The sequence below is a fragment of the Dunckerocampus dactyliophorus genome, chromosome 7 (genome assembly GCF_027744805.1).
Source record: "Dunckerocampus dactyliophorus isolate RoL2022-P2 chromosome 7, RoL_Ddac_1.1, whole genome shotgun sequence".
Classification (NCBI taxonomy): domain Eukaryota; kingdom Metazoa; phylum Chordata; class Actinopteri; order Syngnathiformes; family Syngnathidae; genus Dunckerocampus; species Dunckerocampus dactyliophorus.
In genome coordinates, this window is record NC_072825.1 from 23,641,190 (window position 1) to 23,884,283 (window position 243,094).

Below are 243,094 nucleotides of genomic sequence, written 5' to 3' on the forward strand. Positions count from 1 at the left end.
TACACCTGGTCTACACTGAGTCTTTAATTTTGGAAGGAAGGAGCAGAAATTAGAGACTCTCACGGCCACATCCCACACACTGGACCAAGCTACCACGTTAAACACATGGATCACTGGCAAGCTACAGTACCGTATGTGCAGTGTAAAGCAGGGGTGGCCAAACTTTTTCCACTGAGGGCAGCATACTGAAAAGTCAAAGGATGCATAGGTTATATTTTTTGTAAAAAGTCTAAAAAAGTTTCATATATTTAAAACAAATCTTTGTATTATAAGTAGATATTAGTAGCAACATTTCAGCCTTTTGTCTTTCCATGTGCCTTTTTGCTGTATTTTTCCCATTTTTGCGGGGTTTTTTTTTTGTTTAATTTGATTTCTACAACGTGCCATGGGCCAATAAAGAACGGGCTGCACTTTGTACACCGCTGGTGAACAGTAGGTCCCCGCGAAAATCCGCGAGTTAATGAGAACGCGCATGAAAATATCTGTTTTTGACACACAGCTCTCTATTTCTCCCTCCTGCTAGCTTGACGTTGAAGTTCTCTTCTGATTTTGGATCAACATTTGCAATAAGTGTGACTGTTGTAATAGATTAGATTAGATTCAGCTCCAGAACCCTCTTTTCCCTTCAATATGCCTAACATACTTATTAAACACTCATAAAACTATACAATGTGCTCACCACGAATGAATGATAATGTCAAATGATTGAAGAACAGAAGGGCTCGGAGTTACGGTGTCGACATTATAGATATGTGTCACTTTCGCGACTCACAGGAACTATGGTGCGTTCAAGGATCGCTGAACAAAGTGTGAAATCTCAACGCTCGACAAAAAACATTATCAGTGAAGCGTGAAGACATAAACATGTAATAATTGTCTGCTTTCTGACAGTGGTGCGTGAGATGTGGCTTTTGCGAGAAAAAAGGAAATAATGAAACGTCATACTTGGGACGTTTGGGGTTTTTCCACAGAGCTCAGAGGCAGCAGAATAGTTTAGAATGCTTGTAGACACATGCACACTACACAGTGTACAAAATTACTACCATATTAACGTATAGTATACTTAAACTACATGAAAGTTGATCTCACCTGATGAAGCATACTGCATCTAAATGTCTGATGGGTTACCTAATGAGCTACATCTACTGTATATATATATTACAAACTATGCTAATACAAAGACGGAGAAAAATTCAACCTGTGAGAACAGGGGGCTGAGGAAAGAGGGATGCGGGGGGAGAATGATAGGGAGGGCGAGGTGTTTCCTGTTTCCATTGCTCTAATTATACCGCTCTCATGGGCATAGGGCCCATCACTGAAAGGAAATTTGTCATTGAGGAGCTCCTCAATACGAATGCACATTGCCATGTAGGGATAGATACCTTTCACATTTGAACCGATACGGTACCGATATGGCACTTGGGAATCAGTACCGGTACTTAACAATACCAATTTTCTGTACTTTTGTGTGTGTTTATGTGGTAATAAGTTAATTTACAATTTAAATTTTAAGTTTTGTTTTCAGCTCAAGACATTTATCTCTCGATGTACTCTTTAAACTTTAACAAACATATCAAAACAACAGCCAACTGTTTGTATTGCAGTTGTTTCACAAATTTCTTCAACATGAAAACCCTTATTTACAATTAAAACGCAGCTTTAAGTACTTCTATTCCCTTTCTTCCCCCTCTGGAAAAATTGTGTGACAGAGGTCCATGGGGGGCAAATAAGTTTAAAATAAATGGGCAAAAGAGGTTGGAGTAAAACCATATAAAGATATAATAGTTTATAAATAGAAGTAATACAACCTACAAATGAAAGTGAAGCAAACTTATTTGCTGTCAATTACATTTACTGTTAATCTTGGTTTCTTATGTACTTAAAAAAAAACCCCACTAAGAATAGTAGGGGCCGATTGTGGCCATTGAATCGCTGTGCGTGTCGAAGAAGATGAAGCTACATGCTATTACTGTAGCTGTGCAGCTCTACTTGCAGAAGCCGCCGGTCTAACGGATAATGTAAGTTCCTACAGCTCTTTCGGTAATGTGGTTGTGGTCGTGGTGCTCATCAGGGGCATAGAAAAAAAGTGCCATTGTGGTAGATTGCAGTCTCTATTTAAGGTCTCTATTTAAAACTGTCTGCTACGTTGTGAATTATTTTTAATTGCTGGATTCCATGCCAATGACATCCAAATTGTTGTATATGGATATTCCAGGCTTACTATACTACATACTGTATGTATATACTGTATATCATGTATTGTAAGTGTTTTCTTCCAGAACATTCTGACATTTATTAAACAGGTAGGTTTTATGGGTTTGCATATTCTTAAAAAATGACTTATTTCAGCTTCTGTAGCTTTAATTTGTCTCCTTGTGGGTGTACCTTTTAATGTTACGTGAATCGGTGCTCTATAGTACAGACCAAATTCAGTCGGTGCCTATAAAAGTACAGAATTTGGTACCCATCCCTATTGCCATGTGTGATTTAAAAAGATAATAACATTTAGCCATGCGAAAGACAGACATCCAGCCTGTTGTCATATTGCTGTAAAATGCAAACTGGCAAGATTAATAAAATACTGTAGATAGTTATAAACAGGAAGTTCTTTTTGGCCGCCAGTGTAAACACATCTAACAAGCAAATACCACATCTGACGCTTTAATCTTTCAGTGCATGACCGCAATTGCGAGGGCCTCTTTTTGTTTAAACTAAACTTGTGCCACATCTGTTGTCACAATAATGACTCCTTCCTGTTTAAGTGATGCCAACGAGATAAATCTGTGAAATGAATCGGCTGCTGAGTTTAATTGATGCAGCATCCAGAACAAAGCTCAAGGCTTGTGGGGGCATCACACAAACATTTTAAAAATAGTTGAGATAAGTTGAGAAACTGATGAGGGCAGCGGTTGTTGTGTTGAAGTGGAACAGGGTACACCGCCCCCCTCTGGTGGGTAACACAAACTTCTACAGTAAACGCAACTGAACTGGTGACCTTGTTGCTTAACTAATGTTAACTAATGTTGAAATCACACCTGTACTAAAACATAGCCAACTGGAAGGTTGATGTCATTACATATTCACTTAAAAATACAGGAAAATGGAAAAAAAAGTAAGACAAATTGAATGAGGCCTTCCACAAACTGCATAATTCTGCTCACTAACAAATAAAAATGGGCAAATAACAGAATGTGTCTAAAACAATATACTATAGAAAACTGCATACATAAATATATACAACCAAATTATTATTGTAATGCAATAAGATGAAGAACACCACCGCCACCACCACCACTACTACTACTACTACTACTACTACTACTACTACTACGACTACTAAAAATAATAATAATGTGTAACCAAAGTGACATTTTCATTTTGGGATCTGCCTTTTAGTATGCAGAAGAGGTGCTGAGAGGAGAGGTGGGGGGTTGCCAGACAGAAAAAGAAAAAAAAGATGGAGAGTGAGAAGCCTGAAGGGGGGAAAAGAGTCATCTCAGCAGCCTTCATCCAGCGGCTCTCACTGCCTAGCAACCCCAACACCCCGCACACAATGTGGCTACGGCGCGAGTTGCTTACAAATAACACCATTATCCTTCAACATCTGCATTTCTCATAGAATATAGCAAGACCACAAGAAGGCAGGACAAAGAGCTGAATCGTTTGATGGCATTCACACCTTTGAACAAACTTTCCTTTTGCACATGAATGAGGAGGCATGCTTGATAATACACATCTGAATGGGTCACTTAAAGGTGCCTAACATGGCGAACCTATTTGTCAATGCATTATCATTAGCGGTCAATGTATTGGACCTGCAAAAGGGGCTAAATGTATGGTATGTTTTCACCTGTAAGGTTGTTGTAGGTAGACTACCCTCTTATTCAACAATGTTTACATCTGAAAAACATGGCATATACACATGAAGGTCGCAGGACAACATCTTTAAGCATCTAATGGACTGACTCCACAAGTGTGGCTTCTTTTTTTTCTTGGTGAAGCTACCAAAGCTAATAATGATGGCAAAGAGGAGAATCGGGATAACCTAAACACTCCAATTAATGCCTTTGTTACATTCCTATAGTCGCCGTGTGTGTGGTCTACAAAAGCAAATAACCCGCAGGGTCTGTAATTAGCGGCAGGTCAAAACGCATTGATATTAACAGCGGTGTATTTCTTATTAATGTCCAAAGATTTGCATTTTAAGTATCATGAGTGGTCAGAATCCAGCAGCTTTTTCTACCCCTGCATGCACTTTAAAACATCGGCTGCGCTACTGAGCTGTTGATGTGAAACTCATGCATCCTACACTTGCCATACTGTTACACCAGCGTTATTAATGCAGGCTCCATGTTTGCTTACTGCTATTACAACATTGGTTCTGTGATGACCGTAGAGTAAAAGAGACCATTTTCTCATGCACTGCAAATCATTATTAAAGCTAAAAAAAACAGCATTATTATTAAACATGTGCCAATACGAAGATGGACTATCCGCCAAACTGATGCTGAAGTCAGATGCAAGCTGCAAGTAACAGTACCAGTGTTGTAACTTTGTTTTTTTTGGTGTAAGTAATCGGACAAAAAACATGGCGGTATGTTAAAAGCGGACATTTTAAAAAGATAAATCGCCGTTTACTATCAACTCCTGTACCGGCAAAGAAAGAAAGTGGGGTTCGGCAGCTGTCCGCAAGTCCTCGGGAGTGCTTGGGAGTGTGACCAATCACAGCGGAGTGGGCCCGGCGGGAGGTGTACCTGGAGGAGGGCTGGCGGTGGAGTAAATTACACAAACCGTTTGGGTTTCCTTGAGCAGGAAACCCAAGGAAACACTGCAGGAAGAGGCACAGACTCTGGAAGATCTAGAAAGCGCTTATTGTGTGTAGCTTCTCTATAGGAGCCCAGAACTCAATACAACGGCCCGAAAATGAGTATAATAGGTCTCCTTTAAGCATGTTATTATGAGCAATGTGGGGTTGCGTTCAGAGACATCACGTCATTTAAGCTGAATTTACATGTTTTGATTGTACATATAGGGGCCGCACAGTGGTCTAGTGGTTAGCATGTTGGCCGCACAGTCACAGTGTGGAGATCGGGAAGACCTGGGTTTGAATCTCCGTTGGGCATTTCTGTGTGGAGTTTTCATGTTCTTCCTGTGCGTGCGTGGGTTTTCTCCGTGCACTCCGGGTACTCCGGTTTCCTCCCACATTCCAAAAACATGCATGTTAGGTTAATTGGAGACTCTAAATTGTCCATAGGTATGAATGTGAGTGTGAATGGTTGTTTGTCTATATGTGCCCTGCCATTGGCTGGCAACCAGTCCAGGGTGTACACCGCCTGTCAGCTGGGATAGGCTCCAGCATAACTCCAGGATAAGCGGCATAGAAAATAGATGGATTGTACATGTATTTTCTGGCATTTTCGAGCATGCTTACAATAAATGCAGCAAATGCTACGTCTGCAGTAAGACTTACGTTAGTGAGTGATAAGAATATCCACTTATTGCTTTTCTTTAGACCACATGTGTGATGTTGGTGGTGTCCTTGAATGCACCGCTAGTGACAATTAGGAGGGCTGAACGGACTAAAGAGGTGTTTGTGAGTTGGAGATAAATATATGGTGTCGGAATCGCACTGCTGTTGATGTGCTCAAGTCAGAACAAAGTTCTAAAAGAGCGCCAGACTATGTGTTACTGTGAGGAAGTTACACCGTGCCTCCGTCTGCCGCCATAGCAGAGGTGTGGCTTGCCATGATGCACTTGCGTTTATTACACTCATCATTTTAACGTAATTAATGAAATAAATGAGTTCCCGCCGTTAAAGCGCTATTTTTGACAGCCCTAATAAATAGTAAATAAATTGCCTGGCTGTAATTTGAGCATTTCCGCTATATTCTGAAAAATATTGATCAGCATCATGCTGCCGTAATAGAGTTGTGCATGTATGGAACTCAACTTCCCAAAGCTCATGCTGTCTGAGACGATATTTTAAGAAGGTAGGAAGGCCTGCAAGGTCAGCCTCCATCCCCAAATGGATTGTGTTTGACCTTACGACTTAGATACAGTAAACAGATGGGACACTAATAGAATAATCAAGTCCACAACTGAAGGCAACCCCACTTCACCCCATCAGGGCAAACTATTGCCAACTTATTGAACCTGGCCCAAATTAGAGCAGAGCAAGCACTCTTTCCGCTTTTGTGTTGCACTTGAGAGTCAGAATTAGTCAACCATTTTCCCTCCAGATTCAAGCGGGGCCGCTCAGCTCGGGGCTTAATCAAGTGGAAATTGGAATAGGGGGACCTGACGGGGGTGGTGGTCAGGATTGCGGGGTGCAGGGTAGAATGGAGCAATTGTTCACATAAAGGCCCCATGTTGAGCCCACTTTGAAGTTTGAGTTGGGGAGGGTGGGCTGGTTGTATACGGGAGGTGGGGGGGGAGCGGGGTCTGTGCTGGGATTTTACAGTAGCAATACTTGATTGCTTTTTTTGTGCATGGCAGGGGTGTTGCAAAGTGGGACCCAAATTCACTGAGTAGCATGGAAGCAACAGTGCCAAAATCACACAAGTAGGAGCGTAATATTTCCCCGTTATTGTCCCCTCACATGGACACCCGGCAGCATCAACATTCAAGTGAGATTCCCCTCCATTTGTCCCAGTCCCATACAAGCAGACAGGCTCCCACTGATCTATTATGTTGCAAAGCCTTTCTCATGCATGTCTTGAATGCTCGCAGGATAATCACGTTTTCCTGAGACAGGCTAAGCTGCACTAAATAAGCTGCACATGGAGGGAGGGGGGTAAAAACAAAGGTTGTGTATAATAAAAGTGTAAAAGCTGTACAAGTTGCAAGCATTGCTGTAAAATGTGCATCTAAGGAAACGTGTAATGATGATGTGATGATTCCTACCTTCCTCCTTCCTCTTTGAGCAGGTGTATTTCAGTGATGCTGCATCCAGTCACTCCCAGTAGACACTTGTTGCGCCTCCATGGGAGGGCTCCATGCTAGTTGACAAACATAAATTGTTACCCCTCCCCCCCCAAAAAAGCAGCATGAGTAAAAAGTGCATAAACTGCAGTGCGCACTTGCAAGAGAAGCTGGTGTCAGAGTTTAGAGCTGCAGGTCCTCCGGAGGTGCACAAAGTGGATATTTGCATTAGATGGACCCTCCCCTCGCTTTTCATAGCTGCCATTGTTTGTCCCAGCCGGGGCTCAGTCCTTCCCTAAATCCCTCACGACTGGAGCAGGGAATGCTGCCCCCCCCCCCTCTTTTCTGACGCCAATTAACAAAAGAAAGTTACACAACTTCCATTTTTAGAGAGCATTATATCAAAAAGTAGTCATTATTATAAGTGCACTGGAAAAGCTGCCAATCTCAATTGATGGTTAGAACCCCAACGTGCTGAGTTTGCATATCACAGTGATGGAATTGTCAAATCCAAAAGACTCAGAAGACGGTGCATTCACCTACTGAAGGCTTTTTGAAATTCTGAATTATAGTCTGTCAGGTCGATGTTTGCACACCTATGACCAGTATGCTAGCAGTTTAGCGTGGCTTAGACGAAAAACATGTTTGCATGTTTACAGTACATATACAAATTAGTAGCGATACTGAATGTAGTTTATTGTTGATACTTACAAAGGGTGAAATTACTGCAGTACTGTCTCAGCATTTGAAAAAAAAACCTAAACACGTGAATGAACAAGTGCACTTTTTGTATGCATCTTTGCTGCCACCTAGTGGTTAGTGGATTAACTTGAAAATGATGTCCACTTTTAGAAAATTAATTTCAGTACATTACTTACTACATGTACTGTAATTAAACCAGTTTACCATTAAGCCATCTTACTTTAAATGAAGCACTTAATTTAAATTTGATAAATTAAGCTTTTCATTTACAGCAAAACCTAGTAGGTGTGGGTTTAAATGTACAAGTTAATTCATCATTTGAATCACCTGTAGCTTGTAGCTAACTAGCTAGCTAAAGAGATCAAACTGTCCTTTTATGTACTGTAAGTCTATATATATCCAAATAAACTTCTTCAAAGCATGCTTTCTTTCATTTCAAGTTACCGTTGTGGCTAAAAATAGTGATATTGCATTTAACATAGCTTATTATAATTTTTAAGTAAACGCTGATGGTTATAAATAGCACTTATGGTTATTGACTATTTGTCTTATGATTATAAAACCTAGAGGATATAATTATAACAGTTCGACTCTCCCTTGTGCATTTCTGTGTGGAGTTTGCATGTTCTCCCCGTGCGTGCGTGGGTTTTCTCCGAGCACTCCGGTTTCCTCCCACATTCCAAAAACATGCATGTTATTTTAATTGGAGACTCTAAATTGTCCATAGGTATGAATGTGAGTGTGAATGGTTGTTTGTCTATGTGTGCCCTGCGATTGGCTGGCGACCAGTCCAGGGTCAGCTGGGATAGGCTCCAGCATACCCGCGACCCTAGTGAGGAGAACCGGCATAGAAAATGGATGGATGGAAATCAGAACAAAGAATGAAGTTGCAAATTTTTGAAAATGACTTTGGGAAAGAAAACCTTACAATATTATGAGAATAAAGTCAATGTAAATGTTTAAATATTTTTGCAAAAAAACAACAGAAGAAATGGAAAAACAAGCAATAAAAGTGTAATTTAAGGAGAAAAAGTTCATAGTAACACAGGTTTTCACCCATATCACAAAGCGCAGATGCAGGCTGTTTTTAAAAAAAATATATGTTGTGTATAACTTCTTAGCATATCTACATCAGTTGGTTTACAAAATATAAAATATCCAAGTGGCCCTTGCATACTTTGATTTTCAGCATACCGCCCTTGGTGTAAAACATTTGGACATTTATCAAGTATCAAATTTGATATTATTTGGCCTTTTTAGCTTTGCCAAACGCAGCGCAAAGCGCAGTGCGGTGTTTCTGTTTTTTGTTGAGTCTGTTTGTTTTTTTGTGTTCAAAATAACTTGAAAAGTTATGAATGCATTTGGATGAAATTTTCAGGAATTTTCGGAAATGGGATGTGGAGGAACTGATTAAATGTTGAGGGGGATTTGGATCACCATCTAGATCCAGGAATTTTTGAAAGGTCTCTTCAACGTTGCGAGATAGGACCATTTTTGGCACTTGTGCATATAACTCCACAACAACTGGTCAGAGCACTTGGGAAAAAATACAAGACACGTTTCCAACAGCATCTACAAAATATCAAATACTGATCCCAAAAATGTAGGATGATTATTTCGGTGTGAATCCCAATTTGGGGGGGAACTATGGCGCTTGGCGGAGGTCTGCGCTCTCCGAGTGCTTCTCTAGTTATGGGTGTCTCCATCCATTTCTTTCGCCATTTTTGGCACGGAACACAGGGCTCTACAGTACGCTAGCATGTCTTCCTAAGCATTTTTACAGAATCCATAGGAGGTGCCAGTAAACACATGGCAAAAACATGAACTCTATAATGTTTATTATAATATATAAAAGACAACATACATATATGCATAATTATATTCATGATGACATATACAGTATTAGAATTATACAGTAAAATGTGTTTATATTTATATATATATTTATACATATAGCAGGATATTTTTGCATAAAAACCGGCAGTGGTGATTTCATAACCCTCCCTCTATCCCTACCCCCAATATTTCAAATCTAACCCCCCCCAGTCCACAGACAAAGAGGCTTCTGTGATAAAGCAGCACCTTTACACCTGAGATCCATGTGACAAATAGCTTTCAGGGACCATCAACAGCATCAGGAGGGAAAAAGGTGTTACGTTTTTCCGTGTTTTGGCTTTCTGTTGCGTGGTCCCCATTTGTGAAAGTGGGCTCAGCAGTCCCAGCAAAGACTTTACTGAAAAAATAAAATAAAATAAAATAAAATGATGAGACACATCATTGATGTTGACACAATAGCTTCAGAGAAAACTTCAGGTCCACGATGGCTGAGTGTCACAATATAAAACTCCTCCATAAATGTCAGGATATGTCGTACAGTATCTGGATAGCTTGTGAAAGTCCAAAAAATCCTGGACTGGGAGTGGTGCTTGGTCCTGTACACTTGACGTGAGTGGAGGCGGTCATGTCTGGTGGTAATGGTGGTAGTGGTGGTGATGATGGTGTTCATGGTGGTGGTGGTGCTCATGGCGTTGGACCACAGGAACCACAAAGCCCGGGCTCCCAGGGGGGCCGGACATCTGCTCTCTCTCCAGGCCTGGCAGCACAGAGGGCAGGGTGGGCAGCTGCTGCTGCTGCTGCTGCTGGGGGTGAGGCTGAGGGGTGAGAGGTGTTTTGCTTGGAGAGAAGGCCTCTCTAGCTTTGGCCCTCATACGTTTGCTGTGACTGTACTGTAGAGGGTTCTGGTGGTGGCCTTGGTGTGGTAAGTGGTACACATCTTGGCCCCCATGAGTAGCGGCGCCCCCGCCGTGCAGAATGCTTTGCGGAGGAGGATGGTAGCCGTGGCATTTAGTGGATTTGCCGCCGCTATTCCCTCCTTTGTTGGTGCCCTTGGGTGACTTCAGGAACTGTGCTCCTTTGCCTCGAAGCTCTGCAGGGTTGTAACCATCGCTGATGATCTGAGAGCGCCGCTGGTGAATAATCTGGGCTTCTGGCTCGTGGGAGCGAGAGCGACTCTGGCTCTGGGAGCTTCGATTATGGCTTTCCTGGGGAGGGAACGCAGGGCTTGTTGTTCCTGAAAGACAAGTTGAGGAGGAAGATGGTTTTTCATTGCTGCTTAAAAACAATGCGTCCTTGTGTGAATGCTTACAATCAAGCATTCATGGTATACAGTCGTCCCTCGCTACATCGCGGTGCTCTAGTATTCTGCTCCCTAGGCGTCAGCAGTGTTACAGTACATTGATGAGACATTACCATACATTACATTACATTCACACTGCATGAAGTCAGCCATGGCCATGAAAAAAAGTTATCCCACTCCGTGCGGAAGTGGTAAGTTTTTGGCTTCTTACTTTGTACTTCGCTTTGTTTCAAACTCTTTCAAAAGTTTAGAATAAATAAATTGGAGGCTAACTAGTTAGTTTGTGGGCCGTACGGTGGTCTAGTGGTTAGCATGTTGGCCCCACAGTCACAGTCAGGAGATCGGGAAGACCTGGATTTGAATCTCCGTTGGGCATTTCTGTGTGGTGTTTGCATGTTCTCCCTGTGTGTGCCTGGGTTTTCTCCGGGTACTCCGATTTCCTCCCACATTCCAAAAACATGCATGTTAGGTTAATTGGTGACTCTAAATTGTCCATAGGTATGAATGTGAGTGTGAATGGTTGTTTGTCTATATGTGCCCTGCCATTGGCTGGCAACCAGTCCTGGATGTACCCCGCCTCTCGCCTGAAGTCTCCAGCATGCTGGATAGGCTCCAGCATAGCGAGGGGAAGTGGCATAGAAAATGGATGGATAGTTAGTTCGGTAGCTTGCTATATGCTTTGAGAAGAAGCCATCTCTTGTGTCCCTGCAGTGATACCGTAGCCTGCGCATTGTTATGCAATTTGGGGTAAACAAAGAATAATAGGAGTGTAAAGGTGACTATAGGGGTGTTATTTCATATCTACAGGGCTTTAATAATGGTAAAAACCATATTTACAAAGTCATAAATAGGTTTTATATGCTCTAACTACAAAAATATTACTTTTATTAATGTAGAATCCTACTTTGCGCTTATAGCGGTCGCTTCTGGAACCAATTAACCGCAATAAAAGAGGGAAGATATAAAGGTATATAAGCATCTTGTGTGAACAAATTATGTTTTTTTTTTTAACTATTTCAAAATTAGTGAAATCTGATTACGACCAAAAATTGTTTATTTGCTGATTGTTCGGTTATTTAAGCAAAAGATACGGTTTACTGTGTTGATCCGAACACATGATGGCGTTTCTTAACGCTTAAAAATCATGTTACAACGTCAGTGAAATAATAACAAAAGACTTATATTAATATTATTATTATATTCTTATATTAGAATAAATCCAGAGTCACATTTCTGAGCTGCTCTCCATTTGTTTGATGAGTCTTCTTAATGATCCTAAAATTAGCATCATAACTCCTCTCTCCGGGGAGCTGGTGTGTATAAGGTGTGTATCAAGGAATTTATTTTCCCTTTACACCGTCACAGTCCACTTGCATTAGGGCTACGTGTGGCAGTGAGCAGTTAGCACTCACTAATACTGCCACCTACTGGACTGGAGTGGAGTGCAGTGCCCTTGGTGGTGGTTTGTGCTCTCCTGAGTGGTGTGCGTGCTGAATGAAAAGAATTAGCTTACCCTCGAATCTGGAGGTATAGTTCTCTATACCAGCTAAGTCCAGGTAGTGATTCCTCCTCTCGGTGTTCTCATCCACACAGTAATGCTGGCCCTCAGTGGTTGGTGCTTCATTGTTTTGTCCCTTGCTGTGTGAAATAGAAAGGAAGGTGAATGAGAGTGTCTGTGATATCCTAAATGTGTTGGTGCCATGTGCAGATGATCAAAGGACTGACCTGATGTAGGCGGAAATGCGCTTGTCAGCTGAACGACCTTCTTCTTGGTGACAGCGATCTGAAAAAGGAAAGCAAAACAGAGCAGACGATGTGAACAAGGAGTGAACCGAGGAGCATCTGAATTATCTTGATACTCGTGGTGGGCGGATCAATGCAAACATCGACAGTGTCGATTCCAAAGGTGGCATCAGCGTTGGATATCGATATTATTCCGTTCTCGTCTGTTGATAAATTTTTTTTTGTTTGCCTAAAATGTTTGTCCTGTATTTTTTTCTGTTTACAGTTGTCCCTCGTTTATTGTGGTTAATTGGTTCCTGCCCCGAGTGCAATTTTCTGCAAAGTAGGATTCAATATTGATAAATGGAATATTTTTGTAGTTAGCGCATAGAAAACCTGTTTATGACTTTATAAAAACGGTTATTATCATTATTGGAGCCCTGTAGACATGAAATAACACCTCTATAGTCACCTTTATACTCGTATTACTTAATATAGTAGACATCCATCCATTTTCTATACCGCTTCTCCTCTTTAGGGTTGCGGAGCCTATCCCAGCTGACTTCGGGCGATAGGAGGGGTACACCCTAGACAACATATAGACAAACAACCATTCACACCTATGGACAATTTAGAGTCACCAGTTAACCTAACATGCATTTTTTTGGAATGTGGGAGGAAACCGGAGTACACGGAGAAAACCCACGCACGGGGAGAACATGCAAACTCCACACAGAAATGCCCAAGGGAGAATCGAACCCAGGCCTTCCCGATCTCCAGAGTGTTACTGTGTTGGCCAACATGCTAACCACTAGACCACCGTGCGGCCCTATAGTAGGCCTATAGTAGACATGGTGAGCAATAATAAGACATAATAACTCACCATTAGCATTGGGAAAGTTCTTTCTTGTTGTTGTTGAACGTAATGTGGGCCGATTGCATGGCATTAAAAAAAAAAAAATCAAAAAAAATCGACACCAGCCTATCATCCATCCTCACGATCATGTGTGTCACTTAATTGACATACAGGACAGCCTGTGTAACATTAATGCGCCATACATACACGTACTGATTGACATGGCAGTGCTTTCTTGTGACATTACTAGATATAATTAACTTACCTGTGCCTGCTTCTCTCTTATGGCATCGAGGCTCCGGTGTGACAGTCAGCTTGACACGTAGCGTCTTGCTTTTGTTATTGCAGGAATGATTGACAGAGGCATCCACTACGTCATAGATGGTGTGCATCAGGCTGGACATATCCTGCAATGAGAGTCCAAATTTGTCAAAATGACAGCTATAGCAAAACATTATGCAAAATAAACTTTTTCATGCTGCTTTAGCAGTAAAATGTGTCCACAGAGCCTATTTATGACCACCAATGTGAGAAAAATGCATCTCTTTCTCCCTCGTTTGCTCCACTATTGAGAAAAAACACACTCATACAGTTGTTTTTGAATTTCCAGGATTTTTTTTTTCTTAAGTAGGCTTCACTACACATCTTAAAACAAAGCCTGGACCTCTACCACCTATCCAGCAGGCAGCAGCATATGTGGGAGCTGTAAGCTTGAAGTTTGATCATTTTGTTTTTCTTCAGGGCTAACCTAGCAATATGTTGGCGTCAAAATGTGAGTGTAATGTCAGCACTTTAGCTCACATAGCTACGCTAGCGTTGCTAACATTTGTGTCCTCTTGTCCCACTCCTTAATGAACCTTTCAGCACCTTGGTGTGTTTGTTCCATAGAACAACAGCATAAATGGAGTGAGCCCTTTTGTCAGTCATACAGTCTCTTTGTCTCGGTGGGTGGAGGCGGGGCCGGTAGAATACACACAGTGTGCAGAAGAGTGTAATGTAGTAGATTGCAATATATTGTCATATACTTTTTAGATTTTTTTCATTGAACTTGTCTGAAAAGTAAAGTTAAAATCTCGTCTCGTTCTTGTAGAATCAATCTAGTGTATCGTCTTGTCTCGTGAACTGAGCGTTTTGTGACACATCCAGTAAAAAGTGGTTAAAGTTAAGCTGCAGACACACAAAGCTACAGACGCATGTTTCCAGCAGGGCTTACTAAAAGCACTTCTAAAAGGTCTAAATTCCAGTATCAAGACTAGATTTTGGACAATGCACTTCCAATACGCTACTGTGGCACCTTATTTTAAAATGTAAAACAGTATAATATTACAGTTTTTGCCAACTGCTTACACCCAAAAAGCGAACGCTTAGACCAGGGGTGCCCAAACTATTTCCACTGAGGGCCGCATGCTGAAAAATCAAAAGATGCAGGGATCGCTTCTACTTTTTTTTTTTTTTAAACCAACCCAAACAAAATATTTAAAATGATCTATATATATATTTACACATATAAAATATATTTATTCATTTTATCAGTGACAAAGCGTATTGTTATTATTATTATTATTATTATTAACTGTTTCTCCTTATTACTTTTTGACTGTTTTTTTATGTTTACAAATATTTCAATGTTCTACTTGTACATTGTTTTGTCATACTAATATGAATTATTCTCATAATATTTTGACTTAATTATCATAATATTATAGCATTTACCCAACTTAATTTTCCTAAAATTTCAACTTAATTCCTTGTTTTGTTTGTTTCTTATATTACAACTTTTTTCCTATAACATTTCAACTTTATGCTATTTTTTCTGTTAATATAATGACTTTACTCCCTTCATATTTTGTCTTTATTCTTGTAAAATTACTGCTTTTTCATTTTTGCTGTTGTTTTTTTACATTTTATTGTTAAATTGTATTTTTAGAATGTGCCGAGGGCCAATCAAAAAAACACTTGCGGGCTGTAAATGGCCCCCGGGCCGCACCTTGGACATCCATGGCTTAGACCCAAGCTTCAAAACCAAACCTCCTTTTCACAATAGCTAAAACACAATGTGACAACAATACTGTACCTTAAACACATTTTCTGTGTGTAAGACACCTGACTCAAAGATAAAATACCTTGTACATTTGAATACAAATGCAAAACACATCTAGTAACTGCGACGGCAATGGTGATTGGTAATCTGTGATGTGGATTAGGTCCTTTGGCCAGATCCCAACAGAAGGCGGGATCCATATTACCAATACTGTCATCCTCCCACACTAAATACTACTGTAAACTACAGTACTGTAAACACTTGTTTTCATTGGTTTGAATTTGAACTGTACCGTACCCTCTGTCTTTAGGTATTTGTAAGAAATTCCTATTTCTTTGTAAAACAACAAAAGGAAAAAAGAAAGGAAAAGGGAAATAAAACATTTGTTGCTACCTACTGTAACTTTCTGTTATTGTTTGAGAAAAAGTAAATCTAAATATTTTGGCCGCAGTGTTTTGTGTAAAACACATAACATCAGTGTGCTACTGTGTTGCTTCGCAGTCGGAAAAGGTCTTGCCCCAGGTGGAGGAGTTCAAGTATCTCGCGGTCTTGTTCACGAGCAAGGGAAGGATGGAGTGTGAGGTCAACAGACGGATCGGTGAGGCATCTGCAGTAATGCGGTTGCTGTATCAGACCATTGTGGTGAAGTTTACCAGTCGATCTATGCTCCCACCCTCACCTATGGTCATAAGCTTTGGGTCGTGACCGAAAGAACGAGATCGCGGACACAAACGGGTGAAATGAGTTTCCTCTGTAAGGTGGCTGGACTCACCCTAAGAGACAGGGTGAGGAGCTCCGTCATCCGGGAGGAGCTCAGAGTGGAGCCGCTGCTCCTTCACATCGAGAGGAGCCAGTTGAGGTGGCTCGGGCATCTAGTCCGGATGTCTCTCAGACACCTCCCTGGTGATCCTGAGATCGCCTGGGGACTGGGAAGTCTGGACTTCTCTACCGAAACTGCTGCCCCCGCAACCCGGACCCGGATAAGCAATGGAATGTAATGGAAGTGTTACTGTTGATTTGAAAGTGTTTGTGTGTATCATTTTGTTGCTAGAATGACATTTTCAGAAGGTATTGTTGCATTATGATTGTAGAGTTTCATTTTGACAGGGCCGTGAGGCGTTTTATCAGATCTTTATCTTGTGTCCTATCTTGCTTGTGTGTAGAGTTTTGACACAGCCAACCAAATTTTGCAAATTGTGTGTGAGCAATCGGCAAAAACTGTAATATACACACACACACCTCCTTTGTCACTTTGCCACTGTTGTCAAAGTCGTAAAGTGTGAAGATCCACTCCTGACGGTTGTCATCCTCAACAGAAACATCACACTCCAAGTCCTGTGCATACATGAAAACGTGCTTAAAGAGCATAACATTCATGTTGCAAAAACGTCAGCTCTGTGCATTGTTCTGCATTATGTTACCAAAGAGGTATTAACACAAAAAAACATGGATTCTGCGGTGTACAATCTACATCACACTGAAGTTAATTCTTTCATTTTCTATGTTGCTTTATCCTCCTTATGGTTGTGGGGGTATGCTGGAGCCTATCCCAGCTGACTTTGGGCGAGAGACGGGGTACACCCTGGACTGGTCGCCAGCCAATCGTAGGGCACATATAGACAAACAACCATTCACACTCACATTCATACCTATGGAACATACAAACTCCACACAGAAATGTCCAACTGAGATTTGAACCCAGCTCTTCCACATCTCCTGACTGTGTGGCCAACATGCTAATCATCACACAGAAGTGTTTCTAAATGTTTATTTTTACATTGAGCCCTTTTTGTTACCTGCACCAAGCACCAAAATGCAAAAACGAGAGTTAATACTTCCCACCGTGTTAGCTCTTAGTAGGATTACACACAAACTACATCACTCATTTCCATGAAACCTTGTACATAGTTTGTAAATACACATAGAACAGGAGTGGGCAAACTTTTTGACTCGCGTGCCGCATTGAGTTAACAAAATTGGCCCGGTGGCCAGGCTATGTATTTGATACAAGCACACTCGTTTAACTTTATAATTCTAACACGCAACCTGGAAATGTTTGTCTTATTTTATCTGTAAAAGTAGCATACAATCATCTGCTATATGTCCTTGTGTCCCTTTCTTCAGGAGCACTTTAAACATCAGACCACATCAAATAACAAAATTTAATTTTACAGACACCCGGAATGTATATGAATAAACCATGTGTGATATACAATACGAACTGTGAACAATAAAACATTGACTATTAAAGAGTAGGTGAACGTCCCTCCTTTTTTACTTCCCAGACAGTGCAGCGGGTAGGTTAAGTTGTGTGTCACATATTTGTGTTGTTTGCACTGTGGTTGGGGTAGTTGTCTGGATCCCTGCATGTGCAAAGCTATTTAAACCATCAAAAGGTTATCTCAGATTGACTGACTCTGTCTACTTGCACGTCATGTTGCCAGCTTGTATGTTAAAAGTTTCAATTCAATATTTTGGACGCAACTGGCGGGCCGGATTCAAATGCTTGGCGGGCCGGATGTGGCCCCCGGGCCGTAGTTTGCCCACCCCTGATATAGAAAGAACATATTTAATTTTGGTGCACGTCTGATTATAAATGTGGATAAAGGAATTTCATTTCTTTTGGTGTGATAGCGTTTCTTACAGAAACCTTCATGTCAGTCTGTGTTCATTTGCTGCGCTCTTCTGAGCACATGAGGTTATTATTTTTAATGAATATGCTCTTCACACATGTAACAATGTGGATACAATATTTGCGTGAAACTGTTTCCTGCTAGGGAATCCTGAATTGTGTTGCTATGCAGATATTGTTCCACCTTGACGGAGGTTTGTGCTCCATCACTAGTATCGCTTTGCATTAAAATGTGGAATAAAGACGATTAATCACACTTTCCTCGAACCAAAACCTGGCATGAAAATCAGAGAAACCCTTGAAAGGGGTTCTTTCCGAGCATAAAATAACAGCCAAATGTCTGTTGACGTAAAGCATACATTTTCTTCACTTCTTTAAAACAAATCTTGAGCGGACCACAAAGCGTTTTGCTTCCTTTCCTTGCCCTGTATGAGATTACAAAAATAAAAAATAAAGAGTTGTGGTGAGCCATGACCACTATGACCTCGACTTTCAACTTGTGTTCAGGGGAGAATATTAGCACAACCTCTACAAATTTGTAGTGGTGGCTTTGATGTACACATACAGTACATCTAGTATCATGGAAAATCGAAAAAGCAAACATCTGGAGAGCTGTATGAACGCATTTGAAGAGGCACGGCATTACATTATCAGTGCTTGGCTTATCTTGGGATTGGTTTCTCAGTAATACTGTAACAATCAACACCATAAATATTGTCACTGTGAAGTCAGATTTGATTGACTACTTACATCCAGACTGATGCGTTTCTTCCCGGAAGCTTTGATTTCCCGCTCTCCATCCTCTGCATGAAGGTACTGCAGGTAGTTTTCACAGCCCTCAGCTTTCTCTGGAGGGAGAGCCACTGTCATAACATACAACAACATGCACATTTAGTCACAATTCAAGCATTGTGAAAGAAAATACAGCAATGTGTGGTAACCACATACGCCTTTTTTGTAAATGGTTGGTTAAATGTCCGTTTTGTGTTTTATATTTAATACAGAGTAGTGTTTTAATCGTATAAATAAGCAACGTAACTTCCTGTTCCTATATATTTACTGCTGTATCTGCTTGATAACTTTTAGACTATCAATATGTGGAGTAAACAACAGGAAGTTGCCCAGCATACCTTGTGGGTTACATATTAAATAATACTGTTTTACGTATATATTAATGGCTAAGTGTCTAGTGCGATACCCGCATCGTCTGTGTGGTGCAGTTCCACTGTGTGTTCCACATGTGTTACTTGTGCCCCGTGAGTGAGGTATGCATTTGGGTTGGTAAGCTCCTGTCATATGGATGTAAATATGAAGGTGATTCACTGCATTTAAAGACCACCCCCTCAAGTAAGTTGAAGCTACTTTCTGTGCAACTCAAGCTCTAGTGTTGTCGTTATGGAGACTGTAAGCACAAAAAAAAAAAAAAAAGTTTTGGAAAATCAGCCAATTTGCAGGGTTGTGCGAGTGCTGAATTGCGATAATGCGGCAATCCAATCTATTGGGACAAAGAAAAATGCTGAGTTTGTCATCTACCTTGAATTCATTCCTTTTATCGTTATCTAACAAGCCATTCTGTATTTATTTATTAACCATGCAATGCCATATTTGTCAATATTCATTCACTATATTTACTTGTTCCATTACTGAACAAGCTGCCTATTTATTATTATCCATCCATCCATCCGTTTTCTATGCTGCTTATCTTCATTACGGTCGCGGGGGTATGCTGGAGCTTATACCAGCTGACTTCGGGCGAGAGGCGGGGTACACCTTGGACTGGTCGCCAGCCAATTGCAGGGCACATATAGACAAACAACCATTCACACTCACATTCATACCTATGGACAATTTATAGTCACCAATAAACCTAACATTACATTATTACACATAACATTTATTATTACACATTTTTTATTCTGTTCCTTCCCTACTCCAAAATGGTAATATGTGAACATATTAAACATAGGAAGTGAATTGCTGTTACGGGATACGAATGAACAAGCTCTGCTTCTTCCTACTCCTTTCCGGACATGTTGTATAAACCATATGATGTTCCTCCGGGTGTCTTTGTTAAGCATGTTTGAAATAACTATCGGATTACCATAAGTCGGGAAGTTTTATCATCTAGTATGTTTATAATAAAATAAAATACGTACAGTGGAACCTTGGTTTGCGTCCATTTTGGGTTGTTGAGGTAAGAAACACTATAGAATTCAATAAATAACTCATGGCAAAACAGGAAGTTGGTGATGGTTGATCTCGCTGCCACATCGTGTCTTTGGTAACAGTCATGTCAAGAATCACTTCAATGAAGGTAAAAGTAACCTTGAATATTCATTTATCCCTTTCATTCATCATTTATATGCATTTATATGCATTTCAAATTGTTTTCTGTATGTAAAACTATAATTGTAAAAATTCAAAACATGTTTTGTGTTAAAATTTTTGGCTTTCTGGAACGGATTAATTGGATTTTCACTATTTCTTATGGGAAAAATTAATTAGCATCCGTTTCGGTTAGAGTCAGACCCTCTGGAATGAATTCACGACACTAACCAAGGTTCCACTGTGTACAACTGTGTTTTTTTTTAGTTAAGTTTTGCATTTAGTTTTTAGTCTTTATATTCTTTTATTTTAAGCAGCTCCAGAGTACTGGGCAAGAGAGAAACATTATCTTGATGCTTATGTATGTCTTGCATGTATGGAAAACCTGACAATAAATATATTGGAATCTTTGAATAACATTATTGTTGGAAGACAATTGAACAAGATAATTATAATATGAGAACAATGTCGTAATACGACAAGAATAAAGTCATATTTTTTCTCGAATCTTGATGAATTTCTGACAGGTCTTTAGAGAGCGCGACAGAAATGAATGGTCTCAAACTGTTTAGGTTTGCGTGGGAACGTCACGTCAGAATTACGACTTTCTTTTTAGCGATGGCCAAATACATCTTCATAATTAGTCTTTTTGTTTAAGGCAAGGGCCTCATAGTGTCGGCCCACGAGTCATTTGTGGCACGCCAAGACATATTTTGCAGCTCCCTTCTTGACTTCAAAGGTTCGTGTAAGTGCAGCCCGCAAAGCCTGAGCAAGTTCAGAAGCACTTACCGGGTCAAGCACAAGCAAACATGGAACTCACAGTGAGTCACGCAGTGAAATAAACACGGGGGTCACTTGACAGAACACTAATTACAGTTGCGGAGCCAACACAAAAATGACATCACAGCATGTACAAAACAAGTACAGCATAAAATGCTGGGAGCCGGCGTCACTCCCAACACTTGATGTCGCCCACTTTTTCAAACCTACTAAGCTAACTTTAGTTAAATTTAAAGGCATAATGAATTGATTGTTTTTGTTCCTTGCTGTACAGTGAGATAGTAAAAAAAAAAAGTCCAGGGTAAGCAGGGAAGGACCCAATTGTATTAAGTGCATTACCACTGTGCCACATTCTGAACTGCCCTGGTTTTTTCATACGTTGTTGTTAATCAGTGAGTAGTTTCCAACTTACCCTCTAGGGGGCAGTGTTGATCCGCACGCTGTCCCTCCTTGGACTGGACATTTGGAAAGTCCTAAGAGGAGGCAGAGAAGAGGGGGATCAAAGACGTAAGTGAATCTTTAGTTTAGAATTCAGACACAGAGAAAACAAACAGTTCCAGCGAAAGCATGAGAGAAAAAGAAGACCAAGACACTTTGAACATGTGCACCACGCTATAGTGTTTCACTGTCTGGCACACAAGCCAAACATTTGACATTCCTCCAAACCCTCGCATCCATCATAAAAAAACTGCAATTCATCTTGCGAGCTGTCTTGGAAGACGTTCGTTCTCACAGACCACACTGATGATTGAAGCCAAGCAGTTTCAAATTTGAAGATCCATTCATTTTGAACAAGGAATATTCATTAAAAAAGGTTGGACTGGTGATATTGTTGCGAACTGTTCAATTACAAGTGTCGCTCTTATATGTGAATGCTACATAAACACAACAACTCCACATGCTAATAATAATAACGCACTTAATGATGGGTTGTTCACAAACGAAGCCACCGTTTTTTCTCGTCTTTTTTCCTGTTGAAGCCACTTGTGATTAGTCAAAATGTGTGGTGCTGTATGTGTCGACACTAAGCAGAAATGGGAAGGAAGCCAGCTGGAAAGGTGAGGAAAATGAGCAGCAGGAAACAAAAGCTGAGGCACTTTGTGTTCCTGAATGCCAATCTTCGCTAAAAAGCAGAAAAAACAGGTCACCTGGATGCTGCTTTTCCTTTTAATTTTGCACATTTCTGTTTATATTTTGTTTTGTTGATGTTGGGTTGTTTCACTGTAGTTGGAAATGTACAAATAATACAACTTTTGGTCTAATTGAGATGGGTTTGTGTTGTTGTATTTTCTAATCAGTTTTTTGTAGCACCATGTTTAGCATGTAAATAAAGCCCAATTTGACATACAGTAATTATATTTTCACATTAGAAATTCATTTTTCTCAATATAGGCAACAAAAAAAAACCTGTGGAGGCATTTGGGAGCCAAAAAAGCCGTCTCTTTTCAGTGAACAGAGCCAAAAGAGTCGATTCTCTGCGCACAGGCACACACTCAAATTGCACCTTGGATTGTGGAAACAATGACAATTAAGTGCAGCACAAGGCCTAAGCTGCAAGAATTTCAACAACAAAATGATTCATCTTATTTACGTCATGTTCAGTCCTCATTTCTTTGAAATCAAATCTGGAGGCCCACTGCAAATAAAAAACAGACAGATGCTCGAAAAACAAAAGAACTGCATGTACCCTCGATGGAGCGAGGGTTTGAACATCTGCATGCGTTTAGGTGCAGGAGCCCCCCCCCGCCTTCTTCTCCACACTTTAACCTCCCCTTCCTCTACTTCTAATGACAACAGCAGGGCCTGTGGTTCTATTTAACATTCTCACAGCCCCGTGATTATTCCTCACTTCACAGGACGAGTCCTCCAGCCTCTAATCTAGCCCTGACCTTGCAGCCAATGGGGGGGTGAGTCTCAGGGTCAAGGTTTCAATGCCCACTGCAAATTGGCCACCTGAGACTTTTTGGAGAGAAAACAGCCAAAGATTGGGAGCTGAGCCTTTGGGAGGGTGGGGGGAGGGGGAGAGGCAGGAAGTTAGGAATAAGGGGAGTGAGGGCACAAGGGAGGAAAGGAGGGAAGGGATGATAAGGGGAACAAAGATGGGAGAGGAACAGATAGCACAAGAGGATGTGGTTTGCCTAAGAGGAGAGAGATAGCGCCTATCTATTGCTTACTGTGAGAACTGGAGGAGGGTTTCTTACAGATCCTTTTGGTTGAGATGACTGGTACCACTCAAGTCCTTAATCATCACACACGATACAGTACACACACTTAAACTCAAAGGGCAGCCATGCACGCACAAAAAAAGAGTTTCTATCTTTTGCGGGAACGCGGCTCTCCTGTATTTAAGTCTCAGCATGTGGACGTTAAGGAGACACATTTTATCCAAGAGGAGACTGCGGCCAGCTGCAGCAAAGTGGAGACTGTGGCGTCTACTACAGTGGAGCCCGTTTATGTAGACGGCCCTCGGAATGACTGACTGACTGACTGACATCGACACGAGCAGTTCTCGACATAGGCAAAATAGAAACCGGAACCAGCCATTGCTTGCACATTGACTTGTGACTTTGGCCAAAGAGTTTTGAAAAATGGACGATAGTAAATAATGGACGTCCATAAATAAATGGACGATGCTTCTTAACAACAAGAGGAGCACAGTGGACCAGCCAGAGCAAAGGCACAGCAACAAGCTATGTTAGCATATGTGTTTATTTTTGTGCATGAATGTTTAATCTGCCCGATCAATTAGTGACCTGCATTATGTCATCATATCGTATTGGGTCGGCCCCTAGGAACCTCAGCTGACTGGTAGTGCCAATGGAAATATTTTGTCCCGAGAGTGTTTTGATGAGCAACAAGCATGACAAGAAGCTATGCTTGTTTAACGTACGTTAGTAAACTTCACTCGCTGAACCTTAAGAGCCATGCTGGACGTCGAGTCGACAGTCCGGGCTTTTAGCTCGAAGCCCAGCACTCTCAAGTCTCATTCTAAAGGATTCGGCGACCCACGGCGGGTGCACGGAACTTGGTGAACCTGGGGGGTTACATTGGTGCCATGACCCGGATGAGAGTGAGGTTTTGGGGGCGTAACGGATGCCAGTGCCTGTGCTCCTAGCAGGGCTAAAAGCACTTTTAAACTGCCTAAATTCCAGCATCAAGGCTAGATGTTGGGCAATACACTATTGTGGGACTTCTGGGACCTATTTAAAATTGTTGAAAAATACTATAATACAGGACCTTTCAATAAAATCTGTGAAAATGCAAGACGTGTGTGTTTATTGTCTGCATTCTCAAATGCGTCACAACTCAAACTATGGTAGACCAAGAGCTGCTGTAACATAGTATGAACTTATAATAGGGATGCTCTGATCAGGGTTTTATGCTGCCAATTCCGCTACCGATCATGCATGAGTGAGATCGGCCAATACCAATACCAGTAACATAGATTAACTGTACATTTTTTCAGTTGATTTATGATGAGTGGTATTGGCCAGGGGCAGCGTGAGACAATTCCAAGGGCCCATGGCAAATAGGTAATTATTTAAAAAATAAACGTTTGGGCGGATTGTCAATTGTTGTACTATTTGACACAAACCTGAATTTAATGCATGCATGTTTTGGAGTAATACGAATACATGCGTGTGGCCATCGTCTTTATGCTATTTTGCGCTCATTTGTCATTATATAAAGGCATAACATCTGAATTGAACAGTTAGAATAAAAAAACTATACTAAAGAGCTGCAACAAATATTCTTTGACCCTTTGGTGAGCTACTCAAAATCATCTGGTGAGATACAGACCCCTGTCATAGTACCACCATCATAAGGCTGGCCGCACTGTGTGTTTATGTTCATTAAACAACCACACACAAATTGTGTTTTGAGGATAAGACATAATTATTATAATGACAACAAGATAGTACAGTTGTTCAGTGACACTTGAAAAAGTTAGTACGCACTCCACGAACGTGATATCCGCTTTGCCGTGGGACAAACATGAGCTCCAAACTAACCGTGTTGCTCGTTTGTTTTAAAAACAAGATGTCACTGTGTTAAAAACACGCACTTGGAGTCTGAAGACCAGAAGCTGGGTGGATAACTCTCGCTAGCTAGCTGCCGCCAATGTAAAGTACAGCCAGTGACAGACAGACAAAGCATGTAAACAAAGATGCAAAACAGTCGAACGGCAATAGGTTTAGTAAGGGAGTGATCAAACAGGCTGGCGGCGATCGACGCAGCCTGTGTCAAGCTGTCAAACTGAAGCCATTCAGATTTGACAAAGTAGTTTGTTTTCTCGCGGCAGTACGGGACAAAGTGCGTCCCTTGTCGGCTCGGTACGAGACGCATCATTCTGTTGGCAACCCTACTTGACACAGCAGACGTAGGATTTGCACTCGCACGCCGATCGGTTTATGTGATCGGTATTGAAAGGTGATTATTGGCATACACCGATCACGTGTTTTTTTACAGCCGATATTGATCGGTGACCAATGAAGCGGGGCATCCCTAGCTTATAACGCTTCTCCAGCAAAGTGTACTTTTACTGTACAACTTCTGTGTGCAGGAGAGACATTTAACTTACAAATTGTCGAATTCTAAACCCACACATACACCGATAAAGATGATTTAAAAAGGTGATTTTGGATACCCAGTAAGGACAAGCAGTTGCCTACTACTGGCCCGGCATGCACATCACAGCAAGGGATTGTTTTGACAATGTCTGTACGTGAAACCTTTCAACAGAGTAACCATTTTTACAAGCCTGTTGTATGAATCCGCCCTATATGAAGGGCAGTGTGGAGACGAATCCCTTGAGTATACATGCATCGTTTTAAGCTCCTCTTTGTGTGAGACAGGATTGTCATGAAAGCAAACAATAAATCCAAGTTCCACCAATTGTAATTCAGGTATGAGGAGATTTTGCTGATTGAGACAGAACACATGGCTTCAAACTAGCAAACTGCACCCACCCCATCACCTCCTCATTACATCCGCCCAAGGAGCTAATGAGAGAGCAGACGAGTGTCTGACCGCAGTCTGCAGTTTAACATCTAAACACATGGCATCTCCATCTACATCGCCCACGGTGTCGGGCTCAAAAATCTGCCCGCCACATGTGTAATTAGCCGCCTTCTGGCATCTCGCCGTTTCCATTCTTTCGGTATCAGATCACAAGCGGTTCTGCGGGGCTATGCAAACCATCTTGGAGCTTTCTTGGTGAAAGCTGTGATGCACACATCTTTGGAAGACATAATAACAACATGCAGCATGTGCAGGAATGACAAGGAAGTGGTACTGCTGTCAAAACAGTCAACATGTAAACATGGTAGTCTTCCAGGCTCTGTGATGGAAAGTAGCTTTAGCTCACTGGCAGACTTTAATGTGGGTGAAGGTAACCAGGGGAAGCTTTCATAGCTCCCAACCAGGTGACATCAGACAGCCCCCCCTCTGCCTGGGTCCCACCCATCCATCCTCCCGCTGGAAAACAGTGCTCATCTTTGTTCTTGCATCACCCCCATCTACCGCACACATTCCCCGTCTTCAAACCGTATGGTGCACACAACAATTTTTTAAATCTTAAAAAAAAAAAAAAAAAAAAAAAAAAAGCTGGGCTGGCACAAAAAAAATGCCTAAACAGTTCCTGTGGCTTCAGGGTATGAAATACAGAGTATGTGCATCCAAGTTGAAACATATGCTGCTGGAGAAAATACAAAACATGATATCATCAAGATATGCAGTACGTATATTCACAATATTTTCCCAGGGCATGTGGCTTTCTGAAATTGTGCAATTAGTGTCCACACAACGCATACAAGAGAGAGTACAAGAGTGCAGTACTTCTTCCATTTCCTCCCAAGTGTCTAAGGGGACACATACAAAAGTTACCCAACATCTTCAGGATGGCGCCAAGGGAAATCCTTGAAGCCCTCCATGTGACTTATTAATTGTGCATGATTGTGGGAGGCTAATTGCTCACGGAAACACGGCTTGGGTAGTGTCAATGTGTAAAGAAAGGAACACCGCTTGCGAAACATACGGCGTAGTCGCCACCGCAGAAAGAAACCGGAGAGTGAGGGAATAAAAGACCTCCATTGCAGGAGAAACCAACCTGGCCTTGACTCAAAACCAGCTGTAAGTGGTTAAGCTGTGGAGAGGCAGTGAAAAGGATGATGTTTTAGGGGGGAGGGTTGCAGAACTTGGGTCTCCTCTCTTACAAGACGGGAAAAGAACAATGAATGGATGGCAGACATGTAAGCCGTCTTTCCTGGTGGTTTACCAAGGCCTTGGCTGTCAGCCCAAGCCTGGGTAATTTTGTGGAAAGTCAACACAGTCGACCGGCCTCAGCTAGCATTGAGTAGCTGTACAGTGGTGGCTCCGACATCGAACACAAGCCACTCTGGGAGGCTTGTTCAGATTTAGAAGAGATTTGTCCTGTAGGAACTGAAATCATCTTTCCAGGGTCAAACTGTTGACAACAATAAAAAGGCACATTTTTAGGCAACATATAGACATTGTGAACTGTCTTAAAAGTTTGAAACACTTTGAGAAAAAGATGTCAACTCTAAAATGTACAAAAACTTGCCACTTTGATTGAGACTCCGCTTATTTCTCATTAATTTGCGAGTAATCTTCTCTTTCAGCCACTGTTCCACAAAAAACAACAACAAAAAATCCCCATGGTAATTCTTTGACGCTAGCTACGCTGAGGTCTCACATGTCATTATGGACATCGGCAGTCCGTTGTTTACAATAAATGTCGCCAAAAAAATGCTGTAAAATGTTCAACAATAAGCAAAACCCATGGCGGTCCTTTGACGCTCCCTATGCTAAGGTCTTGCATGACATGATCTGCAAAGGCAGTCACAAACAAAAATGCCATAAAAAGCCAAAGATAAAGCAAAACACATGCCAGTCGCTTGATGCCCGCTTTATGGAGGTCTCACGCGACATTATGTGCCACGGCAGTCCATCTTCTGAAATAAGAATGGCAAAAATGTCATAAAAAGCCAAAGAAAAGGCAAAACACAGCAATGCTTTCATTCTCTCAACTGAGGTCTCACATAACATCATCCACAATGAAAGTCAATCTTTTACAATACAGCTAAATCCACACAAATGATTAAGATATAAAAAAGATGTGGATTTCAACTCCAAAAAATCTCCACCCACACTAGTGTAGTTAAAAAAAAACAGTTAGTCAACATCTTAAAGTCGCAAAAAAAGCCACAAACAGGAAAAATACAGTACATGCCAGTCCTTTGATTCTTGCATCAAATTATAAGCAAAGCCAGTCCATTTTTTGGAATAAGAGTTGCAAAAAAAAAAAGGCACAAAAAGCAAAATGCGAAGAGAGTATCCTTTAAAAGTCATATATGAGGCCCATTTTTTTCATCAAATATTTGGCATTTGTTGAGGAATTTTATCAATGCATCAGTTTGCCGTGACATGTCTTTCCCTGAATGGCACTGAGATGACACAATACCACACTGTCATCTGGACAGGCCCCGTGTGGCCAAGGTGGCCCAGATATGACTCCCACAGGCCAGCGAGACTCTGTTTGAGGTCAAACAGGAGGCAGAACCTCTCTCTTGGCAGGACATGAATCACAGGGGGTGAAGCCTCTTCCTAGTCCCATAGCAACAGCTGTTGGTTAGGGGAGGAGGGGGTTTGATGAGAATGCTTGCCCAGTGACATAACAGCAGCACCTAAACCACAAAAAGGCACCTGTTCCTTGCACAATTGAAGAGATCTTCAAATACCAACGCCCATCCCCTTCCCAAAACTGATTATCCCCTCACTTTGATTTGACCTGCTGGATGGTATAAACAAAGATTAGCACCGCTAGCTGACCACCCTGCATCTGTCAGCTATGCTGTAATCAGCTCCACTTCATTAAAGCCAGCGTTGATAGCAGCGTGATGTAACGGAGGGGCCTTCTCTCAGCTGTCACACTGCTGCTACTCGGAAACCACGCGTCTCATTCCAGTCGTGAGTCGTGAATCTGGGTGTTAAATACTGTAGCAGTTCGACACACAATGTATTTGAGCAATAAGAAGAAAATAGTGGCAGACGTACATAGTCAAGTTTTTCCCAATAGTACATAATGGAAATTTGTCCCCTTGTCAAGCTGTCACCACTAAAAAAAAACATATAGGCAAAAATACTCCTAACCATCACACAAGTGGAAGAATACGAGGTGTGTCAGAAAAGGTCCGGGACTGTTGAGGTTGATCGCATTCTTTGATGTGAGGGGCATCGAGGTGCTGCGCTGTTTGCTTCGCTCAGTTTGTGAGGAGAGGCGATAGTTGTGGCAGGACAAATTGTGGCTGCACACAACATCTGACAGTTCCTGACGGAGAAGAACATCAGTGTGCTGCAGCAACCAGTGTGATTTTTTTCCCCTCTTTCCCAAGCTCAAGGGGGCCACCAAAGGGACCCCCATTTTAAAGATGTGGATGACATCAAAACAGGCATGACGACGGCGCTGCCGTGGGTGATTCCTTCCAGGGGTGCATGAAGATGTGGCAGAGAAGGCTGGGTAAGTGCGGTAGACCCCAGGGGGATTACTTCAAAAGGGAAAACTTGTCACTTGTAGTTTGAATTTGGAGTGTAACTTTTTTGACACACTTCGTAAATTCCCGCTGTCCAGTAAATATCAAAACATAACTACAGTAATCCCTTGCCGCTTCGCAGTTCAAATTTAGCGTCTTCACTCTATCACGGTTTTTCAAAATGAATTAATAAACTATCGTTGCTTCATAGTGGCCAATTTTACGTATTCTTGGCCTAAATTAAGCATTTTCAATCATAAAAAAGTCTCAATTAATGAAATTGGTCAAAACGGCAAAGTATTTTAGACAAGCAAAACTGAAAATGATGATGTCATCGTCCCATCGCCCTCCATGTGACCAGAGGGACAAGCTGACAAAATATCTGAATACTTCGACCGGCATGAGTCACCCCAGTCCACATTGACCTGATATATTTTGTCTTATACTCCAAAATGACTCGCAGAAGTAATTCCACTTTGTCATCAATCTAGGCAAGCCTTGGAAAGCGGAAGACGACAGACTTTAAGTGCATGCGTTCTTTCTTCTTCTATACTTTTGGTGTCATGTGGTTCTGTCTGCGCGTCTGTTCACAGCGCCACAGGTACGCGTACCTGATGTATAACATTGTTTTCACCCAGTGATACGTTCCCGTCTGGATGCAACTATTTATTAATCCGACACAGTGTGGATGCAAATTTTTTTCAACCCGCCAAAATAAAAAATACAAAAATGACTGGAGGTGATATGTAGTGTAATATCTGTGACTTGACCAATGTACCAAGGTGCTGAAACCAATGCATAGAGTGAACCCTCTTCCTGCCTGTTTGGAGGCGAGAGATGGGGAAAACAGACATGCATGTATGTGGCAATATATTGAGGCTGGCAAAATTATTGAGTTCATTTTCATTTAATGGGTGATTAATTTATTTATTATCGGCCCGGGTCTTTTTTCTGAACGAGAAATCTTTTCACATTTTAATCTCGCAAGATCTTGTGCCACCCCTAGTAGTTGGGGGTGTTATTTCATGTCTAGGGGGCTCTTATAAACCTAAAAACGATATTTAGGAGGTCGTAGGCAGGGTTTCTATGCTGTAATTAAGAGAATATTCCATTTATGAAGAAGGAATCCTACTTTACGGTCGGGTATGGAAGCAATTAACGCAGATAAAATAGGGATTACTCTACTAGCTCTTAAGTAAAAAATAAGTTAAAGTTCCCCTATTATCAAGAAAAGACTTTTAAATGATGCGTAACAGTAATGTGTGTCCCTAGAGCCTGTTTATGAGAACATGGGAAAAATCTATCATCTCCCTGACATGTTTGTTTCACTTTTGAAAGAAGAGGCGCTCAAACTCTCGCTTTTGAAGTTCTTCTTTTCATGACATCATGAAGGAAAAAAACTCCTTCAATTCAACCAATTCACGGAGGTCAGCTCAAAAAAAAAAAAAAAAAAAAAAAAAAACAGGCCTCGCTACACACCTTAAAAGAAAGCCTGGAGCTAACTATCCGTCAGTCAGCGACAGATGGGGGAGCTTGATCATTTTGTTTTTGAAGCTAAGTTTTACAGCTAAGACACATAAAACGGCATGTTCCCTGTAAGGCTTACTAAAAGCAAACTCCAGCAACACATTTCCAATACACTATTGTGGCACAGCCGAGAATGATTTAAAATTGTTGAAAAATACTACAGTATGACATGGGGCCAGAAAAATACAACAAAAAACATAGAAGCAGAGTTAATCTTTCGATGCAAGTGTTTACTCATGTAGGTGGTGCTTTCCGTGACACTCGGCAAACAATCCTTAAGAACAAACCCCAAAGATATTTCGACTGAATAAACATAAAAACAGACAACTAATCAAACAATAGGTTCAAAATGCATCCAGAAGAATGCACATAGAAACCACAGGGAATACACACATAACATGAGCACACACACACACACACACACACACACACACACACACACACACTGTCAAACAAGAAAGTCAGCCAGGCGACGGGACAGATTCAAACAGGATGTGCCTCTGTTTGTGGTCTGCATGTGAAATTCTGTACACTCCCGCGCAAGCCCCTGGCTCTTAAGCCCAGCCAATGGGGAGCGCGTCCAGGCCGATAAAGCTGAATGGATTTGTTCCACATTCCACAAGTCCTTTAAACAACACAGAAGACCTCAGACTGCCAGGTTGTGGGTGAGTCGGTTTTAGACACCAATCCCATGAGGGCCAGAAGTGACTCCACCGCTTTCTGAAAGTTATGTAGAGACTCTTGTCTCAGTCTGTCCTGGGTTTTTATTTGAAACTGTGACAGTAAAGAAACATTTGATGCACATACCACAGCCCTGAGCATGGCGCATTTTGGAAAACAATCTCAAAATGGACATACTGTATAAGGCAGATTAAGTACGACAGTTCAATTAAGTACACTGTACCACTGTTTGGAGCTGTACGACCTGATCAGCCAAATAGCACAGCGACAAAGTTAATGAGTCAGTCAGCAAAGAAGAGAAAAGTAACAAATTAAACAAAGGACAATGGAGACGACGAGTTCTACCAGAAAAAGGCACATTATGCACTCTTCCAATTCCATTCCCATTGTTTGCCCACATGAAAGTTACAATCCCCTCCACTGCACTCTCTCCAGCTCAGCCTATAACACATTGCCCAACATATGAATACCAAAAAGGGCTAACAGTGGTAAGGCAAATCAATTTGGTACCCTTTACAACTATAGACAATGGAAATGCATAAATGTGTACCAGACGAACTGTACTGCTTGGTGGCTAACAGTTTCTCAACTAAGCAGCATCTCCTTTAAGGGGCAGAGGGAGCAGTGTCCAAATGGAATAGTAGTCTGCGCTTTCTCTTTACATTTTACATTTAATACAGAGTAATGGTGCAGTTGATGTGATTTACGTTGTTGTCCAAATAAAATATGTACAATAAAATTTTGCGTCTTTGCTCTCATGGTTTTAAAAAATATATTAATTAATAAATCATGCGGGGTTTTTTTGCCTAAATTAAGCATTTTCAAGCATTAAAATGGCTAAAGGTACTGAAATACAAATATAAGGCATTGAAAGGAAACATTCAAAAACACTTACATAGTACCCAACAATAGCCACTAGGTGTGAGTAATGTTCTGTAATGTTTGGTGAGACACATAATCACCACTTGATGGCTGGAACAACAGGCTTTTATTGCAGGTTTGAATGATCTCACCGGCACAGTACTCTCGACTAATAAAAACACAAGCTACTGTTGCAGCTGTAATTCACAGCAAGCTGAAACTCAACTCTGAACCCCAATGTCACTTCCTGTCTGCCACTCACTCTTCTCCCCTAGGGAACATTTATAGCAACACACACTAAGCATGAGTGTGACTATAGGAGTGTTTCCTCATGTCTACAAGGCTCTAAAAAGCATATTTAGAAGGTCGTAAACAGGTTTTCTATATGCTAACTATGATAATATTTGATTCATAAATAAGGAATCCTACTTAGCAGAAACTGACTAATCATGGTTGGGTCTGGAACCAGTTAACCACAATAAATGAGAAATTACTGTATCTGCAATTTTTAGTGTTTTTAAAAAGAATTTATTTTCAAACGTCTATCAAATTATCACAAAACAACGAAAATGTTTGGAAAATGCATGTAAAAAATGCATTAATAAAATCTTGTGTTTTGATTAATGATATGTTTTCTTACGATGCTAAATAAATAAGTTAATTCATATACAGTGGATCCCCGCATATTCACGATTCAGGATTGGCGAGATTCATAACACTGCCGTCGAATTGGGGAATTTGGGGGTAAAAACATAAGACAGAAAGAGAGTTGTTGTTATATGTTTCCATATCAACATCCAAGTGTATCCAAGGGATCCTCAGTCAGTTGGAATAAACAAGGATTTATAAGCACCCTCATCCATCTCTGCTGCGTTTCAACATGATCACTCTCACCCAGAAGGACACTGTGAAGTGGTGATTGTACGTGTCAGGTTCCCAGCTGTCTGTCTAGCACGGCGATGTCAGTTGTAATTGCTCTCACCTGCGAGATAAACGCCGACACCACTGTTTTCCCCGTTTGTTTTGTTAAGCTGCATGGAATTCCAGTCTCGGCTTTGAAAACCAGGCCTGGAACTTCATAGGGGTGAGGCTCTGTGGTTTTTCGCGGCTGCTGGGACTACAGGCGTTACAGTGCTCCTGTGGATGACTGAGAAATGTAAACAAACAAGGACAGCTGCATGCGGATAGCAGCTACACTGTACATGTAGCGCACACACACTGGAGAGATGCTTGTCCATCTAATCCACAATGACTTATTTTGGTTGCGGCACTCCCGCTGTTAACGGCTTGCGGACTTTGTGGATAAGCTTCCCGCTGGCTTTCCGGTACACGTTTTCCAAGCGGGATAAGAGCGGCTTCACGGTCAGAACCACAGCTCTACAGTCCACTAGTCACTGCTCCCAACGGGTAGCTAACAAAGAGAAGGGCAGATCCAAATGACTGCCAATGATGAGAGGAGCTTATGCAGCCGTGACCAATCAGCGAGTAATGTAGCATGAACCCCCCCCCACACGTCCATCAGGGAGGTACACTGGGCAATGGATGTAGCGTGGTGCTATTATGGCATTCAGCCGTTACAGACAGGATGCAAAAAATAGCCAAAATAGACAAGGAAAGTGTCTAATAACTGAATTGCCAACATGTTTTGGGCAAAAAAACTCATTGCTTAAACAGGAAAAGTTCCAGCACCTGTTTTGTCTCTTGTCTCACTTAGACTTGCGGTGTAACTCCCTGAATGTCTGCTACTACTGCCAGTGTAGGGAAGACCACAGGAATTCTTGACACTACAAGAACAGGCTTAAGTCCAGGCTGCGAAGTTCCTCACAAGCCTGGAAGTGGACAGGAAAGGGGGTCGCCCAAGGGTCAACGCCAAGTCTATTCCCCATGATTCTTGGGCATAAGAAGCAGAGCGGCGTGTAATGATGTGAAGAAAGCCTCAATTTGTTGCATGGAAGTACTCCAAATATCTGCAGAGCTCAATATAGATAAACAGCTAAGTGTGAGTCATTTACTGATACAACAAAGTCATGTAGCTCATCCATATTTCGTTTGAATTATTCTCAAAGGAAATTACTGGTGGGGCGGAAGAGAGCATATGAAGATAAATGTCTTTGAACTGGCATGCCCCATGTACAAACCGTGAATCCAAATTTTAAACACGACACTTCACTGATTTTTCTGTGCTTCTTTTGGCTGTGCGCGCACTTTCCTGACCTGACAGGCAAGCTGTGTGCGCACCAAACACGCTCCCCCCACTGTGAAATTCAGGAACGTAATTCATCCACTGCACAAACGGAGATGAAAAGGCAATGGTGCAGAGGGCAGTTCAGCGCGGCTCCGCCTCCTTCTCAGTTTTTGCAGCAGAGTGCACTGCTGCTGCTTTCAAAGCCTATTGACTATTGCAAACCAAGTCTGAACATTGGCTAGTCAGAGCTCTCCCTGGCGTATTCTTATCTTATCTCAGGTGTTAAAAACTACAAGAGCGACAGAGTCCGCCCTGTGCAGAAAGTCTGGAGGGAGTCCACTTGAAAGCACGAAGTGAGACACTCGCCAAGCATTGATAAAAGCTCTTGAAGGCGTATTTGTGCTTCAAAAAGGTAAAAGGTGCTGATGTGAGAGAGGAGCTTAGAACGTAGTGAGATAATCAGGTAGTACCAGGATGGAGTCGTCAAAGCCAAGCATATGACACAGGGGGGAAAAGTTCAGATATTCTGATACACTGACATTCTTGAAAATGATAGGATCAGTTGGGCCCCCATCAACACAGAGACGTAGGTACAGGATATACACACAGACCTTACTGAGACTACATTCACAGGTAGTTATGCCTCTAGTTAAACTTTCACTACACATTGCTTTGTTGGGAAAGTTTCCTCCAAAATGTAATGCATTATATAGTACCAGTGAGTGCCATTTAAAAATAATTATAATAATTATAATATTACTATCTTGAATAGATGAAAAAAATGTCATGTAGACTACCCAATGATTGAAAGAACAGTGACTGAAAATCCTGCCAATGACTCCAAAAAATTAAAACTATGACTAACTATTAATTCCATCCATCCATACATCTTCTTCTGCTTATCCAGGTCTGGGTCGCGGGGGCAGCAGTCTCAATGTGAAAGTCCAGACTTCCTGGTCTCCAGCCAGTTCCACCAGGCGGACACCAAAGCGTTGTCAGGCCAACTGTGAGACATGAGCGTGTCCCAAACAATGTCGTAGGTCTGACCCGGGGCCTCCTGCTGGCTGGGAATGCCTGGAACACCTTACAAGGGAGGCATCTGGACAAGATGCCCAAGCCACCTCAACTGGCTCCTGTCAATGTGAAGAAGCAGTAACTCTACTCTGAGCTCCTCCCGGATGACCAAGCTCTCTTAGGGTGAGTCCAGTAGTGATCCCGTTCTTTCGGTCACGACCCAAAGCTTATGACCATACTGTAGGTGACAGTGGGAACATAGGTCGAGAGCTTTCCCTTCTGGCTTAGCTCTCTCTTCACCACGACAGTCCGGTACAGCGACCGCATTACTGCAGATGCTGCGCAGATCTGCCTGTTGATCTCACGCTCCAGCCTTCCCTCACTCGTGAACAAGACCCTAAGATACTTGAACTCCTCTGCTAGGGCAAGACCTCATTCCCAACCTGAAAGGTGCAATCCACCCTTTTCCGACTGAGAACCATGGCCGCAGAGTTGGAGGTGCTAAGTCTCATCCCAGAAGCGTTACACTGAAAGTCACAGCCTGATGAGGCCATCAGGACCACATCATCTGCAAATAGCAGAGATGAGATCCCAAGGCCCCCAAACTGGACCCCCTTGACACCATGGCTGCGCCTAGAAATTATGAACGGAATCGGTGACAGGGGGCAGCCTTGGCAGAGGCCAACATTCACAGGGAACAGGGTGAACTTATTTCTGGCAATGCTTACCAGGCTCCTGCTCCGGTTGTACTAAGGACCAACCAGCACGCAGTAGCATGCCACCAACCCCGTACTCCCGGAGGACCACCACACAGGACACCGCGAGGGACACCGTGTGAAATGGGTGTAGAACTATTAATACTTAATTCATTCCTTTGAAAATTTGTCTCTAAAATATACTGATTGACATGTAGACTGTCCAATGATTGCATGAACAGTGACTGTAAACATGGCCAATGACTTTTACCCAAATAATTGCATTTCTTCTATTCAAGATTTGACTGTTAAAGAACTAATAACTGACAAGTAGACCAACCAGTGATTACAAGTGAATGAAAATCCAAGCATTGACTCTTTTCCAAACAATCTTAAGCCTTTCTATTCACTATTTAGCCGCGAAAGAACAAATGATTGACATGTAGACTGCACCATGACTGCATGAACAGTACCTGAAAATCCTGCCAATTACTCTTCTCCAAATAATCATTATTCTTTCTAGAACTTATGACTGACATGTAGAGTGCGCAATGACAGAGGCTGGCCAATTAGGCTTTTTTCCAGTGTATTCTCCATCCATCCATTTTCTATGTCGCTTCTCCTCATTAGGGTCGCTGGGGTATGCTGGAGCCTATCCCAGCTGACTTCAGGCGACAGGTGGGGTACACCCTGGACTGGTCGCCAGACAATGGCAGGGCACATATAGACAAACAACCATTCACACTCACATTCATACCTATGGACAATTTAGAGTCACCAATTAACCTAACATGCATGTTTTTGGAATGTGGGAGGAAACCGGAGTACCCGGAGAAAACCCACACACGCACGGGGAGAACATGCAAACTCCACACAGAAATGCCCAACGAAGACCCAGGTCTTTCCGATCTCCTGACTGTGACTGTGTGGCCAACATGCTAACCACTAGACCACCGTGCGGCCCCTCAGTATAATCTATTAATCGCTAAAAGAACAAAATGACTGACGTGCAGACCGGCCAATGACCAAACGCTGACTGAAAATGACAGCAATTAATTATGCAGTTATTAATGATACATTCTCTAACAAACTAAAACCAATTACTGTAAACATGTACACATAACACGTAAAGTTGTGAAGAGGGTAATGCTACTTTTAATGACCGCCAGGTAGACTGCCCAAAGATCAAATGAATGACTGAACAGGTTGCCAGTATCACCAGACAAGTACAGACAAGAAAACATGCAAATGTCCTTCATTTGTCTTTTTCAGGTTTCAAAATGACAGTTTTTGCATCTGCTTTTAGATCAAAACAACCCCTAAAACAAAAACGCAAATGGAAATGACTGAGCTAATAAAATATTGATTTTAAAATCCTGTTCCCCGAAATGTTTGGATGCTTGAAAAGAGCTTGATGATTAAAATGAATTCTAATATTTGTAACTAGTGTAGTATTCTATAGTATGTAAAAAGGTCACACATTTTATTAACATTTATCACAAGCTATGGCCGTTTATCTTTTTTGAAAAGTATGTTTTGTTTGTGGAACACCTTCCTGTGAAGCAAATGGCATCCGTGAAAGGCTCTCAGTGAGGGAGCAGGCATCCTTTACGGAGAACTGCTGTTTATTTGAAATGAGCCTTTAGGTAAACACGTTACACGGCGCACAGGGCTCCGTCTGCTTTTGAAGTGGACGGCACTCAGGAAAGAAGTGGGTGGGGGAAGAAAAGAAGGCTGCCCTTCAGAGGAAATGAGAACACAGACTTCATTCATCATAAATGTACGTAGAAAGAGCACAAAAGTGTTCTGGTATATTAATATGTCATCATAGAGTATCGCAACCTCTCTGTTCTTCAAAAATCCTCCTGCTTTCCAAAAATTCAAATCCCTTGTAAAATTACCACCAGGGACAAAAATAAACCACATCTCTCAATGAAGAGCCATTGAGAGCTTGGATGACGGGAACAGGTTCGTGTAACAAAAGCAAGTTTGCCGTCGTTCCCCCTCAACTTTGGAGTGATGTGCAGAAAGCGGGCCAGGCCTGCGCTGTCTGCGCAGCCCCTTCCCAAGCTTTGAAGCTGCTCGAGTGTTTCGACGGCTAACCGCTTTCAGATGAGGACTGTGGCATTTTATGAGCCGAGTAAAAACGATACCTACACATGTGTAAACTGGGGGGGGTAGACCGAGTTGAGAGCAGAGAAAAAACATAACTCCTCAACGGTTTCATACGGGGATGTGTCATCAATCTTGTGGAAGAAAATAGAAGCATGAGGATGGATATTAGTGATATCTGCTCACCTAGGCCAGACTTCATTTCACCATAGCACAATCAGCAAAAAAGGCCAGCATCTGTACACTTTTTTTTTTTTTTTTTTTTTAAATCAAAGAGAATGACGAGGGGTTTGTGGTGTGTGCGGTTTCATTCTCCATGCCTCAAACATAGCAGGGCGTCAGCTTCAGGAATGTGGAGCAAGGATGAAGTTTCTAAGAATTCAGGGAAACGTCTGAGGGATTTTTTTTTTTTTTTTTAAACAACAAAGTAACATGTTACAACCTTCCAAGGAGACAATGCTGGATGCTGAAAGACTAAATGTAGTCATTCTGGTATTACTATACAGTCCAACAGTCAGACTGCATGTATTGGTTCGTGTATGATAAATCTTCTACACCTTACCTGCTGCACACAAAAGGGTGAAAATCTGTCAAAACATGCCCCCCTGTGTTGCCTGTGCTATTATTTATTCTGTTGCTGTTATTAAACCCCAAAATTGTGACTGACTGGAAATTTCTCATTATGCGCTGTACAAAACACCCACTGCAACTTTAGGGTGTTTCGCCGAACCACCATGAAACCTTTAGCAGACTGACAAGCCCCTACAGTATCTGTCTAATTTGAGCAAGATTGGTTGTAAAACATAGCCGCCAAACACCGCCGTCCTTCACTACATCGCGGTTCGAACATCGATCACTGTTTTGTGGTTGAATACAGCCTATTATTAGTCAAAACATATGCACATAAAAGCAAATTGTACATATTCTTGGCCCAAATTAAGCATTTTCAACCATAAAAATGGTTAAATGAACAAATATAAGGCACTTCGAAGATGTTATATGTGGTGTAATATCTGTGACATTGTGTGCGGGGCCTGGCAAGTCACATGTGTGACGTCAGCTAGCTACTGTAGAGTTTGCCAGAGTGTTAGCATGGTTATGAGTGTTGTGAGTGCCAGTGACAGGCATGAGTTGTGGCTTACAGCAGCTCCTGTGTGAATGTTCACTGCGCCATTGCAGTAGTATTCTACTACACCGGCCACCAGGTGGTAGATGAGACAATAGCCACCAAATATGCTGTCAATGCTAGTCTATGCAATGTCTTATTTACGTATAAAACGTCTTATTTTCTATTATTATGTCAACTATATTGGGTAATACAAGTGTAAACGTACAGTAGGTCTTAAATATGCTTTCTGTGCTCTAAAATATTCCCTTTATAAATAAAGAATCCTACTTCGTGGAAATTCACTTATCGCAGTTGGGTCGTGAGCCAGTTAACCGTGATAAATGGAGGACAGCTGTATTTGTATTACATGTATACTCGCACGTCATCCAAAGCTCAACCCAAAGGGGCACCACAAATGTCATTTACAGTCATGTGACAACAGCAACCATAAGATTGTATTGTGCCATTTCATTTCCCTGAAGCTTCCATTGTGAAACATACACTATGTCAGGGTGCAATCTGACCTCTGCGGAGCTCACGTTTCCACTGCCCTCATTCATAGAAAAACAAATTTATATCCAAGAGAGGAATCCCCACACTTTCTAAAAATAAGTAAGAAACCTCCATTTACAAATATTTAAAGAGACGACATGCAAGAATGTAAGGTGATGTGAGTGCATCATTCAAGATGCTGTGTGCTCAATTAGAAATGCCCATAATAACATCTCCACCACCCATAAATACATTTTAAAAAAGAATATTCCCATGACTGATCCAAGGATTGCGAAATGAAGTACACTTGGAAAAGAGCGGCTGCCTTCTAAGAGGGGTAGAGGGGGGGCAGGGGTTTATGTGGAAACATACCTTACACACTAAAATGTAATAACCTTTGAGTCTCCCGGTGTTTTACTTGGCCGGGAGACTCAACAAGATCAAACACAGACTTGGATCCAGACGTTTTTGCCAAAAATGTCAGCATTAAGCAAAGGACTCCAGATTCAGGTATTTTCTTTCCCCTGGCAGCGAAGCAAGAGCGCAGACGCAAACCGTTAACCGTCCACGGGGCTGTCCCAGCATATCCCGCCCACTACCATCACTGTCCCACTGCTGCACAAAGCATGCTGGGAAGGTAAGGGCTCTTTCCTGCCATTAACATGGAGGAAAATCATTCATGTAGACAGCATTTACATATACTATATGGAAAATAGATGTGGTTAGCCACATAATTAATTTTACAAGCAGGGGTTGGGCTCTTGAATCTTTATTCTTTATTTATCAGGACATTTTGGAGAAGCCCATGCTTCCAACTTTGTGGGAACAGCATTGCCCAAAGCTTGAGTTGATAAACAGTCCTGCATTGAGTTGGTTCACCACAAGTAAAACGCAGGAATGTCCAATATTGGCATAAAAATGAGATGTCGGTTCATATCGGTGTCGGCTTGCCTGCTGATAATGATGTTGACGCGCGAGTGATAACAAAATTTGCCAGCTCAGTTGGGCAGATTTGCGGCCTGGAATTATTTCCAAATTTTGCCGTCATATTGTATCCATGCAATTTACAAGGATTGTAGAGCATTACGAGGGGGAGTAAGGCGTCCCGTAATACTTCTAATCTAATCTCACACCACAGAAAGAATCACTCAGACTCACATGCAACTAGCGCATCTGCAGCAAAATAGTACGTGACAGAAGATGTGATGAAGGAGCCCAGTTTTTAACTGACTGTATTAGTCCAGAGTTTGATACTTACGGATACGGATGTTTGTGCCACACAGATATGTGCAGCTTTCCGAATTGTATCATTACCAGCATTATTTCATTGTATTCTTATCTGTGAATGTATTAATGCTAACCTGTTTTACTTGTTGCATTTGTTCCACAGAACAACAGCTTGAACGAAGTGAGCCCTTTTGTCAGTCCTACGGTCTTTTTGTCTCAGTTGGTGGAGGCAAGACCGATAGCATACACACAGAGCGCAGAAGAGTGTAGCCTCATGGTAATGCAGTGAAAATTAAATCTGTAGATTCCAAAGGATTGTCATATATATATATTTTTTTACTGTACGTTTCTTAAAAAATGTTAAAATCTCATCTCATCTTCTCATAGACCTAATCTCGTGGATCGTCTCGTCTCCTGAACTGGGTGTCTCGTGACACCCTTAGTATTTAGTATAGTAGTTTCAAAGTTTACCGATTACATTTTATATGTACATTATATAATAGTTTCATAGAAAGAGATAGATCATGTCGACTTGTAACTTGCATGCTAAAAAAGTGTGTGCACCCCTTATCTAATCATGTACGATGTAACATAACGTAACATAAATACTCATTTATAAATATAGTACATATCAATATTTTCCAATAAATGAATGATAAAAATCAAGAGAATGCCTTGTGGTATACATTGTGGCTGTTTACAACCATGCATTTCTTCTATTTTCAGTTCCCAAAGGTGTCCCATATTGTCCACGTAGTGCATATCATCTAATGCCTGCCATGCTATTCAGACGCTGCTCTATGCAGTCCAGAAAGTGTGGGAAAATGTCACAAACATCATGAAAAGAAGCGCCAAGATGCAAGCCACTTCAAAGCGGTACTGACGGCACGGAGAGAGAAGGCGACGCAACTTAATTCCATGAAGATAACAGCTCCGATGGTAATGAAAGCGTGTCTCTTGTCTAAAAATATTCCCCTTTGAGTTGTCTGTAAGAACTTGACGTGGAGGAAAACGCCTTCATGCCCTGACGATTGTCACACAGCACATCAAACTTTATGAAGTAACATTTAGCCAATGGATGTCCTACACACAGTACACTTTATTAGACATTGACAATATATGTCCAGGATGTACTGCTCTCATTTTGGTTTGCTGTAATGGCAAAATTAAGTGTGTGATAACACATAAGGAAATATTTGTTACATTAAAGATGACCATGTGCAAATCTAATGCTGCATAGTGATTAATGATACACGCCATGGATTGCTTCATAACAAAAAAAAGATATACGGTATATAGGATGATAATGAGTCTCTATTTTTAGGGATTTGATTACATTTCCGTCATCAATTGTAGGGAAAATTAATAATTGTTGTCTTTATAAATACTAGTCATAGTGGAATGAATGTTATGAACTCCTGTTTCCATGCTAGTTTCCATGCTGTTTCCATGCTAGTATTATGTGAAGATTAATCCGAGAGGGACCTTGGAGGACCAAATGTGTACATTTCAGTTTCAAGGGTAATTGTGTGGCTTGTATTTTTTATTATTATCTTTCAAATTTCATGATACCTCAGTTGCTAGAGTCTTGCATAACTGCCGAGACGCTTTACCCTAGGGGGTCCCATTATAACGGCATATTTAAACGTAGCCTCTACCTTCACAATACAGGGAAAACAGGTTCTAGGTGATCTGGGACACCTATGACAGAAAAGGCATGAAAACATTAAAAGTAGCCCTGAGATTGTAGATGCTGTGAAAGAGACTTAAATTGGACTTTTAACACAAGGACTGTTTTGGAACCTAAAAAGCGTAGCTTCATTTGTAGGGCGGCCTCAAGAGTCAAACCTGCCTGGACATCCTGTTGTCCTTTCTTTAGACAGCAAGGAATGAACAGCGCCTCCGCTGGTGGCAGCTATGTGGTGCACTCCATTATGATTCAATCGCTTCAAGACTTCATTCTTCACATTATTAGCATGAGTGCCCAAAATCTAAAGAACCTATTTCCATGAAAAGTAGAGGGGCGGCACATACAATGTTACAGTCAACTTGTATTGGGGCCGACTGGGGCAGTGAACCTGCACCTACAAGGCTGGACTACGGCCTTCCAATTTGTCAACCACACAAGTCTGATGGACATACTGCAGTTGGGATTGCCTTGGTGGATGTCTGGCACAGTGGCAAAGTCCAAGTGTCACATCATGATGGTTCTGCCCTGGTGAGTGTTAGTCAGCACTCAACGTTCCAAAATACCCTCACGGACATGTAATGCTTCTTTCCATCAAACACACAGACTGGGTGAGACTCGCCCTCTGACTCAGAGGCGACACGGTGACGCTCACGGCAACGCTGCCGACATGAAAGAGCGGCTAAATAAGCATCTCGCACTGGTGATGAGTGTGGAGGCCGCCCTGGTGATGATGTTTACACTGACAGAGAGGTTTGCATTAGGCAAATGGCAAACCAAAAGGAAAAGATAAACAGAAGTCTCAGAAGTGTGGAGTGATGTGCATATTGGGCGGCTGCTATTAATGCGGGAGATCAAAAAGCATGCTTCCATCAAGAGTTGACTCATTACAACCTGGCAACAAGGTCAGCTAGTAAGACGAATGAAACATACTGAAAAACCTCCACCAAGGCAGAACAATCGTAAACATGTTAGTCTTTAATGGAAAACTAAGGATGAATGATACTTTTCTACTCCAGTCCTATAGGAAGCAGCAATGTGCTTGACACGCCAATTGCGGCACTATTTTTCACCACAGCTTCATAGGGTTGGGTATTACTTACATATCCGGTACCGGTGACAAATCGGTACTTTTGAAGCACGTTTTGAGTCTGCATTCATTTAACACGGAAAAGAGGCAACAATAGCTACTCTTGTTTGCGATCCTGTTACTGCTGTTTACGGCCGCACCGAGTTTCAGTCCGCATCCCTCCAGCGATATCCATTGGATCTAAGGGGTTCGAGCCCCACTTGGCCCCAATGCAAGCTGACTAGGAAGGCAAAAAGTGAAAATAAATGATTTGATCCGCCGCTTTATCCGGATCTGCACCAAAATGTAATCGGTACTTTCTTGATGTCCCATGAGGCAAATTATGTATTTAAAAAAAATAATAATCTTTTTATTTATTTTTATAAATACTAGTGCTTCATAGGGAACATTTGCATTTAACTTTTATATCGTTGAGAGTGTTTTTCCTGTTGCATTCCTACTAATGAATAATTAATGGACTGCAGTGTGCCTAACTCTGCCCTCTAGGTACCGTATCAACAGTAGGGTGTCAAAAAATGTGACAAAACATTAATTTTGTACCACTTACAGATTATGACAATGAAATGTGAACAAAATGCATACCGAACGCAACTGAACGAAGCTGTTACATGGAAACGGGACTGCATCCCAAAGTGAGGCAGATGTTGGCCCCCCCTTTCCTTCCCTTCTCAATTCCTCTAAAACCCCTCAAACATCTCCCCAAAGAAGAAAAAAAACACCCTTAAATCCCTACTCCTCCTCTTTTCCTATTCCGCGGCAACCTTCCCACCACATACCCCCCCCATCCCCCTCTTTTTCTCCCCGCTCCAGGATTTTTCAGCACAAACCAGGAACAGATGTCTGCCGGGGCCGTGCTGAAAGACCCCGCTGTTCTGGATGCCAGCCACATGCTTTTCATTCAGAGATGAAGGCTCACAGCTCGCCTTCTTGTGAAGCCATTTTCAGTGGGGTGGGGGGTGGGGAGGAAGGGGTGGAAAAAAAACAGACCTTCCAAATGCCTTCAAGACTGTTTAAAAGGAGCTACATATACCAGTGCACCTTTGTGTCTCCGCTACGCCATGCTCGCCTCTCCGGTGGTGTCACAAAAAGGTGCTGCGCTCTACATCATCAGCAAGGCAGAGTAGAAAGTCAAGGGATGCTGCTGATGCGAAGGTTTCTTACTAGTACATCCAGATGGGCAACATCTCTCTATACAAGGCGATGATAAATTCAAAAGGCTGGTGCTTTACGATTAAGCTCTTAAAACTGTCAGGTGTAAAAATGAAAAGACACCCCATGGGGTGTATGTTGTAGAACATGTATCTCGACTGGGTTGCCTGTACTAGTATTTTTCTGACAAATACACTGCATGGTGGCGCTGTCGTTAAACCACAAAGTTAGATCCTGTTAGTCGGACTGACTTAAAATTCCTCACACAGCTCACTGATGCTCTGCAAAACACCCGCTGTAACTTTAGGGTCTTCAGTCAAACCACCAGGAAATTTAGTAAACACCTTTACGGGACTGGCAAGCGCGTGTCTGTAAAATAACAGCAGAATTGGCTGGAAAACATGGCTGCCATCAAGAAAAAATGTCTTCTACTTATCTACCTGCCTTTGTCTATTTACGTCAGGGCTGTCCAGCCATTCTGTGATATTTATCATTATTGATTAAGGGTGCAGACAAGTCTGAATATTTTTGTGGTTTGATTTGACAAATTGTAAGTAAAAATGATCAAATGTAGAATTACTACAGCTTCTGCTTGGACAAGTAGCAAGCAGCAGTTCAACTCCGATGGAAAAAACAGCCACGCCACTCGCTAACGCTGCGAACATCGTTGGATTGCAAGGTGTGCCTAAAGCACTGGAAGAATAATGTGCACTTCCAATAATGCTAGCACTGGCACCTTAATGTATTGTCATTCATAGCAGTGGTGCCATAGTTCATAGTCTGACTGGCTTCTGACTGCCCTGCTCTCGCGATACAGCTTTCTCTAAGCGATAAATCTCATCACGTTTTAATATTGCAAGATCTCGAGACTAACATCTTTGTCATTGTTGTGATGACTCTAGATTTTCTACTTTGATGTTCTATCATATTAGTGAACCAGCCGGGACACATCTTGTGTTAGCTTTAGCATTAGCACTAACGCCACCGTACAGAGTTGTCTGCGGTGTTTGAGAGACAGTTTATTCAATTTTGGCATTTGACTAAACTTCTTTAGCTTGACTATTGCAGAGACGCTAACCTTGGCTAGCCTATGCACTAACTTCCGGCTATTCACTTTCAAGGAACAGCAGAATACCTGAATGTTCTGAACCCCTGCTCTCATGCAATCTGTTGTATTAAGCATAAATACACTGCCTCTCGTTGTTGTCGATGGGTGTAGTCCTTCACTGCACTCATGTTGTTCTTCTTCATGTCACAAATCAGTTAAGCCCGAATCAACTGCGCCTCAAGTGCCTCATTTTGCTTCAAACCTTGCCTCAATTGCTTCAAAACATGATTTATCAACAATCAAATTCTGCACAACTGTCAGAATTCTTCACAATCTATGTGACTAACGGGCTGTGGCCGTGGTTCTCAATTATTTAATTAAATATGCAATTATTTTCTGTCTGGACAGAATTTTTTTCCTTGATGAAATGTTTTAAGTATCGTACCCCACCGCCTCTCGCGCCCCCCCGCCCCCAACATCTCACCACATCACCCCACTATTTGAGAAGCACTGGGTTATGGCCATCCCTTGAGGAAATGTTAATTTTAAGACATGATATTATAACGTAAACTCGAAAACTGGTGTATGACATCCGGTCAGAGAACACAAAGTCATCAGATGGAATCATTCAATTGAATTGTGGAAGCTGAAGTGTACACACCAGGGGTGTCGCGAGATCTTGCGAGATTAAAATGTGACACGATTTCCCATTCAGAAAAACACAATAGGCCTGGGATGATAATAAATTAATTAATTCATCACACAATAAATGAAAATGAACTATAATTTGCCAGCCTTAATACATTGCCATGTGCATGTGTGTCCGTTTTCCTCGTCGCTCACCTCCAAAAAGGCAGGAAGAGAGTTCACTCTGTGCATTGGTTTCAGTACCTTGGCGCGTTTGTTCCATAGAACAACGGCACTAACGCAGTGAGCCCTTTTGTCAGTCATACAGTGGAGTGCAAGGCCAGTAGCAAACACACAGAGAGCAGACGAGTGTAACGTAGTAGAAATTATATTAGTAGATCACAATATATTATTATTTGCTATTATTATTATTTTTTGGTATTTTTTCACTGTACAATTCTTAAAAGCAATTAAAGTAAAGTAAGTAAAATCTCGTCTCGTGGACCCAATCTCATGGATCATTTTGTCTCGTGAACTGAGTGCCTTGTGACACCCGTGTGTACGTGGTGCATTACTTTAATATATGAAACACACAAGTACAAAATCTTGTTATTATTCTCTCACCTAATGAAATAAACTCAATATGTACATCTTATATGCATATAAACAGAATATCACTATAAAAAAATGGCAGCAAGTATAGTTGCATATAATAAGTGTCAATTAAACTGTCGTCTTAAACCAGCACGAGCTGGTTAGTCACGATAGCTCGTTCAATTAGCGGCCAGACACTAATTACCAAATAAACACAGCTGTCAACTGTCAATCCCAATGATAATGATAGCAGAATTTCAATGAAACATCACACACGCTAAGGAGAAGCAATTAATGCCGTTAACTGAGAAGACCCACCAGCTCGCTGCTAATGCACTGCACCATGGTCACAGTTTGCTGCGGGGATACCATTACCATTGCCATCTGCAGTTTTTTTTTTCCTGATTGAAGTTCAAATACAGGAAATTTACAGGAAACTGTTTAAACAAGAGGGCGATGGGGAAAAAAAGGGCAAAATACAGATGTTTCCCAGGAAAAACGAGAGGGTTGACAGGTTCGATGTGCTCATTATCTTATTTACTTGGAGCATCTCCGTTTCATTTAGCACATGCACGTTTACTGTGAATGGTTGGTATTTAACAGCGTGGTTTAATGGTATGTACAAACAAACCAAAACGAAAGTCAAGTATTACAGCGTTTGGAGCCTCCTCACACACAACTGAGCCCCTTCTGAATCCATGTGTGATCATGTTAAGCTTTTTTAAAAGTGGACTGATAAAGCTTTTTGTTATGGAATTCCGCCTGTTGACACATTGGCTCTTCACAAGGAAGACTGTGGGAAGATTTGAGACCAAGGGTGGTGCTGAAAGGCTCAATTAGTCTGTCATTATTGGGGCATCCCTGCCAGCCCGTTTCAAGCACTCTGCTCGTGTGAGACAGGGCCTGGATGTTGTTGGAAGTTTCCAGAGGTGACACATACAGTGAAGCCTTATGGGGCTCATTAAATCTATCTGTGTTAATAAAGAATTGAAAATCATCCGGGAGAGACTTGGAGTACAACCGCTACTCCTCTGCATTGAGAGGAGCCAGATGAGATGCTTGGGCATCTGGTCAGGATGCCTCCCGGACGCCTCCCTGGGGAGGTGTTCAGGGCAAGTCCGACCGGTAGAAGGCCTCGGGGAAGACCCAGTACACGTTGGAGAGACTAACTGGCCTGGGAACGCCTCAGGATCCGCCGGGAGGAGCTGGACAAAGTGGCCGGGGAGAGGAAAATCTGGGCCTCCCTGCTTAGGCTGCTGCCCCCGCGACCTGATCTCGGATAAGCGGTAGAAGATGGATGGATGAAAATGACGTGTAACTTTAAAGGGATAGTTCGGATTTTTTGACATGGAGTTGTATGACATCCCCATCAGCAGTGGACCATATCAGCAGTGACTTACCCCCCCCAGTTCTGGTCTGATTTCCGCGACGAGGAACGTAGTTCTGCTTAGGTGCTTCTCAAAACAATATGCGTTCAAAGGAGTAATACATTCACGTCATAAAAATGCCTACTCCAAAAAAAAAAAATCAGACCTCACAAATCACTCGGCATTTGTGTGTATGTGATGAAGACGCTCGCATCTTCGTCTGTGATGGAGCACCGCAGTGATCTTGTCTTCCACGGGGGAAGAAGATGCAAGCGTCTTCATCGATTTTTCGATTTTTTTTAGAAAAGGCATTTTTATGATGCAAATGTATTACTCTTTTGAACACATATTGTTTTGAGAAGCCAAACTCTTTACTTAAATGACCCATTATATGATATGACCCAATGCAACTAAGCAGCACTACGTTCCTCGTCACGGAAATCCGAACAGAAGTGGACTCGCAGGACCAAATGGGGGGGTTAAGTCACTGTTGATGGGGATGTCATACAACTTCATGCCAAAAAGTCAGAACTATCCCTTAAGAAGACCTATACTTACTATGCATTCATAAAATCACCCGCTGCAGTTGCACGATCCGAAGGAGCTGAGGTGAGCGCTAGCTTCGAGCGCTGGAACAACCGCCAACATCGACGGACTTATTGGCTCAATGCTACTAAAAAATCATCCAAAGTGTGGGAGTATTTTGAAAAGGTTAAAGATGGCCTCAAGAAAGTAAAGTGCACCTTGTGTCAGCAGCTTCTTATACATCACAGGACAACAACCAACACTGCATATCATTTAAAATGGCCAACTTCATTTTATATCCCGACTGTGGATTTTAACCTGTCATGGTCCTGCTTGACTGGTCTTGCCGCTGCTTTTTTGTCTGTGTTGCAGTGCCCTTTTTTGGTGTTTCCTCAGGCTGAGTGACCTGCTGCACACCTGCTGCCAATTGCTCATCAAGCCTTTATCAGCACGCCGTTTACCACACTCCCGCTTCCGCTCTGTGCCACGCCATGTCCATAGTCTTGCTTTGTTTTTGCTATTTGTACTTTTGCCCTTTTGTTTGTACTTTTTTTACTTTTAGGTGTGTGGCTTTGCCCCAGCTAGTGCTGTGACGTTTTGTTTTGCCGTGCTTCAACCTTCTGTTGCAGACAACTTTTGCTGTACTTTTTTAAGTCTTTGGGGGTATCTTTGGGTAGTTTAGGTTAGCGAGCTGTGTTGAGTGGAAAGTCGGACTTGCCTGTTCCGCAAAGGAAGGTAGCTCTCCTTTAAAGCACCTGTATCACCATGGTACAGTAACTTACTATCTGGTAACTGGTATCTGATAACCTGGTCCCGACAAGGTTATGAGCTTTCATCTTAAAATCGGCTATGAAACTAATTCAGAGATGGCGTCACCATTTATTGAGAACCTATGGAGCCCCCGAGGGAACATAGAGAAAAGAAAATTGCAAAAAAAAGATTCCCTGATGATATTATCCATCTATAAGGGTGATAGAGTTTAAGCCGGGGGAATATTTTTTTTTTTAGCCGAGCACCAGGAATAAAATGCAATATGAAATATGAATAATTAGGCCAATGTTAGCAGACAAATATGTCACAGCAGTACTTGCGTGAGTACTCAGCCCGTTAGTCTTCCGATATTACAATATTTACTGGAAGAATAAGCACTCTGAGGCATCTATCAACTGGAAGAAAACACTTGTTTATTCTAACAAGGAAAAAATAGTCACAAATTAAAAAGATCGCCACAAAATACGTCAATACTGCCATCGACTGGTCACAACGAGATACAGTATTTTGAAAACAATATAGACATAGTTCAAAGATGGAAAAAGACAGTTGTTGCTCCAGTTTATTTATTTATTTTTTTTAAATGGATAAGTATTAATATGTCACAGTTGTGCAATGTTGAGCGTTGATAAATGAAAAGACTTGTATAGTCAGTAGAATAATCAGTGTTGACTTGCGAATTTACACACTCAGCTTTATTCTGCCAGCGGTCGTCCCTCGCTCTCTTGGCGGCGACAGTGTTGCTTTTGGCAGTAATAATCTTTTTTACCTCCTCATAATGCTCAATAATTACCTGCTCATCTTGTGTAAAATACACTGGCAGGGATCGCTTCGTCTTTGCGCAGAAGTATAACACCCCCTTTTATGTGAACGCGCACTGAGCACAAAGCTGGGAACCGGACTTGACAAAGTTAGTTGAGAACCACTGTTGCAATACCATTTAGCTTTGTTTGGGGAATTTAGGTTTTGTTGAATTGCATCTTGAGCACAGAGCCTGGGTTGGTTGAGCCACGTCCGCAGAATACTCCCTTTGTAATCACATGTTTTGTGCTCTTTTTTGTTCAGTAAACCTTTTTTGATCTCACTTCGTGCCTGTCTGCCGCCCCTGTGACATAAACCAAAAACTTGGGCTGCTAACAGAGAGTTTTGGCAAGTTATTGTTTTTCAAGCCATGTTGTTCCTATTTCATGTGCACTTTGCTGATGTGTGATATGCCCACTTGCCCCAAGTGACCGTGTTTCCGTTTTGTTCATCCTGTTTTCTGTCTCTCAATAAATAAAAAGTTGCTGTTGTTGCGTACCTACCATGTTCATTTTTTTATCCGAGCGTTTTTCTTTCAGGTGGAAAAAATGAGATCTGTTTATTTGTAGGGATCCTCATTATCTCTGCTCTTATCAAAAGTCGACTACGGGCAAAATCTACCAAATCAGATTCAACTATGAAAATCATTAGTCAAAGATAGCCCTAATTCCTGCACATATTGTGCTTGGTCATGGCCATGCTGCTGAATCACATCCCCGTAACTATTTCTTCTGCAGCTTGCGGCGGGATTACAAGGCGAGGGCAACCCGCCAGCTGCCGACTGGAATCATGCTTTGCCCAAAGATCAATATTTAAAGTAGTCTGATTTGCTGTTATTTCTTCCTAAAGCAAAGCCTTTGCAGATTGCCGGGCGAAAATTAAAGCTTTATCAAGAAGCTTTCTAAGTTTACACAGGCTCACGTTGGGCACAGGCCATGTTTGTGCTTCTTTTCCCGGCAGTACATCATCCCCCCTCCCCAAGACGGGGCAAGGGGGGATTTAGGGGCGAGGGTTCGGAGGTTCCGCTGATATCAGAGCTCTTTTATAACTCTCAGCGCTGCACTTTGAAGTTGCAGCCAGACAGCCCAGGAATCCTACTCCCCCGTTCAACAATGAGGACGGGGGGGGGGGATGTCACAGCTAAACAGCAATGTACGGCCAATCTGCTCCCCCTATGAAGTCACAAGTAATGCTATCTGTCCCTGCAGCTCATCAAGCAGGGCACTGCTATGGGAAACTGCAGAACTTAGCTACTGAGGACCACATGTTGACAAATATGCACATGTGTACTAAAGATGAGGCACTTCCATTTCTACAGAAATATCACAGTAAAGTTAAAAATGCGAGGACACAAATTCATCAAAATAGCCGCCTGCACTTTTGCTTCCCCCCCATTTACTGCGCTCATGACGCTGACTAAGTTTATTCGCTTTCACATCTTTAAGGGTGAACTGACACTGGGTCAGTTCAACTCACACTGACTCATTTCACTAAACAACAATGCACAGAAGGCCATTAGGCTGATTTGGTTGTATTCCATACAGGCATGGCCAAAAACATTGGCATCTTTGGCATGTCAGTATCCTTGGCCAGACCATCACGGTATCACTGCAGGTTATTTTGTGACGCAGCATTATTTCAACATTTAAATTACACGCCTGTTGCACATGCACGAGGTTGTACATGTAAAAGCGTATTGCAGGCTTTGATTGTGTGGATTATTTTGAGTCATTCTGTTTATTTGCGTTGCACATGGTGGCAGTTATTATTAATAACTGGTGGAAGAGAATGACCTTTTTAGCGTGTGCATGTGCTCATGCATGCACAATCTTGCCAGGCCCGGGTCCACCTCTTCCACATCTGCCAGGGCCAAGAAAGCGTATCATACTCACAAAAGTGTGGCCCGGGAGCCATTTACGGCCCATGGCTATTTTCTAAAAAATCTAATTAAAAGAAAAAAAAATTAAAATAATAATAAAATAAAATAATAAAAATAAATAATTATCTAATAATAATAATAATAAATAAATAAATAAATAAATAAATAATACAAAAACAGCAAAAATTTAAAAATCTGCAGTAATACAGTAATTACAAGAATAAAGTCTAAATATTAAGAGACATTTTTTGTAACTTAACTACAAAATTTAACAAGAATAATGTTGTAGTATTATGAGGAAAAATATGTAAATTTAGTAGCATAATGTTGAAAAATTGAAGAAAAAATACTTTTAAAAAATATTATGAAAAACTAACAAAACAACGAATAAAGTTGTAGTTTTGGAAAATCAGGTCGCGGAAAAACTTATAATGTTACCATTAATACAGTAAAAATTTTCTGGGAAGTAAAGTCATAATTGTAAGAAGAAAAATTTACAAAAAGAAAGTTGAAATAATTGGATTTTTTTTTTTAAACAGCAGAAATGAAAATATAGCTGTAATTTAAAAAAAATAAAGTCAAAATATTAAGAGAAAAAAAATTATTTTGAAAAGAAAAAAGTTGCAATTTTACGAGAATAACCTTGTAATATTATGAGGAAAAATAATGTCATTTTAGTTGCATAGAGTTGAAATATTAAAGAAAAAATACTTTTTTTAAAGTCGTAATATTAGGAGAAAGAAACAACACAAGTTAATTTGGAAAGTTAGGTTACGGAAAAAGGTATAATATTACAGGAATAAAGTCAAAATATTAAGAGAATAAAGTCATAATATTACGAGAAGAAAATGGACAAAGATTATCAAAGACTATTATTATTGGCCAATCGTAAACAAGCAACTACAGATGACTTGGCTGCATCACATCTGCTCATCTGTTCATTCATTATGTTAGATGTACAATGTCGTCATCATTATTATCTTTAAAATCAGTGCTCACATATTCTTTTTTTGTATATCGCCCATGTGTGTCATAAGGCGCAGATGAAACCATCACCTGTAAGTCAATAATTTCACGTTCTGTTGTTAAATAAGGATTAAAAACATGAGATAATGTCAAGCATACCTTATGACACAAATCAAAAAGCTCTGTTTTACCCATCCACACACAAACAATGAAGCCGGAGTACTGTATTTGAAAAGCTCCACTCTGACAGGACTTTTTTTTTTTTTTTCAATTTTTAAAGAAATAAATCCCACATTTGCATGTGAGCGAGAAGCCAGAATACATCAAAAAGTATGCTTTTTTTCCAAATATCCAAATTCGTGTGGACATAGCTGAAGTCATGCAATTCTGCATTAGACTAAACATTTTTGGGATGCAGCGTAATTTACAAGAAATCAATGTCAAATGATAAGCTTTGCTTTGCTCTGAAGTTTTGCAACACTTGACGGCTTCCAAAAGACGAACTAACCTCAACAAAGGTTGTTAGAGGTAAGAAGAACATGAAAAGAAAAGAAGAATATACAGTACATTACATCAGAAGTTATGCGAAGTACGCTGACTCGCCCTAACAAATCACTACCACTGATTCATGATTTACATAAGCAATGGCAAGGAAAAGTGAACACAAACAGCAACCAGGATGCAATTAGACAAAATGTCTTTCCCATCGTTGTTGTTGCCGTGTTGTAATTGCCACTTGCATGTAATAGGTGGTTAAACAGGTTGTAATGACAAGTACATGGCAGTCATTAGCGAACATCCTGCTCCCTCGCACTTATGCTCAAAAACAAAAGGAAAGTTTGCTCTGTTTGGTTGGAAATGAGACTAAAGACATCTGATGATTCCATTCAGAAACATGACGTTGTCTGATCATGGGACAGACTTTTAATTGGAAATATGCTGCATCAAACAAAATAAATGTCGGTGAATGAGCTGCAGTCACACAATTCAAGGACTATAATGTATGTTGAATATTGCATACTTATTTTGCCCCACAAAAGAAAGCTGAATCCATAAAATCCTCATTTCTCCAGATTGAGGCGACGGCTCACATGCATCAAGAGTGAAAAGGGGCTGAATATGCAGATGTGGTTGCAAGGAGGGAATGGAAATGTATGGAAAAATGATTATTCTTACTTAGCTTAACCAGCAGCTACAGTATAGCCCATGTGGTCACATATACATACGTACACTATGATGGCATAGTCAGCTTGGTGTCATTCCTAATAGAAGTTTTGTGAAAAATGACCACGGTAAGCCTTTCATGATGTACTGTAAGCAAGTAATGATAGCAAATAAATCAGGGCCTGATAGACATGAGAGTGGGAGGCACCTACTAATAAAAGCCTTATGCCTTTGGTGGGTTCCCTTCAGGGAGGAGTGTGAACTCCGACGCCCAGCGAAGCTCGCCTTTAATTTGCCACGAGTGGGCGGTTTAAAGGCGTGAAATAGTCTATTACTGTTGTACAGCCACCCACCTTACCTACTGTAGGTGTCTGTACCCGTGTGAACTTAGTGGTGGACCCCATATTGAAGTGATGTCATGTTGCTGCTGTACAGAATGGGAGGCATTGAAGGGGAAAAAAAAGACACAGGCTGGAGTCATGGTGCCAGCAAGCCACAAGAGTAAACTTTATACCCCACACTCGGGGGAGACAACTACCTTTCCATCCACTGTGTGTGTGGGTAAGGCTGTCGTATCCTACCCAGGGACACCGGATCGGAATAATCGGCTCACTGTTGTGTCGGGAGCCAGACGACGTGTCAGGAAGAACAAGACACTTTGCTCAGACACCAGTGTGTCGTCTTCACACATGCTCGTCAAGACACTTTGCCCTCCCCTTTAAAAGTCAAAAAGGGCTCAGCTCATCTTACAGGGTTGGTGGAGGGGGTGTCACAGCTCCATCCAGACTACTTTCATGTGCCAAACACACTCATCCCATCACAAACACACACACAGCTGGCATGCTTTAATCTACTGGAAAACTGGTAAACAAGCATGCATTGTAAAGCAGGAAAAGCATAAAAATGTGGAATATTATTTAATAGCACAACACTTGAACTGATTTTTTGAAGTGGAATGTTTTAATAATTTGTCATTATTACTATTTGATTATGCGTGTTTGTAAATTATTACTAATTGTAATATTAATTAATTATACTAACACTAAAATGAAACATAGGTAAGGAGGTAGGAACGCTGGTAAACAAGCACACAAGAAATGTCTAAAAATGTGGAATATTTGTGTGAGACTTTATTTTAAGATTGATATTCTTTTACATTTAAAAAAAAATAGTATTTATTAGTTTCTTAATCCTATTCTTACTCTTTTACTTTTTGTAACATTATTATTATTATTATTATTATTATACTTAATCATATGGGAAAAAAATAAGGCTTTTGAGCCCTTTTACTAAATTGTTGCCCATTAAAGCTACACACCGCATTCATACAGATTTCTTCTTATTATTAATTAATCCTACATAGGAAATGAAGGTTTTTGGGTCAGTTTAACTAATTTTGTGGCCACTGAAGTTGCATACACAAATATCCATCCATGCCACTTGTCTTCACCAGGGTCGTAGGGTATGCTGGAGCCTATACAGGCTGATTACCGGCGAGAGGCGGGCCACACCCTGGACTGGTTGGCAGCCAATCACAGGGCACATATAGACAAACAGATTTATTATTATTATTATTATTATTATTATTATTATTATTATTATTTAATTATTGATTAATTCACGGAGGGAAATAAAGGTTTTTGGTCATTTTCACAAATTAGTTGGACACTCAAGCTAAACACTGCATAAAACAACAATGCAGCATTCATTTGATAAAATAACATGAAAAGGGATGAAAGAATGTATGATTTGATGTTCAAATGCGTATATAATAAATGTATAAAGTATTGCAAACAAAATAAGAAAACTAGGTTTAGCTGTGACGCAAGTGAAACAATATCACAATATATAATATCAGTATGTGTAGCCCATGTTTGAATATACATATTTAAATGCGTATATAAATAAGAGTTACCTGCATGTTCTTCATCTTGTGATCCATCCCTCCATAGCGCTCACATTCGTCCATCCCTCTCCGGAGGAATGCGTTCACTACAAAGCTGTCGCCTGACACAAAAAGATACAAAATAAACTTCCTGCATTGTGACTCCTTAATGAGCCATCATGCACTTCTTTCGCTAGATCCTCACCTTCTGGGTTCTCTCTGCGCTTACACGCTTTTGGGGAACATGCAAAAACAAGACACAATTGTTACTTCATGAATTAAGTTATTAACATTTGACAATGCATTTTGATTCTAAGCATCTCTTACCGTGTTTGGACTGAAGTTTGCCCATTCTTGAGCCTCCACGTCTCTGGATCAATAAAAAATACTAGTAAATCCAACAAGGGAGGAGAACAGTCAATGCCTCAACTCAGCATGGTCACATTGTTGTGCGAGCCAAAAACTCCAACTTCATCCAAAGTCCAACAATTCAATCTCTCGTTCATTGAGGAAAAGGAAATCCAGAAATAACAAGGCGAAGTAGTCAAAAAGATGTGATGTGGAGAACACCTTAAATTGCAGTGCTCCTCTCTCCTGAGTACACCTCGGTCCGACTGAGCTTAAACACACCACATGCGCTCGATATGTGTCTAGTGAAAGCGTACCATATAACCGCTTCCGGTTAGTCCTTTAAAACAAAAGCATGCAATTGACAGAATGCATCCCGGTAATTTTGTGCGGATTGCTCTAATCAAGCGAGTTCTAAAAATAAACATTGTGATAATAGTGCCAAAAATAATAACACAATGGACTGCTGTATTTATTTTTTTGCAAATATATATTTGCTCTAACATTGGGCTAGGCTATCCTAGGCTAAAATAAGCTAAACTAACAAGCTAAGACTGGATAATGCTAAAAACACTGTCAAAACCCCGTTTTGGAAACGTACAATATGAATTTTGTATTAAAAGAATCTAAATTTTGACCCAATATCTGATGATGTAGCAAACATGTTTAGATCCAAGTGATCGAGTCTATCTGGCATGCAAAAGGGCATCTTTTCTTGGGGTTTTGTGTGTAAAACCACTGTTCAACAAAGCTTAATGTCTTCATTTTTTACATCTGTGTACACTGTAGTAAATGCTAATTGAGGACAAAAGAGACTCGGCCAAAGATCAGCTCATGAGCGTTTTTCCAATAGGTTTCCGTGCATTAGTAAAAGCGTGCGCCGCATGTGCTAAAGATAAACCGCTGTTTGTAGAAGCAAACCTGGAAGAACACGCTGTACTTTGAACGTTCTTAACTTCAAAAAGCTTCTCCACACTTTTATGGCTTGTTTCTCTTGGCGCATGTTAAAATAGAGTCTGGCTGCAGAACACACGCCTCCTAATGTTGTCACTATGTAAGGGCCATCGTTTTTTTCCCTCTGCATGAACTCATTAATGTGTATTTTGTAAACAGCACACTCCTGCAAGACTGTATTTCAAATGAGCTGAGATGCTTGCACGCCATTTTAGTATGCCGTTATGAAGCAGGGACTGATCTGCCTGGAGCAACTCATTTACTGTTCCATTCCACTTCCTGTCTGTGAGAGTGTAGCTGATTAATGCTCAGTGAGGAATGCAGTTCTAGAATACTGCAGCTCTATCTGCTGTTTCACAATTCAGACAGAGGACGTTTCAGATGTGTCTGCGGCTGACAGGATGAGCGTATATTTGCATATCTCATTGATGTCAGCCCTCTCTCATCCTGCCTTGCCTAATTATTGCCTTCTCTTCATGCAGCCCAGCTCTGCTGCATCCTCCTCGCAAGGTACAGCCTCTCTCTTTCCCCACTGCTACATCAGATGCTTTTCCTTCAAGGGATGAAAAACATGTTGGGGAAATATCAGAATGCAAGCAAGAAGGAAGCGATAGCACATAGAGAACATTGAAAAAGCTATCAGAGGCTGTAAATTGTAGATGATTACTTTGGCATCCATCTAATCAGGCCAGAATCAGTTATCAAGAATCCGTTATGCCAAATTGAGGGTATGCACACACAAAAACGGCCTAGTTAAAAATGTTTTCTATGATAAAGTTTCATGTGCAGACGGGAATGTTGTCAAAACAAACCCTCTTCACAAGAATATTTGAAAATGCCTGAAAACACTGTTAAATGCATGCCAGGCCAGTAGATGTCACTTTGCCATGCAGTGCAATGCATGCAAATTAAAAACGCTCTAATCCAGTGGTTGTCAACTGGTGGGTCGAAAACCAAAAGTGGGTCACGGATTCATCCTGGATAGGTCGCAGACAGCTAATCCAAAATGACATAAAAATAATAAGTGAAATATCTGATTTTGTGCTCTTATTGATATTTCATTTGTATTCATTTCCTTGACAAAATGCATTCATACATTTCTAAAACAATGCACTTTGGACATGTAATTATGTAATTCATGTTTCAAAAGATGATGGGAAATAAAAAAAAAACAAATACATTTGCTTGGTTTAAATAAAAGTATACAAAGTATAAATAAACAAATGAAGGCCTAAATAAATATTAAAATAATAACTTCAATGAATGTGTAAAAAAATAAATACAACTTAAAAAATAAATATATAAACTATTTAATAAAAACATAAAATAATAAAGACTTAAAATAATACAAATATAAAAGTGTAAAAAAAACTAATAAAAATAGTAAATACCTAATGTGCACAAAATAATACAAATAAATCAAATTAAAATGATTTAAATAAAAGTGTAAACAACAGTTTAAATACAATAAAGATGATGTAATGTAAAAAAAAATACATATAACAATGACTTAAAAAAAACATAAAAAATAAAAAAAAAACAAAATGACAAATAAGTGTAAACATTTTAATTTAAAATGACTTAAGTGTAAAATATTATTTAAAATGACTTTTTAAAAATGTAAAAATTAATTTAAAAAATGTCTTAAAAGCGTAAAAATTATTAAAAAAAATAAAAAATGACTTAAGTGCAAAAAAATAACAAAAGATGAAAATTACTTAAACAAATGCATCATTTTTTTTTTATTATTAATAAGGACCAAAATAAAGGTAACATCTTGATGTTTTTGGGTTGTTTTTTTAAAAAAATCAACTTTACAAGATGACAGAAGCTGCATTTTCACGAGTGATCAGCACCCAGCAGTTTTATCTACCTCTGCATGTGCTTTAAAATGTTGCCAGTGCTACTCAGCTGTTGTTGCGAAAGTCAAGCATGTTACGCTTGCCGTACTGTTGTTTACAATGAACTCAATTGAGCAGTTTGCTGTCTATCGCTATTACAACAGTGGTTCTGTTGCTAATGAAAATACATAAAATTTACTTCAATATGCATATTTTTGGTCTAATAACAGGCAGTATTCAACCACAAAACAACATTATTTGTTAATTAATAAATATTTGAGAAACTGTGATAGCGTGAAGCTGCGAAATTCGAACCACTAAGTGGCGAGGGATAACTGTTGTGAACAGTGACATCGCCAACAAGTGGCCTGGCGTACACATTATAGCAATTTCAAACATTTTCTTAATATCTTTTTCAATTTTTAAAAATCATTTTATTGTCATCTAACAATGTCGTTGCAGGTTGTTCCACCCTGATACTTGTTTTTGGGCATGTCAACAGCCAAAATAACTTTTTCCAATTAAAATGTTGTGCAATGTATTTGGTATCCAAAACAAAATGAGTGTTATTTTCCATTGTTTTGTTGCATGAATGTTCCTCCCAGCATGCCTATAATGTGTGTAAAATCACCATTGGCGCATGCAGTGATATTCCACTGCTTTCAGCAATTTACCTTAAACGTCAGACTGTTTGTTTTCTTTGGAGGTTTCTGTCATTGGAACAGTAGGAAAAAAATAAAGAGACTATACCAAAACAAAAACGGCTTTCGACTTTTCTTCCTCTCACTTGATTGCCTTTTGACAGCCTGCATTTGGCCAGACAACAGTCAGAAGAACACGGCCTCCAGACAGAGCAATTATGGTTTTATTTACTGTTGTCTTTCGCCATCTCCTCCATATTTCTCACTTAACACAAGCATGTCTCCTTGTGACACAAGGGACTTTTTAGCATGAAGGAAATCCAATCCAAGATTTCTTTTTACAACCTCTCTATGATTAGATGACTGCTTGATCCTACTGTCAGACTTTGGATAATAACGCACCGTGTAAATTACTTTTAGCATAGCAACATGAGCAAAGTTGTTTTTAAAGGTGACACTGGTGCGATTGTATAGGGATTACAGATGAACTGCACTTATGCGTTCTGCTGCAAGCTTTGAAGTTGTGTGAAGAAGCAGAAGAAAAAAGCTGTTGGCCAACAAACAAAGAGCCCATTGTCTGCACTCAGCAGCTGACATGTAAAAGAAGCAGAGTATTCACAGAATGTGAGACATGCTTCTATAAACAATGGCACCACTGATCTCTTCATATAAACTCTGCTTATGACAGATACGTATCAGGAGCCTCTCGACAGTTGTGCTATCAGGTTGGAGAGGCTGCAACACCGCTCAAAGTCCCTATGGGACAAGCCCTACTCACATTTAAAGAACTAAAGTAGGTAATTGTATTCAAATACTTGCATTTACATCGTTTCCTGAACATATTTATCTCCAATTCTGCAAATCAACTCCTATTAGGCGACAACCTACATTCAATTTAAGACATTTCCTATTCATAACCACGTTAACGCGGGATACTTTACTTTGTGAACAGCATTAGGGCGCCATCTGGTGACCAAAACATTTCACTACCACTGTGCGCCAATGCAAAAAATGTTTATTCCAAAGTTTTGTACAACACTTACAGAAAGTGACGATTTGTTTGCATAAATATAGATTTCATACAACATTATATGAATATTATAACTACTGCACAATGAGAATTGTCCCTTTTTAAACCACTGAAAATGGGCATCTTTTGGATTTTTTAATATATCATTTTAGGTATTTGTTTTGTAAATTCATGTTTTCAATTATACAAATTTGAATGTAATTTGTTATCCAAGTGGTCACAATTTGCATTGTTTTCATGGTCCATACAATGTAATCAGACTTGTGTTGGGGGAAAAATATCCAAGTCATCCCTGTAAAACAGACTCATTAAGCAGTTGTGGTCAGAGCTGCAGTTAAAAGGCTGCATAGGATCAAAGTTTTATAGACTAACTCTTAACAACAAGCTTTGTAAACAATACCGTTTTAGGAGCAGTAGCACCAACAATACAAAGACAATTTACTAAAAAAATAACAATAAACAAACACATTTTGTAAACTTTCCGCACCAAGTTACCTGATAATGCTCGATAAAAACAAATGAGGTGTATATGTTCTCCAAACTACTAATAAAGCCAAGAACAAATGTGTCAGACACCGTTCACCAGGTTAGCTTTTTCCTCCTTCTGTTTATCCACCGCTTGGTCCATGGCCACCAGAAACTTTTCCAGAGTCACTGAGGGCGTCTACAAGGAAACCAAACATTAAGAAACGAACCAACTCTTACTTTGTGTGTCTTTTTTCTTACCTTTACAAAAAGGGCATGAGCAAGAAACGGTACTTTCCTCAGAGCTCGTCCGCTCAGACCTTTGCTTTTTCTTGAAAGGACATACAAGAACAAGAAAATGTTATGTGTGAGAAGAGGGCAAGCGCAGGATTGGCAGCGTGCACTCACACAGCGATGTTCCTCAGTGTTAGACTGTGTTCAGACACCTCGCTCCTTGCAAAGCCCATGGTCTCCAGCTCGAACATGGTGAACAACTGCTGCCGCGGGTAGACAATCTGACACTAAACACATCGCTCATTTCACTCACTCTTCGTTTCATTGTCATGCGGCTCACCTTCATTCACGAGTCAACCCCCAGTTACCTTCATGAGCTCCTCCAGACAGGAGAGATAGATGCTGTAGATGCCCTTCTCAGACGGTGGTCCAATGTACTGCTTAATGTCCGCTCTGTCCACAAAGGCTAAGTCGATCTTTTCTGTCACATTAGAGGTAGTCAGGATCACCACGTTGGAATGTCTGAAACATGAAGCCAAAAGGAAACATCATATACAGTACAAGATGACTGGGGGGAAAAACAAGGAATAGTAAGTTAAGTTGTGCAACCGTTTGATTTGGTCCAGCTGAGTGAGGACAGAGTTGACCACACGGATGGCATCAGACGGTTCTGTTCCCGCTTGAGAGGCATTTCTTGCTGCTGTCAGGCTCTCCACCTATCACCAGGACAGCAACACAAACACCTCAAAATAATTACTCCAGCCATTCATTTTCTACCACTTATCCACAACACAGGTGCATTTTACTGTATTGACATTTTGAACACACAGAGATACTGTGACGAGAGCCTGGGGCCCATTGTTGTGTCATGCATCCACAAGCATCAGGTTGCAGCATGATAATGCACGGCCCCATGTTGCAAGGATCTGTACACACTTCCTGGAAGCTAAAAACATCCTAGTACTTGATGGCCAGCATACTCACCGGACATGTAACCAACTGAGCATGATTGGAATGCTCCGGATCAGTTTATACAGTATTTGAGGCAAATGATGGTCACAGCAAATGCTAACTGGTTTTCAGACCTGTCTGGACCATCCCCAATACAGTTAAGCTGCACATTTTGGAGTGGCATTTTATTGTGCCCAACCTAAGGCACACCTGTGCAATAATCATGCTGTCTAATCAGCATCTTCATATGACACTCCTTTGAGGTGGATAGATTATGAATCATGAATGCTCACTAACAGATTTAGACAGGTTTATGAACAATACTTGAGAGAAACTGGCCTTTTGTGTACATAGAAAAGGTTTTAAATCTTTGAGTTCAGCTCTTAAATAATGGGAGTAAAAGCAAAAGTGTTGTGTTTATGTTTTTGTAGAGTGTAGTTTGACATGCATGTTTTTGGTGTCTCAAAGTCATTATTAGATATTCACAATACATGTACGTTCTTTGGCATCCTAACTTTTGACAGATCAAGCCTAGGTAAGCGCAAAGTTCAAAGTTTGGGCTCACAGCATGGTCACCGAGTAAGGACACAAATTTTTCATTGTCATTTGGTTGTCTCAAAAATTTGTGGATATAAAGTAGGTCGGTGGCTGCTCTGCCGATTAGCTTTTGGTAGTGATTGTCGTTACCCTTCAGGGGGAGTCCCTAAGTCAATAGTAACAAAGTCAACATATGCCACTGGTTCATCTAAAGTACTTACACTTACACACACACACACACAGTATATACTGTACATACACACATTGATACCTATACATATTGCTTTTTTTTTTTTTTTTTTTTTTACCTATATTGGCATAAAAAAATGATATGGCCAATATCGGTATTGGTTTTTGCCTACATTTTAGCATCAACGTGGCAAAATTGTAACATTGCTAAATCATATAGTTAACACTGTGCCACTCACAAGCCTGGGAGAATGACGAGACTATTGTTTAAGTAAACAGAGACACGACTGAGCTCTCAACAGCCTTACAGGCTCAATACAAATCACAGGGGGTGGGGTGGAGTAGCCAACGCAAGAACTGTACTCATTTAAGAGTATTGTTATTTTAGAACAATTTTACTCAAGAAAATGATATGTGATGTTACTCGGTATCGGTTGATACCGGAATCGGGACTTGAGAGTTGGACAATATCAGCATATCGGTTATCGGCAAAAAAAGCCAATATCGGACATCCCTAATAAAAATAATACGCACACACACACTGTACACTATACAGTATGTATATCTTAACACTGAGTGACACACAAATGACAAAGGTGGAGTGTTGGGCAAAATACCAGATCACTGGGTTTGTTCTCCCTGTACTCACTATAGAAAAAAGATAGTTTGTTATTTACCTCATCAATAAGAACAAACACAATAGCTTCTTTATCATCAATAAGCTGCTGGATCTTCTGAAACATCTTTGTGACCAGTTTGCCACTCTGCAACAAAAAAGCTTGGTTAGTCACCAAAGACAACCTGTTACAGTGTTTCCCATACATTCAATTATTGGTTCATTCATCATTTGGTTCACTCATAAACACATTAAAATGAAACTGTTTATGAATGTAGCTAGCGGTATGCATCGTAACACCGCTTCCTAACACACCTCAGATGTAGCAAGAGGGTTCTGTGGTGCCAACATTGCAACTTTGTCGCTATACTGTATTTAGCGAGAATTTAGCGACCCCTCTCAATACTTTTTCAAAAAAGCTACTAGCGACAAATCTAGCAACTTTTTCTGGTCTTACTGGAGTCTTTTGGAGACTGACATGAAAACATGTATCGTTCTTCTCAACGAGCATCGGGTGCTGCCGCCCCCCAAAAAAAGCACCCACGGGTGGCTCTGTCTTGTGACATTAAAAAAAACGACAAAAAGAAATGAGAGAAGAAAGTTCCTTTGTATTTTGAAAAATACAGTAATCCCTCGTTCATCATGGTTAATTGGTTCCAGACCTGACAGCGATAAGTGAATTTCTGCAAAGTAGGATTCAATATTAAAGGACAGAATATTTTTGTAGTTAGAGCATAGAAAACCCATTTATGACTTTGTACTTCTCATATTAGCCAACATAGCAAATATAATCAAAGAAAATAAGCCACTTAAGATAATATAAGACTTGTGCTCGTGTGTGTTTCAATAAATGTCTTGCGGACGTGTGGACAGGAAGTGACATCTGGGATACAGAGTTGAGTTTTAGCTGGAGTACAGCCACAAAAGTAGCCGGTGTTATTATGATGATGATGATGATGATGACTAATATTATTAAGTTCATTTAGAACATTATTATGCTTGAAAATTTAGGCCAAGAAAACGTAACTTTCACTTAAGTATGCATTTTTGGAGCAATAACAGGCTGTAGTCAACCACGAAACAGCAATCATTTATGAATTAATTTTTGAAAACCCGTGATTGAGTGAGGGAGCAATGTTCAAACTGCGATGGAGTGACGGACGACTGTATTTATTTTGCTTTTCATACTCTTCATTCTTTTCTTCTCTCCCACAACGTTGTTCCTCTCTCCTACAGTGTCCATTACAATCACGTGTCGTGTCCAATTATGCAAATTAGAAGATGACATCATCTAATGCCCCACTGTCCCACCACCACAAATAGGTTGCAGTCCTGTGGGAAACACTGTGTTCCATCTAGAAAGCACTCCAGTGAAACATAGAAAGAGCTCAATACCTCTGAGAACCACTTTGAGAACAAGCTGTGGCTGTTTATCTCTACAAATTGTCCGTATGTATACCTACAGGGAGATAGAGCAGAGAATACGTAAGAATTCAAAAGTGCAGTTGTTGAGGTGGATTTAATTAAATGAAGACTTTCTTACCGACTTGACAGTCTGATTGACAGTTTCTGGGCCAGAGCTTTGCATAAGGATGTTTTCCCTGTGCCTGGGGGCCCTGAATGTGTGAACACAGAGAGGTCTTGTCAAGCTGCACATGAGGTGAGAAGCAAGCATTTGTAATATTTGGATGATTCCTCTTTAGTTACCGTGAAGCAGCACTACACGATTCCAAGAAATCAGGTTGCTGTCTACGTTTTTGTCTGAGAAGTACATTGTTGTTGTGACATAATCAAGCAGCTGGAGGGAAATGAAAGCAGTCCGTTACCTGCATACTCATGTAACCATGTAATGTGAGTTGAGATTTAATTGGCACATGTAATTTACCTGGGTTTTAACCCCACTCTCATACACTAGGCTCTCCCAAATCCCATGGAAGTCAGCTGTTAAAAAACAAAGGTTTCGTGGAAAAATTATATTTTAAGCATGGAATATGAAACACGGTCACAAGATGAAACAACAATAAACAATGAATGCTTGAAGCATTCACACAACTAAGCAACATGCTTATTGGGCTAAGCAACCATTTTCTGAAGTGAAAGCCATGTGTTATTGCCTGACACGTGCCGTGTCGCATAATAACCACCAGGGAACAAATAAGAGTGTCAGTCACTACTCATTCGGAAACGTAATTGTTTTGGGGGCTTTGACTGTTTTGTATATAATGCCAGTGCAAGGCTCTTCCACAGCATACACCTTTTACTCCACCATATGGCTAATGTAGGCATAAATAAAATTAAAAAGTCATAAATGAAAAGAAAAGCACCATGTCAAAGATCTTACGGAAGGAGTGCTTTGTTATTTTTAAGGGGGTTACTGCAAAAAAGGCAAGTCAAAGATAGTACTGTAAGAACTAAATATTAACTTAAGTTAGTTTATCAGGTTTGAAAAAGATGTTTTTCTTCTCCTATGCCTCCCCAAAAGTCTCATACTTTTAAAACCACTGCTTCAGACAAATGTAATACAGTAGTCCCTCGAGTCAGCCAAGGCATGTCCGACATGACATAGTGAAAAGAAGTGATCCTCCCATTCCGTGTGGAAGTGGTAGGTTTTTGATTTCCTACTTTGTCCTTCTTCCCCACTCCGTTTGAAACACTTTAAGTTTCGAATAAATAATTTGGAGGCTAACTAGTTAGCTTGCTAGCATGCTATGCAGCCGTGGCCGTCTCTTGTGTTTCTGCAGTGATCCCATAGCCTGCGCATTACCAATGTGATGTAAACAAAAAATAATCAACAATAAAGCCTAATTTTCGGGGGAATCCCCACTCACAGTGACAGGTTTTCAGCTGTGCCGTGCAGGGATTGGAACACCAATATAAATGAAGTCTTCAAGATTTAAATACTCTTAATGCACAAAATAATCATCAGACTTGCTTATTTGTTCATATAATGCACACCAAGCAATGAACTACTTCATGCTTTGTCTCCTTGCTGCTCCGTTCTCCCTGCGCCATGAGGCGTCCAGGCGCACTCCTAATTGTGAGTGTTAGGTGCTAATTGTTATTCAATTTTATCCACATACCCCCATTACAATTGGTGTACCAATCTGGGTACGTGTACCCACTTTGGGAACCTAGATTGTACAGTATATCACCTGCTGGAAGCAACCAGTGATTGGCAGCTGAAAGCTCCTCATCCTCCTCCAAACTGAGCGTGCTGGGCCCCTCCTCACTGAGGGTGAACATGTGAAAGGAAACTGTGCAACTCGTCAAGTCGAGGGGCTGAATGTGGAAAAGCGGAAAGGACAAGATGAACAAAAACTGTATTTTTCTTACATACAATATAGAAATTTAAATGAGATGAAATAAAGGACAGGAGACAAAATAAAGCACCTGTGTTGCCATTTCTTCCAGATCAACTATTGCCACTGACTTCACATGAGTGCGTAGGAAGTCTTCATCAAACTCTGTCCACTTGTAGTTTCCAAATAACATGCAGTGGCGACTTAGCAGAGCCTGGACATGCACCTTCACCTCAGACAACTTCACTCCGCTGCAATGTAAACATGATACATAAAAAAGTAATCATATTCACATAGAACTGACAAATGACTATTATACTGTATCTGAGTACACCTGAAGTACACCCTCACAGTTCAACAACCATTTTTATTACAGTATATCTTCTAAAAGGGACAATAGTACACTTGGAGTAGCTTGTATGTCAGTATAGATTCACTACCCATTGAAAATGAGTCAACACTCAGCCATTATTGTCTAAATAACTGGTACAAGTGAGTAACAAGATCGCTGTCTTGCCTACAGTCTAGCATGGTGGTAGTAGCGTCATGGTCTGGGGCTGCATGAGTGCTGCCGGGGAAGCATCAAGTGCACTCTGCCATTGTGATGCAGTTGTAGAACAGGATTGCAGTAACAATCTGTGCAGCTCTTATGAATTCCATGACCAAGGATGTGAAGGCAGTGCTAGATAACGTGCTCACACTAAACATTCAGACCAAGGACACAAATTGGACATGTTTACTGTTAGATTTACTCACTTGTGTTGCCAGCTATTTACACAATAATGGCAGTGTGTTGACTGTGAAGTTATACTGTTAAATATGCTGTATAATGGCTACTCTAAGATATATCCAAGTTTCATTTCCATAATATCGTCCTTTGAGAAGATACAACAAAACGCTTGCTCGCCCACTTTTGTGACATACTGTAGCTGACAGAATACAATATAACCACCAACATCAAAGCAGGGGTGGTTGTTAAGAGACATGTAGAATTCTAATAATTCTACAAAATCACACTGGCTTCTATATCTTGACTGAGAAAAATAAATATATAAATAAATATAATAATATAAATAAATATATAATATATAATAAATATAAATATAACCCACCTTTGTGATTTCAGATGTACTTCTAAATGGATGTTTTTTTGATGGTTCCCCACATCCATTCTGTCAATTTCCATTCCTGTAATGAACAACACTGTCACAAACGCTTTCTAATTATCCCATAACTTCTTACTGTTGTGCTTCGAGTCCGACAAATTATCATCGCTATGAAACACACTACAAATGTTGAAACAACTTTGCGCTTCGAGTTCGACGAATGGAAATTCTAGCTATGTATTGTACAGTACTAGCTAGCTAGGACAGCCCCGTGTCGTTGCAGCTACGAAACAAAGACATAACATCCTTCGCAGACTAAATGTAAAAAAAAATACAAACCAGAACACACTTTAGAGTATCTATGGAATCACACTGACAATATGACAACCGTTTATCCAGCTGAACACTACCCAGTGAGGTGGGGAAAAAATGCCACTCGAATTCAGCGCGCTTGTTTGACCCGGAAATACATAATATTTTCGTAGGCGTCATGTCCGGCTAGCGTTTACTCCCATGCTAAAGCCAATGCTAGCGATAACGTCTGGTACACAGAGGGATTAAAACTACGTTTTTGCGCTCAAATATCACAAAATGGGGAAGAAACACAAGAAACATAAACCGGAGTGGAGAACAGTTGATGGTATCTGATGCAATTTTGATAATTTATCAGTTATCGATAGTTGCCTCAGTTTGTGTTATTGTTATATTTATGCTAGCTTTACTGGCTGGCAAAGCTAGCGAATATACTTTGTGTTAATTCATATATAATTACACAGTAAATGCTTTAATGGAATAGCCAACTACATCACCATATGTATGTGATGGTTTAGTACAAATGTATTTTTTGTCCAGCAAAACGCTGACAGCGTATAATGTTTTCACATTACATGGGTTTCCTATTTTGACACAATGTTTCCTAAGAAAATGCAATACCCGTCTTTCTGCCACTCTACTACATTTTAGACCTAGTCGAATGAATTAATTAAAATAACACACAAGTCACAAGTACTTTTAGCATGTGAATGTCAACATCTTATAATGCTCACCTATTCTCTTAACGTTAATTGCTTTTCAGACTATGAGGACAAGGCTTTGGAGAAACCACTGAAGCTTGTGCTTAAAGTTGGAGGAAGTGAAGTAACAGAACTCTCTGGTTCGGGTCATGACTCCAGCTACTACGATGACAGATCCGACCATGAGCGCCACAAAGAGAAAAAGAAGAAGAAGAAGAAAAAGTCTGAAAAAGACAAGGACAAGTATGTGGACGATGAAGAGAGAAGACGGAGAAAGGTTGGTTTCCTACAAGATTGGGTGTTTCCTTGTTCAATGCCAAATTGTTCAGTTCTTTTTGATCAAACCATATGCAGGAGGAAAAGAGGAAGAAGAGAGAACGGGAACAGAATGAATCTGAAGCAGCAGCTGCCACTGTCATCACCGGTGGGCCCGTTGAACCTTTTACGATATCAAAAGCTGCTAGTGTAGGAATAGAGGTGTGTAATGGTAATTTAATGTGATGGGATAATATTCTGAATTGCAGTTTTGAATCTGTCAGTCACATATGTGTTGTATTCCCTCAGCCTGAAGAGAAAAAAAGGAAGAAGGAGAGGTTTGAGATTGAACCGGATGTGGAGGAATTTCACCCCAGCATGAAGGTGGAGGTGGAGCACCAAGCTGACAGGCCTGTACGAGCATGCCGGACACAACAAGGCAAGAGCCAAATTTAGCTATATCTATTTACACGCAGCTCAAAATGTCATTATTCATTTGAACTATTCCCTGATACAGAGAATGAGTCCACGCCTCGTCAACTTTTACTTGAGCACTTCCTGCGCCAGCTGCAGAGGTGAGAAACTGTTTAACATGCATAAAGGCGAGACTGAACACACTTTTATAATTTCTCCCCACAGAAAAGACCCCCATGGTTTCTTTGCATTTCCAGTAACAGACGCCATTGCTCCCAATTACTCAATGATCATCAAGCATCCGATGGACTTCAGCACCATGAAAGACAAGATAACCAACAATGAGTACAACACAGTCACGGAATTCAAGGTGAGATAAGGTGTCATGGAGGGTTTGGATGGTAAATATATACACACACACTTGTATAAATACATGAAAGTAGAATTACGTGAATGTTGTTTGACCTGTTTGAATGCATTGTGTTCTTTAGGCGGACTTTAAATTGATGTGTGACAATGCCACGGTGTATAACCGACCAGAGACTGTGTACTACAAGGCAGCCAAGAAACTTCTCCATACAGGGTTCAAGATGATGAGCAAGGTAATGAATATTGGAACTGACTGGGATGCGTGTATCGATGCACACTTGATAATCAGTCATTTGAGATAATTGTATCCAATTCTTTCTTACATCAACAGTTTTTGGGATGATGTAGAACAGTGCCATCAGACCATATGGATGGATGGATGGGCAAAAATCCCAGATGCACCATGATCTTAAAAGATCGTGATCGTAAAAAAGACTTTAGAAGCTACCTAAGATACAAAAAGGGAACCAACAATTTCCTGCAGTTGTACTGGCTGTCTGTCAGTGTGGATGCTTTTGTACAAAATATGTATTATTTATGCTTTTATATAATCTGAATATAGTTGTATTTATACGAGCCAGGTCGATTTCTGTTACTATTTACTGTTAATATTTTTTTGTGTTTGTTTTTTTTTTTAAACAGGATCGCCTGTTGGCTCTAAAGCGCAGCATGTCTTTCATGCAGGACATGGACTTCACACAGCAGGCAGCCATTTTGGGAGATGAAGAACTTACAGCCGATGTACCTCCACCGGAGATAATCCCTATCCCGGTGGAATCGGCCAAAAAGTCTAAAAAACAACCTGCGAAAGACATGAAGTAAGTCATTATTTTTCCCTGAGATTTGACAGTCCAGTAATCCCTCGTTTATCACGGTTAATTGGTTACAGACCTGTGATAATTTCTGCAAAGTAGGATTTAATATTAATAAATTGAATCGTTTTGTAGTTGGAGCATAGAATACCTTTTTATGACCTTCTAAATCCAGTTTTTACCGTTATTAGAGCCCTGTAGACAGGAAATAACACCCCTATAGTTACCTTTACACTCCTAATATTCTTTGTTTACACCACATTGCGAAACTTTAATGCGCAGGTTACGGAATCACTGTACGGACACAAGAGACAGCCACCGCTTTAAATATAGCAAGCTAACAAACTAACTAGTTAGCTTCCAATTTATATTTTCTAAACTTAAAGGTTTCAAACTAAATGGGAAGAAGGACAAAGTAAAGCCAAAAACGCACCGCTTCTACATGCAATGGGAGGATAACTTTTTTTCAGTCAATCATGTCGGATATGCCATGGCGGACTACGTGCAGTGTTAAGGTAATGTCTCATCAATGTAATATTAATGACACCTGGTGACCAGAATACTATATATGACTTGTCTTTCAATATTTTTTGAGTAATAATAGCACATAGTCAACCATGAAACAGCGATCATTTATTAACTTTTGAAAAACCCCGATAGAGTGAGGAGCAATGTTTTAACCGCAAAGTGGCAAGGGACGTATAGTATAGTAAGAGATGTATAATATATAGAGTGCTGGAGTAGAAAGTATATTTATAATACTTACAGTAAAGACACTAAGTATATAGACACACATATGAATATAGTCACCTCAGGGCTTCTCTGTTTTCAGCTACCTGTTTGAGCCAGAGGGGAATGCCTGTAGCTTGACTGACAGCACAGCAGAGGAGCACGTTCTGGCTTTGGTGGAGCATTCGGCAGATGAAGCCCGCGATCGCATTAACCGATACATGCCAAACTCCAAGGTTTTCTACTTAGCATTGATGATTAGTTATCATTTTTCAGTGTACCAGCACTATTTACATTGCTGTCTCTGCTCCATATTTTCAGATAGGCTATCTGCGCAAGGAGTCTGACACTTCTCTTTTGTACACTGTTGTCAATCAGCTTGATCCTGATGCAGAAGGTTTGATACAATTGCATGTTTGCCAACATTGCCAACAGGAAAATTGCATCCTTGTCTTCACTTTTGCAGAGGAAGAGACCCATAAAGTGGACCTGAGTTCACTATCTAACAAGCTTCTCCCTGGATTAACAACACTGGGTTTCAAAGATGACAGGAGGCACAAGGGTACATTATAAAAAAACAACTACTCTTTCCCAGCTAAGAACAACTTCCACATGTATGCATTGTGCTTTTTTCATAGTGACATTCTTGAGCAGTGCCTACAACATTCAGACTCTTCAGAAGAACTCGGTCTTTCCCGACTTGCTACCTGATGAGTCAGACTTGCTGTGCTCGGCGTATGGAGACGACACAGGGGTACAATGTGCTCTAAGGTAAGGGGGGGTTCTCATACGAGGCAATGTTGACATTCCATAGTGATAAAGCTGTCGCCAATTTCAGCTTGTGCTGTTTTTTTTTTTTTACCTCTGCTCTAAGCATACTGGACTTTGTCAAGGGCTGTGGAAGTGTCACCAAGCATTGGGTCGATGGCCTTCTGGATAAGATGACGGCAGGTGACCACACTAAAGCAGTCAGTCAAATCAGACAGGTATGTGGCACACTACATCTTGTATTATCTCACAAAAGTTAGAACATCCCTTACATTTTAGCAACCATTTGATCTTCTCAAGGGACAATCGAAATACAGTACTGTAGAACCTGGATATACAGACAGTTTGGAAAGTAGTATAGATTTACGGTTGACACAGCTATTATTGTCTTAATAGCTGGCAACAAAAGTGAGTGCATTCACCGTCAGCTTCCTCAGCAAGCCTCTTGTAATTCTTGGAGGTGTTTTATCATGTTGGAAAACTGCCATGCGGCCCAGTTTCCCAAGGGAGGGGATTGTGCTATGCTTCACAGTGTCACTCTACATGTTTCAATTCATGTTTCCTTCAACGAAACGCAGCTCCCCAGTGCCAGCAGCACTCATGCAGCACCAGACCACGATGCTACATGCTGACTCATTTTAAGGGGACAGTAAATACAGGTGCTGCTCAATAAATATTACAATATGTCCAAAAAGTTGATTTATTTCAGTAATTTAATTCAAAAAGGGAAACTTGTATATTATAGGCTGAATTTGGGATTTTCGTTACTTTTCAGTTATAATCATCAACATTAAAATAAATAAACATTTGAAATATATCAGTCTGTGTGTAATGAATGTATATAATATACAAGTTTCACTTTTTGAATGAAATTACTGAAACAAACCAACTATTTGGTCATATTCTAATTTTTGAGCAGCACCTGTATATGCCGCTATACAAGCTGTACTTAGACTACTGTAAAGTGTATCTAACTTTCCTTTCTACAGTAGTGTTCCTTGAGAAGACATAATAAAATGGTTGTTGAAAGTTGAGGGGCTTACTCATTTTTGTATGATACTGTACATACAACTCTACCATGAGCATAATTTGACCCACCGTTATTATTCAGAAAAGAAACATGATGCTGAAACATGACGAAACCAAGACCGGCATCTGTGACTTACAGGTGGGCTGCATTCAGTCAAACTGCATCCATGTTCTACATCTGCTTTGACTTAAAGTTGTGGGGGTTTTTTTTCCATCTTTAGATGGTAGACGGCAGTGGTCTGGGAGAGAGCAGTTCAGTGCTGGACTTCATGTCATTGAAGAACTATCCTGATATGTCTCTGGATATATCCATGCTCAACACAATAGGTGATTTTACCAGATGTATCTACGTTAACGCATATTATCCAGCTCAATAAATATGTGTCCAAACTTTTTCACAGAGGGCTGCATACTGAAAAATCAAAGGATGCAGGGGGCACTTTTAAACCAACCCATGTAGATATGCTGAGACGTTGTTTTTTTTTACACATACATATATATATATATATATATATATATATATATATATATATATATATATATATATATATATATATATATATATATATATATGTATATGTATGTATATATATATGTACAGTATGTATATGTATATGTATATATATATATATATCTCAGATCTAAACTGGGGGAAAAATGATCTTGAATATCTTTCCTGATAATAAGTAGGTGATGTATTAGTAACAAAATGATGCCACATAATTTGATAGAAATGAAAATGATCACCCTAGAGAGGGGGGAAATTATTTTTTTGAGCTATATATATATATATATATATATATATATATATATATATATATATATATATATATATATACACACACACACACACACACACACACATATATATATATGAAAAGAAAAAAACAGCCTGCATCTCATCTTTGATTTATCGGTAACAAATTCTATAGTTTCTTGGAAATTTTTCTTTTGACATTCAGATTTTTTTCCACCTTTTTTTTTCTTTCTTTTTTTTTATATTTTAACTTTATTAATGTAATATTATAACTTTTACCCAAACTAAAATTGCCACTTACTCTTTGTTTTGTTTGTTTCTCATAATATTCTGACTTTAAAAAATGACATACATAGTTTAACCTTTTATTATTTCAATTGTGTGCTCTTTTCTCTCTTAATATTATGACTTTATTCTCCAAATATTTCATCGTTATTCTTGTAAAAATTACTGCTCTTTTTTCCGTTTTGCTGTTTGCTGTTTTTTTTTCCATGTTTGATTGTATTTTAGAATATGCCGAGGGCTGACTTAAAAAAAAAAAATAAAAAAAATAAAAAATCAGTTGCGGCTCCGTGGCGCACTTTGGGCACCCCTGATGTAAAGTTTCCAACATTTTAAATCAATATTATCAGTTGTTGAGGCTAGTACAATGACAGTAGCAAACGCCATAATTGTCCGGCTACAATATAACAAGCAGTCCTTTCTGCAATCACCAGTGTATGCACTGACAAGAATGAGGAAGTAGATGACGACAATAGTCTGTATTGTGCTTGGCCTTGTTTGTCTACAAGTGTGGTACAACATTGTGGGGATTTTTGTGTGTTTTTATATGACTGCAGGAATTTTTTGCTTATTTTCCTACTGTGGTTTTAACCTTCTTTTTCAACAGGTAAGGGTGTAAAAAAGGAGCCAGGAAATGAGGAGGGCCAGCAACACTTTGATGATGCTGACAAGCTCCTGCAGGAGTTTCAGGAAGCTCAGGTGGATAGAGTCGGCTCCAGGCCTTCGTCCAACCTGTCCTCCCTCTCCAACGCCTCAGAGAGGGATCAGCATCACCTCGGTACTGGCCTTTTTCCTGACATGCTGTCATTACTTAATCATAACAATGACACGTGTTGTCATCAGCTAAAAGGTTCTTTGTTTGACAGCGAGCCCGTCACAGTCTGAGATGGTTCATGATCCCTACGAGTTCCTGCAGTCGCCAGAGTCCGAGAGCCCAGCCAACAACTGATCACGTTTCCCTTGTACTGCACCGACAGTACACAGCACTACTCACTGTGAAGTTGGACTAGAGGTCCAATACTGTGGAGATTACAAGAGCATCTGACGTGAATGTTTTGTACAGACTGTTTTAATTGTATGCTTTTGTATGAGTGCAACAGGAAAATTAAATAATTGCACCTGTATTTATAAATATGTGTGGTTTACTTATGCATCATCAGCATTACCACTATGCTCTTTAAATGTAGGAACATGTGTAATACTTGTGAAATGCACTCTATACTTCATGCATCTGTTTTCTATGCAGCTTGTCCTCATTAGGGTGGTGGGTGAGCCAGAGCCTACTCCAGCTGACTTTGGATGAAACGCAGGCAGGGTTCACCTTGGATTGGAACACACATTTTTTGAGGGGATGTGAGAAGAAAACATGCAAACTCCACAAAGAAATGTTCCAACGGATTCAAACCTGGATCTCCCGACTGTGAGGCAGATTTCGTAATCACTACCCCGTCGCGCTGCCTTCCACATACTCCAGAAGTATCTACAGTATATGAAGTACACCGAGCAAGGTTGGCAACTGTGGCACGCTATTGTAAAAACAGCACGGAAGCCATATGCATTAAGTCACTCCTTGTTAGCCATGTAAACTGACTAATTTATAATACAAACGTTGATTAAACGTTTCATATAATGTATTTACCATATATGATTAGAAGAGAAAAGGAGCAGAGATGGAGTAGTCACCAAGTGCTTTGTGAGGAGCCTGGTTGGACTCGAACACCACTTTAGGGGAGAGGTCGACTGTGCGCATGCGCAACAGTTGCCATGGCACAGCCGAGTCTTGCCGAGGGAAATGTTTCTTCAGCTTAAAAGTCAACGTCTTTTTTCTCCTGCAGTCCACGGACGTCTTAAGTAAACCACCTTTGTGCTCATCTGTTTCCAAGTGGTGTTGTCTTGGTTGTATGCAGCGTGACGTGCACTTTAACCCGAAAAATGAATCACTCGGTGGAAATCGGCGTCTGCATTGTTTTCATCGACGTTCGGGGTCATGAGCTCTCCAACTGAAGTAAGTAGTTCCTCGTGGATTTCAACAGATAACCACACGCCCGCACCATCATGTAGCGTGAAGTTAATTGTAATGTTTGAAACATCCATGCAACGTGTTTTTTTTCTTCGTAGTTTAAAACTGCACGAGTGCTTATCAAACTGCACTTAATTACCCGGCATGTCAATCTTTTTATTGGTGCAAAAAAAAGCCTAGCGTCAGCATGGAGGGCCCAGAGCGAAACATGTGAGTCAGATGGTTTTTTTGCAAAGAAAGGGCTGTAGCTCTCAGTTTAATACTTTTACTCCCTGACCTCTGATTTATTTAGGCTTTCACAATAGTCTTTTTGTAGTTTACATGGGATGGTTGCTATGTGGTTACTTCAATGTGAATACAGCTAAGCATTTAACTGTTTAATGTCCACAGAACTTAAATTGAAACTTGCCATACGTCATTTTTCAAAAACGTTATCAAAAGTGAATATTATCGTAATTTCAAACAAAGTTGGATTTGACAAACTGTACCTGTAGATTTGTCCTGACCAAATATTATGACATCACTATTAACAAAACCAACAAAAAAAAATGCAGCAGCTCAGAAGTACAAACCGTGGTTCGAAGGGCTTTACTAGCCGACAAAAGCTGGTATTTTCAATGATGGTAAAATGCTGGTGATCCAGTGCCATCATTTCCATGATGAAATCATAGGTCTCTTTAGCCCTCCCTCGTCTCTGGCTGCTGCGGCGATAGGAACAAGCCCTGGGGCCCGGTAGAAATGCTGGCCTTTCATGTGGCTGATAAGGTTTGATGTGTTGAAGCTCGTTGTTTTTTGTCCCTCATCGCGAAGGCCTACATGATCAATGCCATGTTTGTTTACAAGTGAGCTCAGGGGAAGTTACGACTGTTTTATCAGTTACCTGAGCTATTTTTATTGGATTTATTGGTATGACATCATAATTCCTCATTTCGTACACATCTAAATTTAATTCTAAACAGTTTGGAGGTACATGCTTTTGTGGGACAGCTCGAGAAGGCCCCAGAAGAGAGTGAAAATGATGTAAAATAGTTAATCTAATATCACCTTAATTATTGAAATCAAAACTATTTATAGCGCAGTACACTGATGCAGCAAATGGTGCTGTTTTTCTTTCAAATATATATTTTATATTTAGTATGCACTAATACACATTATGTCATAAGCTTGGGAGGAACAAAAAAATTATGATTTGGGTTTAAAGCTGAAAAAGATTGTGAAACCAAAATTTAACCCAAATTTAATGCATTTTTAAAATTTAAAATATTGAATAGATTTAATATAATAATATTATATAATATCCCATCCATCCATTTTCTATACCGCTTCTCCTCTTTAGGGTCACGGGGGCATGCTGGAGCCTATCCCAGCTGACTTCGGGCAACAAGCGGGTACACCCTGGACTGGTCGCCAGCCAATGGCAGGGCACATATAGACAAACAACCATTCATACTCACATTCATACCTACAGGCAATTTACAGTCGCCAATTAACCTAACATGCATATTTTTGGAATGTGGGAGGAAACCGAAGTATCGCGACCAGAACCCACGCAAGCACGCACGGGGAGAACATGCAAACTCCACACAGAGATGCCCAAATGGAGATATAAGTCCAGATCTCCTGACTGTGTGGCCAACATGCTAACCACTAGGCCACCAAACTATTATCAAAGCGTTACACGCATAAGTTTCACAACAACATTTTAAAGCACATACAGAGGTAGATAAAGGTGCAGCTCCTGCATTAAGATGATCGGATTTGCTGTTGTAGACTATGCACCCCACGATTACAGGAGACTCTGCGGTTTATTGACTAGAGATGTTACTCGGAGCATTAACGATATGCCAAAAACTAATTTTGCACTTGCTAGTGTGGCTCGATAGTGTTCGTCTGTTATTTAGTATTGTGGCAATTTTGTGTGATTATACAGTCATGGAAAAAATGATTAGACCACCCTTGTTTCTTCAGTTTCTTGTTCATTTTGATGCTTGGTACAACTAAAGGTAAGGAACAAATATAACAATGACAACAAAAGTAGCTCATAAGAGTTAAATTATTTGGCAGTACAATGCTATAGCTATTCATGTAAGAACTTAAGTGATTTTGGTTATCAACAAGAAAACCATGGAAGTTTTTGTTATCATCATCATATTTGTCCAAACAAATGTACCTTTAGTCGTACCAGGCATTCAAATGGATCAATAAACTGAAGAAACAAGGATGGTCTAATCATTTTTTCCATGACTGTATTTTTAGGTCCTAGTCATGTCATTTGGTTATCCAAGTATATATGGCCGCACCCTACCTAATAAATGTGGATTTACTTGTGTCTTATTATGTCTAGATGACCTGTCAGAGGGGACAGTTAAGGCGGACGGCTCCCATGCGTGGCGGCAGCCGAAACGAGCTGGTCCCCTCCAAGACCCCGCGGGTCAACGGTTGGACCTGGCCCCTTCAGCTGTTCCAAGTAATCGCCTGGTTGGTGTACAACTACCTCGCTATCGTCAGCTTTGGCATCTTCATCCCTCTCCTGCCGCTGCCTTGGAAGCATGTGCTCTATGCCGTATCCTTCTCAGCAGCTGCCCAGCTGCCTCCCAGAAGCCCACAAATGAGACTTCACTATTCAAATTTACATCTGCTTAACCACAACAAGGATTTCATTAAGCAGGCTGTTTTTTTGTTTGAGTGTCATGAATCTCTCTCTGTTTTCCAAATGGGCAGAATCAGAATTGTTTCGGTTATAGGCCAATCGGAAGCAATTTTCCTTAACCCTAGCTGCTTATAGCTTTCAGCTTTGGCCTTCATTGTGCACTTGGCCAGCCATGTTGCCGCAGTGACCATAGATCCAGCTGATGCCAGCGTCAGGGCCAAAAAGTGTTATGCTGGTCCTATGCCTCTTTTTGACCGCACGGTGCAGCCTCATGTCATCCAGGACCTGCACTGTTACCTGTGTGATGTCAGGGTGTATGTACGCTAAATCACTTACTTAGGATAGACAAATACATACTTATTTGTTTCTTTCTTGCGTAAATTGTTTTCTATTTTCATGTCACTTGTTGTTAGACGGACTTACTGGGCCAGTAAGCAAAAAGAGTATAGCTGTACTGTACCACACAACCCACTGGAACAGGCAGGCAAAGGATACAAGTCCAAAAAAAGAAATATAGTACTATACTATCACATTTTAAAATGTACACATTAGTTTGGGAATTGCATAAATACTTAAATGTAAAATCTATATCATAGAAAGAACAACCTTATTACTTTATGCTGCAATGTAGAGTGGCCATTTATTTATGTATAAATCAGTGTACTGATTTAGAATTTTTTTTATTCTTATTTTATGATAGAAAATTTTTAATATTTTTAACGTAATCCATAGTCCATAGTTTTTATGAGGACACAAAACAATTATATTTTGCAAACATCATTTAATCATGAAGTTCTATGTAATAATTTAGGTCATTTGCTAATGCAGTAGTCACTGTCCAGCAAAAAGCGTGTATCTCCAAATCTTGTGAGTTTTTTTATGTTAAAAAAAAATAACAAACATTTTTTTTCTTCAGATTTTGTAATAAAATAAAACAACTTCCAAAACAATATTTGGAAACATGCCTTTTTGGCCAATAAAAACTTCCTGGCTAAAGCTACCGTAAACGTCAGCTCATTTGTCTGTGAAAAAGTACAGAGCTACGTTAGCTCGATATTTCAGTTGGCCACCGTATTCTCACTATACAGTAAAGTATCATTTGTTTGCTGCTTCAGTGGGGGCATAAGACGTAATTTATTGTTTTACTTACCTGACTGGTTGGAAGAAGTCCAGCGTAGCGCGTCAAAGACAGGCCACTCTGTACACCGTGAACCCGGAGGTGTTTAATTGTTAGTGCTGCACCCTCCTTTGCATGATATGATGCCTTTGCAAGTGTTGCACTGCACAGACCGAATTTCAGCCAAACTCTCGAGCGCCATTGCACACTGTCCATGGTTGAAATGGATGAACACAGATGCTTCCTGTCGCATCTTCTTCGTTGGTGTTATGCGGCCATTTTTTCTGGTCGGTGGGCTGGTTGATCATCGAAAGTGGGAATCAATCCCGGGGCAATCGGAATGTTAGTCCCGGTTCCCATCGATGCTCGATGCCTAACCCTATGTATAGCAGCTCAAATTTGTAAAATTAAATTACAAATAAAGTTGCCTTGCCATCCACTAATTTCGTGATGATTGATGTACTGTTTTTTAGATATTTTTTTATTTTGTTACTTTGTTTTCTAACATAAATGAACACTTAACAACAAATCTTCTTTTCTGCTTTTCACAAAGAGGTGCCACAATTTGACTACAAAGAATAGCAATTCTTTTTAAAATATATAATTTGAGTGCAATAAATGGTATTTGATGATTAGCATAATTGTTTAATATAGTAATTATTCTATAAAACAATTTTTAAAATGAACATTTTGTGAAATGTGCTGTAAACCCAGCATTGCCTTGACTTTTGTTTTTGGTCAGATGTACTCTTTTGTGTAACTTCGCCTCATTCTTTCATGCATACACTGTGTCTTGAACTTTACCAAAATCTTTTCCTTTTGACAGTGGTCCCAGAGTGAAACACTGCAGCGTTTGCAACAAGTGTGTAGCAGATTTTGATCACCATTGCAAATGGCTGAATAACTGTGTGGGGGGCAGAAACTACAGGTAAGACATCACTTTTGTGATGACACTTTGAATAAAATGACATGTTAACAGTTGACCTGTGTTGTCTTCAGGTACTTCTTCATCGCGGTGTCCTCTGCAACAGTCGGCGTGGCTTTGCTGGTCGCCGTGATCTTGTTCATATTCATCCAACACTATCTAGATCCAAACATCCTACGGACCGCGCCACAATTCCACGGTGAGTCATCTTACTAGTGGACAGAGGGCACACAGACAGTTCAGATTCTTTGTTATGGTAATTTCATCATTCATCCGCACGCGTGTGTGTGTTTGTGTGTGCCTTCCTGCAGGTGTGCTGGGAAATGAGACCTGGCTGGTGTTTTTACCAGCAGCCCCCATAAAGACGAGTTCAGCCGGTCTCCTCATCGTGGCCTTCGTAACGGTTATGCTAAGCCTCACGTGCCTGCTACTACTGTGTCATCTTCTCGGTTTCCATTTCTACCTCTGTGAGTCACAGCTTGTGTTATTCATTACACTCCAAATCAGTCAGGGGGCAGCATATAAAAAGTTACTTTGTATCAAACACGTAAATGCAGCTCTGCCATTGATTTCTATAAGCGATTGCTAATGGGGTGAATATGATGTGTTTTCCACATTACGGTCGTCCCTCACTTCATGAGAGTTTTTCAACAATTAATTAATTAATTAATTAATGATGGCTGTTTCATGTTTGACTATAGCCCATTTTTAGCCAAAAAATATTGAAAGACAAGGTACTGTATATGTAGTATTCTGGACACTAGGTGTCAGTAGTGGCACAAAACACTGATGAGACATACACTTTAGATTACCTTACCTTAACACTCCATGTACCGTAGTCAGCCATGGCATGTCTGACATAGAGTTGAAAAAAAGTTCTCCTCTCATTCCGTGTGGAAGTGGTACGTTTTGGCATCTTACTTTGTCTTTCTTCCCCACTCCGTTTCAAACCTTTTTTTAAGTTTAGAATAACTAAATTGGAGGCTAACTAGTTAGGTCGCTAGCATGCTATTCAGCCTCTTGTGTCCCTGCAGTGATCCCGTACCCTGCTCAATGTGGTGTAAACAAAGAATAATAGGAGTGTAAAGGTGACTATAGGGGTGTTATTTCATGTCTAGAGGGCTCTAAGAATGGTAAAAAAAAACATATTTAGAAAGTCATAAACAGGTTTTCTATGCTCTAACTACAAAAATATTCCATTTATTAATACTGAGTCCTACTTCATGGAAATTCACTTATCGTGGCCGGGTCTGGAAGCAATTAACCGTGATAAAGAAAGGACGACAGTATTATGTTTTACTACTTACTTGTGGATTTACAGAAGCATAACATGAGCATATTACAGCATATTACAATCATTTAATGATGATCTAGGGGTGTCTTGATACGATATTGATATCAGGCCAATATCAGCAAAAAAAATTTATATCGGATTATATCGGCCTGCGTCTAAAATCTCCAATATTAGTACTGCAATACAATCAGTCAATTCCAGACTCCGCCCCAGCAAGTCAAAATAAGTAATACAAAGTAATAAAAGTAGTAAAAAAAAACCCAACATATTTACAAAGTCATAAGCAGGGTTTCTATGCTCTAATTACGAAAATATTCAATTTACGGAAATTCACTTCTCGCTGTCGGGTCTGGAAGCATTTAACCGTGATAAACGAAGGACGACAGTATTATGTTTTACTACTTACTTGTGGATTTACAGAAGCATAACATGAGCATATTACAGCATATTACAACATTGTTATATTTTAATAATTACCTACAGAATTAGAGATGAAGAACACCAGTAGCTAATTGTGGTTTTTGGTAGATTTAGATGTACACATAAAGTACATAGTATGCCATCTTGCCCAAGTGAAAAGTATCAAACAAACTAGCTCTCGTGATGCTCATCCCACTCGAAATCAGTTGGGGGCAGCATATTTAAAGTTAAATTATAGTAAATAAACTAACTTCCTTAGCATTAGCTTGGGAAGACGGTATGAATGCTAAGCTGCCAATGTTTTCTAGAAGCGATAATATCTTAAAAACTGACATTTATGATGCAGAGTGGAAAAAATATGACAAAGAAATATTGTTATATTTTAATACTTGGAATAACACAAGCTGCTAATGACTTTTGGTGTATTTATATTCCAACACACATAGCACGCTAGCATGATCCAACATGCTAGCTAGCAATGGTGCTCATCACCATAGACATACTGTATATAGACACTGCATCGAGCGCTGAGCCGTACGTCAAGGTCGCCTCCATATTGGATGGGTCAAGGCTGCGCTGTAAATGAATACAAGTAAATGTACTTACTATCGTAAAGCATCTTTCTATGTAAGTTAATTCCTCTCGTTTATACATTCACACACGCACTAATAAACAGTACTTGGGAAACAGTTAGGCACCAAAAACGAGTATATTAGTGTGTGTGTGAATGTATAAACGAGAGGAATTAACTGAGATTAATCGATGTGGTATTACAACACAATACATAGCATACTGGCTTGTTCCGGTAAAAAGTAAGAAATTTATCTTTCTTACAGGTTGTAAAGGCTTAAGCACATTTGATTACATAAAGCTGCAGCGCCAAAAAGAAGCCAGAAGGCGAGAGATCGAAGTGGGAAATCCGCACGGCGCACAAATAAACAACAATGTCCCGCATGTGAGAACTCCAGCCTGCCTCTGTCTGTCATCCCTTTATTCTGTATTGTCTTTTTTTAAAGACACATATTTCTATGTTAAAGAATCCAAGGAGTTCTACTGGCTGTGAGCCATCCTTAACTCACGGTTCAAGGTAACTTCCAAGTCCCTACTGCTGTATTTGCGCTAATATAAAGTACTAGTGCAGGGGGAGGGAACTCATGGCTCAGGAGCCCTTTTGATGACTGCATCTGGCTCCATTTTCTACCGCAATGTGGGTGGCCAGAGCCAATGCGAGCTGTCCTTCCGATATTTTCAGAATCAGACACCACAACTTGATTCCCTCCTTTAATCAAATAGTCAGCTAGCTAATTCTGCAGAGCCAACCCTTTTGACAAAAAGGAGGGCGAAAAGAAAGAAAGATATAGAGTATGGTGCAAAACCATCCAGCACCAGAAGTCGCATTAATGGTAAGACGTATTTTATTTATTATGGGTTAGCTTCAGTATAACAACATTATTAAAAAGAATCCATTCAGAGACTTATTATATTCTAAAATTGTTGGACTTGCTTTAAAATGCATACATTTAGTTGTATTCAATATAAAAAAAAATATTTTATGGCTCTCACGGAAATACTTTTAAAAATATGTAGCTTTAATGGCTCTTTTAATCAAAAAGGTTCCCGACCCCTGCACTAGTGTATAAATTGTGGCGAGGATCACTGTGAGTGAAGGGTGCACTTGTGTTTCAGTAGTACCTGCAGGTCTAGTGACGATAAAGGACCACTTAGCAGCCGACTGTCCGAGCCCATCTGCACAGAGGTAAGAACATATACTCTCAGTACAGTCAGTAGTCTCACCAATCAATGATTTATTTTGTTTTGATCTAGGTGAATAACTTTAGGAAAACACCAAAAATGGGAACTAGTTTCCACCATGAAACACGGAATTCTGCGGAGAAAGCAAGTGAGTACAAGTGTCATCGACTCCCTCATTATAACAGCAGACCCGCCAACATGTACACATTTTTTATTATTTTGTTTTTTTATATTTTATTTTGAACCTTGAATTGGCAATTTGTTGCATTTCACTGGTTTCAGTTCACTCTCTCTCAGCCGCACGGTGGCCTAGTGGGTAGCATGTTGGCCAATTTGATCAGAATTCAACCATTTAGAAATTCGACTTCATGTTAGTGTGAATTGAGATCACAATTGTTTATCAAGTGGACAGCACAGCCAGGTGTTGATGGGTTTGACTGTGGGCCCAGGCCCAGTGCTTGCATTGCTTGTGAGTGTGAATGGTAGTTAGTCTATACTGTATGTGTGCTGTGGTTGACTGGTGACCAGTTCAGAGTGTAACTCACCTCTTGGCCATTGTCAACTAGGATAGGCTCCAGCTCACCTGTGACCCCGAACAGATAAGATGTAGAAAATGGATGGACAACCAATGATATACTGTATAGCTGACTGTGCTGTCAATCGTAGGGCAAAGTGCCAGTATCCATCCATCCATTTGCTATACCGCTTGTCCTAAGAGCCAATATCATCATGAATAATATTGTCTTCTATTCAAATAAAAGGAGAAAGAGAGCTGAGCACTATCAGAAGCTGGAAGCCTGATGCCGGAGAAGACATTCAGGGTGACACCGTGAAGTCTGTGGACAGCATTCCGGAAGTGCAGGACCCTCTCGGAAGTTCAGCGATGACTCGGGATGACACGTAGCAGTCATCTACGGTGCACCAGGATAGGTTCATGTTCTCAGGGACTATTGTGAGTCACCATGGAGCCTTTGCTGATAATGATCACCAGTTTGATACCAGCCATGAAGCCATTTTTCATATTTATTTCAACTTTTCATGTTGAATTACATCAACCATCCATTCTTGTATTGTGTGTCTTGAAAGTCAGCTTCTGTTCCACTAATGTTAGCCCAGTAGATGTTTTTTGGCATCTGGAGCTCTTTCATTTATTTTCCAAACAAAAATCTGTTCCAAGTACAGGGTAGTGAGACATAAATCATGTCGTTTTATCTGCTGGCCAAGGCAACAACCTTGTATGGTAAAACATCCATCCTCTTGAGAAGAAGAAGAAGGGTGGAACATATTCTAGTGTGAGAACATCAGTTATCTTATCTTTGCTGATTAATTGTATGACTCTCTTATCATTACAGAGTAAAGAATAATACGTACTCGATGTCTTCATTACGTTCGTCTGCTTGAACCTATGGGACTGACTCCTAACGTTAAAAGGGCATGCAACACACATACAGGTGGTCCTCGGGTTACGAGCCAGTTTCATTCCAAGACTGTGATGTAAGTTGAGTTTTAGTGTAAGTCAGAGCCTATACCTAAATTACCCCCTATGTCACTCACACTGTACACAGAACACATGAAGGACATATAAAATACAGTAACAAAAAGATGAAATACAAGAATGAAATGAAACAGTAATAAAAACAGAACAACTTCTTACATTGGGTGATACCACCCAAATGACCATCGTTGACGGGCAGAAGCCCCACTCCATTGTATCCTACCCATCGTCATTTAACACCACTAAAGAGCCAACCATTCCTGTCTGGACCTGCCTCCTCCTCTAGAGGATAAATAGATTGCCTCTTGCACCAGGCTCTCAGACTATAGCTGTCCTATCTAGTCTGACTGGTGTGTGTCCCACCTAGTCTTTGAGCATGAACTGATGAAGCCTGATCGGATGAGAGGCGAAACGTCTAGGACAACTTGAACAGTCCAGTTGCAATTGACTGAATGCCTTGAGAAAGGTAAAGGTTTGATATTTGGCTGCTTGCTTTGAACAGGGGGAAGTAGCACCATCTGGTGGACAATTATGAAATGTACAAGTTGGAAAAGACTGTAAATCTTAACAAAAGGATTGCATTCGTGTGTTTCAAAAATGTCATTTTCAATGGACATTTTTTGTCACAAGGAGCAAATGTGAAATTTGAAAGGGACTATATGCAGTGAGTTCCTCAGCTACCTAGAGGGCGCCAACATCCGAACGTACTCAAAGCATGATGTCTCCCTCTTTCTGCTTTGTATACGTAAGCTACAGCGAAGGTAACACGTGCACTTATGTTTGTTGTCAGCTAATTGCATCTATTTGGCTAAGTTTAGCTATTAACGTCAGCTATCATTGAATGTACCGTATATCCTATTGTAAGAGCAATACGATTGTAAATTATTGATCAGCTATCTGAGACTGCTTTAGTGTGTGTACGCGCTACGGAAATCTACGTGAATACCAATCAGCAAGGGTTGACCAATCATCTTATTCGGGGCGAACGACAATTTACAACAAGTTTTAGGACGTTTAATTTGTAATTTTGGAAAATAGACTTTTTTTGGTACAATCTGTTATTTTAAACCACTATTGGTGACATATGCTAGCCGGTGGTGGTGGTGGTCTTACATTTTTTTGGTTGAACAAAACCTAATCTTGAATCAGTTACATACTGTTCCTTTTAAAAGTGACCATCCTCTGGAAAATTCCACCTAAATTCATTCAACACAGCCAAAATGGGTTGAAAATTTAAAACTGACTGGCACAAAATGTCCATTTTATTTAGTATAACCCGACAAGTTTGAAACACATTTATCAGATTTATAAAGACCCTATATTTCCTGACAGCTTGAGACTGCCTGACATGTGGATCATTCTAGTTTTGCCTCATGCATACAGTATGTACTGAACTTGACTTCCTTGAAATGTAGAAGATTGACAGTATGTTATGATGGTGCTTCAGCAAGGCGCTGGAGGTTATATAATGTCCATCCATGTCCAGCCATTAGGCTCACATTGGTTGCGTAACACCATTTAAGAGAGGAAAGTTCAGAGGGCATTCTGTGTGCTATGTCCATCACTGTTTGAAGGGTGACAATCATTAAAATAGCATATTAATTCGGGATGAGTAACAACCTGTATAAGTGCTCATTCGCAATCGACAGGCACCACTCAAAAAATGCTCTGGAGCTCAGTGTGCTTGTTTGTTAAAACATCGCGACCAAGCGGGAGGAAAGCAGCTCCTTCGCGGGGAGAGGGCAGCCAATCAGTGGGCTGCTTTCTCTCCAGCATCCCGGGGGGGAGAACCGAGCACATCATCGGTAGATTGGCGCGCGGGCAGCGGAGAGGAGTGACGCACGGAGGCGCTTCCTAACTATGATTTTAAACTGACAACAAAGGTGGGGGATTACGTCACCAGGTGATTCATTTATTCATCTCATGTTGTCATTTCAAATGTGGCCGTGCATGTTGTGATATTGAAAAGCAGAAGCGGTCTGCTGGTGGCTTCCTTCTTCAGATGCATGATTGTAGACGGTGCGATTGTAAATGCATGCCACGCTTCCTCATTATCTCTTTCAACACTGCTGCTACTTAAAATTATACAATCACCTTCACGTTTTACGGCCACACATGAATTCGATCCTAAAGTAAATGTGGCACTTGCGTCTTTATGTAACACTTGTCTCCAGCTGCAGCAGCCATGTCCGTGTAACATCAACAACATGAGTGTCTTCTGTGTTTATCTTCCAAAAGCACCCCTCGTGCGAGCGCTGATTGGCCACAGAGAATGATTGACACTTCACCTGGCCTATAGCTGCAGTCTCTGTGCCAAGCTATTGCGTTGTATATAGGCAGTTACATAATTATTGCACACAAGACAGGATGTATGTCCTCAATAAGCAGCCTTCTGGTGCTTTGGTTTGCAAAAGCGCATAAAGACGCACATGTATGCATGTATTGAGAATTAAATATTTTACATATACATATACTGTATATATAGCTATAACAGATAACCATCCATCCATTCTCTACGCCGCTTATCCTCATTATGGTCGCGGGGTATGTTGGAGCCTATCCCAGCTGGCTTCGGGCGAGAGGCAGGGTAGCTATAACAGATATGAGTGTGCTAAAAGAGATGTTGACGTGTTCCCCCCATAGGTTGAATTAGACATGCATGGGGGGGAAGTCATTGGCCCAGATTTCATTGAGCTATTCTTAGAGCCTTTGGCTGATGTCACAAACACTTTACCTCACTGTGTAAATGAAAATATTATACATTAAATTGGGTTGAAATTAAGGTCAGGGCTGCAAAAAATGAGTATCATTGTTCACCAAGGGTTCATAAACGGCTTATAAGAGCACCGGGAACCTCTGAGATAATATCATCAATCCATTCCAGGTTCAAGCGGTCAACATCATTAACTGTTGTAAATAATGTTTGAACATTCTTAACAGTTATATAAATGTGAAAAGAAGTTAAAACTTCTTTAAAAAAAAATTGTACAGTAAATTGTAGGGGTGTCACGAGATCTCGCAAGATTAAAAGGTGGTCTCGTATAGAGAAAAGCTGTCTTGTGAGAACAGAGCAGCTACTGTGAATGATAATACATGTAATATGGAAGTGGCAGTGAGAGAGGCATTATTGCACCTGCAACACCTTGCAATCCATCCTACCTCCCAGCGTCCGCGTCAACGAGTGATGTGGGCTGTTTTTGAACAGCTGCTGCCGTGTTGATGGCCAAGCAGAAGCTGTAGTAATACCACATTTGATCAAAGTTACTTAAGATTTGTTAGATCATAACACTTGGGTGTCGGACTTGTCTGCACCCACAATCACAGAGGCATTCTATTTACGCTTGTTACATTTGGCTAAATTAACTTTACAAGCGCTGGCAATCACTGGTTCCACTTCATAACACACCTGTATGAGTAATGGCCTTAAAAAAAAAATGCTAGAATTTGCATTTTGCGCATTTGGATCTTAATGAGGTTTTAAGTAGAGCTACAATATGCAAAAGCAAGAAGGGAGAGTGAGACAAAAAGCATTTTGAGAAAGTAATTTATTGAAAACAACAATTAAACTGAAATAAGCTGTTTATCAGCTGATCAAAAGTTTAAGACCACTGCTCAAAAAATAACAAAAAACTCTCTAAACCAGAAAAAAAATGTTCTCGGTAGGACTCAGTCATGAGTAGCTCTACAGTTCTTGTTAATCACTTCTAAAATTGGTTTGGGCATGCTTGATGCGAGTGTTTCCAGGAGGATAGTGGTAACATTGCTCCAAGTGGTGAAGATGGCTTCACCAAGGGCATCAACTGTCTGGAACTGATGGCCATTTTTATAAACTTCCCTTGCCATCCATCCCCTAATGTTCTCTATGGGATTTAAATGAGTGGAACATGCAGGATGGTCCAAAAGAGTGATATTATTCTCCCTGAAGAAGTCTCTGGTCAAGCGAGCATTGTGAACTGCAGCGTTGTCCTGTTGAAAAACCCAGCTGTTACCACACAGACGAGGGCCCTCAGTCATGACGGATGCCCGCTGCAATATCTGCAAATAAGCACCTGCCATTTGACGACCCTGCACCACCTGAAGCTCCAGTGTTCCACTGAATGAAAAAGCACCCCAGATCATGATGGACCCCCCTCAACTGTACCGGGTAGAAAACATCTCAGGTGGGATCTCCTTGTCATGCCAGTAACGTTGGAAACCATCTGGACCGTCAAGGTTACATACCCCAGTAATGGCCTTAATTTGGATGGAAGACCGCCCTGTGTCTTGGACAGCCAATCGGATCCTCCGGCTCAGCACAGGTGTGATTTTTTTTGGGTCTACCACTTGACTTTTTTGTTCCATAATGGTCAGGATCTTTCAAAAAATGTAGAATGACTGATTTACTGCTCCCAACCTCAGCAGCAATGGCACGTTCAAAAAGAGAAAGCTTCTTAGCTTTAGCCATCAGGAGGGCATGACAGTGTGTGTGTGACAGAAAATGAACATTTTGAGCAGGTTTTGGCTTTTATAGCCTGTGGTCTTAAACGTTTGATCCGGTGATAAACAACACATTTAATTTATTTTTTTTTGTTTGAATTACAACTTCCAAATTCTTGTTTTTGCATATTGTAGCTCTACTTAAAACCTCATTAAGATCCAAATGTGCAAAATGCAAATTCTAGCAATTTTTCAACTGGTGTTAAGATTTTGATCAGGAGTGTATATACTATATATTTTATATTTATATTGATATTTATATATTTTAGGGCTGTTAAAAATAGCACGGCAAATGCTGAATTGCGAATATGCGGGGATCCTACTTATTCTAAATATTGATGATGAGTAATATACTGTATATCGTGACAAATGTGGAGAGAGGAAGACTGTCAACTTGCATAAGGATTTGACCTTGATGGAGCTGTCATACAAGCGTAAAAGGAAGATAACCTTATACATGAACACAATAAAATTTGTACTTTATTTTAAAAATGATGTTTATTGTCACACTAACAAATAATGTGCACAGCAGTGCATATTTTGTTCTTCATTTATTATTATTCTTGACTTAGGCATGTTGTACTGAGCAGCCAGGACAGCAACGTGTGTACCGTTTTCCTACATCACAGAAAGTTTTAGTTTCAAATCTATGGTTGTCGTCATATTTCCCCTATTTGCCATCACTGGTACCCTGAGTGGAGTTCATTTTGAAGATGCTTGCCAAGCTGAAGTCACATGTGACATCATGCATGACACGGGTGGAATTTGGGATTTTTGAGGGACTTAAGCTACATAATTTTTTGGGTCTAATTCTGAAGTGCAAGACCTTAGGGTTATTCAACTTTCGAGGTTCCACTGTTACCTAGATGCAAGAAAATATTATTGTACTTTCATTATGCCATATAACCTAAGAATTGTTGCATGTGAACCATGTCGGCGTCACGCTTTCTTAGCATAGTCTCCTTCCTCAATTGGATCACTGCTGCTGCTGCCAACAATAACCACTGTGGCTCGCTCGAAGCATCTTGTTACTCTGCTGCTCAGTGCACGCCAGCGTGTGATTCACAGAGCATACTGACTGATGGAGAGTGAATGGTGTAGTGGTGACCTCAGACATGGGCTATATAATCCTTGAACTGTCAATGCCAGTGTTTGAGTGCGTCCAAAGATGTGACCTGATAAACACTGCAGCAGCAACAGAACTAATGTTGTAATAGCAGCAAAGAGCAAACTGCTCAATCAGCATTAATAGCGCTGAGTTCATTGTAAACAACCACACGTTTCACACCAACACCTGAGTAGCAACATCTTAAAGTGCATGTAGAGGTAGATAAAACTGCTGGATGCTGACCACTCCTAATACTCCTAATATTTCAAATGTGGCTAAAAGGATAAGCAGGACACACAAGTGAAACAATATGATGTACTGTATGTCTAATCAATGCATTTCCTTTCGAATACCAGTACCCAAGAGATGTGTTTCCAGCAACACTAGCAAGGACGTTAGCATTTTATTTACAAAAGATCAGCCAAACAACCACCATCGATCATTTAGGGATGCGCAAAAACTGAAGATGGAAATTAAATTATGCATTTCCAACCGATTTTCACTATGTGGAGGCAAGCTATTACTGGAAGCGTGTCGTGTAGCGTCACAACAACAGTCGTACAATCATCACAATACATTGCCGGAAATAGCAGAACTTTGTCTTACAGCTTGGATATTTTACAGGCAATGTTACTGAGTACTGAATGAGAGGGATAATGCTCGTTAAAAAAAAAAAATGTGTCTTTTCTTTTTTTTAACTCATCAAAATGATTTCCCCCAGTGTCCCCTAGGGGGCTCTATAACAGTAAACATCTACAAGTAAATATAATGCTGGACCCAGATTTACATTCTTCAAGGCGCCATCTAATTTCAAATGCTTCTCATCCATCAGCCAGAATAGCCCTGTTTCTGATTTTGGACCCGGATTTCCAGGACTAGTATCATTTACCTTTTTGTATGGCATCGTTGTTAGGCAACTGCTTTGAACTTCAGCAGTTAGGCAGTTAGCTTGACTTGCTAGCATCTGAATCTGTACCTCTAGCCTGTCCCGAGTTCAAGTTGAGGGTGTCAGCAATCTGTTCTGATCTTGTGTTCCAGAAGTGTAGTCAAGAAAGCACCAAAATAGTTTAAAACTCTAGTATCAACAGCAGACCTATTGCCGTGTACATCAGGGGTCCCCAACCACCGGGCCGGGGGCACACACAAAAAGAATACTTTTGTAAATAACTAAATACAATTTTAAGTAAATGCATATACATTTTGGAAATGTGGGCCATTATTTTATTCAAAAAATAATATAGTTTGAAGTTTTTGCATGTTTATGTTGTTTGTTGCGAGAGTCCCACTTTGTTTGACAGTCCTTGAACGCCCCATTGTACGTGCGCTAGCATTCTCCCACTCTGCACAGATTACTGTACTGTACTACTATACTATACTGTATTTTTATCGGGGCTTTTACACTTCATATTTGCTCCCAAATGCTGGTACTCTGTGGGAATGCATAAAGGTAACGTTTGATGACATTATTGAGTTCTAATGTGTATATTTGTTGTGTGTACAGCTTCAAGTTAATTCATGCTAGCACACTGCCTGTTACCACACACATCAAGCAGCGGCGCTATAATCTTCTCTCTGAAAAACAAACTCCAAGCTTATAGTGGTGGATGGTGGGTCTGTATTCACTTTGTGCTTTTAATTTGATGTTGTTCCTGTCTTAGTGTTACACAATACATACTAAATGAGATAAATGACATCGCTATACGACCCCCACCACCACCGCCCCGGTCCGCGGAGATTTGTGGGAACACGAGCCGGGCCGTGCGTCCAAAAAGGTTGTGGACCACTGGTGTACATCCTTTCCGATCAACAACAACAGAAAACAGGAGACTCAGGTTAATTCAGTATAAAAGTGGAAAAAGATCATGTATCAGCACCTTTATCTAGTTTTGCACCAAAACAGACTTGAGGAGGTGAAGAAAAAAAAGATGAAGAACACCTGTGTGTGTGTGTGAATGACATGTTGTGTTTTGATTAAACGTTTAAACAGCGACAATTATAGGACAGGAAGGGATGATTTACCGACAGAGTAAAGTGTGTGTGACAGTGTGTATGGTGAAGGGGGCAGGGTCTAACTGTAACAGTAATGGTCACAATTTATGATTGACTGGTCCCAGTCTAGAACCGCTTCCTGGCAGGGATGTACATCTAGATAGAGCACAGATGGGGTTCACCGTGATGCTATGACAGCCATGTGGCCTAAACACTTTCCTCCCTCTCAATCACCGATGTCATCATTATGTGTCGCACCATCTGCCAAACATTATCTTGGCTGATCGTGGCTCACACACGTTGTCTACTGGCTGATCTTCTCTCCTGAGCATGAATAGAATGTTTCCAGCCGTGATGGCGTATTGTCTCTCTGAATAGCTGCACCTAAAATTGGGTCAACTTATGGTTGGGGCATTCATGTGTGCAGCGTGCGTGTTGCCAGAAGGTGTGTGGATGTAAGCATGTTGTCATCATCCACTCACAGATTTCTCTCTGTAGAGCTGCCCTTAACCAAATGCAGCAGAAAAACTAAACAGACGCAAAATGAAGCTTGTACTCAGATTAAAGCTGCATACAGCATCACATTGACCTTTGACCACTCTGTACTGACCATCATGTGGCATAAAGGGACTTGTTGTCTTCTGGACATGGACACTTGAAACTACAGGCTATAAATTGGAGGATGGAGAAAAGACTTCTTTGTTTCACTGTGATTTTGCTGCACACACAATCTGATGCCGCTCCATTAAAACGCTGTGGATCACAACTCAAAGTTACTGCAAGCTTTGAGTGGGAAAGCTAACCTACTTTGTGGCTTAGTTTTTCTTTATATTTGACAAATGTTTCTCTATTATTTTGCAAGGACATGGTGGCAGGTGTGGAAGTCTTTAACGAACAAAGGTTTAGCTCAAATGGAGTGGCATGATTCACAAAAACATTTCAAAATAACAACTAAAACTAGGAGACACAGCTTAGGCCAACATAAACTCACCATGGGAGGGGGAAAACAGGGACACACACAAAAGAAGAATAAATCCAGGAAATAGAAAAAATGCTTATACAGGTACAAACAGAGGGCTTTGAGAATACAGGTAGCAAGAGTCCAAGGAAATACACAAGTGCAAGCGAAAACATATCCAACAAAAGCAACTGAACCGGTGACTAGCTGAAGCCCCAATTCAATTACATTCAACTGTAATTAGAACTCTAAATAATAATAACAAACAGGTGCGTTCCCAGCTCCCTCAAACGAGTAAAAGTGAAGCCTTCGGTGCCAATCAGGAAACAGAACAGGAAGTAATGACGGAACAGAGAAAAATCAACTCACAGTTTACACAATTTATAATAAGTGTAAAATAAAGCTAGCCCGCACTCACACTGCTGCACAGCATTCAGGTTTTGGGCTGTTTACATGTGCTATCTTCATTTGAGTTGTTCTGTTTGCAAAATGGCTTTTGTAGAATCAATTTATGCATTGTTTGGGTCCAGTTTGCTTTGTTTTGTGTTTATTTTGGTACTAGCATTTGTTTATTTGGTGACCTATATTACATTTGACCACTGGTGGTGGTATTGAGGGGCACTTAAGTGCAGAGGTGAGACAACATGGGTTTGGGTGACAGGAGTTTGTCACACAGTTTGTACCGCTAGCTCATTCACGCTCGCTTGTCCACCCTTGTCCATACATAGAACCTGCCGCCATACACCGCCACTCTAGACAACGGACTGACTCGTTCATTTTTGTACAGTAAACTGAAACATACCCCAAATGTCTTCTGTCTGGATGTTGTTTCTTTGAGCGTTTAATGACTTGGATCCCCCACAACCAGAAATGACTAAAATGGTAGGATTGACGGTCGCTACAGCGGCTATTATTAATAACTGGCGAGAGGAGCAACTGCATAAACTAAATGGCATGCCTACTTTGGACGTACGCTTATGGACATGTTGGCTGTGGATTATTTCAAATCTTTATAATTGTTTCTATTATACAAGATGTCATTTATCCTTAATGACTAACAACTGGAAGAAGGATTGAATTAATTATATGACACATACACAGTATATTGCACTTAACCGTGTGCTTGTGCGTGAGCGATGAATTGTACAGTGGGCTTTGACTTTGTGGATTATTTTGAGTCTATTCATTTTTGTCATGTAAAAACTCATGAATACCTGGTGGGAAGACTGATCTCATTCATTATATATATATATTTATATATATATATATATATATTATATATAAGACGTCTGTGTTGGCCGTGTGCATGTGCTTGTGCATGAGCAACAAGCGCACTGTGGGTTTTGACTTTGTGGATTACTTTGAGTGATCATTTCTGTTATGCAAATCTGTCATGTATAACTGGCGGGAATACTGATTTAATTCTGGCTTCTGTGTTGGGCCTGTGCATGTGCTTGTGCGTGGGCAACAAGTGTACTTTGTGAATTATTTCTAGTCTTTTAAAAAAAATTATATTAAGCAAGATATCATTTATGACTAATAACTCTCAGTGTTCGCTTGTGACAAATTTACGTTGTGCACTTTGACTTTGTGGGCCCATCATTTTATTTCCTTCTACTATGCAAGGTGGTGGTTTCATTAATAACTCAGTGGGAGGACTGATTGTATTCATTATATGACTTGTCTACAAACTCACAATTGTCAAACGAACCAGACTTTAGGTGTCAAGTTATGCTCAAGCATGGCATAGATTGTCGAGTGTGAGTGTGCAATATTAACTTAATGGGAGAGCACTTTAAAAAGTATCCAGGAAATGCAATGAAACTTTTTGTATTTGTTTATAAAGGGCTAACGTGCATTCGTAGGAAATTGTGGCTCAAAACAAGTCAGTGGCCAAAACTAAACTTATTTGTTACTATCAAGTGACTAAAATACACTATGATCTAAGATCACATAGAAATGTACTGGTAAAGTTTACAAAAGCCCTAATTCATAGTATTCATGTGTTAATATACTGTAGGTTAGAGGTGGGATCAAAAATTAAAACATAGGCTTCTCTGTAGCCTTGACAACTCTGCTCTTGGCCTGAGTCCTCGATGACAAAAGTGTCTGTGGTCAATAGTGATAGTCAACGATGTCACCGTGTGTGAATAAATGTGCAAGGGTCGCACAGAGAGGGCCACTCCAATTAGACAATGGCCTGCCAGTGTTTGCGTCTCTGAAAGCCACATTATTCAGACATTTATAATATCTTCTTTTATGCTGTGTCACTCTTGGCTTTTGTACCCATTATGTAAGCAAGGTCACATTCTGAAGAGCCCCAACTTTACAAGGTATCTGGTGAGGGGGTGTGTGTTGCTGAATGGTGTCACGGACCACGTGGACATTAAGAGTTTTACTCAGTTGGAGTTGGCATGTTACTTTGTTGGCTTTTGATTTGCCATGGCAACACATGTTCTATAAGGATGCTACGTTAATTATGGGAACAGCTGAAAGGTGAGCATCGGATTCGGTTTGTGGCAGATGGAGGTTTACCATATATGCCTTTAAAGGTACAGTGTATTATTATTTTCTGCTTTCTACTACATGCATTTTAGGCAAAGTTGTGAAGTGCAGCTACTCTCAGTGCATAGAGATGCAAATCAGGAGGGCAATTTGTGTATAGAGAGGAATCCGTATAAATCGACATCCCTCGGACTGGCTTACTCAAACAGACATAAGCAGTTAATAGCCATTGCTTGCACATTGACTTTTGTGAAAATGGGCCATAATAAGGGATTTTGAACATATGGACCTCGTACACGTGCAAATCTTTCTTCTGGAGGCTAAGGTCGTAAAAAATTTAATGGGTGCATTTTGTTAGTTGCGGAAAGAGGGATGAAAGAGCAGCTGACAACACTAGCGCACACAAAGAAAGCACCTTTGAAGGTAAGTGCAGCTCCATTTGGACATTGCCGCAAATCCGCATTTGTAAAAACATGCGAGTGACAATGACAACATTAACTATACTACAACACGTCCACCATGAATGTCAATATCAGCTCAAGCGGACACTTTTTAGTAATAAGAAAAACACGTTGGACCGGGACTTGATGAGTTGGTCGACTTAGACGCGTTGTCGACATAAATGAGTTCCACTGTGGTAATGGTAATGGTTTAATTTGATTTCAACATGCATACAAGTTACAATGGAATACATCACATAGTTCAATTCACTGTTCCACATGTCCAAAAGGAGTACGAAGAAGCAAATCTTATTTAATCTGTATAATCTAACATTTTTTGACATATGTAATGTGGAATTTTTGTAATATTGGTTGTTGTTTGTTTACTATGTATCTACAGTCAATCCCTGCCTATTCGTAATTCAGCATCCCTGCAAATTTGCAGATTTTTAGTAAACAAAAAAAATGTTTCCCACGGAAAACACATCTCATTCAGTCAGTAATAATTTATAAATACATGACACCATAATAATACAACATAGAGTATAGCATATACTGTATGTACGATATAACGGCGTGATGACAGTGCAAGACAGCGGTGCCCTATATGGCAACGGAAGCACTAGCTTCTACAGTAAACTTTGTTACAATCCAGCCTCAAAACTTGCGACGTGAGCACAAGTTAATATATGATCCTAAGTCATTACTGTTACACACAAGGGAGGCGACATCGCCTCAATGGAACCTGCACGATAGGGCGTGTCACCATCCAGCCAAGCGACGTGCGAAATTTGTGCGTGTGAAAGTTTGTGCTCGTGTGTGTCATGCGACGCGATCCCAGAAAGTTGAAACAACTTTTCATCGCTGTCGCCCAGGACCAATCAGTGGGAGATTCATTGACCGACCAATGGGCGGACTGGATGCTAATCAGTATGCTATACTTGCGTGTCAGATTTCCCGGAGCTATTGGACATTTCTAAAAAAAAGAATATAGAGCTATAAAGTAAAAAGCAGCGGCTTGGGAACTCGTTGGCGCCAGAGTAAACATATCTGGTAAGTTTACAGCAGATGGAAAAGCAGATGGAAGTGTGGTTCTAGGGCTAGCCTGACAACCAGGCCAAAGGCTACACCTTGACTCTGATTTGATCTGTCCAATTGATCAATCCGGTATTTATAGAGAACCCAGCAGTGTGAGATATTGGCGTAACTGTGTGCACTTTCACAGACCAACACAGCATCTAGTAGTAAGATAATTAGTTGCTTGTTGACGACCATTGCATCCAACACAACAGGGCAGGAGAAGTGAGTGTCAGGTGTCAAACTTAGCACCCCCGTTTCAGCATTGTGGAATTCCCTTACAGAGGTATTGTCCCGCCTCCGATACTACCACTTAAGGAAGCGACAGAAAAAAAGGCACATGTTGGATAGTAGCTTTTGAGGGGCAGAAGGAAGGTTTGTTGTAAAGAACTTTCTACCATGTGCCCAAATTAATCAGATACGTGACAGTACACGAGAAAACTGCACTTTTTAAAACATTTTGCCCATCATCCTTATGAGACATGAACGTACGTCTTTCTCTTTTCAGTGCGTTCTAAAGATATAAAAACAAATAAAAAGAGTCAGCTCATTACTGCACGTAATGGGACACACCTATGCCGCCTACAAAGACCGCTATTATAACACCTCCAACAAGGTTTTATATACATGCTGTGACCATGTAGTAACAAGTACATTCATGACAACATGTAATACTTACAGTATTTTGCCGTATTTTGGTCCTTTTAAGCATTACCGGAACTTCCTACCTGGGCGCATCAATTTCCCATAGCAACATAGAAACAAACACCTAGACCTAGCGTTAACTTTTCCAAACTCAAAAACAAAACACAGCAGTAGCGAAAGCTCCAGTATGTAGCGTTACCTTTTGTTGGTAGTCTGAGGCATTGTGAGCACGACGCTGACGCGCTGCGGGTGAATGTGTGGCGAAGCTAGTCGCTAGCCGTCTAGTAGCTAGCCGGTGTGGTGTGGCAAGGTGTCAATACGCCAGAAATGTAGTTCGATCGGCGTAACAATATTAATAATAACAATGTTGCTGTAGCTTGGTTAATATGCACGTCACATTATGGAAATGAAACGTCGTTTTTTGGGAGTTTTTGTCAGAAGGCTTTATAGGCGGAATATGTGTTTCCCATTACGTGCATTCTTAGCTCAGTCTTTTTATCTGTTTTTATATCTTTAGAACGCACAGAAAAGAAAGACGTGTTCATGTCTCACATAAGGATTGCGGATGGTGGGCAAAATTCCAAGAAAAATTTTCCTTTTCCTCATGTTTTGTATTTGGCATTTTGTCTCCATTATAGCATCTCTCAACATACAATTTCTAGTGAAGCAGATGATCTCATTGAAAATTGTAAAGCCTCATTTTGAGAAGTATTCATACCCCAGTTTTGAGGACATGCCATCCTTTATAGCATTCTAAAATGACTCTGGTAACTCCTAGCATAATGTAGAGCCAAGTGTAAGGCACTAGAAGACTTCAGGGGAGACGCAGTTGATTGAGAAAGAAAGAAAAACATCAGTTTCAAACTTGCTAAGCTAAATCCTTTCATTATTATTTTTATTATATTATATTATTATATAATAATAATATATAATATATATATAATATATTATATATTATTATTTAATTAGGAAGAATTCATTTTAGTTCTTATGTTTGAGTAACCGGGGTCGGGTAACCAAAAGACAAAATATGTTCCAGAAAATCTGTATTTTGGGGAATAAGGGAGGCCCTAGCTGTGTTATATTCTCTGAGTGGAGGCACACTGTCCCACACTATGAACATCCCTGATCAAGGGGATTCAAATCAACAATACTCGTAAATTTAGAACTTTGTATACAGCATGCCTGTATTGAGAAAGGATATGAATAATTTCACGTTTTGGGACTTTTTGTCAATAGAATTAGGAAAATTGCGTTTTTTACATTGACATGTATTAGCACAACTTCTCTTTCCACTTTGTTGCATCATTTCCAGCTCAATATTCATTCACCCAATGAAAAAAGACTCCATTCAATTCCAAATTTTCCAAGGGTGTGAATACTTTTTTGGTAACTTTATGTAACGGCACATCATCACACAGTATCCACCTCCACCTTCTCATCTTTTCCACAGCACAAAGAGACAGAAACACAAGTCAGCAAATCCAAGCACTGCACAGAGGGAGCCTTTTTCCTGCACAAGCATGGCAGACCAGAAGTAAGTTTGAGGAGTGTCACGACACAATCCCCGCTTGTAGGAAACACACAATCCCGCCACCCCATTCGGTTCTTTTGGTTTGTTTTCAACGGCACACAAACACAATGAGTAAATAGTAACAGGCACTGTAGCTCACAAAAGTGAGTACACCCCTCACTCGCGCTAGTTATCCTGTTGGATGCAGGAGGGGGTCATGCTCTGCTTCTGAATGTCCCCGTTCAGTTGAATGAACCGCGGCTCCCTAATGCCGGCAGCACTCAGTCAGCTCCAGACGATGATGCGACCACGACCGTGCTTGACAGTAGGTTAATGAACTCAAATACAAATGTAAGTCAAATTGTGAATGTAGTATTCTACATCGGTCTCAGTAATTGTCCGGTGTGAAAAACAGGCTTTTATTGCATAACATAACAACAACAACAACACAGGGTACTGTTGCGGTCATAACCCACGACAAGCTAAAACGCTGAACCCCTAATGTCACTTCCTGTCCGCCACCCATTCTGCTCACCTACTAGCACCGGAACACATTTACTGCAACACACATAAGCACAAGTTTTAATTATGTCTTAAATGGGTCATTTTTTCTGATTATATACTGTATACTATATTGGGTAATACAAAAACTATATGGGTGTGATTTCATTTCTACAGCGCTCTAATGTAACATATTTAGGAGATCGTAAACAGATTTTCTTTGCTAACGAACTACGAAACTACGAAAATATTCCATACATACAAACTGTAAACTCATAGTCCCTTGAAAAGATATATAGTCATCCCTCGCTACATTGCTCCCTCACTCGATCGCGGTTTTTCAAAAATTAATAAATGGTCGCTGTTTCGTGGTTGGCTATGGCCTATCATTAGTAAAAAATATGCATATTTACAAAATTTCTTGCCCAAATTAGGTCTTTTCAAGGATAAAAATGACTAAATGAACCAAAATACAAATACAGTATAAGCCAATAAGAGGAGTCACTAGCATTAATTGTTCAGTGAGACCACCACCGAAGCACCAGACTTGAAGAACCAGCTTTTATTGTAAGTTTAATTATCTCACAATAGGCACAATAATAACATAATACTCATCATCATCATAATAATAATCATTGTCATAGTAATAACACAGGTTACTGTTGCGGCCATAGCCCACAAGAAGCTAAAACAACTCTGAACCCTCAACGTCACTTCCTGTCCGCCACCGATTCAGCTCCTCTACAAGGTAAACTGTCTTCAATGTCGTATTTTCATTGATTATATCTACTATATTGGGTAAAAAGAATGTAAAGGTGTTATTTAATGTCTGGATGTCTCTAATAATGTTAAAAAAACATATTTACAAGATTGGAAACAGGTTTCCTATGCCATACCTACGAATATATTCCATTTATAAAGAAGGAATTCTACTTTGCAGAAATTCACTTATCATGGTCGGGTCTGGGGTTTACTACACTACAAAAAAAATTACCGGGTATATGCTGAAATGTGAGGGTTGTAGTCACTTTTGTGAGAACCTGTAATTTAGACCATTCACTTTGCACTTGAACACAACACTGAGACAATTCACTTTGCAATTGAACACAACACTGACAAAGATGACTAACAGGTACAATGGCTCAAAAGCAAATTACGTGTGTTACTAGTCTTGTAGAACACGTGTAGGCCACTATGATTCTCTCTAGGCTGATTTTTTTTTTGGTCTGTATAAGCAAATATTCCCAATAAGTTGTGTGTTTTAACAAATGACAAGTTCCAGCCAAAAAGCTTTTAAGATTTTCTGTTTGCCATTTATTTCACAGTGATGCTCAGATTATATTTTCTTCTCAGAGACAGACTAGATGACTTTAAAGTCCAGACAGCCAAGCATCCCAACATCAGCACGGCCCAACTACGGCCCCATAATGAACACTCGAAAGACCGAGCGTCCAAGAGGCTCTCCTCCGACTCGAACGGAACCAGCGATGGAGGAATGGGTTCGTCCACACCAGTGGAAGTGACCGCCTTAGAGGAGTCATTTCGACGTTTCGCAATCCACGGTGACACACGTGCTACCGGCAAGGACATGCATGGCAAGAATTGGTCCAAGCTCTGCAAGGACTGTGGTGTGATCGACGGCAAGAACATCACCCTCACCGATGTGGATATCGTCTTCTCCAAAGTCAAGTAAGAATACCTTATTCTGTTGTAAACATAAAAGGTGATTCCAAGTGACATCAGATCAGAAGCAGTCGATCCAGGCAAGATTGTGACACTGATATACTTAGATAAATGGGGTTCGCCACTGACGTCCCTTGACAGGACTGCATTCATAATACTACATTACTAAGGCACCAACAGCGATGAGTGAAGACTTAGTCACTTCACTTTCATGCATGCCCCAAAGACCACAAACATTGTGTGGGTTGGAACTGCAGCAACATAACAGCGCAGAGAAAAACCTGTTTTTGTAGCAATAAAGACTGGCCGATGGTTGGATTTCCATCTACAGACAGGTTCAGAACATGCTGCTCTTAGCAGAAAGTGTATCAAAAACCAGCACCCAAGATCCGGATGTATGGTAGGCTCCTCCTGTATCTCCTCAGGCCACACTGGCTCATCCTTTGCTGCTTGAATTAAGTGCACTAGGCTCTAATAATAAACCCTGACCTCAATTGCACTGAAGAGGGAAACTGTTGTATTTACTAAATGAAGAAAATGTGCTGAATAGTTTGTACTGCACAGTGTCACCTAATGGCAGTAGAGTCCTAGTTTAAAGATGGGAATAAAGAATCATCACATAGTGTTGCAAGAGTGGGAAAGGCCATGAAAAAGGTCTGCAAGGGATTTTCCAATCTAACTGCTCTGCTGACGTATTGATTTATGCATACATCACTAGACGTGTGTTTAAGTGTTATTGTTCTCTTGGAAAGAAGCTGGCATATCCATGGCAGTTCGCACAACTTTGCGTTATAAACCTACATTGTTATAAGATAACTAATACTTATAAAAGCTACTATGCAACATGGAACATTTCTACATACCACAAACCATTACTAGAGGTTATTCCGCCCACTCGTACTGTATTTAAGGCCTAGGCTACCAGCACTTGTTAGTTCGCTGACGAAGCTCTTCGGATGAGGAGCGAAACGTCCGACACATTCTTCACAGAAGTACAGATGACGTCTCAAGAAGCCTTTCCCTCGTTGGACAACTCCTGTACGATTGAGAGCCTACACAGACGCATTACTAGAGGTTGAACAAACTGTTTCATTGTGGTGGCCAATATCCAGTTTGTTTGAATTTAGAATCTTTTTTTTCCCACCATAGGAAATAAAAAAACAATGCATCCCAGGGTCAAACTGTCGCATCATAAAATCTTGGTTTGGGAGGCAAATCTCTTCACATAGATCGTAAACACAGCCTAATTTCTGATGCACAGTTCAGTAGCCATACTGTACTGAGCAGCCAGGACAGAGACATGCACAAAGTTTTCATTTCCTAAAAATTAGATGATAATTCAGACTGTTCAAGCTGTTAGTGTTAAGTGTAATGTGCATCGTTGCATTTTCCTGAAAAGAAACATTACAAGCAAACCTATTATTTCATATTTACTTTTTACTTCAGAATTGTATTTATTGGATAATGATCTGCTAGTAGTTTGCATTTTTTGTACGTTTCATTTAAAGAACTCATTAAAACTGTTGACAAAAAAGCCAAGCAGTTTTACATTTTCTTTATCTACCAAAAATTAACCGAACCAAGCGAGGTATGTACCAAACCGTGACTATGGCGTACTGTTAAAACCCTAATCTATATCATCACATTTTTGAAATTTAACTGAGTCGATGTGTAGAACCCAGTGTTTTTGGGAGACTTTTTTCCCTAAACACTGATGCTTTAATGCTGTAGTAGCAAAAGACATGTGTCCATATCAGCCTTGAGGTCAGTACAGTAGCATCTGTGTCAAGCGTAGGTGGGAGGATCCAGACTGGGGGAAGGGGCTGGCTCACATTTATGTACTGTGACTGTCTCCAGGCATGACTGAACAGTGGAGGACGACCATGCATTTCTTTTTAATCAGTGTCAAGCCTCTTTGCATGCGCATAAAAAAAACAATTAATGAGCCCTGGCTAATCACAGTGTGGTTGAGTGATTCCTGAGGTTAGCTGCGCCACATTCGGTGTCTGCTTGGAGCCTCATTATTAACTACGAAGGCCAGAGAAATCTGCTGTAGACTAATTACTGGCATGGCTTGCTTTTCTACGCCGTGGTTCCTCATCAGTAAACATTATTGGAAGCTGTGGATTAAACACATTCTTCCATCTGTGTCCTATTCTTATGGATTGTGGTCCCGCAGATGGTTCAAATATGTCAAGTAAACAAGCAGCAGCGATTTTCCCATGTGAAATAATGTTCCTCTCCCTGTACAACCTTTGTCTTTCTTCATGGACATCTCTTTAGATGCTGATAATTTACAGTTTAGCAATCCAATAGGAGTCTGATGAGGATAGATTTATCGTCCACTGGCAGAAAAGGCAGCTGGAAATCCAGTTTCCCATCTGACATTAGACAGCAGTGGAATGATTCCGAGCAATGGAGCTCCCAAATATTTAACGCTGATGGATCGCTTAAACAAAACAGGTCACTGGAGGAGAAAAATGAATAAATCCCAACATCCCTGTTTACTGTGGTGGGTTGCTATGACGGCAGGTTGCCTGAGGTGACTGCGGTGCTTTATAGGCTGTTGTTTTGGTGATCTATTGCCACAGCAATGAATGTTTGTGTTTGGGTTACTATGCACTTATAAGGTGGAAGTGAAATGGGCAAACGGCCAGCTAGACGAGTGAAGCGCCCTCAGATGGGAGGATGGGTTCAGGAAGATCCGACTTATTGCCAAGTGTTATATTTGACCTTATAAATGCCGATGCATTTGGTTGCGCATGAAATGGTGTGTTACAAGTAGAAACTGTAGGCAATGCTGAGACATGTGGCTGAAACAAAATACTAAAGAAACACTGGTTCATCCATCCAGCATACAGTATCATAGCAAATAGAGAGCAGCACTGAGATGAGGTCAGAAATTGGACTCCCAATTGCAAAAGTCATGACAGAGGACAACAGTTTGTCAGCATGTCTGTTACAAAAACATTTATTATACACCATGACTTTCTACAGCCCACGTAAAGTGTTTAATGTCAGTGCGACATCATTATTTTTGCTAATCGCACCATAAAAGACGCATATAGAAATGTCATATTGGAGGCACTTGCAGCTCCGCTGCATCCTGAAGGGGTCAGGCTTGCGTGAGCTGGGAGGTGCTGCTCCATAGAGGAGCAGCAGCACTGGCTAGCAAAAAGTCAAATGCATTCAAGATATTTTTATGCTATGCTGAATGAATGACTAAATTTGACTGCCAAGATGGAGGATTATGTACTCAAGCTCACCAGGAGGTGATCAGATTTTTACAACCAAGTATCAGATCTTTTCCTGGAGAAGAAATGGCTGCATGTACTTCGTAAGAACACAAATGTCTTCCAGTTAATCACAAAATAAATAAATGGGACTAAGAAGTATTTGAAAACAATGTGAAGACATTTTTTCAACAAAAGTGAATTATTCTTTTTCTTGTTGTCCTTTTCATGAGCAACCTCTATTAAACATAAAACAAACCTTTAAAGAGATAGCGCCTATCCAGCCACTGCCCTTGATACTGGTGAATACATGATATATCATAGCACTCCTCAGATACCATGCAAATATGCCGCCAAGGGCACCATGGCATCAATTCCGCATAAAAAAGTGTAATTGATTTGGAAAAGAACACATTTCATCCAATAGACACCATGCCACAATTAGTCGAGTAGAATTATATTTCCTTTTTCATTTGTTTAAACACTCGCATTTAAAATTTTGACTTCATTTACTTTGAATTTTTTTAATGGTGCGGTTTAAAGTTTAAATAAAAAGCAGCTGCAGCAGTATTGCTTAACTTCAGTCATGTTCTGGGCAATTTAATTTCCTTCATTCAGTGGTTTGAATGGCTATAATTAGCAAACTATGCATACATCTATTATTACTTTATAATACGAAAGGAGAAAAGAAGGTATCAGATTGGTATCGGTAACAGCTGATATATAACATTGCAGTAAAGTGGTATGGAGCAATTCCTATCCCAAACAGACACTTTTTCCCCCCCTATCAGGGACAGGGTGTGGTGCCATCTAATCTTTACCACAATACACATCGCTTGCACAGCAGACATGGCATCTGTAAAGCTGACGTTTACGATGGGAGTTTTCAGGAGCAAAAGCATTTTAATGACCTGCTCTGATGTCCACTGATTAAAGGAAAGCACACTTGCTGAAGAGTAGATTTATTCCATGTGCGACGCAACTGAAGGGTCCATCATTATTAGTTACAGTGTTGAGCAAATGACTAATTACAGTGCTAAGGTTTTGTTATTGGTTACTTTCCCCAAAAATTAATTGAATTAGTAGCAGAATTACCCCTTCATGAATGTAATTAGCTGCCAGGGATAAATTAATAATTTACTTCAAATATGTAAGATTTCAGGTTTAGTTGGGTGGTGGCGGGTGCTACTGAGAGACATTTCATTAGATTAAGGCTGAGGGCTGAACTTGTGACTTTCAATTCTCTACCAAAATGCTAGGGGGCTCCTGAAAGTGAGCAACCACAACTTTTGTTGACTAGCTATTTAGTTTTCTGTGTAGTAGCACTGAACAATGGCGACTGAAGCGACATCCAGTTCGTTGATATACAATAGATATCAATACATAAAAAATAACGCATCACATTTCACAGTCGGTAAAGGCAATGTAATGTTTGAAATAGTAGATTACCTGTTACTGGAAAACTGTAACAGCATTACTACAACAATTACCATCATTTCCAGTGTATAAACCCCTACTTTTTTCTCATGATGCGTACAGTGTACAGATGTACAGTGATGCAGCCAATTCATGGCTAAAAACTACATTGCCTATGATGCTTAAAGTGCAGCTCCAGGAAGTAGTGACGTGGATGAGTGAAGTGGAAGCTAATACACGTTTTTAAGTCTTACGCAGCTATCTCTGACACATCTTAAGTAAGTTTGATGAAGTGTAGAATTACTACAGCTTCTGTTTGGACTACTCGGACCGTCAACCACCCACTATCACCAGTGGGTTTTGAAAGGCTGGTCTACTGCGTGATGAAGAGCTTTAGCTCAAGCTAAATGGCAAATGGCTTGAGACAAAAGTGACACAAAGAGCGACAACAAAAGAGTGACTGACAAAGTATGTGACGAAGGAATTATGAGGCTGTTTAATTGTGATACTGAAGAAGACGACTTGAGTGGTTTTAGTTCCGGGTTTAGTAGATGACAGCGACGAATGACTTTTCTAGTAGGCTACCGCTTAATCAGCCACCTTACAAGCACTGTTTGGCGCTGTTTAACTTGCTGTGTCGCAAACATCTTTCTGTGTAGTAAATATCCCATGTTTCAACATGGACACCTACGGCTTATAGACAGGTGCGGTCTATATACTGTATGTACAAATGTTTTTTTCCCTTTAAATTTAGTGGGTGCAGCTTAAATACCGGTGTGCTTTATAGTCCGGCAATTACGGTATTTCCTCCCAATAAATGCCGTCTAGTTAGTCTCGGCTGTTGAATACATGGCCATTATATGAGGAAATGGGCTACATTGGTTGTTGTCTCTCAGTATTAACACAGTTAAAACTGTGGATCTTATGTAGTAACGTTGGAAAACATCAATTACATTAATGATGTGCACGTGCTTGTCAGGAGGTTCACAAAAATCAGTTAAGTCTTGATACACGTTGGTCCAAAAAAGTAAGAATGTAGCGGTTTGAAAACACCCTTCCTGTTCCTTGATGATCCCATCAGCAGACTTTTCAGGGTTGCATGGGCATTCCTCTAATGACTCACTTCCTCTTTCAGGAAGAAGTCCTGCCGCACCATCACATTCGACGAGTTCAAGGTTGCGCTGGCAGAGCTTGCCAGAAAGAAGTACAAAGAAAAGACTGGAGAGGACGCCGAAGCTGAGGTCTTCAAGCTGATTGAGGGGAAGGCGCCCGTGATTGCCGGGGTCACGGTGAGTCCGCAACCTCTTGTGAAACAAAATCCTCTACTGACATTTGTGGGAGCTTAAATGTCCCGCTAACTCCCTCCACAGAGAGCCGTGGCTTCCCCGACAGTGAGCCGCCTGACAGACACCACAAAGTTCACGGGGTCGCACAAGGAGCGTTTTGACGACACAGGTCGCGGGAAGGGTAAGGCGGGACGAGTGGACGTAGTCGACACTTCGGGATACGTCTCAGGATACAAGCATCAAGGCTCCTACGAAAAGAAGGTCACTAAACCCCCCAATGCCAACAAACCCATGTAATGGTGGGGGGAGATAAACATTGGCTCTACAGCTAGGATCATTTTCTATTAAAAGGGTACGCAAAAAATAAAAACAAATAGGTCATCTATTTCCCCCACCCGGTTATGTTGTGTGTCCAAGATGGGTTTTTTTGAGTTCCTCTCTTTGTGAAGTGTGAGAACTGGAAAACTGTTTACATCTATTTTTTACAAAGTCTTCACCAGCTGGTACATTCCTGTTTGATAGCAAGTTACTGCCAAAAACTGAGGACAACAATGATGATGATGATGAAGCCCTGTTGTTTTGTTCGGGCCTTAGAATATTTATCAAGCACAACGAACACTGAAAGCTAAGAAAAACAAAAAAAATGGGACAAGGGTTTCATGATGTAACGTTGCACTTTTCCAAAATTACCCATATTAAGAACAAATGCATTTTTGATGAGCCTCCTAGATATTTTGGATAATTTATATTTAATATCCTGTCTTACGTCTACTCCATCCCAACACCCGCCCCCACTTGTCAGCTGTGTAGAAACTCTGCTGTTCATGCTTCATTTTTTTTTTTTATAACGCAGTAAATAGCAAAAGTGTGTACACCCCTTACATTTCCGCAACCATTATATATTTGCAATGGACAATACTATACAAATGAAATGTAGTAATATACAAATGAGTAGTAAAGCAGTATAGATTTTACTATTCACTGAAAATGAGTCAACACACAGCCATTATTGTCTCAATAGCTGGCAACACAAGTGAGTACACCTCACAGTGAACATGTCCAAATTGTTATCTTAGTATTTATTATTATCTAGCCTTGCCTTAATCCTCTTGGGCATGGAATTGACCACATGTTGTTACTGGAATCCTCTTCCACTCCTCCATAATAACATCACTGGAGGAGCTGGTGGATGTTAAGACACCTTGTGCTCCTTTCACTTAAGGACGCCGCCCAAGTGTTCAATTGGACATACTGTACTTGGCCACTCCATCGCCTTTCTCTTCCTCAGCAAGGCACTTGTCATCTTGGAGGTGGGTTTACTTGTTATGTTGAAAAACCGCCATGTGGCACAGCTTCCCAACAGAGGGGGATCATGCTCTGCCTCACAATGTCACAGTGCATTTTTGAATTCATGTTTTTACCTCGGTGAACCACATAGCTCCCCAGTGCCAGCATCACTCATGCAACCCCACAGCATGCTGCTACCGACACAAGTATCTGGGTATTCACTTGTGTTGCCAGCTATTTAGACAACAATGAGTGTGTTGAGTCATTTTCAGGGGCTAGAACTGTATATCTATACTGCTATACAAGCTGCAACAAGCTACTATACAAGTACTCTAAAGTATATCCATGTTTCTATTGTATTGACCCTTGATATATTGTAATATTAATGTTGCTGAAATGTGAGGGGTGTACTCACTTTTGTGAGATATTGTATGCCTTCAGCGCCAACAGTTTGTCATAATTGGGCATTTAGAAGAGATTTCTGTATTTCTCATCTCAGTTGACACAATTTTACATCAAATTATATATAAACAAACAGCACAATTTTAACTCAAACGCAACAGCAGGAGAAAGTTGAGTTGTGCAAGATTGTATTTTCAACATTTGACTAATAAGATTATTTCCCCCATCCAATTTATGAACAGTAATTGTAATATATATGTGATAAGGTTGTGTATAATCTAAAAACTGTAGCCACTTGGTTTAATTTCTGACACTGGCTTCATGTTCCTTTCTGTGTTGCTGTACCTTGTGCATGTTATCTATATTAATTACATTTGATTGAAAAGCACAGAACTGATAGTAAAGAGTATTGTTGTATTTGGTCTACTGTGCCTGCTGTGAGGACAGACTACTGGACAGATGTTTTGTTGCTTAGAAATGGAAGTAACAATGACAAGGTGTTATTACTTGTATTCTATAGAATATATACAAAGTTGGCTGCCATCAAATGCTGTTATATTTGTTATTTCCAGAGAACCTTTAAAGTGTGGTACCGTCGAGCCGAGACACAAATTTAACTGAAGAAAAGCAGGGAATGCCGGAAAAATCCAACCAGTATACTTTTGTAAAATATTTTTAACACTTGCCTGCAGTCGCAGCCGATCGTGCATCAAGAGCAAAACTAGCAGCTATCGGTGTCATTATTTTGCCTGCTGCAGTAGCTTGAGTAAACTCCCTGTGCTTAATGCCAAATACTGTGCACCTTTAAATGTGGAGGAACAACATGTATGTGTTTTTTATTCATAACTTTTTTTAATGTGCTATTGTGTCCCCAATGCATGCAGTGGATTCTTTTGTACTTGTTCTTTAGACCTCTTAATTGTGTGTTCATGATTTGTAGTGCATTATTGAAAATAAAACAAAAATACAACAAAAAAAATGTGAAAGTGAAGGCATGTGTCACGTTATGGCTTTTTCAGGCTGCAAAACTGAATCAAGCATTTTTGTGTGTGTGTGTGTGTGTGTGTGTGTGTGTGTGTGTGTGTGTGTGTGTACGTGCCTGATGCCTGAGGTCAAAAGGTATAAATGAAGTCACAGTGCAGCTGTAATCTTGATGCACTCATTCGGCTGTGGCCTTCAGTTGAGTCTCCCATCTGCTCTGACCTACAAAAGCAAAAAAACACATTGGTTAAGAGGAGACAGGATCCATTAATCCCATATTTTTACCTCAAAAAATTATTCTTAAAATAACAGCACTGTCACACACTTATACACAAACCTTCTTTAATAAATTACCCGTCCCGGTTCTTGTCAACATCGAGTAAACGCTGCCATCTACATTGTGTTCAAATAATAAACAACTCAGCGCCTGAAGGAGCTCAATACAAACGCAGTAGAGGGGAAAAAATGAGATAAAAATAACTACAAAATTGACTCGCGAAGTCAAACACAGCGTGCCGTGGTAAAAGTGATGCGTTATCCCTGCGGGAATCGCCTTAATGCTGCTCACTTCCAGTCAGACCTGCAGCAAGAAAAACAAAGCACATCAACAAAGCAAAGTGTGTTACATGTCGGATTATTTTAGTGCCTAGAGCTCAGACGGTGGAGGGTACCTGAAGAGTTTACTTTTTTTCTCAGCTCTTCGACCTCCTCCTTCAGGTCCTCCAGCTCTCTCAGAGAGTCTGACAACAAAGTGTGACAGTTCTGGGTGAAAAGAAACAAACTCAAACGCACATCCCAGTCACAGTGCCGCTCACCTGTAATGTGGAAAACGGGCGGGTGCTCAGTCAGGTACTTGAGATATTCATGTTCTACCTTCACCAGCTCTTTTTGGAGGGCGGCGTTGTCGTCCATGACAAACCACAGCTTTTTGTTGAGCTCGCCCTGTGTCGGTTTGCGCAAACACCGGGTTGGTCACATTCCAAGTTATTCTGAATATCTTTTTTAAATACTAAATTAAATAAAAAATATTTTTGCATGGTACTTTAGTCAAGTTGTTTCAATGAACAACAGAAAACATGAATAAACAGATGAAAGCATACCAAGTTGAACACAATCCGTTGATTGTTCTTATTTCAAAACAATTCATATGCATCACTTTCCACTTTATTCAGAATATTTGTATTCACAATAATAATTAATAGTTATAATAATAATTGTGGCAATAATATAAATACTAATAATTAGAAAACATTTTTTCTCATTGAAAATAAAGTTAATTTATTAGTTCTGGGCTCAAACTGACACTAAACCTTTATTAGCTGTCCTTAACTGTCATACAAGTGTAAGCCAAGGTCATTTTCTACAAAAAGTGTTGTTTATATTTTCTTACTTGTGTGTGCCAATATTGAGAAAAAAAATAACTGAGTATTTACAAATGATCTGTTACTGTATTTGACTTGAAGGGTTGTTATTAAGCTTTGAACAGGAAGCGATGTTTTTTATGTTGAGATCTGAGCTCTGTTGACGTTAAATATTCATTATCATTATTATTATTATTATTTATTGTTATTAGGCCGCACGGTGGCCTTGTGGTTAGCATGTTGGGCCACACAGTCAGGAGATCTGGAAGATCTGGTTTCGAATCTCCGATAGAGATCTTTCTGTGTGGTGTTTGCATGTTCTCTCCGTGCGTGCGTGGGTTTTCTCTGGGTACTCCGGCTCCCTCCCACATTCCAAAAACATGCATGTTATGTTAATTGGCGATTCTAAATTGTCCGTATGTATGAATGTGAGTGTTAAAGGTTGTTTTGTCTATATGTGCCCTGCGATTGGCTGGAGACCAGTTCAGGGTGCAACCCGCCTACCACACAAAGTCAGCTGGGATAGGCTCCAAGCCTACCCCCGGCATGGAAAATTGATGGATAGATATTATTATTATTACATCTTGAAATTCAGTCTAATAACTGATTCAGTCTAATAACTGACAAAGTTTATTTTCAGTCTGATGGAAAAATACCGGAAGAGGCAGACACACAATAGATGCATTATTCTCACTCACACAAGCTTAACTCTCACTTGTACACAAGCTAAATTTCACTTTCACTATCTGGAGGGGTGCGGAAAATGCTAAATAGACTGTGTACTTTCATTCCGGGCTCTTTGTCGATCTTCCCTGTCGACGTTGTAACCAAATATATTGCTCTTTATTTTTAATACAATTTGAAAATTTTTTAAATTGTGTGAACATTGACTACTTCTCCAGGAGCAATGTGGTCCCAAGAACCGGGAAGGAAGTCTAAAGAGAAGAAATAGCCTTCACATTATCAATAAACGAGTGAGCAACATATTGATTTTATGTTGTAGCTATTTCCAATATTCTGACTTGATTTTAAGTCCCTAGACTTTTTTTCATAAGCACTTCTGAGTGAAGACATGACCCTGCTTTACTAGTACGAGTTAAAACCAAACCGACTCAACGAGTGTCATGTTGTCATGCAAAAAGAAGTCAGTTTACAGACGGTAAAGTAGGTCAGAATATTAGAAATTGCAACTACAGGCAGGATAATAAAATGACTGATAAGACATGCAATGGAGAGGGAAAAGGAAGGTGTTTGGAGAGCGATTTTGGAGATCTGGTGGCATTTTATACAGTACAGAACACAAGTTTGGACACACCGCGCTTTCTTTATTTTCATGACTATTTACATTGTAGATTATCACTAGAGGAATCAAAACTATGAATGAACCCATTTGGAATGATTTACTTACCAAAAAGTGTGAAATAACTGTAAATATGTCTTATATTTTATAATTCCTCAAAGTAGCTTTTTTGATAGCGCTGCAAACCCTTGGTGTTCTCTCAATGACCTTCATGAGGTAGTCACCTGAAATGGTTTTCTCTTCCCACGCGTGCCTTTTCAGGGTTACTTAGTGGAATTCCTTGCCTTATTAATGGAGTTGGGACCATCAGTTGTGTTGTGTGTGTCCAAACCTTTGGCCTGTACTGTATGTATTGTTAATCTTAGTATAGTTTATCACTCACAGGAAGTTCCATTCATGGTTCTATGATTATCACGACTTTCATCACTGACAAAAAAGCAAAAAACATTAAAAAACAAACTTGTGGAAGTCGCTTCAGATTTGATATCACAAATGATGATGGTTTTGTTATGTCAGACTTAGGAGGTTCCACTGTAAGTCCTATCAAGTCTGAATACATCAACCATGGACCTCAATGACTGTTTTTTTTTTTTACTGGTTCAACTTAGTATGGGTGTTGCTTAGGCCAAAGAACGATGTAATCTGGAAGTTCAAAGGCAGCACTGTAGCATCAATGTCTTTTAGAAAGGAACATACCAGCTGTGAGGTCAACTTGCACACTTCAGATTTGTGTTCTCTTTCTTGAGCTGCCGCACAAAAACACAGCGCGTCGACTTCGTTTCTTAAAGCCTTGACCTCAGTGTCCCGTTTGCAGATATGGTTTTCCATCATGGAGAAGATCTGGACAATCTGAACTGGATCCAGAAAGAGAGCGAGGATGACTAGACTTAAGAATTATTATCTCAAGCTCCTGCAATTAGACAGAATCCCCAAAGCAAACTCACTCAGGAAGTTGCTGTCAATTTGCAGAGATCTCTCTCCCACCCAGTGTTTGTCCATGAAGTCCAGAAGGTTGTCCAAGGGCTCCCTGTAACTACCCTGGAAGGAGAATTATGATTAGCCGATAGCACATGAATGTGACACTAGGTAGTTAATAGAAATCCTTCACATCATCTGTCTTGTTGAAGATGGAGGAGGTCAGTCTTGGAGGATGTAAAATGGGGTGATGAGGAACGGGAGCTTGGCTGTCGATCAACAAACTTCGAGGGTCTTCACCTTGAATGATGTTCAAACAAACACTGAAGCATATGCCAATAAATACACATCAGCAGCAAGCCCCAGAACCAGGGGTGAATTGCCTGTAGACTGGACCGTAGTGTCTCTTTTGGCCTTTCAACCACTCGTAAAGTGTGGCGATTAATCTTCCTTTAATTATCAATCATGACGTCAACATTAAAACTGACTTTAAATCCAAAGTAATTTGTAAATACATATTAAGGTAACGCATGTAAACGCAACACCGGACTTAAATGTAAAACAAAAATAATGGTACCTTGTCGACACCTAGTGGTGAGATCACATAACAACCACGGATATGCAATGAAGCACAGTACCGCTTGGGACGCTTGAGCATCTTCATTTGTTGTAGTTTGAAGAAGTCAGCTACAGCTAACCACTAAAGCGTTTAATTTCTCGCTGAATTAATATAAAAATTAATTCTGTTCCTAAATAAATTATATGTCTTACCTGGCTGTGGGGAAGGTGACTGTAACACAATGTCATCTTCTTCAGTCAGGGCGGAGAGCCTCTGGCTGAGGCGCTCCACAAAGGCCAGTGCCTTATCACGACTACATGTGGAAAAATCACGAGTGGTTAACACCAGGAACACTAATTCCCTGTCACGCCAGATACTGTACATTCATGTCATTTAAAATGTGTTCTGCTGCACAAACTGGACAAACGCGGCTTTGCAAGAAAAGACAGCCTGTGCAGGTGCTTGCAAAGACCTTTGATGGTTGCAAAGACCTTTGATGGTATTGTGACAAACATTATACAAAGAATGTACACTGGAATCTCCAAATTTGGAAACATAAAACATACAAGAGATTTGTTGCCTTCTTGTTTTAGTAGAGTTTCATATAGATGTATGAGCTTCTTTTTACACTTGTGCAACATGTAAAATGTTAACGATTGAATGATGGCAACACTTTGACCGTAGAACAAATAATTTTTTTTTTCCATTATGTCCTACTGGGAAAATGGTTTTGGAATTGAGTGTACATTGTTGTACCTTTTCTGGTTGACAGAAGACCTCTTTCTTCGAGGATGAGGATGATGAGACAATTGCATTCTGGCAGCCCTCCGCTCAGTGTGAGTGACGACACAAGCATCTAAAAGAAATGGATTACGGGGAAATATTAAAAAGCGCTTAGCACAGTGGAACTGACATTGGTGTTTCCTACCCAACATACGAAGGCTGGTTATTGCTTGCACCACAATAGGCCGGTATCGTGGCTCACTGGCCACAGGATTTAGCCTCAAATCAAGTTCTCTTAAAACTGGCAACTCAAAGAGAACTTTGACCTCCTCCAGGGAAGGTATGCAGTTATAGTACAGATTTAGGCTCTGCAAACGTTTCAGGTGTTTCAGACCCTAATGGGATGGTTAAAAAAGGTCATGCAGGCACGGTTATAAACACACTAAATAATGTACTGTACTCATTTCTACTACAACAAAGGCAAACCTACTTCAATGGAGAATAGTGCATTATGTGAGAGATCCAAGGATTTCAGACCCTCAAAGTTACTCAGTGCTTTTCCCAGATGTCTGATTTTCTGTCTGTATGTCCCGGGCAGACGTAGTGTACGAACATCTCCTGTTGAACGACAAGTGAAACTTTTAGTTTCCACAGCTTGTACTACTGATATAGACAGCAACCTTATTAGCATACACTGCTTTGAACATACACACATTTTTTATACACAAGACTGACTTTCAAATCTACTTTTAAACCATACAAAAGAGAAGTGTGTATTGTTGTGTTAAGTGTAAAAGATGTTACCGAGGCGTGGGTGACTTAAACCCAATTTTTTCCGAATCCACTCCTCTGTCAGAGTCGTCAAAGACATACTGTAAGAGTAGAAAACGTGCTGCTTTCAAATTAATGGGAAAAAATACCAATATTGCAAGTCAAAGAAAAATATTTATATTTTCCTGCTGTAAGTCTCAGCGTCTGTGTCTGGCGTTAACAAACTAATGAGGCATATCAAAGGCAAGGAGTTATAAATGGCGTTTAAAGGTTTTTTTTTCTTTTAAAGGCAAAATTGAGACTCGTCACTGACGGTCCAGCAGGAGCTGACTCGCGCGTGGGTGAGTGTAAATGGCTGTCTGTCTCTATATGGGCCTTGTGACTGCCTGGCGACCTGTCCAGGGTTTAGTCCGCCTTTCGCCCAGTCCGCAAGGGTAGGCTCCAGCTCCAGCTCCAGCATAAAATAGATGGAATTGTGAATTTTACGAGAGTTTACGAGTATCAGTGAACACATCTGTTGTACGCATGCGCATTGACAATGTCTGGCTGGTGGCGGCCATGTCACGTGTCCAAACAAACGCAGTGGTGTGGAGTAAAGTTGGACAACGTTTTGCTATGACCAGGAGATTATATGGAATACAGTCTCGTTTTGCCGATATGTTATTGTTATAGCTATATGCAGACATACTGATATGTTATTCTTATAGCTATATGCAGACATAATCGCATTTGTTAAAGTCACTTATTCAACGTCGTCTTTGGGATTAATGGCGTCCTATGTGTGGCTATCATTATTATTCAACCTAACGCTGTGTGTGTCAGCTCTTTTCTCTTCTTATAAAGTCTTTAAGGTAGTTGTTTTGATCTGTATGCATGTACAGTACATGTAATATATATGAGGCTTAACGTTTATTGCAGATGATGTAAATTATTCTGACATGCAGCATTGTATTGTTTTCGTAGGATCACAGAGCTCCCTCAGTTGGACTCTTGCTGGTTGGACTCTCTGCAGGACTTTGTGTTTTTCCTTCCTCAAGCCCACTCCTCACCTCCATCCAGAAAGATGCAGTCTGGGCCGGGGAGATTCTGGCTCCATCATTACTGGCCTTCCACTTCCTGTGGCTGAGTGAGGATCACAGCACAGCATGCATTCTCTTGGTTGGCTCCTGCCTGCTGCTGGGACTGTGTGACAGTCTGTCAGCAGATACACTGGTAGTCCTGAGTCGCTGCCTGGGCCTGGCGTCCTTGTCCTGCTGCCTCATGGTGTGTCTGCTTGCTGGAAACCTGACAGGGGCCCTGACCAGCGTAGCTATCAGCCTGCCTGTCCTTTTGGCTCCCACTTTTGGGAGAGACACTTTTGCATCACTCACCTCCCCGGCCGCCAATGGGGGAATGATGAGGTTGTTTTTGAAAGGGTCCATGTGCATAGGCTGTTGGGCCTCCACACGTTCCCTGCACAAGTTTCTGTTGGACGTGACTGACCGATATAATTTACACATATAGAACTTTGCTCATGCACGAGTCACAACATTATTTTCTCCTTATACAGGTGCATCTCCGAAAATTTGATTTTCTTTTCATTTGATTTCAGGAGTCCAATTCAGAGACTAATGAAAGGCGGAGGAAGTTTTTGCAGTTTATTTGCTGATTAGTCGTTTGCAATATTCAACTTTAGAACAATTTTTCTAATTTATGAGATACTAAATTTGGGGTTATTATTAGCTGGAATCTATAATTAAAATTATGAGGAAATTAAGAAATACATTCTTGAAATATTTCACTGCATTGAGAGTTTACTGAAACTACTCAAATAAACCACATTTCACCTGTATAGTCAATAATTCTCACACATTTTCCTTCGGTCCTAGTTTAATGTTTGTAGGGGAATAAATGCTGCATTTATGTACACAATTCCCTTGTGTTGAAACGTACAATGAAACACTATTAACAAAGATGACTTTAGCCTTCTTAGTGGTCACACGAGCAAAACAAAGCGTCTTCTTCTCACATTCTTAAAAGCCTCTGATGAGGCGGGTCCTTCTTTTGAAATAAAAAGCCAAACATGGATGGAACAGTGGTGCACTGACATCTCATGTTACAGCTGCTCAAACTACAACCTTTAGTTCGACTTTATAGGCTTTTTTATGTGGCATTCTGCTTGAATTCTTAATTGTACAACATCAGGGGCATACATGTTTGGATTGTATTTGTATTCAGTTGCTAAACTTTGATTTGACCATATGTATTCCATGTCATCCCATATTGTAGTAATTTTCACCAATTATAAATAAGCATCAGTGGTCCCTCAGTAGTGTATTGGAAGTGTGTTAGCCTTGATCCTGGAATTTAGACAGTTGAAAAGTGCTTTGTCCACACCTGCCTCTGAAAACATTTGGCTCCCAAGTTGGTAGCTGACTGATGGAGCTCCAGGCTTTATTTTAAGATGTGTAGCGAAGCCTTTTTAATATATATATATATATATATATATATATATAGGTGTATCTAACTAGGGGCAAGTCAGAGGTTGTATCATATCCACGACAGAACTTTAAAAGCGGCTGTCTTCTCCCAAAAGTGGAACAAACAAGTGAGGGAACTGATAGATTTTTTTTGGTGCTCATAAACAGACTGCAAGGACCCATTTTCCTGCTCCAACATCATTTAAAAAGTCTATTTCGCATAATATGGAACATTTAGGCCATAGCATTTATTGGCTTATTTTGTGTACATATATTAATGTTGTGCCTTAAAGTGTTGACATGTTTACACATAATCAATCAGATATGAAGTTTGCTCCTCACTTGCGCATTAATCAGTTGAATCACGACTTGTCAGTCCTCCACTGCAGCTGATGGAGGCTCTGCACTGAGCATGCTCGCTGCAGATGCCGCCTGTAAATGGGCCAAGAGTGCAGAGGAGGAGGAGAAAGGGGAGGAGAGAGCGTTTGATGGGATGCTGTTGCAGCTCTTGAGAAAAGGAGCTGCATGCATGGAGAAGACGTGTCATTGACAACATGGATGGAGCCTGATAGGGGAATGCAAATGCCTGGGACTGTGGATTACAATATTTGCTAAGGTAAGCACAGTGCATGAAGGAATGTGGTCATGGAGCATTAGGACATGTTTCCTCTCCCTGCGTGCTTGATGTGGTTTTAATTTACAGGAACTGTTGCACAGCGGGGACATGTACGCCTTCTACTCCCTTTTAGTCTATATCTTCTACACCGTCTTCAAGAAGGAGGAGGAGGAGGACACCTTGGAGGCATCATGTGGAGCCTCTGCAGACGTATGTCTCGCCACATCATATCCACCCTCTGTCGCAAAATGTTATTTTTTCACGGGGGATCCATGCATGCGTGAGTCAAAGCAGTCACCTGACAGTTTAAACGGGGTCTCCTTCTTCAACATTGATTGGATGTGCTATTGCACGCGCAGATCTTTGTGGGTAAATATTGTGAAAACACCACATGACCCTCATTTATGTTGCTGTGCTCAGGAGCCAAGACCTGTTTCCATGGAAACAGGGAGCAGAAAGAAAGATGGCCACACCCCCAAAATGAGAAAGAAGGCCTATGCTCGGCTGAGTGACTCTAGTAAGTGTGCACATCCATACTGTAGTCAAAGATACATTTTACCCTTTGGTAATGTGGTTTGTTATCCGGTGTAGGCAGTAGCAGTGACAGTGATGAGTTGTCCCCAAGTGATGAAGATGAGGATGCCACGGATATCCCAGCATGCACTCCTCTGGCAGCGTTTCTGTCCTTCAAGCAGGAGTCTGACAAGAGGAGAGCCTCACAGGGCCAGCTGGAGTCAACAGGAAAGGTAACACCTTGACAAAAAATTAGCAACTTCCCCACCAGAAAAGTGCAAAGTTTAAAAAGTAAACTTGGCGTCAGTTAGGAGAGTCCCCCTTGATGGCCGTCATGTCCCACTTGCTGAGCTTCCTGGAGCAGTACTCACACTTCCAGCAGCTGCAGCAGCAAGCCGAGCAGTACCGCCTCCAGCTCAAGAGGCACCGCGTGCAGCACAGACGCCAGATGAAGGCGCTGCGGGCCTCCTACCGCCAGCGCCTCAAGGACAAGAAGAGCATCATTTGTAACCTGGAGGAAGCCGTCAGCCAGCAGCTGAGCCCACACGACGACGGTGAGGGAACGATGGGGAAGAGGGGCAGAGTATGGTACCTGTGGTGCATTGGTTCTCAAAGTGTGGTACAAGTACCACAGCTGGTACATGCGCTCCATCTCATGGTACGCAGGAACACCAGCGACTTTTTTTAATACAAGTAAACCATATCACAGACATATAATGGCAATGTAGTTTAATGGTGGACCCCAAGAAGAATACCAACCATTGCACACTAATGGGGATCCAAAAAAAAGACAAAAAACAAAAATACGTATAAAATAATTTATAAATGAAAGATTTGCTGAAATTGTTTAATTACCTCATGTGCCGCAAGCCAATTACCTGCGACTACGAGCCATATTGTTGAAGTAAACACGATGCTAAGCAGAGGTACCAAAAACAGTGCTACTTGCACAAAGCACAGTATTTTCGAGGTGGTACTTTGTATAAAAATTTTGAGAACCACTGCCGTGGTAACTTTGAGGAATGTAACAATTCACGAAGGTGAAAAGCAGTTTCAGTCAGGAATGAGTGTAATTATGCTGTGTTGCTGATTCATTGTGTCTTGAGGCAGTTCAGGCAAAATGGAGTGCAGTACTTGGTTTCAACCAGCAGGGGCGCTGTTGATTTAGTCCCGACTAATTTGCTGTCTAAAGGGCAACATGGCTTTAGTTGTGGGAAGTTGAGCTATGTCCACACTACCTCGACCACGACCTCCACTATGGCAAAACTCACCTGAGCAGCGTTATTCTGGTCAACACTTGCATGGAAACAGGAGTGCAGAACATTCAGAGAGAGATTATCCCAGAGCATTGAAAATAAGGTCATAATAAGGTCTCTGAGGGGAGGCTCACTGTGCCATACTTTGCAGACCCCTAGATGAATTTATCTCTATTCTATTCATGCACATCCCTAGGTTCAGTATCATCACACATACGTTCAATCGTAGGTGGGGAAACGACAGTTTTCAGAGGCACCAAGCTGGATGAGGTCATCTGATGGCTGTGGATTGCTTTGTGGAAGCACTTAAACGTGCAGAGCTCTCACGCCACTGTGTTATGTAACAAGGTGACGTGTTTAAGTTGACCTTGTGTAGAGGGATTGAAAACCATGTAAAAAAACGATCTACAGTGGAACCCTTTTATGTTGACAGCTCGTCTATGTCGACCAACTCATCAATTCCCGTCTGTTTTTGTTATTACCTAAAAGTGCCCGCTTATGTTGCCGTCATGGCCAACCGCTTTTGCCAACAAAACATGGATCTCCACAGGGGACATTTCTATGAAAAATGGGTCCGTTTATGTCCACATGTGGGCGGCAGTACCTCAGGAGGTAGAGCAGGTCGTCCGGAAACCAGAAAGTTGGCAGTTCGAGCCTTGCTCCCTTTACCCAGTCACTCTCATTGTGTCCCTGTTCAAGACACTTAACCCACCTTGAGAGGCCATAGGCACGAATTGGCAGCCACGTCTCCATCAGACCAGGGCAGCTGTGGCTACTGATATAGGTTACTACCACCAGTTTGTGACTGTGGAGTGAATGAATAATGGCTTTACTTCTTTGTGAAGCGCCTTGGGTGCTATGAAAAGTGCTGTATAAAATCAAATCCATTATTATTATGTGTTATAATATTGTTAACATCATCATTATCTATGGTTATAAACTACGACATACATAACTCCTGTCTAGTTCCACAGCATTAACATGTGCACACAGTGACTTCCTGTTCAGTGCAAAAATAAAAGCATAGCAGTACTGTATTTACCCGGATTCTACCACAGCAAGAATGTTATATTGTTTGCCACAGAAAGAAAGAAAGATGTGCGCATGTATGAAATCTTTTTTGTCATTGCAGTCAAGACACAACAAAATTATGGCGGCAGCTCTGTTAGATAGATAATCTAATATAAAAAATACGAATATCCAGGAAAACAATGCCGTAGGTTAAACGTGCAACAAGTGCAAGTTCCGGTTATGTTGACAACCGCTTATGTTGACGTGTGTCAGCCAGTCCGAGTGCTGTCGACTTCAACTGTATTTTAGTTTATAGAGAACCTGTTTCTGGAAGTACTGTAAAGAGCAGAGGAGGTCATGGATATGCTGCTGTAGTGTTCATTGCTTTGCATGTGAGTGCATCTCAGCATGGGACAGATGCTTCTTTGACCCGAGGCACTGTGGTTCTATGCATGTGTACAGTATGTTGACATGTGCATGACTCTGGAAAGGATGCCGCCTCAGAGATGACAGTGTGTGATGTCCAGCCTATGAATATTAACGCTCGTTAGTCGCAGGACACAAATAGGTCATTGCTTGTTGCTGGAGATACTTTGGTTGCTTGACGAGCAGCTTTGTGCCATTTATAAATAATATCTGCGAGTTTCCTTCCTTGCAAATGCACTTACAAGTCTGGCACATGCAAGGTGGCACGTGTACTCGTGTTGGACTAAAAATAGCTGCTGCTGATGCCGTGTCCTTGTGCTGTAAAGCGGTTTGCTTTGTTTGCTTATAATGCAACATGCAGGTGGAAGCAAATACGTTTGTGCCTTTTGATACATTATACATTCAATGCTTAGAAATCCTTATATTTGTGTTTTTTTAAAGATTTTTTCCCTCCTCTGTGGGTTTGTGCTTGCAGCAAGACTGCACCATATACTGACACAGCAACACACCTGCTCAATAACATTATCATGCCCTGCATTGGAGATCAGAGGTGACAGCCTGCCTGGTCAGTGTTTCTAGATGCTTTATTAAGATGCTGCAGGACATGCTGCTGCTGCTGCTATTGTGTCGATATGAAGCTGTTAGTAGATGGAGGAGGTTTCGCACTTTTGAGCAAGGGGGTTACACGTGAGGACTCACTGAACAAGCTTTAAGTGCATCTTTAACGTTCATTAATATTACACACGTGCTGTATGAAAGTATCAAAGCAAAGTGGGGAAATTGTTGTGTCGCAAGGAAGAGTATTTGGTAAGTTACACATACTGTTTTCTAGGGCAAGGAAGGATATTTTGGGCAGATTTATGTATGTTATACCTTTCCCAGCCAGGGTCCTGATTAGAATGAAAAAGTCCTAATTACATTTGTTCTTATTTTTCCAAATATTTTAAAATATACGTTTATGTGTTTTCATTATACTGATCCATATTATATTCCTCTTGTGGGATTATAATCAGTATAATAAACTGAATTAAATGAAAATACTGACTCTAATATCTCAAGGGAATTTACATTGGTGAAATGAAAATAACATTTAGAAATACAGTACTGTATATTTATAGTGGTTATATACTATATCCACATAATATATATAATAAATATAAAATAATCAGCGGAGCGAAGTTTTACTGTCCTGTCATATCATAACCGTAACATTAAAGGTTCAGTTATTCAGCAGTGCTACAAATTCCAAACAAAAAAACGGTAAGTAAAATAATAATGAATAACAAAAATAATAATTATAATAATAATAATGGCAATAATCAATTCAAGGTAATATTGTAATGGGTGGCATATCATACTATTATTATCATATTATTATAAATGTAATGATAATGATGATATTTCCTTATTTACTGAAAAAAAAAAGATTTTCATTAGGTTTAAGACAGCGAAAGTTAGAAGTTAAAGTTATGCTAAGCTACAGTTTAATCTTCTGGTATATCATTCTTAACTCATACGATCCCAGCCATTTTTCAAATCACCGGTAATTTTAGACGATTTTGACTGATTTTCAAGGCACACAGATTATTGTGTTCTATGGCTATGTAAAAATGTAAAAATGGAACCTACCAAAACAAAGATTACACTCTTGTCTTTCATCAGGTTCTTCAGTAATCAGCAGTAGGTAAGAAACATAGGTAAGAAAATATCAGTTCCCAACAAGAAAAGGGAGGAAAACTGCTTTTTGTGAAAAGATACAGTACATTTCAAGCATAACTTTCACTTTGACACAAATTTCTTGCTTTTGTGACAGCTAAAGTATCTACACAACTATATCACAACATAAACAACACAAAAAAGGGTTGTTTTACATAAAAATAGCAATTTATTTACAAATATAACACCATGAACGATTTGCAATTTTCACATTTTGAACAGAACTGTGTGTGTGCACGCATGTGCATGTGTTAAAATTTTCCTACAATGCATAACTTTCTGCACGCTACTCTCCTCCACGCTCTCTCACTTCCTCCTTGCTGTCCAGCGTGGTAAATCATGCAAAAGATCCATGCTGAGCTCTTATCAAATGCACTTCTGCCACCTTGTGGCCGTTTTTATGGCTTAAAACTGCTTTAACAGTGACATCTATTAACGTGCGCTTGCGTCACCACCTCTTTTTGCCTCTCGCGCAATAAAACGTAAAAGGCGTATGAATACGTCTTTGGGATCGGGCATTCGGATTTATAAAAACGTACAAACATGTCTTTGGTATTGAATGGGTTAAAATTGTGGAAAACTGAAGTCTCCGATTGCTTTGAATTTGGATGAGAGCCCAATAAAGCACAGGTCGGGAACATTTTTGGCTAAGAGAGCCATGAATGCCACATACAGTATTTGAACTAGGGCGGCAAAAAATAGCGCGTTAACGGCAGCAACGTATTTAATTAATTACGTTAAAAATGTTTGCGTAATTAACGCATGCGCACCATGTTAAGCCACCCCTCTCTGTTGTGACGCCGCACAGAGGCACAATAGTGACCCCACAGAGACTAACGCTCTTTTAGAACTTTATTCTGACCTACAGTATCTCATTGCCACAAGACAACAGCGGGGTGCATCCAGGGGAACTCAGAACATCACAACAATGTCTTTATTATGCGTGTCTGTGTGGTCTAAATAAACACAAAGACAAAAAAAAACAGTTAGTAGATATCGTTATCAGACTATCGTATCTATCAGACTATCATACTTTGGGAGTCCATTTTTCACCATTTAAGTAAGCTCGGAAATCCCAGAAAATACATCTACACTCAAAACACTGAATTCAACTTTTAAAAAATTCTGTGATGTCCTCGAACGCAACCCATCATGACTCATAATAACACTGTTAAAGTGTCATTCAAATGTTCCGCTACTATTAAAGAGACATGTCTTGTATCTTTTACCATGATTTAAATTTTCGGTTCATTTGGAGCTGTTAATAGATGCAAATATATAACATTTTGTCCTGTCATTAATCTTTTTGTTGAAAAAATACACTAAAGGTACGCATGGATTTAAATGGTGATTAATCACGATTAATTAATTTGTAAACTGATTAATTTTATTAAATTTTTCATTCATGCGACTTCTGGTGATGCATGGTTTTGCACCGTACTTTGTATCTTTCTTTCAAAATCAAAGGTGCTACAGAATTAGCTGGCTGACTATTTGATCAAAGAAGGGAAATTTACTTCTTGCTCTCTCAATGACCCAGGTAGGCTATCGCATTATTCAGTAATAATCAAGTTTTGGTGTCTGACACGGAAAATAAGGTAAGCTGGCCTTGGCTCTGGCCACCTGCATTATGGTAGAAAATGGATGAATGGATTAAAATGGTTTTGTATTTTGAACGTTGTTTTTAACACTGTGATTTCTGTAATGTTTGACTTTAAAATGTCAGCAAAATGCATGTGAGCCATAGGTTCCCTACCCGTTCTATAAAGGGTTAGTTTATAATGGAGGTCTTGTACTATTTGTGGTTGACCTATTATGAATGTGGGGCATGACAGAAGATAATAAGAGCTGCTCCCACGACCGCCGTTAAGATGACTGAAGAGTGTTCGTGTACCGTACTTCCAGGCCAGTGTGTCAATGTTGAGGGGGCTCAGGCCAGGGTTCACTGCCTTGTGGAGTCCCTGTACGGCCTGCAGGGTGAACGCAGCAAGCTGAGAGGAGAACTGCACCTCCTGCGTTCTCAGCTGGAGCAGAAGGACACAGATAGACATTCGCGTATCCTGGCCTTTCAGCAGCAGGTAGCTACACACCTGCATGGCAAAAATAATATTTATGTGTCGAAATGTGAATTGAATTTCATGCACAGATCGATGAGCTGAAGAGTGGCATTGAAGAGCGCGAGGAGGAGCTGTCGAGACTCAGAACAGCCACTGTAAGTTCTCCTCTGAAATATTCATGTGGTCAGAGTGTAAGAAATATCATGCTGCATTTTTGTGTAGTGATACTGTATACACTGGGGGTTCTTAGTTGGTCTCATCCTGGGTCCCACATCTTGGTCATAAAGTCCTTTAACCCATAAAGATATGCTAATAAGTTGGCTGTACTAAAGAAAAAACAGCCTCACCTTTGCGTTATAAGTGACAGAGAATGTTATTTGTATCAATGTTTATTCTTTACATTTCAGTTTTGGGCTATTTTTTTTCTATTTTCGCTGTTGTTTTTTCACCCCCTAAATATTTCAATATTAGTTCCGTATTTTTTTTCCTCTTTTTTTCCCATGATATTTTGACTACTGTATATTCTCGTAATATTATAACGCTTTCCAGACATAATTTTCCAAAATGTATTCTTTGTTTTCCATCCATCTTCTATGCCGCTTATTCTCACTTCGAGCGAGAGGTGGGGTACACCCTGAACTGGTCGCCACACTGACTGTGTGGCCAACATGCTAACCACTAGGCCACCGTGTTTGTTTCTCAAAATATTACGACGTTATGCTCCTGAAACTATTTTTTTCCTAATAAAATTACAACCTAATTCTCATAATCTTTTTTTCCTGCCACATAAAAAAAATGTTTTCCCAATTTTATGACTTTATTGTGCTAATATTTTGACTTCTCATAAAATGATTGCTCTTTTTTGCTGTTTTTATACAGTCGTCCATCCTTTATCGCAATTAATTGGTCATAAACCCTACCGCGATAAGTGAATTTCTGCAAAGTCAGATTCACTATCAGTAAATGGAATATATTTGAGGTTAGAGCATAGAAAACCTGTTCATGTGTTCTAAACATTCTAAAAAGTTACCATTATTAGAGCCCTACAGACATGAAATAACACCCCTATAGTCTAGGCTATAGGCTACAGGCTACAGCATCATAAGAGACGGCCACTGCTAGCATAGCCAGCTAACGAGCTAACTGTTTAGCCTCTCCATACTTATTCTAAACTTAAAGTGTTTCAAACAGAGTGGGAAGAAGGACGAAGTAAGAAGCCAAAAATGTACCACTTTCACACAGAATGTGAGAACTTTTTTTCCACGATGTCATGTCGGACATGCCATTGCAGTGTGAAGGTAATCTAATGTCATGTCTCATCAGTGTAACATTACTGATGCCTAGTGGCCATAATACTACTTTTGACCCATCTTTCAATATTTTTGGACTAATAATAGTCCATTTATTAATTCATTCATTTTTGAAAAAGCGCAATAGAGTTAGGGAGTGATGTTCGATGTCGCGAAGGACGACTGTATTATTCTTTTTTTAGTTTTCTTGCTTAATTGTATTTTTAGAGTGAGCTGCGGACCAATAAAAAACAGCCAGGGGCTGCAAATAGTCCCCGGGCTGCACTTTGGACAACCATGATTTATCTTAGCATATATCGACCTACACTGGATTGCTTTTAGCATATTTTATGTAGAAACTCATCAGATGTCACAATGCTTTTGGCTGTGTAGTGTAGGTGTGTGTGTACTACTGTAGTAATACTCCTGCTGGATGCTGTGTTTTATTTCCTTAGGGGGCCACAGACTCAGAAAAACGTGTGTTGTGTCTTTCGGCGGAGAATGAGAGTCTCAAGCAGAGCCTGACTGTCACTCAAGGCCTCCTGCAGCAGCTGACCACCGTCCCCTCACAGTCCAACACCATGCTCCTCAAGGTGGGATGCACTGTGCCTGCAAAGAGCTCCCAAATACTCCCTGGATTTTTTGGGAAGCACGTTTATAACTCTAAACGTCCAATTAGGAAAACGAGAATCTGCGAAGCAGGGTGCAGCAGCTGGAGGCCTCCCTACAGCAACGCGCTGAGCGGCTGTTGCAGTTGGAGCAGCGGAGTGAGCGCAGCGAGTGGAGGAGAGGGCAGGAGCTGAGGAGGCGAGAGGATCGAGTGAGGGAGCTTCAGCTGGAGTTGGACAGAGAGCGAGGCAAGGAGCCAGTGGTGAAGGTACCTACGTAACTGTGAAACCATCCATCCATCCATTTTCTACAGCTGGAGCCTATCCCAGCTGCACCAGTCAATTGTATCACCAGTCAATCCCAGCAAACGTAGATAACCAACCATTTACACTCATCACATTCTGAGGGGAAAATTATACACATTTTCAGTCCTTTGTATTGAGTTCTGGACTCCTTTAGAGCAGCTACACAGAAAGCTTTCTAGATCTTCCACCTCTTCCTGCAGTGTTTCCTGCCTTCCGCCCAAACGGTCTGTGTAATTTACTCCACCCCCGGCCCTCCTCCAGGTACGCCTCCCGCCGAGCCCACTCCGCTGTGATCGGGTACATTCCCAAGCGCTCCCGAGGACTTCCGGACAGTTGCCGAACCCCTTTTGTTCGATTACAAAATAAACACAGTTAGGCCATTGCACGACATACTAACACCGTGAACAGAGCGAAGCAGAGCGTGGGTGCTGGGCATGCCCATAAAAGGAAGTCCGGGTTGCACTGATGTTAATGGAACTCTGTAAAACACAGCGTCTAAAACTGCTTCCTGGGCTCACTTCCAAATGCGCAAACTTCATTATATGACGCGTTGGCATCATTTACCACGAGAATACAACATTGCAACAACATTTATAGGTCAGAAAAGAGGAAAAGCACAAAAGGTGTCCTTCAACTGAATCTACACAACACCGTTCTGACACATGATGACATGTCAAATTTCCATAGTGTGAATGCTGAGCTTCACACTAATGCAACTCAGCAAAACTTGTTTTTGTCACAATAACAATGCCATTTCTTCATGCATTTAAAGCAGGAGTGTCCAAACGTTTTCCCCAGAGGACCGCAAATAGGAAAATTGAAGGATGCTGAGGGCCACTTCGATACATTTTATACATTAAAGATGCTAAAACCAATCCAATGTAGGTCAGTATACTGTACTTTAGGCTATATAAGCTTTGTGTTAAACGTGACAACACAAATATTCTATCAGTAATGAATTCATTATGTTTTTACCATATACACTGTAGACGGCCAGTAAAAAACAAGCTGCTGGCACCTTACATACACCTGATTTAAAGTCAAAGAACAAAATGCATAGCTTATTTGTTCCCATCTAAGGTTTTGGTTTGTTGTGTTATACCTTCCTGCGTTCATGTTGTTGGGGTTTGGTTTTTTTTTCATTTTTGCCACAGCAATTTCATGATGTTGTAGTGGCATGAATTCCAAAAATGCCATTCAATAAATAAATAAATAAATAAATGCCAAATAAATGAAAAAAATCCATTGGTCAAATAAATATAGCACTAAATAGATGTAAATATCATGAATTAATTAGAAAGACCATGAAATGTATACCTAAATATATTGTTCATGAAATAAGTAATTAGTACATTTAAATTGAGTAAATAATAGCAAAACATTGAGTACATAAATGATTCATTTTTACCTTTATTTTTGTAATATTTTACAACAGACAAATTGAGAGAAAAAAATTAAGTAAAAAAATATCGGTATATTTTTGGTTTATTATTATTATTATTATTTATTTCTCTGTCTTTGTTTGTCCTAAAATATTACTAAAATAAAGTAAAAAAAATATCAATAAATGTTGGTTCAAAACACATTGGTTCTTCCGGTACAAATTGTTAAAAACACACAAGAACAATGGAACTTATGAACTTTAACCTTCACCTGCAGCAATACAAGGGGGAAAATACTGGAAAAGATGGGACTGATATGCAATCTGTGGACATTGATGATGTTGATAAGACTTGAAATGTACCTATCACCCTCTCTGTGTATTTTTTTAAAATTATTTTTTACTTATTTTTTAACTATTTCCTCTCACTTTGTTTGTCCTAAAATATTACAAAAATAAAGTTTAAAAAAATGAAGTAAGCTATAATAAAAATTGTTAAATTTATAAATTATTAGACATTTTAATTCATTATTTCATATTTAAATTATCAATTTATTTGGCTTTGTATGTACATTATTTAATTTGTCACAAAACAAAAACCTCCATAGACATCCCCGAGAGAGTGCTTGTTTTGCTCACCTTCACATGTTAGAAGCTGCAACAACCCTTAATAGCAGTGCAAGTTATCTGGGATTATAATCAATCGATAAAAAAAGGCTCAATCAGGATGGGTTAGTTATTATTTTACTTAGTCCAAATTCTTGGTAGCCTCCTTATTCCTTCTTCCAGTATGTCACCCAGACCGTCGAGGTGGAATCTCCCGCCACTCTCAAGCAGCTCACCAAAGCCAGACAGAGGAACGAGCTGCTGTCCGAGAAGCTGACCAATCAGAACGAGCGGTGCAAACAGTTGGAGGAGCAAATCAGGAAATCGGATGAATACAGCTGCAATCTGCAACACAAGGTGCAACAAAGAGTGGCATATGCATGATTACTATTGTACAGGATATGATTATGTACAGTGTAATAATATATATGTACTGTTGCATCATAATGATGTGTTACTAACATTATTTGATCATTCTTTTGATGCAGATAGCAGCTTATGAGCGAGAGATCGGCCAGCTGAGGGAGGAGTTGCTGAAGGAGATCGGCCACTTGGAGGAAAGGAAGGAGGAGGCCGTGAAGGCCGCTGCAAACTGCTCGGCAGAACACTTTCAGGACCTGCAGCACCAATTCTTTAGTCAGTCACGTCAACCCAAACAGCTTCTGTACGCACAAGAACTGAGTTTATAGCCGTCCATTCTTCTTGGCAGCTTTACAGAAGCGTTTGACTGCCCTCCCCCCAACTCTACGCTGCATGAAAACAGACTACGCCAGCCTGAGGAGCCAAGTGAGGAACTTCTCAGAGTTTTACGGAGCAGCGATAAAGGAGGCGAAGAAGCAGGTAATCACTGTCCTAGGGTCTAGACTAGACTAGGCCCTGGACTAGAGCTGTCCAGAGTCTAGGCATTCAGTCTGACTAGATAGACAGCTCTAGTCTAGGGTCTCATCTAGAGATGTCCTATCTAGTGTAGACGAAACACTAGACTGCTGTCCGAGCAGGCTTTATCAGTTCATGCTCCAATACTAGATAGGACAGCTCTAGAGTGACTAAATAGGACAGCTTTAGTCTAGAGCTGTCCTTTGTGTTAGTCTAGAATCTCATCTAGAGCTTTCCTATCTAGGCAAAAGCTCTATCTAGTCTAGAGATGACCTATCTAGTGTATACGAGACTCTAGAGTAGAGCTGTCCTATCTAGTATCTATTGCAGGTCTCAGTTAAACTAGACTGTAGACTAAAGCTGTCCTATGTAGTCTTTGAGCATGAACTGCTTAAGCCTGCTTAGATGAGAGGAGAAACTAGATAGGCTAGATAGGACAGCTCTAAATGAGATTCTAGACTAACACAAAGGGCAGCCCTAGACGAGTCTCTATACTAAACCTGTCCTATCTAATCCGACTAGAGCTTTAGACTACAGCTGTCCTATCTAGTCAGATTAGAGCTGTCCCATGTAGTCTTTGAGCATGAACCGATGAAACATCTTTTAAGACGTGTCCAGCTGCCATCAATTCAATGCCCTGAGAAGTCAGTGACGTGGATGAATGACAAACATCCATTGAAATAGTTTTATCATCTTCTTTGGCAGGTTTCAGCAGCAATCTCTGAGATGTCTGAGGCCAACAGAGACCTTCTGGAGAAGTACAGGAAGGAGGCCGCACTGCGCAGGAAGTTGCATGAGCAGCTAGTGGAGCTAAAAGGTATGCAGGTGAAGAGGAAGCAATGCCACATCGGGTCATGTGACTGAGGCTGCGTGTGTCCCCAAGGCAACATTCGTGTGCTGTGTCGTGTGAAACCTGTGCTGAAAGAGGACCAACACGAGGAAGGCCAATCGGTGGTGGTGACCACAGACCCAAATAACGAGTCCTCTCTGAATGTGCTGAGCAAAGGGAAAGGTCGCACCTTTGAGCTGGACAAGGTCTTCCATCCTCAGGCTACACAGGAAGAGGTAGCTCACCTAAACATGGCACACAAAGAACAGTAAGAAAACCTGCTGTCACATTTTGTTGTCTTCAGGTCTTCCAGGAGATTGAGCCTCTTGTGACGTCCTGCATTGATGGCTACCATGTCTGCATATTTGCTTATGGACAGACTGGCTCTGGAAAAACATACACCATGGAGGTAATGGTGTTATGTACTGTATGCTACAACTGACTGCATGGCCCTTTAAAGCTGCACTGTATGAAGGACAAGGCTCGACCCGTTATTGACTTGCACGTACTACGAGGATCCCGCAAAATTGCATATCTCCCCAAGGGACAATACGAGAGCAATGAAACTTTAGAGTAGTCAGCGTACAGCTTGGAAAGCCTATACTGCTTTCCAAAATAAGCCAACACAGTCATTATTGTTTAAGCAACACATTGTGCTTCTTCACCTTCTTTCCATCTGCTTGAGGATGCCCCAGAGGTGGTCCACCTCTGGGGCAAGTGTAGAGGAGAAAATACAGTACTTGACCACTGCATCATTTTCACCTTCACCTTCACTACTTGTCATCTTGGATATGTGTTTCGGCCCCTTATCATGTTGGAAAACTGCCATGCAGCGCAGTTTCTGCTTCATAACGTCACAGTACGTGTTGGATTTCATGTTTTCCCTCAATGAACCACAGCTCCCCAGTGCCGGCAGAACTCATGCTGCCCCAGACTATGAGGCTACCACCACCGTGCTTGACTGGAGGCAAGACACAATTATCTAAACCAGGGTTCGGCAACCTTTACCATCAAAAGAGACATTTTGCCTCCTCTTCCTGTTAAGAAAAATAGTCCACACAAAAACGACCTGAGCAATAATTTAAACACTGAACTATGTAGGTCTTTTTGAGTCGTTCCTATATTTGTGTAAAATTAATCAAAACATAGTCAACTTTAACATAAAAAATCCCATCAGAGTTCACATATCTGCATATCAGTGCTGTCCGCTTACATCGGTTGACTCATCACAGGCAATTGAATATGCTTGTGATGAATTAATGTCATCAATTTGCCTACTGGCCTTATTTGTTTCTGTTGGTCCTGTCCTTGGCTGTCTTTGCAGAGAGGGGCATTTTCATTTTCTGACTAATTTCCCTCAACTGAGAATAGATGCTGTGATATTTTTTTTGAACGATTCTTTCATCTATTCTCCATCGGTGAATGGCGTCCCCCTCCTAACTATAAATATCACGTGCAGCCACAACACAAGCAGTTTGGAGTGTTCACCCACTTTTTCAAAGTATGTTGGCTCTGCTCAAACTTCCGTAGTAGTTCCGAAATCGTTTTCCTGCACCCATTTGCAGTTGGGTGCTTTTCAGTTTTGAAAATGTCTTCCAACGTTGCATTTTCTGTTGTTTGCTAATTTCTCACCGCATATTAAGCACACGGGCGGGTAAGCCAGCGTCATTGGCAGTGAAGGCAAAGGAATATGTTCATTCACAATTAAACTCTCTATTTTCTTCTGTTAGTTTTCCTTTTCAGGGACGTATTCATGGTGATGGATAGCTTACCAAAGGGGTAGCACACTCACAAGACGGCTTTTTTTGTGTCTCACTGCACATACTGCACCCCTCCCCCTTCCCTTGCTCATCCAATCAGCGGTCATAACACAGTGTAGATACATTCACGGACTTGCGGTGAGTCGGACATTTCAAACTCTTTTCGAAAATGCCTCCACTTTGGTGAGAGCTTGCCGTGGGAGCCGCAACAAGGTGGCTGAAGAGGATCTAGACAATAATGGCTGAGTCCTTTTTGTGGATAGTAAATCTATACTGCTATACGAGCTGTACACTGACGACTTCAACGTATATCTAAGCTTACTTTCTATACTATTATCCCTGGAGATGTAATAAAATGGTTAGGATGTGTCACTTTTGTGGGATACTGTATCATAGACAATTGGAGGATGCCCAGTGGGATGCATTGTGGTACCACGTACTTCTAGTTATTTTTTGTCCTTTACTGTATCTTGTTCCTACATACTGTATACAGAAAATACTAAACAAAATCACTCAGTCATATCAATGTTTGTATTGATTTTTAGGGCAGCGTTGAGAACCCTGGCATCAACCAGAGGGCCCTCAAACATCTCTTTAGTGAGATGGAGGAGAGGAAGGACATGTGGTCATACACGGTCACCGTCAGCTCTGTGGAGATCTACAATGAGGTGCTAAGGTACAGGCATATTGTTAGCAAAGCCTGACTAGGATTAAAACTACCCGTTAAATATCATCTTCTGTCTCTAAGGGATCTTCTGAGTAAGGACGGAGAGAAACTGGACATCAAAATCAACCCGGACGGAACAGGACAGCTGCATGTGCCGGGCCTCAGGGTCATAGAGGTTAAGAGCTTCCAGCATATCAAGAAGGTCACAGATGTTTTACTCCTCACTGTAATTTGTAAAGTGTAACAAAATGCTGAATATACAGTATGTTTTCTTGTGTCCAGATATTAGCCACAGCCCGCAGGAACAGGATCACATTTGGCACTCAGATGAACCAACACAGCTCTCGCTCTCATGCTCTACTCTGCATCACCGTTCAGGGCACGGACCTTGCCACCGGCTCCAAAACCACCGGTCAGTCGCACAGGCAGCAATATCTTACATCTCTTTGATAAATGTACCTGCACTAGTGTATTCATGTTTCACCTGACTGTATGCACTCCTTCTACTCCTGAACTGCTGCACGCAAAAAGGTTCACAGACAAATACAACGCTGCCCTGTTATTAAACTCCATAAGTCAGATTGACTTGAAATTTCTCACACAGTGTTCTACAAACCACCCAATTACTTTAGGTAATTTGGTACAATTCTTTTGGGGACTGACAAACGTGTATAAAATTAGAGCAAGATTGGTTGAAAAACATGGCCTCCATCAAGCAAAGCGTCTTCACAGGGGCATAGGTGGGACTGCCCGTAAGTCATTGATGAGTTCTCTTGTGATTATAAAACTTTGCGGATATCTGTTTTACATGTATGCTCGCATGTCTTCCCAAGTATTTTGACCACAACCCACAGGGGGTGCCACAAATTTACATGATTTATTGTACTAATGACATTTCAAAGGTTATTTTACCACCACTGACATTTTCCTCTTTTCATCCCAAGGCAAGTTGAACCTCGTTGACCTGGCGGGATCAGAGAGGGTATGGAAGTCTGGTGCAGAGGGCGAGAGGCTGAAGGAGGCCCAAAATATAAACCGATCCCTGTTGGCCCTTGGGGATGTCATCCAAGCACTGAGAGCGCGGCAGACCCACATCCCATTCAGAAACTCTCGCCTTACGTACTTGTTGCAGGACTCTCTGGGTAAAGGCAGCAAGACAGCAATGGTGGTGCAGGTAAGATAAACGGTTTGCATGTTGTTCATCCCCTAAGAGTACTCCGGCTTGTCCCACATCCCCAAAACAAGCATGTTTAGGACTCTGAACTGTCTATAGGTGTGAATGTGAGTGTGAACGGTGGTTTGTTTATGTGTTCCGTGATTGACTGGTGACCAGTCTAAGGTGTACCCCGCCTCTCACCCAAAGTCAGTTAGGATAGGCTCCAGCTCACCTCTGACCCTGAACAGGATTCATAGAAAATGAATGAATGTGTATTTAGTGCACGAAGGGGGTATGGCCTATATTTTTGCAGAGTTGCAGGAAATGTGAATTTCTCTATCGATCTACTTAAAGTGGTGTGAAAAGCCTTCCTGATTTATTTTTTTTGCATTTTTTTTCGTTTGTCACACTTAAATGTTTCAATCAAACACGTTTAAATATTAATCAATGACAACACAACTGAACACAAAATGCCGTTTTAAATGAAACTTTCTATTATTAAGGGAAAAGAAAATCCAAACCGACATGGCCCTGTGTGAAAAGGTGAAAACCTAATAACTGGTTGGGCCACCCTTAGCAGCAACAACTGCAATCAAGCATTTGTGATAACTTGCAATGAGTCTCTTACTGTGGAGGAATGTTGGCCCACTTATCTTTGCAGAATTGTTGTCATTCAGCCACATTGGAGGGTTTTCCAGCATTAACCGCCTTTTTAAGGTCATGCCACAGCATCTCAATAGGATTCAGGTCAGGACTTTGACTAGGCCACTCCAAAGTCTTCATTTTGTTTTCTTCAGCCATTCAGAGGTGGACTTGCTGGTGTGTTTTGGATCATTGTCCTGCTGCAGAACCCAAGTTGGTTTCAGCTTGAGGTCATGAACAGATGGCCGGACATTCTCCTTCAGGATATTTTGGTAGCCAGCAGAATTCATGGTTCCATTTATCACAGCAAGTCTTCCAGGTCCTGAAGCAGCAAAACAGTCCCAGGTCATCACACTACCACCACCATATTTTACTGTTGGTATGTTCTTTTTCTGAAATGCAGCGTTACTTTAACACCAGATGTAATGGGAAACACGCTTTTGGTCAGACCACAGAATATTTTCCCAAAGGTCTTGGGGATCATCAAGATGTTTTCTGGCAAAATTTAGACGAGCCTTAATGTTCTTTTTGTTAGCAGTGGTTTTCGTCTTGGAACTCTGCCATGCAGGCCGTTTTTTGCGCAGTGTCTTTCTTATGGTGGATTCATGAACACTGACCTTAACTGAGGCAAGTGAGGCCTGCAGTTCTTTGGATGTTGTTGTGGGGTATTCTGTATCCTCTTGGATGAGTTGTCGCTGTGCTCTTGGGGTCATTTTGTTTGGCCGGCCACTCCTGGGAAGGTTCAGCACTGTTCCATTTTTTTGCCATTTGTGGATAATGGCTCTCACTGTGGTTAGCTGGAGTCCCAAAGCTTTAGAAATAGCTTTTTCCACACAGGGCCATGTAAGCTTGGATTTTTTCTTCCTTAATAAAAAGTTTCATTTAAAAACAGAATTTTGGGTTCAGTTGTGTTGTCATTGACTAATATTTAAATTTGTTTGATGATCTGAAACATTTATGTGTACAGCCAACTGAAATAACATAAACTCTGCTTGTTTTAAACCAGCATGATGTTTTTAAGGTCTTTGTTATGCATTCACTTTTGCCATTTTTCAGTGTATATATATAAAGTTCATTCATTTTTAGTTTCCACCTTTTGAAAATGCCAACTTTCTTGCTACTTATACTCAAAGGCTAGATTTCCAAGCGAGACAATTCTGATTTAGATGTTTTTACATATGGGTCACTTGAAAGTATGTAGCTCAAGGGTGTGGAAACTTTTTCCATCTAAGGGCCACATACTGAAAAATCAAAGGATGTGGGAGGGCATATTGATATTAAAAAAAAAAACAAAAAACAATTACGGCTAAAACCAACCCATGTAGATATGCTCAGCCATATATACAGTAGGTGACAAAGCGTATTATCAACATTTTCTCCTTATTTTCAGCCTTTGCTCCAGTCTTTGCTCCCTCATTTTTGCAGTCTTTTTTATGTTTCTTGTTTAGCTTTATACTGTACTGTGAAAAAAAATCAAAAATAGCTGCTAAATGGGAAGTGGGCATGAAAACCTGCAGTATTCATGAAGCCTAAATGGGCTTTCATCCATTTCAATGTCAGAATACATGGCAGAATTAAAGGTGATGCCCAATGGGACACTTTGTGGTCGTCTTTGAACAGTTGAGTTATTTTTGCATTTGCTTTCCTGTCTAAAGGTGTCGTCTCTGGAGAGTAACATAGGGGAGACATTGTGCTCGCTGAAGTTTGCCCAGAGGGTGTGCAAGGTGGAGCTCGGCCCTGCAGCCAGGAAGATTGAATCTGGCGGGGGGCAGTGCGACTAAGTCAACAACTTCCTGTTGCTGGACACACACACACACCAGTCACACTTTACCATATCCAACAAACAGCTATCATGCTCAAGGGCTAAAACTGTCTTAGTCAGCATTAATACTTAACTGACATAAGACAGGTGAGCACCTTTTGCCACAGTTGAAGGCATGCAGGAATATTTCTACCTTCACTGCGAGTGCCAAAGCAATGTCTGCGTCCACCACAATGTATGCTTCTATGTGTCCGGGAGCCACTATTCTCTTTCCTTTACAACAATTCAGGATCTCCTCCCCAACATTTGTTTAGCACATTGCCATATTCCTTGTGATGTCTGTTTTTGAAGGTACTGTAGTTCTTGTGTAGCTTTTAATGACACGCAAGTCACATATTTATGTAGTTTATCTGAAGATGTTTCGCTTTAGAGCCTTATTTGTTTGCCTTTTAAGAAGGCCAATGGCAGTCAAGTGAGTAGGTGGCCTTGTGTAGTACTGATGAATAGTGCAGTATGCACCTGACGGAGCAGATTCGTGGGCCTATGTGGACACAAGATGCACTTTATAGTAAATGAATAGGATGCGTTTATGTCAGACCAGTTATTGAGTTGCTTGCAATAGATATCACTAGTGAACGGCATACCAAAAAACAGGTTTCTGCCATCAGTTCAAGTATGCCACCCTTTGAATCAAAACTACCTTTGATTCACTTGTAGCAAGGCATCAGTGTAACGATTCATGTGTTCACTTGAGTGATAGTTTTCTGATAGTTATAATGGATTTAGAAAGTGTGGACCACATTTGGGAAAAAAAATACAAATTTACTTTCAAAACATTACAGCAACAAATATGTATACAGATTGTATCCTTGGATTTTTATGATACAAAAATAAAAAGGCAAGACTGGCCAATGCTGCCATGACATGCCATGTGACAAAATGTTCCCTGCCCTGTGATGTTCCACTTTTATTCTGTTCCATCTGTTGAAGTCAGTCTGAGTCCCTCTCATCTTCTTGTACAGCTCCCACTGCTCTAGCCAGCTCCTCTTCGCTGCCTCGCAGACGATCACCTGGATGCACACAAACAATGATTTATTCATGTAATAGTTAAGATATGGAGCCCATCCATCCATCCATCCAGCCAAGATACCGCTTTGTGTGCACTGGCATTGGGGAGGAAAATAGCAAATACTTACGGATGAGTTCAGCGATGGCCCTTTGTGTTCTCCTTGATAGCTTCTCCAGTTTCTTTGCCACGTCCCGCTTCAGATCCCTAGATCCATAACCACTCTATCAGTAGCAGATCTACTTCAGTCATACCAAACCACACAGTATCTCACAAAAGCACCCTCACATTTCAACATTACAATATATGGTCTCAAGAGACTATTCTATGGGATTGAATCTTGGATATTCTTTAGAGTAGTCAGTGTACAATTTGTATAGTAATGTATATGTACTATCCACTGACAATGACTCAACTCACAGCCATTGTTGTCTAAATAACTGGCAACACAAGATGATGAAGGTGAAGGTGATAAGAGTGGCCAAGTAAGTCTCCTCCACACCTAAACCCAATTGAGCACCATGAGGGGTATCCTCAAGACGGAGCTCCACCAGTAATGTCATCATGGAGGGGTGGAAGAGGATTCCAGTAACAACCTGTGCAGCTGTGGTGAAATCCATGCCCAAGAGGATTAAGGCAGTGCGACATGACAGCGACGCTCACAATAAATATTCACACTTTGGGCATGTTCAGTGTGAGGTGTACTCGTGTGTGTTGCCAGTTATTTAGACAGTAATGGCTGTGTTTTGACTCATTTTCATTGGATAGTAAATCTATGCAGCTACTAACTACTCTAAAGTATAGACAAGTTTCTTTTCTGTAGTGTTGTCCCTTGAGACAATATAGTAAAATGCTTCCTGAAATGTGAGGCAGAGATTGAGTATTCTGAGATTCAGAGGAAGGACGAACCAGGAATGTCTTACCAGTCTGGTTTCCTTGGAGCCAGATTAGCCAAATCCTGAGGACAGCAAATAGACCGTATCAACCATTTATTTGTTTAAATACACATAAGGATAGGAGGAAATGAGTACACACCACTTCTTCAATAATTGGTTCAGGATTGGCTGCCTCTAACTGGTCTTTGACTTTATCCTCCACTGTAAACAAGGGAATTCTCTCATTAAGCCAAATATCATACAGACAAAAGTAATGAGACACGCCGCCATTAACTAACTAATCAATCAATTAATAAAGCATTGGACTAGACCTCTTGTTCCCCCAAATCCCAATTCTACTTTTCACAAATATATTTCAGACAATTCTATTCTTCCAACATAGTGAGAAAAAGTTTGGTTGGTCTTTCCTAAGAAAGCAAGGTCCATACAGACATGAATGGATTCGTTTGGTATGGAAATTGGACAAAAATGACCACAAGGATAAACTCTGCGGTCCACGTCTTTATCATTTCCACTTCTTTATGTGTTAGCAGGATAAACCAATAGCGTTGTCTGCATCTTATGCAACAATATCACTTTAGAAATGGTCACAGCCTGCAACATGAATCATAAAAAGGTAAGATTCCACACAAACCTGATGCAGGTTTGGCTTTGGGGACCTGCCTCTCCTTCAGCTCTTCATCCTCTGGAATGTAGTTCCTCAGCTTCAGCTCCCTGCGCAAAAGCACAAGTGTGATACAGCATCTTCCAGCAGGAGGTGCTACAGGCCAGAAGCTGAAGGGACTTTAAAAAAAAAAAAAGAAAAAGACCATCTGCATCCCTCTATGGCTGCCTGTTGACTGACTGGAGGCTCGGGGAATAGAGTCACCCTTTTTCCTCCCTGTGAAGCAGTCTAGTTAACATGTCCCACCTGCTCCTGGGCACAGACAACAAACAGCCAAGGAATGCTACCCTTGACAGTCTAATTACTTTCATCATCTCTTCTCACTGAGGACTTCCTGGCAGGCTCGGTTCAGCGACCACACGGGGTCCAGGAAGATATGAAGGCAAACTAGCGTATGGCCAAGTGTGGAACAAGATGAGAGTTCTTGGCCACTCTGAGCCGTGCGATGAAGCTCGTGGGGGCACGCAGCTGACACATTCATCACCCCCCGCCCCCCTTTTGCTCCAAACATACAAACCCATGCCTTGTATGGCTAAGGGCTGGGATGCTGGTCATGTTTTGTCACTATTAGCTCCCTGCTCACATCCTAACTCTCTCCTGAAGAGGCAGTGTGAGGAAAAAGATGGGTACTTATCTATCGCTCTCAACAGTTAGCATCATGTAGACTCAATTTAGAATTACAGCCAAATGTGAACACAGAAATGGAAAGGAAAATAGCTCTATTTGACTATATGGTCATTTGTTTACACAGCAGCAAAAGAACCAATGTTGTAATAGCAGAAAGGAGCAAAGAGCATGAATACCGCTGATGAGTTCAACGTAAAACAACAGTGCGGCAAGTGACACGTATGACTTTCACAGCTGAGTAGCCCAAACGACTGAGCCAGCACAGAGCTTCGTCGCCCCTAAGAGTTTAATCCCGCTAGTGGATGCTGACCACTCATGGTACTTCCAATGCAGCTACTGCCATTGTGTTACGTTAATGAAAACAAAAATAACTACATCAGGAGGTTGCCTATAGCCACACCTGGTAATGCCAATGTTTTATGACCTGCTGCTAATTAGACACCACTTGCTTTTGTAGACCATCCACCCTGCAACTACAGAAGCCTCTGGGGTTCATTTGTTTGAAGCTTAATTTGTTTAAAGCATTAATGGGAGCATTTGTTTGATTGTTTGTGTTGTTAACCATAAAACAGGAAATGGAAACATATGGAGTGGGAATGCGGCATCATTTGGTACATACATATGTCCAGGCTGCTCATTTTATACTATTTTATATGTGGATTATTGAAAGTTGAATGATTATTAAATATATTGCAATCTACCTATTTCATTTATACTATATTCCTCTACAACATTACAGATACTGTATAAGAGAAATTAAAAGGATTATGCAAAAGACAACACAGCCGTAGTCAAAGCAACATATTAAAAAGCTTTCAGCAAAGGGCACATTTTCCAATTCATCATGAAACAGTAGTTTAACAAACTAACTTGGAGAACACACATTTCTATAATAGAGTTCAAGACATGAAGCGCAGCCATGAAACAATTGACTTTTTTTCTACATAAGTAGCCGCTACAAGTGAACGGATAACTTTTGTTATAGATAAAGGCATCTTACCGCTGAGTTAGTTTTTAATGGGAATAATAAAGATGAACCACCAACACTACCTTCGCAATTGCCGTAATGGGCACCCCTGATAGCATAGCATAGCATATATGTCAATTCATACACTGTCACACCTCATTTCCAAGGTGCGGCACTTTTATCGAGCCGTGGCGCCCCGCCACGATCCATTACATGTAGCGGAAACCCTGCTGTCATGGACTCAGAAGTTCAGAACATCCAGAGAGATTTGACATTCAACCTTAGAGGTTATGCAGTAGAAAGATGTATACAAATTCTAACTTGACAGCCGGTGTTAAATAAAACGGTCACAAGGTCAGTAAAACATTTTAGGACTAATCGTCTTGGACGGATTAATATCTATCAACAAATACTAACTTTCCAAATATTTATTCAAGACAAAAGTAACACTGTTGCCCGTGGCTTCCAAGGACTGCTCACTGCAATAATCTCTTCACTGGATGCTTGAAAACCATCAGCCTGAATGTGACCCTTTTAAGAAGGGACTCTTAAAAAAAAATAGCTCCACTATAACCACACAACCTTCCCCATTCAACGGCAGTGAAATACCTCCAGAGAACCATTAACCTGAAAGTTAAAGATAAACCATTTTCTTAAACTTTGGTGAGGTGCACCCAATGTAAATAGGGCTGCAGTGTGATGCCCAATTTGGATTTTTTTGTTAAATCCCATCTTTGTATGTAGTCGTTCACATGACCAAAAAAAAAATGCGACTTGTATTTGTGTGTAATGCGAACGGGAATGGGGAAGTGACACGCAAGTGCAGAAAACATGACGTCCTCAGGCCGTGCTGTGTATTTACCAGAGGTGTCACGAGACACTCGAAATTGGGTCTACGAGCGCGAGATAAAATGAGATTTTAACATTACTTTTAAGAAAAGCACAATGGAAAAAAATATATGACAATATATTGCAATCTATTTATTTCATTTATACTATTGTCCTATCGGCCCCGCCTCCACCCACCGAGACAAAGAGACCGTATGACTGACAAAAGGGCTCACTCCATCCATGCCATTGTTCTATGCGCCAAGGTGCTGAAACCAAACCTCTCCCTGCCTGTTGGGAGGCAGTAGATGAGGAAACCAGACACGCATGTACATGGCAATACATTGAGGCCGGCAAAATGATCAAGTTTATTTTCATTTATAGTGTGATTAATTTATCCCACAAGCACCCACAAGACATTTTTTTCTGAATGAGAAAACTTGTCACATTTTAGGCCCTGGGAAAGTTTTTGGGATTTTTTTTTTTTTGGCGGGTTGAAAAACGTTGCGTCCACACTGTGCCGGATTAGTAAATAGTAAATAGTTGCATCCAGATGGGAACGGGTAACTGAATGAAAATGATATAATTTTCATTAAACATTAAATGATACATGGCTCTCCTACGTGTGACGCTGTGAACTGACACGCGGACAGAACCACGTGACACATTAAACCATAGAAGAAGAAAGAATGCATTTGCATAAGTCTGTTGTCTTTCACTTTGCATTGCTCGTCTAGACTTACGACAAAGTGGAATTACACGTGCATCATTTTGGGAGTACTGTATAGGACAAGAAAATACCGAGATAATGTTGACTGCGGTGAGTCACGATGCTCGAAATATTCAGATATTATGTTGGATTGTCGTCAAAGCTCACCTCAGGTGAAAACTAGAATGTTCTCTTTGACGGGCACCAACAGCGTGGCACTAAAGCAGGAGTGTCAAACTCGTGCCATGGAGGGCCGAGACACTGCAGGTTTTCTTGCCAGACAGTCACTAAAGCAGGTGATTTTAATGATCAACACCTTCAGTTTGAGGGAAGGAGCTCATCAATTAAATCACCTGCTGAAGAAAGTGGTTGGAGAGAAAACCTGCAGCGTCTCGGCCATCCAGGGCACGAGTTTGACACTTGTGCACTAAAGTGTAATGTTATATTGTGTTACATAGTCACAGCTTACCAAGGTGTAAAAAAATGCAGTTTCTTTTTGCATTTCAATAGTCTTCTGACTTTACTGCGGACTCAGCGAGAGCGGCAGAGGGAGAGCGTTGCTCTGTGTGTGAGGGGTAGGGGCAAGTTACACGGAGCAGGCAAACAGAGGGAGCAACAGAATCGCAGCGCAGCAAAAAAAAAAAAAAAAGTTATACTGTATATCGGCTATACATTCACCGATATTGACTAATCTGTGATATGTCATAATCAACCCGATCTATCGGCGTCGGGCTCTAATTGACATGAGTAATCATTTATCGCCACAGTGTTTTTTGCTTTTTTTGTCCGCCATTTGTCTTTGCTGCTATCTATTTTGCCGACGAATTATTTGCGCCTTTCAATGACGTATGAGTCGGCTATACAGATGCAGTAGCATCGGATACATATCGGATTTGTATCTACATATGAAAGAGGCCTGAGTCACATTTGGAAAAAAATCGGTGGATCAGTGTGAACATAGCCTAGGACTACCTTTGCTGAATGTTTTGCTCTTCATGCAATGTGATCCCTCATCAATTTTTTAACACTGTGACACATGACGCATTCTCAAATATGTGTCTTAGTTTGCAAGTAAACAAGATTTTATGCCGCCCTTATGGACAAATATTACTATTTGGTCATTCCACTCTCATTCATTCTCCTGAGAGTGTTCTATTGTGTTGGACTGGAGGAAATACAGAGGCACTCCCTTTGGTGTCGTCACCTCACAGTCATTAAATATAAACAATGGAAAAAGGTCCTGTAGGACAGGAAAGATGGCTGCTGCTGCTGCTTCTTACCGACTGCTGGATATTTGAGCAGCGAATAAGCAACAATGTCGCAAGAGTAGCCGCACTAAACAGTGTGATAAACAAGGTGTGAAGTGTCACCGGTAATTGGTGTTGAGATGAAGTGCAGATAAATGTTGTGCTTCCGTGCGGTGGAGCCACACATGCAAAAACAAAACCAAAAATAAAAAATACAAATATAACAACTATAAAAGACAATTTTATGTAATAAACTTACTTGTGTCTCTCCTCCGTCCTCTCCTCCTCCAGTGCAGCTTTTTTATGCTCTGGCTCTCCATCTTCCTGCTCTCGTCCCTGTTGAGATAAAACAACACACCAATACTGTATGCTCTAATATAAATTATTACCTTTTACGCAGACATGTGCACAATAAAGTAACTCTCACATTTTCCAATAATAACATTAGTAATACACATTTTTTTTCCTCATGATATTACAGCTGTCACTACTGATAATAAAACTGACAAAAAAATTGTACCTGTAAAATATTTAGACTTTTGGAATATTTGCAAATATATTGTCATAAGGTGACATGTTCTTTCTCTTATAAAATGACGTAACTTTTTTCCGGCATATTTTTTATTTATATAATCTTATTTACTCTTCTATACCCCGCCTGTCACCCGAAGTCAGCTGGGATAGGCTCCAGCATACCCCCGCGACCCTAATGAGGAGAAGCGGCATAGAAAATGGATGGATGGATGGATTTACTCTTCTAACAAGTTTACAATAAAGTAGGAAAGTTTATCATATTTCTTATATTACTAATTAATTTTAATATTAATTAGAGATGTCAAAGTTAACGTGTTAGTTATGCATTAACAGAAGTTTAACAGCACTATTTTTTTGATGTGCGATTGACGTGCGCAAGTCCTGTTTGACCCTCGGCAGAGGCCGTAGTTTGATGAAGCACCGGTGTCTGTGGAGCTACAAGCGGGAACAAATATTGAGCAGAAATGGAGAAAGCAAAGGGCATTTTGATGGGTAAATTGAGCTTCACAGCCCTTCACAACAAGACCAAAGTTATTTGTATGTACTGTCGCTGTGATTTCAGTTATCATGGATTACGTCACCTGACAGACAAGCGAGAAGTAAATTATTGGAGCACTCCCATTATTTATTTTTATTTTTTTCATTTAAGCAGTGGTATCTTGGTGTCCCAACTAACGAGTGTTTTTTAGATACAAGCCGTCTCGGCTGATTTTTTTTTCTTTGAACTGCAAGCTAAAATTTGTATTATGAGCTGTTATTTAAAAGGCAGGCATAGCTGAGGACAGCTATTTGGGGGCTTATGTCAATGAGTTCATAAATACACAGGACTTGATGGAAAAACTCCTTTGTGCCAATAGATGGTAATCACATGAGGCGTGGATGTTGAGAGTGGCCATGGGAAGGATATAAATTTTGGGACACATCATCAGTAGTATACCTCTGGATTCAGCGGGTGTTTCGGCTTTTCAACACGAGACACCCTCATCAAAGGCGGCCAACTACAGGGTGATCAAGCCTGAGCCTCTGTCCCATGCCCAATCATGAGTAAAGTAGTGCCTGCAAAGTGGAGGGAGATGAGCTAGGCAGTAAGGTCCCAACCTGGGATACAAAAAAATGCCCCGCCCACCGGGTCATTGCTCAGCCTCCCCCCTTCCTCCCACGGCACACCCCTGAGTAAGGGCAGGAAGGAAGGGGGTGGGTTTAAAACTTCTTTAGGGTCGTCAGGTGGGTACCCTCCTTCATTGGTGTTTCGAGGGCCGAGCCAGAACAATAGATGCTAACAAGCCAGTATCAGAGTCGTTCATACCCAACTACAGGGAGCTACACTTCCCTTTGATCGGAGGTGCTAATGGGAGGAGAGGATTAGACCACTACTCCTCCCAGTCTTAGTGTAAGGAACCAATAGGAGGAGGGTGTTGGCACACCAATTCCGCCCACTCGTACTGTATTTAAGGCCTAGGCTACCAGCACTTGTTAGTGTGCTGACAAAGCTCTTCGGATGAGGAGCGAAACGTCCGACACATTCTTCACAGAAGTACAGATGACGTCTCAAGAAGCCTTTCCCTAGCTCTCTAGCTAGTCACCGGGAAGGATTTTCATATGTACATTATAACGATCTAATTCATTTCACTTATTTATTTTGTATTGTGTAAAACTATGACAGGAAGAACATCAAATTAAAAGCACGAAATGAATAGAGAGCCACCATCCACCAGTATGAGCTTGGACTTCGTTTTTCAGAGAGGCTGTGTCACAATAATAAATAAATAAATAGGTAGGTAAATCGATTAATTGAACAATGAAAAAAACAAAGTTGATCATTTTGCCACCTCAACAAATTGACATGTGCATATATGCCTGTTTGTTTTCCCCGTCTCTCTGTAAGAGGGTTTAGTCTGCAAGTGTCTGTGCGCATTGGTTCTATAGTGGAATGAACGGACAGAGTGAACACTCCTGACACCCTTTTTGTCCCCGAGTACGTGGAAGCGGGGCTACTATTGAATGGATAAACAGACAGAGTGCTAGCAGTTAGCAAGCAAACGCTAATATGAATGAAGGCACAAAAGCCATGGTTTCTAAGCCGAATGCCACAGCCCCAGTGTGGAGGTGCAGCAGAGCCTTCGTCCCGACAGTCAAAGCTTACTGAGGCGTTTAATCGGCAAAGTAAATATAAAATGAAACACAGACAGAGACGCTCGCTACATTGCAAAAGAAATGCAACCTTTCAATAAGGTTGAAAAGCCAACATTTCAGGAAATGTTAGAAATGTTTGACACAAAGTACGAATTGCCTGGGAGAACGTACATTTCAATTTATTCCACCACCACAGATCCACCACCACCCAGCTCAAATATGACACCCTACATTAGTTTAACAATACACTACATCACTGCGTGTGTGTGTGTGTTTTTTATTGACGTTTATGTTTTATTGTTTGGCTTATTATTATGATTTTTATTTACATCAATCAATAACAAAGACGTATTATACGTTTTTTTTAAACCCGAACACTTAACGTATAAATACGTCTTTTACGTTTTTTTTTTGCATAAGAGAGGCAAAAAGAGGTGATGACGCAAGTGCACAATAAAAGGTAACTTTCCAAGCAGTTTTAAGCCATATAAACGGCCACAAGGTGGCAGAAAAGCATTTGATAAGAGCTCAGCATAGATCTTTTGCATGTATTAACAAGCTGGACAGCAAGGAGGAAGTGAGAGAGCGTGGAGGAGTGTAGCATGCAGAAGGAAAATTTTAATGCATGCATGCACACGTGTGCACACACAGTTTAGTTACAAATGTGAAAATTGTAAATAGTTCATGGTGTTATATATGTAAATAAATTTATATTTTGATGTAAAACAACCCTTTTGCATCTTGTTTATGTTGTGGTATAGTTGTGAGCTGTCACAAAAGCAAAAAATTTGTGTCAAAGTGAAAGTTATGCCTGAAATGTATATTTTCAGAAAAAAAGGTGTTTTTCTCCCTTTTTTGTTGGGAAATATATATGATATTTTCCTGAAACTTACCTTTGTTCTACTGCTGATTACTAAAGAATGGAAAAAGGTAGAAAGAAACTTTTTTTTCTGATGAAAGACGAGAGTCTAGTCTTTTTTTGGTAGGTTCCATGTTTCCATGTTTATATAGCCATAGAACACAATATTCTGTGTGCCTTGAAAAATCAGTCAAAATCATCTAAAATAACATACTTACAATAACATACATAAATACTGAAGGGGTTGAATTTTGAAAACCGGCTGGGATTTAAAGGAATGCAATTTTTGCTAAAAACGACTGACCATTTTATTTTCATTAAGGTTTTTTTTTGTCTTTTTTTGTTTGTTTCATTTATTTAAAAGCCCTTGACATTCTAATAACGATGTCAAATCTGCTTGAGAAATGAAAGCTTATTGCTTTTGATACAATGTACTCTCATTATTTTTTCCTTTGAATTAATGAAAAAAAAAGGTCTAAAAAAATGTTGTCAATAATATCGATTATCGACAATAAATTGTAGGACAATTATCGTCCAGGAAAAATTGTTATCGTGACAGGCCTAATGTCACGTGATTAACTGAAAACTTGACTTGAATGGAAAAAAACCTCCTGTGGTCGCCACCCGGTGCCCACGCAGTGGTGACCCCAGCTTTACTCTCATAGTATTACCGTAAAAAAGGTTGTAAAGCTCTGTTTTTTATTATGTCTAATAACCACTTACAATACAAGGCTGTCAAAACCACATCTGAGGAATATTTTTGACCAGGAATTTTGGAGACAAGCACAAATGTCTGCGATACGCCGTATTACTTGTGTCCTATTTAGGAGTGGTAAGAACATGCTTTTTGGGAGATCAGACGAAGAAGACAAAACAAAGCTAACAAACTGTATCAGGGTCGCAGTCGCATTTACACATCGCCAGTGAGTTATAAACAAAGCAAACAGAGACTTGGATTGACTTGTGGAAAAAAAGTCCAAGCTTTAGCAAAGCACATCAAATCCCACCCTTGTGCCATTTTCCTGGAGAGGCTTCCTGTCCACTTGCTACAACAATTCATACCTCTGACTCATTCTTCAAGTAGAGTACAAAAGGAAAGAAAGCAAAGAATGTCGAGAGCCTATCAAACTTGGCTTGGCAAGTCAATTTGTTTCCATACTGCAACTGCTCAGTGTCATCCACAGTAGTGTATGGGTAGTGTAATGGGCAGACTTTAACAGCCACGGGAGGGCATTCATCTTGCAAGAACTTGAAAAACTGCCATATTAAAATGCATTCTGGGATTTACAATAATCCTCATAACATGTGCTGGAAAGTGCATTTTGTTTTGTTGCTCAATGTATGTGCTAATCCATTTCATAACTTTTTTTGTTGATCCAAGTTTCTTACTTTCTGAAGGTAAGCTGCTGGGCAAAAATGTCTCCTAATATGTTGTTCATTCTCAGCATGTTACACATTGAATACTGGACATGATATAAAGATACCGATTTCCCTAATCCATATCATCCTCACACTTGTCTCGTTTGGTCTGGTTAATCTATAATTATAAGGATAATCTTACAATCAAACGTAGTAATAACAATATGGTGGCTCTATTTAATGTATGCGGTATAGAAAATGGATGGATGGATGGACTATATAATGACGAGACGTCAAGGGTCTCCTCACTATTAGAAGTACTTTTACCACATTTAAATCGTGCTTTATTTACAAAGCAGATCTCCACGCCAACAGTGTGGTCATTGTCTCTATGCAATTTTGTGGAAATTTGTCATTACGTACAAGCATAATTTGAATTGAAAAGCAATCAAAATAATAATAGTTGAAGCAAATATTCGGTGATTCATTGGTAAGCCACTCAAAATAAGGTGGCGAGCTACCTGTTGGAGACTACGACTGTAGGTGATACAGTGTTGTAGACCGCAAACAGGACAATACTGTAGCATCAAATGCGAAGTCAGTCCACGACTGAACAAAAGTAGAATACCAAAGTGCAGCAACGTCATAGCGAGTTTTGAAATAACTTTAAAACTGTCTTGCTTTGTATGTCATTCACCGCAACAAAAAATATGATAGGTTAGCAGCAACATAGATACACCGACTAGCTAGCTAGCTAGCTAACTAGCGACTAACATTGTCATATGTAATATGACTCAACAACAAATTAGCAACGTGTACTCAGGACAAACTTTTGTGTCTGTCTTACTTTGATGTCTACTTACGTGAAGTTGTTTTTCCCTTAGTGCTTTTAACCTTTCTTTTCTCTTCAGGGCTTGCTCCTGTAGAGACCCAATGTTTTTCTCCATGTTTAGCGCCTCCGCTACACGCCGCTCAGTTGTCTCTGCGCTCGACTACAGAACCTAGGCTAGGTTCTGTAGTCGACTGACGAGTAATCGATCGCACTTGCCAGATCTTGTTTGTTTGCTTTGGTTTTTGATTAGGTTTCAAGTTACTAACTTTGTGCATTGATGTGATTCTGTATATTTGTGTGTAATGATATGATATTTCAATTTTGCGTATTTTAATACAACAGTGTCATGTCTATAGTTGGACCTGTTGACCCCTGGTGTAAAGCTTGAATTGGAAGAACTCTCTGCATACCATAATGTAAACAAGGGTCACATATAATACAGAGAGGCACTGTCCCTCTGCCAGTCTTGATGGAGGAATGTAGGCCATCGCCATAGAAATACAGCTGCTCCAGTCTTCACTATCCTTCTAACGATCATCATTAGTGTGTAATAGCATGTCCTTGCTTTGGTTGGAAATGTAAAAATTATGTGAAATGTAAAGATCATAAAGATGACAGAGATAAAGATAAATCAGTGAAGCTGTCAACTCTAATATGCACACACACACAAAGAAAACAAACAGAATGGATGAGAATGAGTGAAATTTCAAATATACACTTAAATGACTCTTATACTTAAATGGACATTTGTTTAATAGTGAATAACATAAAAACAGTTGCTTACGTGATCAAACATGTATTGTACTATGTAGGTGTAGTTGTAGACACAATGGCTCTCGGTATAGTCTAGAATCAATATTAAAGTCCTTTTATTTGTGTTCAAGGCTCCAGCATACTTGGCTGAGCTTTTAACTGTCCGTCACCACTCCAGGGCCCTGCGCTGTTCTCAACACACAGCATTAGAAGTCCCAAGGATGAAATACAAAAAATGGGGAGATCGTGCTTTTGCTGCGTTTGCCCCCACACTTTGGAACTCCCTTCCACCTGCGCTACGACTTACGACAGAGTTGTCAGTTTTTAAATCTCTTTTAAAAACTCATTTATTCAGACTGGCTTATGACACATGATGATTATATGTACTTTAGTTGTGATTGTGTGCCTGCCAGGGTAAGATCTTATTCGATCTTACCCTGTTCTCATTTGCTATAACCTGTTTTTACTCTTGTGAAGCACCTTGGGCACCACTGGGATGTTGTAAGGTGCTATACAAATAAACTGTGATTTTGATTTGATTTGATTAATGATACAAATAGGAATTAATGTATGAAAACAAACCGAAATATGCATAATATATGTACTTCATTAATTGCATTTTTTAAGATCATATTTCATGTTAATTTAGTAGAACATTCAATAAAATAACTAAAAGGTTGCTTATTTATATAGTCATTAATTTTAGGGTATCTTTATTCAGTTATCATGTAGTTTAAACACACTAACAGGAACAGGTTTCATACGGTATATGAATATACAAATACATTTATTGAAATATGTACTATGGAAGTGTAGCAGTAGATTAAATACGTTATGAAATTAGTAATTCACTTAAATTCATTCAAGTAGTAATTCATTCAAAATCATTTAGGTAAATAAAATTTAAATTGTCCACAAACAAACAAGCAAACAAATCAGCAACAAACCAATTAAATAAATTAATAAAATATTATATATCACAAATTAACTGGTCAAAAATAATTCAAAGTTTGTTATTTATTTATTAGCTTTATTGAGGAAGCACAAGATCCTTCCATAGGGTCTTTATTCACTCATTAATTAGTTTACAATTATGGTTAAAACATATGCGCTTTCGGTCATATTTGACAGCCACCAAAGTAAATATATTATTAATAAAGAATGTAATGAAATAGTCATGACTTGCTCAATATCCACCTGTCACTATGAGACACGTTCACTGCTCAATGCTACATTGTGTTATATGTCTAATTCATCATGACATGTGTGCTAATTAGTGAAACAACATACAGTACTATATTTGTTCATGCAAGAACTGGATTGTGCACGTGGGTCTTTTAGAACACCAGCCTACCTGTTGTACTTTCTTCTCAAGGTGGGCGATTGTGCAAATTTTGAGCAAGTAGATAGAGGGCCAGTATTACCGATACCGGTACTTTTACTCAAAATGTTTCAATCTCATTGAATGATTTTGTAATTTTGTTTTTAACGTGTCGACCACGATTATAATCAGAATATAACACATATTTTATCAACAAACTTATGGTAGCGGCAAAACATGCAAAACAATTCACATGGCACTACTGTACATCACATATTTACACATATTTGCATAACTCAACATATCCGAAAAGGAGTAGGAAGAAGCAGAGCTTATTTAATCAATTAATAAATGAAATTCATTAATCAGCTAACACTGATAGTTGTTCCACTTACTTTTTCTAAAGTGAATGAGAAGGATAAAACTGTTTCACAGTACAGTGCTTGTTCAGTGATATTAATGGAAAGAGGAAAAACAGTTAGATGATAATTATTTGCGAACAATTCAACAATACATGAATAAAATAATACAACAAAAGAATAAAGTGATTTCATTATGCTCTTTCATGACATACAGTTGCTTGAGCAAAATAAAGTCAGTTGTGGAAAATAAGCAAACGCAAATTCTAGTACAGTATGGGCTCCTGTGTCTGATAACATATTCCACGAGTTTGTAAACAATACAACACTGGATAGATATAACAATATCATATATTTAACAATATGAACAACACAACCAAAAACACTGATATTTGTGAAAATCAACATAAAGGACTACTGAAAAAAATATCGATCCGATATTTAAACTTACACTTGGGGTCGGTGCTATTGACATTGGCTCGATCATACTTTCTTCTGCTCACAAGCTGTCTACTCCCTGCGGACGGTGATGTTTTTAGTTGTGCTTCTGTGGGAACTCTCTCTCCCTCCCTCCAATAGGAAACAACCACCGCGTGTGTGTGTGTGTGTGTGCGCGTGTAAGGCGCTCTCTCTAAACGCGGACATGGGTGTTCCTCTCCTCACACATTTCCACGCATTTTTTTTCTTCCTGCTTGTCCTAGTTCGACATTAATCTCACCTCTCTGACTAGCATTACGCCGCCTTTTCCCCACTCACCACAAGTTTGGAAGCCGACCAGCCGTCACTTTCATGCGGATTATTATTGAAGGCAGGAATGGTTGACGGTAGGAGCGCACCGCGTTCTCCTCCTCCTTCGCCTCCTGCTTCTTTTTCTGCTTCAGCCTGTTGGATAGAAGTTCAAACCGCTCCAGGCGTGTTGTTGACCATGCTGGCTGCTCTTTGGAGTTTTTAATTCAACCAAAAAGGAGTTAATGAGCAACCAGGAGGTGGAAGCAACGATGGCATCGAAGGAGAGGTTGTACGAGCTGTGGATGCTATATTACACCAAGGTGAGTGACATTTGTTGTTGCTTTTTAGTTTAAACATTTATTTTTTTAAAAAGCACTTTGATTATGTTCCCCAGGTGATCCCGTTTGACTTCACAGTCGGTTATAAGCGGAAGTAGCCCCACACGGTAGCTTCCTCATTTTTACTTGGAAACATCTCACGCCGTTTGACTGCTTTGGTTATACTTTTACCTAGTTAAAACCAGTAACAGAGATGCATACTGGGAGCAGGTTCACCCAGTATGTTTAATTGTGTACCTGTAACGCAGGTGTAACTTCACTAAGGCTACTTCCTGCTTCTCGTAGCTCCTCCCCCTAACGTCAGGTGACTTGAAAGGTATTCAAAGGTTTTGTTGCTGAGGGAAATATACAAGTCACACTCTATTTATTAGGCAAACGTGCCCAGTTTAGGCTTAACAAACATAATAATGCTCAGATAAACATACAGGTGCATCTCACTGAAGTACAATATCTTTGAAAAGTTCATTTATTTCAGTATTTCATTTGAAAAAGGGAAACTATTTTTTAGATTCACCACACACAGAGTGATACGTATATTTCAAGAATGTGTTTCTTGTTTACATTGTTAATTTTTTTTAAAATTATTTATTTTATTGATTGTGAGGGAATTTTAAAATGTTTTAAGGGTTGACAATATACTACCTTCTTGTTTCCCACAGGACTGTGGGAAACAGTTTTGCTGTTTGTGGCTGCGGTGGGTTTTGTGTGTGCAAAAAGTGACTGAAAAACACGACAAGCTAAACAAATATGTTAAAACCGACGAATAAACTTTCTTCTGTTTTTTTATGTCACAAACGAGACACTTTGAGATAGGGGAGGGGCCCACACTAGCTAGCTGCCTGTTGAGAAGAGTCATACGTGCTTTCATGTCAGTCTGCAAAGTCTCTTCACTAGATTTGTGGCTAGTTGCTTTTTTAAAAAGAGTATCTCGAGGGGTGTGATTACTTGCTAAATATAGCAACAAAGTCTCTAAGTTGGCAACACCGATCCCGCCTGCTCCGTCCTTTTATTCTCAGATAGACTAGGTGCGTTATAATGTGTTTATGAGCGAGGGTGACCCAGCAGCACCAAATCTATTAGTGGTGGTCCAAATGTGTTTGTGGCAGGCTGCTGCTGCTACTGTTGTGGTTGACAGTGATATACAACTCCACTGCATTATTATCTTATTGTTGTTCACTTGAAAAACGTATTAGAAACAACTACAACTGCAATAATCATCATAATTACTCAGTTAAAACCCTCTGACAGATAAAATCAAGCACCAAAAATCAAATCACCAATACAACGCAATAAGATGTGGAAAGAGTTGGGTGGAATTTGGCTTCAGGGTGAGCTTTTTTTTCAATTTTATCAGTGATTTGACAGCAACATGACATAATATTCAATACATGTCAGCGAGACAAACATTACTGCTCGGAGACATGTACACCACAATCATTCATACATGCATTCCACGTTCATCGGCTCACATGACAGGAAACAATTCATAAAAGAGGGAGATCCAAAACCAGATTTGAACTATTGAAATGAGTCTACAGGTTTGTGAGATGTCTGTATGTGGTAAGGCTCGCAGTTATCTTTGGTAAGGCAGAATTAATGATGCAGCCCTTGTATTGGATGTCTTTGGATTGTGTTGTGGCCCCGTGCACATGCCTTTTATTACTGTTAAACGATCAAGTGTGGCTAGAGAGTGTCATTGCAGCGTGTTCATGAAGACAATCTAACTACTTATTTTACATTCACAGCATGGCTTTTCTTGATGGGGGATTACAAATTGTCTGTGGATGATATTAATATTTCATGTATTGGCAATCAGTTTCCATGCCTGAGGACAGAGAGAAACAAGATGAGACTTTCTTGCCCAGTTCTGAATAAGTGGGGCAAGTTTGTCTTATCACAGCAGATCTGTCTGAAGTGCTGCTGTCTTGACAAGGACGGTGTCTAGTCATACACAAGGTCATTTCTCTTACTGATCTCTGTAGAATTCTCACTTAATCCCAACCTGACATGTCTGAAAGTGTGCTAGAGCAGAATAAGACAAGATTTATTCATTATTGTGACACCCTTGGACAGATCTCAAGAGTATGGGTCCATGACATGACATGCACATGTTTGTGTTCAAGTGCATTATTTCATTTTTAAATCATCTAATCAATTAATGCTCCGTGTAACTGTTCTCTCTACAATTGATTTAGTATGAATACAATTTCAAACCACCAAAATTTCAGGTGGCACACCTGTCTGCACAAATGAACACACTATGATGACTTTCTAAAAATGGTACTTTTATAACAATAAAATATCCATCCATCCATTTTCTATACCGCTTAGGGTCGCGGGGGCATGCTGGAGCCTATCCCAGCTGACTTCGGGCGACAGGCGGGGTACACCCTGGACTGGTCGCCAGCCAATCGCAGGGCACACATATAAACAAACAACCATTCACACTCACATTCATACCTATGGACAATTTAGAGTCACCAATTAACCTAACATGCATGTTTTTGGGAATGTGGGAGGAAGCCGGAGTACCCGGAGAAAACCCACACGCACACGGGGAGAACATGCAAACTCCACACAGAAATGCCCAGGGGAGAATCGAACCCAGGTCTTCCCGATCTCCAGGCTGTTCCTGTATTGGCCAACGTGCTAACCACTAGACCACCGTGCGGCCCCACAATAAAATATGATGGCATATTTTTATATTATAATGCTTTCAGACAAACCAAATACAGATCATTTTAAAGCTGTTGAGATAAGTGAAAAACTTTTTTGTCAGGGTGTCACACCTGAAAACATGATAACAGCAGTAAATAGGATGTGGCATCAAAATATAAACTTTCTTATGTATTTTAATCCATCCATCCATTTTTTAGCGCATTGTGGGTGGCCAGAGTCAATGCCCGATGTCCTTCCGATGTTTTCCGGGTCAGACACAAAACTTGATTATTACAGGATAATGCGGTAGTAGCCTACCCCAGGTCATTGAGGTGTGAAGAAGAAAACTTCCCTCCTTTAATCAAATAGTCAGCGAGCTAATTCTGCAGAGCCAACCCTTTTGACGAAGAAGAAAAAAGAAAGCAAAATACAGAGTACGGTGCAAAACCATGCAGCTCCAGAAGTCACATTTATTGTTGGATAGCTTCAGTATAACATCCATCCATCTTCTATACTGCTTATCCTCACTAGGGTCGCAGGTATCCCAGCTGACTTCCGGCAAGAGGCAGGGTATGCCCTGGACTGGTCGCCAGCCAATCGCAAGGCACATGTAGACAAACAACCATTCACACTCACATTCATACCTGTGGAGGTATGTGGGAGGAAACCAGAGTACCCGAAGAAAACCCACGCACACACGCGCAGAACATGCAAACTCCACATAGAGATGCCCAACGGAGATTCAAACCCAGATCTTCCCAATGTGTGTGGCCAACACGCTAACCACTAAGCGACTGTGCGGCCTTCAGTATAACAATGGTATTAAAAGAATAAATTCATAGACTTACAGTATTATATTCTACAATTGTTGTTCTTACTTCAAAAATGTATGCATTTAGTTGTAATCAATGTTAAAAAATATGTTATGGCTATCACGGAAATACATTTTAAAATATGTGGCTGTCATGGCTCTATTAACCAAAAAGGTTCTCCTGAAGACACCTGATCTGGGCCGCACGGTGGTCTAGTGGTTAGCAATGAAGACCTGGGTCGATTCTCCCCTGGGCATTCTGTGTGGAGTTTGCATGTTCTCCCCGTGCGTGGGTTTTCTCCGGGTACTCCGGTTTCCTCCCACATTCCAAAAACATGCATGTTAGGTTAATTGGCGACTCTAAATTGTCCATAGGTATGAATGTGAGTGTGAATGGTTGTTTGTCTACATGTATATGTGTCCTGCGATTGGCTGGCGACCAGTCCAGGGTGTGCCCCTCCTGTCGCCTGAAGTCGGCAGCTGGGATCGGCTCCCCGTGACCCTAATGAGGAGAAGTGGCATAGAAAATGGATGGATGGACACCTGATCTAGAGCAATGATTCTCAACTGGTGGGTCGGGACCTAACAGTTAGTCATGGATCCATTCTGTGTGGGTCGCAGATAACGAAAAAAAATTACCTTAAAATGTCGGGCTTGTTTTTTTTTTTTATATTTTGAAGTGAAATTGAGAAATATTTTAGTCATGTTGCTCCTTGCTCCTTGGTATACACGAATTATACAGGTGTAAGTTAACTATAATTTTGTGGTCTTATTTAGTACATTTAATTTATGCATTATTTAAATGCATGCCTCGTCACGTTAATAAATTGTCTTAATAAATTCCTCTGAAATGCACTTTTGACATAAAATGAAGTGTATTAATGTTTAAAAAGGTGATATAGGCGATTTTTAAAAAACAAATACATTTGTTTCATTTGACTTACAAGTGGGTCACATGACCATTTGACAGCCACTGATGTAGATGACCCCATCTAACCTTTATGGCTGAGTGAAAGTGTTTTTAGATCTCTTTCAAATGCTGATTTAAAAAAAAAAAAAAAAAAGAGCTTCCTTGAAGTCATATGCACGTTGGTACACTTTTTATGTCAGGTGGTACAACCAGTGTTAAACTTTTATTTAATCATAAAACTCTTTATTCTATTTAAAAGGGACATGTATGAAGTTGTGAAGACTATTCATTTAGAAATTTCAGTGGACCCCCGCATATTCAGGATTCAGCATTCGCGAGCCCACAACTTTGTGGATTTTTTTTGTCATAGACTGTTTTTTTTTGTTGCTTTTTTTTTTGTCAGAAAACACATCTCGTACACCCTAAGTTGGTAATAATTTCTGAATGTGTGATATTTCAGCAAGGTGATCATAAGGTTAATATACGATAGTAAGCCGTTGAATTGGAATTACAACAGGCAAGCAGTTTGGCAAGGAGTGCTAGCCTGACGACCAGGCTAAAGATTAGACTGTGACTCTGATTCCATCTGTTCATGGATCATCTTACATTATTATTCATAAATGGTGAGTACCTACACATTTTATACTTTAAAATGCATTTAATAAGTGTATGAGGCATATTTAGGGCTTTAACCTGGATTGTGCTTCTGTGCATTCAGCTTTTTAGCTTCCTTCATTGTGAGTGAACGGCAATCAAAGAGAGACAGGGAGGGTTTTGGAACTGAATCTAATAATTACAGCAGCCACTTTAATTGCAAATGTTTACCCAAAATCTGTGAACGTCATCATCAAGCTAGCAGGAAGGTTTGGACGGGGATGTGCGAGCCGTGTAACAAAAATTTTTATGGGGATCTTGCGGGGATCTATTGTAATTGCAAAAATCAGGTGGGGAACCTAGTAAGTCAGGTGGAAGGAATGTTCCTTAAGGGAATAAATAATGTTATTTAAACGTCTAATATTATATTGTACATTTTGCCGTCCCCTTTGCCAAATCATGGTTTGAATTTCACGGCTTCATTCTATCACGGGTTCTCAAACATACATTAATATAAGTTAATTATATTTAAGGAAATGTTATGTATTTTTTGCCTAAATTAACCAGATTCAAGTATAAAAATTGTGAAATGAGCCTAAATACAAATATAAGACATTAAAAAGACGCATTCAAATTGCACTATTTAGTATTCTACACTGGTCACTAGGTGTCAGTGATGTTACTTTAATGTTCGGTGCCAGACTTGATTGCTAGAACAACAAACCTTTATTGCAGGATTGAATGGTCTCACAACAGGCACATTAATAATTTAATACCACGGGCTACTGTTGCGGATATACTGTATATGGGTGTTATTTCATGTCTGGAGAGCTCTAGTAGTGTTAAAACCATATTTAGAAGGTCGTAAACAGATTCTCTATGCTCCAGCACGAAAACATTCCATTTATAAAGAGGGAATCCTACTTTTTTGGAAATTCACTTATCACAGTCGAGTCTGGAACAAATTAACTTAGATAAGGGATTACTAAACACTTGAAATACATTCACAATTAAGGAAAAATCAGCACAACACTGTGAGCACATTCAAAATATTCCAGCTACAAGAGAGGCATGTCTTGCAAAAAGAATGAGAGCCAACACGTCTTAATAGCTACAATGCAAGACCAGATAACAGTTTATTTTGCAGTTATTTGCTATAGTAACTAGAGATTTCAGGTTTTTCAAATGTGGATACCAATGTATTTGTTGACATGTTTTGTAGTTATCGGAGAGAAGATTGTGAAATTGTGTTCATGCGGCCCCATCCTGCTGACATGGGTGTTCACTACACAACTGAAGTCCTCAAAGTGATCTCAGAGCCTCTTAATTCACAGCATACATGACTACTGTAACTCACGTAGACTGGGAATGTTTTAGAACATACGCCCGAAGTGTGATATTAGCAACTAAGTAGTCGATTTTTATATTTACAATATAAAACGTAAAAACGGATTGCCAGTTACTATGTGTAACCCGCCCTGTTTCGCACTGTCCGCACCGGGGCTGGATCACAAGACCGTCGTAATGGGAGACGAGAGCGCAGACCGCACGGCCAAAAGACCGGACTGTCGACCGCGTGTTCAGCGCGGCTCTCAAGGCAGAGGGAGTGAGGTTTACTAACGTACACTTGCACAGCCTCACAGGCTGGCATTCGTTACATATGCACTTTATATTCAAAACATTTTGCAATACTGTTACTCTTCCTAAAATGGTGTAGCCTATTTTTGATGAGTTTATGACTTGTGTTTTGTCAAAAGACAATGTTAACAAAAACCTTTCGCATTTAAAATAAAAATTGAGTTATTCAGCATACGGTATTTCCTGTCTTCACCAATGTTGTCAGGTGGCACAATTGATGGTCAGGCTGTGCTACCAAGTAAAATGTTAATTTAAAACGTTAAATAATAGCTTAAAGTGAATACATGGTTGATAAATATGATGTGAATAGCTGTTGGATTTAATCCATTTATTTGTATATTGTTAGGATGACTTTTCGGTAGGGATGCGTTAGGATGACTTTTCGGGAGGGATGCTCCAAACAGGTTTTTATGCTGCTGATACCGATACCGATCATCCACGAGTGAAATCAGCCGATGCCGATACCGATCACATAGATTAATTGTACATTTGAAAAGAAAAAACATGTAAAAAACATTTATTTTCATTGCCAAACAAAGCGAATATCTTTGTTTTACCAGAACATTAACAAAATGCTGGTATCCACAACTCACATTTTGTATTTCAGAATGCATTTCTTTCTTGTGTTCACACATTATTAACTGAAAACCTGAATGAAAAGCAGGCTTTGCAGGTGCCTCGTGGTTGTGGGGGGCCTGCGGGCACCACGTTGGTGACCACTGGGCTACATTATATGAAAGGGGAACCATAAAATTTTGACAAAACCATATTTGACGTACATTTTCAAAATCACTGGTGAAACTTAGAGGATCAGGCGCCTTCTTTAAGGAGACTTTGGATGCAAGAGCAGCTTGATGGCGCTCCAGCAGGATTCTAGGCAGTCGGCAAATCCGGTTTCCTCCACCCCCGCCGACGTCCGGCCATCCAGTCCAACAAATCCAACCACTGTTTGGGCTATCACGCGTTTTGGATAACTCGCCGCTACCCTACCGACAATCACATCACGAGGCGTGAAAACTCACCACACCCTGGCAAAAAATCTGCGAAAGAGCAAATCCACGAAAAGTGAACTGCAATGTAGCGAGGGAACACTGTAATGTGTTAGGCAGTGCAGACTCTCAAGAGTATACTTGCCAAAGATTTCACTAAGAATAAACAGGAGAAGAATTTCGATTTCTTTATAAATATTTCGTTGCGCCACCTGACACCTTTTGGGGCAGTACAGTTACAAATATGGTTTATAATAACACCTTGAAACTATTAGGACTTGTTGACATAAATACATTGGCCCAAAATCCATAATATGCATTACATTCATTTTAAAAATACTTGTAAATTGGTAAATGGTCATTTTAAAAATGATTTTAAAAGCATATTTATCTTTGATATGGCCTTAAGTTCATTTGCAAGTGTGCTTTCAATAGAGCATTTGCTTTTTAATCTGGCTAATCTGGAGCTCTGTTGATTACATATGCAAAGGAGGTTATATAACTGTATACAGTATGTTTTTCTATCGAGGTTTGTTTGTTTGTGAGCAGGATTCCATAAAAACCAAATGAGAGATTAACACAAAACTTTCAATACAGCTTGCCAGTGAATTAAAAAAAGAAGAGAACAGGAAACATTACTTTTTTTTTGCACCCATTAGGTATCTTAAAGGTCTAGTTAGTATTTTTTGACATGAAGTTGTATGACATCCCCATCTGCAGTGTAGTGCATCAACTGTACCCCCAATTGGTCCTGTGAATCCGGTTCTAGTCGGAGATCCGTGAAGAGGAACGTAGTTCCACTTACTTGCAGGGGCCATTTAAGTAAAGCGTTTTTCTTCTTAAAACAATATGTGTTCAAAACAGTAACACATTTGCATCACAAAAATGCCTCCTCAAAGAAATCAAACCTCACTAATCGCTCAGCGTTATATTTGTCTCCCGCCGTATCCCTGCGCATTGTCGCCTGTGCAGTCTTGTGTATGTGATGGAGATGCTCACAAGATATTCATGCATATCAGCTTTGACTTTGGAAAACTTTGTTTGCTTCATATTAATTTGGTCCATTTATGGCCTAAGCGATTACTCCATTAATTGAAACACAAGCTTCCGATTAATTCAATAAGAAAACGATCACGATTGTATTTTTGTGTTCATTTATTGTTTTGCTGAAACTATTTGACAAACAGAATATTATTTTAACAGAATATTCAAGCGACAACCTGGTGTTTGTGCATTTATTTGTTCTGTCAGTTCAAATCTTCTATTTCTGAGTAAAGAGGCGGAAATAAAAAATGTGTTTTTTAAAAGTCTGATTCATAGAAAAAATAACCAATAACCAATTAATCGGTTATTAAAATTGTCATTATTGCAGCCCTACATGATGTGCAAGTCTAGTTCCATATTTTCATCAGCCATCCATGCTCAACTGTCCCTGGAAGCAGAATTTGCATATGTGCAACTGTCCTGTAAAGCAGTGGTCCCCAACCTTTTTAGACATATCTAATACTATTTATTTATTATGTATTATGTAAAACTAAGACAGGAACAACATCAAATTAAATGCGCAAAATGAATACAGACCCACTATCCACCAGTACGCGCCTGGAGTTTGTTTCACAGAGAGATTATATGCCACTTTTTGTGTGTGGTAACAGGCAGGTTGCTAGCATGAATTAACTTGAGGATGTACACCAACAAAAATGCACATTAGCACTCAATAATGTCACCAAACCGTACCTTTATGCAATCCCACATAGTATCAGCTTTTGGGACAAAATACGAGGTGAAAGAATAACGAGAAAAATACAGTATAGTAGTCTCTATGCAGCGCGGGAGAAAGTTAGCACACACAGACAAATATGGTGCGTTCAAGAACAGTTGAACAAAGTGGAACGGGTCGCCGCTCTCCGAAACACAATGAAAGAAAACAACATAAACACACAAACATACTGTTTTCTAAAAATGTCTTACTGTTTCTTAATATTTGAATAAAATAATGACCCACATTTCCAAAATTAATATGCATTTACATCAAATTTGGTGGAGTTATTTACTAAACAATTTTCTTAAGTGTTTTTTTTTTTTATCATTGCACCTGAAAGTTCCCTGTGGTCCTGGTGGTTGGGAGCCCCTGCTGTAGAGAACTTAAAATTGGCTCTGGATCTGTGTGGTGTGGAAGGGACGGTATTTCTGGATCTCAGAAAAGCTTTTGCTGTCTGTCTGTTCTCAAGTTGAATGCATTATGTATGCGGACAATACAAAAGTAGCAAGTCTTATTTGTACATGGTTGCTCTGAAGACATTGTTGCAGCCAAACTCACAAAACCAACAGGTCGCGTCCCAACGTGGTTGCAGGAGTTGCAGTTAAATGTTTCTAAAAGTCTTTTCGAAAAACCAATAGAGGTCCCAAAGAAGCTGAAATATGTGTTTCCTGTGAAAAACTAAAATGTCTACAAAATGTCTAGAAAAAAAAATCAAGCTTAAGCTTGCAAATTTCCGCTCAACCAGGAATGTAAACATTTTTAACATTCAATAGTTTTTAGCCATCACAACTACTGTATTGTGTAACTAGCTGGTCCCAGGAAACAGGCTGTCAAAGTCACAAATTAAAGAAGCCCCAAGACATTACCATCATTGTGCAATTCTATGATTTTTTAAATTAGACATACCTTCATAAATTTGCAGAGTTATGCTTGATGTATAAAGTAACACGTCAAGTGAGCATGTAATGTGACGATCTTTGAGAGGAGACTGTTGTTTGTCCTGCTGTGTAAAAGCACCTTTAGTGTATGGAATTCAATACCAGACAGAATTAAGCTATTAACAACATTTGAGCTTTCACTAAACATTTTAAACGATGTTTTTTTTTTTTAACACCAACACTTATCAGCACTAAAGATCTGCACCTGCTGTGTGACCTTTTGTAAAACTTCTCTGATGTTTCTATTGTTCTAATCACCATGTATTTTGTGGTTGTTTTGTCGTACTGTCTGTTGTGTCGGGTTCTGTTTAGGCTCCAGTCTCATGTCTTTACCTCAGTGTGTATTCATGTATTTACTGCCTTTTTAACATCATGGCCAGGGGGCGGCAGATGATAAATAGCCTCTTGGCTATTTCTGGCTTTTTTAAACTCATGTATTAGCTTGCATTTTATGATTTGCATTGTCCTCTCGGAGAATGACGCTGCAGTTCTAACTGGGTCCAGCTTTAATCTCCGTAGCCAGAAGGAGGTGTAAGGCAAGCAGAACAGAGAACAATCATACTTGTACCTGAAAGACTTGCAGTGTCTTTGTGTGTTCTCTGTGTCTGAACACATGTTGCTCCACAAAGCCACAAAGAGCTTCTGAATGACGCAAATTAGCAAAGACAAATTGATTAAAAGACCTAAGCGCCACTGAAAGGTCTTTTTGTTTGAGAGTAAACAAGCCGTTTGACCTGAAACCTTGTTTTAGTTACAACACACACACACACACACACACACACCCTGCCAGCTCACTTCCAAACATCACATTATCCCACTATAGATGACCTCTGTTGTTTCCCGTAATCCTTCAAGTCAAACTGTAAAGAACGAAAAAAAAAGACAGTGCGCTTAATCTAAACAAGCGATTGAAACACCAGTCACCTTCATCCTGCATTCTCTGCCAGTAGAAAAAGTTGTTAAGGCTTGCGTGTGATGAAGGAACTTGGCTTCCTCTGATTGTGCAACACATTACACACCCTTGGCAAGACTTTTAGATCAGCTTATGTTCATGGATGGTGTAAAACCACCAATACACTATAATGCACGATGAGCTGGATAATAAACATGCAGCGTTGCATTCATTTTTTTTTACTTGCTTCTAGAGCAGGGGTCAGCAACCCGCAGCCTTCAAACTCCTTGTTGTGGCTTCCTTTGCAGCGCTCTAATGTTATCGGACTTTCTGTAAGACCATGCATGCATCCTGGCTGGTGATTGGATGATCACGAGGAAGAGAGGGGGAGCTGGTGTTTGCCTGCCTGTGTTTGTTCAGACGTGACAGAGACATCTTCTCAAACCTCCCAATGATAACAGTATTTTTTTTCAAAAATAAAAACTTAAAATACACTGTTCCACATTATTATGCACAACAGAGTTTCAAAGCATTTAACAGGTTGTTAAGAACCGAAAATGGTCCTTTGTTGAATTTGCAGCATAAGGAGGTCATATTTACTGAAAGCAAACGCTATTTCAAACATTATAACAGGCCAAGTTATATGTTAACATAAGATCCCTTCTTTGATATAACCTTCACAAGTCTTACATTGAACTTGTGAGTTTTTGGAGCGTTTCTGCTTGAATTTCTTTGCAAGACGTCAGAATAAAATAGAATAAAATTTTGCTTGACAATGCTCCAAAGGGTCTTAATTGGGTTGAGATCAGGTGGTAAAAGGGGGCCAAACCATGAGTTTCTGTTCTTTTTATGCCCATAAGAGCCAATGACAGAGCGGTAGGTATTCTTTGCATCATGAGATGGTGCATTGTCATGTATGAAGGTGATTTTGCTACAGAAGGTACGGTTCTTCATTGTATTGTTCATTCATATTGTACCATGGAAGAAAGTGGTCAGTCAGAAACTCTACATACTTTGCTGAGGTCATTTTCACACCTTAAATGACCATAAAGGGCCTACCAGCTCCAAAACATGACATCACTACCGTGTTGAGATAATGCTGGCCATTCATACTCTACTTCATCCATCCGGACCAACCAAGGTTACATGGCTCTCATCAGTAAACAGGATTGTTTGAAAATGAATCTTCATGTATTTGTTGGCCCACTGCAATCATTTCTGCTTGTGAGTATTGGTTAGGGGTGGCCAAATAGTAGGTTTATGCACAACTGCAAACCTCTGGAAGATCCTACACCTTGAGGTTCATGGAACTTCAGAGGCACCAGCAGCTTCAAATACTGTACCTGTTTGCTGCTTTTTAACGGCTTTTTAGCAGGTGCTCTCTTTATTTGATACATTTTTTTTTGCCAGAAACCTTTTTCATTATGTCTTTATTAGCACAATCCCGGTTGTCATCTGAATCAGCCACAAATTCCTTCACCCTACAAAAGTTTTTGTGAATTATTGAATGTTTTTATGCTTTTATTATTAATGAACAAGCTATCTACAAACTTTCCTATTACATTTTTAGCCTTTTCTTTTACTATTAAAACAAATGGTAACCTGGTACATGTTAAACACAAGAAATGAGCAAACTATTAGTAATTGCTGAGACATGGAGAAGGTGTAGGATTAAATAAGCTCTGTTTCTTCCTACTTATCAGACATGTTGAAATGTACAAGTGTAACCGTGATGTACTTCTGTGTAACTTGTTAAAACATGTTTGAAGTAAAGTAAAGCAAAGATACTCTGGGCAAGTTGATATGGATGCATCAACCAAAATAAAGTTGGCCGCATGACTATGATGATAATGAAGCGTGCACATTGCACACACAACAATGTGTTTTGCCTGCATCAGCTCTGTATTGCACACTCTTAGTTACATGTGTTTTGCCAGGCCCTGTTGCAGGGATTAACAGTACCACTTTTTTTTTTTTTTACTTGTATTACTACATAGACTTATAGAAAAGTACTGTATTTGCAACTTGGTGTGTGGATGAATGAGAGAAAGTTTTGTGTAATGGTTTAATTTATTCCCTTGGGCATTTCTGTGTGGAGTTTGCATGTTCATTTTCTCCGGGTACTCCAGTTTCCTCCCACATTCCAAAAACATGCATGTTAGGTTAATTGGAGACTCTAAATTGTCCATAGGTATGAATGTGAGTGTAAATGGTTGGCTATATGTGCCCTGCCATTGGCTGGCGACCAGTCCAGGGTGTACCCCGCCTGTCGCCCGAAGTCAGCTGGGATAGGCTCCAGCATGCCCCCGCCACCCTGATGAGAAGCGGCATAGAAAATGGATGGATGGGTGTGTTTTATTTATTTTGAACATGCATCCAAGTGACACTGAAATACATCACACACAGTACAATTCATAGTTCCACATGTCCAAAAAGGAGTAGAAAGAAGCAAAGTTTATTATTTAGTCCTACCCCATACTTTTCACATCAATTACAATACATTTCTACACTTCCCGTGTTTTAAATGCACTCTTTGCCGATTTCAAATACATCAGAAAATGGTAAGGTAGTAGAACAATGTGGTAAAATAGGAGTCTAGGTTTGTAGTCACTGTGAATAAATTATATAACAGTCATAATAAATAATAATAAATATAATAATAACTGATGAAAGGGTTAATAGTTGACAGAAACATAGCTGGCTGATGAGTGAGTACAGACAATGTTGTCAGGCAAAATGAAGAGTGATTAGACATAGCATTGAATGTACACAGTGGTTCGAGACTCTTCTTCCTTGTACTTTGTAAACATCAACTGCATGTACTGTTTCTTGAAATCGCTCATTTTAGTGCATTGTTGGAGTTCCTTGCTAATTTGATTCCACATCCTGAAATGCTGAAGGTTTTAAGCGTTGCTCTCGCATATAAGTGTTGTAAGTTAAATTTTTCCCTTAGGTCATATTTCTCCTCTCTTGTTGTGAAGAATTGTATAACATTTTTGGGGAGCAGGTTATTGTTTGCTTTAGGCATAGTTTTATCTTGAAAATGTACTAGATCAGCAAATTTGAATAATTGTGATTTTAGGAATAAAGGGTTTGCATGTTCTCTGTAAGCAGCATTATGGACCTAATTGATCTTTTTTGTAAGACGGTTAGCGAGTGAAGTGTACTTTTATAGGATATGGTCACCGTTTATTTATTTCGCACTACAACCAAAACTTTGTGGCACATGTATGTGCTAAGCATGGACCCGTTGCATTTTGGTGCAAATATAGCTAAAAATGCAGGTAGAGGATTTTAATCTTGTTTTTTAAAACATTTGAGTCAATTAGCTTATTACTGTCAGGTCTGGAACCAATTAAGGGCGATAAATAAGGGATTACTGTATTCCTTATTGTCTTTGGGTTCACAATAAAGGTCATTTATTGCCATCTACTGCCTCTTTCTTGTCAGAGTGCACGCTTCTTATGGCAGAAAACTATCGCTCACCATTGTTGTTGTTGTCACATGTTCACATTTTTCTCTGATTAAAAGTTAACAGTACAGCCTTGGTGGAGGTCTCTGCTCTAATGAGTGATATTCTATTTTGACCTCCGCCAAGGTCAGTGCAAAGTGCAAAGCACAAGCGCAGCGCGGTAATGGTTTTGCCAGTGTCTATCTGTTTGTTTGTTTGTTTGTGTTCAAAATAACTTGAAAAGTTTCGAATAGATTTGGATGAAATTTCCAGGAATTGTCAGAAGTGGGATATGGAAGAACTGATTAAATTTTGAGGGTGATCCGGCTCACTGTCTGGATCCAGGAATTTTTTTAAAGAATTCTTTAACATTGCGTTTTTGGTATTTGCATATAACGCCACAAAAAATTGTCTAAGCACTTGGGGAAAAAAAATACAGGACAAGTTTCCACCAGGTTCTACAAAATATCAAAGGCTGATCCAACAAATGTTGGCTTATTATTTTGGTGTGGATCACAAAATGGGGGGAAACTATGGCAGTTGGCGGAGGTCTGCGGTCTTCGTGTGCTTCTCTAGTTATGTTTAAAAAAAAGGAAACAAAAGAAAGAAATCTCAAAATGTGTAGATACATGATATTTATTGGACATTTAACTTGTTAATGCATCACATACTGTAAGTAACTAGTTGAGGATTGGCAGATAAGATTGTAATTCATACAGTATGTCTTTTTTAAATTATTGTGCACACACACTGATGTTGATTTGCACCGCGTCTGCATGACATAATTCAAGAAGAAACATAAGCATATTTCCAGTGTCTTTGTGGCAGTCTGGACACAGTAATAATGCCTCGGCCTGAGAAATAGTGTGTGATTATGTGGTGATTATTAGGCTAAGTGCTTGTGGAGGGACTAATTAATGTTTCACAGACATGGCATCCTGACTCTGCTCAGCCACACAGCTGAGAACCCTCCTTCTACATCTGTAATAATGATGATGATGATGAGAGAACATTTGCACCACACAGTCGGATATTCCTGCATTAGAAAAAGAACAACTGCAAGCTCACATAACACTTGGTTGAATTCACTGCTGTTTTGTCAGCACGAGGGCCAAGCAGGACAATCAAAGTGCTCTTTGCTGACACTGAAGGAGGACGGAGCCAAGCAGAATGTCAAGCAGCAGCTGCAGACAGAGCACACCGGAGTCGACGCTTGTCTCTGGGCTTGTCACATATGCAGTGTTAGTGTTTTTACTTGGCTTTTTTTGCCCACATGTCACATGGTCTGTTGCTTTGCGAAATATTAGGACTTGTGTTCGGCGAGATGTGTGTGGATCCTCAGAAAAATTATTGAGTTATCAGGAATTATTTATGAAATCATGGCCAGGTAATTCCCTTGGTTTTACGTTTTAATCAACACGTATTTCCTTTCTGTTATCAGATTTTTGCATGAAGCAGAAATGTAACACTTGCGGCTAGAGATGAACTGAAAGGACTAGAACAAGACAGAGAAATACAATTAGCTCAGGTTAGGTCTGCAGGTTTTTATGTAGTATCAGTGTCAAACCTTTTCCATCATAGGAACCATAAAATCACCTTAATTTAGGCCAAAAACATATTTTATGTACTTCGCTTGCTTAGTCTTCTGACTGTCACTCACATTCGGGCGAGTGATGACTATGTTAGCTGCCGTTTGACTGACTGTTACTGCACAGTGAGCCTCGAAAAATCACCTTACTCCGTCAAGCGTTCGCTCTACAAATGCCATATTAAAGATATTTAATGTGATCCCCCCCACAAGATTTTTTTTTTTTGCATGTGTTGCAGGATACAAACTTTACATCACTTTCACAAATGGTAGATAACTTCCACGAGGCTGACACTGCACACGGGGTTCTCTACAGGCTGCAAGCTACAATAGTACAATGATTTTAGTGATTGGCATTGAAAGGCATTGATCGGCACATGCCAATCACATGCTTTTTCGGCGGAAATCGGCCGACACTGATCAGTGGCCGACCGATCGGAGCATCCCTAGTATTAGAACACTCGTTATAAACATGACGCTTTTAAAAACAGGGTTAAATCTACAAATGTTGTCTGTGAATATTCTCATTCATCATTGTATTTTCAGGGAATCAAATTGATCGCAACTGGACTGTTCAGACTGTCTTAGCTACTCATCCGAGCAGGTTTCATCAGTTCATGCTCAAAGACTAGATAGGATGTAGGCCCTACATCCAGGCCCTACATCCTATCTAGAGCATCCTAAAAAAAGTCTGAAAAAGATGAGTCATGATGAATGGATGAGTTATGATAATTTTACCATAATAGTTATGTTTAATGAAGCAGAGTCATTAAACAACTGTCGAGCAGCTAATAAATATATGTATTTTTTTAATTGCAATCAAGCTGTTACCTTCAATGTTATTTTACTGAAACTGAAAACTTGTTCTCTGTTTCATCTTTGAGCAAATATATTTTGAGTCTTATATTTAGAGTTGTCTTATACTCTGGTAAATACTATATAGTGGAACCTCTGTTAGCGACCACCCTGGTTAGCATGGCTGTTGGTTAACACAGAAAATTTACGCCACAATTTTGCCTTGGTTTGCGTGCATTCTCCGGGTAGTGTACAATATGGCGCGTGTCTTGTGTTATTTATACATTGCGAGTCCACCTGCATATTATATATTTTTTATCAGAAAACGTCCTTTCTTGTTAGCATCCTATTAGCTAGCGAACAAAATGGCAACCGGAACCGGAAGCTAGGTCACCTGCTTATGATTTCATCGGTGGTTCACTCTCAAAAATGTATACACAGAACACGTTTTATAGTTTTTATAATCATTTACATGCATAAAACAATTCTAAATGCATATAAATGACAAATGAAAGGGCTAAACAAACATTTAAGGTTCTTTTACCTTTATTGAAGACTACTGTTCCCAAAGACAAGATGTGGCAGCGAGACACCACACGGACACCATCTTCTTGTTTTGTCATCAGTTATTTCTTGACTTCAGCCGTGTTTCTCACCTTCTTTATCAAAATGCTGGCGCTTGCAACTTTCTTTGGCTCCATTTTGGGTTACTGTATTGATGTGTTTGTTGCATCCATGCAATAACACACACCTCACTTGAAATTATGTGTGTTATTTTCACTCAATTGTCATCATTGTAAATGAGAAACTGTTCTCAATTGATCTTACCTGGTAAAATAAAGCTGAAAAGTCAGTTTCCACTGACTTTTGTGTTATATGACAACAGTATAACCACCGATCCCAGTGCATAGCTACGCCGTGTGGCCCTTTCTTTTACCAAAACCTCCCATTTGTCTGCTCACAAGTGGCAGAAGAGGAAGGGGTTTGCCGAAGGAAACAGGCTTTGGTTAAAGTAACATGTCATTTCCTGGTTGTTGGCTTTATGTTAAGGGCGCTAGATATAAGCGTTAGTCAGAAGAGTCGTTACTGTGGAGGAATGAGTCGCTGAGCTGCAGGGCGCCATCGGTACCTCTGAGATTGGGTCGCGGGATTGTGCTCAGCCTTGTACAATGAAAGATGGACCCGCTCATAAGTCCATGCCAGCTGGTAATGTGAACTTTTTTTAAAATCATATTTTTGGAACTGTATGACAATTAAGTTAGGATTATGATGATGATGATGTGAAATTAAGTTTTTTTTCTCATGTTGCTCATCTTTTGACCTATTAAAAGGTAGTCTGTCAGTTTAGGGGAAGCTCCAGACGGACTGTCATGCCATGCCTTGTTTACAATATATTATTTTTGTACTGTGAGTCAGTCTTCTCCCGATAAGCTTCCTCATGATCAGTCCGTTTAGGCACACTCAGCTATTCCATCATAAAGCACAATAAAGAATGTTTCAGTGTACTGTACCTTGCGAGTTGCTGTTTGGACACCGTGTACCTTTTCAGTTTGCATGGGCGTGTTTAGTTTTTGGTAAACAGCAATAATGAAGTCTGTTGATAGGTCTGACCTACAACTGTGACCTAGCTGATGTCGTATTGATGACACTGGTGTAAGCTGAAGAAGGTGTTGTGAGAAGGGAAGGCAGACAGGATGTGGTTCACAGAAAAAGCTGAATAAAGCAAGTTTGTAAATAAATAAGCTAGTACACAATATTATATTCTTCGGGCACATGTAATGGCTTGTAATGAGGAGAATGGTGTCTAAAGTCACTGTCATGGTAACCCCCCACATGCACTGCTTTAGAGTTTTGCAATATTGGTGGACCAGCCTGGACACCTCTTGTACAGCCGCAGTGCTAATGTTACTGTTGTTAAAATTAGGAAGCAATGGCTATTGCAAAACGTGACTTTACAGTATTCTCAAACTTTCTAAAGGTGTGGTTGCATCAATTCTTTGCCTGACACTTTGCAGACTTTTGTTTTGTTTTAACTGCCTAAAGTGTAAAAAAAAATGTTGTGTGTGTGTGTTTTTCTTAGAGTTAAATCTCTTTGCAACATCCTGTTACGAAAATCAGGTCAGCAGGTTTGCTTAGTGCCAATGTTTTGAGACAGAGTGTGCCACTGTTATACACGTTTTCTTTTTACACAACCTAGGACTGCATGCCATTTTCCTCATGCTTTAATTTCCTCATCAGATGTGATTATTTTGTCACTTAGCTGTATATTTGTGTGTATGTTCTGTATGTGCACAGATATTAACCATTTATAGTAACCAAATATGGTTCCTTGACATATAAATGGCTACAAGTATTTCCACCTATATTTTGTTCCTAAACTTTACAATTACATTGTATATAATTTTGTGTTATACAAATACATCTATATATATATATATAGTATGTGTGTATTGTGTTTGCAATTACATATGAAAGTGTCTCACAATGAAATTTGCTCAAGTTTACCGCACATAGATTTAGTGTAAGAATAATATTGTAAAAAATATTGCCAATTTACTTAAATTTTTCTTCAAACATAACATAAACATGGTATTATTATGCCAATACACACCAACTACAATATTCTGATTTACTTTGACACCACTGCATATTGTTACACTGACAATGAAAATGGAGCATTAGCAGCTTTGTATTTGTCTTGTACTGAATGTGATTAGATTTTGCAGATAGTCATCATGTGGCATTTTGAGTCATTAAAGGAAACATCATTTACTCACCCTGCAGAAAGACGTGGGCTATCTGCAGCAGTGGCTTGAGGGGTTTGTGGCATCCTTTGAGAGGCTCATTGACGTGCACTCACTGGAGCCTCGGAGGTAAGGAGTTCTTTCTTTGACGCACAACTGCATAGCTTGCAGCTTTCACTGTTTTCCCCAAAGCAGAATGAACTTTGACCTCCTACAGAGAGATTGTTTTGACATGTTTATTTAACGAGTATACACCGCCTCTACATTACGACTCCCTTTGTCTCCCTCTTCATTCTTCCCATCCCATCCAGGCCGGAGGAGTGCACCTCTGACGTGCCTCAGCTCCCCAAGGAGGTTCTTGTGTTCCTCAGCACGCAGCTTTGGCCAAGTGTGCTGCACCTTACAGGCAGCCATGACCACAACAACAGCGTCCCTCACCCTCTGCTACTCATCAAGTTCTTCATCATCATCTGCAGGTAAAGATGTCTATACATAGACGTCAACATACACGTAGTGGTGTTGTTTTATGAATTTAAAGCTACAATATCTCCAAAAAGTGAGTCCACCCCTCACATTTCAGCAACCATGTTACTATATCTTCTCAAGGGACAATACTATGGGAATGATACTTGTACAGTATACGTACTTCATACTTCAGAGTTGTCAGTGTACAACTTGGAAAGCAGTATAGATTTACTGTCCTCTGAAGAGTCACAAGTAAGTACAACTCAGAGTGAACATGTCCAAATGGTGTTCTTGGTGATACTACACTGTGTACCAAATTATTATGCAAATAGGATTTTAGTATTATAAACATATTTTTTTTGTTTTTCAATGAAATTCACGGATGGCATTGTGGCTTGGGGCTCTTTGGATTACTGATGTCAATCTCAGACAACTGACATAATTAGTTTGCCAGGTGAGCCCAATTAAAAGAAAACTACTGAAAAATGATGTTATTATGTTATTAAGCATGCCACAGATTACGAGCAATGTGGGAAAGAAAAAGGATCTCTCTGCTGACAAAAAGCATCAAATGCTGGAATGCCTTGGACAAGGCATGAAAATATTCAATAATTCACAAAAACTTTCCTACGGTGAAGAAATGTATGGCTTCAGATGAGAGCCGGTATTGTGCTGATAAAGGCATAATGAGAAAGGTTTCTGCCAGACAAATTTGAATCTGTTGTGCATGATAATGTGGAACAGTGCATTTTAAGTTTTTATTTTTGAAAAAAATATCATTGGAAGGTTTGTTCAATAACAGTAAATTGTACTCTAAAGGTTGATGATTTGAAAATTAGGACCGTAATTTATTTTAACTGTTTAGCAAAATCAGAGAGAAATACCATTTACATAATAATTTGGAACACGGTGTATTTAGTGTGAGCACCATTGTTATCTAGCACTGCCTTAATCCTCTTGGGCTGCACAGGTTGTTGGGATCCTCTCCCACTCCCCCATGATGACATCAGTGGTGGAGCTGGTGGATTCTAGGCAACATGTGCTCCTCCACCCCACAGGTGCTCAATAGGGTTTCATGGTTCCCTCAAAGAAGTTAAGCTCCCTTGTGCCGGCAGCACTCATGCAGCCCCGGATCGTGATGCTACCACCATGCTTGACTGTAGGCCACTGTAGACACAGTTATCTTGCTACTCATTTGTGTTGCTAGCCATTTAGACAATAATGGCTGAAGCTGTATACTGATTACTCTCAAGTATATCATAGTTTCATTTTTATAGTTTGTCTATTAATAAGATATACAGTAATAAAAATACTTGCTGAAATGTGAGGGGTGTAATCACTCTAGATACCATAGATTGTGGGATCATGTTTGAACATAAGCATGATTTTTAGTGAATTTAGTGATACTTTAAAGTTGCATTGAGACAATTTTCTGTAAGTTAGCAAACTCCAAAAAGTAAAAAACGAAATAATTACAAAATAATCAAATAGCGTATTGACTAACTGACTGTTAAAGCGAAGCTGACAAATTGCAGTTATCTTGCTTCTCCTGATATTGCAACATGAATTGTGCAAAGAGGCTGCGTCAGGAAGTCATGCCTTTCACTGCGCTCGTATATTGTGTTCTTTACCATAGATGGCCATCTTGCAGAAACTCACTTTCCTAACATCGTGTTTCTTTGAAATTGCAGAACCATGGAGAATATTGACGAGGACAAGACGCCTGCTTTTGTTTTTGAATCTATAAAGGTTTTGGATTTCTGTTTGCACCAGGTACGACACTTGATGATTTGACTGAAGTGGTTTTAGGCCCTGAAATTATGGAATCATGAAACAAATCCACAATTCTTGCACCCTTCTAAGTCCTAAGACATAAATAGAGAGAGACCCTACACAAAGTGTACATTGCACAAGTTACAGAACTAGTTTCCAGTGGGCGTGTGGCGATGAGGTTGTTCATGCGAGAACGCGAACAAACAGGTGTATATTCATTAAGGTTTGTGTGACATTGTGTCTATCAGATAAAGAATGGACAAGGGGACCAGTCGGCCCTGCAGTCGGTCGTGCAGCACAGCCTTGTGCTGTGCGAGAGTGTCTTTGACCCTTATCAGACGTGGAGGAGACGACTGGCAGGGTGAGCATGTGTAACTCCACCAAGGCCACCACCGTTTCTTGCTTTTAACATCTTACTCAAGCTTAGGGGATGTGTAACATCTTGTCTGGCTGCCTCTTGACGTCATGCCTCAGTGGAGCGGTATTTTGTTGGTATGAGTAGGAGGGCCATGACTCCAGCCTTGAGTGTGTGTGTGTGTGTGTGTGTGTGTTACAGGGAGGAGGTGAGCTTGATGGAGAGAAATAAGTACAAGTTCTCCCCACTTCCTCTGCCAGAGGAGCTGACTGCGCTTTTCCATGGTGAGCCGCCTCTGATCTTCATCAGATGTGCATACCAGGACAATCCAACTGTTCTTCACATCTAAATATTAACATGTTTTTATCACCACTGCATTTCTTGCTCAAGAAACCCTTTTGATCTATTGTCTTCAGCCCTCTGAGCATGGGCCTCTCTCAGTAGGCTCATTCACTTCAATAGCAGTCTACTGTATGTACGAATAGGTCACATCGTTAGATCAAGAGTGCTAACTAAAATGCAGCCTTAAAAATATAATAATGTTGTGATCGACACAGTCAGAGAAGTATTTTATAATGAATAATTCATGAATCTTCATAACACACCTTCAAGCATGCAGTATGCAAGAGGCGGGTACTCTAGTAACTGTGCATCATCACATTTATAAAAGCAGAATTTCTGAAGCAGCTTCTGCGTGGGTTATCATTAGATTTTGCAGGTGTACCTAAGGTTGTGGTAGCTAATAATATGTCATATACTGTATAATTCAAACATGGGGCCCAAAACAGGTCAAGTTTTTATTGGTTGCCAATGTTACAGGTAAATACTCAAAGCTAAGGGTGTCCACCCTTTTCCACAGAGGGTTGCAAACAGAATGATTGAAGTATGTGGAGGCCACCTTTGATACTCTTTACTTATTTTACAAATTTTCCAAAAACGTGTTTATAACAAAAACACACAGCTATTTATTTGGCAAATAACAAAGTGAATAAAACTAAATCATTTTCACACATAGTAACCACAAAAAAACTTTTTATAGCCTCCGTTTGCATTGAAAACAGCTTGGAAAACAATTTTTTTTGTTCAAGAATGAAAGTCAATAATTAGAATTTGACATCTCAAGCAAGAAATAATAAGGTGCCTTACTTTTTTGTTGTTATTAAAACTGTTACCCTTAAAAATACTGTTTTGGTTAAACGCTTTTACAAACTAGTGTATTCATCATTACAAAATTACCAATGCTGTTAATTGTGGCGTGAACGGTAGTCCGTTTACAAATGGGAGTCCAATAAATGCGCCTCATAATATGTGCCTATACAAGCTATGCTATTCATACTTTTTTCTCTTAACATTTTTCCTCTTTTCAGTGCAGCCCCTAAACCTTTATTGTAATGTTATGATGTGGGCCATGTATTTTATTTTTAGAGTATGCCATTGGCCACAAATGGCCTCTGGGCAGCACTTTGGACACCCCTGTGGTAAATATTTTATTGCTTGTCAAACAGGCATCCATTTCTTGGCAAAGGGCTTCTAGCTTCATGCCAATTGGGATAAATCAATGTCTGTTGTGTTGTCTTTTATAGTGTTATCGTTATATTTTATGTCAATGCAAATGTTATTATGATATACTGTATGAGAGAAGTTTTGGTTTTGGGGAGCTCCTATATTTTTTCTAATTTGGATCTTGATCTAAAACCCTGATTGGGGCCATTGTTTTCAATATGGGAAAAAATTTGAAGACTGAAACAGAGAGCTTCAAGCACTTATTAAAAATTAAATATTTGCATACTAACATGACTGCTTCTCACAAATAACACTCATGTACGAACATTTACAGAAAGTCTTCTGGATAGTGAGAAGATACCAGAGCTGCTTACACTCAGGCTGGTTCATCTCCAAGGAGCTGTCATCAGCGGGGGGAAGGTCTGTCGCCATATTGTCATAATCAGCAATTATTACTGTCTGAGAATCTGATTACAAAGGATCATCTTGTCTTATGTGTTTTCCAGAAGAATGGCCTCCTCGCTGTCACCCCTCACTCCGTTGAGGTCCTCTTCTCTGTGCTGCAAGCCTGGTGCTGCCGGGCCTCTCGTCAGTTCAAGGACAAGTTGCTCCCACGGCTGACCTTGCAGTGCCTGACGGCAATGATCCACCTGGTGCATTTTAGCAGCCCCTCAGAGCGGCAAGTGGAGATCAAGACCATACTGGAGAGCTTCTTCCAGCTCCTCAACTGGAACCGACCGCTGAGCATCGAACAGCAGGACGGGCAGAACTCGGAGGAGAGTCTCATCTGGCTCCAGAGCCTGATGCTGAGTACGAATCTGGGTTAACATGGTGGCTAACATAGAAGACAAAAGCTCATACTTCTCTTTTCTGTCCTCTGTAGCTGCCGTTCCTGAGATCCTGCAGTGTTCGGACCGACCCGCCCTTCAGGCTGTCTTCCTGAACAACAACTGCTTTGAGCACATCCTCAGGCTCATACAGAACAGCAAGGTTAGGCGCTTTTTTCTTCTAAAGCGTGTCTTCCAGCTTTTTATTCATGTCTGTCTGCACATATTTCCTCATTTATTTTCTGCATATTCCTCAAATGCATTTATTTGGTAGCATCACACAACCTTAAAAGAGTTTTAAAAAGCTACAGGACAGGACAGATTCACAGGTATACTCAGAAATGTTTGGTCTAATTGTCTGTATGTGTGTGTCCCGTAGCTCTTTCAGAGCAACCGGTTAAGGCCGGCAAGTGAGTGCGACCTAACTACAAGTTTACTCACAGAGGTCAAAATGGACCAGGTACTCACCCCAACACCCCCCCACCCCAAAAAAACCCTCGCTGTTGATATTCATCTCTCAGCAGGAAACTCAGCCTTCTCTCCACTTGCTCACAGTGAGCGTCGTCTAAACAGGAAACTTTTGACAGGAAGTCCGTGTTATGAGGCCAGTAGCGCGGAATATGCTAAATGTGGCTTCAGAGTGAACAAATGACCTTATCTGCCCTCATAGTACATCCTTTTCATACTAGCTTTGATAAGGTATCGTTCAAAATACAGACAGATATTAAAAAGAAAGAATAAACCGTCATGGATGCAATTTCAATGCAGGACATAAGGTTGAATCAATGAGTGCAGACAGAAAATATTTAAAATCAGCTTGCTCTAACATTGTTCTATGATTGGTAGTTTGCAAGAAATTGGTAGAAAACAGTTACTAGCAGTGTACTGGATTGACCTCAGCTGGCGCATTCATCTTATTCATTTACCTTAAAATTTAGTAAGGTTCTTCATTTGATTAGGGATGGCCATAGTAATTAATCCGTTCATCAATTAATTCATTCTTAATCATTCTGTCAATTGTGCGGAATGGGTTTTTGATGATGAATGGTTTCTCACGGGGATTTATTTTTAATTATCAATTTATTAAAAAAAAAAAATTCAAAGCAATTAATATATATATATATATATTTTTTTTACAAAATATTTATTTGTAATCACTTTATGGCTCTGTTGGCTGGTGGCCAGTCTACGGTGTACCTCTCACCCGTAGTCAACTGGGAAAAGCTCCATCTCACCAGTGGGCCCGTGAGATTTGTTTGAGGTTTAGACAAGACACCACTATAGGTTTTGGTAGATAGAGGCTGAATTCCCTGTTGACAGCACCGGACTATATAGTGCAGGGGTGTCAAACTCGTGCCCTGGAGGGCCGAGATGCTGCAGGTTTTCTTTCCAGCCGGTCACTAAATTAGGTGATTTTAATGATCAACACCTCCTTCAATTTAAGGGAAAGCGCTCATCAATTAAATCACCTGCTGGAGAAGCTGGTTGGAGAGAAAACCTGCAGTATCTCGATCCTCCATTAAAACATGTGCTATAGTGCATGGTGGTTTATGCATGACATCCTTGGTGGCTGCTGGTTTGGTTGCACCAGCTTAAAAAAAACTTCTCTTTGGTGTCCCGGGGTTGGATATTGCCTTCTTTCCAGTAATTGTTGAAAAATGAATGTGCTTTCCTTCCAACTTTCACTTAAATTCCTCTTTTTCTCTCATACTCGCTCTTCTGGTGAACGGCCCATGTTGGTGGTGGTGCACTTTTTGACATTTTGTTTGCACCACAGTGATGAAGACCATCTCCGTATGTTGACATAGGTGCTGGAGCGAGGCTCGGACAGCATCACAGTGCACGCTTTAGGAGTCCTCACAGCCATCATGAGTAGCTCTCCATCTGCCAAGGTGAGGCATCCTTGGGCTGTTCTAATTTCACTGTCACATGACTGTAAATGCCATTTGTGGCACCCACTATGGGTTATGGTCAAAATGCTTTGGATGGCATGCTGGCATACATGCAATACAGTTATCTTTAATATTTTAGAATCATTAGACAAATGGTCAATGGCAATTAATATTATTATTATTATTGGCGACCATGTCTTTCAACTAATGTTGCTCAAACATTACATGTGTTTGTCAGTTCCCTAAAGGTGTGGACCAAATGTCACCAAATGGTGAAAACCCTTAAATTACAGTGGGTGCTTGTGTTGAGCTGTGAGAGAAATGTGACTATGGAGTCAAACATCAGGGTTTAATAACAGCGCCACATTGTCACCCTTTTGTGTGCAGCAGTTCAGGATTAGTAGAGTTAGTTTACACTAGACTTTTTTCTATGATTGATTGTCACCTACTGTACAGTATATAGAGATTCTAAATTTGGAACTAAATGCAGGCTTCAAGGTTATGTGTCCTATTGGGTTACATTGTATTAATCAGAGGTGTGGACTCGAGTCACGCGACTCGGACTGAAGTGACAATTTTCTTTGTCTTTGGACTTGACTTGACAATAAAGACTTGCACTCCACTTGGACTTTGACATCATTGACTTGGGTCTTGCCTCCGACTTTTGCCTGATGACGGTGAATGTGTTATGTAAAATGTGTCTCCATTCAAAGTATTCAACAAACATGATCGTTATTACGTCATTTGCAGCCAGACAACATATTTTTCCTTTGAATCTGCCTCATTTAATCTATCAACGTCCACTCAGGTTTAGGAACCAACAATGAATGTGTGGATTACATAAATCCTGAATGCTATGTCAGCACTTTTTTTCTGCGAGTAAGTCTTGTCCCACCGGTTTTATTATATTTAAAAAATGCATTTAATGTATTTGTCAAAATTAATAGATTGTTACATTGTTAAAATGGCATTGTATTTGGGAGACACTAAACTGTCATTATGACTTGTAAGGACTCGAAAATTTCAAGCCTATGACTTCGGACTTGAATCAACATACACACATAGATACTGTATGTGTGTGTGTGTACGTGTGTGTACTGTGTGTATATACCTGTGTGTGTGTGTGTGTGTGTGTGTGTGTGTATATATATATATATATATATATATACTGTATGTATATATATATATACTGTATGTATATGTATTTATAGTGAAAATTCACTCAAAACATGTTAATTCAACTTAAATGACGTGGTGTCTTTGAATGCGACTCCTCATTGCTCATAATAAGACAGTTGAAGTCTGATTCAAATTTTGCTATAGTAAAAATGGGCATATTTATGACATGGTAATGGTAATTTATTTTGAACATGCATAGAAGTTACATTGGAATACATCACATTGTACAACTCACAGTTCTACATGTCCAAAAAGGAGTAGGAAGAAGCAAATCTTATTTAATCCTACCCCCCATCCGTCTCACATCAATTGCAATGCATTTGTTCTCTTCCTTCTAACCAAGTTTAAAATACATAGGGAAATGATAAGGTAATATGATAAGGTAATATAAGGTAACATAGTGTGATAGTGTTAGTAGTTTACAGTGATGTAGACTCAATCATGTCATACTAAGAGTTGTTTAATGATGTGGTAATGCTATTTAGCTAAATGAGAGGGGCAAATATACGTTGTCCATTTTTGCCTTGTATTTCACCTCATCATATTTAAAGTGTGCCAATTTTGCATCCTCCATAGAGCAGCTTTCGACTTACTATTTCTGTCTCGGCTCCCCAGGAGACTTTCAAGGAGAGGATCGGCTACTCCCAGCTCTTTGACGTGCTCAAGAGTCAAGGTCACCCCACAAAAAGGCTGCTGCAGGAGCTGATGAACATGGTGAAAAGCATTTTCCTCTCATCTGCTTAAAGCCCACTGAAAGCACTCCATTTTCCCCCACGAATGACATTTTTAAATGGCGTCAAGCTGCTACGTTGAACATCTCATTCTCATTATAAGCCACCTCTGTGTTTGTTCCTCTCCAGGCAGTGGAGGGCGAGTATGCCCACGCATACCACTTAGGCATCAGTAACGATCAGCCCCTGCTGCTGCTCCTGCAATGGCTCCCTGAGCTGTACGGCCAGAGGGAGCTTCAGCTGCTGGTGGCACAGTGGCTGGCTACTGTGTGTGGGGGATCACTGTCTTGTCGGACCGTGGCGGTGGAGGCGGGCATGGTCGGGGCCCTCTTGCAGGTGCTCTCACAGCCGCAGGACTTGGACAGGCAGTGTGCAGACGCGCTGCTGGGCCTCCTGCAGGATTTGGGATCACTGTGTATGAGGCCCGAGGAACTAAAAAGCCTCATCAGGTTGCTCAGAGTGGACCAGAACAGCATGCATCCCTTCTGCACCCGCATCATCCAAGTGCTCTCGGCGATGGCAGCACGAGAAGGTCGTGACAGCGCCTTGCAGTACTTTGATCTCTCACCCCCCATGGCGGGTATCATGGTGCCAACGGTGCAGCGATGGCCAGGCAGCAGCTTTGCCTTCCACGCTTGGCTCTGCCTCAATATGGAGTTCCCTTCTTATCAGGACGAGGACAAAACTCCTGGCAACTCGGTCGCAGCAAGTCAACATGACATGGGAAAAGGACCTCGCAGGAAGCAGCTCTACAGGTAGAAGGGTGTGGCCTGCATGAGAAATGACTTTTTTTTGTGTTGGGTGTTTTGATTTTTAAAGCTCCTGCCTTCCATGAAGTTTCTTCACAGCTAGCGGAACTGGACTGGAAGCCTTCTTCACAATGGAGGGTGTGCTGGTTGTGGCTGTTTGCACTAAGAAGGATTACATGGCTGTCGCGCTGCCAGAACTCCCACTAGCTGACTCACGCTGGGTGAGTGCAGCAAGAATTCCGCCTCTCCCAAATATAAACACAAGGAAAATATCACACATAATTTTTCCAAGGCCGGGTCGTTGGGATGTTTGACCGTCAGTAGCGATAGGCAGAGTTATCACTTAACCGTGACAGTGTTATTGTTGATTAATCACCTAACTCAAAATGGAGTGCACTGCTGACTGGAGCCAGCAGAGGCACTGTTGTCTCAACAGCATGTCTTCCAAGCAACATGACCAATTGTTAATTTCCCCCATAGTCGATCATGTAGTCGAAATGTAGTCAAATATCCATCCTTAAAGCTCATCCATGTTGCAAAACTGACTTTTTAATAATGTTATAACAGTAAAATGGGCCCTTGAGCTTGTTTATGAGCAACAAATGTGAGAAAAATCTATTATCTCTCTCACTTGAAGTGTTTTCATGATGTCATGAAATGGTCGGCAGAATATTTTTTCACCAGACACCATGAGAGCCAGTACCAAAAAACAAAAAGCATAATAACAACAGACACCTTAGTGCTGTGCCCTATAGGCATTTAGAGAGTGGACACTCTGAGATTGCCGCAGTACCAATACTTTATCAATAATAATAAGTCCACTTATCTTCAATTACGTAGTCACCAATACGCCTGACTTAGATTACTACTAGTAACTTAAAGTTAGTGACTCATTTCCACCAGTGATCAGCGGTACATCAGTGCTTGTAAAGCTGGCGCTCAGGTAAATAGCGTAACGAGCGTAAACAGAATGGTTCAGACAACTTTAAACATCTACACTACAACATCATCTGAAGCAGTTCACAATCAATATTTATCTAATAACATGACATACTTACCAGAAATGACTATTTCCTCCTCCTTAGTCAGCCATTGTGGGCATAACTTGGCTTGTAGAAGAGTTTTGCTCTGATCAACCAATCAGAAGACGGAAAAGCGCTGATGTCACTGTGGGCCGACTAGCTGGCCCTGAGAGGCGAATCTGAAGTCTCATTGGCTAAAAAAACTGCCCCATTGCTTATAGTGTGTAAGTGACATGGACCAGTGCCCTGATTCTGAATGGCCTGGACAGATTACATTGATATAGTAACATAAGCTAAAATCTGATTGGACAAACAAATCTAACATACACTACTGGAAGCAGTGCGCCAAGAAACACTCTACTAAATGAAAATAATAGACTGGTGAGAGTAAATTAATACCATTTCATGGAACAAATACGAGAATTGAAGTTTTCAATGTAGGCCAGTGCTTCTGGTAGTGGTTAGGCCAGCAAAGAAGTTTTTGCTGGCCCTGACTGCACACCAGTGGATGTATGACATTTATTACGTTGAACAAGTGCAGAGTTACAATGTATATGTAAAAGGGGATAAAGTTCACAATGGCGTTCTTGGAGACACACACACTGTTGGAGACAGGCGTGGACAAACACAGCTCAATAGCATTAAAGCTACACACACACACACACACACACACACACACACACACACACACACCAGTAGGGCTTACTAAAAACACTTTTAAACTCTCTAAATTTCAATGTTAAAGCTAGATTTTGGAAAACACACTTCTACTGTTGATGGACCCTTGAGACCTATTTCAATTTGTTGAATAACAATATAACATGAGACCTTTAAGTACAATTGTTAAAGTAAAAGAAGGTTTGATCCAGTACCTCCTGAACTCCTGTGTTTTTTATATGTGCAGCATTCAGTGGCCATAGTCCACATTCAAGGCCGTCGTCCTTTTGGCCAGAACCTGGTCAACATCTTCATTGATGGAGAGCTGTATAAAACCGCACAGCTTCGATTTCCATCGTTGAGTGAGGTAGCTTAAATTTGTTTTTCAGGTTTCTTGCGCATACTGTATGGTTGTAATTTATGTAAATATTATTACCTAACAAAAATCATCTATGTTGTTCTCCTGTAGCCGTTTACTTCCTGCTGCATCGGCTCTGCAGGCAACCGCACCACTACCACAACCACCTCACCCAATCTACCTGCATCTGTATCCTCCGGACAATCCCCTGAATTTACCTTTCCCGCCCACGGCCCCTCCCTCATCCGCTCCCAGTCCTTCCCAGCCTCCACAAGGGGACCCTGGGGCTCTCTAAGTGACTCCCTTGTGCGCACCATCCCAGCGGGACTGCAGGACACTGTATGGGGAACGCCTAGCTCTCTGGATGGCCTCCTTGGCACTGCTTTTATCTGCCATGAGGCCCTACAGCAGACCCAGACCCGAGCGCTATACGCTGCAGGTAGGTCACCATCCATTAAGGCAAAACGGCATATGTGCACATCATGTTGCATTGCCTTCTGGTCTCCATTACAGGCCCCAATCATGTGTCCTTATTCAAAGTGGATGGAGAGTTGTCAGATCTCAATAGCAAACTTTTGCTCTACTACACTCCTCAGGTAACTTACTGGAAAAGTTGCGAGCTATTAAAAGGAACCACTACATTTTATAAATGATACCCCACTTATTATTATGTGTATGCTTCAGGCATTCAAGAGCCAAATATGTCAGGATCTGTCTCCCAATCATCAATATGATGGCAGGCTAACAGGACACAGAGTTGTCAACTGGGATATTAAGGTTGGCTGTATTTAGTCACATAAATATATTGAGCTGGAAATATCCCATATAGAAGTAAATATTCATGGCTATACATAATAATAGTGTTAATAACAATAATAATGTTTCCCCTGCAGGATGTCATCAATGTAGTGGGGGGCATTGGAGTTTTGCTGCCCCTCCTTGAGCAAGTGTGCGAGGCTGAGCAGGTTTACAACAGCAGTCAGGAGATTTCAGAACTGCTCGGACCAGAGCTGTCCTCCTCGCGAGGCCCGGCCACTATGCTGTTGCCACTCAACCAGTCTTCAGGTCAGCTTTTATATAACGGAGGCTCACCTACTGCACAAAACAGTGGATCCCTGCATATTTGCAATTCAGCATTCATGACGCCTCAAATTCGCTGATTTTTGATCAAAACATTGTTTTTTTTATTTGGCGGGAAACCCGCTATTTTGTGCTTATAATCTCCATAATTAGAGCGGTTACTGGTAGAAACCCCTTGTTGTTTGCCCTGCAATGGTAAAGCTTGAGTTGCACAGAAAGTAGTCAGAGGCAACTTTACCTTGGTTGAGGAGGTGTTCTTTATTTGCAGTGCATAAGCTTTATTTGCAGTGCATAAGCTTGATATTTACACTCTTATTCGCACATCACAAACCAAGGGGAGGAACAAAAAATAACACATTTGGAACACATAATGTAACTGTACCACACAGACTATGCACTTGTCAAAATAGACGCTTACGCTTCAATAGTCTTGCAAAACAATACTATTTTTGTACTAATTTATAAACAGCAAGGCATGCTGGGAAGTCCACACGCACTTTGTAATACTTTTTCCAGTGAGGGCCGCATACAGAAAAGGATGCAAGGGCCACTTGCTATTTAATCAAAACGTCCACATCTTGTAGGGCCTTATGGTTTCTGCGCTAATTGTATTGCGGACGGAATCGTGGAATTGGCCAATAAAAACGGAATTTACTTCTAAACGCGAAATTGACATAATGTGAATGAAATGCTGTCATCGTAAGCAGAAGGAATATTTGTGTGGCAAAGTATTTCCCCGGCGTACTGCTCAATCGTGGCGGAATCTCATAACAAACAATAATCCGCCCTCTTCCGATCTGAAACACTGGTGAAAGTTGGCGGAAAAACTCCTCTTACGGAGCATGAATGGAAGCTAGCAGGATTAGCTTCGTTTAGCAGAGCATGCTAGTGTGGCTGTGTGTGGGCAGCTCAGGCAGAATGAGTGTTTACACCACATTGTTTTGCCGCTGCAATGTAAGCGAGCGTTACAATACGCGCTAACGTTGTGCAATGTCTGAGTGCAAAAAGAGGAGAGGCACGTTTATTCTCGGACACAGCTCGTCTTAACTGTCAACGGACATTCTCAAGACACACAATAGACTTCCGTCCTTCAAAATAACAGCGCTGTTTTCCACATCCCGTGTCATTAAAAAATATCTTTCAATAATAACGCAGTAGGAATTGCATCAGCGATTACATCTTCCTTAATCACAAGCATGGGCATTACAGTTTTTTGAAGATTTTGTGCAATATATGTGCAGAATATGTGCAGAGGCTGACATGCGAATTGAAAAGTTAGACAGGCTATATCCATTTCTGAATTACTGGGCAAAATTGATGTTGCATCAATAATTGTAAAGATTTTTGTATTTAGTTAATGGATATTTTCCTCACTAACCCTGTGCTGGTAAAATAAGTGTAAAAGGTAAAAAATGCAATTCTAAAAAAATACAAATGGAAAAACATGAGCTGGAAAAAAAAACTAAACGGATTTCATATCTCATTAATAGTGAATGTATTTCATTTTTACAATTAATTTGCAGATAAAAAAATAAATTAAACAAGATGCGGGCTGCAAATGACCCCTTGGCCTCACTTTGGACACCCTTGATCTTTAATACAGTACTGTCTCTTTTTCTGTTGCATGCATTGTGACAGTCAGTCAGTTCGTCTTTGTTTTTTTTATCCTTCAGAATCGAGACTGGAGAGGAACAGCATCGCAGCCTATTTGCTGATGCTGAAGAACATGATCCGCCGTCACCCTGTCAATCAGGAAGGTCTGCTGCAGTGCCACGGGCCCAGCATCATAGGAGCCATGCTCTGCAAAGTAAAAACAGTGACTTTTAAGTGAATATTCGACATTGTATGTTTGTTGTGTAATAATTATGGATGTGCTTTTTATATTGTCTTGTGTGTGGAGACATTTGCGTAATTCGTCAGTTTTCGGTCTTTTGTGAGATTGCTATTGGGAAAAAATATATATATGTACTGAATTTTCATGCGTTATACAGAGTAAATGTAGCGTCAATGACGAAAAAAATGCATGAAAACATGCCCACTTCTCCTCTGTGCAGGTTCCGGGCAGCATGATGGACATGAATGTTTTGATCGCATGTCAGCTGTTACTGGAGCAGGTTTGCAACGAGGGAAACAGCTCACTTCTGCAGCAGCTCTACCAGCACCTGCTCTTTGATTTCCGGATCTGGACCAAAAGCCATGTTTCTGTTTGTCAGGGTGAGATATAAGCAGCCTTTTTGTTGTTGATCAGTGCACCCAGGGTCAACCCTTTCATTTCTATTGAAAGGGTTTGTGTGCTGCTTTCAGATGTAAATGCATGCGGTGGCTGCACCTTTTGAGGAAGAATACAAAAACTAGAAAGCTATGTTTTTTTAAATACATGCGTTTTTTTCATCTTGTCATACTTAAGGGATGTTATTTTCCTCCCAAAGCTCATGTGCGTTACATCTCGACTGTGATACATAAAGGAAAGCAGCGCTTGAAGAGGAAGTATGGAGTCCAGTACATTCTAGACACCATTCGCACGTACTACAGGTGAACTTTGACCTCTTTCATCAGGAGAATGTCAAACATACCGTTTAATAAAGTTTTGTGGTGTTATTTGCAGTGTGGAAAAAGATGGCAGCTCTCTCTCGGATGACAAGCAGAACATACAGACGTCTCTGTTTGAGCTGCTCAAAGACTTCCTCAAGTCTCCAACACCCGAGGAGCTTCACAGCGTCCTCGCTTACGTGCTTTGTGCAGGAGAGGAGCGGCAGGTACTGCTTATTTTCTCTTCTTTTGTTGTTTGGTGAATATTTTTTCATTTCATCATCAAGAGCCCTTATCCTGAGCATCAACGCACACTTGTATCTTCATGGGTTGTGTTGTCATGACTGTTTGTGTGTAATTGACAGTACTTTTACACAACAGCAACCGAATGGTGTTGATTCCCAACCACAGTATGCCATGAGAGATCATGAGGTGTGCAGCGGGAAATTATTCAATTTCACTTAATTGGTCCAATAATGATAATTTATTCCCTGCAAATAATGTTATCTATCTATGCTTGCATGACTCGACTGCCTACTGTGGTGTAACCGTGTTATTTTACTGGCATGCTTTTATTTTGAAGGCCTGACTTTATCGGATACTATTAAGAGTTTGTTTTTTTTAATTGAGACTCACCCCTAGTTACACTAGTAACTAGGGGTGTATTAGTAACACTAATATACATGCCAGGCCAGTAGATGGCGGATAGCAGTAGCATGATTTCTATCCACATTTGAAGAGTGAGGCATGGGGCAAAGAAGATACAGTGCAGTGTAAATTCAGGAGTTGAATAATATACAATGGAACCCTGGTTAGCGTCATGAATTCGTTCCAGAAGGTCTAACTCTTACTGAATCCATTTTTCCCATAAGAAATTGTGTAAATCCAATTAATTAACACGTACAAATCACATTTTTATAGTTTTACAATTATAGTTTTACATGCATAAAACAATTCCAAATGCATATAAATCCATATAAAGGATGAATGAAAGGGACAAATGAACATTTAAGGTTAGTTTTACCTTCATTAAAGACGTGATTTGTGATATGACTGCCCCCAAAGACACTATGTGGCAGCGAGATCAGCCACCACCACCTTCCTGTTTTGACATTAGTCTTCAATGAAGGTGAAAGTAACCTTTAATGTTCATTTAGCGCTTTCATTTGTAATTTATATGCATTTAGAATTGTTTTATGCATGTAAAATTATAAAACTATAAAAACGTGGTTAGTGTTGACATTTTTGAGAGTCAACCACTGATGACATCTTAAACTGGCGATATGGGCGTAACTTCATTACGGGCAGATGCTACGAGGTTCCACTGTATTACTGTTACTGTTAAACTTTTCCATCAATATGTCAGAAAATAATGCATGGATTTTTAAAAGGTTAAAATTTAGATCTACAGTACAATTTTATCTGCCTTAAAGGCTGGACAGGAGAGGGGGGAAAAAAAGGTTAAAATGTGTGAGGTAAAATCTTGTTAATGCACTTACATGACAATAACAAAGGTATTAATCAATGATTCTTAATTCATGCCGTTTGGTGTCAAATTAGAGGCGCAGACCCAGGTTTTATTTTTGTAACGCTAGAGACGGTAGTCTAGTGTAACACTCGTCTTACATTGTAGTGTATGTACACTAAAAGCCACTTCCTCATGCTATTGATTGGGGAAGTGTGTCCAAACTGACTGGTAGTGTACTGTATGTACTGTGTATGTATAATTTGGTGCTGAACCATGTTAGGATGGTTCGGCTTTGGCGGAGGTCTGCTCCCTACTGGGTGCTACTCTAACTTGCAGAGCATGTAAACTTGTCCACTTGTCCCACTCCCTGCGTGTCTTCCTCCAGGTGGTGAAGGCCCTGGATGTGCTGTACGAGCTGTTGCGCAGCAGCCCTCCTCGTGAGCAGGTGCAAGCCGTGCTGCTAGAATGGGGAGTGGAACAGTTATACAGTCTTCTGCTCAACACGAGCTTCGGAGATCGAGCCAGAGAGAGGGTGTTCAGGGTGAGAGTGTTATTTAATTGTGTAAAAAGTGTATCCCCATCCCAATTGGTCATGACAATCATGACAATGTTACTCTGTGTCTGCAGGTTTTATATAAAATCCTCAAGAGCGAGCGTGTGTCCGAGCGCAACAAGCAGCGCATCAAACTTAAGGACTTTGGCTATCTTGGCCTGGTGTTTTTTCTTGAAGACGTTCCCGTAACCATGACAACTGTGCGATGTCTGTACGAGCAGGTCCTTGCTACAGGTAATTGAAAAAAAGTGAGGCATTTACAAAGGCTAAAGCTTTTAAAGACAAGATGTGGAAAATATGGATTTGAGCCTCCGTTGGTGCATCTGTGTGAAGTTTGCATGTTCTCCCCGTTACTTGGGCTTCCTCCCACATCCCAAAAACATGTCTGTAAGGTTCTCCTTATGTCGTTGGCGAAAGTCGCAACTAAATGTGCAAGGCTATTTTCGATGATGTCGACATGAGTCAGCCAGTCTGAGGGCTGTCAACTTAACGGATGTAATACAGTACGACAGAACCACACTTTAAAGCTTTCCAGCTCCTAGTTCTTATTTGCTACCTCCTTACAGATGCAAGCCCTAACTTCAGAGACCTCCTGGCTGTGGTGTGTCTGTCCCACCGCGCTGACCTCACTGTCCGCTTGGACATCTGTCGCAAGGTCAGTCTTCTCTGCTTACACTAACAAAAAACTTCCCTCCCACCAATTGTCAAAAAAAAGGCAAACTAATCCATACCATTCCCTTGTGGTTAGTACGCCAATAAAGGTAGACAACTTGCCGCTCACTGACGGCTCAATAAAAACAGGATAGGAAGAAGACCAAATGTCCTCCATTCTTATTTTATGTCACTTTAAATTTGTTTTTTTCCTCTGTTTTGTGCTGCCATGTTGAAACATTTTTGAGGACTGAGGCAAAGGATATTAGGGGTATAAGAAGATCAATAAAAAACACTTTCCTCATGTGTGCTGTGCTTCTACTGCAGCTCTTCCACCTCATCTACTCCAGCGAGGACTATGTGAAGCAGCTCGCCAAACAGCCCGCATGGCAGGATGTCCTCACGAAACTCTATGTCAAAGAGTCCTACGAGTCCTACGCTGCCAGCATCGCAGACTCCACGTCCATAAAGTCCAACTTCCGGCCTCCATTGCGTAAGGAGCAGAATCTGATCATCGAGGATGCCCAGACGGACATCTTCCTGGGCTATGGAACCTCGCAGGAGGAGGACGACGATGAGGAAGAGGAAGACTGCGGCCAGCGGGACATCTCTGAAGGATTCTCTGATTTATCCCAGTCGCCGCCCGGTGGAGTCGAAGGCCAGCTGAAGAACTTTCCGGGTTCCCTCCAATTTAAGTCGTTTGATTCGGTGGACCAAGACAGTCACACATCCTCCCTCTCTAGTTCTGTCAATGTGGTCGATCTCGCCTTGTCTCGCCTCGATGAGGAAGGGAGAGATTATCAGCCCCTCTCCCCGTTTGGAACATCACCTTTTGATTTGGAACTGGGCAGCATGGGAGAGATGGGCACCCCAGCAGGGAGCCTCGCAAACACACCTTCACCTCTGGAGCACAGCAAACCCTTTCCAGCACTTAGACCAAGGAAGAGCTCCAGTCTGTCCAACGTCCTGGACCACGCCAGTTACGGAACAGACCCTCCGACGGCAGACACAATCTCCAACACGTCCAACCCACAGGTTTTGACTACCTCATATCTTGGACTTTGTGGTGTTTCCTCTGAGGGTTCAAGTTTGAGCGTTGTTTGCATTACAGCAGACGCCAGAAGAGGAGCTGTGCAACCTGCTCACCAATATCATCTTCTCCGTGCTTTGGAGTGGCAGCGGGGCAGACGGCCCTGAAGATGTGGTCTGGAGAGAGAGGGGCCAGGTCTTTTCTGTTCTCACTAAACTGGGTTCCTCCTGCCAACTGGTCCGTCCGCCTGATGACATCAAACGAAGGTCAGCTTCTCTCACTATACATTTCATTGTTCCCCACCGAGGGGATACTTTGGATTCATAAATTTTTTTGCGCCTAGAACACAGGTTACAGTTTTATTCCGTTTATGTTATATACAATGGAACTGGTTTATGTCGACATCCCTCAGATTGGCTGACTGACGTCTAAAGGGTTGTCACCATGCACCAGACACATCTTCAATTTTCATCTTAAATTTTTATGACATTATGACATCATTGATTAAAGGTCATTCAAAAGGGTTTGAACTGACGTTATTATTGGAACCTGATTGTTTTGTTGAAGAACATTATTGGTACACGTGTGTACAGCAGGGGTGTCCAAAGTGCGGCCCAAAGCTCAATTTTTATTAACCAATGGCACATTGTAAAAATCCAACAAAAAAAAAATGCAAAAATGTAAAAAAAAAAAATAAAAAAAAAGAGTTTAAATGCTAAAACTAATAATAATAATACACTTTGTCACCTATAGCTCAAAGCTGAGCGGCAGGCTGTTTCTCTAAAACAGTCGTCCCTCATTTATCTCATTTGTCACGGTTAATTGGTTCCAGACCCGACCGCGATGAGTAAATTTCCGCGAAGTAGGATTCAATATTAATAAATAGAATATTTTCAAAGAGCATGAAAACCCTGTTTATGACTTTCTAGATGTACATTTTTTTTTACAATTATTAGAGCCCTGTAAACATAAAATAACACCCCTATAGTTGCCTTTATACTCCTATTATTCTTTTCTAATGCACAGGCTAGGGGATCAATGCAGGGACACAAGAGACGGCCACGGCTTTCAGGATAGCATGCTAGCGAGCTAACTGGTTAACTTCTAATTTATTTGTTATAAACTTAAGAAAGGGTTTCAAATGGAGTGGGGAAAAAGGACCAAGTAAGAAGCCAAATACCTCCCACTTCTACACAGAATGGGAGGACAACTTTTTTTCACTATGTCATCTGGCTGACTCCATACAGTGTGAAGGTTTTGTAATGTAATGCCATGTCTCGTCACTGTTGTGTGTCATTACTGGCGCCAAATGGCCAGAATACTACATGTAACTTGTCTTTATATACCGTGACTTGTCTTTATTTTATAACACTTTTTACTAATAATGGGTCATAGTCATGAAACTGATCATTTACCAGTATTCTTTATGTTTTGAAAAACCATGAGAGCGTGAGGGAGCTATGTTCAAACCTCAATGTAGCGAGGGATGACTGTATAACTTCTTAGCATATCCACACTAGCTTGGTTTTAGCCTGTTTGCAAAATGAAAAATATCACAATGGCCTCCACATCCTTTGAATTCTAAGTTTGTAAAAGTAAAAGGTTTGGACACCCCTGATGTACAGTATCATACGCAGTTAAAGTTGGAGGATGACCGATGGAGGGTAGGGGGAAGTAGTCTTCTGTAACCATACATTTCTAGTTTGCTTCAATTTTATGTATAAAGCTGCCAAATCACAAATTGTCCACGAGCACTTTTTCATACAGAGCAGGTTTAGGACCTCACTCCTTTCACATTAAAAAGTGACCAAACAGATCACATTTGAAGAAAGGAATGAGGTAGTGGGATGGAAGAACAATGCTTATACTGAACTAGCATACTAGAAATATTCATCATAATTATAGGCAATAATTATCTTAAATTATAATAGTCAACTGTCAACGGGAAAACTCCTACCAGATTGTGAATAACGTCTAGTTAGCGCTACTGGTTTTCGAATGACACAAACCAATCACACATTTGTGTGACTGCTTTCAAGTTTTTTCTGATTTACAGTAAATCTGAATATTTTGTTTTTAAGGTGACACCATGCGGTGCTGTGTATTTTTCAGTCTGCTGGAGATGATGCTGGAATCGTCTTTGTCCGACCTGAGGGATGCCCAGGGAGTCTTCCTGCCTTTCTGTCCCAGCCTGGTGAGACTCCTCAGACTCCTGCAGGACTTCCTCTTTGCAGAGGGGACAGACAATCACTCGCTGTGGAGTGAAAAGGTAGAGCCTCTTGCCACTTGTTGGTTTTTGTTAGTACATGTGACAATTCATGTCAATTTTTTTTGAGAAATGTAACTGTTTAAATCATTCAATACCGTTGTTGTGAAGTAAAATGTCTGCATGAATGGATGATCACTCAGTATTATATTAGTATAGAAGACACCTGTCAAATAATACAGACAGGCGGGTGTGGCTGTAATCAGTCAGAGACTATAACAACATAGCTGCCTGGAGGGTGGCAAGTTGCTGTATTTCAGTTGCATGGAATGCAAGTTAAGCTCCAGTTGATGTATTAAGTGGCTCTAAATGTGGAAACAGGTGCATGCTTTTATTGTGAGCCCTTTGTTGACGGTCATTGCTGTGTTGCAGATCTTTGAGGGGGTGGTGAACCTGCTGGACAAGTTGCAAGCCTGGCATAGCACCCCTGGCAGCCCCGCCAGCACCGAACTGAAGGAAATGGCGCAGATCGGCCTGAGGATCATCACCGGCTACATCCAACAGCAACATTCACAGGTTTCCCTTTTATACAGTCGTAACATTTATTTAAAACATGAAAGGTTCATAAAGATAAATCCAGATTACTCATTGTGGACCTTGTATGGGTTTCTTTTTAAAGACATTGCGGTCATTTCTCTTATGAGGAGTGTTTTGTGTGAAAGTGAGCTCATCTCTGAGTTATGACTGCTGCTGCATCGTGGGACCGAGTGAATGGTCATAACTGAACTAACCACAAGGCTTCCCATCACATGACTTGGCTGCAACTCAGCTGGAGAGTAGAGCAACTCCCACAGACTCAAACATCAAAATAAATCAACCTTATTACACTGTGACTCAACATCTGTGGGACATTTAGTTTCATTTGTGTGCCATTGAATTTAAAATGAATGCACAGAAGTTATTTAATTGCTTAGATTATATTTAACTGTGTTTTTTCTTTCACTGACTGCAGTTCTGGTATATAAATATTATCTTCCTAATAGCGTACTGGAACTTTGCGGGTAACCTTTGTGACATAAAATGCTATTATCTAACAAAATATGGACTTAGAATAACAGCATAAAGAGTCTGCTTTAACACATTTACACTTGATAATACTACAACAAAAATTAAAGTTTTACATTTGTCTGAGCTTTTTAACCATTGTTTAATATTATGTGCTCAATTGACAGTGGTGTAGAACTGCACTTCATCACACACACACTTAGGTCAGGAGTCTTTCTCCTACAGTATGATTGTTACTGTATGTAGATAGGTGAAACACAATATTTTAAAATGTTAGAATTTGTTGTAAGACTGATGTAGCACAGGATGTCATTGGATTAAATAGATTAAATTAGGTAATGTGTTTTATTTAATTATGCATGTGTATGTAATGGTGTGGTGCATTTTATTAATCTGTCATTATAATATGATGACTTTTAATGTATTATTGATTTTTATTTTTATTGTGCATGTGGTCCTTGCTTACATGCAGTATATTAATCAAACAATTTATTTATTTTCAAGAAATTAATTTTTCTTTGTTCACATGAAATAAGTGTTCTTCCATCCCTACCTAGGTGTGTGTGATGGCCTTCGTGAAGCTGCACAGCCTGCTGCAGACTGTCTTGTGTCTCAGCTGGGAGGAGGTGTGCTTCCTTTTGGGCCGCCTTAGTGCCCCCTTGTGGCCAGATAAGCAGAAAGCGGCGACCCAAAGGGACAACAGCGAGCATGCAGAGATGTTCTCCCAGTTGGTCCCCGTCGTACGTGCGCTCCTGGACCAGCATGCAGACCCAGTCACAGTCCAGGAGCTGCTCCCTAATCTGCCCATCACCAATGGCAGCACCACCTTCGCCCAGGACCTGAAGTCCTACAGCCACACTTTGGAGTGGCAAGGCTTTTACCAGCAGCAGGTATTTTGCGTTTAAAAATACATCTCATTTGTTATTTTTGCCTTGTGAACCAGATATGATAACATTGTTGGACCATGTCGCTCCTCAGTTATGAAAATCTAAAGCTATTGCAAAAAATGTGATGACAACTTTACGAAAGCACACTCAATTTACTGGTACAGTGTGTTTAGGCTTGAACCTAAGGAGATATTTTATGAATGTGTATACCAAACAAAGGCTCCCCATTTAAACTGAGCTGTACAGACATCTTTACTTTTGTGTAAACATCCTAAAGTACGTGCGTAGCATGAGTATCAGTCATTGCATTCTTACTGTAGATAAATAAGTCTTTTACCAGTTTATGTCATTTTTACAGCTTGTTTGTTTAATGATTTCCATGCTCATACAACGTACGTGGCCCGCAACGAAGTAAACCTGGACAATTTACAATACACTGTGTGAACAATTATTAGGCAAGTCAGTATTTTGACCATATTCTAATTTTTAGGCATATTTTCCAAACCCAAGCTGAATAAACTTGACTGCCTATTGGGTTTAAGCATACCAGGTGATGTGTATGTCTGTACTCAGGGAGGGTGTGGCCTTTTTTCGATGTGCACAATTATTAGGCAGCTTCTTTTCACAGACTCTGAAAAGTTAAGAAGTGTAAAGCATCTTTCATAGGGATGCAGCACTCTTGAAATTGCCAAGATATCAGGACGTAACCACAGAACCATTAAATGTTTTGTTGCAAGTGCACAAAAGCGTGTCGAGAGAAAGATGCAAATTAACAGCCAAAAATTTAAGAAAAATCAAACGTGAAACTCCCTGGAACCCATTATCCTCCAGTGCTGTCATATTCCAGATGTGTAATCCAGCTAGAGTATCCAGAAGTACGCTACATGGTGTTCAGTGCTCAGAGACATGGCCAAGGTAAGAAAGGCTGAAACCCGACCACCACAATATGTATGTATGAGGTGTGTTAAGCAGTTTAACAATGCCATCTACTGTACAGAGTTGTAATGACAAGCTAGAATAACAGACCCAGTATAATGTGTTTGCGCAGAATCTAAAAAAAAAAAAAAAAAGATAGTGTCAAATGAATGACGCTGCAATGGAAAAAGTATGGAACTTTCCAGTGTATTTCCAGTTTATTCATTAATACAGGGCCGTTGTATACAACTGCAAACTACAATAACAATAATTATTATTGCTTAATTAATATCTCTGTCAGTCAAAACTAACCATTATATCTGGCACACTTATTGGCTATGTTTGCTTTCATGTGCATGAATGGTGGAATGATGGAACTGTACCCCTCATGTAAACCTGTGTGCAGGTTCAGCCCACGATGGAGCAGTATGAGCTGGACACGTTTGGCCGGAGCCACGACATCATGTCCAATTTCTGGAATTCCTGCTTCGATGACCTCATGAGTACGGCGTTCAAACGGGACAAAGACAGATCGGACAGCAAAGCCAAGTTCCAGGTCTCTATCACGTGCAGGTTTCTCACCGTTAACTTGTAAAGCACTCCACTCACCTGCCACTGCTGCGTATGATCACAGGAAATGATCGTCGACCCCTACCTGAAGCGCGTCCGGAGCGAGAACAGCCGCTACGTCAGCTGGCAGAAGCAGAGCTCCGGCCAGCAGGGGGTGGTGTGGCAGCACTGGAAAGCTCTGCGGAGGCTTTTGACCAGCGAGAGAGCGGCGTGGGCCAAGAAGTAAGCCTCTTCCTCTTTACGCCAATGTTATTTTTATCAACTTGGCCCAAACATGCTTTACATTCCTTCTAAAAGTGTGCTTTGCCACTTTCCCTCTGGAATCTGCCAGGTCTGTGCCTCAAAGTAAGATCCAGCTCATTCACTTTTTCTTTTTCCTTTTTTTTTTAAAATTCAAGTCATCAACAACATTGCAATAACAAAAACGCTACAATAATTACATAAATCACTTTCTTTTTTAATATGTACGCCAATATGTATGCCAATTTCAACGATATATACCGCTATTCCATTTACTGATCATTAGTAATATGTTACTGCTTAAACTATTTCCAGCATTTATTTATAAATTATACATTTTTGTGAGATTTTTTTTCCCTGTATTTATTTAAACATTCATCTTTAATCTCTTTACTTATTTAGCTTATTTTATTTAATTTTTTATTATTCTTTTTTAACATAATCATTTTTACTAGGGATGCTCTGATCAGGGTTTTATGCTACCAGTACCGATAGCGATCATCCCTGAGTGAAATCAGAGGATACCGATACTGAAACCGATCACATGTGTAATGTTTAAATGTACAATTGGCTATATCAGGGGTCACCAACATTTTTCTTGTGAGAGCTACTTTTACAAAATGAAAATGGCCAAGAGCGACTAATTTTTGCAACATTTATTTTCTTAGCTTATTTCGACGCAAACAAAGCGAATATCTTTGTTTTACCAGAACATTTACAAAAAGCTGGTATCCACAGCTCACATTTTGTATTTCAGAATGCATTTCTTTTGTAGTGTTCTCACATTATTAACTGAAAACCTGAATGAAAAGCCGGCTTGCGGGCGTCTCATGTGGTCGTGGGAGGCTCGCTGGGAGGCTCCCTGGAGCCTGCAGGCACCATGCACGTTGGTGATATGAAAGGGGAACCATAACATTTAGACCAAAACATATTTGACTTATTTTTCAAACTCACTGGTGAAACTTAGAGTATCAGGCGTCTTTTTTAAGGAGAATTTGGATGCGAGATCAGCTTGATTGCGCTCCAATTGGTTTTCGGGCTATCCGCCTTATGGGCTCCACACACGGGAGGCGACAGGCAGCTGCGGTTGGTGGGGCTCGTTGCCGGCGCATGGCGGGCCGTGCGCGCGGGAGGCGGTGGTCGTCTGTGGCCGCTTTTCCTCCTCTGAACTACTTTGATATCCCCAAATTCCCTACACATCTGACAGCCAATCTAAACCGTGCGAGACTCGTACAATTCACTCTGGATGTGGGTGCATCGCTTGCTGGTGTGGCTGGTCGCAGCCGCTCGTCGCCTCCTGTGTGCGTGTTTTGCTGCGTGTTGGCGGTGGGTTTCGCCAGTCGCGGGTGTTTGTCACCTCCCGCACACACAGGCGCTACATTAGCTGCTGCCCGACCGATGATCACATCACTAGCCTCGATAACCCACCACACCCTGCCAAGTGCCCGCCCCCCAAATGCCTCGCAACGGCCACCACGGCGAGACATTTTCCGTGGCATGTTTTGCAGGGTGCAAAACTTACTTCACTCTCACAACGACAGGTAAGTCCCACACGACAGCCATGCTTGTTCTGGCTTTGTGAAGGGAAAGTGGGTGGGAGACGGTCACTATAGGCTGGATGCTGCAATGGGGCGGAGCTGATCGGCAGATGTGATCGGCGTTATAAAGCAAGTATCGCCATATGCCCATGCCGTGTTTTTTCACGGAAATCGTCCCATACTGATCGGTGGCCGATCGATCGGAGCACCCCTAATTTTTAGTATTTTTATTTTTATTTGTATTTTTTAACATCTTTTATACACTGATCGATTGATATTTTGATTGATATATTTTTTTAGATTCTGTCACTTTTTTTAACTCTTTTTTTGTATGTTATATTCTTGACACTTTTTCTTCCTCCTTTTTTTTCATCACTGCATAAGCTATCTATCTGTTGTTACACAGTAGCTATTTTTTTCTCTTTTATTAGAAAAGGGTGACACTTAAACATATACATTATCGTAAGTGTCAACATGGAAAATATATGGTGTGAATGAATTAACCATAATAGAAATAGCGATTGATTAAATTAGCGCTGTTTCTTCTTACTCATTTTTGGCCATGTTAAATTGTGTAAATATAACCATGTGATCGTCCTTAATGTAACTTTTTAAGGATGCTGGAAAAAAATAAACCACACAATTAATCTCGCACACATGCATGGATAATATCAGCCTGATGTTCTGTTTATATGTTGTGTAGAATCCAGCCTGAGATCAAGTGGATCCTGTCCAGTGCTGAGACGTATTCAAAAATGCGTCTCAAACTCGTCCCTAATCACCACTATGACCCTCACACCGAAGCCAGTGCCCAGAGGGACAACATGGGTGCGTCACACAGTAGAAGCATGCTTCGCCTCACTATGTTTTTAAAATTGAGAATAAAAAATCATGTCATTATTTCTCCAGGAGCGGACAGTCCGCGTAGCTCCGAGCCTCTCCCTTTGGCTGTTGCCAAAGAAGCCAAAGTAAGCGACATGGAGGACGACCAGTTAGGCGAAGAGGATCTCGTCTTCTTAGACAACAAGTGAGGCACTTCACATTAAGCATGTTGACAGAAACATAAGGCTAACATAAATGTCATTTAAACATATAATTATTACAGTACCTTTAGGGCGGAGGCAGAAGATGAGAACCAGAAAGAGAAGCTGGTTTTGTCCGAAGACTGTGAACTCATCACCATCGTGGCTGTGGTTCCGGGCCGCCTGGAGGTCACGACACATCACCTTTACTTCTACGACGGCAGCATTGAGAAAGAGGAAACGGAGGAAGGTTAGGAGTGCATGCTTACCAGGCACTTTATTAGGTACACCTACAATACATGAGCTGCATTAAAATGAGCTGCATTAAAATGAGCTTTAACAACAGGGGTCTCAAACAACTTACCTGGATGCCTTTGGAGTCTGGGTGAGGCTGGGCCACATTAAGTAACAAAATGGTTTCAAGTTGTCCAAAAAAAAGTACAACTAATGTTGTCTTCTCAGTCTTTATTCGTAACACTTCAGAATATTGACGAGTTCTTCAGAACTTAGGCTGCTCTTGCCTACTCCTTGCAGTCAAACCTGGCAGCGCTTCCTCTCTCACAGAATCGTTGGGACACAACTGGTCTGTGCAGGTTGTCTTACACGACGTTTTGCTTCTCATTCAAGCAGGCTTCATCATTGATTGACTAGGTGGGACAAACATTAGTCTGACTAGATAGGACAGCTCTAGTCTGAGAATTTGGTGCAAGTATTTATCCTCCTTTTTAGAGGATAAATACTTTATTTTTCCTCTTCCTTTAGAACAGTGGTTCTCAAGTATTTTCTGTCATGCCCCCCAAGGGGACAGAAATGTTTTCACACCCCCAAGATTTGAAATACTATTGAGAAACTGATAATATCTATTTATTTAGTGTACAGACTGAACTTGAAACTGAAACCAGGAAAATGCATCAAAACGGAGAGCTGTGAAGCATCCAAGCGTATTCAAGAGTCAACTTGCATGTTGAGTACGATAAATTTGTATATGTTGGCAAGTCTGCACTAACACTGAAAGTACTCCCTGCCTCTCACACCGCACCCCAGGGGGGCCCGCCCCGCTATTTGAGAAGCACTGCTTTAGAGGACAAATCCTTCGGATGTACTTTGGATAAATATTTTGGATTCATCCTTCTCCTTTAGAAGATAAATACTTCTAGTCTTGCACCAAATTCTTAGACTAGAGCTATCCTGTCTAGTCAGACTAGTGTTTGTCCTACCTAGTCATTAAGCATGAACTGATGAAGCTTGCTCGAATGAGAGACGAAACATCTTCTAAGGCAACCTGAACAGTCCAGTTACGATCGTTTCAATGCCCTGAGAATACAACGACCTGGATGAATGAGAATATTCACAGGCACCATGATTGGAGTTAGTGTTCTGTCTAGTGACCCCCCCTGTTCATTTCATAGTGTGTCAAGATCACTGAAAGTTAAGTGTTGACTTTTTTTGACCGATGAAGCAGCCACTTCTTTTAAGGAAGCTGAAGTGCCTCTGTCCATCTCTTGTTTGCTGCAATAGACAAAAACATACAACACACACTCCTGATCAAAATCTTAAGACCAGTTGAAAAATTGCTAAAATTTGCATTTTGCACATTTGGAGCTTAATCTGGTTTTAAGTAGAGCTACTGGTGCCGACTGCAGTGCAATAACCATCAGACGGCATCTGAGGGAAAAGGGTTTAAAAAAACAAAAAACAAATTCAAAGACCTCATTTCCTCCACAAAACTGCCCGTTTAGACTTTGCCAGGGAGCATCAAACATGGGACATTGAAAGGTGGAAAAAAGTTTTATTCTCTGATGAGAAAAAAATGTAACCTTGACGGTCCAGATGGCTTCCAACGTTACTGGCATGACAAGGAGATCCCACCTCAGATGTTTTCTACCCGGCACAGTGGAGGGGGGACCATCATGATCTGGGGTGCTTTTTCATTCAGTGGAACACTGGAGCTTCAGGTGGTGCGGGGTCGTCAAATGGCGGGTACTTACGTGCAGATGTTGCAGCAGGCATCCCTCATGACTGAGGGCCCTCGTCTGTGTGGTAACAGCTGGGTTTTTCAACAAGACAAAGTTGCAGTTCACAATGCTCGCTTGACCAAAGACTTCTTCAGGGAGAATAACATCACTCTTTTGGACCATCCTGCATGTTCCCCTCATTTAAATCCCATAGAGAACATTTGGGGATGGATGGCAAGGGAAGTTTATAAAAATCAGTTCCAGACAGTTGATGTCCTTTGTGAAGCCATCTTTTCCACTTGGAGCAATGGTCCCACTAGCCTCCTGGAAACACTCGCATCAAGCATGTTTTCAATAAATTTGTTTTTCAAAGTGCTTTTTGTCTCACTCCCCCTTCTTGCTTTTGCATATTGTAGCTCTACTTAAAACCTCATTAAGATCCAAATGTGCAAAATGCAAATTCTTGCAATTTTTCAACTGGTCTTAAGATTTTGATAAGGAGTGTACATCATTTTAATATAAAAAGGCCAGGACGAGCGGGCTGCACTAAGATTAAATGTTGATGTGAAGTAGGGGGCCACTAAGTATTTCGTTTGGTGTCATTTTTTACAAAGATAATAATGCTTAATTTAGAGTTAATTTAATGTTCCCTATTATCTATTACAATCTAATGAGATTGTTCAGGTGTAGATAACTCTGCCGAAGGTCAGCATCTTAAACCAATATACCCCGTCCCTGCAGGAATTGGATTCGACTTCAAGAGACCTCTTTCACAGCTAAGAGAGGTCCATTTGCGTCGCTACAACCTGCGCCGTTCTGCACTGGAGCTCTTCTTCATCGATCAGGCTCACTACTTCATCAACTTCAAAAAGAAGGTGACTTTTAGTTCTGCTGCTGTTTAAACCTTCGCTCTATTAAAGAAACTCACACCAGAATCTTTACCTTTGTCCCTTTTAGTTACGAAACAAAGTCTATTCAAGGATTCTGGGGCTGCGACCTCCTAACCTCTTTTACTTTGGTTCTCGTTCACCACAAGAGCTCCTAAAGGCATCAGGCCTCACACAGGTGTTAATTCTATTCTTTTTGTCAGGTTATTATATACTAAATGTCTCATATCATTCTCATCTTGATACTCTTATGTTGCATAGAAATGGGTCTGCAGGGAAATCTCCAATTTTGAATATTTGATGCAACTCAATACCATCGCTGGACGCACTTACAATGACCTCTCACAATATCCTGTGGTAAGACCACACACACACACACACACACACACACACACACACACACACACACACACACACGAGATAATGGATAATTGAAGCAGTCCACACACCAAGAAATGTGATGAGAAATGACGTTCATGTTGTCTTTGGACTCTTGGTCAGTTCCCCTGGATACTCTGCGACTACACCTCCCCTATTCTGGACCTGAAGGACCCGTCAGTTTTCAGAGACTTGTCCAAACCTGTCAGTGTGGTCAACCCTCGCCATGCACAGGCTGTCAAAGAGAAGTAAGCTGAGCTTTTGTGTCTGTTGTTTCAACAAATGTGTCAAGATACATTTCTTGTAAAAAGTTTCAACAAAACACACAAAGCACAAAAAAAGCTGACCTCTTACATGGTTGGTATGAAAGTGTTTGATGTCATATCAAATGCCTACTGGGTAAAATTAAGTTACATTAATATCAATACCCTATGTTGCAAACAGGTGATGACATTTCTGCACTGATATCCGTTCCTGATTCAAATTTTAAGACCAGTTGAAAAATTGCAGGAGTTTACATTTTGCACTGTTGGATCTTAAGGAGGTTCTAAGTTGAGCTTCAAAATGCAAAAAGAAGAAATGCGAGTGAGACAAATAAACAGTGTAAGAAATTTATTGCAAAGACGCATTCAACTGAAATGGGCTGTTCATCAGCTGATCAAATGTTTAAGACTATAGCTCAAAAACCCTGAAACCCCCCGAAAATAAAAATAAAATGTTCAGAAAAAAACTTCGTAATGAATAGCTGCTTACTGCTTACTCAGAATGTTTTTGTCTCACTCCCACGTCTTCTATTTGCATTTTGAAGCTTGACTTAGAACCTCCTTAAGATCCAACAGTGCATAATGTAAATTCTTGCAATTTTTGAACTTGTCTTAAAATTTTAATCAGGAGTGTACTAGTAATAAAAGAAGGGAGGAGTGCTCATACATAGCTGTGTGGGTTTTAGATTGCTTTTAAAGCAACAGTAAAGAATAATTGTGCTACAACACATCATGAAAAACTATGTTTTGAAATAAACTGCTGAAAAAAATACAACCAACGTGCAACAGAAATGGCACTTTGATACAGTTTGTGCGTTAAAGATGTTAAAACCAATCCAATGGAGGTCAATATATACTAAGTTATCTTAGCTGTGTGTTATATCTATATCTATAGCTGTGTGACAAAACAAATTTGGGTAATCTCTCAAATATAGCTTATTAATAGTGAAGGATTTTTATTTCTTGACTATGCCGAGGGCCGGGACTACGGGCCGAAAATGGAGCCTAGGCCCTCACTTGGGACACTCCTGCACTAAGCCATTAGTACCGTGCTTGGGCCCCTTAATACCAAACCCAAAATGTAACCATGTCATAGAATGACTATGACGCAATCACTCCACACCAGTTCTTGATAACTGCCACCTTTCACAATAGAAATAAATAGAAAAACTGTAAATGTGTATCATCAAAAGTCAAAACCCACGGTACATTTGCGTGCATAATAAAAACGAGTCATTTAAAGAATGCTGCAATTTCTCCCGCAAGTTATGAATGACAGCCAGTACCTTGCATAATAAAGAAACTTTCATCCATCCATTTTCTCCTGCTTATCTGGGTCCAGATTGTGGGGGCAGCTTTCTCAGTAGGGCAGTTACGAATATAAAAATAAACAGAACGGCTCAAAACAAAACTGGAAGTAATCCACAAAGTCAGAGAAATTGTAGTAATACAACGGCAGAGAAGTGATGGAACAAGCAAGCGGACCGAATGCTGTCAGTGTGAGTGAGGGCCTGCATAGTAAGTGCTCAAGTTCGACATGGTTTGTGTCCCAAAATTAGCAGTGATGCCACAATAAAAGGTCCTTGCCTTTAAAAAAATAACCACAATGTTTGCATCTAGGTATGAGAGTTTTGAGGACCCCACGGGCACCATCGACAAATTCCACTACGGTACACACTACTCCAACGCAGCAGGAGTCATGCACTACATGATCCGCATGGAGCCGTTCACCACACTGCACATCCAGCTGCAGAGTGGCAGGTGGGAATGACATCAACAAGTCATCAGAGGTAACTGGTCATGAACTAGTCATGAATCCACACATCTACCACCATTGTTTTAGGTTCGACTGCGCAGACCGACAGTTCCACTCGGTGGCAGCAGCCTGGCAGGCTCGCATGGAGAGCCCGGCTGATGTCAAGGAGCTCATCCCAGAGTTCTTCTACTTCCCAGAATTTCTGCAGAACATGAATGGTGAGTTTGTATTGGGAGTATGGGGATGCATTTGCACATACAGTGAAACCTGTATTAGCGGCCACCTGTATATAACGCCCACTGAAAAATCCCCCGCAGAAAATGTACGTGTTATAGATCCTATGTATAGCGGTCACCTGTCTAACGTGGCCAGCGGCCACCCATTTTGTATCCTTTGGTTAATAACTGTCCGCATATAGTGGCCAAAATGCCGACTCAAGCAGAAGCTTCATGCACAAAAAAGTTTTGTTTTTTAAGCAATGAAGCCGTCGTGTGTAGACTTTATTTACTGAGTCCTAGCTCGACATAAAAAAGCCGTCTTCTTATTTTGCAATGCCGCTCTGAAAAAATTCAATGACGGCCAAAACGGTAATCTTCCCACTGTGCAATGCCGTGAATAGATTCTAAAATAGCCAAAACACCTGAATAAAACATCTAAAATATCACTTAATTTCTGACTAATTAGAGATTAGAAGCCCATTCAATAAGAAAGGAGCGATGGTATTGTTAGTTTACAACAATCTTCGCACCTCCTCCGCACTCAATTGTTCACGCACACACCCATTCATGACTGCTTCACACATATCGTGTACATACATCCTCGGGCTCGTTCACTAAAATTTTTATTTCTTGCTTCTAAAATTGTGTTTTAAAAAAAATCAAAGATGGAAATTTGTGACGTTCTGCAGGACAGGAGCAAGCGTCCCCTGTCCTGCGCTCTTACTTGGCGGGCTGTGCCATCTCCGGGGAGGAAGAGGCAGCGGCTTCATGCCTGGTGGCCGCGCAGCTGCGGTCAATTAACATTTGTGGCGGATAAAAGGCCAGCGCCGAATGTCCTAACCCAAATAGCCAAATGGAGCTGTTACGTAGATTTACCTACCTGTTTATGTGTCAACAGAGCGTTTTCCCCTATGTCTCTTGGTTTTGCTCCAGTCTTTTCGTGAATACATGTTAATATGTGTGCGCACAAATTCAAAATGGCCGCCAACCTGTCTATAGCGGCCACCTGTCTGTAGTGGCCACTTTTGCCATTTCCCTTCAGAGGCCGCTATAGACAGGTTTGACTGTACTATATTTCTTCACTGTGGCCAGTGGCATTTGTTTATAGCAGAGAGTACCAGGTCTTTTTTCGAGAACAGATGAGCCATTAAGAAGAAGAGGCGCAAATCTAATTTTACAATGATATAAACAAATATTTAAACATTTTTAATTTTATTTAAAAATTCTGACCTCTATTTTTAATATAATTATATTATATATGTTTATATATAGGGCCGCACGGTGGCCTAGTGATTAGCATGTTGGCCAACACAGTAACAGTCTGGAGATCGGGAAGACCTGAGTTTGATTCTCCCTTGGGCATTTCTGTGTGGAGTTTGCATGTTCTCCCCGTGCGTGCTTGGGTTTTCTCCCAGTACTACCGTTTCCTCCCACATCCAAAAACATGCAGGTTAGGTTCTTTGGAGACTCTAAATTGTCAGAAAACACTTGTCATTGTCTTGTCATTGTATGAATGTGAGTGTGAATGGTTGTTTGTCTATATGTGCCCTGCGATTGGCTGGCGACCAGTCCAGGGTGTACCCCGCCTGTCGCCCGAAGTCAGCTGGGATAGGCTCCAGCATGCCCCCGCGACCCTAAAGAGGAGAAGCGGTATAGAAAATGGATGGTTGGATGGATATTTATATATATATATATTAATATAATTAGTTTTAATTTTAATTTAATTATGTTAAATATATGTATACTGTATATATATTTTATCTTTAAAAAAATAAAAAATACTAATTTAAGACAATGTATATTACAATATCATACGTGTCATTACATATTATTTCAGGTATTACAAAATAAATTGTATTTGTACAAATGGGTCAGAATGAGTGGACCACCACTGTTAATTTGGAGGCCAAGGAGTCTGAGGTGAGGCGTTTATTTCTGGATGCCACTATGAAACTGGCTCTGCGCAACTTTAGAACTGACCCCAAAAGAGGGCATATTTAAGGAAATACATTGTGTCACTAAAGACCCTACTGACCCTCTGCATGTTGTTGTAGGCTTTGACCTGGGATGCTTGCAAATGTCTCAGGAGTCCGTTGAGGACGTTCTGCTGCCTCGCTGGGCCTCATCGAGAGAAGACTTCATCAGAAAGCACAGGAAAGCTTTGGTGAGAGGCTTTGGCTCGATCCTACATTTCCACATTTTCAGATTTAAGTGTTTAAGATGTCGTACTCTTGTGTGCCATATTTATGCCACATTTATGTACACATTTTTATGCCGCTGGGTACGAGAATTTCACAAGATTTCCGAGAGATCTTTTGAATTTTCTCACATCACAGCTTTAGGAAATCCATGTATGGTAACTTGCCGGGGTGCCCAGCGTTCGGCAGTGACCGCTGCTTAGTACCATTTGTCGCTTTTTCTTGATTATGGAAGCCATGAAGTGTTTTTTCAGATGTAAGAGTTGTCTAAGCCGAGAGTAAGGCAGCAATGGAAAGATTTTTTGGTTCTCTGCTCTTGCTACTTCACAAACAGCCTGTTTATGAACAGAGCACAGTTCTAAGCCCCATTTTCCAATATCCAATTCCAGTATATCCATTATGCAATCCTTATTTACAATTTGCATGGAACCGGTTGTGGGCGGGGGGTGTTTCTATGCATGTCTGGCGGGGGGTGGGGATCTTGGAGTCGACCCTGACCAATTGCAAAAGAGTAGACGTGCTCGGGGAGGAGGCTGCAGAATCTGTCGGCCAAGAGGAGAAGAATGCAGATTGATCCTGTACACTTTGATTTATGTAGTATTTTAATAAAAGAAACTTACTATAGGATTCAATATCATTTTAAAAGCCCCTGAAATGAGCAGGATAGGGCTCCCTTTATAAAGAATAACTACTTTATATAAAGCTTACCATACCTTTTAGGAAAGTGAGCATGTGTCATGTCATCTCCACGAGTGGATCGATCTGATCTTTGGCTATAAGCAGAGAGGAGAAGAGGCAGTGAAAGCCCTCAATGTCTTCTACTACTGCACGTATGAAGGTACAGCACCGAAAAAAAAATTGAAATTATTAGTAAGAGGAAAAACCTCTAACTCTTGGTCTTATCCACAGGTGCTGTAGATCTGGATGCCATTGCTGATGAGACGGAGCGCAAGGCCCTTGAAGGCATCATTAGCAACTTTGGACAGACGCCCTGCCAACTCCTGAAGGTGTGACTCTCAGATGAACTTCTACCTTCTCACCTTCTATGAATATGAATATAATTCAAATCATTTTCCACTAGAAAAGCTGCAGTCACATTTTTATCTCCATACAGGAGCCTCACCCGCCGCGTATGTCTGCTGCAAATGCATCAAGGCGGCAGTCGCGTCTGGATACCCTTCCTGTTAATATCTTTGAGCATCTTGATAAGCTACGCCCGTTTGTGGAGGTAATATCTAGGGATGGGTATGATAAATCAAAATGAATGGATGAATCTAATCATCTAATACTGCTATCAACAAGGTCATAATGTGTAATCACTACCTCTTTGAAGCAATGCAGACCATAATTGCAGCATAAACAGAAGGCACAATTAATTCAGGCTAGGTTGCTGCCTAAACAGGCTTCTGTTAAAAAAAAATATTTTTATATATTAATTTTTATATATTTTTATATTGTTAAAAAAAAAAAAGTAAAATATAGTATATTGCAACAAACCTACAAACTCGACATGTTCCTCTTCCTGACCAAGTAGGTAGAATGTTGCAGGAGGCTGCCAATATTTGACCCACTTCAGGGTCAGCGAATACTCCTCGAAATGCATTTTATTTTTGAAACCGATATTTTATTTTATTTTAAAATATTTAAATTGTTCATTTAAAAAAAAAAGTGGACTTATTTAGTCATGCTGGCCTTTAAAAAGTCCCCCAAATATAATTTAATATTTGTGTATGTGTATTTCAGGCTGAAGGAGCTTTAAAAAAGTGGAAAACAATATGAGTATATAATATTTTGCAGCATTTTTTTTGTCATATTGTTTTCCCAAATAGTGGTGCGGGCCTCAAATTCTGTCCCCTGTGGGGAGCATTACAAAAAATAATTGAGAACCACTGGTATAAAATATATTTATCTAGTTTAGTTAAAAAGGGTTCATATAGCTAAAGCACTTGGCAAACAGGTAAAAATCCATATGCCTGTGAATATTCCCATTCATCCAGGCCATTGTATTCTCAGGGCATTGAATCGAACTGAATAGGAGCTGTCCTATCTAGTCTGACTTGTGTGTGCCCCACCTAGTCTTTGATGAACTGATGAAACCTGCTCGGACGAGAGGCGAAACGTCTTCTAAGACAACTTTAACAGTCCAGTTGCGATCGATTTAAGGCCTTGAGAAAGGTAAAAATCCAAGGTCTTTGTCAGTGGTTTGATGGTTTGTGTACTCCAGGTGGTGAGCGATGGCATTCCTCTGGTCCAGGCGGTCGTACCAAAGAACCAAAATCGATCCTTCATCATCCAGGGCTCAGATATGCTGGTACGGTTGACACCTTCATTAGGGCCACAGCTAACTGTGTAAAAAAATGAGTATCACCCTCGTTTTGTCCGTCCAGGTGACTGTGAGCGCAAATGGCTTGATAGGAACACATAGCTGGCTGCCGTATGACAAGAACATCGCCAACTACTTTACCTTCACCAAAGACCCAGCCATTACCAATCCCAAGTGAGTCCACAAACTGCTTTTTAAGGTCATGAATTGAGTGAGATAACAAAAAACAAAGTTTTACAACACCCCAAATTTTCCAGTTATTTATTGAAATTCAAGTCGTTCAAGTGTAATGGCCACATCAGTCCATCGCTGATTTGAGATGGCCATAAGCCACTTCTATGACTCAGCTGGAAGAAAACTTTCTGTCATTACGTGAATAGACGTTTACAGGCTATATTCATGTACATCATCTGCATCATCATCTGGTTAATGCGTGTCATGTCCTGGTATAATATATGGGGAATAAAAAAGTGCACTGAGGAGGCGTGTATTTAAGATAGGCAGGTGATGCGCACCAGGAGGAGGAAAGAGTGGCGTTACATGCCAATCTGGAATCCTGCGAGCCTGCATTTAGGCCACAGAGTCAAACTTTTCACAAACTAATCAATGAAGTAACGTTTTGACTTTTCCTTATTTGACTGAATGATTACCCAAGTGGATGCGCGTTCGTGAGTGGAATTGCGGCTTTCACTTCAATAATTGAACTATACCTTGCCTTGCCTTATTTTTGTAGGTCATACGGAATTGAGTTTTGTGGTTGATTGTTTTGTTGGCGGGTTTCATATGTTTAGTTCCCGGGGGGAGAGAATGTCTTTTGCAGGATTCATTTGGTGCAATTAAACAGCCGTATTGGATGCAATAGAGCATTTTTTCTCCCAGCTGATGGCTGGTCCTCCTGCGACCTCAGTAGTTTGTGTTGTAGCTTCAACACTAATGAGGATAATGAGTATAGAAAACGGATGGATGGATGGACGTGTTTCAAAGACCACAAAATGGGTCAACAATTTAAAGCTATTCTGCAGAAATGGAGGTTGATCAAGCCTTGGCAGTTGGTGCAACTAATTCCTGCAAGTGCGCCAACTTCTGGAGTACTTACTACCTCCTCTGTCTGCATAAAAACAGTGTTCGGAACACACTGTGGTACTATACCCTCGTGAACATCAGTTGAACAGCATTGTTCTGGAGAAAGTAATTCGTTGCTTCAAAAACAAAAATGGCAAGAAAAAAGGGAATTAACAATGGAAGAGAGACAGACCAGCTTAACACTTAAAAATGTACAGTGGTATGAAAAAATATACTGTAGGTTTTTCCTCCAGCGAAATTGGAGTGTTCTAAAACGTTTGACTGGTAGTATACATATGGTTGTTTCACTGAATACAGTGAAACCTCAGTTAGCATACGCACTGCGGTTCGTGTGTTTTTTTAATGGTTAACGATGTCAATTTACGGTTAAATTTTGCCTCAGTTTACATCCATTTTCCAGTTAGCATGCAATATGCCGCACATCTCGTCACGTTATTAATACACTCGGTGAGTCCAACTGTGTTTTTAATGTATTTTTATCACAAAGCATCCTTGTTAGCAGACTATGAGCTCGCTAATATATGGAAACAACAGGAACCGAAGGGCAGCTCCATCTGTGATGTCATCAACGTTTGGCTCACACGGTTCTTTTGCGTTTGATTTACAGGACACAGCGTTTCCTCGGCGGACCTTTCTCACCCAGTGTAGAGCTCAGCGCTCAGGTGCTGGTGGTGTCCAACGATGGACGTCTACTCTTCAGTGGAGGACACTGGGACAGCAGTCTGCGGGTCACCCAGCTGGGCAAAGGCAAGCTGGTGGGCAGGATCTGCCGGCACATTGGTGAGCTCTGTTGTATTCACTCAGTGGACACTTCATTAGGTACACTGACACAATAACTGTATCAAACATTTCTAATGAACAAATAAGACAATGCTTGCTGTCGTAGAGCGATTGATTATATTTAATTATAACACTGTGAATGTCCTGTGCAGTGGAGTGCAAGGTAATAAATCAATGTAATGTAATGTAAGGTAGTATAATATTAGCAGTACAAACTAAAACCACAATAATTAACACGTTGTTAGGTTAAAGGTCCCCTACTATGTAAAATTGACTCTGAAGTTCTGTTTTTTTATGACATCATGAAGGAAAAGCCATCTTCCTCATGGGCATGATACCCCCTCCGAACTTCCCCCAGTTAGATAGGCGCAGCTTTGTTAAAAAAAAAAGAAAGGCTTCACTACACATTTTAAAATTAAACATATTTAATATAATATAATATGGGACCTTTAATACCTCTAAAAACAGAGCATTATCTTTCACACATCTGTGTTCCCCAAAGACGTTGTTACATGCCTGGCTCTGGATCTGTGCGGCATCTACCTCATCTCTGGTTCACGGGACACGTCCTGCATCGTGTGGCAGGTTCTACAGCAGGTAGAAAAGCTTAAACACAGCCGACGCAGTCAGAGGAGTTCAGGGTGTGTAACTAAAAGGCGTCCTTTTCAATTTTAGGGCGGCTTCTCCAGCACGCTGTCTCCTCGGCCCGTTCAGGTTCTATGTGGACACGATGAGGAGGTCACCTGTGTGGCCATCAGCACGGAACTGGACATGGCCATCTCAGGGTCTAAGGTCAGAGATGCCACTCTGTTGAACACGAACAATGCTAGTGGTAGTGGTTGGACATTGAAGTACATCATATATTTGTAATTTAAGAAGTGTGCAATAAGAAGTAGGAAGAAGCAGAGCTGATTGAGTGAACAAACATGGCAATATTTACTGTATTACATATTTGAAGCACTTTCAAGCATTAAAATGGCTAAACAAACTGAAATACAAATGTAAGGCATTCAGAAGACACATTCAAAGATGTTGCGATGATATGTACTATTCTACACTAGTAGACACACACACACACCAAACTTAATTGCAAGAGCAAAAGGCTTTGAATTATCTCACAACAGGCGCAATAATCCCTAACACGGGCTACCGTTGCAGCCGTAACTCACGCCAAGCTAAAGCTGAACTCTGAACCCCCGATGTCACTTTCTGTCCGCTCCCTGCTCAGCTCCCCTACCATCGGAGCACATTTGCGGACCGTACCCTTACTGACTGAATATTTGTTGCTGTCATTTTGTTGACCAACCACTGGTAGGATGGGACCGTGATTGTGCACACAGTCAGAAGAGGTCAGTTCCTGAGAACACTGCGGCCTCCAGTTGAGCTTTCCCACATCTCCAAGCTCCAGGTGGGCATGGAGGGCCACATCGTGGTGCAGACCTCTCAGGAGAAGCGCTCTAATCATGGGAAGGTACGTCATGGCTCCGCCAGACAGATGATTTATTGTGTTAACTGCTTTACTAAAAGTGTGTTGCTTTGCACAGGGCAAATACTCCATCCATGTTTACTCGGTCAATGGCTGCCTGTTGTCGTCCTTCACCATGGAGGAGCAAGTGAGCGCTCTTCACCTGGTGTCTGAATACATCATCTTGGGCACCATGCAGGGCAGACTCGACATTCGACATCTGTGCAGGTACGGAACAACTCGACTACATTCAAAGACATCAGTGACATTACTGGGTCGAGTCAGGGTCCCACTTAGCAGCACAACTAAACTGCAAAAACTGAAGTCAAGATCGGGTAAATGATTTGTTGATTATTGTGACAAGCCTAGTTGGGCATGGTGGTGGTTATCAATACCTGGTGGAAGGAGTGAGCATATTTATTGTATTATATATACGTATGTTACATACCGTATGTATATTTAGTATGTCAAATATAATATTAGGATATGCACATTGTTTCATGATTTCAAATTATATCACATGTATTAAAAATAATAAAAAGAAAAAAATACACTTTTGGAATTTTGGACTTATTATAATAAGAATAATTTTTTTTATCATGGAAGAACAACAACAGGAATGTACAATATACAAAATACAATGTACTATATAATACTTCAATTTTGAGGCACTGGAAAGGTGCCTGTAGTGCTGCAGTGCTGCATTGTATCATTAACAGCATGTGATTTGCGGACAAGCAGCAAAGAATGGGACCTGTAACCAAAGGTTACCACGTTCGCTTCCCACAAGTAATGATCAAGACCAGGGATGTTCAAACTTTTTCCAGCGAGGGCCACATAGTGAAAAATGAAAGCATGCCAATTTGATATTTAGTTAAGTATATACAGTATATTGCAAGAAAAAACTGCATCTCCGCTTTGTAATATACTGTAGGTGAAACAGCCTATTATTAGGATGAACTAAGGATTATTAGGATGCTACTAAAATGACATTATTTGTCCTCATAATATTACGAGTTTATTCTTGTAAAATGCATACGTTTTTTCTTGTTAGGATACAACCGTAATTTCTGGTGTATAATTCGCTACTTTTTACTTAAACTTCGAACCCTGCAGCTTATACAGATGTGCAGATAATTTATGGCTAAATGCTAATCTCTTCACATCTCCTTTACTTCAGAACTACTAGTAATTGTTTAAATACTTTCTTGGCAATCACAAGCTATCAGTGCACTCACAACAAGCTTGTCAACCCAATGGAAACCAGTGGAGGTCAGTATATATACCAGTATAACAACATAACAGTCTCACTCACTGTGTCATCTTTCAAACAACACTTTACTAACAGCACTAAATTCATCACACAGCACCTTAATACTCCAAAGGTGTGTGTACAAATATACAAACAATATGAGTTTAAAATTAAAAAAAAAACATTTTAAAGTTTTCCCATAAGGCATTGCGCCTGAGCAACGCATTCATTGGGGTGCTGCAATGATGTCAGCTTCCCTCTGGACTTTGGGCTCCGGGTCCTTTGGCTCCCTCTGGTGGACAGAAGCAGCATTGTAGTGCCATTTTCTATGCTTTTCTATGCTCCTCCAATGAAATGGTTTTCTCAAACGAAATGCATTATGAGAACACTTTAAATGTTTTTTTATATATTATACTCGTATTGATTCATGTTTCTATATTTCTGAGGTATACCTTGTGAGTGTTAAGTTGCTGTGTGATGACTTTAATGTTGTTTGTAAGATGACACCGTGAGTCAGACTGTTATATTGAGCAATGACCTCCTGCAATTTCCAATGTGTTGACAAGCTCACCTTGAGTTTATTCATAGGTCATGATTAGCTCCTCTCAAATAAAGAGCTAACTGATCCTCACGGACTCGTGCGCGGCACAATATGTCACAATATGACGTGGACATGTGTGGCTTATACACCAGAATTGACGGTACTTTTTGCTCGTAATGTTTTGACTTTATTCTTGTAAAATTACAGCTGTTCTTTCCATTTCTGCTGCTTTTTAAATGTCAACTATTTCAACTTTCTTGTAAATTTTCTTCTCGTACTTATGACTTTATTCCTATAATATTTTATTTTTTGTATTTTTTTCTCATAAAATATTACGACTTTAAAAAAAAAGTCTTTATTCTTTACTATTTCAACATTATGCTATTTTTGCTCATATTACGTTATTCTTGTCAAATTCCATATTTTTCTTGTTTGATGACAACTTTTTTCTCGTAATATTTTGACTTTATCCTTGTAAAACTACGGCTGATTTTTCCTTTTTTATTTTTTTTTGCTGAATTATACTTTTAGAATGTGCCGCAGGCCGCAAATGGCCCCTGCTTTAGACACCCCTGATCTAGACAGATACTGCATATACTTTATTGATCTGAGCTCCAGCAGCTTAATAAAATATAGATACAGACATGCGAGCAAGGTGCAAAATCCCATCCAGATTGAGTGTGTGTGTGTGTGTGTGTGTGTGTGTAAAATACAGCGTGGAGTGGAGTGTCACAGAATGTGTTGATCTTAAGTCAGAGCAAGTTTTAAGAGGACATCTAATGATTTATTTTTCAGCCTGGATGCTGCCGTCCCACCCTTGGCCTTGAAGGTGCCCGTGAGGAGCGTGTTCGTCACCAAAGAGAACAGCCACATCCTGGTGGGACTGGAGGATGGGAAGCTAATAGTGGTGGGGGCAGGGAAGCCCGAAGAGGTGAGAACCAGGACAAGTACTTGTGAGATGTGTGTGTGCGCGCTGAGGAGGAGGAGGAGGAGGAGGAGAGGAGGAGGTTGTCTCGCATATGTTAAGTGCTTGTGTAAAACTGCGCTTTTTCACATGATAATGGTGTGTCGCTGGTGTAACGTCTACGTGTCAGCCTCTCTCATGTTGTCTCTCCATGGCATCAGGTTCGCTCAGGACAATTCTCCCGCCGCCTGTGGGGGTCCACACGCCGCATCTCTCAGGTGTCTGCAGGTGAGACAGAATACAACCCCAAGACTGAGGCTGCGGGCAAATGAGAGGCGCTCTTAAGGGACACTTGTGGAGATGCTCTACGCTCATTATGGCTTTCTTTTTACAAGCCTGGGAAGACGTCCTCAAGCCTGTGATCTTTCAGAGACAGAGCAACTGAACACTCAGCACTTTTTAGGGGGGTTTCTAATTCAGGAAGCAATTTATATTTGATTGTGTGCTGTCTGTTTTTAATCAGCATCATTCCAAAGAGTGAGTTTGCTCGTGTCAGACTACACACACACACACACACACACACACGTCACTATTTTCCAGTTACTGTGCCAATGATTCTTAAAAAAAACTCCTGCAAACTTGAAAACTTTTTGAAAGAGTTCCATGATGCATTACCGGTGACCACCACCAGAGGGCCACTAGTGCCTCAAGTGCAAATAACCCTGCTTTCTTTAATTAAGGCTGTTACAACTAAAGCAAAACACGCGCTTTAATGGTCTAGTACGGGAAATATATTCACTCTATGAAGATAATGTTGGAGATGGCATGCAATGAAATTAAGAGGTGGCGTAACTGTTGCCTTACACAATGAAGTAAACACCTGCTCTTATTACTCTCTGCATGTTTTATATTCAACCTAAGTGGTGCCTTTTTTTAGCTTGCGTCTAAGCATATAAACACTGATTGCAATCATCTGTCATGCCAGATTTACACACACACACACACACACACACACACACACACACACACACACACACACACACACACACACACACACACACACACACACACACACACACACGTCTCACATGTGCAGAAGATGGTTTTAATCAAGTCAAGTGTTGGCCTGTGCTGCTCGTGTGTTTGGTTATGAAAATCTGATGCTGGAATGCTTTTGCTGTGGTCAGAGGATACTAGTTGGTATGCAGCATCACGACAAAGGGAACTGTTTGGGTCCATGTGGCAGAAAAAAGAAAAGTCCCAAAAATGTGGCGCACAAACAGTTGAGCAACAATTGGTAAGTATTGCTCAGGCAGAAGAGAAATGAAATCCTGTGTCTTAATGCCTTTCTGTTTTTGTTCATGAATGTAACATACCGCCTTGCTATGCACTCACGCTCACATTTGTTTAAATGCAATCTATGAAATCTTGGTGTAAATACACTGTATATAATGTTTCTGGTGTTGTGTGATTTAACTTAAAGCTTTGGACCAGCACTGACTTTGTCATTTCTACTACTCACACTTTGTGTTGTGTGTACTTTTTGTGACTGTCTACACTACAATTTACATTTTCAAACACCCAGCTGCTTTTTTCCTGATAGGTAATCCTTGAGGGCCCTTTAGAATGAGGTTACTTTTTTTATCCTAATGTTTTGAAACATCTCTCCGCTCATAAAAAGAGAAACACATACAGCGCGACCTCGGTTAGCGGGTTTTTGGTTAATGTCAAAAATGTACACAATGTACAATTTTGCCTCAGTTTGCGTGCATTCTCTGGCTAGCATACAATATGGCACGTGTGAGTACGCATGAGTACAACTGTGTTCAAAATGTATTTTTTTAATCACAATACGCCCTTCTCTGTTAGCATCCTATGAGCTAGCTAAACCTCAACCGGAGGTTACGTCACCCGTCTATGATGTCATCAGAGCTTGACTCTTAAAAATGCTAACACAAAAAACGTTTTTAAAATGTTACAATTATAGTTTTACATGCATAAAACAATTCTAAATGCTTATAAATGACAAATTAAAAGGATAAATGAACATTTAAAGGTTATGTTGACCTTCACTGGTGCCGTTCCCAAAGACCATGTGGCTGCGAGCTCAACCACCACCGTCTTCCTGTTTAAGTCCCCTACTAACGAACATCCGACATGCGAACATTCAGAGATACGAACACAAGCCGACTGGTTTATTTTTTCATGTGTTTTGCCTTATAAGTCCATATTTATACTGCTATAGTACATACTTGACGGGCAAACCCATATTTATACTGGTACATGCTTGACCAGCAGAGGGCACTGTGACACTGCTAATGGGACCAACAGATACAGGAAGACAGGAAGAGGAGAGAGGAAGGCTAAGAGTTTTATGATACAACCCGGACAGAGCGTGTGATTAAAGTTATGAAGAGTTAATAGGCCTGCTTAATTCTACACCACCCACAGAACATTACCTCTTTTAGAAGAGTCTAACGATAACTCCTCCTCCTCCACCACCACAACAACGTATGCTCGACCACTCCTCTTCAAAGGTAAATAACATTTATCATTATGTATTATTATATCATTTTTATTATTGTTTTTTTTCATTAATTATCCTCGTTTAATATTACTACTGCATCCAAACTCATTTATTTATTTACATACATACACATATACTGTATATGTATACACGTACATGTAGTACCTATTTCATTGGTCATATTACCTTTTCCCCTACTTAAGAACAATTCGACTTAAGAACGGTCGTCTGGAACCAATTGTGTTTGTTAGTTGGGGACTTAGTGTATTTATATTGTTGGAGATGAAATTCTCAACTTAATAGAGGTCTCAAGGACCACTCTGTTAAATAAATTTCACCTCCCCTTACATGTTCGTTAATCTCCAATTATGAGAAGGAATAAGACTTACACACCAGTAAAGGGTTAAGAAAATGTATTTCACATTCTTCGGATATCCGGGCTAACTGTCTCTCCTAATGTCCTCCTGTGGCTTCCTGACCAGAAGAAGAGAGTCTGCCCTGCGTGTTGAAGCTCCCAGCTTTTTATAGGGGTTTCTCCAGACCACTGACATACTGTATGCTTCTCGTACCAATACACCTTATCTGGAACATTCCTTGTGAGTGCGTGTGTGGCAGTAACAACTCTGAGTTGTGTTTTTTCTGACGTCGTCGTCTCACATCCGCATCTTTTTCTGTACGAAATTGCACATTCACTTATGTGAATGCACTTTCTTTATGTGTTTCTATAACCTACTTCAATAAATGAAGTCTTTCTATAATCTACTTGCAATAAATGTTTACTCGCTCAGCTAGCAAGTTAATAAAACAATATTATCCTACAATATGCATTTCTGATTGTTTTCTGCATGTGAAACTATAAAACCATGTTTTGTGTTAACATTTTTGGCTTTCTGGTACAAATGAATTGGATTTGCAAAATTGATTCCGTTGACATCTGTTTCGGTTAAAGTCAGACCAAATGAATGACGCTAACCAAGGTTCCACTGTACATATTTCGGTCTGTCATCAAATTACTTCACCAACTTCAGACCTAACCTTTGTTTTGTTTTGTAAGAAATATTTTTCAAGTTTTGTGTGATTTTTGTCCGTGGGGTATAAAATATTTCATTATTTTCCAAAATCAACTGCAATATTTGGGATGAGGTTATTACCAACCTCGACTGTCACGATGTGGCTTACGCCAAAAAGGTTGGAACCCGTGACGCAGACTGACACAGCGCTAGTAAGAATACTATTTATTACACAAGGTAATAAATAACAACAACAATACAAAAATAACTACAAAAAGATAACAAAGGAACACAGGGCTTGAGCCAAAAACTACAAGGAACGAAAAACACTGCGAGGCAGGAAAAAGGTAACGACAAAAAATAACTAAGGAACACAGGGCATGGGCCAAAAACTACAAAGAACAAAAAACGCTGCAAGGCAGGAAAAAAGGTACTCACAGAACAAAAGGAGCTGCAGGAAAAAAGGTGCAGAGCAGGTAGAGGCAGTAACAAACCACAATGGCAGAAAATACGCGAGCAAAGGGGACCAGTTGGGAGCCAAGGGACGAGGAACAGGAAGCAGGGTTGGCAAGGGAATACAGTAACTGGCAACTAGGTCGTGGATAGGTGGCGGTATATATGGAGAGTAGAAGATTGATCACAGGTGTCCCTGATTACTCATCAGTGCAGCCATGACACTGCAAGGACAAAACAGAGGCGGCAGCAGAGTGCAAAACACAGAACATGACACTCGACAAAGTCATTGACTCAACATTCGTTTTAATTAATTGTTATTTTTGGAACAAATAAGTGTTTGTAAAAATAAATAAAAACACATACACTTTTTACCCTTAGGTTCCAAAAAGGTCTCAGAAAAGTGGAATAAAATGTAAATGTAATTAATAAATATTTGTTTTCACATTTACCACATCAACTCTTGTCAGACCTTACCTTAAAACATACAATTTTATTGTTTTAAAAACATTTTAATGCATTTTTATATTCTTGTTTTTTCTCAACCCCTGATTGTTTTCAATGGGGAAAAAAAAACAAAATGTGCAGTATTTTCCAAAAAATTAGGTACTATGTGGAATATGAGATTAATACAGCCTTGACTAGGTCAATAATCGATAACGACATTGATTTTGATGCATTATTATTTTTGGGAAAAATATTTACTCACGCTTTTTACCCTGAACTTCCAAAATGGTCCCTCCCATAATAATAAATACTAGTAATAATATATAATAATAAATATGTAACATGTAAAAAAAAAAAAAAATCCGCTTTCACCACATCGAATATTGTGAGCAACTTCAGACCTAACCATTGATGCAGTTTTTTTCTAATTGTTTGAAATATTTTCAATGTAAACTGCAAATACAGACTATTCTTGTAGACGCACGTGTCATGTAATGAATGCAGTCCCTCCTCCCGCCAGTTGCTAATGATAATGATAATGATAATCAATAGAAATGAAGGGCAATCACTTAGGTCAAGTCGTCCAATTATTCTGGTCGTTCCTCCCACCAGTTATTAATAATCACCTCCACCTTGCATCCTAGCAATAAGTGAAAAGGCTCAACATAATCCACAAAGTCAACTCACACGGTACCCTTTGCTCATGCACATGGCAACATACGTGTCATGTATGCAACTGCTCCTCCCGCCAGTTATTAATGACAACCTCCACCTTTCACCCGAGTAATAAGTAGAAAGACTCAGCATAATCCACAAAACCAACACACAAGGGACGCGTTGCTCATGTAGCTCCTCCTCCCACCAGTTATTAATGACAACCATCACGTTACATAACAGAAATAAAGACATCATCTCCAAATAAAGCACAGTGTCAGGAAAGACGTAGTGATACAGCATTGTTTCATGAAGCGATGGCACACGTAAACAAGTCTCGGCACAGTTGACATGGCCCAGTGCGAGTGCGCCCTACAGCTCCAGTGGTGTCCCACTGCTTTTGTGTAGTGACACCATAAGCACCGTCAATGTTAAAGTAAGAAATAAGGCATAAGGCGAGTATGCGACGTGAATCATTAAGCACATGTTATTAAGATTATGATGAAAGGTCGGTCTTAAGTTTGACAGTGGAAATGCTTAACTTCTTTTTACACTTATATGACAGTTGAAACATTGCCTGTACAATAAACAAAAAAAAGGTTTAAGACGGCTCCAGGTTGACCCCGGAACAGATGAAATTGTCATTGTTTCCTATGAGCACTTAGACAACCTCCTAAAGTTGCCCTAACAAGGCCTGCGATCACATTCCCGGATCCAGTTTTCAGCCAATATCCTGAGCATGATCCACCCGCCTACCTTTTTGTCCTTATCACTGAAGAATGAGTGGTGATTGTGGTGTGAAGGAAGGAAGCGTCCACGTAGATCCTCCTCCTAGCATGCGTCTGTGATGTTGGGCCCATTGCAGTTGAAAAGGTCACCAGTGAGCAGCATCACATTTTACTTTAGGAGGACACTTTGATCTCCTGGTGGGCCCAACATCCTGTCGGCCTCCCCATAAACACCTCCGAGGTACAATTGAGCCGAGTGGGGAGTTTCTTGGGGGGTGATAAAACCAACCAGCACCCCCCTCCAGTCAAATACAAGCCAGAGAATAGTGAATAAGGGAAGTGGAGTAGGAGGGTGAAGAAGGGTACAATGGTGGGAGGGGATGACACCTCACGTTCACTTATTGGCAGCGTCTCCGAGTCCTGACCCCCCCCACCACCTTCAGCTTCTCCAGACCCGGGGGCACAAATCGCTCAATCGCTCCTTCTTAGATATTCTAAGAATATAATATTACTAATATTCTAGTAATTGAACCTGTATACAGTGGTGTGAAAAAGTGTTTGCCCCCTTCCTGATTTCTTATTTTTTTACATGTTTGTCACACTTAAAAGTTTTAGATCATCAAACAAATTTAAATATTAGTCAAAGACAACACAATTGAACACAAAATGCAGTTTTCAATTAAACTTTTTATTATTAGGGGAGAAAATCCAAACCTACATGGCCCTGTGTGAAAAAGTGATTGCCCCCTAAACCTAATAACTGGTTGGGCCACCCTTAGCAGCAACAACTGCAATCAAGTGTTTGCGATAACTTGCAATGAGTCTCTTAAAGCGCTGTGGAGGAATTTTGGCCCACTCATCTTTGCAGAATTGTTGTCATTCAGCCACATTGGAGGGTTTTCCAGCATGAAGCGCCTTTTTAAGGTCATGCCACAGCATCTCAATAGGATTCAGGTCAGGACTTTGACTAGGCCACTCCAAAGTCTTTGTTTTGTTTTTCTTCAGCCATTCAGAGGTGGACTTGCTGGTGTGTTTTGGATCATTGTCCTGCTGCAGAACCCAAGTTGGTTTCAGCTTGAGGTCACCAACAGATGGCCGGACATTCTCCTTCAGGATATTTTGGTAGACAGCAGAATTCATGGTTCCATTTATCACAGCAAGTCTTCCAGGTCCTGAAGCAGCAAAACAGTCCCAGACCATCACACTACCACCACCATATTTTACTGTTGGTATGATGTTCTTTTTCTGAAATGTGACGGTACTTTTACGTCAGATGTAATGGCGCAATCACCTTCCAAAAAGAAAAACTTTTGTCTCGTCAGACCACAGAGTATTTTCCCAAAGGTCTTGGGGATCATTAAGATGTTTTCTGGCAAAATTGAGACGAGCCTTAATGTTCTTTTTGTTCAGCAGTGGTTTTCCTCTTGGAACTCTGCCATGCAGGCTGTTTTTGCCCAGTGTCTTTCTTATGGTGGAGTCATGAAGACTGACCTTAAGTGAGGCAAGTGAGGCCTGCAGTTCTTTGGATGTTCTTGTGGGGTCTTTTGTGACCTCTTGGATGTGTTGTCCCTGTACTCCTAGGGTCATTTTGTTTGGTTGGCCACTCGTGGGAAGATTCACCACTGTTCCATGTGGCCATTTGTGGATAATGGCTCTCACTGTGGTTTGCTGGAGTCCCAAAGCTTTAGAAATGGCTTTATAACCTTTTCCAGACCTCAATTAGTCTCAGTTAAGTTATGTTTTAACGGGGGGGCAATCCCTTTTTCACACAGGGCCATGTAAGTTTGGATTTTTTTCTTCCTTAACAATAAAAAGTTTCATTTAAAAACTGCATTTTGTGTTCAGTTGTGTTGTCAATGACTAATATTTAAATTTGTTTGATGATCTGAAACATTTAAGTGTGACAAACAAAAATAGACATTTAGACAAAAATAGACAAAAAAAAAAGAAATCGGGAAGGGGGCAAACACCACTCTAGATATTACATTAACATTAGCAGTACCAGATAGATACTTTATCATAATACTTTAATAAAATAAAATGAAAATAAAATAAAAATGAAATCATGCCTTTATTTCAGGGCCACAAAGCATATAAAACAGGACAGAAACTTAAAAATATTTAGCATTGTACATTAAAATTTGAGTTCCTGTAGTAACATAAAATATAATATAAATTTCATATATTTAACAATTATTTCAGAAACATGGCACATTATAAAATAACACAGAAAACTAAATATTCATTAAAATTAGGAGTCAAATTAAATTAAATAATGAAATATGTTTTTTTATAAATTATGACTGGAAAATATCTAATATAATGATATATTATATTATAACATAATAATCAAAATAGAGATGCAGTATATTGTAAAATGAGCAATATAAGATAAAGTACAGTAAAATAACTCATTTAATTCGGGATCATAGCCCATATAAAACAGTAAAAATTGGCAGTGCTACAATAAAATAAATTATTTCTTTTAGGAGCATGGCTTATGTAAAAATGAATGTTTTAAATAAAATAATACCCAGAATATATGTTAAAAAAAATATACATGAAAAAATATACAGTATATACTGTGCATTAAGATTAGCAGTCACAAAATAAATAATTTAACCCATAATGGAATAAAATAAAATAAAGTCAAACAACTCATTTCATTTAGGATCATAGCCCATATAAAATAGTACAAATTGGTAGTCCTGGAACAGAAACAAATACCTTTAAAAATATTTCTTAGTAGCAGCTCCTATAAAACAGAAAGTTTGAAATAAAACAATATACAGTATATAAATTAAAATTATCAGTCATAGAATAAATAATTTTGCCCACACAAGACAATGCAGACAAAATATACGTACTGTATATACCTTCAAATTGGCAGTACTACAAATATATATACATATATTTATACAAAATTATTTTTGCCAGCAATTATCATTGCAATTTTCTCATTGGTTAGCATAGCTTATAGGTAATCTAGATACTTGGCTAGGGAAATGTGAGTATCCGGTAGCAGCATCACTAACAAACAAGCATGATAGATGGTCACAAGACCAGCTGTAAAAGGCAAACATAAATAATGACTAAGCACTGGGTGTCATGGACGCGGATGCTGTGCATGCTAAGTAATAGGGCCCATTGAAAAAAAAGTGTGTAAAAGATTTCTGCAGCTTCTGGGACAAGATGGCAATTTCACAGCTCTTGAGGGAGACTGCGCGCATGACCGAGCAAAAAGAGAGCTCCGTGTGACTCAAATATGACTGGAAGTTTTATCAGAGAGTCACGGCGTCCCTCTCGGCCTGCAGCTTTGAAATGCAAGTAGTATTGTGTCTGAGGGCTCGCCCCATTTGTTTGTCTCTGAAGTCTGAGGGCCCCCCTGCCATGCATTCACTTCACTTTACAAGGTGTGTCGTTTAGCCTGCGTTGCTTTTCTAATCTTTTCAGTTGCGAGAGATCAAACATGGACTTACAGTACTTCTTCTCGAGGGGATCTTCTTGCTTGTGTCACATGCTCTCTTTTGTCTCTGATAACAACTGATCACAAACCAGTGCAGCAAGAGTCCCCAGTATTTACTGACGAGGGCCGCAATGATATCTCCGCAGTACTCTAAGAACTGTACCATCACTAAACTTAACACTTAGTTCATTTGGCATTTTTTTATGTTCCTCACTGTATTAGAACGTAATATATTTCATGAATGTAGACCTTCATGATTTCCTGGTACGATGTGATCATGCAAAGCATTAAAATAATAATAAGATTAGTAATAATGACAATAATAATATATATGCTGAATATACAGTACTCTTTATTGTAGTTTATTGCTATTTATTGATTACTGCTACGACTAATAATTATTATTATTATTATGTGTATGTTGTATTTTATTTTTATTGAGACATGCTATCCTGTTTTTCTGTATTATTTTGGTTTTTTTATTTGTATTGCTAATGTTAGTTTTTGTTTTTGAGTGTGTCTGTGTGTGTATATATATATACACTGCTCAAAAATATTAAAGGAACACTTGGAAAACACATCAGATCTAAACACCTACTTGGACCCATTGTCAGAACCTACGCTGGTGCAGTGGGACCTGGGTTCCTCCTGGTCCACGACAATGCCCGACCTCATGTGGCTAGTGTATGCAGGTAGTTCCTGGAGGATGAAGGAATTGATACCATTGACTAGCCCCCATGTTCACCTGACCTAAACCCAATAGAACACCTCTGGGACATTATGTTTAGGTCCATCTGGCGCCTCCAGGTTGCTCCTCAGACTGTCCAGGAGCTCATTGATGCCCTGGTCCAGATCTGGGAGGAGATCCCCCAGGACACCATCCGTAGTCTCATTAGGAGCATGCCCCGACGTTGTCAGGCATGCGTACAAGCACGTGGGGGCCACACAAACTATTGAGAATCATTTTGAGTTGCCACAATGACATTTTAGCAAAATGGACCAGTGTGCTGCATCATTATTTCACTTTCATTTTTGGGGTGTCTTTGATTTCCCCCCTCTATAGGGTGATCATTTTCATTTCTATCAAATTATGTGGCATCATTTTGTTACTAATACATCACCCACTTATTATCAGGAAAGACATTCAAGATCATTTTCCCCCCAGTTTAGATCTGATGTGTTTTCAAAGTGTTGCTTTAATTTTTTTGAGCAGTGTATATATATATATATATATATTATACTTATAATATATATCTACTACGACTAATAATAATACTAATAGATAAAAATATGTGTCATTGTCATTGTCTGTCTATCTGTCCATCCACCTATCTACACTATCTATCTAAATGATGAAAGACTGTATCAGGCAGACTGTTAGGACAGACCACGCCCCTCCAGGGATGCAGCCAATCATGAGTCATCTCCGAGGCCCGACGGCATGGGAGGAGGAAAACGGTTTATTGGAGCTCCCAGCAGCTTTTCTCGTCTGTGCTGTGGAGGAGACGCAGGAGAGCACACACACATTGGACACAGACACACACACACATGCACACACGGTCGCTGCATCCTGTGACTTGAAACAAAAGAAACTTTGTGCCAATTGCCAAAAGCAAGGTGAAGAAATGACGAAGGGACTTTGAACACAACACTTTTTTCTGTAAAGACAACAGGGTCGGACTATGCGCGAATTTCCCAATCAGAACAACCGTTTTTGACAACGTTGTGTCCTTTTTGACACACATTTGGAGAGCTGGATTTTGGATGAGACCTTGCTAGTTTACTTTGACAGATTCTTTTGAGTGTGGGGGGAAGAGAGTTGATAAATCTACAGGGATTTTGGAGACAGAAGACATGGCAACATTTATCATCTGCGGGATTATTCTACTCAAGGTAATCAACACTCGTTTAGTTTATTCTGGCTAAAATAACAGAAACACACTACTGCCTTTATGATCGTATACCCTACCTGCTTTGCATTCTCTATTTAGTAATATACAGGAACAGTAACATTACTTTAATGCCATTCACAATATGCTCGTTTACACTAATTCCCTGTCATATAAGTCAAACTGCTAACTTTAGAGCATTGAAGCGCCTCAGCGCTGTATGGCACACTTCCTGCAAACACACACACACACACACACACACACACACACACACACACACACCACTAAGAGCATACTGAGGAGTTTTCATGCTGGAAAAATGTATGCAACTTTTTTTTAGTTGGGAGCTAATGCATTCGTTTGTGGAAAAAAAAACAACACTTTTCCACTCACATGACACTTTTTTCATGCCATCACAGTGGTCCAGTTATTTTACTCATAAAAGTTGCAGACACGTATGATTGAAGATTATTATTATCAATATTATTATGATCAATTCAATATTAGTGTAGGCCCGGAGCCACAGGCGTCCTGCTTCCATCCAAACCCCCCTAGGGCTTGTATTCATGTCTCAACAGTCTCCCCAGTCAAAACACTTCAGTTACATCAAAGTCTGACTACATGTAGATATGATTAAAAGTGCCTTTCAGTGTTGTGATAAAAATGTCAGTCTTATTAGTTTTTCTTACTTAAATGATTACATACTTCTTCTTCTTCTTATTATTATTTTTCAAATTTATGTTTTTTTTAATTAGGATTGGCTTTTCGAGTTCCCTTCAATACATCAACATCTTTCCACGTGTTTCTTATAATTTGTGTACAGTAATGTAATACGCATTCCAGGCCAGTAGTTGGCGATGTCTCTTTGTGAAACAACTTTAGGCATGACCAGCAACTGCTCCCTGAAGTCTTTAAAATACTGTACGCTTCGTCTTCTTTGTGTGAGATGTGAGTGAAGACTTTGGGAATTGATTTTAGCTCCTGGACACAATAGTTGTACAGTAGTTGTACATTTTTGCTAGAAGTGTTATAAGCCCCGCTTTAACGCTATTCGCCATTGTTTTTGGTGGCGTCCTCCTTGCGTAGACCGAGACATTTAACTCGCATGCGCCGCATCTGATGGCCGTCCCTGAATACTTTGGTAGTTAATCCCTTTACGCTGGACATAGTAGCTAATAAACGTACAAATTGCTGGATAAGCGTTATAACGTTAACGATATTCGCCATTGTTGTTCTGGTGGTGACGAATAAATGTGTACTAAAACGGAATATTAAACGCGCATGTGCGTATAGGCCCACGTCATCTACGGAGCACGTCTGTCCATTTCCAAACGTTTGTTCCAAAAACTCTTGTTCTCATTCGTTTTCAATTAAAAACAGCACTTAGACAGCTTTTTCTTACTTTGGGCAAGTCGTTGTGAAAATGTGGACTCACTCTCAGCATTGCTGGGGTCTGGATTTCCGGAGTGAAACAATTATCCTTATTTTCTCCCATATTGTGGCCTATATAAAGTGTAAGGGGGTTAGCTTAGTTACCACAGCGTTTACGTCGAGCAGTTAAAGAGAGTTCCCTGAGGGGGAGTGGATTGGAAATTTCAACCACTGAACGACACTTTGATGAAAGATAATGAGAATCTCTCTCTGTTTGATTTACTATCATAGCCGTGCACAACGAAGCATCCTTTAATTTGCCCCTCATGCTTCTTGTATATACTAATGACAGTACTCTACATTAGGGGGGTGGGATGTGCAGGCTAGGCTACATCACCGGCCTCCCTTCTTCCCTAGCCCAGGCAGGCCGTCTCTGCTGAAAGAGCCTTGTCTTGTCGCCACGGAATGATCGGGTCAGTGTGTCCATGTGGAGGGAGGAAGAGTGCATCCTTTTGTCAGTTTATTTTCATGCAGATTGGATTAACTGTGGACAGGCCGTGCTTTCGGAAAGTCACTTCAAAGGCCACTATAAATGTTTCAGTCACAGAGAAAGCAAGGATGAAGATTGTGTGTGTGTGTGTGTGTGTGTGTGTGTGTGTGAGTGTGAGTGTGTTGACTGAGTGACTTCGGCAGCCGTGTAGTAGAGAGAGCCCCTCATTGAAAGCGCCGCTCCTCCTCGGTGGTCTGTCTATTCCCAGTGGGGAATCCCTTTCAGATTGCAACTTCTTATAGACCCCTAATGGAAAAAAGCAACTGCGGCCCTCATTGGGTCCCTCTGACTCTTGACTTTCTTGCCCAAAGGCAGCAGATAAGCGTCAACGTGCTTGAGTGCATGCACAGCCACTTCAACCCTCTTTGAAATGTGCACTTGTAATAGCAGCTCACTGCTTGATGTTTATCTTTTTTTGATACTTGGACAGTGAGAAAACTCACTTTCTTCTTGTTAAGACACAGTGGAAACTCTTAAGTGGTGGGGGTTGACCTCCAATTTGTTCCTGTTTTGTTCAGTTCGGTTCCGGACCCACTCGTGATTGGTGAAAATTGATGCGCCCATAAAAATGTCTATTTTTGACACAAGGTTTGCTTTCCCCTCCACCATACCCTCCTGCTATTGTTTACTTGCGACACAATCCAGGTCGAAGCTCTAATTATGCCTCACACAGTGATGAAACACATTTTAAAAGTATAAAATGACAAAGTCAGGGCTCGGCAACCTCTCCTATCAAAAGAGACATTTTGCTCCTTCACCCACTAAAGAAAAATAAAAAACATAACAGCTGGAAGGGAGCTACAACAAGGAGGTTGAGGAGCCGCGGGGTGCTGACCCCTGGAATGGGTACACACCACTAATGAATGGTAATGCAAGATGATCCATAAATGGATTCATTAAGCTGTGGCAGCATTAAAAAGTGTTATGAAGTTATATGTAAGTTTCACTTTCGCTAAGCGTACCCTGCCTCTCGTCCAAAGTCAGCTGGGATAGGCTCCAGCATACCCCCGTGACCCTAGTGAGGACAAGCGGCATAGAAAATGGATGGATGGAGTTTTGCGAAACAGCACACAAAATACCGTAGGTCCGTTCAATGACTGCCCAAACAAAGTGTGACGGAAAAACATCGGTGAAGCATAAAGACATAAACATGCATGCTGTATTTACCTATTTTATTCCAAATTATTACTGACTTGGGGTTCACCCCAAGTGTCTGTGGGGAAAAACAGCCTATTTTGGACAAAGAAAAATGATTTTGAGCAAAAATCTGTGAATTAGTTCCAGAGTCCAATTTTTGCCCTCATCAAACTACATCACACTAAACTGCACAGACAAAGTTATAAACAAGGTGAAATGTAAAAGTCAACATTGACGTCAATAAAACATTTAACCTTAACATCGTGTGTGTCTTGCAGGTATCGTTAGCAGGCGACCCTGTTACTTGCTGTTTAACTGTTTTTGGGCTATTTATGACATTTATTTTGATGTTTTATTTTTTTTTACAATTGCATGGCAGGTCGGATCAAACTGTCTTGCAGGCCGTCTATGGCCCTCGGGCTGTTGGCTCCCCACCCTTCGTCGAAAAGATAATGAAATACTGTGGTTTTTTTTAATCTTTAAAAAATGGTGCGGTAACATCACAAAAAGGCTACACACCAGGAAAACCACATTACTTTCACTTACTGTATAATTTAAATATTTATTCCTAATGGCAATCCTACTATAAAAAACAATACATCTTTGAAGGCACAGAAACATGGCTCTGATTTTATTTTCTGTGACGTCACGGAGGACCCATGCCATTAGGGCTTTACTCCAAAAATGCATGATGTGGATGAATGCATGTTTATTTATGCATATCAGTTTTCTAATGGAATCACTCCTCTGTATGAAATGTTAAAACACGGGAAATAAAGAAACAGCACCATTTGCTGGACTCGAGAAACAAAAGTTATGATTCCTTTTGATGGAAAATTCTCATAATAACAAACAAACATGTGCATTGCATTATGTTTTTGCCCAGTTGAGAGTTGAATTGAACTTGAATTAGCCCCTGATGTCTCATAAAAAAGGTTATATGCTCATCCCATGGTTGCAAGTCCTGTTGTTAAGCATTATTCGCCATCCTATTCATAAAGTGGTTAATGGCTCAGTCACCAGTCTGCGGCACAGATGAGTGCTGCCTCTGTGGATGGACGCCATATTTCTTTCTGCGCTGGGCACCGATGCTAGTTCCAGGCCTTTTAGCCAGCGACTGCTCTGGGCTGATTCTGACCTCCAGGCGGGCCCATAAAAAGCTCACTCAGGCGATGTGAAATGTGTCAGAAAACAGAGCCACCATCTTTAAATATTTATCAAAGTTAAGATTTAAGTGACGTTCAATCTGCGAGAGGGCTCTGTTTTCTGTGGTCCAAGCGTAGTCCTGGTCTGGCAAATCCAAACATCTTACTGGTTCCAGCCGGATGTCGCCACCCCCACACTCTAGTACGTCTGATCTGGGTTTTGTGGCTGGCGCTCAGATATCATCAGGCTCCTCTGAAAGGCCTGAACTCAGCCTGGGTGTTGTTTTTGGATGGAGGCAAGCCCCCATTTCTAAACGGTTTCTCCCGTAATATCAGCACGAAGCCTTTTGGGATTACGGCCCAGCGTGTACTTTAAAAGTGAGCTTTTGCTTGGAGGCGCTGCAGGTTGACGCACGTTGTTGCCGTTTTCCTCAGACATCAGAGGCAAAGAGAGACATCAACGGGTTGTTTAGCTGTTACTTTTCCCCTTTAGGTTAGTTGTTAGACATCTGTTTGCTCTCGTCAGCCCCCCCTCGGGGCACAGCGGGCCAATCTGCCTTTAAATGTGTGCATGTTTAAAATGCCTGGAGAAGGGGAGTAGTGACATAGTGAGCCTCATCCACACACCTGCAGGGCTCTTGGGGACTTCAAAGGTCTCTCCCCCAGACAGACACTCGCATGCTGAGCAGCCGTGCTTAACCGACACCCTCGCCCCGGGCTGGAAGTGTCCCCTTGATATGCCCCCCCCGCTCCCATGTCTTTCTCTTGAGAAATCCAGCCATTGTCATTCATTTGCAGTGGGCCGGAGGTGTCAAAGCTCCTTTCCTTCCTCCTCTTCCTTCACCCCCTCTTATTCTTTCCAGCGCTCCAAAGCCATCTGATTAAAGCCAGCCTCTGCTGTCAGGCGCCAAGCTCCGCTGCACAATCTGTTAGGAATGTCTGATCTATCCCTCCTGTCATAACTCACGCTGGGCTCTCCATTACCCACTTGTAGATAAGGGCTCGAAGCACTTTAAGGGGGCCAAAACCGTGGCAGATGGAAAGATTAAAAAGGGAATAAAAGAACCCATTTCCAGTCACCCAATGCAATACCGTGCTTTTTTTTTTTAAAGTGGGATGTGTGCGATTTCCCTCACATGGGCTAAGGACAAACCGCCCATTAAGAATGTGCTTGTGAAGATCCAAATATGCAAAGTAGAATATGACTACTCATAGTATTACAGTATAACGACATCACTTCTGGGTTTGTTGTAATACCAACACCAATATCATTAGTTGTATGTACACGACCATACATGATCATTTACGTAAGATCATGTATGACCGTGAGGTCCAGGCCTAACAATTTCACATCAGCATTAATTGTTTCCCATACAAACCTGCTGTAAGGAAAACAACCTCCTACACAATAAGAGAGTACGTTTTCCCGCTCAGGAGGATGTACGTTGTATAGTAAATTAAAAACATTTACATTTAATAAAATGCATTGTGTGGAAAATACAATATTTTTATGTTCAAATGCAGTCTTTTTCAGATGAGTGGTGCGCCTCCCCAGTGCAGCAGCTTGAGAAAAATAAAGAAAAATAAATATTAAGCATTTACTTTGCTGTCAGACCCACTGGAAAATGTGAATTCCCCGACTTCCATGGAGCCAATTCCTTTTTAAATGGCTGTTAAATGGCTATTATTTTAGTATGGCTATTTAAAAGTGGGTTTATTTATGTATTTTTCCCCATTTTGTTTCCTTCCAGGTTGTCTTTGGGGATGCCTGCGCCAGTGGACAGTTCACCGAATCAGGCCAGTGCTGCAGTTTGTGTCCTGTGGGCTTTGGAGTGTCAGTGGAGTGTGGAAAAGAGGACACCAAATGCACACCGTGCCCACAGGGTGAGCAATTATCTCCTAACGTTACTGCACCAACATAGAATACCTGTCTAATTGTTGTCTTTGTCCGTGCAAGAGGCACATGTCAGACTAATGCCGGCGGTGTCGTCTTTCGTCTCAGGAACTTTTTCCTCTTTGGAAGACCTTGGACACTGCCTCCCTTGCTCGCAGTGCCCGTACGGCGTCCCCACACTGTCATCCTGCTCCGTCACTGAAGACACACAATGCGAATGCGACAGCGGCTTCTTCTACCTCCGATCCTACGGCCTGTGCGCGCCGTGTTCCAAATGCAACCGTGGCGAGGGGGCGGTCCAGCAGTGCGGCCCCATGGGGGACACGCTGTGCCGGGTCTGCGGTCCTGGAACCTTCTCTGAAGAGCACCATAATACCAAACCATGTCAAACATGCACACAGTGCACGGACAGCGAGGTGGAGATCCGGGCCTGCATGCCCAACTCGGACACACTCTGCATGGGTAAGCTAAACACAGAGAATATCTTTTTAAATATTCTGAACTCTCATTTCCATGCTTATGTCATATCGAGCATGGCCTATTTTACATATTGGAGGTCCACATACTGTACATATAGCTCAGCATACAGTACTACTGTATACTTCATGTAATGTGCTTCTTTAGATGGAATGAGACGGAATCAACAGCGCCGCTGCTGGTTGCAGCCAAGTAGTGCACTCCATTTTGGGTCATGAAACATGATTAATTAACAACCCATTCCACGACTTTAACTATATACTTTAACTATAAAGTCAGCTATTATGCCCGTCACTAACTGTGACGCAAGAGAATGCGCTCCAATGAACGGGTACTGAAAAGTTGGCAGCGGAACCACAATACCTGCACTGAGCTGAAACAAGGCAATGTTCACACAAACGCTGTAATGTCCACGGCAGACCACTTGTTGGCGATGTCACCTCCAGCTTCTCCATCTGGGTTTGTTCCAAAATGCGTTTTTTCTGCATGAACATGAGTCAGTACCTGGGTGTTGCACTCTACACGCCCCAAATGGTGAAAAGGTGCAGCGATGGAGCCTAACCACCCCTCAGTCATCGCCACCTTGGCTACGTAGCGGAAGGGGGTTGACTAACTTGAGTGGGGAAGCAGATAAACATTGCAATTGTCATTTCAAGTAAGTGCTACACAGCCTCAGGAACTAAGTACGCATGGATGTGTGTGATTTGGAACAGCCTGTGACTCAATTCATGCACTTGCATTGAAGGTTGAATGATGCTAAGTGTAGTCACTATGCTGGACCTTCTGTTCTCGCTCGAGCTCTGACTTGCAATTCTCTGCCAAAAAACTCGAGGCAGTCTTTTTCTGAGAACCACAGCTGCTGTTGACGAGCTATTTAGTTGACTGCGAAGTAGTAGTGAACAATAGCGACTGAAGCGACATCCGAGTATTGGAGCTTGAACTGAGGAGCAACTCGTAGCGGTGAAAGGTAGTGAACAGAAAGAGAAGAAGAAGCGGATAAATATTGCGATTGCCACCGTAATGGATTTGGCACAGCACCACTGGCGCCCTCGGGAGCTATGTACTGTACATAGTGTACATCATTTACATCATTTACATTTCCGTGTGCCGACGGAAGTATTGGATTGAAGTGTAAACACCCCCTGAGAGATAAAAGAAGCTGAAAATAGTGGGAGGGCCTGTGAGGAAAAACACAGACATGTGGTCAACATCTGAGTCCACACCTCATCTGAACACTCACCCACACTAACTTCCCAAGCAGGAAGTCAGCAGTAGTGGAAAAAGAGCCCACTTAAAGTGCTGGAGGTTAACTGCCCCTCCAGCTCAAAGGGCCAAATTGGCGGTGACCCCAGCAGCTCGTCTCCATGCTTCCAAATGGCAACACTGGCTCTCCAGGAGGAAGGTCATCTGTACACATGTCATGACTCTTTGACCCCTAAGAGGTCATGGTGGTACCTTGTGGTGTTTGATCCTAAAATAGACAACCCACAGGAGGGAGACAGAAGCTTGGGAAAGGGGGCAATGAAAGGTTTGAAAACCTCAGGGGGGATTATTTCTGGTGCTCATGGTGGATGTCTGCATGTGTCAATGCAGTGGTTGCAATTGTCTCCACAGATAAAAAGCTGCACGTTCTCTCTGATGGGTCCCGTGATGCTCCGAGCTGGTCCGGTGTCGAAGATGTGACACAAGGGGGAGGCAGCTCTGCCCCTGGAACGCCAAAGTTGACCCCCCAGGATGGGAATGGCAGCAACAACATCCTGGCCTACGTGTCTGTACCAGCTGCAGTGGTCCTGGGCCTGCTGGTCTATGTTGCGTACAAATGGTACTACTTCATCCGTGATGGAACCATGTCCTTTTATGGATCGACCACTTTTTCCTGACATTGCATCCCTTCTGCTCCTCGCAGCTGGAGATCGTGTAAACAGAAGAAGGCTTTGTCCAAGGCCCGCGCCGCCGAGCTGGGAGCGTCACCAGAAGGAGAGAAGCTACAAAGTGACAGCGGAGTTTTCCTCGACTCGCACAGCCTGCAAGACAATCAGCCCTGCAAAGGTGCGGTATGCCCCCACCGAGCACACAATTATAGCCAGGCGCCACAACCGTTTTCATATACTTTTCACTTTCTTTTGCTAAAAAACACGCAGTATTATGGAAAAGTCAGCCAATACTCACATATACTGGTTTTAAATTTTATAATAGACGCAAAATGCCTGTTCTTTTTATAAATGAAAACATCAACGACAAAGTGTTTCCTAACAATCCTGATTTGGATCAACACCAAACCTTGTAAACCTTCATAAGCATTCATATCCTGCCTGTGCATGGATTTTCTTATTTAGTTCTCGGTTACTCACTGAGAAATGAAAATGCTGCAAAATGATAGCCAATAAAAAATGTTTAAAGTTACCTTACTTCATTTTTTGCTTTTTTCCCCCCACACTAAATATGGAGACACAGTAACTAACCCCTAGTTTATCATGCTTAATTGGTTCCAGCCCCAACCGTGACAAGTCCATTTTCTGCATTCCCCCCCCCTTAGAAATCCTCCTTTATGGCACAGAAAACCTGTTTATGATATTCTAAATGCATTTTTTTAACATTATTAGAGCCCTCTAGGCATGAAATAACACCCCTATAGTCACCACATTTCTATTACTTAACGTAGTAGACATAATCTGAGAAAATAAGACACATTAGACATAAATAACATAGAGTGACATGTTAGCAGCTCCTTCCCTTGTTTTCTTCTGGAGAGCGTACCCCCTGTGGTATCTGTTGTCTCATCGATGTGTTGTAATGCCAGCTTTAAGTGGCTTTACACTCATATTACACAATATAGTAGACATAATAAGCGTGAATAATGATAAAAAAAAATAAAGACGTAAATAAAACTCCTGCTCGTGTGTCACAGTAAATGTGTTCCATAGGGGACCTTAGCGGTAGGCGGACAGATGTGTCGAGGACAGGAAGTGACGTTGGAGATTCAGAATTGAGTTTTAGCTTGTCGTGAGTTATGGCCCCAACAGTAGCTTGCGTATTATTGTTATTATTGTGCCTGTAATAAATGCCTGTTCTGGCGATCACGTCTGGTGCTTGTCTCACCGAACTATTACTGACACCTAGTGGCCAATGTAGGATAGTACATTCACAATTAGAATGCTTACTCTGCCTTGTATTTGTATTTTAGTTCATTTAGCAATGTTTATGCTTGAAAATGCTTCATTTAGGCCAAGAATAAGTACAATTAGATTACATATGCACATTGTTTTGACTAAAAACAGGTCGTATTCAACCACGAAACAGCGATCATTTATTATTATTACAATAGAATTACAATAAATGCATGTTGTCTGGCGCTTGTATGCTTCACTGAACATTACAGTAACATTACTGACACCTAGTGATCGGTGTAGAATACTACATATCACAATTTCAATGCGCCCCCGTTTAAAAGCGCTCACAGGTGGCTCCGTTTTGTCTGTCAAAAAAAAAAAAACAGCAAAAAGAAGCGACAGAAGATCATTTGTAGTTTGAAACATATTTCTGTGCTTTTCGTCTTTTTTACTCACTTTTTGCAAATGCATCATGGCCAGTTATACAAATGAGATTATTTTGAATTAGACATGAATCCATGTTCAATTACTAGTGCATGTGCAATAACGTCTGTGATTTGCAGCAAATACGGTAAGCCAGCTAGTGAGTGACGTCATTGAGTTTGTTTTGGACAGGCACAAAGAGGGACAGCAAGCAGGACACCCGCCTGTACATCAACCTGGCCCCCCACAGACAGGAAGAGGTGGAGCGCCTCCTGCAGGAGGGAGCGGGCCGGGGTTGGCGTCAGCTGGGTCAAGCCCTGGGCTATGATCCCGAACAGCTGGACCTGTTTGGACGCGGCGAGGCTCCCGCTCGCACGCTCCTCTCCAACTGGGCCGTGAAGGAAGGCTCCACTCTGGGACTGCTGTGCTCTGCGCTGGCTCGCATCGAGAGGCCCGACGTGGTGTCGGCTCTCAACTGCCCCACGCAGGGCGTCTCGGTGGTGTGAATAAACCAAGCCGCTCCCACCCCCCCAACCTGCACCACTATGACTACAGAGCACGACAGCTTTCATTTAGTCTTACTGGACACTTATGAGTCTTTTTAATGAACAAAAAATAGCGTTATAGCCACAAGGTGCCTTTTTTTGCTGATGGAGTGCCTTCACATCATCATCATCATCGGCGAGACTCAGTATTACCTGCCTCATTTTTACTAATAATTGGGGGTGTCACAAGATTAAAATGCGACAAGTGGGCATGTTGTGGGCACTAGACCTGCGGCGATAAGAAAATCAACCAATCAATCACACAATAAATGAAAATAAACGCAATCATTTTGCCGGCCTCAATACATCGCCATGTGCATGCGTGTCTGTTTTCCTCGTCTCCTGCCTCCAAACAGGCAGGAGGAGGGTTCACTCTGTGCATTGTTTTCAGCACCTTGTTCCATAGAACAACGGCATGAACGCAGTGAGCCCTTTTGTCAGTCATACAGTCTATCTGTCTAGGTGGGCGGAGGCGGGGCCGCCAGCGTACACACAGAGAGCACAGGAGTGTATCCTTCTCAGGAGCAACGCAAAGCAACGCTCCTCAAAAGCAATGGTCAAATCTGGCATCGCCTCGTCTTGTGAACCGAGTGTCTCGTGACCCCCCTACTCATAACTGACCTGCAATCGTGTTTACATGAGTGCTACTCACTAAAATGTGCCGTATCACTTCACACTCCACATTTTCCATGCTGGGATCATGTCCACATAATATGAATAAGAGTCCGCTAATCATGCCTTTTATCGTTTGTATTTGCAACTTTCTTAAAGAGCAGAGTTTCGGCAGATTTATAGTCAATTTCTCACATAACAATGTGCCAATACTTCATTCATAATATAATTACTGACATTAAAACACTTGAAGTCTCCTTTCTATAGTAACCACGTTGAGACAACGATGCCACAAAGTGTTGGTATTTATTTCAGTGGAGCGTATACTTAACCGAAGCAGTTTAGCGGAGGACTGTTATGTAACATAAACACTATTTTGAAGCTCTTCCTCGCTGTGTACAATGACTGTAAATAAACGTGTGAGGTGGTTTTTATGAACAGCCAAGAAAGGGACTTAGAACACAACACGCCTTCCCTTCTCACTTTTTTTTTTGTATTTATTTGACCGTCACGTTTAAATGTCAGCCTTCCTTTCCTCCAAGGCATCTTATCTGTGTGTGCAACACTGTGATGGCTTCAGATGATCATGCCAGGCCTCTATGGTATTTTGTGTATATTTTTCATATTGGTACTTTGTTCGTTTTTTGCTCATTTAATGAATAAATAATTTGTAATAAAAAAAAAAAATGTGTTTGCTTTTTTTGGTTAAATAAAATGGAATGGTTTCATTGTTTCGGACGTGCTCAACAAGTTCCATGCAGGAACATCACATGGTTGCATTTGCACCATTCCATGTGTCTGAACCATTCACCTAGTGTCAAAACAAAGGATGGTGTAAAAAATGTGTATATATATATATATATATATATATATATATATATATATATATATATATATA

At 40.6% G+C, this 243,094-nt stretch overlaps 10 protein-coding genes and 1 long non-coding RNA gene across 29 annotated transcripts; 6 read left to right on the top strand and 5 right to left on the bottom strand.

The window, feature by feature from the left end:
• Positions 1-9,666: 9,666 nt before the first annotated feature.
• On the bottom strand, positions 9,667-57,791 carry nkd2b (NKD inhibitor of WNT signaling pathway 2b). 3 transcript variants are annotated; one of them, XM_054782371.1, is made up of 10 exons: positions 57,450-57,790; positions 57,328-57,354; positions 57,153-57,244; positions 21,528-21,588; positions 18,761-18,858; positions 16,618-16,713; positions 13,603-13,744; positions 12,485-12,542; positions 12,273-12,397; positions 9,667-10,693 (listed from the first exon to the last, which is right to left on the bottom strand). In XM_054782371.1, the coding sequence occupies exons 1-10, from the start codon at positions 57,472-57,474 to the stop codon at positions 10,083-10,085; spliced, it is 1,335 nt and encodes a 444-aa protein (XP_054638346.1). In that variant the 5' UTR covers positions 57,475-57,790; the 3' UTR covers positions 9,667-10,082. The 3 variants fall into 3 exon arrangements, with proteins under 3 accessions (XP_054638346.1, XP_054638345.1, XP_054638347.1); XM_054782370.1 differs by having other exon boundaries at positions 18,761-18,873; positions 57,450-57,788; XM_054782372.1 differs by lacking the exon at positions 16,618-16,713 and having other exon boundaries at positions 18,761-18,873; positions 57,450-57,791.
• Positions 57,792-61,910: 4,119 nt separating this feature from the next.
• On the bottom strand, positions 61,911-69,822 carry trip13 (thyroid hormone receptor interactor 13). 4 transcript variants are annotated; one of them, XM_054782910.1, is made up of 14 exons: positions 69,683-69,822; positions 69,340-69,415; positions 68,319-68,478; positions 68,081-68,207; positions 66,814-66,869; positions 66,636-66,726; positions 66,472-66,544; positions 66,324-66,387; positions 64,990-65,076; positions 63,245-63,351; positions 63,004-63,157; positions 62,848-62,922; positions 62,663-62,732; positions 61,911-62,600 (listed from the first exon to the last, which is right to left on the bottom strand). In XM_054782910.1, the coding sequence occupies exons 2-14, from the start codon at positions 69,411-69,413 to the stop codon at positions 62,545-62,547; spliced, it is 1,194 nt and encodes a 397-aa protein (XP_054638885.1). In that variant the 5' UTR covers positions 69,414-69,415; positions 69,683-69,822; the 3' UTR covers positions 61,911-62,544. The 4 variants fall into 4 exon arrangements, with proteins under 4 accessions (XP_054638885.1, XP_054638883.1, XP_054638882.1 ...); XM_054782908.1 differs by having other exon boundaries at positions 62,810-62,922; positions 69,673-69,821; XM_054782907.1 differs by having other exon boundaries at positions 62,810-62,922; positions 69,683-69,819.
• A 7-nt stretch (positions 69,823-69,829) lies between these two features.
• On the top strand, positions 69,830-76,885 carry brd9 (bromodomain containing 9). 2 transcript variants are annotated; one of them, XM_054782906.1, is made up of 17 exons: positions 69,830-69,973; positions 70,409-70,623; positions 70,701-70,823; positions 70,911-71,040; positions 71,119-71,176; positions 71,241-71,385; positions 71,507-71,617; positions 72,027-72,202; positions 73,029-73,161; positions 73,247-73,322; positions 73,392-73,487; positions 73,564-73,696; positions 73,800-73,911; positions 74,805-74,861; positions 74,944-75,049; positions 76,369-76,539; positions 76,628-76,885. In XM_054782906.1, exons 1-17 carry the CDS (start codon positions 69,925-69,927, stop codon positions 76,708-76,710), a joined length of 1,974 nt encoding a protein of 657 aa, XP_054638881.1. In that variant the 5' UTR covers positions 69,830-69,924; the 3' UTR covers positions 76,711-76,885. The 2 variants fall into 2 exon arrangements, with proteins under 2 accessions (XP_054638881.1, XP_054638880.1); XM_054782905.1 differs by having other exon boundaries at positions 73,247-73,487.
• A 593-nt stretch (positions 76,886-77,478) lies between these two features.
• On the top strand, positions 77,479-87,297 carry zdhhc11 (zinc finger DHHC-type containing 11). Of its 4 annotated transcripts, none has more exons than XM_054783223.1 (11): positions 77,479-77,766; positions 80,126-80,344; positions 80,567-80,745; positions 82,375-82,476; positions 82,548-82,672; positions 82,785-82,940; positions 85,024-85,142; positions 85,225-85,274; positions 85,877-85,943; positions 86,012-86,087; positions 86,701-87,297. In XM_054783223.1, the coding sequence occupies exons 1-11, from the start codon at positions 77,749-77,751 to the stop codon at positions 86,841-86,843; spliced, it is 1,254 nt and encodes a 417-aa protein (XP_054639198.1). In that variant the 5' UTR covers positions 77,479-77,748; the 3' UTR covers positions 86,844-87,297. The 4 variants fall into 4 exon arrangements, with proteins under 4 accessions (XP_054639198.1, XP_054639201.1, XP_054639197.1 ...); XM_054783222.1 differs by having other exon boundaries at positions 77,481-77,766; positions 85,874-85,943; XM_054783225.1 differs by lacking the exon at positions 77,479-77,766 and adding an exon at positions 77,798-77,991 and having other exon boundaries at positions 85,874-85,943.
• A 1,913-nt stretch (positions 87,298-89,210) lies between these two features.
• Positions 89,211-111,106, top strand: LOC129184992 (tubulin polymerization-promoting protein). 6 transcript variants are annotated; one of them, XM_054781601.1, is made up of 5 exons: positions 89,211-89,337; positions 102,086-102,169; positions 104,000-104,335; positions 110,114-110,267; positions 110,349-111,106. In XM_054781601.1, exons 2-5 carry the CDS (start codon positions 102,156-102,158, stop codon positions 110,559-110,561), a joined length of 717 nt encoding a protein of 238 aa, XP_054637576.1. In that variant the 5' UTR covers positions 89,211-89,337; positions 102,086-102,155; the 3' UTR covers positions 110,562-111,106. The 6 variants fall into 6 exon arrangements, with proteins under 6 accessions (XP_054637576.1, XP_054637577.1, XP_054637575.1 ...); XM_054781602.1 differs by having other exon boundaries at positions 89,239-89,317; XM_054781600.1 differs by lacking the exon at positions 89,211-89,337 and adding an exon at positions 89,377-98,461.
• Positions 111,107-113,023: 1,917 nt separating this feature from the next.
• On the bottom strand, positions 113,024-118,825 carry cep72 (centrosomal protein 72). Its single transcript, XM_054781599.1, has 11 exons — positions 118,597-118,825; positions 118,283-118,410; positions 117,998-118,187; positions 117,826-117,925; positions 117,282-117,382; positions 116,704-116,810; positions 116,540-116,633; positions 116,292-116,449; positions 113,750-113,876; positions 113,606-113,674; positions 113,024-113,514 (listed from the first exon to the last, which is right to left on the bottom strand). Exons 1-11 carry the CDS (start codon positions 118,661-118,663, stop codon positions 113,489-113,491), a joined length of 1,167 nt encoding a protein of 388 aa, XP_054637574.1. The 5' UTR covers positions 118,664-118,825; the 3' UTR covers positions 113,024-113,488.
• Positions 118,826-119,123: 298 nt separating this feature from the next.
• Positions 119,124-141,439, top strand: si:ch211-257p13.3 (kinesin-like protein KIFC3). Its single transcript, XM_054781704.1, has 21 exons — positions 119,124-119,414; positions 119,527-121,638; positions 121,726-121,848; positions 122,059-122,155; positions 122,230-122,384; positions 122,459-122,705; positions 128,466-128,638; positions 128,707-128,772; positions 130,362-130,499; positions 130,586-130,783; positions 132,991-133,164; positions 133,296-133,443; positions 133,517-133,647; positions 134,389-134,500; positions 134,567-134,748; positions 134,817-134,921; positions 136,818-136,948; positions 137,021-137,141; positions 137,222-137,351; positions 137,884-138,113; positions 140,393-141,439. The coding sequence occupies exons 3-21, from the start codon at positions 121,747-121,749 to the stop codon at positions 140,516-140,518; spliced, it is 2,766 nt and encodes a 921-aa protein (XP_054637679.1). The 5' UTR covers positions 119,124-119,414; positions 119,527-121,638; positions 121,726-121,746; the 3' UTR covers positions 140,519-141,439.
• LOC129185051 (uncharacterized) lies at positions 132,495-136,318 on the bottom strand. 3 transcript variants are annotated; one of them, XR_008572030.1, is made up of 4 exons: positions 136,285-136,318; positions 134,703-134,757; positions 133,270-133,424; positions 132,495-133,152 (listed from the first exon to the last, which is right to left on the bottom strand). It is a non-coding gene; the product is annotated as an uncharacterized LOC129185051 (long non-coding RNA). The 3 variants fall into 3 exon arrangements; XR_008572028.1 differs by lacking the exon at positions 136,285-136,318 and adding an exon at positions 136,005-136,150; XR_008572029.1 differs by lacking the exon at positions 136,285-136,318 and adding an exon at positions 135,178-135,219.
• Positions 141,290-153,399, bottom strand: ccdc12 (coiled-coil domain containing 12). Its single transcript, XM_054781705.1, has 7 exons — positions 153,252-153,399; positions 147,763-147,839; positions 143,096-143,175; positions 142,601-142,662; positions 142,489-142,523; positions 141,696-141,772; positions 141,290-141,569 (listed from the first exon to the last, which is right to left on the bottom strand). Exons 1-7 carry the CDS (start codon positions 153,333-153,335, stop codon positions 141,490-141,492), a joined length of 495 nt encoding a protein of 164 aa, XP_054637680.1. The 5' UTR covers positions 153,336-153,399; the 3' UTR covers positions 141,290-141,489.
• Positions 153,400-156,275: 2,876 nt separating this feature from the next.
• Positions 156,276-221,272, top strand: nbeal2 (neurobeachin-like 2). 3 transcript variants are annotated; one of them, XM_054781872.1, is made up of 55 exons: positions 156,276-156,702; positions 176,531-176,619; positions 176,802-176,966; positions 178,647-178,728; positions 178,977-179,089; positions 179,285-179,367; positions 180,921-181,006; positions 181,093-181,396; positions 181,470-181,576; positions 181,793-181,873; positions 183,222-183,305; positions 185,100-185,198; positions 185,345-185,970; positions 186,053-186,185; positions 187,891-188,010; positions 188,113-188,440; positions 188,515-188,597; positions 188,686-188,778; positions 188,895-189,066; positions 190,755-190,888; positions 191,136-191,295; positions 191,511-191,613; positions 191,687-191,837; positions 193,464-193,619; positions 193,706-193,865; positions 194,198-194,286; positions 194,610-195,317; positions 195,394-195,578; positions 197,425-197,581; positions 197,951-198,094; positions 199,141-199,473; positions 200,792-200,941; positions 201,020-201,177; positions 203,437-203,561; positions 203,643-203,760; positions 203,839-204,005; positions 206,452-206,585; positions 206,668-206,775; positions 206,859-206,954; positions 207,099-207,223; positions 208,859-208,999; positions 209,082-209,212; positions 211,267-211,376; positions 212,131-212,248; positions 212,320-212,417; positions 212,525-212,638; positions 213,635-213,721; positions 213,798-213,907; positions 215,424-215,596; positions 216,099-216,193; positions 216,272-216,388; positions 216,912-217,067; positions 217,141-217,289; positions 219,650-219,785; positions 219,980-221,272. In XM_054781872.1, the coding sequence occupies exons 1-55, from the start codon at positions 156,625-156,627 to the stop codon at positions 220,088-220,090; spliced, it is 8,433 nt and encodes a 2,810-aa protein (XP_054637847.1). In that variant the 5' UTR covers positions 156,276-156,624; the 3' UTR covers positions 220,091-221,272. The 3 variants fall into 3 exon arrangements, with proteins under 3 accessions (XP_054637847.1, XP_054637848.1, XP_054637849.1); XM_054781873.1 differs by having other exon boundaries at positions 195,397-195,578; XM_054781874.1 differs by lacking the exon at positions 181,793-181,873.
• A 9,237-nt stretch (positions 221,273-230,509) lies between these two features.
• nradd (neurotrophin receptor associated death domain) lies at positions 230,510-242,856 on the top strand. Its single transcript, XM_054783176.1, has 6 exons — positions 230,510-230,936; positions 236,887-237,019; positions 237,138-237,491; positions 239,121-239,328; positions 239,413-239,555; positions 241,232-242,856. Exons 1-6 carry the CDS (start codon positions 230,898-230,900, stop codon positions 241,543-241,545), a joined length of 1,191 nt encoding a protein of 396 aa, XP_054639151.1. The 5' UTR covers positions 230,510-230,897; the 3' UTR covers positions 241,546-242,856.
• The last annotated feature ends 238 nt before the right edge of the window (positions 242,857-243,094 follow it).

Coding starts and splice junctions, on each gene's coding strand:
- nkd2b (XM_054782370.1), bottom strand. CDS start 57,474: ATGGGCAAACTTCAGTCCAAACACG. Junction 18,874..21,527: donor TCAACACTGCCCCCTAGAGG/GTAAGTTGGAAA, acceptor ATGTTATGACAG/TGGCTCTCCCTCCAGAGAAA. Junction 13,745..16,617: donor GTGGCAAAGTGACAAAGGAG/GTGTGTGTGTGT, acceptor CTCTCATTGCAG/GATATGTCCAGCCTGATGCA.
- trip13 (XM_054782908.1), bottom strand. CDS start 69,413: ATGGAAATTGACAGAATGGATGTGGGGAACCATCAAAAAAACATCCAT. Junction 66,870..68,080: donor TCACTGGTTGCTTCCAGCAG/GTGATATACTGT, acceptor GTTTTTTAACAG/CTGACTTCCATGGGATTTGG. Junction 66,388..66,471: donor TCAATCAGACTGTCAAGTCG/GTAAGAAAGTCT, acceptor ATCTCCCTGTAG/GTATACATACGGACAATTTG.
- brd9 (XM_054782905.1), top strand. CDS start 69,925: ATGGGGAAGAAACACAAGAAACATAAACCGGAGTGGAGAACAGTTGAT. Junction 71,177..71,240: donor TTCCTGCGCCAGCTGCAGAG/GTGAGAAACTGT, acceptor TTCTCCCCACAG/AAAAGACCCCCATGGTTTCT. Junction 71,386..71,506: donor ACACAGTCACGGAATTCAAG/GTGAGATAAGGT, acceptor TGTGTTCTTTAG/GCGGACTTTAAATTGATGTG.
- zdhhc11 (XM_054783222.1), top strand. Junction 82,477..82,547: donor GTGGGGGGCAGAAACTACAG/GTAAGACATCAC, acceptor TGTTGTCTTCAG/GTACTTCTTCATCGCGGTGT. Junction 85,275..85,873: donor TCCTTAACTCACGGTTCAAG/GTAACTTCCAAG, acceptor CTTGTGTTTCAG/TAGTACCTGCAGGTCTAGTG.
- LOC129184992 (XM_054781600.1), top strand. CDS start 98,328: ATGGTGTCACGGACCACGTGGACATTAAGAGTTTTACTCAGTTGGAGT. Junction 98,462..102,085: donor ATTATGGGAACAGCTGAAAG/GTGAGCATCGGA, acceptor TCTTTTCCACAG/CACAAAGAGACAGAAACACA. Junction 102,170..103,999: donor ACAAGCATGGCAGACCAGAA/GTAAGTTTGAGG, acceptor TTTTCTTCTCAG/AGACAGACTAGATGACTTTA.
- cep72 (XM_054781599.1), bottom strand. CDS start 118,663: ATGTCTTTGACGACTCTGACAGAGGAGTGGATTCGGAAAAAATTGGGT. Junction 116,811..117,281: donor GTCACCTTCCCCACAGCCAG/GTAAGACATATA, acceptor ACATCATTCAAG/GTGAAGACCCTCGAAGTTTG. Junction 116,634..116,703: donor TCTTCAACAAGACAGATGAT/GTGAAGGATTTC, acceptor TTCTCCTTCCAG/GGTAGTTACAGGGAGCCCTT.
- si:ch211-257p13.3 (XM_054781704.1), top strand. CDS start 121,747: ATGTACGCCTTCTACTCCCTTTTAGTCTATATCTTCTACACCGTCTTC. Junction 130,784..132,990: donor GCAAGGAGCCAGTGGTGAAG/GTACCTACGTAA, acceptor TCCTTCTTCCAG/TATGTCACCCAGACCGTCGA. Junction 133,165..133,295: donor GCTGCAATCTGCAACACAAG/GTGCAACAAAGA, acceptor CTTTTGATGCAG/ATAGCAGCTTATGAGCGAGA.
- ccdc12 (XM_054781705.1), bottom strand. CDS start 153,335: ATGGAGAAAAACATTGGGTCTCTACAGGAGCAAGCCCTGAAGAGAAAA. Junction 147,840..153,251: donor TAAGGGAAAAACAACTTCAC/GTAAGTAGACAT, acceptor TTATCTCAACAG/GGACGAGAGCAGGAAGATGG. Junction 142,524..142,600: donor AACCAATTATTGAAGAAGTG/GTGTGTACTCAT, acceptor TGCTGTCCTCAG/GATTTGGCTAATCTGGCTCC.
- nbeal2 (XM_054781872.1), top strand. CDS start 156,625: ATGAGCAACCAGGAGGTGGAAGCAACGATGGCATCGAAGGAGAGGTTG. Junction 203,562..203,642: donor TGCCCAGAGGGACAACATGG/GTGCGTCACACA, acceptor TTATTTCTCCAG/GAGCGGACAGTCCGCGTAGC. Junction 204,006..206,451: donor GAAAGAGGAAACGGAGGAAG/GTTAGGAGTGCA, acceptor CCGTCCCTGCAG/GAATTGGATTCGACTTCAAG.
- nradd (XM_054783176.1), top strand. CDS start 230,898: ATGGCAACATTTATCATCTGCGGGATTATTCTACTCAAG. Junction 230,937..236,886: donor GCGGGATTATTCTACTCAAG/GTAATCAACACT, acceptor GTTTCCTTCCAG/GTTGTCTTTGGGGATGCCTG. Junction 239,329..239,412: donor GTCTATGTTGCGTACAAATG/GTACTACTTCAT, acceptor TGCTCCTCGCAG/CTGGAGATCGTGTAAACAGA.